At 41.9% G+C, this 288358-nt stretch overlaps 2 protein-coding genes across 11 annotated transcripts; one reads left to right on the top strand and one right to left on the bottom strand.

Moving 5' to 3' along the window:
* Positions 1–11918: 11918 nt before the first annotated feature.
* Positions 11919–202391, top strand: rbm47 (RNA binding motif protein 47). 10 transcript variants are annotated; one of them, XM_078399580.1, is made up of 6 exons: positions 11943–11993; positions 48938–49004; positions 177147–178294; positions 188481–188687; positions 192244–192404; positions 198451–202391. In XM_078399580.1, exons 3-6 carry the CDS (start codon positions 177178–177180, stop codon positions 198697–198699), a joined length of 1734 nt encoding a protein of 577 aa, XP_078255706.1. In that variant the 5' UTR covers positions 11943–11993; positions 48938–49004; positions 177147–177177; the 3' UTR covers positions 198700–202391. The 10 variants fall into 10 exon arrangements, with proteins under 10 accessions (XP_078255722.1, XP_078255706.1, XP_078255668.1 ...); XM_078399596.1 differs by lacking the exon at positions 48938–49004 and having other exon boundaries at positions 11919–11993; XM_078399542.1 differs by lacking the exons at positions 11943–11993; positions 48938–49004 and adding an exon at positions 36022–36110.
* Positions 202392–236100: 33709 nt separating this feature from the next.
* On the bottom strand, positions 236101–250807 carry chrna9a (cholinergic receptor, nicotinic, alpha 9a). Its single transcript, XM_078410655.1, has 5 exons — positions 250744–250807; positions 249148–249293; positions 244025–244179; positions 240678–241210; positions 236101–236747 (listed from the first exon to the last, which is right to left on the bottom strand). Exons 1-5 carry the CDS (start codon positions 250805–250807, stop codon positions 236101–236103), a joined length of 1545 nt encoding a protein of 514 aa, XP_078266781.1.
* Positions 250808–288358: the final 37551 nt, after the last annotated feature.

Consider the following 288358-nt stretch of genomic DNA (forward strand, 5'->3'; position numbering starts at 1 on the left):
GCAACGATATCATTGTGTTAATTAAAGTTTTGAATTCATCTAATTTATTTAAATACCTTGCAATAAAATGGATGTAATTTACGTTTGTTTTCCTTAATCTGAGCTTACTCACTTTTTCTCATCTAAGTGACTGTATCGTCACATCTTAACATCTACTCTGAGCCCTATTCTTTTGCCAAATGTTTCAACCTTCCCCAGCAGCACCAGCAAGCATCCGTGCAAGGATTTTGGTCTTGTAGATTAGGCATAACCTGTCCCAATTTTACAGGACCCACCTTCTCAACAAATGGCCCTATTGATCCAGGAATCCAAGGCCTATCTTCCTGTACCATCCCTTTAGCCACACATTCATCTGACCTATCCTATTCCAATGCTCACTTGATTCATGGCATCAGAAGCAATCCAGAGATTACAACTGTTGAATCATAGTGAGGAAACTTTTGCAAGGCTATAAAAAAGGGGGAGGGGTTGGAACTAGTGTATTGCACTGTTAGAGACCCAGGGAGATGGAATGCACTGAATGGCCTCCTTCTTCATTGATACCATGTTTTTATGATTTCAATGGCACGAAAATGAAAAATCCCAGAGGACATAGGTTTAAGGACAAAGATATAATAAGAATCTGAGGTATTTATTCACAAAATGCTGGAGTAACTCAACAGGTCAGGCAGCATCTCAGGAGAGAAGGAATGGGTGACGTTTCGGGTCGAGACCCTTCTTCAGACTGATGTCAGGGGGGGCGGGACAAAGGAAGGATATAGGTGGAGACAGGAAGATAGAGGAAGATCTGGGAAGGAGGAGGGGAAGAGAGGGACAGAGGGACTATCTAAAGTTGGAGAAGTCGATGTTCATACCACTGGGCTGCAAGCTACCCAGGCGAAATATGAGGTGCTGTTCCTCCAATTTCCGGTGGGCCTCACTATGGTACTGGAGGAGGCCCATGACAGAAAGGTCAGACTGGGAATGGGAGGGGGAGTTGAAGTGCTCGGCCACCGGGAGATCAGATTGGCGAACGCAGACCGAGCGCAGGTGTTGAGCGTGTCCCTCAGGTGTCCCTCTCTTCCCCTCCCCCTATATCCTTCCTTTGTCCCGCCCCCCTGACATCAGTCTGAAGAAGGGTCTCGACCCGAAACGTCACCCATTTCTTCTCTCCTGAGATGCTGCCTGACCTGCTGAGTTACTCCAGCATTTTGTGAATAAATACCTTCGATTTGTACCAGCATCTGCAGTTATTTTCTTTTAATAAGAATCTGAGGAGTAACATTTTCATGCAAAGGGTGGCAGGTGCATGGAACGAGCTGCTGGAGGAGGTAGTTAAGGCAGGTACTATCGCAACGTTTAAGTGACATTTAGACAGGTACAAGGACAGGACAGGTTGAGAGAGATATGGACCAAATATAGCAAGGGGATTAGTGTAGATGGGATGTTGGCTGATGTGGGTAAATTGGCCCTAAGGGCCTGTTTCCATGCTCTATGATGTTATGGTGTAGGTGCCATGCTACAATCAGCTAGCATCAGAATATCTGTGGCAGGACGGATTTTTTTTCATTCCTCTGTCAATTACAATTTTAATTGAAAGCCCCTCAAAATAAGGATCAACTTTAGAAATCTTTTAATGTCCGTGGTTCTTTATCATGATATATTCATTCACTCATAACAAGTGATGGTAACGACAGATCTTTTATCTCAATTTTCAATAATTAATTATATTTATATCTGACAGCCACATTTTAAAAAAAAGAATCCATCATACAAAATAAAGAACCTGTAAGATAAATATTTTATTTTCAGAGGTAATACTCTCAGAATTCATTGCAATGCATTTCATGTGTTCCAGCAGCTTATGCTGTTTTTCAATAATTAATCCTGCATCTGAACTGCTTTATCTTTGCTCCTCTCTAAATGAATGTTAACAACTCAACTAAGGTCGAACCATTGAGTTAGGCAATAAAAAAGATGCAGTGTAAGTGAATTTTTTGAACTTTTGTTATCGCAATAACTTGCCACATATTAACTTTTGTAGTTTAATTGCTCCGTACATTGTCCCGTGAGAGAAAGATATATTTAACCTTAGAATTACACACGTATCTTAATGGGAAATGGTAGGAAACTCCTTTTTTGATGGTCATGATGATGATGACAGTATTTCTGCAGTTCACATCTATCACTCTGCAAATGACTCAGAAGTCCAAATCTTGATGCACGGCTAAATTACACTGATTGCATGGAGAATCCTTTCCCACACAGTATGATGTTGCAGCTCTGAGGATTTTTCAGGCAATCTGGAAAAGATTTCCTCATGCTTGCTCTAAACCTTCGCATGCTTATCTTGTCAAATTCTGTGGTGAGGTGTGGTGAAGCATTTACGCAAAGTCCTTGGGATTTAATGCCAGCCATGGTATATTGCAGCTAAGGTTACATTTAAAGTTATTGTTCCTTCATTCTTCAGTCTTGCTTCAGATCCTCATGCAAGATTTGTTATGGGAGGCAGAGGTCTTCCAGTCTGATGACATGCCCAATCCACTCAAGTTTTGTTTTCAGAAACTCTTTTCAATAAGTTTTTTATATTTTGCTCTTTTGAAGACCCCAAAGTTTTGTAACATTTCCTTCTGCAGGTTTTAGTTTTTAGCAGGGTGCATAGGACACTGCACAAACATTTCAATGTAGCATTTACAAAGGATCCATGAATTAGAACCCATAAAGAATAAATGTTAGGACCACTGCATTGCAGAACTGCATGTTGATAGAGAGACAGATGTCGTGTCGACCATTATTTAGACTGGCTTGGCTGCTTTACTGATTCTACAGGCACTGTCCTCACCCAGGCAATCATTATTGGAGCTCAAGCTATCCATATAATTAAATACATGCACATTTCTAATATGTGGCAAGAAATTATGGTTGTGACGAACATTGTAATGAGATGCAAAATGGACCAAGAACTCAGCCTTAAGAGGTATGATGAGTCATAGTCAGATTGCACGAAACAGGCCCTTTGGCCCAACTTGGCCCCCATGTAAGCTCGTCCCTTTTACCCACATTTGGTCCATATCCCTCTAAACCTTTCCTATTTTTAAAATGTTGCTGTAGTACTTGATTCAACTACTTCCACTGACAGCTTGTTCCATATACCCTCCACCCTCTGAGTGAAAAGGTTGTCCCTCGAGTTCCTATTGAATCTTTTCCTTCTCACCCTAAACCTAATTCATTTGGTTCTTGATTCCCCTACCCCTATCTGGGTGAGGACTGCCTGTAGAATCAGTAAAGGCAGCCAGGCCATTGCCTTTAAATAATGGTTGACACAACATCTGTGTTTCCATCAACATGTAGTCATGCAATGCAGTGGTCCTAACATTTCTTCTGTGCATTCACCCTATCTATTACCCTGATGATTTTATACACCTTTGTAAGATCACCCCACAGCCTTATAGCGATATATAAAATTCTAGGAATAAAGGAAATCTAAGGAGATACCAGCCTACTCAACGTTTCCCTGTAGCTCAGGCCCTTTAGTCCTTGTAAATCCTCTCTGTACTTCAGCTTACTGGCATCCTCGAGCAGGATGACTAAAACCAAACACAATACTCCAAATGTGTCCTCACCGACATTGTGTACAACTGTAAAACAACATCCAAAACTCTACACTCAATACCCTAAATCAGGGATCTCCAAACCATGGCCCGCGGGCCACATCTGGCCTGCCACGAGATTTTATCTGGCCCGCAGCAAGCTATTAGAAAGCGGGGACTGGAGGCAGAAGCTGCTGGCGAAGGTTCACCGCAGATCGCCACCGACCCAGAGCCGGGACAAGGTGAGAGATCGCATTGCCCCCTCGCAAACAACAAACCCAAGGAAACTTCCCTCCTCGCCGCCACCGCTCACCCCAGGGAGAGGGACAGAGGGGAGAGAGAGAGAGAGAGGGAGAGGAGAGAGAGAGATGGGAGGGGGTGGGAGAGAGAGTGGGGGGGGGGGGGAGAGAGAGTTGGGGTAGAGGGAGCAGCGGGAGCACGGGGAGGGGGAGGGTGTCAGCGGGTGCTGTTCCCTCTCTCTCCCTCCCTCTCTCCCTCCCTCTCTCCCAGCGCCAGCAAGATCTGCGCCACTCCTCCACTCTCTTCCCCGGCCCCGTCTCCCTCTAACGCAGCGAAATAATAACAAACACAAGTGAAAGTTCCCTCCTCGCTGCCACCGCCGCTCACCCCGGGGATGCAGGGCTTCTGACAACAACTACAACACTTGCGTTTGTTCTTATTTCGCTGCGTTAGATGGAGACGGGGCCGGAGGAAGCGAGTGGAGGAGCGGAATAGATCTCGCTGGCGCTGAGAGGGGGGAGAGAGCAGCCCCCGCAAGTGGCGGCGCTCCTTCACCGGACCCTCTGACACCCTCCCCGTGCTCCCGCTCTCACCCGCTGCTCCCTCTACCCCGAATCTCTTTCCCCCCCACTCTCTCCCCCAACTCTCTCCCTCCCCGCCACTCTCTCTCCCCCACTCTCTTCCCCTCCCCACTCTCTCTACCCCTCCCCACTCTCTCCCCCCCCCCACTCTCTCTCTCTCTTCACACCCCACTCTCTCCCCCCCCACTCTCTCTACCCCTCTCTCCCCCAATGGTGGTCACTGTATTTTTTCTGTTTTATAAATAACTGTGTACCTACGGTATATATATATTCCAATATTTCAAGCTCTTTTAAAAAATGGAATATTATTTATTTGTTGGCATATAAACCTAATGTAAACTAACCTAATCTAACCTAACCTAGTTTAACCTTTCCTAATCCAATCTAACGTAACCTAGTCTAAACTTTTTTGAGTTCATTAAATTCATTAAATTTCCTACGGCCCGCAAAAATCTACCAAATATATAATGTGGCCCTCATGCTGAAAAGTTTGGAGGCCCCTGTCCTAAATAAAGAAGGTCAATGTGCCAAAAGTCTTCTTTACAACCCTACCAGTGATGCCACTTTCTGGGAAGTATTTACCTGTACCCCTATATCCCTCTGCTCTGCAACACCTCCCAGGGCTCTGCCATTCACTGTGAAGATCCTGTTCTGGTTCGACGTCTCAAATTGCAACATCTTGCACTTATCTGCATTAAACTCCATCAATCATTCCTCAGCCAACCTTGCTTTACTCAATTTGAGATTTTGACCGCTTCGGAAGAGTCGCCATTGGAGAGCTCTCCCTTTATGTGTTCATGAAACAAAGGGATCATTTGCATTGAATTTCTCAGCCAGCCTGATGCAAAACAACCTGTTTTTCTCCTAGCCCGAAACATCACCCATCCATTTTCTCTAGAGATGTACTCCAGCATTTTGTGTCGATCTTCCTGTAGAATTTCTGATGACTTTTTCAGTGTTAATCAAGTTCATGTCTGCTTTAAACAATTCCTGGAAACTCCCTTGTGCAGAAAAAAAACGTACATGGGCCTACAACCCGGGTAAAGTGACTCTTCATTTTCTAAAGATTCTCCTCAGATGTTTGAAACCTATTAAATAAAATGTCAACTAATGTTTCCGTGCTACGCAGAGAAAGTAAATACCTCTAATTTTTTGCAATCAGCTCAGCTCTCTTTATTTTTGGACAGCAAAACAATGATGGCATCTCTGAAGATATGTGGTATTTCCTCTAGCATCCAAATACTACTAAAGGTCTTGTGAAATACCTCAATGCCTTTTGACTCCATGCTTAGCTCAGTTCTACTGCAATTCAGTTATTCAACATGTTGAACAACACTTGGGAAAAGCACTGAGAGTAGGAAGTGCACAGAACGTTGGCTGGGTGATGGACTTCATCACCAGGAGTAGATTGGTAGAACACAGATCAAGCAAGCTTACACCTGAAGGGCAGAGCTGCCAGACTGATTCTGCAGAAGGTAATGAGTACCAAATGTGAGGGGTAAACCTACTTGATCTTATCCACCCTAATCTACCTGTTGCAGGTTGATCTGTCCATGAGAGCATTCGTAGTAGTGACCATTGCAGTCCTAGTGGAGCCAAACATTTTCACATTGTGGTCACCATGCACTGGATTGTGCGGCAATACAAATGTACGAAATAGGATAGATTCTATGCAGGGCATCCAGAAGATCACATGTTTTAGATGCAGGAGCAGAAATGTACATTACCACAATCTGACACAGCACATATTTCACATTAGCAACCTCCAATTAACATATTTCACATTAGAAACTTCCAATTAGCATCCCCATGTTCATCCAGAAGTAGAGGAAAAAAGAGTCCATGAAAATCAGAAACTAACGCTGCTGGAAATCTGAAATAATTTTTCTTTAAAAACTTTCAGGTCAGGCAACTTCAATCGAAAGAGAAGCATTCAATATTTCACGTTGAAGACTGCTGGTTAGACCATTCTGAAGGAGTTTTGACCTGGAACATTAACTCTGTTCCTCTTTACATGGATGCTGCCTAGCCTACTGAATTTCAGTATAGTGCGTGTTTATTTCATATATGATCTATCTCAGCCTTTTCCTGTGATCCTCACCAGAAGTCGGTCTTCAGCCAATTCAATTAATTCCAGGTGATGTCAAGACACAGGTGAAAACAATGGATGCAATAAAGGCTATGGGAGCTGACAATATTTCAGTTGTAGTACTAAAGGTGTGTTCCAGAACTAAGTGTGCCTTTACCCAAGCATTACCAGTACAGTAACAACACTAATATCTATCCAGAAATGTGGAAAATTACCCAAATATGTACTGTTCACAAAAACCAGGTCTAATCCAGTCCAACTATTTACTGCCCAGTTTAATCTCAATCATCGGAATAGTGAGGTAAACTACCAATATCAAATGTTAAGTGTTATCAAATGGCAGTTCATCATCAAATCCTCGACCACTGATGCTCTGTTTAGGCATCACCAAGGCTAATCAGCTCCAGACCTCATCACATAGACTGGAGACCTGAATTCTAGAGGTGAGGTGACACTGACTGTGCTTGACATTAAGGTAGCATTCGACTCAATGTGGCATCAAGATGCCTTGGAAAAACAGACGTCAATAATATCAGAGAAAAATGTCCAGTGGTTGAAGGAGAACATTTTGTTGTCAGAGGTCGATCATCCCAGTCCAAGGATATCGTCACTGGAATTCCTCAAAATGGCACATTAGGCCCAATCATCTTCAGATGCTTTATCATTGACCTCCTTTTCATTCCATTCAAAATTAATGTATTGATGGTAAGTGAGGAGGAGATGTTGTTACCGATATGTACTTATTAAAGTCTGCCAATAAGGAAGTTAAGGATCCAGTTGCAAAGAGAGGTACAGAGGCCCAGTTTTGGAGCACACTGATGAGTTCGAGTTTGAATGGGATGATTGTGTTGAATGCCTAGCTGTGGTTGCACTTTTCCCAACCTCCTACCGTCTCCATATCCGTGTCTTCATCAAATTTGGCAACCATACCTTCAGTGTCTTAATCCATTTAAGGAAGCTGTAAAAAGTTGAGACCACCAATTCTTGTTGCACACTATTCATTATATCCTACTAAATTGAAAAATAATATTTATGTCTACTCTATTTCATGTTAGTGCGTCCATTTTATATTCACACCATTATATTATCTCTTACACCATCAACTTTTATTTTCACAATATCCTTTGATGTGACATCTTATCAAATGCCTTCTGGAAATCTGAGTGTAATATAACCACTTGTTCCCCTCCATCTGCAGCATGTTTCTTCTGCAAAGAACTACAGAGGATTGGGTAAACATGATCTCCCTTTCACAAAATGACATTGTCTTGGTTTTCTACCATTTTTTCTCTATTCACTATCATGTGTAATTTATGTATAGTTTGTTTTTGCGTGTTGTCCGAATCTGTATTGTGATCCTGCTGTAAGCAAGATTCTCATTGTACATGTACCTGACTGTATTTGACAATAAACTCAACTTGACCTGACCAGATTATCTTAATTTTTTTCTATAATTTCTTTATTAAACCAGGAAATAAAGACTTGATAACCCTTTTGCAATGTGGGGATGGTCTGTAATTCATGATTACACTAACAGACGCCGACTAACAAAAGCCTTGCCTCAAGCCTTTCTGTTCAAGAACTGTCCTTGTCTCTATTGAAGAGTCACAAAGGGTAATAGTTATATTTGTTTAAAACACATCGTTGCACAACTCCATTGTCCTGTTTCTTTCAAAGATGTTCTATAAGAGCATAGTGACCTGAATGTGGCTGTCAAACTATGAAGTTAGGTGTGCCATTTAATAAATTTATATGCCAAATGGCTGGCATTGTAAAACATTTGGCTGCAATTTTAAATGGGATGGCACGGTGCTTCTTTACAGCGGTCTTTTCAGAGTTACTTCTCACCTTTGTCTTCTTCCTCTTTCTCCAGTTGCGACTAGCCACCAAGATGTTGTTTACTCTTTCCATACAGGTGACCCCAACATTCTGGCCTTTTAGGTAACTAAAATTCTCACTTACGGAAACCATAATTCCCTATGCAAAAATTTGAGATAAGGAATAAAATTTGCTCTTACAGAATTTACATGAGAAAATAAATACACAAAGAATGCAAAAGAAATAACAAATTTTGCCATTTTTTATTTAACATCATTCGATACTATGGGTAACAAGGTGTGGCCGCAGGCACTTACATGGGCCCTACCTATGCCTGGCTTTTTGTTGAACATTCTATGTTCCAAACGTACCCTGGCACCACTCCCGAACCTTTTCTACGCTACTTCCTTGGGGCTGTCTTCTGCACCTGAGCAGAACTTGTCAATTTCATCAACTTCATAACCAACTCCCACTCTGTCCTCAAATTGACATGGACCATCTATGATGCCCCTCTCTCCCCTTTTTTTGATATTTCTGTCTCCAAGTCAGGAGACAAGCCATCCATAGGCACTACAACAAACCCACTGACTCCCAAAGCTACCTTGACTACACTTCCTCCCATACTGTCGCTTGCAAGGATGCTGTCCCTTTCTCATAGTTTCTCTGTATCTGCCCTCAAGATGAGGCTTTCCACTCTAGGACATCTGAGGTTCTCTTAAGAAAACATTATTTCCCCAACGCAGTTGTGGCTGGAGCCTTCACCTGTGTCTCCTCCGATTCCCATAGTTCTGCTCTTGTCACTTGTCCCCCCGACAGAACAGGGATAAAGTTCACCTGGTCCTTACTTTTGAACCCACCAATCTCCATATCCAACCCATCATTCTCAGATATTTCTGCCAGCTTCTCATCTCCATTCAGCCAAACAGCCTTCCCGGTGAGTCATAGGTTTACATATCCCTCCTCCAATGTATCTATTGTACTTGCTTTTGTTGTACTCTTTGTTCTATGTTCTACAAAGTGGCCTCCTCGGCATCAGTTAGACCAGACGATTGCTTTGCTGAATATTTACGCTTTCCACCAGGGTCAGCTGGAGCTCACGACTGCCAGAGATTTTATTCCCCTTTCCATTCCCATATCAAAACAACTATCCTTAGCCTCCTCCAGACAAACTGGAAGATTTGTATCTCATATCCCACTTGGGAAACCTACAAATGCATCAGCATGAATTTTGAGTTTTCCAATTTGCAGTTAACTCCCACATTCCATATCCAGCATCACTCCAAAGACAGACACAAAGTGCTGGAATAACTCAACGGGTCAGGCATCATCTCTGGAGAAAAAGGATGAGTGACATTTTAGGTTGGGACCCTTCTAAACCAGCATCTGCAGTTCTTTGGTTCTCCATCATCACCCCCCTCTGGTTCTACATCTCCCCTCCTCTCCTCTTCCTTTCTTTCTTAACAGATTCCTCAACTTGCACCCTTCTGTCTTCGTCACACGTCCAGGCTTTTTATTGCGATTTCCGCCCTTCTCTCCCCTACCTGCCAATTAATCCCACCATCAGGATCCACCCATCATCTCTTACCCCATCCCTTAACTCTTTCTTTCAGTTACCTTCCCTCTACTCCTTCGGTCTGCCCATAATGTCGTCTATCCATTTACCTTTGCAGACGCTGCCTGACCCGCTGAGTTCCAGCTATGTGTGGGGCAGTACGATTAGGAGGCAGTCAGAGGCGAGTCCCTCCTTGGCCGCGCCCTCTCCAGCCCGGGGACCTGTGAACAGACGCTTCTTCCGCGGGGCGTTCTCTCAGACGCGCTACATTGTGGGAGCTGCAGCTGCCATGACCAGCTCCTTGAATTAATCCCTCGACCTTCACTCCTCATTGCCCTGTAACCCACTACCCGAACTTCCGGACTCTTTCTGCACTCATTTATTTCATGATTCCCGCAACCCATCCCTTTCCCCGAGATCCCCTTTCCAAATTCTCAGTTGTTAGTGCGTGTTAGTGCGTGTTAGTTGGGTGAGTGCGTGGTCGCGTTGCGCTGCACACAGGTCCTCGGCTTGGAGAGGGCGAGGCTGTGATCGCCACGCCAACCCTATAGATTGGTGCACACCATCGAGTGATTTCTTTTTGAATGACAAAATATGGTCTTTCTTTCGCGCCAACCCAGTCCTCATCCCGAGTCTAATATTGGCCTAATCGTGGTCACTTTTAAGCCAATTAAATGGCTTAATATAAGGGAACGCATCTCCGCTTACAACCTACAATTCAATGGGAAAAAAAGGGGGGTTGCGTTTTATGGAAACGGGCAGTTTTCTGGAAACGCAGCCCCTTCGTAACGAGGGGTATGCTTGTAAGAAGAATCGCAGCAACTTGAATAAAACGCTTAATTATAGCGATTAGTTATTGCAGCGTAGTGTAAGAAAACAACTACAGATGCTGGTACAACTCGAAGGTATTTATTTCACAAAATGCTGGAGTAACTCAGCAGGTCAGGCAGCATCTCAGGAGAGAAGGGATGGGTGACGTTTCGGGTCGAGACCTTTCTTCAGACTGAAGAAGGTTATTGCAGCGCGGTCATTTCTGTAAAATCGATAGATTGATTATTAGTTATTACATGGTTATTAGCTATTGCAGGCACCGATGTAGAAGACATTTAACCAGTCTTTCTCTTCTAATTTTTAACATGCGCACACACAGAAACCAGAAGAGAAAAAAACCTCCCAGGTTGTGTGTGGGTGGGACTGCTGAGATTTCCAGTCGGGCCGGTGTTGGCTGTGCTGAGCAAACGAAGAATTTGCGAGCGATTTACTTCCTGATAAGAGTCTGCGCTGTCGTGACCGTAGGACAGGGCCAAGCGGCAGAGGGGACTGTTTCATCTAGTTAGAGCTGTTTAAACAATGTGAGCGGTCTCTCTAGCTCACGCACAAATATAAATTAAAATCTTTAAATGTTGTCAGGTTTTTCAATCCTTGGCATTTTCAATCCTTGACATATAACGTCCTTAGCAACTGGCAGAAGGTTATTCAAGGTTTTTTTTTAACACATTTTTACGGAAGTGCAGTGTTTTATTCGCTGTACTGGTGTCAGGGGTTATGGGGACAAGGCATGAGAATGGAATTAGGAGGGAGGGATAGATCAACCATGATTGAAAGGTGGAGTAGACGATGGGCCGAATGACCTAGTTCTGCTCCTTTTACATGAATTTATGACATTACTGGAGCCTGTTGCTAACAGCAGGTTTTTTAATTAAAACAAAAAAAAACAGCACTGGGCTTTAGTTTCAATGATTTTCTTTGCACCATTTTTGTGTTCCAATTCGTCTAGTTGTTCCAACCACTCAATCTAGCTGTAAGATTATTTTTAATAAACACATTCGAAACTTATCTGGGGTTTCTAGAATGAAGGTGGGACGATGTTTACAGAGTTTGTTTTACTCGCACAGGAGTAATGTTTGAACTTTATAAAAACGACAATAAAGTTAATTAACCTGAAGACGTATTTAAAACATTGGCGCTTCCTGATTTACTGATATTCTGATTCACTTCCTCCTTCTCGGGCTCGGTTTTTAATCCAGCGCATTATTGGTTTTGCTTTTTTTTTTCACGATATATATTAAATGTGTGATTTGTCTCCGGAGAAACACCGTCACCGAGGCAACGGCGGAACCTGCCACCCATGAGTTCGGTCACAGGTACAGATTTTATCAATCTTCATTTAAGCGACTAATAGAATTGTTCCAATACCAGCTCGAACACTAAACAGCATTGTTGAGTTTAGAACTAATATTAATCACATCGATGGATTTTGTAATCGAAGCTAAAGTTAATTTCCTTTGCACCAGTGTCGAAGTATTGATACGTGTCAAAATTAAAGAGCGTCATGTTTAAACATCATTTCCACAACAAAAACAGAAGCTTGCGAATTCATCTTGTTTGTCGGAAAGGATTTTATTTTTTTAAACGACTATCATTATACTTACTGTGTACGTAATGACCGTGTTAATTAAATGTTAAAAGCCGAAGCATAATATTGCAGCAGTTTTTTTCAGCCTATTGTCTTGTTATTCCAGTTAAATGGAACATGACGGTTGGTAATTGATGGGTATTGGTGACACATTTGCTATCACCATGGCAGAGTTAATCGATCGCAAACTTTACTTTTTATGAGAACAAAACTATTAACGATTTATCTTATTGTTTTGAAAGGCTCTTGATAATAACACATGAACGAGATTCATTCAAGAGAGCATGTAGAAACAAAGAACTGCATATACTGGTTTATACCAAAGATGGGCACAAAGTGCTGGTGTAACAGCGGGCCAGGCAGCATCCCTGGAGAACATTGGTAGCTGATATTACGGGTCTGGACCCTTCTTCAGTCTGAGGAAGGGTTCCGACGCGAAACATCACCTACCTTTTTTCTCCAGAGATGCTGCCTGACCCGCTGGGTTACTCCAGCACTTTATGCCGATCTCATTCAAGACAAAGTTGGCCTTGTGATTGATAACAGCTACAAGGACAAGGGTAGAGGGGTGGGTTTGAAAATCTAAATCGATCTAACCCCATTCTCCTGCCTTCTCCCATAACTCTTGACACCCGCAATAATCAAGAATCTATCTATCTGCCTAAAAATATCCATTGATTTGGCCTCCACAGCCTTCTGTGACAAGGATTTCCACAAATTCACCACCCTCTGACTAAAGAAATTCCTCATCTCCAACTTAAAGGTACATCCTTTAATTCTGAGGCTATGACCTCTAGTCCTAGACTCTCCCACTAGTGGTAACACATCCACTCTATCCAAGCCTTTCACTATTCGGTAAGCTTCAATGAGGTCCCCCCTCATCCATCTAAACTCAAGTGAGTAAAGGCCCAGTGCAGTCAAACACTCATCATATGTTAACCCACTCATTCCTGGGATAATTCTTGTAAACCTCCTCCTGGACCCTCTCCAGAGCCAGACATTCTTCCACAGATATGGTGCCCAAATTGCTCTCAATACTCCAAATGGGGCCTGATCAGCGCCTTAGAGCCTCTGCATTACATCCCTGTTTTTGTAATACAAACTGCTGTAGGAACCCAGGGTGTCAGGCAGCATCTGGGAAAGGAATGGACAGACAATATTTCGGATAAGGAATCTTCTCAGACTAGTTGGAGTAGGGGAAAGAAATCTGGAAAAGAGAGATGGGGATGGGACATGTGCAGGAAGGAACTGCAGACGGTGTTTTACACTGAAGATAGACACAAAATGCTGGAGTAACTCAGCGGGACTGGCAGCATCTCTGGAGAGAATGAATGAGTGACGTTTCAGGTCGAGACCCTTCTTCAGACTGAGTCAAGGCGAGGGAAACTGGAGATATGGATGGGTTCAAAGTGAATGTAAGGAGAGAAAACGACAGATCAAAGCAGACGATGATCAAGGAAATGTAGAATGGTTCATTGTTGGCTGAGGGTAAGGTGACAATGAGGCATAGAAACAGTAAAATTAATCAGGACAGTGAAACTAGTCGGAGAGCTAGGGTGGGAGTGGAAAAAGAGGGAAAACAAGTTAGAGAAATCAATATTCATGCCATTGGTTGTAAGCTGCCCAAGCGAAATATGAGATGCTGTTCCTCCAAATTGAGTTTACCCTCACTCTGACAGTGGGGGAGGCCCAGGACAGAAAGGTCAGTGTGGGAAGGGAAGGAGAGTTAAACTGTTTAGCAACTGGGAATTGTGTAGGCCAAGGTGGATTGAGCAAAGGTGTTCAGCGAAACGATTGCTGAGTCTGTGCTTAGTCTCGCTGATAGTCCGGTAAGTGATGAGGGGACATGATTGGCAGATGGAGGAGTAAGTGACAAAAATGAGAGTTGGAGACAAAAGAGTGTCACTTAAGAAAAGAAGAGGAGGAATGAAATGTAAAGCTGGAGGGGGAGATATGGGTAGAGGTGGACAGGAAGGGGGGTTAAAAGGGATATGTGGCACTCGGGGATGGGAAATGAGGTTATGAAAGAGGGGCAGGGTGATTGGAATAGTGGGATGTTGTGGGAGAAATGTTTGTATGGTTGGGTGGGTGGGCAGGGCAGGGGAAAGAGAGGAGGCGTTGAGGGGTATCACTTGTAATTGGAGAATTCAATGAATATTCTGTTGGTTTGTAAACTACCCATGTGGAAAATGAGGTGCTATTTGCATGTGACCTCACTCTGGCAATGGAGGACGACTAGGACAGAAAGGTTGGTATGAAAATGGAAAGGGAATTTGGTTAGTATCTGGGAGCTCCAGCAGTCCTTAGTGGACAGAGTGCAAATGTTCAGTAAAACGTTCACATTTCCTACGCTTGGTTCATTTATGTAAAAGAGGCCACAGTGGGAGTATTGAATGCTGTAGGAAGGTTGGAAGAGATGCACGCAAGCCTCTGTTTCACCTGAAAGGGCTGCTAGGACCCCTGAATGGAAATGAGAGAGGGGATGTTGGGACAGGTGTTACATCTCCAGTGGTTGCAGAGGAAATGCCATGCAAGGATGTGGGTTGGGTGGAAAAGCATGAGTGAACCAAGAAATGTAGAGGGAGTGGTCTCTACAGAAAGTGGAAAGGCGTGGGGATGGAAAGTTTTGACCGATGGTTGGGTAACTTTGAATGTAGCTGAAATTTCGGAGAACGATGTGTTGGGTGTGGAGGCTGGTGGGGTTAAAGGTGAGGACCAGCAAACCTCTATTCTTGTTCCATCTGGGGTGAGTGGGCGGAAGAGCAGAACTGCAGGACATGAAGGAGCCATGGGTGAGAGCTGTATCCTCAGCAGCAGAGGGGAAGCCATGTTTATGAAGTAAGAGGACATCTTGGACGTCCAAGAGTGGAAAGTCTCATCTTGGGAGATACTGTGGCAGAGCTGGAGAAATTAAGAGAAAAGGATGGCATCCTTACAAGAGGCAGGGTGGGAGGAGGTGTAGTCAAGGTGTAGGAGGTGTCGCAGTCAGGGAGTTTGTCGTCTATGATGGAGAGAGAGGGATTGAGAAAGGGGAGTGAGATGTCAGAGATAGTCCAAGTGAATTTGAGGCCAGGGTGGAAGCTAATAGTATTAATGATTTATCAAATCTAGACCTCAATACCAATGACCTGTTCTATCTCCATACTCTTTGACATTATTGTAATTCAAATGGCTGTCAATATCTGCCTTGAATATATTCAATGATTCTTCACACAACAATCTAGAGTAGGGAATTCCAAAGGATCATGAGAGGAAAAACTCCTCTAATTTCTATTTTAAATGGATGACTCACATTCTGTAACTATGTCTCCTAGTTCTAGATTAGTGAGTAGCACAGTATTGAGGGCGGCACGGTAGCGCAGCGGTAGAGTTGCTGCTTTACAGCGAATGCAGCGCCGGAGACTCAGGTTCGATCCTGACTACGGGTGCTGTACTGTAAGGAGTTTGTACGTTCTCCCCGTGACCTGCGTGGGTTTTCTCCGAGATCTTCGGTTTCCTCCCACACTCCAAAGACGTACAGGTATGTAGGTTAATTGGCTGGGTAAATGTAAAAATTGTCCCTAGTGGGTGTAGGATAGTGTTAATGTACGGGGATCACTGGGCGGCACGGACTTGGAGGGCCGAAAAGGCCTGTTTCCGGCTGTATATATATGATATGATATGATACATAGAAACATAGAAAACATAGAAAATAGGTGCAGGAGGAGGCCTTTCAGCCCTTTGAGCCAGCACCGCCATTCATTGTGATCATGGCTAATCGTCCACAATCAATAACCCATGCCTTCTCCCCATATCCCTTGATTCCACTAGCCCCTAGAGCTCTATCTAACTCTCTCTTAAATCCATCCAGTGATTTGGCTTCCACTGCCCTCTGTGGCAGAGAATTCCACAAATTCACAACTCTCTGGGTGAAAAAGTTTCTCCTCACCTCAGTTTTAAATGGCCTCCCCTTTATTCTAAGACTGTGGCCGCTGGTTCTGGACTCACCCAACATTGTGAACATTTTTCCTGCATCTAGCTTGTCCAGTCCTTTTATCATTTTATATGTTTCTATAAGATCCCCTCTCATCCTTCTAAACTCCAGTGAATACATTTAGTATTAGTACGGTTCCATCACAGCTCCAGTGATCCCGACCTTGTGTGTTTCTTTGTGGAGTGCATGTTCTCCTATGACCTCGTGGGCTTCTTCAAGTTTCCTCCCACATGCCATAAAAATTCTTGCAGGTCTGTATGTCGTACGCCACCTCTAACGGGATTCCACCACTAATCAAATTTATCAATTTCCACCGCTTTCCGCAGGGACCGTTCCTTCCACAATTCCCTGGTTAATTCATCCCTTCCTCCCCAGATACCTTCCCCTGCAACTGCATGAGTTGCAACACCTTTCCCTATGGCTCCTCCCTCAACCCCATCCAAGGACCCTGACAGTCCTTTCAGGTGAGGCAGAGGTTCACTTGCACCTCCTTCAACTTAATCTACTGTATCAGGTGTTCTCAGTGTGGACTCCAATATATCGGCGAGACCAAGCGCAGACTGGGTGACCATTTTGCTGAACACCTATGCTCAGTCCGCCTTGGCCTATGCCATCTCCCAGTTGCCAAACATTTTAACTCCCCTCCCCACTCCCATACTGACCTTTCAGTCCTGGGCCTCGTCCGCTGTCAGAGTGAGGCCACACGCAAATTGGAGCACCTCAGATTTCGCTCGGGCAACTTGCAACCCAACGGCATGAATATTGATTTCTCTAACTTCAAGTAACCCTTGCATTCCCTCTCTCACTGTCCCTGCCCCACCCTAGTCCTCTTACTAATTTCACCGTTTGTATTCCTTTGTTATCACCTCATTTCCAACCAACAACGGACCATTGTGGGCATTCCTGAGTCATTAATGCAGGCTCTGCTTTGTTCTGTACCTTTTCGTACCTCTAGTTTCCCTCACCCCTGACACTTGGTTTGAAGAAGGGTCTCAATCCGAAATGTCTCCTATTCCGTTTCTCCAGATATGCTGCTTGACCCACTGAGTTACCTCAGCATTTTGTGTCTATTGCAGGTTTGAGAATTGACTCCTGTAAATAACTTCTTTGTGTAGGTTAAAATCAAGGAGTGTCAAAAGAGAATGCATATGTGAGACAGAAAAAAAAGCCAGGACAACAGGAAAATAATACCAAATTAATCATAGCAAAAAGGGCAATATGGCTGAAAAGATAAGGTACAAAGCGAAGCTGGCCAATAATATAAAGAAGGACAGTAAAATCTTCTTTAGGTATGTTAAGAGAAAAAGATTAGTAAAGACAAATGTGGGTCCCTTGAAGGCAGAAACGGATGAAGTTATTATGGGTAACAAGGAAATGTCAGAAGAGTTGAACAGGTACTTTGGATCGAAGGTATCATAAAATGCTGGAGTAACTCAGCGGGTCAGGCAGCATCTCAGGAGAGAAGGAATGGGTGACGTTTCGGGTCGAGACCCTTCTTCAGACTGATGTCAGGGGGGCGGGACAAAGAAAGGATATAGGTGGTGACAGGAAGACAGTGGGAGAACTGGGAAGGGGGAGGGGAAGAGAGGGACAGAGGTGCTATCTAAAATTAGAGGTCAATGTTCATACCACTGGGCTGTAAGCTGTGATCTCTATCACAGGAAACAGACTAGTGACTCCTCAATAACTTCCGGTTTCCAGGCCCCCACTCCCTCATCTTTACCATGGATGTCCAGTCACTCTACACCTCCATCCCCCACAAGGATGGTCTGATAGCCCTCCGTTTCTTCCTTGACCGTAGAACCGGCCAATCTCCATCTACCTACACTCTCCTCCGCCTAGCAGAGTTGGTTCTTACCCTCAACAACTTCTCCTTTGACTCCTCCAACTTCCTCCAAACCAGAGGCGTAGCTGTGGGCACTCGCATGGGCCCTAGCTATGCCTGCCTCTTTGTCGGGTACGTCGAACCATTCCTGTTCCAGACGTACACTGGCCCCATCCCCGAACTCTACCTCCGCTACATTGACGACTGCATTGGTGCTACCTCTTGTACCCATGCAGAACTCACTGACTTCATACATTTCACCACTAATTTCCATCCTGCTCTTAAATACACTTGGACCATCTCTGACATCTCCCTACTGTTTCTGGATCTCACCATCTCCATCACAGGAGACAGACTAGAGACCGACATCTACTACAAACCCACTGACTCCCACAGCTATCTGGACTACACTTCTTCCCACCCTGTCAACTGCAAAAAATCTATCCCCTACTCCCAATTTCATGGTCTACGCTGCATCTGCGCCTAGGATGAGGTGTTCCACACTAGGGCATCAGAGATGTCCTCATTCTTTAGGAAACGGGGCTTCTCTTCTTCCATTATAGATGAGGCTCTCACAAGGGGCCTCCTCTATATCCCGCTGCTCCTCTCTCGCTCCCCCTCCCCCCATTCGTAACAAGGATAGAGTCCCCCTTGTCCTCACCTATTTCTAAGGACTCAGGTCCTTTGGAGTGCAGAGGGCACTCCTAAGGACCTTCTACAACATGGTGGTTGTATCAGCCATTTTCTACGGAGTGGTCTGCTGGAGCAGCAGCATCTCAGCGTGGAAGGGAAGAGACTCGACAAGCTGGTCAGGAAGGCCAGCTCTGTCCTGGGTTGCCCCCTCGATTCAGTGCAGGTAGTGGGAGAGAGGAGGATGATGACAAAGCTAACATCGCTGCAGGACAACGACTCCCACCCCATGCAATACACTGTCACTGCACTGAGTAACTCCTTCAGTGACAGACTCCTTCATCCCAAGTGCGTGAAGGAGATATAGGAGGTCCTTCCTTCCCGCTGCTGTGAGACTGCACAACCAGCACTGCTCCCAGCAGACGAGTCAACAATAACAGCTAAGAACACACAGAAAACCGATGACAATTTACGTATCTTTTATTTCTAATGAATGATCTCTTGCTCTCTTGCTACTGTAACACTGAAAATTTCCCCGGTGTGGGACGAATAAAGGAATATATTCTTCTTCTTTTATATTAATGATTTGGATGATGGAATTAGAAGTAACTCTAGCAAGTTTGCGGATGACTCTCCTGGAAGGATTATGGAAGGATTATGGAATTAAAAATATGGGACAACTTTATAAGGAAGGCACCTTTCTGACATTTCAGGAGTTGCAACAGACTTATGGTCTTCGTGGAAATGATTATTTCAGATATCTTCAACTTAGAGATTATGTAAAATCGAACTCCCAAAATTTTCGAATTAGAAATTCAGAAATTCTTGATGAATGTTGGAACAAACATCCTAATACAGAAAAATTAATATCTTATATATATAATATCTTATTAGACAGTGACATTCCCTCCACGGACTTATACAGACAAAAATGGGAAAAAGAATTAAACCAAGTAATTACGAAAGATACTTGGGAAGAAAGTTTGCAACATATACATCAGTGTTCACTAAACGCCAGACATTCTCTAATACAATTTAAAGTAATACATAGGTTACACTATTCAAAAACAAAACTACATAAAATTTTCCAACATATCTCACCTAAATGTGATAAATGTCAACATTTAGAAGCTACATTATTTCATATGTTCGCAAACTGTATAAAAATTAAAAAATTCTGGGTAAATATTTTTAGCATAATATCTAAAGTAACCAGCACACAATTGGACCCAGATCCAAAATTAATTATACTCGGAATATTAGAATTAAATCAAACATTTAGAACAATACAAAGAAACTTTATGGATTATAGTTTAATAACGGGAAAAAAATTAATTCTAAAATTTTGGAAAGGCCCTACGGTCCCCACAATCAAAATGTGGATTATAGAAATGACGGAGACCTTAAACGTGGAAAGAATCAGATTTTCCCTGTTGGACAAACAGGAATTATTCATTGGAATATGGTCTCCTTTTATTGATTACTTAAAGGGTCAGAATGGTTCAGCACAGGAACCTGACTAGCACTCGGACTAAAGAATGGATGAAATGCTATACTTTGAAATGTACGTATATATCTCGAATGAAGTTTTTGTTATTTTAATAAATTTTTCCATTCTTCTTTAACTAACTTTTTCCTTATCTTTATAATTTGTTTTTGTTTTTGTTTTTATTTTGCTTCTCTCTCTTTTCTTTCTTTACTTCATCTATTTCTTTAGTTCTATCTAGTTTTTTTAAAAAAAGGGGGCAAAAGGTATTGGAGACAATATAATAATAATTGACAATATTATCAATTTAAAAATGTATGACTGTAAAGATGTACCTATCTCCAATAAAAAATTTATCTCAGAAAGGAATTAGAAGTAACTCTAGCAAGTTTGCGGATGACTCTCCTGCTTGCCTCCTTTATCCCTTGATTCCGTTAGCCCTAAGAGCAAAATCTAACTCGCTTTTGAAAATATCCAGAATAGGCCTCCACTGCCTTCTGTGGCAGAGAATTCCACAGATTAACAAAAGGACGGACCTTTAGAAAGGAGATGAGGAAGAGTTTCTTCAGTCAGAGGGTGGTGAATCTGTGAAATTCATTGCCACAATGGCTGCAGAGGCCAAGTCATAAGGTATTTTTAAAGCAGAGATTGACAGACTCTTGATTAGTAAGGGTGTCAAAGGTTAAGATGAGAAAGCAGGACAATGTGAGAGGGAAAGATAGATCAGCTATGATTGAATGATGGAGTAGACTCGATGGGATGAATGGCCTAATTCTGCTCCTATGACTTATGAACTTGTCTGCTCAGCTATCCTATCAATATTACTTTGTGTGCTCCTTGTGTCCTCATCACAGCTTACTAACACACATCTTTAAATCATCAGAAATTATGGTTGCAGTACACTCAGTCTCTTCATCCCGAATATTAATACAATTGGAAATCTAATCCCTTTGGCACTCCATTAGTTACTGATTGCCAATCGAAAAAGTACCCATTTATCATAATGTCCTGTTTCCTGTGATCCATGTCATTATATTATCTCCAAGACCTCACGTTTGTGCGGTAACCTTTTATATGATATTTTATGGAAATTATGTTATAGAATGGTCGGATGAATATGAGCTCATCTCACCACTATCAAATAGTCAAATGCCTTAGCTGATTTCAAAATGTGAATGTGAAGCTCGAAATAGTAATGGAAGCATGCATGAATATGTTTTTAATACACTTCATTCAGTAAGTACTTAAAACAATTGTGCACTTATTTTATCATTTGCAATATGATAAACATGGGAACATGACTCAACTCTGTCATTATTGCTGATAGTTTCTTTCTAACATCCCCATTGATGCCAAGCAATCACTAACTATGTCTGCTGAAAGTTGAAAAGGAACATTCAGAATGATATTTACAACCTCTAGTCCCTGCATTGGAAGCATACACAAGCCTTCTGTAAATGATAGAAAGTGCACTCCACTTCATAAACTACGACATGCCTAAACTGTTAGACACCTTCTGCATCATGTGTGAAATAACCTGCACTTTCCTTACTGGTCTCCTAGTATCACCAAAAAATCCATGAAACTGGGGTGGAAGCAAGTCATCCTCAATTCCAACCAACAGTCCACAAAGAAGAAGTAGGTTTTTCTGCTACTTCCCTGTAGAAATATGCAACTACAGCCTTCAGACCCAACTAAGACCTTCAGAAGAGTCCATGTACCAGAGTTTATTAGAAATGGTATATTGAAGCCTGAAGTAAAAATAACAAATGCCATTAGCAGGTCAGACAACATTTATTATTTCAAATCAATCCGCTTACAACAAAACAGAAAAGTTGGAAAAGGTGTGAAGAAGACAAAGAACAAAAGGGAAAGTATATGGAAGGCAGAAGTGATTAAAATGGAATGAGAACGCAAAGAGGTGGAGGGTGGTAATAAGAAGTAAATAAATAAAACTCTGCAACATAGCAACGCACCAAGTCAAATTCCTTGTATGTATACATACTTGGCCAATAAAAGTTTATTCTGATTCTGACATAGAGTCATACAGTGTGGAAACAGGCCCTTCGGCCCAACTTGCCCACACCGCCAACAAGTCTCAGCTACACTAGGTCACACCTACCTGCACTTGGTCCATATCCCTCCAAATCTGTCCTATCCATGTACCTGTTTAACTGTTTCTTAAACAATGGGATAGTCCCAGCCTCAACTACCTCCTCTGGCAGCCCGTTCCATACACCCACCACCCTTTGTGTGAAAAAGTTACCCCTCGGATTCCTATTAAATCCTTTCCCCTTCACCTTGAATCTGTGTCCTCTTGTACTCTGGGCAGGAGACTGTGCATCTACCCAATCTATTCCTCTCATGATTTTGTATACCTCTATAAGATCATCACCTCATCCACCTGCTCTCCAAGGAATAGAGACCCAGCCTACTCAACCTCTCCCTATAGCTCACACCCTCTAGTCCTGGCTACATCCTCGTAAATCTTTTCTGAACCTTTTCAAGCTTGACAATATCTTTCCTATAACATGGTGCCCAGAACTGAACACAATATTATAAATGCGGTCTCACCAACGTCTTATACAACTGCAATATGACCTCCCAGCTTCTATACTTAATACTCTGACGGATGAAGGCCAATGTGCCAAAAGCCTTTTTAATCTCCTTATCTACCTGCGACTCGACATTCAAGGATCCATGCACCTGCACTCCTAGATCGCTCTGCTCTACAACACTCCCCAAAGGCCTACCATTTACTCTGTAGGTCCTGCCCTTGTTAGACATCCCAAAATGCAACACCTCATGTAATATTGAAAAATCTGTAGTAACGGTTAGAAAAGCTCAAACTAATTTATTTCAATTTCTGAACTTGTTAAAATCAATGTTGAGTCTGAAAGGCTGTACTGTGCCCATTGGGAAAATGAGAGGCTTTTCCAGCAGATTATATTCAGCTTTATTAGCGTATTGTTAGAGGCTGAGGACAGAGAGGTGTGTCAGGAGTCCAAAATCAAGAATGTTTTTGTGTCATACGCCCCAAAACAACACTATATATATATACTAGACCAAGTGGACCCGTTGGGCCCAAATCTCTCCTGCAGCATCCCTCTCCTCCCCCACTCCCCCTCCCCTCTCCCCCCCACTCTCCCCTCCCCTCTCCCCCCTCCCTCCCTTCCTCCCCTCCCCCTCCATTCACTCCCCTCCTTCCCCCATCCCCCCTCCCCATCCCCTTCCCCCCACTCCCCCCTCCCTCCCCCTCCAACCCCCCTCACTCCCTCCCTCCCTCCCTAGGAGATAGATTTAAACTTTAAAATGTGAATGTTTAAAACTATAATACCAATTTCAATGAAACTTCTTCCATTAGCACCAAAGGGATGACGGTGAGTAAGGTGGGCCTAAAATTGTCGTACTATCGTGTATGACACATACTATCGTGTATCAGCATGGATTTACAAAAGGCAAATCATGTCTGACGAATCTTATAGAATTTTTCGAGGATGTAACTAGTAGAGTGGATAAGGGAGAACCAGTCGATGTGTTATATCTGGACTTTCAGAAGGCCTTCGACAAGGTCCCACATAGGAGATTAGTGTACAAACTTAAAGCACACGGTATTGAGAGTTCAGTGTTGAGGTGGATAGAAAATTGGTTGGCGGACAGGAAGCAAAGAGTAGGAATAAACGGGTCCTTTTCGGAATGGCAGGCAGTGACCAGTGGGGTACCGCAAGGCTCAGTGCTGGGACCCCAGTTATTTACAGTGTATATTAATGATTTGGATGAGGGAATTGAATGCAACATCTCTAAGTTTGCGGATGACACGAAGCTGGGTGGCAGTGTTAGCTGCGAGGAGGATGCTAGGAGGCTGCAGAGTGACGGATAGATTAGGCGAGTGGGCAAATGCATGGCAGATGCAATATAATGTGGATAAATGTGAGGTTATCCACTTTGGCGGCAAGAATAGGAAAGCAGAGTATTACCTGAATGGTGACCGATTAGGAGAAGGGGAGATGCAACGTGACCTGGGTGTCATGGTGCACCAGTCATTGAAAGCAAGCGTGCAGGTGCAGCAGGCAGTGAAGAAAGCGAATGGTATGTTGGCATATATAGCAAGAGGATTTGAGTTTAGTAGCAGGGAGATTCTACTGCAGTTGTACAGGGCCTTGGTGAGACCACACCTGGAGTATTGTGTACAGTTTTGGTCTCCTAATCTGAGGAAAGACGTTCTTGCCTTAGAGGGAGTACAGAGAATTTCACCAGATTGATCCCTGGGATGGCGGGACTTTCATATGAAGAAAGACTGGATAGACTAGGCTTGTACTCGCTGGAATTTAGAAGACTGAGGGGGGATCTTATAGAAACATAAAATTCTTAAGGGGTTGGAGAGGCTAGATGCGGGAAGATTGTTCCCGATGTTGGGGGAGTCCAGAACCAGGGGTCACAGCTTAAGGATAAGGGGGAAGTCTTTTAGGACCGAGATGAGAAAACATTTCTTCACACAAAGAGTGGTGAGTCTGTGGAATTCTCTGCCACAGAAGGTAGTTGAGGCCAGTTCATTGGCTATATTTAAGAGGGAGTTAGATGTGGCCCTTGTGGCTAAAGGGATCAGGGGGTATGGAGAGAAGGCAGGTACAGGTTACTGAGGTGGATGATCAGCCATGATCATATTGAATGGCGGTGCAGGCTCGAAGGGCCGAATGGCCTACTCCTGCACCTATTTTCTATGTTTCCATGTTTACAGTTTTGGCTGTAGTTTAAGAAACAAACAAACAAACGAGAGTTTTAGTATATAGATATACACAAACAATGCAGTACATTAGTATATATATACATATATATATATATAGGCAGCCAGCACCATCAGAGACCCACACCACCCTGGCCATGCTCCGATTTCACTCCTGCCATCAGGAAAAAGGTAGAGGAGCCTGGAAATTGTAACGTCCAGGCTCAGAAGCAGCTTCCTTACAACCATCAGGCTATTAAACACGACAATCTTCAAATAGGCTCTGCACTATATAGGCCTCGGGGCATTACTTTTTTACTATGCATCATTTTTGTTTGTTTATTGTTTGTTAGTATATACCAATGTACTACATTGTTTGTGCATATATAAGTACAAACAAACATGCAGCTTCTATGCAACTGGAGACAATATTATTGTTCGGGTGTGAGGCACTGACTCTCACTCGAGCACTCTCTAAGTCTCTCGATGGTGTCTACACTCAGAAAAGTTCAAAATGTCAGTTGGAAGGACCACATCACCAACACCCAGCTCTATGGGGAGATTCCACCTCTGACCGAGAAGATCAGGTCGAGAAGGATGAGGCTCGCTGGTCATTGCCACCGCCATCCAGAAATACCAGCAAACAAGCTGGTGCTGTGGGAACCCACCCATGGAAGACGGAACCCGGGACGACCAAACAAGACGATGCTGAGGACGTTGATGGAAGACGCATATGTAGAGACAAAAGAGGAGCTGGCCAGTTGTATGGAGGACAGAGATATGTGGTACGTCCGTCACCGTGCCCATTGGAAACCAGCACCACCACGTTGCTAATGTTTTCAATGATTTTAAATTAAATAAATAATGTACACCCGTAGAAGTTCAAGAGACTATTTGTTGACATACCAAATCTCCTCAATCATCTAAGAAGGTAGAGGCATTGATGGGCTTTCTTTATGATTGCATCAATGTGCTGAGTCCAGGACAGATCTTCAGAGATATGCATGGCCAGGAATTTGAAGCTTTTGATGCTCTCCACCACTGAACTTTCAATGAAGCCAGGTTTGGGGATCCTCTTCCTTCCTCTTCCCAATTCCATAATTGGTTCCTTGGTCTTCCTGACGTTGAGAGCAAGGTTGTTGTTCTGGCACCATTGGTCAGTCGATCGATCTCCCTCCTATACTCTGACTCCTCGTCATCTGCAATTCATCCAACAACGGTGGTGTCATCGGCGAACTTGGAGATGGAGAGTGAGATGTAAAATTAGTGACTGGTAAGGGAAAGGTCATCCTGAATGGAACTGTTTGACCAGAAAGTTACTCTATCTGGAAGAGGCTACATTATCTATATACTAAAACTCTCGTTTGTTTGTTTGTTTGTTCCTGAACTGCAGCCTGAATGGTACGATAGTGCGACAATTTTAGGCTCACCTTACTCACCGTCATCCCTTTGGTGCTAATGGAAGGTTTCATTGAAATCGGTGTTATATTTCTAAAGTTATTCACATTTTAAAGTTTAAATCTATCTCCTAGGGAGGGAGGGGGGGAGGGAGGGAGGGGGGTGTAGGGGGGGGAGGTAGGAAGGGGGAGGAGGGAGGATAAGGGGGGTTGAGGGGGATCGAGTGGGGGAAGAGGGGAAGGGGGAGGGGGAGAGGAGGAGGGGGAGGGAGGGGGATGGGGAGGGGGGATGGGAGGAGGGAGGGGGGGAGGGGGAAGTGAGGGTGCTGCACCAATGCAGGTTTGGGCCCAAGGGGCCGGCCATTTGGTCTAGTAATGAATAAATCTAGTATATTAACTTAAAAGAAATGCAAGTAAATTCTGTTTCACTTGAAATGAATAGTTGGAAGCTTGAGAATCATCAGGGAGGAGTTAGAAGTGTAGAAGTTGCATTTCTGCAGTTGTGTTGGAGGGTGCCTCGGGAACAGGAGTGAATATTGTTGGAGATGGAGAAGTAAACCAATGCATCCCAGAAGGAACAGATGCACCAGAATGCCGAAAGGGAAGGGCATGGGAAGCTGTGTTGTGTGGTGACTCAACAGTCTAGAAAATGGTTTCCACATTGACTAGTTTCACTTTCCTCAAAACATTTTGCTTCACTTTTGATTCGTATCATGAGTACCAGGCGATTCTTGTTTCTTTTTTCCTCTGGTGAGGTAACTAGGTAAATGTCAAGAGAAAATGCAAACATTTAAATGACTCATTTTACAGAAATAAACTTTAATGTATATTTTGAACTGCACAGGCAATTTTGCTGACTTAGTTCTAATATATTTGATTTACAATTTACTATTATTCAAAGGAAAAGCAAGTAAAATGGTTTAAAGGAAATGGAATATAGTAAGGATGAATCTAAAGTTCCAATGTCTACGTTTCTCATTAGCTTTGATACTTTGTTTTCAATGCTCCACAAAAGTCACAAACGACTTCAATATTTACAAAATGAACTATTTTGTTAAAGAACACTGTGTCCTGGACAGTGAGTAAAGATATGGTTTGAATGGCTAGTTGGCTTCCAAAAAAAAAAATGTGATTGCTTTCAAGATTGTTCTTGGATAAAAAAATGTAATCTATAAAGTTTTATGTAAAATTAACATCATTTCAGATGTGGTTCACCGTGCTCTGCATTTTAAGAATTGTATTCTTATTTAAGAAATGTTAAACATTCTGAGTCAGATGGAATGCAGAAATAAATATTGGACTATTGAAAAGTCATTCTCACTTTAATTGGCATTTAGATAATGCCATCAAGGCTTGGTGACATAAAGAACTCATCAACATTAGTAAAGACCAAATGAGACAGTGACTTCTGGCATTTCCACATGCAGTTAACATAAAATCAGGATGCTACTAATAGAAGTGTCCATTTTTAAGAACAGGGTATGTGGTCACTTAGAAAATAATTAAATGTTTAGTCAGATTAGGATGTTTATGAAAGAGATTTAGTTTATGAAAGCAGACACGAAGCAATGGGTGATGTTTCCGGTCGAGACCCTTCTCTCCTCAGATTTGGAGACCAAACCTGCACACAGTACTCTAAGTGCGGTTTCACCAGGGCCCTGCACAACTTCAGAAGGACCTATTTGCTCCTATACTCAACTCCCCTTGTTATAAAGGCCAACATGCCATTTTGTGTCTACCTTCGATTTAAACCAGCATCTGCAGTTCTTTCCAACATAGTTTATAAAAGCGTTTAGTTTAGTGATACAGCATGGAAACAGGCCCTTCGGCCCACAGAGTCCGCACCAACCAGCGATCCCCGCACATTAACACTATCCTACACACACTAGGGACAATTTACACTTATACCAAGCCAATTAACCTCCAAACCTGTATGTTTTTGGAGTGTGGGAGGAAACTGAAGATCTCGGAGAAAACCAACGTACTGTGAGAACGTACAAACTCCATACAGACAACACCTGCAGTCAGGATCGAACCTAGATCTCAGGAGCTGTAAGGCACCAAATCTACCACTATGTCACCATGCTGCCCTATGCAATTTATTCATTTATATTAATTTATTTAATTAATTTCTTCAATATATGCTGAACTGATGGAAGAGAATTTGAGAAAATAACATGTTGGACAATCAAAGGAGTGCAGTGGATGTAGTGTATCCGAATGATCAAAAAAACAATTGATAAGGTGTCAAAGAAAGGACTATTATGTAAAATTTGAAATATGGTTGGTGGGGGGCTGAGTGATATTATTAACAGTAGTGGATAATTGGTTAAAGAATAAAAATATTTTCCCACAATATTAGCCCACAGCCAACAATGGACCGTTTTCTTGATCATCGTTACTTTTTTGCATATCTTTCATTAATTTGTTCTATATCTCTATAGCGCCGTCTATATTTCTCGTTTCCCTTTCCCCTGACTCTTATTCTGAGGAAGGATCTCCACCCGAAAAGTCTCCTATTCCTTTCCCCAGAGATGTTGCCTGACCCGTTGAGTTACTCCAGGTTTTTGTGTCTATCTACAATATATCAAAGTTTTCACATGCTGGGAAGGTGATCCATGAGGAGGACACAAGAGTCTTCACATCGATAAAAAGAAGGTTAAGTGAGTGGTCAATAAGGGAAGATGGAGTATAATGTAGGAAAATCTGAGGTTGTTCGTTTTGTTAGCAAGAATGTCAGGGAATATTGTTTTAATGCTGAGGAACAAGTAAATGTTGGTGTACAAGTGGGAATGGAGCAAATGGAGGAAGAAATCAGTAAATAACTAGGAAGGCAAATGGTATGGTGGACTCTATTATCAAGAAGTTGCAGCAAATTTAAAGACCTCTTGTGAGACCATATCCAGATGACACGACATGCAGACAATCTGTTGTATCTTAAACCCTGAGAATCATGCATGCAAGTGAAACTGGCATGCTCTTATTGTTTCCTGCATCCTCCAATCCAAAATTTTGCTGTCAAGACCATCCATAACTAAACCTAAACTATCTATAAAGCAGCCAACAACCATGAATTCCCTGAAAAATCTCCTGTTCAAAGTGAATTTTCTCAGAGTGATTAACCACATCAAGAACCACCCAGAAATTAAACTGTACCTTGATACCAGTAACAAGAAAGTAACCTATTAATGCTACATCTCTAAATATTGCTCTGGAGGTATCATGCTGCTGGTTATCTTCAAGTCATGCTATGTGAACGCTGCATGTGGTGATTGAAGTGCTGGGCTGGGGCTGACCAGAAGTGAGCAGGACTGCATAACATGCGCAAGACACTAGGTAAATAAAATATATTGTTTTTATATGATCCCCTTCTCATGCCCTCCTAGCCAGGCATTGCATTTCCATTTGGAAATATTTGTATGATCTTGTCTGTCCTTTTGAGTTATTTGTGGAACATCAGAGATATTTCTAATACCTTAAACTAATGAAAACAAAATGTAAATGATTGGACATTATGATGCTGAGGTATAAAGATCAAAGTAGTCAGAAGTTAAGTTCCTGCTTTCTGCTGTATTAGCTTACCTCAACTGAGGGACCAACAAGGGAAATAGTCTCGTTCTCAGACCAGGTGGGTGTAAGTACTGATATGGTATTATAAAACTCACTTCATAATGGACAAGTATATTCAAGATAGACACAAAGTGCTGGAGCAACTCAGCGGGCCTGCACTTTGTGTCCCGTACTCTAGAACTTTATTTATATCTTTAATATAAATCAGTGTCTGCAGTTCCTTTCTGCACGGGCAAGTATATTTATTTTGATTATCTCTCATTTAACATTATTATAATATGCAACTTTAAATTTTTACAATATTACTAGACCAAGTGGACCCATTGGGCCCAAACCTCTCCTGCATTGGTGGAGCACCCTCTCCCCTCCAACTCCCCCCATCTCTCCCCCCTCCCCCTCCCCCTCTCCCCCTCCCTCCCCCCCCCTCACATATTACTGTATTATAAATATCTTGGAACACAATATTAATTGTTAGATTATTGAAGATGAGAAATTTCCATAGTTCAATTATGTTGTTTCTAATTCCAAGTTTCTTACACTGTGCTGCTTTTCAGTCCCTGAATATGTTTTTTGGAGCACATCCCAGGCATGATACTGTTTGAATGCAGTACTCAAATGGCATTGCATGTCACTGTATATTCTTTGCAATGATTGTGAGCACTGTCTTTTGATTTTTGATATATTTTTGCAGCAGGCTGCAGCATGATAATATTATGACATTATTGACATTATTTCCCAGTAAAATCTCCAATCTCTGTTGGTAAAGTTTGTCCAATCTCACTTGAAAATACTCCTTATCTTTACCAAGTATCAAGAAGGAAAATTAATAATAGTGGTGAAACAAAGCAGGCCCAATGCCTGAGGCAGCCATGATATATCTCTGAACTGCTGATTTGATCAAGATAGTTTGGTCCTTTTATACCCCAATAAGAACTCAAGAAATGAAAAACAAAGGTAATTTATTCCCAAAATCAGCAGTCAATAAACAGGGTTCATTTCAGGTTTGAGTATTTTTTGGCCCAGAATCTGCAAAGGGTGCAAACAAATATCATTGCTGGATTAATTCTACATAACTAAACTGACATTGCTTTGAGCCAAGACCTTGAAATGACCCAGAAGCTGCAAGAGTAAATTATTCAGTGAGTCATTGTGGAGTTTCTTTGAATGCCAATTAGTAGCCAAAAACAGAATGAGATTTACAGTAATCTGGCAAGAAGTTTCTGTGGGGAGTGTCCCACAAGAAGTTAGATGAAAAGAAGAAATGAAAGAAATTTGCAAAGATATTTCAGATGTGAGTATCTAGTGTTGAGGCTGTAGGTATCACAAAATGCTGGAGTAACTCAGCAGGTCAGGCAGCATCTAGGAGAGAGAGAATGGGCGATGTTTCGGGTCGAGACCCTTCTTCATACTGATGCATGAGGCTGTAGGTTGTCGATTGCACACTGCTACCCTGAAGCAAAGAGATACTGAAGTCCTTTACTTCACTCTTGTATAAAATGGTTAATACCATGAATGCAGGAAGGACTTTGACAGATTTGTAAGCTATTAATAGAATAATATGATGGGGAAGGAAGTAATTCTGTCCATCACACCCTTGTTAGCATTTTGCAATGTGTCTTACTATCTTGCTCCTTCCTCAGAACTATCCTTTTCAGATATATTTTCTAACTTATGAAAGTTACTATTGAGCCTGCTTCCAGTACTCTTTCAGAAAATGCATTCCTGAGCTAGATTAGAGCATCTAGCTACTCAAATACATTCTGCTAATCTCCTCCTTAAATCTTCATCAGTTGGCCTGAATCAGTGTCTCCTGTTACTGTCCCTCCTGCCAGTTGGAACACTTCTTCATTATCCACTTAATCTAAATGCTTCATAAATATGAATATTATTTTTTTAAACATCCCCTTAACTTTATCCCCTCTCAGAAGATCAATCTCATCTTCTGTAGTTTGCATGTAACTAAAGTCCCTCACTCTTGGTATTATTCTAATAGATCTGCTTTGCATGGTCACTAACAGCCCAGTCCGTGTCCCTTTTGTAGTTGAAATGCCCGAGAAATGAAGCCTTCCCACTGTGGAGAAGGTAGAAAATTAAGGTAGGGGTGTGCTGGAATTTTGTTTTGCAAAGAGTGATGAATCTTTGGTTGTAGAGGCGAGATCATTGAAATTTTTTAAGGAGGAGGAAGATAATTTTTTCAAAGATTAGGGTGTTCATGGCAATGGGGAACTGGCATAGAAGAGAAGCTGATACTTGTGGCCGATCAGCCATGATCGTATTGAATGGCAGGGCAGATCTGCGGGCTGAGGTGGTCTACACCTGTTCTATTTTTTAGTATTCAACATTTTCTCACTCTCTTCCTCTACCACTGGACTTCTTTGTGTTTCAAGATCTGTCAATGCTATCTGGATATCTGTCTCTTAAGGATAGTGGAGTCTTAAGGATAGCGGAGTCAGGGGGTATGGGGAGAAAGCAGGAATGGGGTACTGATTGAGAATGATCAGCCATGATCATATTGAATGGCGGTGCTGGCTCGAAGGGCCGAATGGCTTCCTCCTGCACCTATTGTCTATTGTCTATTGTCCACAATTGTTTAGGATAACTAAAGATCTTTAGAATCATAATTCTAAGAGAGAATAAATTCCTCCTCGCAGAACCCAATCGGTCAGGCAGCATCTGATTTTGACTGTCCAGCTGAGTTCCCCTCAGCAGTTTTTAATTGCTCAAAATTCCTTGCATTTTCTTGTGCCTCCCAAATCGTCCCGGACAACCCTTCATTTGGAAAAGATGTTCCAAGTTCTACACATTCCCATTTAAGGAAAATTATTCTCAGCATCCAACCTGCCAATCCTCCTCAGAATCTTCTATTTCCAAGGGGTGTAGGTTCAAATGAACACCTGGGTAGTCTTTACTAGGGAGTAAATTTGATGTGGAGAGGGGGTGATTGCGCAGCCTGTCAAAGCTCTCAAGGCTTCTTCATAATTTATGAATGTTCCTAATATTTAAGAATCCACTTATCTGGCAGAGATTGAATGTCATCACTCAGCTTTGAAACCACTAGCCACAGTCGCTTGTAATGTAGCCCATTGTAAATTTAACACCAAGAAACACATGGGTGAGCTGTGAGTGCTGTTTTTATGATTCTAAGTCTCCAAAAAATGTGGATTATGGCAAGCTGTTTCAATAGAAGAGATGGATTTGGCCTGGCCTTGAAAGAATATTCATGGTAAAATAAGTGTGGTTATTGAGAACACTGTATTTAACCAATGAGTTGGAAGTGGGGCTCAGGCCTATAGTCTATTGAATTGAATTGAATTGAATTGAATACATTTTATTACCAAGTTTGTATACATACAAGGAATTTGCCTTGGTACTTTGCTTGCAAGCAACAACACGATAAACAGTAGACAATTAAAAAGAAAACATTATAATTGAAACATGTTAAGAATGAAATAAAATACCAGAGGCACAATGAGGCTACAGACTTTTGGCTGTTGAGTGGAGCTACTGCTCATGGAAAAATGCTGTTTTTATGTCTGGCTGTGGCTGCTTTGACAGTCCGGAGTCCCCTTCCAGAGGGAAGTGCTCAAAGAGTTTGTGGCCTGGGTGAGAGGTGTCAGAGACAATCTTACCCACTCACTTCCTGGCCCTTGCAGGCTATTGTACTTTAGTGAATTTACTCAGAAAATAGTTACCTTCAGGAGCCAGGCAAACAAAATCCATAGCATCTTCCAATAAATTCCAATTAATTTTTCCAGAATAATATAGTCTGTAAAGAATAGTTATATGGAAATTATACCCATAAATACAATTTATCAATGTGTATAATTAAATTATATTATACTATTATATTATACGTAATATAATTTATATTAAGTATAATATAATATAATTGTAGTTGCTATTGATGGTGAAATTACTAAAATTGATTGACTGCTTAGTCAATTTCATGCCGACTGCCGACTGTTGCATTGTATTTTATGTTATTTTTCTAATTGTGTTATTTTTCTAATTGTGCATCTGTTGAAACCAGCCTTTGGAAAACAGCAGAATACAAAGTGCTGGAGTAACTCAACGGGTCTGGAGGGAATCAATAGGCGATGTGTCAGATCAAGACCCTTCCCCATTTCTCCAGAGATGCTACCTGACCTACTGTGTTATTCTAGCAGTGTGTGTTTTGGTGAAACTTCCAATATCTGCAGTTCCTTGTGTCTCTTTAGAAACAAAGGCCTGGTTAAAGACTTTAGTCTCCTGGGACCAAGGACCTACCAGAAAGACAGAGAAAATGCAGGTGGGATTACAATTGGTTGAACAACCCAACAAGGCCAGGTGCAAGGAAGGCCTGATGAATTTAATGAAGAAACTCAATTGTTTTCTATATGACTGTCTCCTACATGGTAGAGGACAGGTGGACAGCCTGATCATAATGTTAAAGATGATTATGTGAGGAGTTCTTTCGTGGGAGGTTGATAATGAGAAGCCCACAATGAAACAAACAGTAGAGAGCCAGATTTCAATAGGGAAGGCTGAGGCCCATTAAAGGTTGATGACCCATGACTGAGATGGTTGGGAAGAAGGTACCCAATGTAAGCTTGATGGATAGCACCAGAACATCAGTCTTCTGCACTCAATATTGAATTCTAAACTTCAGGTAACCTTGATTTCTTTGTCTGTATCTTTGGTATTGGCTCAGCCTGTCATTTTTTCCCCCTGTTTATCTGCAGCCTGACCTTCTGGACATGTCTTCCTGCTCTACATTTCTCAGCTTCTCCATTGGTTTGTCTATGTTCTCAACCTCTAACTGCTCCCATCCACTCATTGACCAGATAACCTTGTAGGAAAGAACTGCAGATGCTGATTTAAATCGAAGGTAGACACAAAGAGCTGGAGTAACTCAGCGGGAAGTTACTCAGTCTGAAGAAGGGTCTCGACCTGAAAAGTCACCCATTCCTTCTCTCCAGAGATGCTGCCTGTCCGCTGAGTTACTCCAGCATTTTGTGTCGACCAGATAACCTTGTTTGCAGCTTTCCCCATGGAGACATCCCCCACTCACTCCGTGGTCTGATGTTACTTTTATCTCTTTCCCAGTTTTGAAGAAGGATCTCACACTGGATACATTAAATCTGTTTTAGAAGGAACTGCAGATGCTGGTTTACACCAAAGATAGACACAAAATGCTGGAGTAACCCAACGGCTCAGGCAGCACCTCTGGAGAAAAGGAACAGGTGATGTTTTGGGTCAAGACCCTACATCAGACTCTGGTCTCTATGATCAGGCTGCCCACCTGGTCTGCTGCCAAGTAGGAGATAACCTTATTGACAATAATTGTGGTTCTCCATTAAAATCTTCAGGGTTTCCACAAACCTGGCCTTGGGTTGTTCATCCAATTTTAATCCCACCTGCATTTTCTGTTGTTCTGGTAGACCCTTTTTTCCAAGGAGGCAGCAGCCCTTCACCAGGCCCTTGTTTCTAAAGAGGCACAAGGAACTGCAAATATTGGAATTTTGAGTCTGATGAAGGGTCTCAGTGGGAAACATCACCTATTCCTTTTCTCGAGACATGCTGCCTGACCCACTGAGTTACTCCAGCATTTTGTGTCTATCTCCATTAATTCTATTTCTGTTTCCACAGATGTGGCCTGGACTGTTGAGTATTTCCACCATTTTCAGTTTTTTTTAATGAAACGGACTCATTGTTATGTTTAACATCATTATCATTGTCATGAGGAGACTATCAGGATGTTAGGGGGTGAACACCTAATGAACTTTGGTCACTTTTCCAACTCCTATTGTCGACATTAGATGTAACAATTTTGTCGACATTAGATGTAACAATTATCCTTGCGACATTTCTTTCGTTTGGAGCTAAAACTGATGCTTATTTGCCTCCTTAGCTTTAAATTCTTAGTCTTTAAAAACAGGCTGAATCATAACAAGGAGGAGCTTAGAAAAGTGTTTGCACTTCACTCATGAGATGAACTCTTAAGAGAAGGAAACAGTTTTAATGAAGGAAGTAGTTCTTATGTAGAGCGTTTTTTTTGCTATGTTCGACTCTCACTTCCCCCTCCCCTGCCTTGCTCTCTCCATAAATTTCTAAATATCACATGTTGAGGAACTAAGCTAATGGTATGTGCAATGAGAGGCTTAGATCCGTGACCCAAATTTAAAACAGCATTGGGGGTTCGATGTTACCTTCAGACATAAAATTGAATCATTTCATCTCCACTTTGAGTTATGTATTCAAGGTATGTATGATTTCATTGTAAAGCATATCAGAAATCACTGCATTTGGATTTTGCAAGATCTGCTGAACTGACAAGTGTTTAAAAGAACAATGTATTGGTCTCTCTATATGCTGCTGCTTGTTGCGGTGTACACTCAGAGCTGCAGGGGGGAAGCTCATTTGCATTGATTGTACTAACAGGCACTTTTGGAAAGCAAACACTTAACCGTTGTTTTATGTAATGGATTAATTTTAGCCAGATTAACATTCTACTTCCAGGCAATTCCTTGGGTTAGAGGATGACTTGCTTCCAGTAAATTTCTGTGAGCTCTGAGGTTTCTGATGACGTCAATGGGCTGCTGACAAACTAAGCGAGTGGTTTTGTTGGGAGGTTCTTCAACGGCCAGCAATTTTATCTGTGCTTCTCGATGCTCCGATATAGGAACATGGTTTGCAGTGCTGCCCCTCAAGCTCTGTCTTCATTTCAACTCATTACAGGACAAAGATTCCCACAAGTCGGCAGAGATGTTGCTGTTTTTCATGGAAGCTTTGAGAACATCGTCTGTACTCCTGGAGATCTTGTGCTGTAATGGAGCTCGAAGTAGAGTGTTAGTTTCAGGAAAGGGGGAGTCTGGTTTCAGGCCTGCGAATCATATGACCATCAGATCAGAGCAACTGGGAAAGATGGTCGAGGAAATGAGTCAGAGCGTGGTGAATCTGTGCAATGCATTGCCGCAGACAGCTGTGGAGGTCAAGTCATTGGGTATTTTTAAGGCGGAGATTTACAGGTTATTGATTAGTAAGGATATTAAGGGTTATGGGAAGAAGGCAGGAGAATGGGGTTGAGAGGGAAAGATAGATCAACCATGATTGAATGGTGGAGACAACTGAATGGGCCGAATGGCCCAATTCTACTCCTAGAACTTGAGAACATATGAACTCAATCACCCATCGTAGGCTAGAACTGCTATGCCACAACCAGTCTGGTGAATCTTCACTGCATTTCCTATATAGTAAGCACATGCTTTTAAACAAAAGGAGAGACCAAAATTGTACTCGATACCCCAGGTGTGCTCCAAGGCCTATACCTTGTTGTAAGACAGCGTAGTAAAGCTTCACTTTTGTAATATTGCAATAAAGGCCACCATGCTCCCTCATTACCGGCTACATCATTATGTTCCCTTTCTGTGTCTTATAAGGACACTGCAGTACCTTTGAGCATCAACCTTTATCAATCGCTTTCCAGTGAAAAATATGCAGCATTTCTGTTTGTTCTATTTGAGGATTATCTCACATTTTCCACGTTGTACTTCATCTGCTATTTTGTTGCCGACTCACTTAGACTGTCAATATCCTCTTAAAGCCTCTCTACAATCTCAACGTTATTGAGATTCCCATGTTTCAAGCAAACTTGAAAATTTTATATTTGGTTCTCTTAGCCAGATTGTTGATATAAATCCAAATGCCCAATATTCCCTGATTTCTCATTCACTCTACTAGAGTGAATAAACGGGTCCTTTTCGGAATGGCAGGCAGTGACTAGTGGGGTACCGCAAGGCTCAGTGCTGGGACCCCAGTTATTTACAGTGTATATTAATGATTTGGACGAGGGAATTGAATGCAACATCTCTAAGTTTGCGGATGACACGAAGCTGGGTGGCAGTGTTAGCTGCGAGGAGGATGCTAGGAGGCTGCAGAGTGACTTGGATAGATTAGGCGAGTGGGCAAATGCATGGCAGATGCAATATAATGTGGATAAATGTGAGGTTATCCACTTTGGCAGCAAGAACAGGAAAGCAGAGTATTACCTGAATGGTGACCGATTGGGAGAAGGGGAGATGCAACGTGACCTGGGTGTCATGGTGCACCAGTCATTGAAAGCAAGCATGCAGGTGCAGCAGGCAGTGAAGAAAGCGAATGGTATGTTGGCATTCATAGCAAGAGGATTTGAGTTTAGGAGCAGGGAGGTTCTGCTGCAGTTGTGCAGGGCCTTGGTGAGACCGCACCTGGAGTATTGTGTGCAGTTTTGGTCTCCTAACCTGAGGAAAGACGTTCTTGCCTTAGAGGGAGTTCAGAGAAGGTTCACCAGATTGATCCCTGGGATGGCGGGACTTTCATATGAGGAAAGACTGGATAGACTGGGCTTGTACTCGCTGGAATTTAGAAGACTGAGGGGGGATCTTATAGAAAGATATAAAATTCTTAAGGGGTTGGAGAGGCTAGATGCGGGAAGATTGTTCCCGATGTTGGGGGAGTCCAGAACCAGGGGTCACAGCTTAAGGATAAGGGGGAAGTCTTTTAGGACCGAGATGAGAAAACATTTCTTCACACAGAGAGTGGTGAGTCTGTGGAATTCTCTGCCACAGAAGGTAGTTGAGGCCAGTTCATTGGCTATATTTAAGAGGGAGTTAGATGTGGCCCTTTTTGCTAAAGGGATCAGGGGGTATGGAGAGAAGGTAGGTACAGGATACTGAGCTGGATGATCAGCCATGATCATATTGAATGGCGGTGCAGGCTCGAAGGGCCGAATGGCCTACTCCTGCACCTATTTTCTATGTTTCTATGTTTCTATACATCCTCAAGTACTTCAACAGATTAGTCAAACATGATTTCCCTTTCATGAATCCATATTGACTCTGCTCAATCCTACTATTACTTTCTAAGAACTTTAATGTAACATCTCTTGTTATAGGTTGCAACATATTCACAAATACTTAGATTAACAGGACAATCGTTCCTTGCTTTCTCTCTCTTTTTTTTAAATAATGGGGTCACATTTGCTACCCCCTGATCTGCATTTCAGAATCTGCAATATTCTTGGTAATGGTATTGATATTGGTTTATATTTGTCACGTGTATCGAGATACAGTGAAAAACCTTGAGTGCTATCCAATCAAATTAGACCATACATCATTACAATTAAGTCATACACAAGTACAACAGATTGTGCAAAGAAAAAACAACAGAGTGCAGTATATGGTGTTACAGCATTACAGCTACAGAGAAAGTGCAAATAAAAACAAGTGCAAGGCTTCAATGAAGTAGGCTGGGTGATCAGGGCTACGCATTAATTGATGAGAGGTCCATTCAGAAGTCTGATAACAGCAGGAATGAAGCTGCTCCTGCCTCATACTTCCACGCTTTTATATCTTTCTACCCAACGGGAGCGGGAAGAAGAGTGAATGACTGGGGTGTAAGTGGTCTTTGATTACGTTGGCAGCTTTGGTGAGGCAGCATGCTGTGCAGATGGAATCGATTGGGTCAGGGGAGGGGGAAGGCTAGTTTATATGATGGACCGCCTGCATCCAGAACCCTGTGCAATTTCTTGCAGTCTTGGGCAGAGCAGTCACCGAACCGTTTAAATGCATCCCAATTGGTAACAGTTGTTGGAGAAATGCCGAATTTCCTTAGTCTTCTGAGGAAGTGAAGGTATTGGTGTGCTTTCTTTGCCACAGCGTCAATGTGGTTGGACCAAGACAAATTATTGGCGATATTTATGCCCAGGAACCTGAAACGTTTGAGTATTTCCACTTTCGCACAATTGTTAATGACTGGGGCATGTACACTATCCCATTTCCTGAAATCAATGACTAGCTCCTACATCATGCTGACATTGAGGGAGAGGGTGGTGTCTTGACACCATGTTACTAATTATGCTACCTTCTTCCTGTACTTCATCTCACCATTGTTCGAGATCCAGCCTACTGGTGTAATCTGTAAATGTAGATGGAGTTTAAGCAGTATTTGGTGGCAGACTCGTACAATGTATAGGGAGTATAATAGGGGGCAGAGAATTATCGTGGGGAATGTTTTGTCATTGATCCTTGCTGACCATGGTCTATGGGTCAGCAAGTCGAGGATCCAAATGGAGAGAAAAATGCTGAGTCCTAGGTGCAGGAGTTTAGAGATGGGTTTTGTTAGGAAAAGGCGTTGAAGGAAGATAAAGGTAGATAAGGTCAAGAGGATGATAAGAGAACATCCACTATCTCCAAAGCCATCTTTTTCAAAACTCTGGGATGTGATTAATTAGATCACAGAGTCGTAGAGTCATACAGCTTGGAAAAAGGCACTTTGGCCCAACTCATCCATACCAACCAAGATGCCCCATTTAAGGTAGACCCATTTGCCAGTGTTTGGCCCATATTCCTTTAAACCTTTCCTATCCATATCCCTGTTCTGGTGTCTTTTAAATGCTGTTATTGTACCTGTCTCAACTATCTCTTCTGGCAGCTCATTCCACATACACACAACCCTCGGAGTGAAAACATTGTTCCTCAGATTCCTATTAAATCTTTAACTTCTCACATTGAACCTATGTCCTCTGGTTCTTGACTCCCCTATCTTGGGTGAAAGACTGCGCATTTACTCTATCTATTCCCTTCATGATTTTACACACCTCTATAAGACCACCCCTCAGCCTCCTGTGCTCCAAGGAATAAAGTCTTAGCCTGCCCCACCTAATCCGATAGCTCAGGCCCTACAACACTCCCCAGGGCCCTACCATTCACTGTGAAGGTCTGGCCTTGATTTGACATCCCAAAATGGAAAACCTTGCATTTATTTGCATTAAGCTCCATTAGCCATTCCTTTGCCCACTTGCCTAACTGATCAAGGTTCTGCTGTCATTTTCGATAACCATCTTCACCGTCTACAATATCACCCACTTTAGTCTCATGTGCAACCATACTAATCATAGCTTCTACATTCTCATCCAAATCATTAATATAAACCAAAAACAGCATTGGACCTAGCACTGATCCCTAAGGTACACCACTTGTCACAGGCCTCCAGTCTGAAAAACACCAGCACCCACTGCTTTCTTCCTTGAAGCAAATTCTGCAACTGGTTAGCTAGATCTCCCTGGATCCCATGCAGTCTAAACATCCAGAGCAACCTACCATGCGGAACCTTATCATAGGCCTCGCTGAAGTTCATATAGACCATGTCTATAGCTTTTCCCTCATCAATCTTATTGGTTACATCTTCAGAAAAGTCAATTAAGTTCATACAACACAAAATGGGATTTATTGGTCCTTGGGATTTAAAAGTTTTCTGCCCCATTATTTAATAAAGGTTTCAAAGGTCTTTTAGTGTCACATGTACCAATTAAGGTACAGTGATATGCGAATTACCATACAGCCATACGAAAAAAAACCAACAAGACACACAACTACATAAAAGTTAACATAAACACCCACCACAGCGTATTCCCCACATTCCTCACTGTGATGGAAGGCAAAAAAGTCCAAACTTCTTCCTCTTTATTCTCCTGTGGTCAGGGCAGTCGAACCATCCGTTGGGGCGATCAAAGCTCCCATAGTCGGCGGCTGAAGCTCCTGCGTTGGGGCGATCGAAACTCCCGCATTGGGGCGGTCGAAACTTTTGCGGCTTGGAGTTCCCGAAGTCGGTCTCCAGCAAAGGCCGCAAACTCCTAGATGTTAGGCCGCAGTGCGGACATAGTTACGATACGGAAAAAAATCGCATCTCCATCGAGGTACGAGATTAGAAAAAGTTTCCCCCCACATAAAACAAGCTAAAGGACGCTAAAACATACATTTAACACATACAATTAAACACAAAGAAGGAAAGGACACACAGACTGTTGGTGAGGCAGCCATTGCTGGTGCCACCCGGTAGTTTATTTAAAATTAAAATACTAATTTATATTCACTTCCTCATTTGCATTGGAGCCTCAGTTTTCTGGTAATTCTGGATTTTTTTTGTGTGTCCTTGTAAAGACAGGCTGAGAGCATGTTTTATTTCCTCCCATATCCTTATTCTCCAAAATAAATTATCCTCCCTTATCTGTAAGGGACCTACATTTACCCCAACTTCTCAGCAATCTGTATAGTTTATTCTCATAATCTATTTTCCAATATCTTTATCAATTCCCTTTGCTAAATTTGAAAAATTGCTCCCAATCTGCTGGGTTAGTACTTTTCTGGCATCTTAATGAGCCTTTTTCTTAGATTTAATGTTGTCTTTAATTTATCCTGACATCTATTTTTGGACTGCTTTTTTGTTGTGCTTTCATGCCTTGAAGGATTGCATAATAGTTGTAAATTCTGCATTATCTAAAATATATTAACGATTTAGACGAGGGAATTAAATGTGACATCTCCAAGTTTGCAGTTGACACAAAGTTGGGTGGCAGTGTGGGCTGCGAGGGTGGATGCTATGAGGATGCAGGGTGACTTGGATAGGTTGGGTGAGTGGGCAGATGCATGGCAGATGCAGTATAATGTGGATAAATGTGAGGTTATCCACTTTGGTGGCAAGAACAGGAAGGCAGATTAGTAAGAACTGTCTCGACCCAAAACGTCACCCATTCCTTCACTTCAGAGATGTTGCCTGGCCCGCTGAGTTACACCAGCTTTTAGTGTCTATCTTTGGTTTAAACCAGCATCTGCAGTTCTTTCTTACACATTATCTGAATGGTGTCAGATTAGGAAAAGGGGAGGTGCAACGAGACCTGGGTGTCCTTGTACATCTGTCACTGGAAGTAAGCATGCAGATACAGCAGGCATTGAAGAAAGCTAATGGCATGTCCGCCTTCATTGCGAGAGGATTTACGACCAGGTGGCGCCCGCAATGGCCGCCTCACCAACAGTCTGTCTCATCCCTTCCTTCTTTGTTGTTTTTTAGTATGCGTTAAATGGATGTTTTAGTGTTCTTTAGCCTGTTTTATGTGGGGGGGGGGGGGTGTTGGGGGAAACATTTTTAAATCTCTTACCTCGACGGAGATACGATTTGTTTCCGTATCGTATCTCCGTCCGCACTGCGGCCTAACACTGTGGAGCTGGCGGCCTCTGCTGGAGATCGACTTCAACTGCCCCGACGGGGGAGCTTCGATCACTCCGACACAGGAGCTTCGATGGTCCCGACGTGGGAGCTTCTGTGGCCCCGATGCGGGGGCTTCGATCGGCCCGACTGCGGATGGACTGCAGACTTTATTGCCTTCCGTCACAGTGAGGAATGTGGGGAATCTGCTGTGGTGGATGTTTACGTTAACTTTTATGTAGTTGTGTGTCTTGTTATTTTTTTATTATGGCTGTATGGTAATTCGAGTTTCAATGTACCTTAATTGGTACAGGTGACAATAAACTGACCTTTGATTTGAGTTTAGGAGCAAGGAGGTCCTACTGCAGTTATACAGGGCCCTGGTGAGACCACACCTGGAGTATTGTGTGCAGTTTTAGTCTCCTAATTTGAAGAAGGACATTATTGCTATTGAGGGAGTGCAACGTAGGTTCACCAGGTTAATCCCCGGGATGGCGGGACTGACATATGATGAAAGAATAGGTCGGCTGGGCTTGTATTCACTGGAATTTAGAACGATGAGAGAGGATCTTATAGAAACATATAAAATTCTGAAAAGGATTGGACGAGCTAGATGCAGGAAAAATGTTCCCAATGTTGGGGGAGTCCAGAACCAGGAGTCACAGTTTAAGAATAAGGGATAGGCCATTTAAGACTGAAATGAGGAAAAACATTTTCAGCCAGAGAGTTGTGGATCTGTGGAATTCTCTGCCACAGAAGGCAGTGGAAGCCATTTCACTGGATGTTTTCAAGAGAGAGTTAGATTTAGCTCAGCGCTAAATGAATCAAGGGATATGGGGAAAAAGCAGGAATGGGGTATTAATTTTGGATGATCGGCCATGATCATATTGAATGGTGGTGCTGGCTCGAAAGGCACTCCTGCACCTATTTTTCTATGTTTCTATGTTTCTATGTTTCTATGTTTCTCTGTTTCTGTTTTAATATCAAAACTTCTGACATTTGCTTCTGTTTTTGGATTCCATTTTGTGGAGGACCTTTTGATGCCTTATCAATTCTATACTAATCTTTACTTTCTTCACGAAACTTGCAGTGGATCATTTGAAAGTCTTGAAGCTCTCTTCATCTGATGTTACCTGAATAATGTGTCTTTCTCCAAACCCAAATTAATGGCATTTTGAACTTCAGGACTGCAACAACCAAATTTCAGTCTTTTAAAGGCTCTAAAGTGGAGTCTCTTACACATGGGGCCCTATGATGAAGTGTGCAACCACCCAACAGCATGATCTTAGCACTGGCTGCAGGCTGTACGAAGTTGGCATGTTCCCTGCAGCAGAAGTGACGTGTTGGTTAATCCTGATGTCTCTACCTACGTCTGTTTTTGGAAGCTAGAAAATGTAATGTTTTGACCATCCCACCAACTTTAAGTTGCCCTGTTGTAAGTAAGTAGCAGAGGCTCAAAGAGCTAAATGACTGCGTGCACATTAAATTTTCTTTATCTTTTAATGAATGTGATTTTTACCTGCATATCGACAGATTCAAATTGTTTACTGTTCCATCACAGAGAGCAGGATGCTGTAAATTTAAGCGCACAGGAAAGAGATGATTTCTTCATCAGTTCTAGCTTTAAAGTTGAACAACCCTTTTGTAATTTCCTTTCAAAGACCAATTCTGTTGGATGCCCTAAATTACCGATTTATGGTGAAAATCGCACCTCATGAGCACACAGTGCACTGAACTGTGTTCTTGTGTATTAAATAGAGGTTAAGGCATGGGTTCAACATGTATTTGAGAACAAATGCTGTCGAGAAAGTCTGTACTCGGTGATTCTTTTTTTAGTTCTTAATGATATCACTTCCTTTCCCTTTCTACACATGTGGAATCTTACTTGGGATGTGTTTCCCTCTTGCACCTTTTCTAAGGGGCCATTAATCAAGCATTAACATGGAAAGTGAGTTCAGACAGGCCATTTGACCCCTGGGAACACCAAAGACAAATATTGAACATCTACATGTACACACTTCCAAAAGAGTTCACTGCACAGTGATCAGGAACAGGAATTCTGGTTCGTATTACAAACCTTAATGTAATTGTAACAACCACACTGAGATCTGGAGCACATCTGGTTTCGCCATCCACCTCTGTAATTGACTGAAGAGCATTGAGTTCCATTGACCGCAGACAGAGGACACCCAACAATTGGGTGCTGTGGTGAAAGACATCATAAAAGGTCATTCTGCTGCCATGCAAGCTCAGATAGCTAAGGGTAATGATTCAGAGGACGCTGCAGTAACCCAGAAACTTGCCCTGCAATAAATTGCTATGGTTGTTGAGGTGCCACATCTAAGCGTGGAAGTAGCTGCTAGAAGAAGAATATCTATTTGCCCTGATCTTTAGGGTGGGACAGTGGCACAACAGTAGAGGTGCTGCCTTGCAATGCCAGAGACCAGGGGTGCATTGCTGCCGGAGCTCACTGGAGCGCCGCTCCGGCACCTCTGTAAAAAAAAGCCAAAATAAACAGCGGGGAATTTTAACCAGCGGGGAGTTTAACAGCGGCCGCTCCGGCAACAGTGACAGCTCCGGCACCTAAAAAATTAGCTCTGCAACACTGCCAGAGACCCAGGTTCAATCCTGACAATGGGTGCTGTCTGTCGGTTAGTTGGCTTTAGTAAATTGTAAATTGTTGGTAGTGTGTGGGATAGTGCTTGTGTATGGGGTAATCACAGGTCAGTGCAGACTTGGAGGGCCAAAGGGGCTGTTTCCACACTGTATCTCTAAAGTCTAAAGTAAAGGTTAAAGATCATGATATTAATAGTAAGCCCACCAGAGTTACTCCATTTGAGTCCTGCCATTGCCAGCCAATCAAAACTACAACTACAACACATGCAACCCAAAGCCATTGTCTCCAGGCCTAACCCTGCAATGATAACCTTGCACACTGCAATTTGTCCCCTGATCCTTTTTGCCTCGAACCCCACCAAGGATATGAAGTTAAGAGGTTTGTTTATCATGAAATCACATTCCATTTCATCCATAGGGGTATGGGGAGAGGGCAGGAACGGGGTACTGATTGTGAATGATCAGCCATGATCACATTGAATGGCGGTGCTGGCTCGAAGGGCCGAATGGCCTACACCTGCACCTATTGTCTATTGTCTATTGTCATAGCTCTTCAATAAAACTATCCATAGCTCCACTATCCCACTCTTTCTCCAGAAAAGAAGGTCATTCAATCATTTCCCTTTCAAAGAACCATCCGTGGTCTTACTTACTCAACCTCTCCCCCGTAAGCTTGAAGATAATTTGGCTGCAAGGACAAATCATGCTCACCTCTGACCAAGTGGTCATGGGGGTGAAATCAATGTGTCCTCACCTTCCATCTTTGCTTCCACTTTTTTCCATATCCTGACCTGATTGCATTTCTTTGCCATCTGAAAGTAAAAATACACCAGGATGTAGTTGTATGGAGGGGATGTAGGAGGTGCATGTTTACAGCATCAGAAGAAACCATAAAACATAGCAGAATTAGGCCATTTGGCACATTGAGTCTACTCCGTCATTCGATCATGGCTGATTCTTTTTCCCTCTCAACCCTTTTCACCCTACCTTCTCCCCGTAACCATTGATGTCTTTACTAATCAGGAATCTGTCAATCACCGCTTTAACAATATAAAGAGAGGTTCCAGGCTGAAGGGGAGGTTGGGCATGAGGATTAGATCCAAAACAACTGTGATTTTGTGTGGCGTTAACTCTGCTGCTGGCCACACCTACTTCAATAATATTGAGCACCAGCTCCTCAACAGAGTGCGATGATGCGACTGTACCTTTTTAACTGGTGTCGCCTGCAAATATGTGTCATCTTGTCGTGCAAAACAAAGGGCAATGCTTAATAATGAGTGCCATGCGTTTTTTGTGAAGTAGCTGTCATGTTTAACAGCTGGCTGTGTGTGTAAGTTGTGAACTGGGATCATGATGCTTTCAATTTGTGAGGGTGTGGTGGAGAGGTTACATTTCCCACATTGGACTCAGAATGCACTAAACAGGAATGGAAGCAAGTCATCCTCGATCCCAAGAGACTTCCTAAGAAGAAGTATGTAGTTATGAGTTCTGATTGGAATTGTAGGTGTTGAATGTTGGAAATATGGTCATTCATCAGTGCTTGAGGGTTGAGGTGCAATTGGTAGGAAGAGACATTTGAGGATTGAAATCACTAATGCTGACCTCAAGTCAAGTCTCCCGTGAGACTACAACCAGATCTTCAGTATCTGTAGGAGGCATTGCCTCAAAAAGGCGGCCAATATCATCCTGGCCATGCACTCATTTCACTACTAGCATTGGGATGAAGGTACAGGACCTTAACAACCGTGACCACCAAGTTCAATAACAGTTTCTTCCCAGCAACCAACAGGCTCATGAACACCACACAATACTAACTTTAGAAACTATGAACTTCTATGGACTGTGTCTTTGGTTGCACTACAGATTTCATTTTTTGCACTATTATGGCTATCTTGTATTACAGTTAGTAATTTACTGAATTGTTTTTTATTATTATATTTTTTATCTAAGCGTATTATGTTTATGGGCTAGTTACGTTGCAGTAAGTAGAAATTCAATTGTTTCGTTGCCTGTACATAATGCAATCTCTTGAGTTCTTTCACTACCTTTGACAAAAGTATATGTAGGGCCTCCTGCTTGTGGAAAATGTCCTGTCCATGTCTCTTCACCCCCTACACCATAATCTCCACTGAAATATTGGAAAACGAAGGAGCCAGCTCCTTCCTGTGTTGTTCAGTTTCTAAATTCTTCGAGGTCACCTACAGTTGTAGAATACTTGTCAGCACCAGCTGAAGCCACAATACAACTCGCTTTTAAGAGGAGCAGGTTGGCTTTGCGTTGCATAAGACGGCTTAAACTGGTGCTGGTCATCTATGGAATCCAGTCTTTTACTGAGGTGAAAACCCAATGAACAGTGTGCTCTTTGCTTCCTGCAGAGAGCAACAAAGTAAACCAGCAGATGACATTAATGTGCTGCCACTGTCAGAAATAATGCAGCAGGGGAATTGCATATTGTAATCTCTGAGTCAGTCTTTGAGATATTCAGTTTGGGCACCAGTACCTGATCTTACTGCTGAGCCCTATGTAGATAAATGCTGATTAATAGCAGACCATAACTACTCCTTCCATTTCCTTCAGATCATTGCTATTGAACTGGGAGGAAGGTAGTGTTTGAATCACAAGCTCTTTTGTCAGTGTCGAGTGGGAGGTCTGGTTTGAATTTGTGCAAATCATTACTTTTTCTTGTGATTGGCAGTGCTTGAATTTTCTGCTTTGTCTCATATTTACACAAGACGTTTAGTACATCTACAGCTTGATATCTTTCTTTTTTTTCTATTTTCTCTTCTTCCTCATTGTATTTTTAATGTGGCCCATTTCAACGTCCCCAAGTTTGTATTTTGTTTTTATACCTTTTTTTAATCTCTGCTTAGTTTTACTGATTCACACAAATTTATATTGAAATTATAAAATAATGTTGGTGATCTTTTACATCACTCATGAACCAATTAATGTCCTTTCACTCACTCTAATCATCCTGTCTTTAGGTTTTCTCCACCCCCACATCCTTTTTATTTTCAATTGTGTTATTTTGCAATCATTCAGAAATGCTTACTTATCTTTACATTTTTAGTTTGGTTGCAGGGGAACAGCCAAAACATTATAACCTCTCTATTCCCTTTACAGATAGTTACAAGCCGGCTGCAACCTTTTGGATATATATATATTTTTCCAGCAAATATAAATTTTTCATTTTATTTCCTGCATGTTCGCATGTTGGACATAAACATGATTAACGATTAACTAGATACTGTCTTGGTGTAAATACAGATGAAGTAGATGCATCCTCCATTACATAATATATATCTGAAATGAAATAAAGCTATTTCAATATTACCAATTTATCTTTTACCTCAGCACCACTTTACAGTCCTAACTTTATTTCTTACGCCTCCTACTACACTTACTATATAGAAGATTGTCAGTTATGTGTTTTTTTAATTTGTTTATTTGTAGGTTGTGAATGTTACTGGCAATCCTGGCATTGATTGTGTACCTATTTCGCTCTGAACTGAGGAGACAGGTAAGAGTCAACCACATTGGTGAATCTGGTGTCACATCTAGGCCAGACTAGGGGAAGATGACAGATTTGCATTCTTGAAGAACATCAGGGTGGCACGGTGAAGCAGCAGTCGAGTTGCTGCCTTACAGCACTTGCAGCGCCGGAGATCCGGGTTTGATCCCGACTACGGGTGCTGTCTTTACGGAGTTTGTACGTTCTCCCCATGACCTGCGTTGGTTTTCCCCGAGATCTTCGGTTTCCTCTGGGTTTCCTCCAAGTTTGTAGGTAAATTGGCTTGGCAAATGTAAAAATTGTCCCTAGTGTGTGTAAAATAGTGTTAATATGCGGGGATCACTGGTCGGCGCAGACCATGTGGGCCGAAGGGCCTGTTTCCGTGCTGTATTTCTAAACTAAACTAAACTAATCAGTGTATCACATGAGGCAAGCCTTTTAATTCTATCCACATTTATTTCATCATTTGAATTTACTACCTCTGTTGCGAGTGAGATTTGAACTCTTGTCGATGGATCAACAGTCCAGAACGCTCCTGTACCCACCAATAATAAACCCACCATACCACCCTTGTAAATTACATTGTTGAAGTGTTGTCTTTTGGATGAAATCATTTTCAGGATCATGTAAACATATTTTGAAAAAAAGCAGTGAGCTTTTCCAGTAGCTAGGTCACGACACCATTTGCAACCATTACTATAATTTCCAGACTTAATATTCATTCATTTGCTTTGTGCAAAATAATTTCACCATTTGCCTTTATGACCATTGTGTTTACCCTTCAAACGTAATTCATTGATCAGAGATACCCAGAGATTATAGGAAAACATGCATGAATGCATTTTCTTAGTTTCCCATAAAATTCCATGTAGTTATTTTTTATATCTACCTGCTTGTGTTGCTGCTGCTGATCAAACACAAAATTAAAATCCTTATGTACAAACACTTCCTTTCAGGCTTATAAAATTTACAATCAAAGCACATAAAATAGTGTCATTGCCCTTTAATAGAACAAATAATGAAAGCCTAATTGGATAGTCGCACCACAGGCACACATGCATTTCCTCTATGCTATATCAGTCCATGGTTCCATAATTATTTCGGAGTATGAGCCTCTTTGATTCTCAATTGCAAAGTTACCTAGTCAAATCCTGTAAACGAATCACCAGTCTCAAGCAATACAGGTATTATTTAATTTAACAAAAATCACTGGAACACCCTTGACTCTTTGGAGAACACCTCTTCATTATAATGAAGGAGGCCCTAGAGACACTTTTGTCATAGGTATATTATTCACTATAATGAATAGTAACCCTTCTCAACTCATTGCATTACATTAAACCAAAATATCCAAATTCCATTTCACCTAGACTCTTTGATTAACAAACTTTTGCTAAACAAAATGTTTTACAGTTATGTCTCCCTTTCATAAATCAAGGCTACATCCTAACTATATTCAGCAGAATAACATTCCAAAAACTAGTTCATATCTTCACACTAAGTTCTTCATTGACCACAAAAAGTCTGAGGAATGCAAATGTCTGTTGACTTTTGTGGGTGGGACAATTATAGTTTTAAAGGTTTTGATATGTAATTGTGAGACCATGAAATCTCATTCATTTTGCACTTTGTTTTTTAAAATAAAGTAGAGTGAGTCTAAAGTCAAGATGTTTAACTGTCATATGCACTTGGACTGGAACAATAAAATCCTTACTTGCTGTCACTCTACTGACACATTAATGTAATACAAGAAATAAATATACAGTAAACAATAATACAATAAATTATCAATTATTCAAGGTAACCAGACCATAATAGTGCATTAGAACATACTGCAATGTTATACAAAGTTGATAATAAGGATGAGGTATGGTTATGGTTAGGGTTATAGTGTGGTTCAAGAGCCTGATGAATGATGTGAAGAAGCTGTCCTTGCACCTGGAGTTAATGCTTCTAAGCTCCTGTACCTTCGTCCTAATGAGATGAGTGAGATGAGAGCATGGCCAGGGTGAGGTGGGTCTTTGATGATATTAGCTGCCGTCTTGAGGCGACACTTCTTGTAGATCTCTTTGATGGCAGGGAGCTCAATAACTGTGATGGACTGGGCAATGTCCAAAACTTTCTGCAGCCTCCCTTATCCTTTGGTGTTCAAGTTACTTGCTACAGGACCAAGCCTTGAAGCAACTAGTCAGTATATTCTCCACCATACCCCTGTAGAAGTTTGATTGAGTATTCAGCCTGGTAGAAAACTGGTGTTATTATTGAGTTAGTCACTTTTTGATTTATTGTTGAAAATTTCTAAATCACCACACCAAGTAAAAGATAACATTGAAAATTTTGGACCATAGATTGCTGAATCATCAACTGACGAATGAAAATGGAAGGGCAGAGTGATTGGATTTCATTTATCTTCTTAGTGCATTGTAGATAAAATGAGTCAATCCAAAAATACATCAATAACCTTTAGATAAGTTCCTAAATAGTTACAAAATACATATTTGGTCTGAAGATAGACAGAAAAGCTGGAGTAACTCAGACAGCATCTCTGGAAAAAAGGAATAGGTGGCGTTTCGGGTCGAAACCCTTCTTCAGACTAAGAGTCAGGGGAAAGGGAAATGAGAGATATAAACGGTGATATAGAGAGATATAGAACAAATGAATGAAAGATATGGGAAACTAACAATGATAAAGGAAACAGGCCATTGTTAGCTGTGGGCTAGGTGAAAACGAGTTACTGACAATGACACTCAACATGACAACTTTGAAGCTGGAACAATGACCTGGGTGGGGATGGACGGCGAGGGGACGCAAGGGCTACTTGAAGTTAGAGAAATCAATATTCATAACGCTGGGTTGTAAGCTGCCAAGCAAAATATAAGGTGCTATTCCTCCAATTTGCATTTGGCCTCACTTTGATAATGGAGGAGGCTGAGGACAGAAAGGTCAGTATGGGAATGGAAAAGGGAGTTCATGTGTTTGGCAACCGGGAGATCAGGTAGGTCCAGGCAGACTGAGCGAAGGTGTTCATTCAAAGATAGACATCTTTAGCTTAAACCTCTGGTTATGGTCATAGATACAATTAAAGTGCAGCCTTCATTTGGAAAGCAAACCATAAGACTGACACTTTCACATTCACATCCACATTGAAATGGGTTCTCCGTTTTCATTTTGTTCATTACATGCACACCAAATGTATCTTTAATCATTGTCCTGCATTACGAAAATTGCTCAGAAGTTCCTGAAGATGCCATTCAACCTCAATAGCACTATGCCCACTTCAGAACATAACTTCTGCAATGAAAGTAATAAACTTTTATCTGAATAAGGATTTGAGGATTTGCAAGATTAAATTGCATGCAGCTCATAAGGAGTTTGTATGAAAAAATTCTTTGAAAAAATACAAGGGGATTGTCTTCAAGACATGCTTTTCTCTTCTAGCTCCAGAGAAAGTGTAGCAACCAATCTCTTTCCCATATGCATAAAGTTCATGGCAGGGTAGTAATCAACATTGGTTTTCGCTGTCCATGTTTGACCTGATACCCTGACACCTCAACATTGTCAATATTGACCATTCCCTTGACCTCTGCCCTGACAGGATGCAAACATTGATGGGTGCATCTTGCTGGTGGATTGAACCAGGGATGGTGATCTTCAAGGCTGGGATGTTATGCTGCCATTAACAATGTTGGCAATAATGTTATCCTAACCTTTTACCAGATGATTTACTTTGGAACTAACCAAACTTTAGCTTCAACTGGCTATTTCACAACAAAAAGGAATACGGGTAAAGTAATCTGTAATCTCACTTTTTCTACACACCTAGTATTTGCAATGGTAGCCATCAGAGAAGGAAATCTTGGATAATATTTCAACCCTGCCCTGAGATGCTGAAACCATTTGTAACACTTCTACTTTTGGCCTATCTAGGATCAGTCAATTTGCCATGTATCGATTATTGTACCTGTGACATTTGAGGTTTATGTAGTTTAATAACAAAATATGTACCATAGGAATCCTCAATTTTGATATCAGAAATAGTTTTTCTTGAATTTATAATGCTCTTTTTATAGCATGGGTACTATAGCTTTGTAAACCCATTGTCATTTAGTTATTTCACATTGATGTTTTCTGAGAGCACGGAGGCTTTCTCATGCACCAGAGGACTGTGGAGTTTCAGCAAGTCTTAGCAGCACACTCAACAACAACAATGAGCACTTATAACCATTTTCAACGCTGTAAATCATCCCAAGACATATCAGATGATCGTTATGAAGCAAAATTTGTTGCCAAGCTACATTTGCAAATGGTGAAAAGATATGTCAGGAAGTAGATTATTTAACAGGAAAAAATGCATTGGGGTTTAGGGAAGGAGCTCAAGTGCTTACGGTCTTGGCAGCTGAAAGCATGGCTGCCGCAAGTAGAGGAATTAAATATTTGGAGTTGATGAAAACCCCAGAATGGAAAATGCAGAAATCTCAATCTGAAGGTTGGAGAGATGACAGATATCTGGACGGACTAGGCCATGGAGGCATTTATAAACAGGATAATTATTTTGTTAAATCAACATGTTACAATCAGAAACCAACATAGCACAGGAATTGTGGATGGACAGGAAAGTGCGAGTTAGTATAGAGACAGCTGAGTTTTAGGTGGCCACAAGTTAAGGGAAGGTGGAATGCTACCTGATCTGTGCAGGAAGGAACTTAAACCGAAGATAGACACAAAAAGCTGGAATAACTCAACTGGTCAGACAGCATCTCTGGAGAAAAAGAATAGGTGACATTTCGGGTCGAGACTCTTCTTCAGACTGAGGGAAGGGTCTGAAGAAGGGTCTCGACCCTAAATGTCACCTATTCCTTTTCTCCAGATTTGCTGTCTGACCCGCTGAGTTACTCCAACTTTTTGTGTCACGCTAACTGATCAGTTGAATATTTCTGGCATCTTCTGTTTTCCTTTCATACTTCCAACATTTTGTTTTATGTAGAATGAGGTGTTGCTGAAGTAGCTATGACCAAAGGTAACAAGAGGTGATTGTAATTCACAGGAGTTATTGGTATATTTGGAAACAGGCAATGTTTTTAAATGATGCATTCAAAGGCAGCAAAATCTTCAGAAAAAATGTCTACGGGACATCAAAGATATAACATGCAGTAATGGGAAAATAAATCATTTGATTCCCCAGCTGCAATGAAAAGAAAAGATGGTGCCAAAAATCCCACTCAATGGATCTGCACGTACTAGGTTTTCAAATCCTATAATGTAACTACAGAGGGAGAGAGAATACAGAAATCAGAGATGCAAAGGGATTGGGAATGCTGGTGCAGGACTTCCAAAAAGTTAATTTACACATCGAATCGGTGGTAAGGAAGGCAAATTCAATGCTAGCATTTATATCAAGACAACTGGAATACAAAAACAGAGATGTAATGCTGAGGCTCTATAAGGTGCAGGTCAGGCCGCATTTGGAGTATTGCGAGCAAATTTGGACCCCATATCTGAGGAAGGATGTGTTGGCTCTGTAGAGCATCCAGAGGAGGTTAACAAGAATGAGTGGGTCAGCATATGATGAGTGTTTGACAGCACTGGGCCTGTACTCGCTGGAGTTTAGAAAGATAAGGGGAGACCTCATTGAAACTTACAGAATAATGAAAGGCATAGATAGAGTGGACGTGGAAAGGATGTTTCCTTTCTAGGACTAGAGGTCATAGCCTTAGAATTAAAGGGCGCTCTTTTGGAAAGAAGGCGAGGAGGAATGTCTTTAGTCAGAGGGTAGTTAATCTGTGGAACAACATGCCACAGAGGGCTATGGACGTCAAGTCAGTGGATATTTTTAAGGCAGAGATAGACAAATTCTTGATTAGAACGGGTGTCAAGGGTAGCAAATTTGCAAATTTGCAGATGATACTAAGCTGGGGGGTAGTGTGAATTGTGAGGAAGATGCAATAAGGCTGCAGGGTGACTTGGACAGGTTGTGTGAGTGGGCGGATACATGGCAGATGCAGTTTAATGTAGATAAGTGTGAGGTTATTCACTTTGGAAGTAAGAATAGAAAGGCAGATTATTATCTGAATGGTGTCAAGTTAGGAGGAGGGGGAGTTCAACGAGATCTGGGTGTCCTAGTGCATCAGTCAATGAAAGGAAGCATGCAGGTACAGTAGGCAGTGAAGAAAGCCAATGGAATGTTGGCCTTCGTAACAAGAGGAGTTGAGTATAGGAGCAAAGAGGTCCTTCTACAGTTGTACCGGGCCCTGGTGAGACCGCATCTGGAGTACTGTGTGCAGTTTTGGTCTCCAAATTTGAGGAAGGATATTCTTGCTATGGAGGGCGTGCAGCGTAGGCTCACTAGGTTAATTCCCGGAATGGCGGGACTGTCGTATGTTGAAAGGCTGGAGCGATTGGGCTTGTATACACTGGAATTTAGAAGGATGAGGGGGGATCTTATTGAAACATATAAGATAATTAGGGGATTGGACACATTAGAGGCAGGAAACATGTTCCCAATGTTGGGGGAGTCCAGAACAAGGGGCCACAGTTTAAGAATAAGGGGTCGGCCATTTAGAACGGAGATGAGGAAGAACTTTTTCAGTCAGAGAGTGGTGAAGGTGTGGAATTCTCTGCCTCAGAAGGCAGTGGAGGCCAGTTCGTTGGATGCTTTCAAGAGAGAGCTGGATAGAGCTCTTAAGGATAGCGGAGTGAGGGGGTATGGGGAGAAGGCAGGAACGGGGTACTGATTGAGAGTGATCAGCCATGATCGCATTGAATGGCGGTGCTGGCTCGAAGGGCTGAATGGCCTACTCCTGCACCTATTGTCTATTGTCTATTGTTATGGGGAGAAGGTAGAAAAATGGGATTAGGAGGCAGAGACCAGCCATAATTGAATGGCGGAGTAGACCCAATGGGCTGAATGGCCTAATTCTACTCCTATAACTTGTGAACTTGTGAACTAGTTTTATATGATCAGATTAACATTCAGATCACATGTGCTATAGCTGTTCCTCAAGTCTGCAGCAACCCTGGTTGAATCTTATATATTAATTGACATTCCCAGGAGAACCTAATCATAGGAATGCTATAGGAAGGATGTTATTAAACTGGAGAGGGTGAAGAAAAGATTTATGGTGCTGTTACTGAGTCATGAAGGTTTGAGTTCTAAGGCAAGCTGAATAGACTAGGGTTTTTTATCTGGAACTTAGGAGGCAGAAAGGAAACCTTATAAGTTTCCCCCAGGATAGGGGAGTCTAAAACCAGAAGATGCAGGTTTAAGGTGAGAGGTTTTCATTTTACCCGTACCTCACCATACTGGTACATATGACAATAAACTCTACTTGACTTGAAGAACCAAGGAACCACAGTTGCTGGTTTATAAAAAAAGACAAAGTGTTGGAGAAACTTCAGCGGGTCGCGCAGCTTCTGTGGAGAACACGGATAGTTGATTTTTCAAAGGAGTTTGAAGAAGGATCCCAACACGAAATGTCACCTATCCATGTTATCCAGAGATGCTGCCTCACCCACCGAGTTACTCCAGCACTTTGTGTCTATACTTGACTTGACTTGACTTGAGGGGAAAGATTTAAAAGGGGCCTGTGAACTGGTGATGATCAGTAGCTGTCTAAGTTTTAATATAGTTGGAGGGCTACATTAAAGAAAGCATATTTTAAACCCCAACCTAACCTTGAGTCTTGAAGAAGGGTCCCGAGCCGAAACATCGTCTGTTCATTTCCCTCCACACCCTCTAACTGACCCACTGGGTTCCTCCAACTGTTTGCTTTTTGCTTGTTGCGACATTGCTTTTATGAACTACTGTTGATCTGTCTATCTACTTGATTCTGCCTCAGCACAAATCAGCCCTGCTCCACTTTTGGCTTCCTATCTGTACATGCTGAGTTTAGTTTGGTTTGGTTTAGTTTAGTTTAAAGATACAGCGTGGAAACAGGCTCTTTGGCCCAAGTCCGCACCGAGCAATGACCACCCATACACTATTATAGTCAGGATCAAACCCGGGTCTCTGGCTCTGTGAGGCAACAACTCTACTGCTGCGCCACTGTGTTTCCCTGAAGGTAAAAAAAAATTCAGTCATAGGGGCTGGGGGCCAATTATTTCATGCCAGTATGGTAGGTGATACTCTTGCAACTTAAAATGAGGATGAGCTTCCTTCTTGGTAAACTAGAGAGTTTGTACTCAGAAAGTAAGCGCAAAATGGACATTGCTCATTTCTGGTTTCAGTAGAACAGGAGGTAATCTCATTGAAATGTTCTGACAAAACTCCAACTTTGCCACAAGATGTAAAGTTGTCGTTTCCTGTATTGATGATGTCTCGAACCTGGGCTCACAGTCTCCAAACAAGTGCCTGGCCTTCGCACCGAGTATAAAATGGTGACGATATTTATTCCTATTGCAAGAGGCACTACATTTCCCATGGACTTCCTTGACTGTAAAGTTCTTTGCACTCTGGCATTGTATTGAACAGTGATTTATAATTAGAAATTATAATTGTTTCAATAGCTGAAAGTTTTCTACCAATTATGAATCTGCTGAATCCATAGAACAGAAGTGTGTGAGATAGCATAAAATACTGGAGCAATTTCGCAAGTGGGAAAGAAAGAAATGATGAGGTCAAAAAATTCTAAATCAATGTGCCAGGAAGATGCAGAAATAATGTTAAGCAATGTTTGAGTCTGAAGAAAGGGTCTCAACCCAAAACATCACCTATTCCTTTTTTCCAGAGATACTCCACTGATTTACTCCAGCTTTTTGTATCTATCTTCGGTTTAAACCAGCATCTGCAGTTCCTTCTTACACATTAAGCAATGTTTAGCTGGATACTGAGAGCAGAATTCTGGGCGAGCTTTGTGTGCTATATCTTTGGCAGATATTAAATGGCAGATATTAAGAGAGGGGATGTGGTTGGGACACAGGTTTCTAACCAATAAGAATATTCTATTCAGAGGCACTGTTTCCTTCCCCTTCCATTTGTCATGGTCCCAAAATGCTTGAAATTTAAACCTGCTTATGTGTCACAATGCAAATAATGATTTTAAGAGAGGCCTCTTTTTTTTCTTGCATAATCAAATTTCTGATCCAAATGGTTTGATCAGAAGCAATAAACTGGATTCTGATTGGATAGTGCAAGTTTACCGTAAACTTTAATTCATTTTGACCTACCTTCCTCAGGTAGCTTCTGTAAAACTGAAGGCGGGAACAATCTGTTCCTGGGTTTTCTAATTCGCTTATGTCGACGGGTCAAAATCAAGGAAAGTACTGGGAAGGCATTATTTTTGCAAGTACATTTTTTTTTCCCCAATTTCTCAGCACTTGATTAAAAAGAAAAGAGGAAAAAAAAAATTCTGCCACCTGTTTCTGCCACCTGTTCACAACCAGTGTGATGTTATGAATACATCAAAAAGGTCATGGGTCCCTCCTAGCGACGTACCTTGCTGGTTTTAGTGTTTTGCCTCAGGTAAGTGAGATCAGCAATTCTCTCTTGGAAATACTTGTCAGTCAAGTTAAGGTAACACGTCACCAGGCTCTTTTAAGAATTCAGCTGAAGTGAGTTCCGACGGTATTCAAGGTAAGATGTGCCTACATTTTATATTTAATTAAGTTAGCTAGATAATAAATAATTGACTGGACCTAGACGGTTCCTTCAAGAATTCTCAGTATGTTAATGCCAGCAGGTGCATTCTGAAACATGCCTTTTTTCCTTGCGTTGTAGTTAAGTCTGCCTGCATTCTCCCCCACAGCACACCCGGTGTAACTCCCGATTTCTCTCGCTGCGACAGGTTAACTTTGCCATTCTGGGTCACCAGAGATTAATAAACTCTTGATGCTCACAGTTTCTTGCTCAACTGACCTTTTTTTCTGATGGGTGTGAGCATGAGAAAAGGTAGATATCTGTGCTTCTACCTCAACTGGAATGTTCGGCTGGCCTTAAGCCAATATGGACTCAGTGAACAGGATAAAATTACAATTTAGATTTACGGGAAGTTGCCAGTGTTGCAGCAAAATTCTGGTTTGGTGACTTTAGGGGCAGGGCATTGCGAGACAAAAACTTAACTTGTTTGAGAAGAAAAGAAACCAGAAGAACAAAAGGGAGAGTCTAAACAAATTGTGAGTTTAAATTCACAATCTTAGTTTGGGCTACAAAAAGCTGGCAGCTTTTTGCTGAACAGCCATGTGGGCTGAAAACAAGCTTTAAGAGAATAATGCCTCACACTTTAAGACTGGCTAGGAATTTCTACTCGGTGCTGGAGCTTCTGAGCTGCTATTTAGCCCCCATGGAATATGCAGCTTAGGTCAGTGAGAGTCAGGTATTTTAGATTAACTGGGTCTAATTGTGCGTTTCACAAAGCTCGGTTACACTTTTGATGGTCTGAGAGTTGTTTCGAACAAGCTTACACGAGCGAAGAAAGAAGACTGAAACTTTTAGCTGCAGTAAATAGCAATAGAGGGAGTTTCTGGGCACTCCTTACCGAGATAAAACAAGAAAATGTGGGTATGTTGCCAGACCCTTTGCACTACTTACTCAGTGACGATGAAGAAACAATCAATTGCCATCTGAGGTCCCAAATCTAAAAGGAGGTAGGTCAAGATTCTCAGTTATTGTTCCTCTTCTTTATTTATTTTTTCTCAGTCATCAATGTCTGAGATTTTTTCACAAATAACTTTTGCAGGGGCATTCGCTATTTAAAATTCACTCAAATAGAAACCTGGTTATAAGTATGGGAAACTATAACAATAGAAAGGTTTGTGTAAATGGAAAACTATTTTCAAAGTTAATCTTTGGCTTAAATAATAGGTTGTTTTCAAGAATTCACAAGCAACTGCTGTGATTCAGAGTTTCATATATCATTAAACGAGTCTATATTGTGAAAGTGCCAAGTAAGCAGGGGAAAGGTTAAGTCAAATCAAGGCTGGTTGAAGATAAAAGTGAAAATCAGGCTCTGCTGTGGAGAATCTTAAGGGTTTTTGTGATAATAATCATGATCCTGTTTTTAGTCATAGATAACAGTGGTCAATCTAGAAATCAAGTATCCAAATATAAATAATCGAAGGATAGCAAAGCTTAAACAAATTAGGTAATTAATAATTATATAATTAAGCAAGGTTGCTTACAAAAGGCCCTGAAAGATAGCTTTGGTATTGTATGGTTTGTTAGAAGAACTTAAAAGGCATTTCAGGGCCAAGGGCTGATTGCCCCAGCAATCTCTGAAGAGCATGCTGAGGCATCACTGTTCTTTGCAATTTATCACAACAAAATAACAGTGTACTCTGTAAGTAATAGTGCATGTAAACTGTTTAATAAACAAACACCTCATCCCGAACCCATCAATTCAACCTTACTTTAAGTGAACAGTACAGCGTAACGAGAGAGTGAAAAAAGATAGAGAAAAATAAATCAAACAGAAAAGGCTGAAAATAGGATCCCTTCATTGACCACAGAATGTTATTAACACTGCGGTCCAACCTAACATTCCAAGGTGAGACAATTATCAGAACTGCAAATAGCAGTTTTGAGCAGAGTTTTTATTCTCTACGGAATCTAAATACATAACTACCATCATATTTCTCAAACCTATTACTGTAAGCTGCGGTCTCATTTTTACATCTCATTTTTAACCATTAACTTTGCCACCATCACCCAGTTGTGAACCTAAGGAATTTAATCAAAGCGCAGTTAGGTCACTGAAGTCTTAAGCTCCGCTGGTACTTTAAATCCAAACCAAGAAGTGCAACTTAAACGGGGAGCATTTCAGTAAAACTGTACTTTGATGATTTTGTCGGGCATGCTCTGACAAATGGTTCAAATGCTTGCATTTTGCTGAAAATAATTGCCATTAATGAAATTAAAGGAACACATAAACTGCAACCGCACAATTCGATGGAATTCAATTTGATTGGTGAAAATAATAATTATTTTTAGCATCATAACACGTCTAAAATAATGACCCACGATTAGAAGAAGCGAGACCAAATCCTTCCTTAAGGCCATTTCTGCTTTTCCTGATCCACAAGGAGCCCAGCTGAACATTGTAGAGTTGGCACCTTCTTTTACAACTGCTAGGTAACCCATATTGCACATTGCATTTTAAGTTGAACTCCCAATTGTATTCAAATATCTGTGTGCAATATCCTGCCTCACACAACACGGCAGCTCAGGAACCTCGGCATCCACGGCTACAGAAAGACAAGATTTCTTGTGGACATATTGGGAAAACACTTTGTGTATTTAATCATTTAACTACCCCAAAATATATTGAAATCTCTCTTGCCTTTCAGGAGGATGAGAGGGTTAATTTAGTTTAGTTTAGTTTAGAGAAACAGGCCTTTTGGCCCACCGAGTCCGCACCAACCAGCGATCCCTGCACATTAACACTACCCTACACAAACTAGGGACAATTTCCATTTATACAAGCCAATTACCAATTAATAATGAGGCTTATATTAACCAATTACCCAATTAATAATGAGGCTTATAGTCTTTAATTTTCTTAGGCAGTTTACATTATTTAATTTAACTTTTTCTTATCCATTTTGCCAATGGTATAAAATTTCCCATTCATCCCTAATCAAAAAATTGATTAATGTGGCAGAAAGTGGAAGCCAGTAGCAGAGAAAATACTAATATACAAATACTAATGAAAGAATGAATGAATAAGTTTATTGGCCAAGTATGCAGATACAAGGAATGTGCCTTGGTGCTCCGCTCACAAATGACAACACAAACATACAGGTGGCAAAAAGCTGATATGAATAAATACTGAAAATATATCGAAAGTATTACTTTCCGTGCAGTTAATATCTGAGTTCATCTAATTACGAGCATTATAAATCAATATGTTAGTTGGCTAAAGTATATCAATTTGTATTCAGGCCTTAAATTGGGAGACATCATCTTCCTCTGGAAGAATGCTTTAAATTGCAGCACAGAAACAATAATTTGATGTGCTACATTACCTTCTGATATTTAATATCTTGTTTATTTGCTCAATGCAAAAAAACAACTTAAAAACTTAATGTACATTTTATAATCAGAAAATGCAGGAACGGGGTACTGATTGAGAGTGATCAGCCATGATCGCATTGAATGGCGGTGCTGGCTCGAAGGGCTGAATGGCCTACTCCTGCACCTATTGTCTATTGTCTATTCGAGAAAAAGTTGCATGTAAAACAAAACAATTTTTAAATAATTCTTGCAGCTTGATACAATATTTTTAGAAAAATTCCCTACTTTTATTAAATGATGGCCTCCACTGTTGCCTCTCTCATCTGCAGCAAACTTCCACTGTCTAATATATATGGTATCAAAATGTGGAACCTGTCTTCAAAGAAGTAGAGATTACAAGATAGAAATGATCATTCACAAGTATAGTTCGCAAATAACGAGTTAAGAGGAAAAAACAATTAATCTACATTCATAAGTTCGTAAGTTCATAGGTGATTGGAGCAGAATTAGGCTGTTCAGCTCATCAAGTCTACTCCACCAGTCAATCATGGCAGATCAATTTCTCCCTCCTAACCCCATTCTCCTGCCTTCTTCCCATAACCCCTGACACCCGTACTAATCAAGAATCTATCGATGTCTGCCTTAAAAATATCCTTTGAGTTAGCCTCCACAGCCTTCTGTGGGAATGCATTCCACAGATTCACCACCCTCTGACGAAAGAAATACCTCCTCATTTCCTTCCTAAAGGAATGTCCTTTAATTCTGAGGCTATGACCTCTAGTCATAGCTTAATCAAATAAGTTATTGCTATATCATTGAAACCTTGCGGATTCATGAGGCAGAAGAAGCATATTATTGTCAAACTTTAACGTGATCTCCAAGCTGCTGCCTGGAGAGCAGAAATGGAAAGAAAATATCTGTTTAATGAGACACATTTATCACCTGTGTATATGGTGCACAGCAGGTTAAGCTGTGTCCAGAAACAAATAATCTGTTGATGCTGTAGAATTTGATTTGCTGAGATACTATAAACCAAAAGCAAACAATGAAGTTCAACTATGATTCTTTATAATGTGTAGGAAGGAACAGTGGGAGCTGGTGTGATGAAGGGTCTCGATCTGAAACGTCACCCATTCCTTCTCTCTTCAGATGCTGCCTGTCACACTGAGTTACTCCAGCATTTTGTGTCTATCATGATCTTTATAAGAGGTGTTGAGATAATTTCTGGTTTCAATGTATGCTATTGGCCATGTAATGTACAGAAAACCAACCATTAAATCATTTGGAGGATTATTAGTAAAGCAGCTAATGTACAGCTAGTGAACTGATAGGGTAATTGCATAAGTTTTTATACAAATACTATGTCATGCAGAGTCAGTCAATTCTACTGGGCAGATACTAATTTAGATTACTTTTTACTACAAGCCGATCTGTGATAAGTGGCTTCTGTCACTGCTCCCCTGCATTTATTTAAGAACAACACGTGTAAGTCTTGCCGTTTCATGGAATACTGGCAGGTGAACTTGGCTATTTTGCATAAATAAGGCAAGTCAGAGACTTGTATGAAAATGATGTTCCGGCATTTAAATGGGGATTGATGTGTATGAAACTTTTAATGTTATTTGTCATTTTGGCATTTAGAATTTAGATGTACAAATTGCAAAATGCCTTCGGCTCTTATAGTCCATGCTAACCATCAATCGCTCTTACGCTAGTTCTTGTATTTTTCCACTTTCGCATCCCACACAGTTTACAGAAGCCACTTAGCTTACAAGCCTGCACGGCTTTGGAAAATGGGAGGAAACTGAAGGATCCAGAGGAAACCCACATGGCCTCAGGGAGAACATGCAAACTCCACACTGACAGTACTCATAGTCAGGATTGAACTCTGGCGCTGTAAGATAGCAGCTCAACCGCTGCACTATGCCTCTCACTGCAGGAGAGTTGGAGTATTAGAACAGATTGTTGACATTCTGTAAGGGAGGCAGCAGCATTTTTGCTTAGGTTTTACTGTTTCTCAAAGAGATCAAATTCCGAGAGAAATTCTTCATTGTAATGTTCCTGTCAGCAATGATCTGCAATCGGTTGCTGCCATGAGGCAAACATTGAAATTTTAAGACTTTTTGGCAAATTACACTTATATCATGCTCTCCTTTGCTCTTAGTAATAATAGAACACTCAGGGTTTCGTTCAACACTCCATTACTTGCTTCTTAGTCTACCTGATGCCTTAACAGGACCATGGTGAATTCCACACCCAAATCTCATCTCAGGGATTGGGGCTTTATTTTCTACAGCAAAATAACAGAAATTTTACCATGATCAGAATTTTTATTTTTAGGCAGAAGTTGCCCCTTTCACAGAGCTAAAGTGTAATTCCTTCACCATATTAATTCCTTCCCACTCAGTTAAGTCAGCATTGGTATCGTATTTAGTCAGTGTACAAAACCAATTCACAGAAGAGGAGGGTTAACAGGGAAGTAAAATTATAATTACCATCTCAAATTTCTATGCAACTGTAATTTTTTAATGAAGAAAAACTGTGTACTTAAAGCTGCAATTTCAGGCACATCGCTCTGCACTCTTGGAGACAACATAGCTATTTTAAAGTCTAAAAAATAGGTTTGGTAGTTCAAGTTGAAGGTGTGAATTAACTCATAAGTCAATCGAACGCTTTGATGTTTTATCTGCAGAAAACAGTATTGAACTCTTTGTTTTATTTGGTTGGTGACCTGAATACCTCAGGTTATTATTTTCACAGCAAGAGTTTCATAATTGAATTTCTTCAGAGATGGGACAACCGTAACTAATTATGGCTTCAAAATGAAACAAACCAAAATGAAACCTATTTGATGAAATGCACTTTCTGGCCTATGGATCGAGGACTAAAATTGTTTGTTAAGAGGATTATTTGCCTTTTTTGGATAGGAAGAGTTCAATTCAAAATAAGTGTATGATCCAAAAAACGATATCTCCATCATCATTCATTCCTCCCCTCATTTAATGAAATTTTCTATCTCATAATGAGGTGCAGTTTCATAGATCAATACCATGACACCTTGATCAATTGGACAAGAAGCTCTGTACCTGCCAACACTTTCTGTGTTGGTCAAGTGGGAGGACTATTACACAACTGTCACCTGATAGTTAATCTTTAGGTACATTACAAAGGGGCCACTCGATACCTCCAGGCATCGTAAACTCAGCTTCTATTTTTCTAGTGTAGAAACAAGGAACAGCAGATGCTGGTTAATACACAAAAGGACACAAAGTGCTGGAGTAACTCAGCAGGTCAAGCAGCATCTCTGGAGAATGCGGATCGGTGACGTTTCGGGTCAAGTCCCCTCTTCAGACTGATTGCAGTCCCCCCTGACTATAATCAGTCAGAAGGAGAGTCTCGACCCAAAATGGCATCTATCCATGTTCTCCAGAAATGTTGCCTGTCCTGCTGAGTTACTCAACGGGTCCACTTGGTCTAGTATATAATGTTTCTTGTATCATTCTTTTGAATTTTCTGTGCAGGCCCTCCAAAGCCTCCATATCCATTTTACAATACCGTGAATTGAATTATATGCTGTACTTCAAATGTAGTATAACCAAATTGTAATATAGGTTTAGCATCACTGTACTACTTTTAAACTCTAACCTTTCAGAAATAAACCCTATAACTTTGCCTTTTCATATGCTTTTTAAGTGATTGAATCACAACCGTAACAATTTGCTGGGCAAGTTTATTAGCCTAGAAACTAGATCCTGTCGTGCTGATTATTTCATTGCTACACAATTGAGAAAGCACTTTACCTGAAGCGAAACATGATAACAACCATTTTTGGAATGTTTTGTGTCACTCCAGAAATCTGATCAGCAGTTCCCAGCATGAGTTCCACTTGCTTGTCTGATGCAATTTTTGAATCAGGCACACTGTTATTAATGGTTCAGGAAGCATTGCCAGGGAAATTGGTTGACAATATTCACAGCAGTCACTGCTGCTTGTCACGTTCAGAAAATCCATGCACTGTGCACCTGGCTGAAATGGAATCACCTCTTGTCCTCAAGGTATTAACCACGCCTATCCCTTTCCCATACGTAAATTATCTCTGGACTTCTCCCTGAGCAACTTTGGCTTGTCAAATCCAAAAGCCCTCAATCACCGACTCCTAAAGTCTCCCATTCTCTCAAACCTCCAAACTCCCCATCATTAGCTCCCCGAACCTCCTGAATTTATTTGCACCACAATCTTCTGATTGTTGGCTCAACCAATACTTCTCCCAGGCCCCTTGAACTCCCTTGTGAAAGTCCAGTTCTCCAAAATCACCAGGTCCAATCTTTAAACATCCTCTCTAGTCCTGGCTTGGCATCTTTTGCACCAAACCCCATGCTGCCCCAACAGACCCAAATGTGACATCTAGTGCAGCACAATGCTAACCTCACCATCACCATCACCATCACCAACTCCTCTGCTGGAATTCATGAGCTTCAGTTTAATCAGATGTGTGAAGGCAAGTAGTGCTGGCTTCCAATACTCTTGCAAGCAATTAGATAGAAAACAAAGATATATTTCTCCACTTTCCTCTGTCACCTCACCGCTGCAAATCTTTTACTGTATCATAGATTGAAGGACTGTAAGGGCGGCGCGGTGATGCAGTGGTAGAGTTGCTGCCTAACAGCACTTGTAGCGCCAGAGACCCGGGTGCAATCCCATCTATAGGTGCTGTCTGTACGGGATTTGTACATTCTTTCCGTGACCGTGTGGGTTTTCTCTGAGATCTTCGGTTTCGTCCCACACTCCTACAGGTTTGTAGGTTAATTGGTTTGGTATAATTGTAAATTGTCCCTAGTATGTGTAGGATAGTGTTAATGTGCGGGGATTGCTGGCCGGTGCGGACTTGGTGCGCCGAAGGGCCTGTTTCTGCGCTGTATCCCTAAACTAAACTAAACTAAGCTAAATAGTTGAGATTCTGTGGTATCTGCTACTTAGATCTTCTGATGGTGTTTAATTCTTACTTTTAATCAATTAAATTGTTATTTAATTACCAAGGTGACAGTTTGACTGCGTACTTAATCTGTTATCCAAAAACATTCACTGCATTTCCAATAAACCATATTATGGTCACAAGAATGTTATTTTCGATCCTAATAGTGCCTGATTAATAGATCCCCTGCATACAATATAGAGGTTCATTTGTAAAGAGTGAAGGTGTTAATGGGAGTAGTCCATGGTGCTGAACTGGAAGATAATTATCAGGTTACAATCTAATAAACTGTTAACAGCATAATGGCATAATAGAATATACAGTGTATAAATAAATTATACACAGGTCTGATTCAATAGTACAGTAATCTAGTATAATTTAGGGCCAAATCCTTTACTGTGATTTCTGTTCCCCCATTTCTGAAATATTTGTTGTCATTTATCTTCAGTTGTATAGCTGTGAACGAGTTTGATAACAGGAAAATTATGTTTAATACATTTTATTGGGTATGGGCACCCCTAATTTGACTTTTGAAGGTGGGGGCTAAGAGTTATCAGTATATCTTTAGTGACCATGGTTACTGGACAATGTGACAACCAAGATAGGAATATTCTTCATCTCAGCTATATATAAATCCTGGAATTCTGAAATAGCTAAATCAGATAGACTAGAGTGGTTCAAGAAGGCAGCTCACCACCAGATTCCCAAAGGCAGTTAGGGACATGATATAAATTCTGACTTTGCCTGTGATTCTCACAGCTTGTTTGTGAAAAATATCCCCTTTTTTTAAAACCTCACTACCCAATATTCCTTGCAGCTATTGTTTTACGCACTTTTCTTTACAAGTTTTCCTTTTCAATTAAAGACATTGTAAACAGATTGAAGCTGTCTACGATGTCATCAGGTCCATCTATGTAAAACATCCCGCCAACATTTCTGTTGTCCTGGTCCACAGAACAAGGACTGGCTCTGTCTTCGTAGCCTTCTCCCAATGTTGCCACAATTTGCATGGAACCATGCTGACCTGCTTGATCTTGAAGTCAGTCTCTTGCACCCCCATCACCTTGACCATTTCCATTCTCATAATCTGTAACTTAATTGACTCAATTTAGTTCCCAGTCGTTCTAATCAACGTAATTGCCATTAGATTTATGGAAGACCAAATGGTCTCCCTGTGGTTAGGTTAGGAAATGTAATCCAGCCATCATGGGTGGAGAGAGATCAGTTCAATATCTATGAGAACAAACCAACTGTCACGGCAGTTCTTTGGCTGAATAATCTGTCAACATTTAACATCACGCAAAGAATGATCAATATATGGGACCATACAGAACATGCAATGCCTATGAATCTTTGAGCCATTGGCCTCAGGTTGGAAGCAAAAAAAAGTATGTCCAATACCAAGTTTGTTAATTGTCATTGGATCTATATCATGCAGATTCTTAAGTACCTAGTATATTTGTATTTTCTCTCAGCAACTTTTATTTGAAATATAACCTAGCCAAGTACAAACCCACCTTTGTTTTTATTATTGCCATCAGATACAATAACTTGAAAGGTATTGTCTTGTGAAAAGCACGGAAAAGCAGTGGAACACACTGTCGGATAACTGGGTACTAAATATCTACAATACCAAATTAATTTCAAGTAAACCCTATTTTGTTTTGTTTTGTCTTTTACTTTAAGCAATAAAGTGATTTTAATTTAATATTACTTTCACGCAGAACCACAATATGTATGTGCATATGTAATCTGAAAACAAGTCTCCAGAAATTCTGGAGACTGAAAAACGATATTATCTCAAAGGAATTGTACCCGGCCTCAAACCCAATCTATTGACTTCAAAAGAATGAATTTGAAAGACAGAGTACAGTGCATCAATGCAACAATATGGTACGTTTAGTAGTACCTCTGACCAGGGATAACTTACTAGGTGAATATTTTTAACATTTGAATCCACTTATTTTTAAATCAAAGTTTTGAATGAATGTTTGAATTGTCTGGCTTTCAGTTAATCAATTGAAATTTTGAAACATGTTTATCGGTGCATAAGAACGGTTGATTAACAGTGCATGGTTGTCCTTCTGAGGTGGAAAATTCTGTTGAATTATCGAGGCGCTTTATCTTGTTTTGGAATTTGGTGCCTCTGAATCCAGCAGGTTGGATTCTGGTGATGTCACTAGTATCCTGTTTACCAGGAAATGTACTATTCAGCTGCTAACTATGAGCCCAATAGCAAGATAAAAAAGTGTGAACCTCTAATCATAGAACATGATGTCTGTGCCGAATATGATGCCAGCATAAATTAATCTCATCTGCCTGCACATAAGCCATTTCTCTACATACCCTTTGTATCCATGAGGCCTTCTAAAAGCCTCTTAAATGCTACTATGGTATCTGTTTCTATCATCCCCATTGCAGCTTGTTCCAGGCACTCACCATCCTCTGTGGATAAAACTTGCTCTGCACATCTCCTTTAAACTTGGCCTTTTCACCTTAAAGCTATCTCCTCTAATCTTTGACATTTCCATCCTAGGAGAAAGACTTTGAGTGTCTACCCTATCTGTGCCTCTCATAATTTTATATATCTAGCAGATCTATAGCCAATACCCTCTAATGCAGGCAACATTCTGGAAAGCCTCTTTTGCACACTGTCCAAAGCTTCCACATCCTTCCTGTCATGGTGTAACCAGAACTGCACACAGTACTCCAAGTATGGCCTAACAATAGTCCTATTATGCTGCATCATGACTGCCTGACTTCATTAATCCATTTTCAAGGTTTTTGGCACATGAAAAAGCCAAAGTTGCTTAGAAACCTTCTAAACACATCATTTCAAACTAACTTTGTAAGAATGGAAATGAATAATAGTCATATGTGTTGTATAGTTATATTGTTTTATTCTTTTTTTATATAAAGTACCGTCAGGCATCCTGGTAGTTAATTTGGAAATGTATTGTCCGGTATACAATGATTCCATAGGAAACAAAATGATTTCAAGTTTAGCCATCAGGGTTTGATGGCCTCAGGTGGATTGCCTTGGAGTTTCTATCACCGATTTATCACTCTTGGGACAGTGAGGACAGAACTGTCTGAAGAAGGGTCTCGACCCGAAACGTCACCCATTCCTTCTCTCCAGAGATGCTGCCTGTCCCGCTGAGTTACTCCAGATTTTTTGTTGATCTTTAGTTTTAACCAGTATCTGCAGTTCCTTCTTACACAGTACCTGTAACTCCTATTTAGTTTCGGTGTTGCTCAGATGCACAACTCTCACTTCTGTGGGTTCAAGTCCTACTCCAGAGATTGAATAGATTTTCCAGATTCATTGATAGGGGAATTAAATGAATGCTGAACCACTGTTGGTGTGGTCTCTGGAATGATAAATTAATCTGCAAGCCCCCTAGGATCCTCTGGCACAATGCTGAAAAGTATCCAGAGAGTTCTGGCCAATACCTCCACCACCATCGCTAAAACAGATATTTTCTTGATTTGATTTATTGCTGATTGGTACAGCATAGAAACAGGCCCTTCGGCCCACTGAGCCCACATTGACCAGCAAACATCCTCTTCCACTCACCCTTCCTGAACCCATTCTATTCTCTCCGCATTCTTATCAACTCCGCTCCCCCCTCCCCTCCCCCCCCCCCCCCCCCCCCCCCCCCGCTCTCAGATTCTATCGCTCATCTGTGTACAGTGGCCAATTATGTATTAACTTGCACATTCAGCTTTGGTCATCCTATACAGGAAGGATGTTGTTAAGCTGGGAAGAATGGAAAAAAGATTTCCAAGGTTGTTGCCAATAATTAAGTGCCTGAGCTATAGGGAGAGGTTGAGCAGGCTAGGACTTTATTCATTAGAGCGCAGGAGGATGTGGGGTGATCTTATAGAGGAGTATAAGATCATCAAGGAATAGATAGGATGAATGGAGAGGGTTTTTTACCCAAAATAGGGGAATCAAGAACCAAGGGATATTGCCGCACTGGTTTGTAAGGCAAAGCAACGCCTTTACCACCTTAGACAGCTGAGGAAATTCAGAGTGTCTCTGAGGATCCCTCATTGCTTCTACTCTGGGGCTGTAGAGAGCATCCTGTCCGGCAACATTACAGTCTGGTTTGGGAACAGCTCTGCCCAGGACAGGATGGCCCTGCAGAGAGTAGTGCGTTCGGCAGAACGCACCATGGGAACTACACTCGTCCCCCTGCAGGACCTATACATCAGGAGGTGCAGATCCAAAGCAATCAAGATCATGAGGGACCCCTGCCACCCCAGCAACGGACTGTTCCAGATGCTACGGTCAGGCAAACGCCTCCGCTGTCACGCTGTGAAAACGGAGAGGATGAGACGGAGTTTCTTCCCACAGGCCATCAGGACTGTTAACTTTTATAACTCCGGGGACTAAATTTTGTCTTCGCTATATTAACTTATTAACTTTATTTATATGCTGTAACTGTAATTCTTTTTTGTGCACAATCCGCAGGCATTGCCACTTTCATTTCACTGCACATCGTGTGTGTGTATGTGACAAATAAACTTGACTTGACTTGATATAAGGGTAGAGGAGAAAGATTTAATAGGAACCTGAGGGGCAACCTTTTCACACAGTGAGTGATGGGTATATGGAACGAGCTGCCTGAGGAGGTAGTGCTGTCACCTTTGCAATAAGGTGGCCAATTACCAGAGCAGTCGACCACGCGGAACCTTATCAAATGCCGTACTGAAATCCATGTAGACAACATCTACAGCTTTGCCCTCATCAACCTTTTTTGGTGACGTTTAAAAAATGCTATTGAATTCATAAGACATGATCTCCCACATACAAAACCATGCTGACTATCCCTAAACTGCATCTGTCTATCCAAATGCATAATATCTTATCCTTAAGAATCCTCGCCAGCAAATTACCTACCACAGATGTTAGCTGCACTGGTCTGTAGTTCCCAGGCTTTTCCTTGCAGCCCTTCTGAAGTAGAGTCACACCATCAGCTACCCTCAAGTCTTCCGGCATCTCACCCATGTCAAGCGATGATTAATAAATCTCAGTTCGGGCACCTGCAATTTCTTCTATAGCTTCCCACTGTGTTCCTGGGCATATCTGATCAGGCCAGGGAGATTTATCTACCTTCATATACATTTGAACGGTCAGCTCCACCTCTACATACTCTTTGAAATGATGAGCTCATTCATGCAATTAAGTGAATATTTCAAGTTGGAGCTGTGAGCTTGGCAGATATTGCATGTTTCCCTCCAGGAAAGGAATGATTAACAGCACACTTCATGAATAGAGTACATTCCACAATACCCTGCAGGTTTCCTGAAAAGGACTGGCTTCCTTTTCAATAAGGGTCTTACCATCAACCGTATACCTTCCCCTCACATTCAACCTCCCAAAGTATAACATCTCGCATCTGCTCAGATTAAAGATGATAATGATGCTCAACCATCGAAAATGGTTCAAACCTCCCAAATGGTGTCAATTCAGAGCACAAAACAAATTCAACCCCAAAAGCTTTTGTCAACAATCTATAGTGAAAGATAATGTTTAGGAATGGACTGCAGATGCTGTTTAAACTGAAGATAGACACAAAAATGCTGGAGTAACTCAGCGGGTCAGGCAGCATCTCTGGAGAGAAAGAATGGGTGACGTTTCAGGTCAAGACCCTTCTTCAGGCTGAAGAAGGGCTGCCTGTCCCACTAAGTTACTTCAACATTTTGTGTCTATTTATAGTGAAAGATAATCCTCTTTGACATCCTTGGGTCGAAAATCTACACCTCACTTCACTTAATTGCGTCTTTTTGGGGTGTTTTGAAACTTGCTAAATTCTCCTGTTGACTCACTGATTTATTAGAAACCTCCCTCTTGCTACCACCACTACTTGGCACAAGTACAAGCAAATCTTCGTGCCAGCCACAGGGTTTGTGGAATTTTGCAAGCCCTAGCAAGCAACAGTATTAAGAAGATGGGACTGCTGCTACCCAGGGCTAAAGGTGTGAGGACCACTGGCCATTATAGTCTCAGAACAACCCTCCCCTTTATATTCAAATTAATTAAACATGATAGCAGACATCACGTTGCCACACAGTGATGCATTTAATCTTTCCGCAATCATAATCTGTAAAATAGTTGCTTTTGTCAGTCTGCAAATAGGATTCACATTTTTAAAGTCCAATCTGGTTACAAAGTTATTTTTAAACAAAATATCTTTCATTGAAATAAATTGAGCTTCTAAGTAGAATTTGAAGTGGAAGTTAAAGTTGGAATCTGCAATAGTCACGAGAAAATAACATTTAATATTTTATATTTTATAATTGTAACAGAAGCATAATGTGCTCCTCTTTAATCCAATAGAAATGGCATTTTCAGTAAGGGTATTAATTTTTAATTGCTCCAAAAACTGAACAAGCAAATGCCGTCCCACTCATTGCAAAGGTGGAATTCAGTGAAATTATAGCTAATCTTTTGATCCGTGTCACACCATAACACTTTGCAGTAATACAGTGTGGAACTTTTTTTTTCAGACTGAGAACTGTGTATTCTAGTTGGAGTGTGAGCTGTGGTTATATAAATCACGATGTGATCTGAGTAATTTCAATAAGAGAGATTCCCATCACTGCACAACACCTGCTATTCATCCATCTGTGGATCTGAACTTGTGCTTTTAGCTGACTTTTGGTTTTTTTGATGTTTTTTGCTGAGTTGGTTCCTTTTGAAGATAAATTCCAAAGCAGATTATTAGTTGTCATATTCACATGACTTGACATCTTTAACAAAAGGTGACAAGTTGAGTTTATGATAAATCGTCATTGCATTGTCCTCCCATCAATTTGTTAAGAGTATAACCTATTTTAAGGCAAACTCCAATGAAGAAAATCTTATCACAGCAGCAGAATGTCCAATTTTCCACATGACGGAACATGTGTATAAAATTGGGATTAAAGACAGGCACAAATGGATTTAACTAGTTGCTGTGCAGAGACGTGATGTGAGTCTTTCTTATTTTACAAGGAATATTCCCTCCTCCCCATTCTCAAGTATCAATGATATGGCAATGACCTATAAAGAAAGGTCCTAGGGTCCAAACTTCATTGAGTTGCACACTATAAATCACTTGAGGATCACAAGGCTGTGGAATGTGAATAGACCATTCATGGCCTATCCAAAGAAGAAATATGCCTATTCAGACCAGGTAGCTGAGACCTATTAACTCCATTAGAATTCCACCCTGGCACCCAGAGTGGAAAAAAATTGAAGAAAACAGGACTGTTTGTTTAGGTACGTCTGTTACTTAATGCTCAATTTGCTTAATAAAAGAAGACAAAAAAAATGCATTAAATTACAGATGATTCACATCAATTGACCATCCCAAAGCATTTCACAATCAATTAATTGAAGTATTTTGTAGTCAATCACAGCCTATGAAGAGCATTGATATTAAGAGTCATCATTATTTGTGACATTTATTGAGGGATGAACATTGGCCAGAACTCTGAAATGATTTCTGCCCACATAATGTTGTGGAATTTTATTTTAATACCCACTTGAAGAAATGGAGCAGCAAATTAACTTTTTAGAAATCTTCCCTAAATTGTGCCAGCATGGTCATAGGTCGCAAGATCATGTGGTAGGAGCAGAATTAGGCCAATCGGCCCATCATGTCTACTCCGCTATTCAATCATGGAAGATGGGTCTCGACCCGAAATGTCACCCATTCCTTCTCTCCAGAGATGCTGTCTGTCCCGCTGAGTTACGCCAGCTTTTTGCGTCTATTTTCAATCATGGCTATCTATCTCACCCTCCTAACTCCATCCTCCTGCCTTCTCGCCATTACCCATGACACCCGTTACTAACCAAGAAAACATGGATTGCTTAATTAAATCCTGGAATAGGTATTGAACCCATAACTTCCTAACTTGAGGTATGAGTTTTATCCCCAAATAAAAATGAAGCATTATGATATTCAAAGCTCATGCAAAGAACAGACAACAGATGCAATGTATCTCTGTCAACTGTAGTCAGCACTCTCAGTAAAGCCTTTTAGCCAGCGAGCCATACAGCACAGAAACAGGTCTTTCGGCCCAACTCATCCATGCCGACCAAGATGTCCCATCCATAACTCTTATGTATAAATATTTTAAGGGCAGACCATGGGTCAAATTATACAAGATCAAAAATTTCCCCAAATTTGTTGTTTTAATTTTAAATGGTGCAATTTAACTTGATAAATGAAAATGCTCCCCAAAATAAAGAAATGGTGCAGGACTCTTGCTTTTTAATATGTTAAAAAAATGTTTTTTTCTGTTGTCCTGGAGAACCTCACGCTGAGATCAATGCAATGTTCCATAATCCAAGAAACATTTGCACTCATTTAGGAACCATTACATTATTCACCAATGTATGCGAGTAATTACATCTCAAAAGTGTTACATTTTCAGGGAATGTGTTGCATACTGATTGGTTCTAATTTCTACTTCTGTCTCCATGGCAGGATAGCTGGATGTTGGTAGGGAGGGGAAGGTGGAGGCAAAGTATAAACACTCACTAGAGCAGTTGAAAATAATGTGAAACATGTTCAAAAATACTGCTAGCTTGAAATGGAACAGTAATCCTTGTATTAAAAAGCAATATTCATGGGTTATGATGGTAATGTTCTGCAATACTTAGGTTTCGGAGTTCCAGAGCTGAGCTCAGCCATGTTTCTCTTCCTTTTTGGCAGTCACTCGGGATTGAGGATGACTCACTTCCACAGTGACTTTGCAGCTTTTGAAATAGTGTAGAAGCTCGAATGAAAACTACAGAATCTTCCAAAGATGGTGGAGAAAGTATTTTACAGGGCAGGCAGGATAAGTGTTTTGTGAGATGGTGCATTCGTTCTCCACTTATACAGTGTATCGGTTTGCTTCTGATGCACAAACCCCAAGGTATTCTATACCATATGGACACAATGTACTGCAGATGCCGGGTTACAGAAATAGACACATAGTTCTGGAGTAACTACACGGGTTAGGCAGCATCTATGGTGAATACAGATAGGTAACATTTTGGGTCCGAACCTGAATCTGAAGAAGTGTCCTGATCTGAAACATCACCATCCATGTTCATCAGAGATGCTGCATGACCCATTGAGTTACTTCAGCACTTTGAGTCTTGGTTTAGTTTAGTTTAGTTTAGTTTAGAGATACAGCGTGGAAACAGGCCCATCGGCCCACCGAGTCCATCCACGCCGACCAGTGATCCCTGCACACTTACACTATCCTACCAAGACTAGCAACAATTTACATTTATACCAAGCCAATTAGCCTACAAACCTGTATGTCTTTGGAGTGTGGGAGGAGACCAGAGCTCCCAAGAAAACCCACACAGGTCACGGGGAGAATGTACAAACTCTGTACAGACAAGCACCCTTAGTCAGGATCGAACCCAGGTCTCTGGCACTGTAAGGCAGCAACTCTACCACTGTGCCACCATGCCGCCCGTAATCTAGAGTAATTCTCAATACCATCCTTTCTGCACATTGAGCTGACAATAAGGTTCCCTGGGGCTATAAGGGATGTTACAATTTCTCAAAGCGACTTTGAGCACATTCTTGAATCATTTTCTCTGTTCCATCAAACTCTCAATGACATCATACCTTTTTTTTAAGCTATAATCACAATTTCCAAGTGTCTTTCTGCAGCAAACACCTGATCAATATATGAAAGGCACCAAAATATGTCATATTGATACAAGCAAAACAAATACAAGTATTCTCGAGGGCCAAAACTTCAGGTTATATCCAGAAGTGTTTGGGGCCTGCTGGGTAGGATGGGAGCCCTCCTCCTTCACAGAGTATTGACCCAAGATTATCACAAGTTTACAAATAGGAACAGGATAACAAAGGCAATGGGTGGGACATTTCAAAGTTTGGTAGTCTCCACGTCATAATGGGTATTATCAAGCATTAAGGAGGAAAGCAATCACTAGCAGCATTCTTAGATGGGGAGGGAAAGTGTATTGTGTTTGTAGCAGAGAGACATTGGTAAACTACACTGCCTGATATTTTTGTTATTTTCATTATTAACTTATTCAATTAATGGCAGGGTAACAGAATGCAATTTAATTAATCTTGTCAAATATATTTGCCTTAAGACATGTAGAGTATAAAACTATTTTGCATCTGCAGGGTTGGCAGTGGCACACTTATGGCACAGTTCATGGAACATGCTGTTACGGATTGTTTCTCAAACTTGTTCTCTCCTTAGTTGAATGTGAAAGCACCTGGAAATCATCATTGGTGAAAAACCAATATAAACAAAGCTTTAAATTACAGAATGCTCAATTACAGATTTGTCTTTCAAGCTTGTCAAAATGGAAAAAAAAAGTTATTCAACTTAAGAGCAAGGCCTTTTTGAGAATAATTTCAACCAACCTTTTGCTTATAACAAAACGCCCTGGGAACTTAGTTGGATTGAATAGAGCTAAATTGGCAGTTAATGAGACGTTTCACAATGCTCGAGTAAAAATCCTATTTTTCCCCATTTTTCCATTTCTTACCTTTTCTGAAATTGAGAAATCAAGACAAATGTGTCTGGTAACAGTATGCCTTGCACTTTATTTATTCTCCTCTTACGATCTAGGAGTGTGGTGGGTAACAACATATATAATTTTAAATTCTTCTGGCATGCTTATTTTTGAATTTCCTGGTGGCGTTGTGTAGCCACTACGCCAAGGCCAGATATTTCCTACTTAAGAGGGAATGATCTAGAATGTAGAAACAAGGAACTGCAGACGCTGGTTGAGACAAAAGGACACAACGTGCTGAAGTAACTCAGCGGGTCAGGCAGCATCTCTGGATAGGTGATTTTCCGGGTCGGGATCCTTCTTCAGACAGCCTGTCTGAAAAAAGGTCCCATATGGCGAGTCTGGAGGCTTGTACTTTGTTAAAGAAGTTTATTGCGACAGCAATATTCAATTACAAAGGATAACAAACGAGATTACAGACAACCATTAACTCAAACTGTTCACATCGAAGTTCTCTTCCCACTGCCTGGTTTTTGGGCCCCAAAACCACCACCTGACCTAGCTGGCCAATCAGCGGGTTCGACTCTCAGGACCAATCCCTATGGTCGCACCACCATGTGATCTTGCTGGCCGATCCGAGGGTTCGACTCTCAGGACCAATCCCTATGGTCGCTACACCCAATTCAAAACATCACCTATCCATGTTCTCCAGAGCTGCTGCCTGGCTCGCTGAGTTACTCCAGCACTTTTTGTCCTTCAAGATCTAGTATGCTTTGTTAGATGGGTGAAATTATCTCCTTCTGAGCTATATCGTTCTTGTTCACCAAGGATCCTAGAATCTCAAACAGTGTTTATTCCTAAACTACTGATATTATTTCCTGCCTATTTTAATCTGAGTATTATTAGGTTTTCCTCTCACTTCATAATCTTCAAAAGGGTTCTAAGTAATGACTGCAGCAAAAAAATACTATTTCCACACACTCACACATTCTCTCTTTCTCTCCCCCCACACACTTCCTCACAAATATGCATACCCACACACAATAATGTAGAAATAAATTACAAATGTTTGGGGGAGTCACTACTCATTGTGTTATTTCCTGTTTCTGTACTATGCAATATGTTGTAAATGTCTCATCCTTAGCCACTTAATATATTATAGACCTCATAGACAATTTTCATTTTGAAGTTTACGAAGATGGAGCAAAATTGGCAGGTGAATAGATTACTAGGTGGTGAGGCCCTCCTGCCATTTACACAAGGTTTCTATGTCCTCCATGATGTTCCCAATATTTCTTGAATGTACCTTCTCCATTTTAAGCAGTCAAAGTAGCGGATGTTCTCAGGGATTGGTGGGGATGTTGCATTTCTTGCAGATTCGAGCACATGCTTGCATTTAAGACAGATACAAAATGCTGGAGTAACTCCAGGGGACAGGCAGCATTTCTGGAGAGAAGCGATGGGTGACATTTCAGGTCGAGACCTTTCTTCAGATCCGAAACGTCACCCATTCCTTCTCTCCAGAAATGCTGCCTTAGATCCTCCAGCATTTTGTGTCTATCTTTGGTGTAAACCAGCATCTGCAGTTCCTTCTCTTACATCCTTGCATTTGCTTCTCTATCTGCTTTGTAATTTCTTCCTATGACAACTTGGAATAGAGCGTCGGTCCATGTTGGGGGTCTGTTGTTGGCCATGCAAACAGTGTGGTCTGCTAACATTGATGACTGAGTGCAACCAGGGCCTCAGTGGTGGGGAAATCGGCCTGGGGGAGGATGCTGACGTTAATTTGCTAATGCTTTCAGTGAATTCAGGGAATTTTGTGGAGACTGCGGTAGCCATAATTTCCCACTGTCTTGTGCTGAAGGTGGTCCAGGTCTCAATAGACAATAGACAATAGGTGCAGGAGTAGGCCATTCGGCCCTTCGAGCCAGCACCGCCATTCAATGTGATCATATCATATCATATCATATATATACAGCCGGAAACGCCTTTTCGGCCCACCAAGTCCGTGCCGCCCAACGATCCCCGTACATTAACACTATCCTACACCCACTAGGAACAATTTTTACATTTACCCAGCCAATTAACCTACATACCTGTACGTCTTTGGAGTGTGGGAGGAAACCGAAGATCTCGGAGAAAACCCACGCAGGTCACGGGGAGAACATACAAACTCCTTACAGTGCAGCACCCGTAGTCATGGCTGATCATTCTCTTTTTTTTTTTTTTTAAGATAAATTTTTTATTGGAGATAGGTACATCTTTACAGTCATACATTTTTAAATTGATAATATTGTCAATTATTATTATATTGTCTCCAATACCTTTTGCCCCCTTTTTTTTAAAAAACTAGATAGACCTAAAGAAATAGATGAAGTAAAGAAAGAAAAGAGAGAGAAGCAAAATAAAAACAAAAACAAAAACAAATTATAAAGATAAGGAAAAAGTTAGTTAAAGAAGAATGGAAAAATTTATTAAAATAACAAAAACTTCATTCGAGATATATACGTACATTTCAAAGTATAGCATTTCATCCATTCTTTAGTCCGAGTGCTAGTCAGGTTCCTGTGCTGAACCATTCTGACCCTTTAAGTAATCAATAAAAGGAGACCATATTCCAATGAATAATTCCTGTTTGTCCAACAGGGAAAATCTGATTCTTTCCACGTTTAAGGTCTCCGTCATTTCTATAATCCACATTTTGATTGTGGGGACCGTAGGGCCTTTCCAAAATTTTAGAATTAATTTTTTTTTTTTTTTTGGCTGATCATTCTCAATCAGTACCCCGTTCCTGCCTTCTCCCCATACCCCCTGACTCCGCTATCCTTAAGAGCTCTATCTAGCTCTCTCTTGAATGTATTCAGAGAATTGGCCTCCACTGCCCTCTGAGGCAGAGAATTCCACAGATTCACAACTCTCTGACTAAAAAAGTTTTTCCTCATCTCTGTTCTAAATGGCCTACCCCTTATTCTTAAACTGTGGCCCCTGGTTCTGGACTCCCCCAACATTGGGAACATGTTTCCTGCCTGTAACATGTCCAACCCCTTAATAATCTTATACGTTTCGATAAGATCCCCTCTCATCCTTCTAAATTCCAGTGTATACAAAACCTAGTCGCTCCAGTCTTTCAACATATGACAGTCCCGCCATTCCGGGAATTAACCTAGTAAACCTACGCTGCACGCCCTCAATAGCAAGGGCACAGGAAAGTGTTACACTGCAGCTCAGTACTCCACCTGTTTTGTTCTGGATCTGAGATCTTAATTTTTAAATATCCTTTTCCTCAATCAACAAAAGTGTGTGCTGGTGCATTGAAGGGGAGGTGGATTCTATCATCACTAATAGGTGGAGATATGGGAAGTGGTCTATGTTTTACAGGTTTTCATTGAGAATTGGTAATGTAATGGTGGACAGCTTCAAATTCTAATTTATCTTATTTGTCCAGCGCAGCAAGTGACTGGAAGATGCACTCCTTAACACCTTTGCAAATGGCCTGACACATATTATCTGCATTTTCTAACCTTGTTTGTTCCACCGCGGGAAAGATATATGTCTTCATCACTCAATGCCTTCAGCAAAAAGTCGGTGTGGCAATCGATTTTCTAACTGACATGGAAACCATTGAACCAGTATTTCCTGTCAAGCTTGTTAGCTTGATTCCCTGAAGTGGGAAACTGCACGTTATCAGTCTTTTGGTGAAACACTCCTACAAGGTAAGCGATTGTGAACACTATTCTAGACTAACAAATGTACATAAATTACTCAATTCAGCAAAGAAGCTTAGAAATACTGCTTGATTTTAATTTGTTCTCGCACACAGCAGCTATATTTCAACAGGGAACCTGGGACAAGTTCCTATTGTGTTGCGTAGGATGGAGGATAATTGAATGTATTGCAGATCCTTCGTGGAAACAGTGAAATCTTGTAATATGAGATCTTGACCACAGATGAGCTTTTAAGTCATTCTGACAGGAATTTGTTTCAGTAGGGGTTGTAGGATGTGGAAACCAGTTTCACTATTGTGCAATTTTACAGATGAAATGCAAGTGAAACTGCTTTCATTGTGCTTTCAGGTCTTCTGCCACACTGAAGCGTTTTCGTTTGGATTCAGTCCAAACTAGATTTAGAAAAAGGTTGGCTTACTTTGAAATTCATTAAGTGTTGTTGAAGGTGTTGTTGTCTGTATGAGGTGGGAGAGAGAAATGTCAGCAGGAACTCATTGTCCAGTAGTTTCTGGCAAATATCCTACTTAATGGTTCTGTTTGTCAAGAACTTGCTGGGTTCATCAAAGCAGTTTGCTCACCCAACTAGCTTTCTTCACTTTTCTCCCTTGAGGTGGTGAGACTTCACCCTAGTGGTCGAAATGTGTAAGAAGGAACTGCATTTGCTGGTTTCAACCAAAGATAGACACAAAAAGCTGGAGTAACTCAGCAGGACAGGCAGCATCTTTGGAGAGAAGGAATGGGTGACGTTTCAGGTCGAGTCTGAAGAAGGGTCTCGACCCGAAACGTCACCCATTCTTTCTCTCCAGAGATGTTGCCTGTCCCGCTGAGTTATTCAGGCCTTTTGTGTCTATCTTCACCCGAGTGGTCATTCAGTGTTCTAGACAGTAAGTGGTATTTAGCTATTTGACTTGGTGAACATCACAGAATGGCAGATTTAGCTCTGCTGCGACATCCATTTGTTGAAGAAACAAAGAATTGCAGATGCTGGTTAATATACAAGAGTGCTGGAGTAACTCAGCAGGTCAGGCGACATCACTGGAGAACCTGGATAGGTGATGTTTCTGGTCAAGACACTTCTTCAATGTCCTTTTATTCTTTTTGCATACACTGAATATTTGGCTCCTTAACTCAAGGTTGTGAGATACAAATGCTATCAACTCATCCCTCTCACTGGATCATTGGGTTTGGCCAACTTGATCGTAGATTAGACCAGGGTTCATCTTGCTCTATATGAATGATTACCATTAGACCCACCAGAAGATTCTGCCTACATTTAATTCACTCTGTGACTCTTTCAAGATACAAATAACTTCAAGATGTCAATTCTTCTTTACACCAAATTGTTTCCGACAATTTCTGAATTTCATAGAAATTCATGGCACAAAAAGAGTTTTGGTCCTTTTATATTAAGGCTGTCTAAAAATGGTGCCATTTAAATTGCTCTCTCTCCCCTGGTCTGGATCGATAGCTTAATAGATTATGGTTCTTCAACTGCTCATTTAAGTGCATTTTAAAAATATTTTTTGGCCTCCAGCACTTTACAGGCACAGTTTTTATGTATAACTGAAATGGTCAATAAAATGAATGACATACTCCAGACACTGTATTAATATAGAACTAATGATTTGGCAATGGTGATTAATTGGCTTGCCCGCCTCCAAAAGTCCCTTCACCGACTCTTCTCGGCATGCCTACCACCAGACCGGTGCTTCCACCACTCTCCTCCCCTTCTTTCTCTGATTAATTGGCAATGTTTGTTGTTTTCTGACATTAGCTTAAAATGTAATTCAAAGGAATTAATTCATTGAAGTGAGAATCTATAATTAAATTGCAGCATTCCAAAAGGTGTTTATAGGGTTGCTATGTTGTACTGATATACTTTGGCTTACATCCGTTGAACTGATATATCAACTTGGTTCTCCACAATGCACTGTTACTAATCGTAAATTGTAGTCAACAAGTCAGACACTGAATAGATCTGGGTGAACACACTCTACACCATGATGGTGTGGTAATTTGGCATCTGAGACTTGAAAATGGCATAATACCACAAGAAATACTTCCAAATAGTTTTTGCCAACAACATTAAAGATAGAAAGAGTCAGACATAGCAAGTCAGATAGAAGCAAGTTTTATTGCTTGATGTAATATTATGACTTTGTTTACAGTGCATTGTTTATGGCAGTTAATTGGCTTAGCTTGGAGTTGAATGGATTGTTGTAACAGAGCAAAGAACTAAAAAAAGATTTCCACTTCTGAAAAGCTCATACAGCATCATTGTTTAAAACAAGTCCATTGCCCCTGTTAACATGAGGAGAATACAGATGCTTTATCCACATCAATGCAACATGTCATTGAACCAAATTCTACTCTTGCTCCCCATGATGGTACTGACAAGAAATCTTTTTAAAGGGGGCACTATCTACATTAAAAAAATGTTTGGCAAACCATTTTTTGTTTGTTGGCAAACACACACTGTGATTACATAAATATGTTGAAATGTACCATCATGTGCTTTACATGGGGCACCACTGTGCAAAATGTTGTTTTTCCTCTCCAGACTGAAAGTGATGCTGGCATTTTTCGTGAAAGTATAGTAAATTAATCTTTATTGATAGTCTTTTTTAGGGCTTACACCAATAAATTCAATCGCATTCATTCCAACCAAAGAATGAATTCCAAAATTTCATGTAATGTTATAAAATTCTAAAACAAGGTTTCTTTATACCACAGAACTTCAGAAAGTAGTACTGTTAGTTACATGTCCTATTACATTTCTACAAATTGATTTGGTTCATTTTTGCACAGATCACACTTCACTTGATTTATGCATACAATTAAACATGTAGGAAAATAACTGCAGATGCTGGTACAAATCGAAGGTATCACAAAATGCTGGAGTAACTCAGCAGGTCAGGCAGCATCTAGGAGAAAGGGAATGGGTGACGAAGAGTCACGACCTGAAACGTCACCCATTCCCTCTCTCCTAGATGCTGCCTGACCTGCTGAGTTACTCCAGCATTTTGTGATACCTTCAATTAAACATGTAAATAATTTGACCCTGCATTTCCTTAATCGTTTAAACTTTCTGGAAATTGTAAGGCATTGAGCAGTTATATGCAGATATTTGTGATAGTCAATGTAGATATTGTTTGATCCATCTCAGGTGCAACAAGAGCAGAAATTGTGTAATTTTTTATTGACTATCTACTGCCCCCACTCCCAACTCAAGGAAGCTTGTCAACAAGTGGTATTGCAGATTATTTCAGCTAAAGCTTTTGATACTCTCTCCCAATTGTAGCATTAGTCCTGATTGATCACAACTGCATTTTAAACAATGATTAATAACATATAAAATATTAACCTCGACATTTTACACTGACTTTGACTCTGGGCTGGTTAGATATAATGTGTTTATAGGACCAATTGAAAATAGAAAATGGTAACATCAGAGACTCGCACACCTCAAACAGTCTGTCCTGCTGCACAATTCAATTTCTTTCTTTTAAAATAATCAACTAAATGTAGCTAACATAATCAGTTTTGCTACATTAAATGAAGTTGTTATTACTGCTATTTGGAAGGCACTTATTTTAATGTCAACCGCTCTTGCCCCTAAAGTAATGTGATTTCTGCTAATGACATTTCATCCTTCATAGTTTCCCTTTCTGTTCTCTACACAGCCAATTGCGAGCAATCAGGCATTACAGACAAAATCAACTTCATTGTACCTAAACAAAAGTCATCTCACGTTTCACTGGTTTTGGAGAGTAGAACGAGAGAGGCCAGCTAGAGGAATGTTGAAATTGTTTACCAAGGCTAATAGGACATGGAAGTGAGGTGACGCAGGGAAGGAATTGAGCAACATTCCAGAAATGAAAAATAAGTGGTCTTATTGACATGGACATGGCAGTGATATCTAACTTCAAACAGACAGAGGGTGACTAACTCAGTGGAGATGGAGCAGAATTTGCTGCAAAGATTGAAGATTATGGTTTTAAAGTGATTTGGTCATAAGGTAAAGTTGGGCGTCAACACTCTTGTAATGAACTGACAGTGTGTTTGGAAGGTTTTGCCAAGGGATAGCATGAGATAGATGAGAAACACTAGGGTCCAAACGATGGATCATTGGGAATCACCAGAAATAGAGCATAAGAGAGAATCTGTGGCAGCAAAAAAATAAAAAATAAAGAATAAAAATATTTTGTCAAAAGTGGATTTTAACTCAAAGTTAATCAAGCTGGAGATAGACACAAAATGCTAGAGTAACTCAGTGGGACAGGCAGCATCTCTGGATAGAAGGAATGGGTGACGTTTCGGGTCGAGACCCTTCTTCAAACTGACTTTTTTGGCTTTTGTGGAAGACTTCTCTTATGTTCCCATTGTATGATTTTAAATTGGGTCATAGATATGAGCTGAAAGGACGCTGAGTTTCATGCCCTGTGAGACGTTTTTTTAAAAGTATAAAACAATATTTTTCAAAACCTCTAAATGCATTTTCCCTTTAAATTGGGGAGCCCTTCTAAAATGAAATCTTTGATGCAATTGACCACAGTACAGAGATACAAATTTGAGATGATTAGATTATGTGTTTACTAATTGACTTTGTTCATTTTAAAAGATGAAACTTAAAAGGAACAAAGTCTGAGTAGATTGCTGGGAGTGCCTCACTAACATTTTCCATTCCCAATTTCAGCTGTAAAATTCAACATTTTATTACCTTGAATCCTTGAACATTGAAGCAATGGATAAAGGTCAAAATGAGCCTCATTTACTCCAGTTCTGTTGACCCTTTTACAACATCCTAAATATAGCAAATAATTTTATGGAATTTGTGTGGTCTTTCAAGATTATATCAATGATTTGGATGAGAACATATACAGCAAGATTAGCAAGTTTGCAGATGATACAAAAGTTGGTGGTTTTGCAGATAGTGAAGATGGCTGTGAAAAATTGCAGCAGGATCTTGATCACTTGGCCAAGTGGGCTGAGGAAAGGTTGATGAATTTAATGCAGAAAAATGCAACAGTCGTGTAAATCTCTGCACACATTGTAGCTTAATGGCATCCATCCTGCAGCAGGGTGATCATTTTGTGCATAGATTTCTGAGTAACTTGTCCAAGAGACCAACAGAAATGTCGAAAGCCTCATGCACATTTCAGACTCTTGGCTGGTCAATAAAAAACAATATTTTGTAAAAGTTACTGATCCCATGGAACAAAAGAAATTCTGCACCTCTCAGATGCTACTGAAATGAGAAAAATGTGAAGTTCCTCTCCAACAAATTTCGAATGAAGAGGTTTGACAAGAACCTCTTCATTGATTGAGGCCTGTAATGCTGCCAAGTATACAGCAGTGATTAATGCATGTACTATTACTAAAGCTCCACAATGTATTGAATTTAACAAAAATAATTTTAGTTCAAAGGGTTGAAAAATATGACATTTGGTTGCTTTCTCTCACTCAGCATCCATGGTATAACAAACTTTAATGATGCAATGATTCAATTTAAAGATACTTTATTAATGTTCTTGGAATTTCTGACAATAATTTGAGATTTACCCACAACAGCCTATGTTTATATAGAGCCCTTAAAAGAACAAAGTCATCACAAAGGTGTTTCGTGAGAGCATTACCACAGCAAGTTTGACACAGAACATGCTGAGTGGCATCACGGACATGGGAAAGGGTTTTAGAGAGATTTAAAAATAAAGGTAAGAATTTTAAAGCCAAAGTGCAAATCATTTGAGAGCCAATGTGGATCAGCAAGCGCAAGGATAATGCTGTGAGTTAAGAGATGAGCAGCAGAGCCCTGGGTGCCCATGACTCCTGCTATCCATCGATGGAATAAAAGAGGTTGGCAGGAGCCAAGTTCCAGTATAAGGAGGGCGAGGGAGGGGGTGGACACAGATGAGCTCAGACTGGTGAAGAATCAAGTGATGTTATAGAGGAGGAAATTGGCAACTGTAATGGTGGCACATATATATGGTCTGAAGTTCATCTCACGATCAGATGTAACAGCAGGTTTGCAAATGGGCTGAAATCCTGTCAGTGAAGGGAATGGAATCAGCGATTGTAAATAGTGTTTATAAATGGATCGAGACAATGTGCCTTCAGGCTTTCAGATATTTTGTGAAATAATTTTTTTGCATCCAGAGCTAGATGTCTCATTGGCAATTTAATGAGGTGATAGGGTCAAGAGAACTGTTGGTGAGGTAATACTGGCTGTTTTCAACACACATTTAGAATATGATCCTGCATTTTTAGTTGATGTTATGCAGCATGTAGATGAGATATTAGGTAGATTAAGAATCATCAACACTAAAGACACGATTCTATACATTGGTGATCACCTAGCGGATTGCAAACTTTAGAATCCCAGCTGATGTGAGGCTTTGATCAGATCCCGTATTCCCAAAAGAAAGTAACAAGTTCACTTTTTCCACATTTTGTTATGTTACAGCCTTATTTAAAAATGGATGAAATTCTTTTTTTAAATCATCAATCTACATACAATACCCCAGAATGAAGAAGCGAAAAAAAGGTATTTAGAAATTTTTGCAAAGTAATTAAAAAGAAATAACTAAAATATCATTTTTACATAAGTATTCAGACCCTTTGCTATGACACTCAAAATTGAGCTTATGTTCATCCTGTTTCCATTGATTATCCTTGAGATGTTTCTACAACTTGATTGGAGTCCACCAGTGGTAAATTAAATTGATTGGACATGATTTGGAAAGGCATACAACTTTCTATATAAGGTCCCACAGTTGACAGTGCATGTCAGAGCAAAAACCAAACCATGAAGACGAAGGAATTGTCCGCAGACCTCCGAGACAGGATTGTGTTGAGACACAGATCTGAGGAAGGGAATAAAACAATTTCTGTAGCATTGCAGATCCCGAAGAGCACAGTGGCCTCCGTCATTCTTAAATGGAAGAACTTTGGAACCACCAGGACTCTTCACAGAGCTGGCCGCCCGGCCAAACTGAGCAATTGGAGGAGAAGGGCCTTGGTCAGGGAGGTGACCAAGAACCCGATAGTCACTCTGACAGAGCTCCAGAGTTCCTCTGTGAAGATGGGAGAACCTTCCAGAAGGACAACTATATCTGCAGCATTCCATCAATCAGGCCTTTATTGTAGAAAGGCCAGACGAAAGCCACTCCTCAGTAAAAGGCACATGACAGCCCGCCTGGAGTTTGCCAAAAGGTACCTAAAGGACTCTCAGACCATGAGAAACAAGATTCTCTGGTCTGATGAAACCAAGATTGAACTCTTTGGCCTAAATGCCAAGCGTCACGTCTGGAGGAAACCAGGCACTGCTCATCACCTGGCCAATACCATACCTACGGTGAAGCATGGTGGTGGCAGCATCATACTGTGGGAATGTTTTTCAGCGGCAGGAACTGGGAGACTAGTCAGGATAGAGGGAAAGATGAATGGAGCAAAGTACAGAGAGATCCTTGATGAAAACCTGCTCCAGAGCATTCTGGACCTCAGACTGGGACAGAGGTTCACCTACCAACAGGACAACGACCCTAAACACACAGCCAAGACAATGCAGGAGTGGCTTCGTGACAAGTCTGTGAGTGTGCTTGAGTGGCCCAGCCAAAGCCCGGACTTGAAACTGATCGAACATCTCTGGAGGGACCTGAAAATTGCTGTGCATTGACGCTCCCCATCCAACCTGACAAAGCTTGAGAGGATTTGCAGAGAAGAATGGAAGAAATTACCCAAATACAGGTGTGCCAAGCTTGTAGCGTCATACCCAAGAAGACTTGAGGCTGTTATCGCTGCCAAAGGTGCCTCAACAACGTACTAAGTAAAGGGTCTGAATACTTATGTAAAAGTGATATTTCAGTTAATTCTTTTAATCACTTTTCAAAAATTTCTAAACACTTGTTTTTGCTTTTTTTATTATAGGGTATGTAGATTGATGATTAAAAAAAAAAGAATTTAATCCATTTTAAAGTAAGGCTGTAACGTAACAAAATGTAGAAAAAGTGAAGGTGTCTGAATACTTTCTGAATGCACTGTAATTGAAATCTTTACGACCACTGAAAATGTTGTTCGAGGAGCAGGATTGCATTTTGAAGAATATCAGTAGATTTATTTGAAACTGCTCTGACCATAATTTACTGTTTTATTGACAGTGTCGACAACTTCACATGCAATGAGTGTTATCACTTATCAGCTCAACATGTGAAATTGCTACAATGCCATTTTTAAAAAACTTAAATTAATGTACATTTATTTAAATGTAAATATTTCTTTTTAAGCAGAGGCACTGTTCTCTACAGATGGACCCTAGCAGTGAACATTGAGTCATTGGGTCATTATTCAATTCCATATAATTTGCTACCTTCAAGGACGGAAGAAAGTTGGAACTTTTTCCCAAAATGTTCTTTATCTTTTGGGTCTTTCTTTTTGTCAACTTTTCTCTAGATCTTTACTCTGAAATCTGATAGCTTGTGGGAGAATGAGTGTCAAATGCTCTTCTGTACACACCCAATTCTTCACCTAAAGCCTCATGATGACTGAATGCCAGTTAGATGTTTGAAACATCACAATCACATTCAATAATGTCTTTACCCAACAGAAAATCATAATGAGAGAGCCGTACAGCAGGAAAACAGGGCCTTCAGGCCACTGAGTCAATGCTGAACATAAAGCACTTATGTTCACTATTCCTACACTAGTCCCATTTTATTCTCCCCATGTTCCTAACAACTCTCACAGAGTCTGCGACTCACCTCCTTATTAGCACCAATTTTCAGTGGCCAAGAAACCTACCATCCCACACATCTTTGGGTTATGGGAGGAAATTAGAGCACCAGGAGTCATCGGGACAATATGCAAACTCCACAAATCCCATTCCAGTGCAACCATGTGAGGCAATCAGCACAGTGTACATTTCCCCAATTGCAGCTTATTTCATAGAGGAAAACAAATAAATCTGGAGATGCAGGAATCTGAAACAGAAATGCCGGAATTACTCAGCCAGTCGGCAGCATCTGTGGAATGAGAAACTGTTTTGGGTCAATGATCACTCTTCAGAATTGGGAAAAGAATGGAGAGTTCACCATTTTTCAAGTGGAGCTGGGGGAAAGAGTGAGGTGTAAGACAAAGACTATATGGAGATAGGTGAAGACAAATCAGGTGATAAGCAGCATGAGTACTGACCCCGAGTGGGCATTTTAAAGAAACAATGAGAAAGGGGCATAAGCATGATAATGGGAAACAATAAATGGAATTTCTGTTTAAGCCAATGTTTTATAAAATTGTACCATAACTTCCATGCTCATATAATCTGTGGCCTGACTAATGAAAGCAAAGTTTTCCATATGCTATGTTCACTACCTTCTCTCTCTGTGCTACCACCTGTCATTCATACTTGTCCTCACAAAGTGCATCACCTTACATCCATTAGGATTCCATTCCATTGATATTGCTCTGTCCATTTTGCCAACTAATCGATATAATTCTATAGCTACAACATTTCCAATTTTCATATCATCATGAAGATCCTCACAATACTTTCTTCATTCAAATCCAAATCATTAATGTCAAACAGTAAAGGTCCCACTATCGATCCGTGTGGTACATAAATGTTCACAGGCTTCCAATCCCAAAATCAAACCTCTGCCGTCACCCATGCTTCCCAATCCCATGCTAATTTTGGATCTAATTTGCCAACCTCTGTGGATTCCATTGGCCCTAGCATTTTGAACCAATCTCCCTGGTGCGACCTTTTCATAGATCTTACTGCTACCCGTGTAGAACTATATCGACCATACTGCTCTCAACAATACATATTGTCACCTCTTCCAAAAATTCAATCAAATTGTTCATACAGAACTTTGCTGACTATCTTTGATTAATCCTTGCCTTTCCAAGTGCAGATAAATCCTGCTCCTCAGAATGTTTCCAGTAACTTCCACTGACCATTGACTTAGACTCACAGACTTATAATGACTTGGCTTGTCCCTGCTCCCCACCTTTGCCGTATTCCAGTCATCTGGTACATCACCTGTAACAGCATCGATTTGAAAAGCTTCTGTCAAGGTACTAGCAATGTCAGCCCTTGTCTTACTTCTGATCAGGACATGAGAACAAAACTGATTTTGGGGATTTTAAAGACATTATCAATGATGTTCTGTCTTCAGAATTTGAGGGTTTTTTCCTGAGAATTGGCAAGATGATCTATTGTAAGTTGTTAAACAGTGATTGCCAAAAAAGTTAACAACTTATGTTCAAATTGTGCTGGAGTATATTCACCTCAGAATGGGAGTGTGTGGTTTAGGGTACATTTGTGCCGCATTTAAGTACTCTGTTGTTCCAGGCCAGCTTTTCTTGGGAATATGATGAGAAGAGACAGACATATATCAACAAAAAAAATTTAAGTCACAAATTGTTGGTGTGACTCATTGGGTCAGGCAGCAAATCTGGAGAACATGGATAGGTGATGTTTCGGTCAAGACCCTTCTTCAGACAGATTGTAGTGGGGGGAGAAAGCTGGAAGAAAGATGGGGGCAGAACAAAACCTGGCGAGTGAGAGGTGTTTACAGGTGAGGTGGGGGGGAATTGATAGGTAGATGGTTGGACAAAGACCAGAGATGAAGAGACAACAAATGTAAGATAAGGATCGAAGAGGTACGAATTGTGGAGCCAAAGGAAGAAATGTAGGTGGAAGGAGATGGGGGGGGGGGGGGGGAGGGAAGGGGAGAAATGGGTGCTAATCCAGGGGGGCACAGGGAAGGGGGGGTGAAACAAAAATCTAATTGAACTAGTTAAAACAAACTCGCAACTAATTTCTAGGTAGGGATTATCTTACTCCATATATCTGATATTTTAATATATCTAAAGTATTTCCTTTCAGCACTTGTGGATTTGAAAGGGTTTGTTTTAGGTAAAAAGCAGTAGCAGTAAGACATTCAGTTATTGCTTGGATGAAGCATGAACTAGATTTAGCCCCTGATCTGGATTATATATTTGTTTATTATAGAGTACTGTATATTTAGGGAAAACATAACTGAAACATTTCCACCAATTATTTTGCTTACATTTGACTCCAGGGAAGACAATGCCTTCGATTCTGCTGTGGCATTGATGGGAAAGGTGAACATCTTTGTGTCTGTGCTGTCAGGCCTTCAGAAGGGGGATATGGATGAACAACAAAAAAATAATTTTTGGTGTGGTTGACCGGCTTGTACTTTCCTCTTATTGAATGCCGTGGCAGGTGCACTTTGAGTACATTTTGTACTGGAAATCTCGTTTACAATGACATTTGCATATTTTTGCTCTTCCAGCATCATGTTTCAACTGCATTTTTACCAGCCATTTCAAATCATGTTCTTTCTACTAGGGGAGGGGAGTAAAGCGATACTTCACTCTCTTAATTATCGTTTAAAAAAATTTCCCTATCTCAGCGAGGTTTTAACCAAATGATGTCTACGTCATTCATGTATTGAAAACACATTTTCTTTATAAGTTTCATCATCATTAAGTGATGATGGCACAAATATAGAAACCATTATAACCTTCTCAATGGTTATATCATGTCAAGTGGCAATCAAGAAGTTCTGGATTAAAACAATGCTGTTCCAGGCACAGCACATTATGTTCTGTGAACCTTCTTGTAATTTAGCTTTTCATTATTAACTTCCAACATTTGTGAATTCAATGCTTGTACATGTGTTAAAAATGAATATTATGGTAAATTTAGAAGTATTAGAATCAGTGCACATATTACAACTATCACCAAAATATAGCAAGTGGCATTTTTTATAAATTTAATGATCTGACAATTTTCTGGCAGAAATCCACTTTAGGCCATAACAGCCATGATCCCAGCTGGGAATTGAATATACTGCATACCCGTATTTCACGTGTGCTTATAGGACATTCTTGAAAGGTATAGTCTTCACCCACTGAGTTACTCCAGCACATTGTGTCCTTTTGTGTAAACCAGGTTATTCGGTTCCTTGTTTCCACTCATTAGTTCAGCTTAGTTTAGAGATATGGCATTGAAACGGTAGCGGCACGGTAGCGCAGCGGTAGAGTTGCTGCTTTACAGCGAATGCAGCGCCGGAGACTCAGGTTCGATCCTGACTACGGGTGCTGCACTGTAAGGAGTTTGTGCGTTCTCCCCGTGACCTGCGTGGGTTTTCTCCGAGATCTTCGGTTTCCTCCCACACTCCAAAGACGTACAGGTATGTAGGTTAATTGGCTGGGTAAATGTAAAAATTGTCCCTAGTGGGTGTAGGATAGTGTTAATGTACGGGGATCACTGGGCGGCACGGACTTGGAGGGCCGAAAAGGCCTGTTTCCGGCTGTAGATATATGATATGATATGATATGAAACAGGCCCTTCGGCCCACCGAGTCTGTGCCGACCAGTGATCCCTATCCACTAGCACTATCTTGCACACTAGGGACAATTTATAATTTTTACCAAAGCCAATTAAACCACAAACTTGTATGTCTTTGGAATGTGTGAGGAAACAGGAGCACCTGGGGAAAACCCATGCAGACACAGAGAGAACGTACAAAGACAGCACCTGTATTGTACGGCATTGAATCCGGGTCTCTGGTGCTGTTAGGCAGCAACTCTACTCCTGCGCCACCATGCTGCCCTTTATTTTATTTAAATTAGTACAAAAGGGTGTGTTCTAAATGTGTGTGAATTTAAAAAAAAAATTTTTTTTAATCATTTACCTACTATGCATTAATATTAACTGGGATGATTTAACAGCTGGGGAGCACGGAGGCTGGACCCTCACAGGCTGTGAGTAGAGCTGGAGTCGTGCTCTCAGACGGCCACTGTGATGCACTCTGCTGTGCAAAGGTCACTCTGTGTAAATCTGCTCGGCACAGGGGAAAGCAACCAACTCAATCAATCTCAGGGCTGTGAAAAGCATGCCATGAAGTTATAGGCCCAGAATGTGGTCTCCTACAACATCTTGGAGTGAAATGCAACAAAAAAAAATTAGTCAATTGCTCAATTGTTATATGTTGTCATGTACTTGCTACTTGAATCTTGTAGAATGGTAGACCTATTCATCCACATGACGTACTTACTCATGGGGGCATCTCAGCACACAGTGGAATCAAATGACACTACATGTGCTAAATTAATTTGACATATGAATGCGGGACAGCAGTTGGTGGGGGAGGTTGCTTATACATAAATTGAAGGGAAGCTGTCTAGTCTGATCTGTGGAAGAGTAAATCCAAAGCAAGAGTCGTCCAACATGTAGGTCCTGCTTAAGATTTCTGCATAGAACATAGAAAGGCACAGCACAGGAACAGGCCCTTCGGCCCACAATGTCTGTGCTGAACATAGTGCGAAGCTAACCTAATCTCATCTGCCTACACACAATCCATATCTTACCATTCATTCCCTGCATATCCATGTGCTTATCAAAAAGCCTCTTAAACACCATTATTCTATCTGCCTCCACCACCATCCTTGGCAATGCATTCCAGTCCACATTTCCTTTGATTCCATCTTGCCATTTAAGTCCCCCCAATACCTGTCACCTCCACCTGTGGGACAATCGTGAACATAACCTCCAGCAAATTTGTCTCAAAACACATTAAACCCCACTCAACCCATGTGTGTTTCAACTCCACATTTAGATCACTCTTCCCCCTTACCGCGCATCCTCCACAGCGCCCCCCCCAACTCCTGATTATAATTCTGACCCTCAGTAGATTAAAGATGACATGACATTTCATGGAGTAATGCTCATTTTGGGAGAAAGAATAAATAGAGAATGTAGGAAGTAGAGGAGCAGAGAGATTAAAGGTTGCAGACTTGCATATATTTAAAAATAGGAAGGCAAACTAAACGCTTATGCAATCCAGGTTTTATAGCGGGAGAGTCTAGGACTAGCGGTCATAGCCTCAGAATTAAAGAATGTTCTTTTAGGAAGATGAGGAGAAATTTCTTTAGTCAGAGGGTGGTGAATCTGTGGAATTCTTTTCAACAGAAGGCTGTGGAGGCCGTCAATGGATATTTTTAAGGCAGAGATAGATAAATTATTGATTAGTATGGGTGTCAGAGGTTGAGGGGAGAAGGCAGGAGAATGGGGTTAGGAGGGAGAGATAGACCGGCCATGATTGAATGGCGGAGTAGACGATGGGCCGAATGGCCTAATTCTACTCCTATCACTTATGACCTTTTGACCTTATAAGGAAGATCAGTGAATGCAAAGTTTAGGGCTAATTTATAAAACCATTGATTAGTCCATTTAATTTGAGTGAAATTGACTCTGGTAAAAATGCAAATATAGTGGTAAACGGAGAGCCATTTAACAGCCGTCTTGGTTGAAGGAAACAAAAGCCCATTGATTCACTGTGCTCACATGCTCTTTTGGGATCTATCGCTAACCCATTTCTATATGTTTTCTGTTTTGTAACCTACAGCCTATTGTGAAGTTACCTCCACAACTTCTTGCCTTTGTTATGATGTGATAACTTATTAATGCCCATTTGAAAATTCAAGTATATTACATTGACTATTTTAATATAATAAAAAGGAACTAAAGATGCTGGTCTACACCAAAGATAGACACAGAATGCTGGAGTAACTCAACAGTCAGGCAGCATCACTGGAGAAAATGGATAGGTGACAATAGACAATAGACAATTCGGCCATTCGAGCCAGCACCGCCATTCAATGTGATCATGGCTGATCATTCTCAATCAGTACCCCGTTCCTGCCTTCTCCCCATACCCCCTGACTCCGCTATTCTTAAGAGCTCTATCTAGCTCTCTCTTGAATGCATTCAGAGAATTGGCCTCCACTGCCTTCTGAGGCAGAGAATTCCACATATTCACAACTCTCTGACTGAAAAAGTTTTTCCTCATCTCAGTTCTAAATAGCCTACCCCTTATTCTTAAACTGTGGCCCCTTGTTCTGGACTCCCCCAACATTGGGAATATGTTTCCTGCCTCTAACGTGTCCAACCCCTTAATAATCTTATACGTTTCGATAAGATCTCCTCTCATCCTTCTAAATTCCAGTGTATACAAGCCTAGTCGCTCCAGTCTTTCAACATATGACAGTCCCACCATTCCGGGAATTAACCTAGTAAACCTATGCTGCACGCCCTCAATAGCAAGAATATCCTTCCTCAAATTTGGAGACCAAAACTGCACACAGTACTCCAGGTGCGGTCTCACTAGGGCCCTGTACAACTGCAGAAGGACCTCTTTGCTCCTATACTCAACTCCTCTTGTTATGAAGGCCAACATTCCATTGGCTTTCTTCACTGGCTGCTGTACCTGCATGCTTCCTTTCAGTGACTGATGCACTAGGACACCCAGATCTCGTTGTACGTCCCCTTTTCCTAACTTGACACCATTCAGATAATACTCTGCCTTCCTATTCTTACCACCAAAGTGGATAACCTCACACTTATCCACATTAAACTGCATCTGCCATGCATCCGCCCACTCACACAACCTGTCCAAGTCACCCTGCAACCCCATAGCAGCTTTCTCACAGTTCACACTGCCACCCAGCTTTGTATCATCTGCAAATTTGCTAATGGTACTTTTAATCCCTTCATCCGTCATTAATGTATATTGTGACGTTTCGGGTCGGGATCCTTCGTCAGACTATTTTAACCTTCTCTATTCATTCTGTTACTTTTCCAAACTATCAGCTTTTCAGGTGGTTGTTTCTTTGACAAATTTGATGTGCACCCCAGCACAAATATCCATCTATTCACCCACCCCTCCCTGTCTTTACAACTTTAATCACACTTGTATTCTTTACTCCAATTTTGATGAAGGGCCCTAGTCCTGAAACATCAGCTGTCTCTCCCTCACTGGATGCTGCCTGACCAGATGAGCACTTTCGGCATATTTTCCTTTTCTTACAGATTTCCAGCAGCTGCAGATTGTTGCCCTAATAGGTGTAAAGGAATTTCAGTAGCACCATAAAATGAATTTATGTTGTACAATCTTACAATCTTCCTCATAAGCTTGAAATTATAAATAGGCATTTTAAGAGGAAAGTCATTAAAAAAAAAACTTTCATGGACAGCATCGCAGAAATCTACATCTTTCAGCAAGGATGATTGTAGATTCTCAGTCAAATAAATCTTCCAAGATTGCGATCAATAGGTTTTTGATGGTGACATTAAGAATGGGTTTGGTGCCGAGGCAAGTTAAATAGGACTGCTACACAGATTGGACATGATATGAATGAATGTCAGGGCAAATGCAAGGAGCAAATGGGCTACTATATAAATGTTTGCCTCCCTACAACCAGGGGGCTAGATTTAAGGGGTGATTCACTGAGCTATTGCGAGGAGTGAGGAGATTTAGTTGTCAGCAGAGCAGGAAAGAGTAAGAGATCTGCCGAAGTAGCTCCAAGTTAGGGTAGAGTCTTGATGTAATGAATCAGGGAAAATGATTTTAATTACTGATTAATTGAAAACCAATGGGCATTATTTTAAACTCAACACCAGTGGAACAAAAAGAATCATTCAAAGACAATACTTACTTGCAACATCTTTCAGACAATAATCACAGTTTAATAATACCTTAAATGTAGCAAAAGATCTCAAGGTTCTTCACTTGAGTGACAGCCAATAAACAAATGTTAAAACTGAGCTGTGGGGAGATAGTAGGGAAGATTACCAGTCTCAAAACCATCTGTCCATGAGTAGAAACAAGGAACTACAGATGCAGGTTTACAAAAACAGACAGAAAATGCTGCATACTTAATTTCACAAACATGCATGCATTCAGCTGATGAGGCCCGAACAAACAGAATTCTGTCCCTAATCTTCTCTGCCTCACTGCTTCTCCTTCCTCAAAACCTACCTGTTGTGCCAATAGTTTGTCACTGTCCCTAACGTCTCTTTATTCTGCTCAGTGTTAACCTTTGTCTGACATCATCCCTGTCATTTACTTTAATAAAGTAAATTATTTTTTTTACATTTACTTTAATAAAGGTGCTATATAAACACTGAAGAAGGGTCTCGACCTGAAACGGCACCCTTTTCTTCTCTCCAGAGATGCTGCCTGACCCGTTGATTTACTCCAACATTTTGTGTCTACCTTCGATTTAAACCAGCATCTGCAGTTCTTTCCCACACTTTCTAAATACATGTTGCCCTTGTACAGGTGACCGCGCGGTATTTCGCTCATCATTCAGATAAATGTGAACTGCAGTGATCTCTGCTTTGTTGAATTATACAGGGTTTCCTCAGTCGCTGCAGAAGATACAATCAGTAGTTACATTGTCACAATCCCTGACCTTAAAGCAACTGAGCATGTGAAAACTTATTGTTTCAAACAGAACCGACTGGAAATCTCCCTGCAATATGATTTCTACTGAATTTGTGCTTGTTATTGTGGAACTGCCTCCTGAATTGCTCAGACGACAAAATTGATCTCTAGACATGTTTACAAAGGAAAATGACAAATGTAGGGATATAGACAGGGAAGCAAAGCAAACAGGAGACTGGTTGAAGTCTAGCAGAGCAGAGCAGAAGGAACATCTGCAAGAAAAGGAACAGGCAGGAAGACCAGCTGGAATATTGCACTGCCAGCAATTGCTTGATTGATCAACAATTTTTTGATTTACTAACTGCTGAATTGAATGGTGAGACATGCTGCTTAACTTGTGACTGTGAGAGGATTAAACCATGACTTGAATGTCATTTTTCACTTACATGTGTAAAAGACTATACGTTGAGGTAATTATGCAATTTGCTGTACATAGTGGGAGTTTTAAAAGAATAAAGCTGGTTGTAAGCAAAGTAATAGTTTTGTGAGGCTTATCTGTGAAATGGAGATGACCATTCAAGCTGCATTCAATTCAGAAAGACATGTTGTCAATAATGTTATCCAAATATGAAAGTAACATCTTGCTATGTATTTGCAAGGACTTCCATGTAAATATTATCATAAAGATGAACTTTACTATCAGTGAAAATTTCACGCAGAGAATCATTGGAACATACCTGCGGATGTTGGTTACGGACTGAAAAACGGGACAAATAGTTAGAAAGGTAGACCTGAGATGATTTGCTTGTTTTCTCTGGAAATAGCCTTTTTTTTCGGAAGCTGCGCTAATGTGTTGTACTAAATCAGGGTTAAGCATGCTTAGTGAAGAGGGACAATGAAACTCATAACTGGAAGTCTTTTCACCTTGAGATTGTCTTTTGTCCTTCACCATTTTTCTGCAGTTCATTGCATCGGAATACTGTTCCACGCCTTTGTCTTTGCTAGTTGTCTTAAATGTCATTAGGATAGAAACAGTCACCTAGATTTTAGGTAGCATTACATATAGGCAATGAAGTTTTATTAGAAAGTGGGAATGTAGCACATTTTACATGTATTCCATAGTTCTTGAATCTGCACATGGGTCCTCTGTATGTTTAATATGGACGTTGTTGGGCATATATCCAAACATGTAAAACGCACACTCGGTGTGGGTCACTGATATGGAAGCAGGACTTCGCTAAAATAATTGTGAAGCCTGCACTGGCATTTTTTTTCAGAAATCTGCCTGAGTGGATGCAAAATTGGGATAGCATGGAAATAGCGTAAACAGGTGACCAATTGTCGGCATGGACTCAGTGGGCCGAAGGACCTGTTTTCATGCCGTAGCTCTAAACTAAACTAAGAACCAAACGAAGAACCAGCCTGGTCTGGACGTGAAATCTTTTTATGTATTTGTTTTCTCTATAAATTGTGCATTACCTGCTGAATACCTAGAGGGTTTTATATTTAGATATGCTGTCGTAAAATAATCTCATTTCTCAGAATCAGAGACTATCTTTAATCGGACTTCACTAGGCTTCATTTTCCACTACATGTTATTCCCTTTATCCTGTATCTGTACACTGTGGATGGATGATTGCAATAATGTACACTTTCTACTTACTGGATAGCGCACAACAAAAATGCTTTTCACTGTACCTCGGTACATGTGACAATAAACTAAACTGAACTAAACTAGAATGAATCAGTACAGAATGAGGTCATTTGGCCCATCGTGCCTGCACTGGTTCATTAACATAACTTCAACAGTTCCACCTCTTTTCACTTTTCCCTAATTCCATTAAATATTTACTCAATTGCCATTTGAAGGTCATCATTGAATCTCCCTCCTTCATCTTTTTAAACATTGCATTACACACCATGTTATTAGCTTTCCCTGATGCCATATCTTTGCCAATTAATTGAAAAAACTGCAAGGCATTTTGTCGCTGTTCCTCAGGACAATTTCCCAGGCCCAATCTCCTTCAGCTGCTCTTATGCAGCCTTGCAGCCTACGTAAGGTCAGATGGGATGGTTTGCAAATGATTGCAGTGTTCAGTTCCATTTGTAGCTGTTCCCCAGGCCTGATAAATAGCAAGTAATATTTGCCTCATAAATTTGCCAGGCAATGGTCATCTCCAAAAGACATTTAGCTGACTCCCCTTGTTACTTCAGTGTTAGCATTAACTTTCATTTAGTAGAAATGTGGCTCAACCTGCCACAGATGTACTACAGTTACAAAAGGAATCAGGAGATTTTGTGTTCTATGGGGAATGTGTTGGCTCCTGAAGCCCCTAAGCTTATTCGCCATCTACAAGGGTGGCACTGTGGTGTGAGGGGGTGGCACAGTGGTGCGAGGGGGTGGCACTGTGGTGCGAGGGGGTGGCACAGTGGTGTGAGGGGGTGGCACAGTGGTGCGAGGGGGTGGCACTGTGGTGTGAGGGGGCGGCACTGTGGCACAGCAGTAGAGTTGCTGCCTTACAGCATCAGAGATCTGGGTTCGAACCTGACTACAGGTGCTGTCTGTATGGAGTTTGCACATTCTCCCAATGACTGCGTGCGTTTTCTCCAAGTGCTCCGGTTTCCTCCCACATTTGAAAGACGTGCAGGTTTGTAGTTTAAATGGCTTTTGTAAATTGTCCCTAGTCAGTAGTGTAGAACAAATGAACGGGTGATCGCTGGTCGGCGTGAACTCGGTGGGCCGAAGGGCCTGTTTCCACGCTGTGTCTCAAAACTCTATACTCTACAAGCCCCAGCCTAGGAGTCTGGCAGAATACTCTCCATTTGCCTGGCTTGGTGCACTTCCAAAAACACTCAAGAGGAGTTCTACCACATAGAAAGACAAGAACTTATCCCACACTATAGTCTTTAAATTCCCTTTCAAAGTATTCATGTCCATGCCAAACTCTGGCAGGTCTATCATCATTCCTTGATGTCAGGAGCCTGGTATTGTCTACCCAACACCGTCACCATGAGGACAGGGCAGTTTAAGAAGCGTGATTGAGGTCACCTTCTCAGAAACAGGTCCCATAAGCAATTGAGTGCCTCGTTGGGAATAAGGCTGGAAAATGATTGTGAAGTAGAAGATTAGCCATAACGTTGATCAATAGGATCAAATGCTTACAGTGCATTAGTACTATACAGCCTAAAAACAGGTGCTTTGGTCCATCATGTCCATGCTGACCAAGCTGAGATGGTCCTATTTGCCAGCATTTGGCCCATGGCTCTCTTAAACCCTTCCTATCCATATATCTGTCCAAATGTATTTTCATCGTCATAATTGTATCTGCTTCTATAGCTTCCTCTGGCAGCTCATTCCAGGTACAGACTACTCTCTGAGAGTAGAAGTTGCTCCTGCGGTCCTTATTAAATCTCTCCCTTCTCACCTTAAGCCCAAAGCCCTCTAGTTTTAGAATCCTCTATCCTGGGAAAATACTGTGAGTGTTCATTTTATCCATGCTTCTCCCCATTTTACACCTCAGTTAGGTCACCTCTCAGCCTCCTACAGTCCAAAGTAAAATGTCACAGCCTATCCAATCTCTCCCTACATCTCAAGCCTGTAAGTCCAGGTAACATCCTAGTGAATCTCTTCTGCGCCCTTTCAAATTTAAGGACATCCTTCCGATAGCTGGGTGACCAAAACGGCATACAATACTCCAAGTTTGATCTTGCCAATGACTTGTACAGCTGCATTATAATATGCCAACTTTTGCATTCAATACCTTTCCCAATGAAGGCGAGCATGCCAAATGCCTTCTTCACCACACTGTCCAGCTGACTTGCCACAGTTAGGGAATCATGTATATTTCTACTGTATATTTCTCTGTTCTGCAATACTGTCTAGGGCTCTACAATTTACTGTGTAAGTCCGGCTCTGTTATGATAAACAAAAGTGCAATCCTCACAATTGTCAGAGTAAAATTCCCAAAAAGTTTACTCCTGTTTAAATCCTTATGTACTTAAATAACCAAACCTCCTGCTGGAATGAGAATTTAATTTAAAATGACATTCTGCTCCACAACTTCTCAAAATGTTTTTCCTCAGCTGAGAATTCCTCTTTTCTTTTTAAATTCCTCTCTGCATCTGACATGTCTGATTTTTTTTTAAAAATTGTCAGAAAATGTCTCAGCACCAGTGGTCATCGTCGTGCCTATCCCTCGAGGTCGAGAATGATGGTCTACGTTCCGATGTCAGAACAAAGATGCCTGTGCGTGTGTGTTGTTTAACGTGTACTTGATGTTGCACTCCAAGAAGCACACGGTCCTTCACAAATCAATCAACTAATTCCAATGGCAAGGGAACCAAGACGATTGGAGCTGATAGAGCTGATAGCGGTGCTGAATCGAAGGGCCGAATGGCCTACTCCTGCACCTATTGTCTATTTGTTGCAGCCTTTATCCGCCTTCATAGCAGTTGAGTTCAAGATAACTTTGTCCGCCTGGTCCGCTGTTGAGGTCTTGTTTGTTGGATCGTTCTTAGTCTGAACCCTCCTCCTCAACCTTGCTGCCATGGGTGGCCCTACCAGAAGCTAGTGCTTCTGATGGCATCGCTCTCGGAATCATGGGGGCACGCAAGCCTCTTCACCACAACAAGGTGAACTATCCGAAGAGGACCAGTGGTACAGCATTATTCAGTAGTATTTAGGATTCTGTTAGGTAGGTGTAGCTAGCATGATAAGCTGGTGGGAGATGATTTTTGCTGCCTCCATTACTGCCTCCATCATTTTGATTAATCCCAAAATAAATGCTAAGGAGCCACCTATCCTTGTTCTGGAGCAGCTGATCGGAGACAATGACAAAACCGTAAATAACAGAGAGATGGAAATCCCCAGAGGTTCCAAACCCCAAAGAAACTGAATCTTCATATTGATGTGATGCAAGTTGTGTCACCTTCAAAGAGGAGCTATTAGAGTCTCAAAAATTCTAATGTTAATAATATACTTGGAGAAAAATAAAGAGACCACAATGGGAGATTGGAGTTTCCCCAAGATTCTGATATCCTCCTGCCATGCTGTGTTGAAAATTAGCAGATGCCATGAAGGGACAATTGTCTGTAGTGGGTTCCTGTCAGATGTGATGTGAAAGAACGTCCATGTTTTTTCTACTCCAACATGAGATGGTACAAGGCGTGAGTAGTATTTTAGTGATCACACTAAAAGAGGTCAGCACAGTGGCACGACAGGTGGAGTCGCTGCCTCACAGCACCAGAGACTCAGGTTTGATCCTAACCTCCGGTGCTGTCTGTGTGGAGCTTGTACGTTCTCCCTGTTACCTTGTGGGTTTCCCCGGTGCTTCACTTTCCTCCCACATCCCAAAGACATGCAGGGTTTGCAGGTTGATTGGCCTCTGTAAAATTGCCCTTAATATGTAAGGAGTGGATGAGAAAGTGGGATAACATAGAGCTAGTGTGAGCAGGTGATTGACGGTCAGTATGGACGGTGGGTCAAAGGGCTTGTTTCCACCATGCATCTTTAAACTAAATGAAACAAAGTGGTATCATGGACAGTGAAGATGGTTATCAAAAATGGCAGTCAGATCTTGATCAGCTGCCAAGTGGGATGAAGAATGGCTAATGGAGTAGATAAATATGAGTTGTAGCATTTTGGAAAGTCAAATCAGGTCTGGACATTCACATGTGAATGGTAGGGCCTGGGGGAGTTGGTGGTGGCGGAATCTAGAAGTACAGGTATAAAGTTCCCTGAAATTGGTGTCACGGGTGGTTAAAAAAGGTTTATGGTACATTGGCCTTCATCAGTCAGGGTACCAAGCATAGAAATGGGACTAGCGATAGAATTAAGATTTAGATTTTAGATAATTTAACTCCCTCCCATCCTTCTCCCACCTCCCCTTCCCCTTTCTTCGCCCCTCCCCCTCTCCCCTGTATCCCACCTGGATTCACACCGATTTCTCCCATCCCCCTCCACCTACATTCCTTCTCTAGTTTCACAATTCGCAACTCTTCAATCCTTTTTGTATCACATCATCTGATTTTTCATCTCTGGACTTTGCCCAACCATTTGCCTATCTCCCCCCCCCCCCCCCCCCCATATCTTCATCCACCTATTACCTGCCAGGCTTTGTCCTGCCCCTCCTCTCTTCCAGCTTTCATCGCCTCCCCTACAGACAGCACCCGTGGTTGGGATAGAACCCGGGTCTCCGTGCTGCAAGTGTTGTAAGGCAGCAACTCTACCGCTGCGCCACCGTGGGGAGAATGACGGAGGATTGCGAGGAAGAGGGCTGGAGGAGTGGGAGTCGAGGTTGTCAGAGAAGTAGAGACAGGGAGGGCCGGAGGAATGTGGAAAAGGTAGGGCCGAAGGATTGAATAGAGGCGGGGACTGGTGAGGGGTGAGAAGGACGATGTAGGGGTAGGGAGTGCTGGAGCAGTGGATGCTGAGAGGCATGCAAGGTGTGGGTACAGGAGGTGGTAGAAGAGTTGAGGAGGTGACAGGGCCTGGGAAGCGAGGAGAAAAGGCTGGGGGATTGGTGAGAAAGAGGGCCTGAACTTTTGGGATGGGTGAGAGGGAGTCGCAGGATTTTTGGAGAATGGGGCAGAAAATGAGAGAGAGAGTTGGGATGGGTGAGAGGGAGTCGCAGGATTTTGGGAGAATGGGGCAGAAAATGTGTGAGAGAGAGAGAGAGAGAGAGAGAGAGAGAGAGAGAGAGAGAGAGAGAAGAGAGAGAGAGAGAGAGAGAGAGAGAGAGAGAGAGAGAGAGAGAGAGAGAGAGAGGAGAGAGAGAGAGAGAGAGAGAGAGAGAGAGAGAGAGAGAGAGAGAGAGAGAGAGAGAGAGAGAGAGAGAGAGAGAGAGAGAGAGAGAGAGAGAGAGAGAGAGAGAGAGAGAGAGAGAGAGAGAGAGAGAGAGAGAGAGAGAGAGAGAGAGAGAGAGAGAGAGAGAGAGAGAGAGAGAGAGAGAGAGAGAGAGAGAGAGAGAGAGAGAGAGAGAGAAGAGAGAGAGATGAGAGAGAGAGAGAGAGAGAGAGAGAGAGAGCCTAGCGAAATTGAAAGTAGAGGAGGGGAGGCATGGAGGGAGGTGTGGGGAAAAGAGGTTGTGAGGAAACGGGGAGAGCGTAATGGAGAAGCGCAGGGGGAGAGTGGGATGGAGAAGAGGAGGGAGAGTGGGACAGAAGACTGAGAATAAAGTGGGGAGGTAGATTGGCAGAAAGAGGATTGGAACAGTAGTTATTTGGAGGGATGAATATCTGGGAGGTGAGAGGGAAAGGGGATTTTGGAGAGGGATGCCCAATGGAGTGGGGAGGAGAGAGCCAGAGGAGTAGGGAGAGAGAGAAGACCGCAGGAGTGAAGAGGGGGGAGAAGGCCCTAGCAAGGAGAGGGAGGGGCTGAGGGGGAGGGAAAGAACAGGCAGGAGGTATGTGGAAGAGTGAGCAGCGGAGGATTCATGGGAGGCAAGTGCCAGAGGAGTGGGGAGAGAGCGCCAGAGGTGTCGGGAGATTTAGATTTTTAGATTTAGAGATACAGCGCGGAAACAGGCCTTTCGGCCTACGAGTCCGTGCCGCCCAGCGATCCCCGCACATTAACACTATCCTACACACACTAGGGACAATTTCTTTTTACATTTACCCAGTCAATTAACCTACAAACCTGTACGTCTTTGGAGTGTGGGAGGAAACCAAAGATCTCGGAGAAAACCCACGCAGGTCACGGGGAGAACGTACAAACTCCGTACAGACGGTGCCCGTAGTCAGGATCGAACCTGAGTCTCCGGCGCTGCATTCGCTGTAACTCTACCGCTGCGCCACCGTGCCGCACGGTGCCGCCCGGAGAAGGAGGGCCGGAGGAGTGGGAGAGATGTGTGGGGGGGGGGGGGGATGATGAGGTGGTGAAAGTGGCCCGGTAACTTGAGAGAAAAGAGCCGATGAGCGAGGAGTGAGAGGGCCGGGATGTGTGGGGAGACAAGGCCAATATTCGAGCAGAGAGTTCTGGAGGAATGAGGTGTTTGGGTGAGGCCGGATGTGTGTGGAGCAAGAGGGCTGGAGGCTGGACTAAACATTTGGTGATCAGTATCAATTTTGGCTAATTACACTTCGGTGAAATGCATGGAAATCTCTTACTTTTGTTGAGGACTATATACAGGACAGTTGCTGACGAGGAAAAGGAAACTATTTTTGCCCTTTCTAACCCCTTAATTTTTTTGTTTCGGAGTGAGAGTAATATCATATTACAATTTCTCCAAGCAAGGACTTCTGCTTTGCTTTGCCCAAAACAAGATCTTCTGCCATTGATGAAGAAAATGAATCGCACAGCTGCAAAACTTATCTTTTAATTTGTAATGTAGGAGTCATCTCGCCAAAGAGTCTAGTTGGGTGCAGAAGAATTTAGACTTGTTGCACTCTTAACTGCCAATGGTTCAGAGTTTAGTTTAGAGATACAGCAAGGAAACAGGCACTTCGGCCCATCAAGTCCGCCCGCGCCGACCAGTGATCCCCATTACACTAGCACACTCTACACACCAGGGATCATTTACTATTTTTACTGAAGCCAATTAACTGACAAACCTGTACGACTTTGGAGTGTGGGAAGAAACCAGAGCACCCGGGGAAAATCCACGTGGTCACGGGGAGAACATACAAACTCCGTTCAGACAGCACCCATAGTCAGTATCAAACCCAGATCTCTGCCGCTGTAAGGCAGCAACTCTACCGCTGCGCAATGTGACCACAAACTTAAACTCTCATATGAGGTTCTTCTACAGTTGTACCGGGCCCTGGTAAGACCGCACCTGGAGTGCTGTGTGCAGTTTTGGTCTCCAAATTTGAGGAAGGATATTCTTGCTATTGAGGGCGTGCAGCGTAGGTTCACTAGGTTGATTCCCGGAATGGCGGGACTGTCGTATGTTGAAAGGCTGGATACACTGGAATTTAGAAGGATGAGGGGGGATCTTATTGAAACATATAAGATAATTAGGGGATTGGACACATTAGAGGCAGGAAACATGTTCCCAATGTTGGGGGAGTCCAGAACAAGGGGCCACAGTTTAAGAATAAGGGGTAGGCCATTTAGAACGGAGATGAGGAAGAACTTTTTCAGTCAGAGAGTGGTGAAGGTGTGGAATTCTCTGCCTCAGAAGGCAGTGGAGGCCAGTTCGTTGGATGCTTTCAAGAGAGAGATGGATAGAGCTCTTAAGGATAGCGGAGTGAGGGGGTATGGGGAGAAGGCAGGAACGGGGTACTGATTGAGAGTGATCAGCCATGATCGCATTGAATGACGGTGCTGGCTCGAAGGGCTGAATGGCCTACTCCTGCACCTATTGTCTATTGTCTATAATGTTTGCAAACAATATTGGCAAGCAAATGAGTGTCCATAAAGCTTTGACTTTTAATATGTCTGCAACATTATATATTGGAAGCTTGCAGAAATTACAAAAATGGCTGTCGTGAATTTTCTGGTAAATTATAGGCAATTATAAGTTAATTCTTCTGGTCTCGTCTTTAGTTTCTATATACTTTTTCAGACTCTCATCAAAGGTGTAAACCAGCTAGTAGGGTGCATGTCAAGGACACCCAATCATAAGAAATATCAGATTATTTTAACCCTGCACAGGGTTAGTAATAATACTATGTATTAGTATTGATTTGTTATTGTCACTCGTACTGAAATATCGTGCTCTTGTATCAATAGTGCTCACCTAATAATACAAGAAATCGGTTGCTACGGATGTTGGAAATATAAAACAAAACAAAACAGAAACTGCTGGACACATCTACTAGACCAGGGACCATTTATGGTCAGGACTAGCAAGTTAAAGTTTTGGTTAAGAGCTGTAAAATATTCATTTAAAAGAAAACAGAACAAAGGAAAAATGAATAAAACACATGCATACTATTCTAACTTAATACCAGTATTTTCTTTCTTCACCTTGTGCCCTCTTCTTTCACTCATTTGAATTTTACTTTTAGCTTCTACATTGCCTGGCTTTCATCTTTTATTCTCTAAGGGTTTCTTTGCAAGAGCACCTTTCTTCATGCTGACTGCCCTTGTGAGTTCTGCTATCCAGTTACGTTTTTGCCTTTGCTTGTGCTGTGAGGGAAATGGACAATGGGATTGCTTACCATTAATTCTCAGGGCCTTTTATGTACTTTTGGGGCAAGTTTGGTTCTGAATTTAACAAAACTCTTCTGGGATGTGATCCAATCAAGAGTTTATCTTATTGACTTCCATTGTAGGTTGTGGGATGCTGAAGGGGTTGGGTTGGGGTGTTAATTTGATTTGTTTGAAATGTAAATAACTGGAGCCTGCAAAGGTCCACAATGAGATAAAAGAACTTTAATATAATGGAACTTTGTTAATTGCAGTAAAGGTAATTGCCCATTGTATTGCACATGTGTTGAGATTAAGATAGGGAGGTTTGTGATTGGTGGGGTATGTCATGCCTCGATGTCATGGTAATAATAAGTTTTGATGTCCCATATTTGATTAGTATGCGGTGTTATTGTTCAAGGCCATGTCAGTAGCAAGTATCTCATATCCTGTAAACCCACTTCAGATAATGTAATGTGTAGGAAGGAACTGCAGATGCTGGTTTACATTGAAGATAGACACAAAATGCTGGAGTAACTCAGCGGGACAGACAGTTCCTTCTATCCAGAGATGCTGCCTGTCCCACTGAGTTACTCCAATGTTTTTGTCTATCTTCAGATAATGTAATCACTGGGCCGGCACGGCGACACTGTAGGTAGTGTAGTTGTCTCAGAGTCCCAGAGATCCAGTTCAATTCTGATCTCTGTTGCTTTGCAGGTTCTCCCAGTGATCACATGGACTTTCCCTGGGATGTTTTGTTCCTCCTGTATCTGACAGATATAGAGACACACGAGACTGAAGATGCTGGAATCTTCAACATGGTGTTCAGTGGGTCAGGCAGCACCTCTGAAGGGAAAGGGACAGACAACATTTTGGGTTGGTTCATTTTGAAAAATTGAGATCTGAAAATTCACTTACATCTTGCAATGTTTTTATTCACAAAGCAACTGAATGGAAATGCTTGAACACAAAATGTAATCAGTGTTTTTGAGTGCACAAAGGGCAAAATGTGTAACTAATTGACTCTGTGTGCATGATGTGCCTTTGCGTAGAGGCCACTGGGCAAAATGTAGTGATATCAATCAGCGTGCAATGCAAGAGCGATATCGTTGTCACAACAATGGACCACAGTGGAGAATATACACGGTTCCCAACAATAAAAATAAACCAGAAAAGGAGGATAGAGGCCAGCTCCAATGTCAATTAAAAGGCTACCTTTGGAAGGTCCAGCCACCTTCTCCAATGGACAAGATAATTCCAGATCCAGCATTTCCATGTAAGGCTGCCTCCTTTCTTTGAGGGTGGTCTCCTTCTGGTCAATGCTGACCCTGCAGGTCCATTTCCACCAACATGATTCCTGATGTTGCATCACAGATAGGGGGTGCTCAATCCAGTATCATGTTCTCCTACATCTCATTCGATCCATTGCTCAAGGCCGATCACTTGAAGCTACTGTTTCCTGTTGTGAATGGTTGCTTTTAAGATATTCTGCAGTGACAGAGGCTTGTAAATTTGCACTTCTTGCAAAATTGTGTAACTATCTCAATAGTCCCCAATTCATATTTGTTAAATGAGTCCATCCCCACAGCCACAGAGGAACTGGTTCACTGTGTTTGCCATTTTGCCATCTATTGTACTATTTCTTGCCTCCATTGGCCTGCTGCCTTTTAGTTTACCTAGCAGAATATTCAAAACATTGCATCAAATTTAGGAACATCATGGAATTAGGAAAAGGAAAAAAAGGGGGCATGAGATAGCTTTGGCAGTAAGGTAAAAAGGAATCCTAAGGGACTCCTCAAGTATATTAAGGCAAAAGACAACTAGGGAGAGAATATGGCTGCTTAAAGATCAACAAGGTCAACGATGTGCGGAGCCACAGGCAATGGACGAGGCATTAAGATGCTGAAGGACTTAAAATGCATTAAGTAGATAAATTCCCAGGACCTGATCAAGTGTATCCGAGGTCTTTATTCACAAAATGCTGGAGTAACTCAGCAGGTCAGGCAGCATCTTGGGAGAGAAGGAATGGGTGATGTTTCGGGTCGAGACCCTTCTTCAGACTGATGTCAGGGGGGCGGGACAAAGGAAGGATATAGGTGGAGACAGGAAGATGAGTAGGAAGGCAGGAGAAATCACAGAGGGGGAGCAGCGAGAGAGCATGTTGCTAAACTCTCGTCGAAGAGAGGAGGAGAACTTCTTCAAAGTGGACATACCTTGAGGAGAAATCGCCGATAATGTAGGAAGCCAAGGAAGAAATTGTGGTGCCCCAGCAAAAATATTTGCATCCTCAAGTCACGGATGAGATGCTGGAAGACTGGAGCCTCTATTTAAGAAAGGCTACAAGGAAAAATCTGGGAACTGCATACCAGTGAGTTTAAATTCAGCGATGGGTAAATTATTGGAGGGGATTCTGAGAGACAGAATCTACATGCATTTTTCAAAGGGCAAGGATTGATTAGGGATAGTCAGCATGGTTTTGTACGTGGAAGATAATGCCTCACAAATTTGATCAAATTTCTTTGAAGAGGTAACCTAGATGATTGATGAGGTCAGTGCAGTTGACATTATCTACATGGACTTTAGCAAGACATTTGACAGGGTACTGAATGGTAGACTGGTCTGGAAGGTTAGATCACATGGGATCTATACGAACTAGCCAATTAGATACAAATGTGTATGAAGGAACTGCAGATGCTGGTTTAAACCAAAAACAGACACAAAATGCTAGAGTAAATCAGCGGGACAGGCAGCATCTCTGGAGAGAAGGAATGGGTGATGTTTTGGATTGAGGCCCTTCTTCAGACTGACCAACTTGCCCCATCTACACTAGTACCACCTGTCTGTTTGGCCCATATCCCTCTAAACATATCCTATCCATGTACCTGTCCGACAGGAAAGATGTCATTAAAATGGAAAGGATGCAAAAAGATTTATGAGGATGTTACCAGGTCTGGAGGTTTTGAGTTATAAGGCAAAGCTGGATACTTTAGACTTCAGACTTTAGACTTTAGAGATACAGTGTGGAAACGGGCTCTTCGGCCCATCGAGTCTGTGCCGACCAGTGATCACCCCATACACAAGCACTACCCTGCACACTAAGGACAATTTACAATTTACAGAAGCCAATTAACCTACAGACCTCTTTGAAGTGTGGGAGGAAACCAGACTGGTCGTAGGGAAAATGTACAAACTCCGTACAAACAGCAGCAATAGTCAGAATCAAAGCCGGGTCTCTGGCACTGTAAGGCAGCAACCTTACTACTGCGCTACCGTGCTTACTCTGAATAACCTGCTTCTTTTATTCTTGATGAGTAGGAGGCTGAGAAGTGACTTTATGTCCGTATAGCCACAGTCTTTTTCCCAGGGTAAGGTAGTCCAAAACTAGAAGGAGTAGATTTAAGGTGAAAGGAGAGAGATTTAAAAGGGACCCAAGACGCTATATTTTCATGCAGAGGGTGATGCATTTATGAAACACACTGTGAGAGGAAGTGGTAGAGGTGGGTACAATTATGTTGTTTAAAAGGTACATGTATAGGAAAGGTAGGAAGGATATGTGCCCGGCAGTAGCAAGTAGGACTAACTTGACTGGCACAGAGGAAGGGCCTGTGCTCTTTAACTCTATGATTCCTCCTCCCAACTTACTTAGGATGCAATCCCAGGAAGTTTAACAAGGTTTGTGGACACGTAAATTCTGGCAGTTGAGAATTTATCTTCATCGCAATAATTTCCTTAGTAAAGGCAAGTTATGATATATTTGTTTGATTCCAGTTCAGCAGCATCTCCCCAACAATGAATGACTCTTTCATTACAGTGTGCAATGGCCCACTTATTTCCTGCCGAAGGTTCTTGGGGAATCAAGAACACTGTAATTACCTGGTTATTCGCAACTTTCTGGTTTAGATCTCTAGGGCTGTTTTTTGCATTCGTAATACCTCAGTTAATAGTTCCTGAATTCCTCCCTGTAAATTCCCTCCTTTTTCCCAGTAGGCTGCATGTTTGCCTTTCCTCTTATTTCCATTTTAATTGTCTTCAGAATCCAACTGTGCTTTGAATGACTCCAACTTTAGTTTTTGCCATTCTGTCTGGCAAGCTATTTCAAATCTTTACCATTCTTCTAAAAAAAATATTTCAATTAAAAATCAAACTGCTGGAGGAACTCATCTGTCAGGCAGCTTCTGTAGAGGGAAAGAGTCAAACAACAAACAGGTGAAGATTCCAGCACTTGCAGCCCCCTGTGTCTCCATTCTTCCAAGTAATATGTTTTAGCCTTATTTTTCACAAGTTGTAATTTCTCCCCACTAATTCTGTTTTCTTTGTTTACTTTTATGTGATTAACTGACATTACCTCATTTACTCCATTATTACTTTAAGTATTTTACGAATCTCTTTCCTCTGTTGACCATATTCCCGACTGGTTGCTTGTGTTTAAACATCTTTAATGTTTCTTTACTCTAATTACCTACATGTGTGAATTGGTGCTGGGTTTAGGCAACCCCCACCTCAGGGCCTGGCTTCATAATGAGATGTATGCTAATACAACCTGATAATGGACTTCTGGCTTAATTCCTGTTTTCCTCTCTATCTCTCTCTTTCTCTCTCCGCCTTTCCCCTGGGCTGCCCAACCTCCAGAATTTGACTGCTGAGCCAATGCTTTCCTCCATCAAACCATGTTCGGCTGATTCAGACCTCTTTAGGACTTGTTATATGTACATGATAAATGTCTAAATGTGATCCTTTTTGACATCTCAGTAATAAAGTCTCTTCATATGGCTACAATGAGTGATTGATAGGTGAAGCCTAATAAGGTGGCACCTCCCCTGTTTTACATTTAGGTAAACAAACTAGTACCATAGCACTTCAGTTACCAGTGCTGACTGATCAGGGCTCCACTGTGTAGACTTGAAGAGAGTGATCCAATTTTTTAACAGATTTCTCGGAGGAAGTCCAGCCTACACAGGTATGAACTTTACAATTACTGTGATTTCAAGTGATACTTTCATTGGCATCACCACCAAACGTAATTGATTCAAATGCAGTGTTTCACAAACTTAATATAGCCTTGTTGTTAGGTTGCACTGTCTGTTGATTTGAAGAAAGGTTTTTCATTTTTTGTTTTTGTTAAACTTTACTTCTTATAGTAAGTTCTAAAATGAGCGCAAAAGGTTAGTACTATTGTGCAGATGGCATTTAAATTCTGCTGTAATGCGACAAAAGTGATTCCATTGATTGAAATGAATCCACATCCTTCTATGAAACATTACTTTTTAAATATCTATAAAATATATTTTCTGCCATAGATTGTAACTCTGCTTTCATGTGGTAAAATGCTTAAAACATTCACGTTATTGACAAGCCTGACGTCAACACACCTTGGTCTCTTACTTTTTTTTTGTAATATCACTATATTTTCCCTTCCATTTTCACTGCACCACCTAACACCAATTATAATTTTGCCCCTTTCCTAATGAAATCCTTGTCTTTGTCAGTTAGATCTGTTAAATATTTAAATGATTCATTTGCTCTGGTTAATCTGCAAACAACAGTTGCTTTTGCCAAGTAAAAATGTAATGATGAAAGACTTTTTACTTTTTAATACCTCATCTGCTGAGAAGTGAATAATTTTCATAAATGATTTTTAGTACTCACAGTGAATTGGTACGTGAAAATGGCCCCAAATGTTTATCCTGTTTATGAAAGGCTCGGCACTTTGTAAAGACTAAAATATCCTTGTATGTTCTGAATCATGGCACCATATGCTTGACTAACTGTATATATTAGTTATGGATCTTCAATTTTGTTCTGTTCTTCTTAGTTTGTACAGTCCTTCATCTTGTAAGGCAGATTTGGTGATAAAATCAGGCCTATTCCAATGTTCGTTAGCATGTTTACACAGGTATTTTTAGATTGATTTTTTTGGGTTTTATTTTCCCATAAATATTTGTCAATAGTGCTGTGCCTGGCAGCACTATGTCAGCATACACCATGTTCATTTTTTTCCCTTTCCCCTCTAAGTGTCTCTCTTTGTGCACCTTGCACTCGGTGTAGCTGTTTGCTCTGAGGGTGGGACAGGAGAGTTGTTTAGTGTCTGGTGAAATATTAACTAAAGGCAATCAGCCATGAGTCTGAAGGGCATTCCATTGCCGTGCGGGTTTGTGAGAGGAGGATACACCTTGCTGAAGGTAAAGATTTTACTTCATTGCCAATGTGGTTTCCTTCATGTATTTCATCTAAAATTGGCAACTTTTAAAATTAGCTTCTTTAAAATGTGAAGTCGTAAGATTACAAAAAGGAAGTAGATAATATAGTCATGTTTAAGTGTTCATAATAAATTGATCATATTCTTCAATGTAATCAGCAGCAAAATAATTGGTTCACATTCTTCACAATGTAAATTACCAGACCACTAACTATTCACATTGAATACCCAGCAGCCAAATTTGAAAGATTCACTCTGCAAAGTACTGTTCTAAAGCCATTAACAATTTATGTTGTGTTGGTTATTTTGGTGACTTTGAAAGATATAATTAAAATTAATCCAATTGTGCTGTGCTGACTGTCTGTGGAGATGAAGTTTCTTCCAGCTCAAGCAGCTTGTTTTTCATTTTTCTCAATTTTTTGCTGCCTTCACTTGAAGGAGCAGATTCATGGTCAGGTGATGTTTCGTGGTTCCCAGCAGCACAGTTATGCAGTGGTTCTCAGTCCCTGAGACTCCACAATATGTCGGCAGACCATTTGACTGTGAGGTATTGTGGAGTGGTTTAATCCATTCTCACCCATTTGTCCTCATTTGCTTTGTGCATTCACCAGAGGAGCAGTTCTACACAGGAATAAAAGCCAAAATTCTTTATTTTCCTTTCCTCTGCTTCAACAGTACTGACTGCACACCATTGTACGAAAGGGACGGGTTGCACCTCAACAGGCGGGGGACCAGCATTCTGGCAGGCACTTTTGCCACTGTCGTACAGTGGTTTAAAACTAATTAGTGGGGGGGGGGGGGGGTCAAATGGGATAGACAAGGATGGAGTTAAAGGGAAAGAGAGTATAGAAAAAGTTAACTTAGAGATTGATAGATATGACATTGTGGGGATAACAGAGACGTGGCTGCAGGAGGATCGGGACTGGGAACTGAATATTCAGGGTTATACGTCCTATAGAAATGACAGGCAGGTGGGCAGAGTAGGTGGGGTAGCTCTTTTGGTGAGGGATGGAATTCAGTCCTTTGCGAGGGGTGACTTAGGGACTGACGATGTAGAGTCACTGTGGATAGAGTTGAGGAATTGTAAAGGTAAGAAGATACTAATGGGAGTTATCTTCAGCCCCCCAAACAGTAGCCCGGAATATAGGGTGTAATTTGCAGCAGGAGTTAATACTGGCATGTAACATATGTGGCATATGCCACTGTGCTTATGGGGGATTTCAATATGCAGGTAGACTGGGAAAATCAGGTTGGTTCTGGACCCCAAGAAAGGGAGTTTGTAGAGTGCTCCGAGATGGATTCTTAGAGCAGCTTCTACTGGAACCTACCAGAGAGAAGGCAATTCTGGATTTAGTGTTATCCAATGAACCAGATTTAAGAAGGGAACTCAAGGTAAAGGAACCGCTTGGAGGTAGTGACCATAATATGATTAGTTTTCATCTGCAATTTGAGAGGGAGAAGGTTAAATCAGAAGTGTCAGTGTTGCAGTTGACTGTGATGGCATGAGAGAGGAGCTGGCCAAGGTCAACTGGAAAAGGATCCTAGCAGGAATGACAGTGGAACAGCAATGGCAGGGATTTCTGGGCATAATCCAGAAGATGCAGGATCATTTAATTCCAAAGATGAAGAAAGATTCTAAGGGGAGTAAGAGGCAACCGTGGCTGACAAGGGAAGTTGGGGATGGAATAAAAAGAAAAGAAAAGATGTATAACACAGCAAAGAGTAGCGGGAAGCCAGAGGATTGGGCAACTTTCAAAAGACAACAAAAGGTAGCAAAAAGGGCAATACGGGAGCTGCAAAGATGAAGTACGAGGGGAAGCTGGCCAAGAATATAAAGAAGGACAGTAAAAGCTTATTTAGGAAGGTTAAGAGAAAAATATTAGTAAAGACAAATGTGGGTCCCTTGAAGGCAGAAACGGGTGAAATTATTATGGGGAACAAGGAAATGGCAGAAGAGTTGAACAGGTACTTCGGATCTGTCTTCACTAAGGAAGGCACATGCAATCTCCCAGATGTACAAGAGGACAGAGGATCTAGGGAGACAGAGGAATTGAAAGAAATTTGCATTAGGTGAGAAATAGTATTGGGTAGACTGATGGGAGTGAAGGATGATAAATCCCCAGGGCCTGATGGTTTGCATCCCAATGTACTCAAGGAGGTGGCTCTAGAAATCATGGACGCGTTGGCGATCATTTTCCAATGTTCAATAGATTCAGGATTAGTTCCTGTGGATTGGAGGGTAGCTAATGTTATCCCACTTTTCAAGAAAGGAGTGAGAGTGAAAGTGGGGAATTATAGACCAGTTAGCCTGACATCGGTGGTGGGGAAGATGCTGGAGTCAATTATTAAAGAGATAATAACGGCACATTTGGATAGCAGTAAAATGATTGGTCCAAGTCAGCATGGATTTATGAAGGGGAAATCCTGCTTGACTAATCTTCTGGAATGTTTTGAGGATGTGACAAGTAAAATGGACGAAGGAGAGCCAGTGGATGTAGTGTATCTAGGCTTGCAGAAAGCCTTTGATAAGGTCGCACATGGGAGGTTGGAGAGCAAAATTAGAGCACATGGTATGGTATTGACATGGATAGAGAATTGGTTGGTAGACAGGAAGCAAAGAGTGGGAATAAATGGGTCCTTTTCAGAATGGCAGGCAGTGGCGAGTGGAGTGCCGCAAGGCTCGATGCTGGGGCCGCAACTATTTACAAAATATATTAATGATTTGGATGATGGATTTAGAAGTAACACTAGCAAGTTTGCAGATGACACAAAGCTGGGTGGCAATGTGAACTGCAAAGAGGATGTTAGGAGGTTGCAGGGTGACTTGGACAGGTTGAGTGAGTGGGCAGATGCATGTCAGATGTAGTATAATGTAGATAAATGTGAGGTTATCCACTTTGGCAACAAAAACGAGGAGGCAGATTATTATCTCAATGGTATAAGAAAATAACTGCAGATGCTGGTACAAATCGATTTATTCACAAAATGCTGGAGTAACTCAGCAGGTCAGGCAGCATCTCGGGAGAGAAGGAATGGGTGACGTTTCGGGTCGAGACCCTTCTTCAGAAGGGTCTCGACCCGAAACGTCACCCATTCCATTATCTCAATGGTGTCAGATTAGGTAAAGGGGAAGTGCAATGAGACCTGGGTGTCCTTGTAAACAAGTCACTGAAAATAACCGTGCAGGTACAGCAGGCAGTGAAGAAAGCTAATGTCATGTTGGCCTTCATAACGAGAGAATTTGAGTATAGGAGCAAAGAGATCCTTCTGCAGTTGTATAGGGCCCTGGTGAGACCACATCTGGATTATTGTGTGCAGTTTTGGTCTCCTAATTTGAGGAAGGACGTCCTTGCTAATGAGGCAGTGCAGCGTAGGTTCACGAGGTTAATCTCTGGGATGGCGGGACTGTCATATGAGGAAAGATTGGAAAGACTGGGCTTGTACTCACTGGAGTTTAGAAGGGTGAGAGGGGATCTTATAGAGACGTATACAATTATAAAAGGACTGGACAAGCTCAATGCAGGAAAAATGTTCCCAATGTTGGGGAGTCCAGAACCAGGGGCCACAGTCTAAGAATAAAGGGGAGGCCATTTAAAACTGAGATGAGAAGCAATGTTTTCACCCAGAGAGTTGTGAATTTGTGGAATTCTCTGCCACAGAAAGCAGTGGAGGCCAATTCACTGGATGAATTTAAAAGAGAGTTAGATAGAGCTCTTGGGGTTAGTGGAATCAGGTCGCTGAATGTGGATGATCAACCAAGATCACAATGTGCTTCTCAAAGGGCCAAATGGCCTCCTCCTGCACCTATTTTCTATGTTTCTATGTGTAGGAAGGAATTGCAGATGCTGGTTTACACCAAAGATAGACACAAAAAGCTGGAGTGATTCAGAGGGTCAGGCAGCATCTCTGGAGAAAAGGTAAAGGTGATGTTTCTGGTCAAGTCCCAAGGGTCTATCTTCTGACTGTATACTATCTGTTTCCCTGGCTGACCAGTCAGCTAATTTAGCACAGGACAGCAATTGGGAACTTCCCGGTCTATGGGTCTTCAATTTTGTTCTGTTTTTCTTAGTTTGTACAGTCCTTCATCTTGTAAGGCAGATTTGATGATAAAGTACTTAAGTAGGCTAAGCTCAGCAAACCAGGTATTGGGAGAATATGTTAAATATTTTATTTTCTTAATTTTTTTAATGTATACACTGGAAATAGGAGGTAATATTGTAAGAAAGATTGTTAGCAGAAGCAAGGATTGCCTGGAAGAGGAAACCAGAAGTTTAGATTGAACACATGTAAATTGGTTTCTTGTGAATATTTGGCTTCTTTAAAGACCCAGTGAGCCTTGGTTCCCACACTAGCAGCAAAAATAAGAAGATGAAAATCAATGAAATTAGAATATTAAATCCTGGAGTTGAATTACAGAATTGTTGCAGCAAAGAAAGAGCCCATAACTCTGTAGAACAATTTAGTCAGTTCCACTTTCAGCAATGTTTGCCTTCAAATATTATAATAATCCACTCATCCATACTAAATGTGTCTCTTAAGAAATACAAAGGGCAATATAATGGTGTCTGAAAGCAACTGTGATGGGCAAGGTTCAAATAATAATTGTAAACCATTTGAACTTTGTTCACAAAATTATCTAAAATCTTCAGTAAGATTACTGCCAAATAGTCACACTAGATAACAGTATAACCTCTTTTACCACAATGATTTGAGGTTTCGACTGTATGCACCCTTTTGGTCCATGTTTTGATCTATTAAGCTCTCTCGGAGGGGTTAATTGACTCAATAATGACTAAGCTGCATATTTCGCATTAGAGTGAAGATTTTTTTTTTTTATCCTAATTTTTGTCAAGAAAACTTCGGTTGTAATAGCATCCATTTTTGGATGGAAGTGCAAGGTTGACTATCTGACCATCTCTCCCCTTCTCTCCCCCCCACCATCCCCCCTCCCCCGCCCCCCATGAAGGCGGATGCTATTACAACCGAAGTTTTCTTGAAGGATTTTTTTGATTTAGTAAAAAACCTATTATTTATCATAGTGCCATGTAACATTTAACAGCAGTTTTTAGATATTTATGATCCAATTATTTGCGCGATGGGCCAACCTTTCAAATCTCTGGTCCAGCACCATATTCTCCAGAGATGTTGCCTGACTGCTGAGTTACTCCAGCACTTTGTGTCCTTTCCAGCACTATCACATCCTTCCTCTAGCGGAGTGACCAAAACTGCAGGCAGTGCTCCAGCTGAGGTCTGACCAATATTTTATAAAGTTGGAGCTCTTGTCCCAACAATGCCCCAACTAATGACAGTCAGTATCCTATATGCCTTCTTAACAATGTTCTCAACTTGCACTGCTACCTTCAAGAATCTTTGAACGCACACCAAGGTCTCTCTAATCTTTAACATTCCCTAGGATCTTACTATTCACAGCATCCGCATCTCACAGGTGCATTAGGAATGCCACCCAAACTCTGTATTCATCTAATTTCCTTAACCTCAGAGGAGAAGGCAGAGTGGATAAGGGCAGTTTTTTTCAAAGTGCATGGACTCAAAGAAACTGCACTTGTTCTTACCGAGACGTCCCAGGCAACTTTTAGCCAGGAGCAGCACCTCTCTATAACCCTGGCAGGTTTCCATGCTGTCTGGCAAAGGAAACCTGCCTCCTGAGAGCACTGGTCTTCACCAGTCTGTGCAGGACCCTTTGACACACTTGGAACACCCTCCCAACCCTTCCAATCATCAAGGCATTCAGTTATAACAATCTCCATCAGATAGAAGAGTACTGCATGTTTTGTCATATGTCCATTTAGAAACCAGCTGTTGAGTTGCATGATAAAATAGGAATGCCTTGTTGAAACAAACATTGTTAGTTTCTCGGCAATGTTACCTAGAAAATTTAACCAGGTGAGTTTTTGAACTTTGCTAATGAGGTTTTGCTCTCTTTGTGACCTACACAAACGATATTTCGATCAAACCCACAAATCTGTTTAAAAATCAACAAAATGGCATGGACCAATTTCAGGTGACTGTTTCATGTGAATTGAGCCCACTGCGAACTCCATCTATTTCATAGATACATAGATACATAGATACATAGACAATAGGTGCAGGAGTAGACCATTCGCCCCTTCGAGCCAGCACCACCACCATTCAATGTGATCATGGCTGATCATCCACAATCAGTAGCTCGTTCCTGCCTTCTCCCCATATCCCTTGATTCCGCTCGCCCTAAGAGCTCCAACTAACTCTCTTTTGAATGCATCCAGTGAATCGGCCTCCACTGCCTTCTGAGGCAGAGAAGTCCACAAATTCACAACTCTCTCTGTAAAAAAGCTTTTTCCTCATCTCCGTTTTAAATGGCCTATCCCTTATTCTTAAACTGTGGCCCCTGGTTCTTGACTCCCCCAACATCGGGGACATGTTTCCTGCATCTAGCGTGTCCAATCCCTTAATAATTTTATATGTTTCTATAATATCCCCTCTCATCTTTCTAAATTCCAGTGAATACAAGCCCAGTCGCTCAATTCTTTCATCAATTAACCTTGTGAACCTATGCTGCACACCCTCAATAGCAAGAATGTCCTTCCTAAAATTAGGAGACCAAAACTGCACACAATACTCCAGGTGTGGTCTCACCAGGGCCCTGTACAACTGCAGAAGATCTCTTTGCTTCAAACTCAACTCCTCTCTTTTTGAGGGCCAACATGCCATTAGCTTTCTTCACTGCCTGTTGTACCTGTATGCTTACTTTCAGTGACTGATGTATGGAACACCCAGGCCTCGTTGTACTTCCCCTTTTCCTAATCTGACACCATTCAGAAAATAATCTGCCTTCCCGTTCTTGCCTCCAAATTGGATAACTTCATATTTATCGACATACTGCATCTGCCATGCATCTGCCACTCACCCAACCTATCCATGTCACGCTGCATTCTCATAGCATCCTCTTCACAGTTCACACTGCCACCCAGCTTTGTGTCATGTGCAAATTTGCTAATGTTACTTTTAATTCCTTCATCTAAATCATTAATGTGTATTGTAAATAGCTGCGGTCCCAGCACCAAGGTCTCTCTAACCACCCCACTAGTCACTGCCTGCCATTCTGAAAGGGACCCGTTAATCCCTACTCTTTGTTTCATGTCTGCCAACTAATTTTATATCCATATCAATACACTACCCCCAATACCAGGTGCTCTACTAATCTCCTATGTGGGACCTTATCAAAGGCTTTCTGAAAGTCCAGGTACACAACATCCACTGGCTCTCTCTTGTTCATTTTACTTGTTACATCCTCAAAACATTCCAGAAGATTTGGCAAGCATGACTTTCACTTTGTAAATCCATGCTGACTTGGACCGATCCTGTCACTGCTATCCAAATACGCCCCTATTACATCTTTGATAATCGACTCCAGCATCTTCCCCACCACTGATGTCAGGCTAACTGGTCTATAATTCCCTGTTTTCTCTCTCCCTCCTTTCTTGAAAAGTGGGGTAACATTAGCTATCCTCCAATCCACAGGAACTGATCCAGAATCTATAGAAAATTGGAAAATGATCACCAATGCGTCCATGATTTCTAGAGCCACCTTCTTGAGTACCCTGGGATGCAGATCATCAGGCCCTGGGGATTTATCAGCCTTCAGTCCCATCAGTCTACCCACACCATTTCCTGACTAATATGAATTTCCTTCAGTTCCTCCATCACCCTCGGTCCTCTGTCCCCTACTACATCTGGGACATTGTTTGTGTCTTCCTGTTCAACTTGTCTGCCATTTCCTTGACTGCCTACCCATAATAAATTCACCTGTTTCTGTCTTCAAGGGACCTACATTTGTCTTAACTAATTTTTTTGTCTTCACTTACCTAAAGAAGCTTTTACTATCCTCCTTTATATTCCTGGCTAGCTTACCTTCATACTTCACCTTTTCTCCCCGTATTGCCTTTTTAGTTTCCTTCTGTTGATCTTTAAAGGTTTTCCAATCGTCTGGGTTCCCGCTCATCTTTGCTGTGTTATATAACATAACATAACATAACATAACATAACAACACTTTATTGTCACTCGGCACAACACCGAGCGAAATTTCAGCAGTCACACAAAATACAGCAAAAAGAAAAGAACACAGGACACCCGACCCCAACACAAACATCCATCACAGTGACTCCAAACACCCCCTCACTGTGATGGAGGCAACAAAACTTCCCCTCTCTTCCCCCCGCACCCACGGACAGGCAGCTCGACCCCTACCGAGGCAAACGACACGCACAGCCCCCGCAAGGGGATGGAAGGCCCCCCGGCCGAGCCGCCCCGGGCACCGAAACGTCCCGCGGCCACACCGGGCGATGTTAAGTCCAACGGCCGAGCCGCACCGGGCACTGAAACGTCCCGCGGCCGAACAGCGCTGACGATGTTAAGTCCAACGGCCAAGCTGCACCGGGCACTGAAACGTCCCGCGGCCACACCGGGCGATGTTAAGTCCAGCGGCCAAGCCGCACCGGGCATTGAAACGTCCCGCGGCCGAGCCGCACCGGGCACTGAAACGTCCCGCGGCCACACCGGGCGATGTTAAGTCCAGCGGCCAAGCCGCACCGGGCACTGAAACGTCCCGCGGCCGAGACATGGGAGGAGTTGGCTGCGCCTAACGGCTGCGGCTCTCTGGCAGTCTGTTGTCTTTTTTTCTTTTTTTTTTGTTTGTGTCGGTGTTGGGATGGTTTTTGTTTCTGTTTTTGGCTGTGTATGTGTGGTGGGGGTGTGTGGTGGGGGTGTGGGGTGGGGTGGGGTGGGGGGGTGGGGCGGGGGGAAACCTTTATTTTATTAGGTCTCTTCCCCGGGGCGCGGCTCGGCTGCGGGCCTTAACATTGCCGGCGCAGCTCGGCTGCGGGACGTTTCAGTGCCCGGTGCGGCTCGGCTGCGGGCCTTAACATTGCCGGCGCAGCTCGGCCGCGGGACGTTTCAGTGCCCGGTGCGGCTCGGCCGCTGGACTTAACATCGCCCGGTGCGGCCGCGGGACGTTTCAGTGCCCGGTGCGGCTCGGCCGCGGGACGTTTCAGTGCCCGGTGCGGCTCGGCCGCTGGACTTAACATCGCCCGGTGTGGCCGCGGGACGTTTCAGTGCCCGGTGTGGCCGCGGGACGTTTCAGTGCCCGGTGCGGCTCGGCCGCGGGACGTTTCAGTGCCCGGTGTGGCCGCGGGACGTTTCAGTGCCCGGTGTGGCCGCGGGACGTTTCAGTGCCCGGTGCGGCTCGGCCGCGGGACGTTTCAATGTTATTTTTATACTGTCCTTGACTTCCCTTGTCAGCCACAGTCACCTCGTACTCCCCTTAGAATCTTTCTTCCTCTTTGGAAATGAAATGACCATGCATCTTCTCGATTATTCCTAGAAACTCCTGCCATTGCTGTTCCACCATCATCCCTGCTAGAATCCCTTTCCAGTCAATTTTGGCCAGCTCCTCCCTCATGCCAACATAGTCCCCTTTGTTAAACTGCAATACTGACACTTCCGATTTTCCCTTCTCCCTCTCAAATTGCAGATTAAAACTTATCATGTTATGGTCACTACCTCCTAATGGTTCCTTTACCTTGAGTTTCCTTTTCAAATCTGGTTCATTACACAACACTAAATCCAGAATTGTCTTCTCCCTGGTAGGCCCCAGTACAAGCTGCTCCAAGAATCCATCTCGGAGGCACTCTACAAACTCCCTTTCTTGGGGTCCAGTACCAACCTGATTTACCCAGTCCACCTGCATGTTAAAATCTCCCATAACGACCATAGCATTACCTTTGTTACATGTTAATTTTATCTCCTGATGCAACTTGCACCCTTTCTCCAGGCTACTGTTTGGGGGCCTGTAGATAACTCCCATTAGGGTCTTTTTACCCTTACAATTTCTCAGTTCTATCCACAATTACTCTGCATCTTCTGATTCTATGTCACCCCTCGCAAGGGACTGAATTTCATTCCTTACCAACAGAGCCACCCCACCCCCTCTGCCCACTTCTCTGTCTTTTCGGTTGCACGTATACCCCTGAATATTCAGTTCCCAGCTCTGATCCTCTTGCTGCCATGGTATCACAAAATGCTGGAGTAACTCAGCAGGTCAGGCAGCATCTAGGAGAGAGGGAATGGGTGACATTTCGGGTCGAGACCCTTCCTCAGACTGATGTCAGTGGGGCGGGACAAAGAACGGATATAGATGGAGACAGGAAGACAGTGGGAGAACTGGGAAGGGGGAGGGGAAGAGAGGGACAGAGGAACTATCTAAAGTTAGAGAAGTCAATGTTCATATCGCTGGGCTGTAAGCTGCCCAAGCGAAATATGAGATGCTGTTCCTCCAATTTCCGGTGGGCCTCACTATGGCACTGGAGGAGGCCCATGACAGAAATGTCAGACTGGGAGTGGGAGGGGGAGTTGAAGTGCTCAGCCACCGGGAGATCAGGTTGGTTAAGGCGGACTGAGCGAAGGTGTTGAGCGAAATGATCGCCGAGCCTGCGTTTGGTCTCGCTGATGTAGAGAAGTTGACATCTAGGATACAGTCTACACTCTTAAAGCCTACACTCTTGCAGCCATGTCTCTGTAATTCCCACAACATGATACTTACCAATTTCTAACTGAGCCTCAAGCTCATCCACTTTATTTCTTATACTTTGCGTATTCAAGTATAACACTTTTAATTGGGTATTCACCTCCCCTCTCACACCGGGTCCAATTTCACCTGACCTTACTCTCATTTAATTTCTCAATTTAAAGCTTTGCAAAGATCGCTAACGGAATCAAGGGATATGGGGGAGAAAGCAGGAACGGGGTACTGATTTTGGATGATCAGCCATGATCATGTTGAATGGCAATGCTTGCTCAAAGGGCTGAATGGCCTACTCCTGCATCTATTTTCTATGTTTCTATTGTCTTAACCTTCCAAAGTTTTAGCTAGCAGACCTACAGCCTATCCAAAATTTGTCCTTGAACAGTTCTTTGCTTTGGCCTGTTAATTTTATGCTTCCTGCTGTAACTTGAATCAATATGCTTCATAAGATTACCTGAAGTTCCTGTTAGTGAGGTTGTGTCAAATGGAATGTGTTTTGCAGTTACATTGGACTTGAACTGCAACTACCATCAAGTGCTTTTTGTTTTCTCAGAAAGTATCAGAACCGAAATTTAGTTATTTTACTTTAATTGGGGCGGCACAGTGGCACAGCGGTAGAGTTGCAGCCTTACAGAGCCAGAGATCCGGGTTCGATCCTGACTGTGGGTGCTGTCTGTACAGAGTTTGTACGTTCTCCCCGTGACCTGCATGGGTTTTCCCTGGGATCTCCGGTTTCCTCCCACCCTCCAAAGACATACAGGTTTTTAGGTTAATTGGCTTGGCTTGGCTTGGTCGGCGCGGACTCGGTAGGCCGAAGGGCCTGTATCCGTGCTGTATCTCTAATCTAATCTAAACTAAACTTGCAAAGAAATTAATGCTTGAGACATAGAAACTTCATAACAAATGCCTTTTAAGTTAACAAGATTTGGCATAGATTATGCATGCATCTGGAGTATATTCAAGGCTTTCACCAGGACTAGGAAGGGCAGCACAGTGTTGCAGCTGGTAGAGATGCTGCTTCACTGCGGAAGATACCTGAGTTTGATCCTGACCTCAGGTGTTGTCTGTGTGAAGTTTGCACGTTCTCCCTGTGACCCCATGGGTTTCCTCTGAGTGCGCCGGTTTCCCCCCACATCCCAAAGACAAGCGTGTTTGTAGGTTAATTGGCCTAGCATCTACCAAACCAACAAATGCTCACCAATCTAACACCTTATTATTCATAGAGCCATACAGAATGGAAACAGACCCTTTGGCCAACTTGGGTTAAGTTGAATGTTCATGGACGCTCATGGAATCTAAAGAAAAAAAAAGATCCAAAACTATCCTACAAGTATTATTGATGTGGGTGACAACTGCCATATACATTGGATTATGTTACAAGTTTATAATAGTAGTTCAAGGACTTACATTTATTAGATTGTTATTTTGTTAGCAAAGCCCATATTCAAGGCTTTATTTGTGAATAATCTATGATCGTGTCTTCTGAATTGGCACCATAACATTTCATCTATATTTTGGATATGTGTCACGTTAGTATTACTGATGCAAATTATTTCTACTCATCACTGTCAGCTTACTCTCCTGGATGCTTTGTACTATCTTTATTGCCAACAATCCCCAGCCAGCATTGCACTTTGCTTTTGAAAGAGACAAACAGTGTATATAAAGGAAAGCTTTCTCAATGTATATTCTTTGCAGAATTTAATCCAAGTATCATAAATTCATAAGTTCATAATTTCTAGGAGCAAAATTAAGCCATTCGGCTCATTATGTCTACTCCGCCATTCAATCATGGCAGACCTATCTTTCCCTCTCAACCCCGTTCTCCTGCCTTCTTCCCATAATCCCTGACACCCTTACTATCCTTTGAAAATTAAAAAGGCTGTGGATGCTGGAAATCTAATGTGAAAACAGAAATAGGTCAGACCTCATTTGTGGGAAGAGAAACAGAGCTAATGTTTTAAGTCTCCTCTCACGGGTGTGACCTGACCTGCTGAGTACTTCCAGCATTTTTAATTTTTATTCAAGCAACCTTACTTTCCTAATTTCTTCTTAGTTTTCTTTTTTTCTATTTCGTAACCTTTCAGGATTTCTTTCGATTTATATCTTGAGTCATTTGCATTCCCGTCCTGAAAATACATAAAATGGCTAAGTATTTTAAGTCATACTTCCTGTATGACTTAAAATAACTCTTCCTGTGTAACAGCCAGCGTCAAATGGGACTGATAGTGACATGTTCTGTGATGTTAGGTGGCCAATTGCATCACAGGGGAGATGGGATGAAGAATATCCTCTGAGTCTCTGAACCAGTATTTCTCCTTTAGATGCTGCCAGAGGCCGTTCCACTACTTTTATTCCTACAAGTTGTCAGACATGTTGGCTTTCACATTTTAAATTCAGTGGGGGTGGAACCAGAGTGTGACGTATTGGCCAGTGAATGGAAAGAGAATATTGTAGCTGTCGTAGGCATATTATGCTAACATAAAATCAGTCAGCCCAGTGGTCGCCTAACCACTAGTCCTGAGAGGTTGGAATGAGGTCTTCTTCACATGGAGATGTGGGATGAAGAGTTGCACTGTTTCTATTCCTGATCCTGCAACAAAAAAATATTGAAAATTGACCTGTCAACTGTACTCCAGGATAAATTTAGGTGAGCATTTTGTCCAGGTTGGACTTCTGGTGTAAGCAGAGTGCAATGCATAATGGCGTCATTTAACATTGTTGGCACCTCATTTACAGTGGGTGGGGTGTAAATTACTCTAACCTCTAGATTAGGCTGATTGCTGAGCTCAGAGTTCCAGGCCAGCAATACACTTGCAACGTTGCTTCTACGTGTAACCATTGCCCAACAAGGAAGTAGCTCCTTGAACTTTGCCCTGACTTTGCAGTCATGTGGATTGTGAATGCTCCATTACAACTCTGGAATGCCTGCTGATGCATTACAGCAACAACTTTGGCAGAGTTAATCTGAGTGTGTTGGAACTGACAATGGTGTATCACCTTGGAAAATTTCCTCTGCTGCCCATATCCTTCATTATGGTTTATCCATCACCACTGTTTTCATTGACATAGTTTGGCTCTGTCCTGACAACATCTCGATTTTAACATTTTCTTCATTGTTTTGAACCTTGTTCATTATCTTTGTCCCTCCCTGTTTTTGTTTAGCAACCACACCTTCAGCAGCGTAGCCTGAAAGTCTGCAGTTCTCTTCCTGAATCTCTCTATCTTTCGGAAACTATGTACCCGTACATAATTTCCTGAAAGTGGTGCTGCAGGTGGATAGGGTGGTGCCCTATCCTTTTGGGTAGGCTTTTGGATCTTGGCTTTCATCAGTCAGGGAATTGAGTATAGTGATTGGGACTGTTGGAACATTATGTTACAGATGCTAATGAGGCTGCACTTGGAGTATTGTGTTCAATCTTGTCACTCTACTCTAGGAAAGATGCTATTTAGCTGGAAAAAGCAGAGAACAAGGATGTTGCCAGGATTCGAGGGCCTGTGTTATAGGGAGAGAGTAAGCAGGCTAGGACTTTATTCCTTGGCATTTAGGAGGCTTAGGGGTGATATTAAAGTAGAGTAGAAATTTATGACAGGATAAGATAGGGCGAATGCACGGTCTTTTCCCTGCATAGGGGAATTAAAAAAATCAGAGGACATATATTTAACGTGAACGAGCATGATCACCGACTTCTCCAACTTTAGATAGTTCCTCTGTCCCTCTCTTCCCCTCCCCTTCCCAGATCTCCCTCTATCTTCCTGTCTCCACCTATATCCTTCCTTTGTCCTGCCCCCCTGACATGTCTGAAGAAGGGTCTCGACCTGAAACGTCACCCGTTCCTTCTCTCCTGAGATGCTGCCTGACCTGCTGAGTTACTCCAGCATTTTGTGAATAAACACCCATGATTTTATAGGAATCTGTAGATGGGGAGTAGCAACATTTTCACACTGAGGGTGGAGTGTACATGAAAAGTGTTGCCAGAGCAAGTAATCGAGGTAGATAAAACAGCAATATTAAAAAAATAACATTTGAACAGATATAGTAAAGGTTTAGAAGGATATGGGCCAAATGCAGGTAAATGGGACTAGCTTAGATGAGGCTTAGATGAGGCTTAGATTAGCTTAGTCAGATCCTGGGCAATTTGGGCTTGCTGGATGGACTGTTACTGTGATGTATGACTTTATCTTTTTAAAAATCAAAACCTACCTCATGAACTATGTTTTTGTCTAATAATTTCATTAGTGCCTTAGTGTCAAATTTTGTTTGATGATTGCACCTTGGAACATTTTATTACATCAAAGTAACAATATAAATGCAAGTTGTTGTAGTGAACTCGTGAGCAAGTTTTCTTTGCTTTGCACATGAAGGAAATCGTCGCCCGCACTATTTATATAGCAGTGTACTTTGATATGAATTGTGGAACATTGTTCATGATGCAAGATGGTCAGTGATAAGCCACTTTAATCTTCACTGCAGTTACTTATTACCACCCTGATCACTGAAAGGTTCACCAGCTCCAATGCAAGTGTGTGTATGTGCGCTTGCGCGTACACACTAAGCATGATTGATCCCATGTGGATCAATGGTCACAAACACAAACCCTTAAACTTAGTCACATTGAGGGACTTGTCAAACGTTTTCTGACATTTTCTTAACAACAGGAGGGCCAAGGCAGTCACGTGTTGAGAACTCTTCCATTGGAGCTCCCTGGATGGCATCAAGAATGGTAACCCTGGCTGCCTTCTACATCTCATTGGTTTAAGGACTTAGGCAGTGCCCCTCATATTATTCCGACTGAAACCTGGTTCATGCTGACCGACGATCAAAACTCAATTAAGAGAATCTCCCCCGATTTTCTTAATATCAAATTATCTATCCCACACCTTTATAAATGAACTTACTGACTTTAACAACTTTCATCACCTTTTGAGTGAAGCAATTTCTCCTCATTTCTATCTTAAATTACTTACCCTTCTCCTTGAAAGAGTGATCCTTGGTTCTTGACTGCACGCAGCCAGTTGAGGCCTACAATAATTTTGAGTTTCAACGAGCTGTGACTCTAGGTCGGCGGTGATGTGAGTGCAGGATGTTCACTGGGATGACTCGGCTTCGGGGTCAGGAGGGAAAAGGCGTGCAGCATAAGTTCACTAGGTTGATTCCCGGAATGGCGGGACTGTCGTATGTTGAAAGGCTGGAGCAATTAGGCTTGTATACACTGGAATTTAGAAGGATGAGGGGGGATCTTATTGAAACATATAAGATAATTAGGGGATTGGACACATTAGAGGCAGGAAACATGTTCCCAATGTTGGGGGAGTCCAGAACAAGGGGCCACAGTTTAAGAATAAGGGGTAGGCCATTTAGAACGGAGATGAGGAAGAACTTTTTCAGTCAGAGAGTGGTGAAGGTGTGGAATTCTCTGCCTCAGAAGGCAGTGGAGGCCAGTTCATTGGATGCTTTCAAGAGAGAGCTGGATAGAGCTCTTAAGGATAGCGGAGTGAGGGGGTATGGGGAGAAGGCAGGAACGGGGTACTGATTGAGAGTGATCAGCCATGATCGCATTGAGTGGCGGTGCTGGCTCGAAGGGCTGAATGGCCTACTCCTGCACCTATTGTCTATTGTCTATTGTCTATTGTCAAGGCCATTCTTGCTTATTTTGCAATCCTTGAAGTAAAAGCCCATGATTACAGGGCTGTTTTTTTTTGTGTTGATTTCCATTCTTGTTACCTAACTTTATCTCAGAGACACAGAGAATGCACAGAATAAACATGAGAAACAGCAATGTGAGTAGGCAATCACCCCATCAACCCTTCTGCTATTTAATAAGCTTGTGGCTAATGTTGGACTCAACATCATGTTCTTGCTCTCTCCCCATATCTTAATTCCCTCACAGTTCAGTCTTCAATATATTCAATAATTACGTTTCCACAGCTATCTGGGCAGAGAATTTGCATGGTTTCCTCCCCACACTCCAAGGACGGACAGGTTTGTATGTTAATCGGCTTTGGTAAAATTGTAAATTGTCCCTGGTGTGTAAGATAGTGCTGGTACTTGGGGTGATGGTTGATTGTCGTGGACTCGGAGAACCAAAGATCTTGTTTCTGCGCCATATCGCTAAAGTCTAAAGTAAAGTAAAGAATTCCAGAGAGTTCATGACTCTCTGAGAGAAGTAACTTTCCTATCCATCTTATTCTGAAACATTATCCTCTGGTTCTGGATAAGTCCATGAGGAGAAGCATCCTCTCAGCATCTAATTCCCTTTTGAATCCTCGATGTTTTAATGAGATAATCTCTTATTCTGCTAAATTCCAATGATCGAACCCCAATCTATTCAAACCTACTTCATTAGTAAGCTTCTTAGTCCCTGAAATCAATCTGGTGAACCTTCTCCGCATTACCTCCACTGCAAGTAGTGCCGTCTTTAAATATGGAAACAAAAACCGTTCCCAATGCTCCAGATGCTTCAGTCTACCTATTATATTTACGTATAGTATTATCTGATCTAATGCATGCAATACAAAGCCTTTTACTGTACATTAGTGCTCATGACAATAATAAAGATAAACCTAGGTGCGGCCTGACCAGCATCTTGTAAAGTCTCATCAAATGTCCTACCTTCAGACTCCAAACCCTGGCAATAAAGGCCACGTTCCATTGACATCCCTAATTAGTTCTGAACCAGCAGGCTGATCTTTTGTGCTTCATGTACCAGAGCCCCTCAGTCTGGTTATGCCACCAATAGTCTCACTCTTTCAATAATAATTTGCTCATTCGCTTTCCTTTCCAAAGTGGTTCACATTTTAGAGTCTTTTTAAAAAAATTTTTTAATGACATCTCCAGAACTCTGAGCTGTACATGTTATGGACAGAAGTTATATTTAGTTCATTTAATTTAGTGATGCAGCATGGAAACGGGTCCTTCGGCCCACCGGGTCCAAGCTGACCATTGATCACCCATTCACACTAATTCTATGTTATCTCACTTTCTCAGCCACTCCCTTCAAGATTCAAGATATCTTTATTTGTCATCCAAAAAAACAGGTTTTTTGGACGAAATTCAGTCACCCACAGTCCAACAATAAAAGCATTAAAATAGGCAAATTACACAACCCCAACCAACACACAAAAAAAAGAAACATCCATCACAGTGAGTCTCCTCCAGTCCCCTCCTCACTGTGATGGAAGACCACAATGTCTTTTCCCTTCCCCTGCCGTCTTCTCCCGCGGTCAGGTTGTTGTGGTTGCAGGCCGCGCCGGACGGTGAAAGGTCCGCAGCGGGCCGACACTAGAAGCAATTTTCAGAGGCCATATAATCTACAAACCCGCACGTTTTTGGGATGTGAGAAGAACCCAGAGCACTGGGTGGAAATCAATAGACAATAGGTGCAGGAGTAGGCCATTCGGCCCTTCTAGCCAGCACCACCATTCACCATGATCATGGCTGATCATGCACAATCAGTACCCCATTCCTGCCTTCTCCCCATATCCCCTGACTCAGCTACCATTAAGAGCTCTATCAAACTCTCTCTTGAAAGCATCCAGAGAATTGGGCTCCACTGCCTTCTGAGGCAGAGAATTCCACAGCTTCACAATTCTCTGAGTGAAAAAGTTCTTCCTCATCTCCGTTCTAAATGGCCTACCCCTTATTCTTAAACTGTGGCCCCTGGTTCGGGACTCCCCCAACATCGGGAACATGTTTCCTGCCCCTAGTGTGTCCAATCCCTTAATAATCTTATATGTTTCAATAAGATCCCATCTCATCCTTCTAAATTCCAGAGTATACAAGCCCAGTCGCACCAGTCTTTTAACGTACGACAGTTTCGCCATTCTGGGAATTAACCTCGTGAACCTACATTGCACTCCTTCAATAGCAAGAATGTCCTTCCTCAAGTTTGGAGACCAAAACTGCACACAATACTCCGGGGTGTGGTCTCACTAGGGCCCTGTACAACTGCAGAAGGACCTCTTTGCTCCTATACTCAACTCCCCTTGTTATGAAGGCCACCATTCCATTGGCTTTCTTCACTGCCTGCTGTACCTGCATGCTTCCTTTCAGTGATTGATGCACTAGGACACCCAGATCTCGTTGTATGTCACCTTTTCCTAACTTGACACCATTCAGATAATAATCTGCCTTCCTATTCTTACCACCAAAGTGGATAACCTCACATTTATCCACATTAAACTGCATCTGCCATGCATCCGCCCACTCACACAACCTGTCCAAGTCACCCTGCAAACCCATAGCATCCTCCTCACAGTTCACACTGCCACCCAGCTTTGTGTCATCTGCAAATTTGCTAATGTTACTTTTAATCCCTTCATCTAAGTCATTAATGTATATTGTAAATAGCTGCAGTCCCAGCACCGAGCCTTGCGGTACCCCACTAGTCACTGCCTGCCATTCTGAAAGGGACCCATTTATCCCCACTCTTTGCTTTCTGTCTGTCAACCAATTTTCTATCCATGTCAGTACCCTACCCCCAATACCATGTGCTCTAATTTTGCCCACTAATCTCCTATGTGGGACCTTGTCGAAGGCTTTCTGAAAGTCAAGGTACACTACATCCACCGGCTCTTCCCTGTCCATTTTCCTATTTATATCCTCAAAATTCCAGAAGATTAGTCAAGCATGATTTCCTCTTCGTAAATCCATGCTGACTCGGAATGATCCTGTCACTGCTATCCAAATGCTCCGCAACTTCGTCTTTTATAATTGACTCCAGCATCTTCCCCACCACTGATGTCAGACTAACTGGTCTATAATTTCCTGTTTTCTCTCTCCCTCCTTTCTTAAAAAGTTCTTAAAAATCCATGTGGTCACAGGGAGAATGTGCAAACTCCACCCAGGCAGCACCCGAGGTCAGGATCAAACCCGGGTCTTTGCCGCTGTGAGGCAGCAGCTCTAACAGCTATGCCATTGTGCCACCCTTTCCTGATGCTATCATGCTCAGATATATTACCCTCCCAATCATTCACACCAATTTTCTTCAATTACATCTTATCAATTCAAATGATCTTTGAAAATCCACATTTATTGTAGCCATCTATTCCCCCTTTACCTGCTTTTCAAGTTACTATGCAAAATGTATGACACACTTATCAAAGAACATTTGCCTTGTTTGGAATGATGGGAGAGAACAATATAGCATAGTCGCACAATATTGAGTCGTCTGTCACACACCTAAGTGGCTGGCCAGCTGATAGCCCGAAGGCTCAGAGGGTGTGTTACAGCAAGCCAGATGAAGAGCAGCTAACAAAACTCCTGGAAAGAAGTCGAGAACAGTTTAATGCATTCAGTTCAAATAAAATAATTGATTCTATGTTTAACTGGCTGCAAGCAATAAAAGGTTAATCTACCGAAACTCCCGGAGATGATATTCGTTGATGGTCCCACCCAAATGCTGACACGTTTCACTTAGTCACACATTCTTTACAAAAACTAGGTACATTCATTTCTTGGCATTAAGCCACTTTCTGGAATTTTCTTTGCAGATTTGTACCAGTAAGCCTTTTCTTCAGATTATCTTGACAATTTTAACCTGAAAATGGACAAATAGTTGATTAATATCATTCAGAATTTCTTCCCACTGATGTCACATTTGATCTTCTATTCTACACAGATTGGTTTTTGTCATTTAGGCCCAACTGTTATTTTAACCATGGGCCTAAGGAGGGAAGCTGTTTCATACTCTTGTCAGGTCAATGCAGTGCAAAGAGCAGCCGGGCACAGAAGAAGCAAGTCTTTGAAATATTATTTACCAGTCCATGAAGTACCAGAAAGAGCAGATTTATTTTCTCTAGACCCCAAAGGGAAATGTAGCCTTCCCTTTCCCCAAACTCTCCCATCATACCCACTTGACAGTAACTCACCTCCTGCTGGCTGAGCACCATTCCTTTGGACCCTCCTGTTACCCAAACCATGCTGTTATCCATCATCAAAGCCTCCCATTCAACAGTTTCAGAGGGATTCTGGCATGAGCCATGCTGATGAGGGCCAGCACCTTAGATTTGCCTGGCGCCGTAACGTTGAAATTAGGAATATTTACCTCGTATTTGGGCAGCTCCTTCGTAAGCACCAACCGCTTGATCAGGTAAGACTACAGACAGCTTACTGTGCACCTAAGTCATAAAGACCAGGGATGTTTATGTTTGTTCCCAAGCAAGTAAGAATTTAATTGTACTGTTTCAGTACATATGGCAATTAAACACTCTTGACCCTTGACTCTTGCTCTGGCCCGTGCTGATCAGCTGACTTCAGGAGGGATGGCTGTAGAGATGTTTCAGGGGCTCAAAGAGTGAGAAAAATCTGGTTGCAGGAACATCCAGATGTTGACTGAGAATATGATCAAGTTTGTTCTTGATATTTCCACTTTTATTGATAGAGATCGCAGACAAAAAGGCTGATAAGGGACAGAATATAAATATTGTTTGCCCATCCTAGGTTCCCTCATTTTCTGAAGATGCCACATCTGTTCCATGGTACAGTTGCACGATTGATAAATTATCAATCATGCAACTGTACCATGGAACAGATGAGGCATCTTCAGAAAATGAGGGAACCTAGGATGGGCAAACAATATTGATAAGTATTCAACCAACAACAAGAACCTACAACACATTTCATATGAAAATATCTTGGAGCATCTTGAAATGTGAACAAAATGGACTAAAGTGACTGGCAACATTGGTGAAGACAAGAATGCTAGATGAGGGAACCAAAGTGCAATTGTATTTAGGAGGTTTTTAAAGTTTCTTTCATGGAATTAAGGTGGAATTAGTTGAGTAGGGTGGAATTCCAGAGGCGAGGAGCTGAATGAGAAATGACCATTGACAGAATGAGAATGTAATATGTAACATCGGTAGCATTTATGGATGTAAGGGAGGATAACATGCACTGGAGAATAGGCATGATGGGATTATTGGGTTTCGAAGAGGCATGTGAAAAGACTGATATTTTGGGTGGTTGAAATGGATTAGCTCAAAATGAACAGCGACGACGTCTTGGAATGGGTCAGATTAAGAGAACAGAGCAATGGTCAGATCAAGAAGACCCCATGTTTGTTGGCATTACCTGATTCAACCTAAGATGGCAGCTGGAACAATGACGGCAGCAGCATGGAGATGTTATAAAACAAAAAATCAGTCTTCATATCGTTGGTAATCATTAGGAAGAGGGTTAGCCACGTGTAATTTATGATTTCTGAAACTGAGTTTAGGATTATGATCACAATCTCAGCCTTTTTATTTAATTCCTCGCCTTGAATGTAAAGTTTAAATTTCTTTGTAATTCAGTGTTTTGTGTTTATTCATACTGTTGCCATGCTATCAAAGCTTTCATTGCTACATAATTTCAAATGTTTCAGACATAGGATTGATAACTTTGATATATATTGTAGGAGAAATCCAAGCGTACAAAAAGCCTTTCAAGTACGAATTCTGCTGAAGCAGAAACTTAGTGGGATTTATTAATCCTGTAAACTAAGCATTTTCTTTTCAAATTGGGCTAAAGTTCAGCACTAATCCAAAAAAACACCACAACAATTTTAAAACTGGTCTCACTTGTAGCATATACAGTGAAGGGAATGCTGACCCAAACTAGTTGACTTCTAATCCATTGGAGAGTTCATTTAAGTGACCTCATCTTGACCTGCAAACATTGATAATCCAGGGTCAAAGGCCACCATCGGCAGCCTCAAGCGTTTACACCAGGATAATAAATGACATTGCATGTGCTTTGACCCCTGGTGTGCAGAATGACTGAACATGTCGAATCAAAAGATCCGATTCTTCCATTCCTTTTTAAATCCCACAGTATACCTGCACTTTTGGTGTTGTTTATGCATGAGAATTATTAAGATTCTGACTTTAAAGTATCTGCACTGTAAGAATGTATTCCTGTGTTCGTCAGACTCTCCATTTGCGTGACGTAGGAAGGGTGTGGGGCTGGCAAGTACTTTGCTGGAAACATTTAATTTACCAACTGGTATATGAGATTCACATAATCAAAATGAGTGTTCACAGCAGTGAACACTTAATAATGTATCGTAAATCCCATAATTTGGAATATGGAATTTGTTCAATATGATAAAAATGATTAATGAATGTATTGAATCAGGATCTTTGATTTTAGATCCTTTCATGCTTGAAATGTTGGTTTATTCTTCAAAGTTCTGCACCTAGTGGCCTCCACTGTGAAAATAAATTGCTTCTTAACTCCAAATAACGCACAATTAAGTAGGAATGATCCGTGTCTAGTTAGTTATTATTTTAACTCCTCTTAGATCCCTTTCCCATCAATGTGCTTCCCTTCATTCATTTCAATCTCTCAGCTCTCTGCCCACACACATCCCCAGGGTCTTCAGTGCTTTGGTAGTTTACTTGTTTTAGGTATTTTTTTCTTCCATAACTCCAGCCTTTCATTTAGTATTTTATTTTCCTAATGCCCATGAAAATACTATAAATTGTTCTCAGCAAGATTTATTCATTGATTTCCTTCCTCACCTTCTGACCCAGGAAATCTCTCATCCTTGATGATTTCAGGCTCCATTTAAATTCATCCCTTTCTAATCCTTTGAAACCAGTGTGCTCCAGTTCTCCATTCATACCTCCCACCACATAAGCTCCTCAGGTTTTATCACAGCCATCCCTTTGATTTTGTTAACTCACGTGGTCCAACGCATGGCTCATAGAAACATAGAAAAATAGATGCAGGAGTAGGCCAGTTGGCCCTTTGAGCCAGCACCGTCATTCAATATGATAATGGCTGATCATCTAAAATCAGAACCCCGTTCCTGCCTTCTCCCCATATCCCCTGGACTCCACTATCATTAAGAGCTCTATCTAACTCTCTCTTGAAAACATCCAGTGAATTGGCCTCCACTGCCTTCTGTGCCAGAGAATTCCACAGATTCACAACTCTCTGGGTGAAAAAGTTTTTCCTCATCTCAGTCCTAAATGGGATACCCCTTATTCTTAAACTGTGACTCCTGGTTCTGGACTCCACCAACATTGGGAACATTTTTCCTGCATCTAGCCTGTCCAATCCTTTAAGAATTTTATTTGTTTTTATAAGATCCCCTCACATCCTAAATTCCATTGAATACAAGCCCATTCTTTCATCATATGTCAGTCCCGCCATCCCGGGAATTAACCTGGTGAACCGACGCTGCACTCCCTCAATAGCAATAATGTACTTCCACAACTTAGGAGAACAAAGTTGCACACAATACTCCAGGTGCGTTCTCACCAGAGCCCTGTACAACTGCAGTAGGACATCCTTGCTCCTAAACTCGAAGTTCAATAGAGTGATGAAAATTCTGGATGCTTTAGGGAATGTCTGAGATGGAAACTTTTCCTATTCTCAGGCTTTGCCAAGTCTAAGAGAGTAAGTGACAGAGAAAATGTAGGCAAGATTTCAGTTTAGTTTAGAGATACAGCACAGAAACAGGCCCTTCGCCCCATTGAGTCCGCGCCGTCCAGCGATCATCGGATGCTAACACTATGCTGCACACACTAGGGACAATTCTCAATTTTACCAAGCCAATTAGCCAACAAACCTGTACGTCTTTTGAACCTGTACTTCTTTCGCGCTGTAAGGCAGCAACTCTACCGCTGCCGCCATGCCGCCCAGTTGGGGTCAGCTAGGCTCTGTTCATTTAACTAGGCCCTGTTCATTACCAATGGTAGAGAAAGAGAACATAAATGCCCAAGTCAAGTTTGGGACCTTAGTAAATATCATCTTCCTTTCCCATATATATTATACTGTATAAGGGGAATCCCCTTGGAATATTAATTGGCATCCATTGTACTGGTGGAGGCAAGATAATTCATAGAATTTATACAAAATATTATGACAATTAAAGAACAACAGGAAAAGCAGGTCAAAAAGGTATTGGTATTGATACAGTGCGCTCCACTTATTATTTTTCTTTTACTCTCCATTAATTCCAGGGTATGTACTACTACCTGGAAACATCGTTATCTAAGCCATGTAGTTTTGATTAATGTTTGAAGTTGGAAGTTGGTAGGAAATAATTTCCAACATTGATACTTTTTACAAATGAATGAAACATTTCTGTGCAGGAGGGCTTCAACACCATGAATCCTGCCATACGTCTAGTTTAGTTTAATGATACAACCTGGGAACAGGTCCTTCTGTCCACCGAGTCCACGCCGACCATCGATCACCTGTTTTATGTTGTCCCAATTTCGCAACCACTCCCTGCAAATTAGGGTCAATGTACAGAGGCCAATTAACCTACAAACGTGCATGTCTTTGGGATGTGGGAGCACCTGGAGGAAACCCACACGGTCATAGGGGTAACGTGCAAACTTCACACAGACCGCACCCGAGGTCAAATGAGTTAATTTCAGCTGCATCTGAACTGCATATTGATTTTTCTCTAGACTGTAATTATCACTCCAAGAGTGCAGGCTTATGTCAGAAATACTCTCCATGTCACTCTCCATATGCTTCTTATCATCATTAGTTTTCTGGCAAGTCTGGTAATGCATCAAGGTACAACGTGCATAGCCAGCAATTTTGCTTTGTACACTTTTGAATGCACTGGAGTCCTCTACAGCAGAACACAGGTGTGACACTCCTGGGCTACTCAAACCCCTTCCTGCTCTGCAGGCCTTGCTTGTACATGACTCAGTAAGCAGCGTCAGAGACTGAGCTAATGGCTACAGGTGTTGTATCAAATTACGAGTTGTTTTAATCACTGGGCTGTTACTGCTCAGCCACTAACCACATCAGAGTTCTTGTTCACACCAAAGGAGCAAAAGATGGGTTGTCTTGAGGGGAGATGGTGCAAGGTGAGATGGTGCAAGGTGAGATGAGTCATGCCTACTTGCCCCACAAGTAGTTTGTAAGCCAAAGAGGTGGTGGTATGAAGAGAAAGGGGGAATTGGGCAGGAGGATTTACAATAGCTGCCTTTTTCAATCACATCTGTGCCATTGTTGACCCTGCCCCCTCTGATCATTTATGTAACAATGTCAAACGTTGTCTCCTGGAGCTACACAGGTTGGATAGCTGCTGCTGATACTGCCTATGCAACAACCTTTAAAACAAAGGGGTTTGTTGCTCCGTCTCTGGCTAACGTGTCCACCACGGCTTAACAGCTGACAGAGTTTGCCAGCTGTGACGCACAGACCTGTTTCTTGGCGTTGTAAATATGTGCGGGTGTGTGGGGCACATTATTGTTAAGTTTAACTTTTGCTCAATGAATGAGGGAATGATTTGCACTGAGCAATGTGTGAAGCACGTCAAGTTGAGTTTCTAGTCACATGCACAAGTACAGTGAGGTACAGCTACAACAAAAAACTTGCAGCAAGAACAGCACAGTCTTATAGACTCAGATAACACACAGAACATAAACGTATACATCAATTATACAAGACAGTGAAAAGAAAAAGATAGTGCAAAACACAACTAAAAACAAGTCTGTGTCAGTGCACAAGGTAGTCCTGTAGAGTTCTGTTGTTGAGGTAGGATTAGGTTTGTGGCCTACCCCTTATTCTTCTATGGGGCCCCTGGTACTGGACTCCCCCAACATTGGGAACATGTTTCCTGCCTCTAACGTGTCCAACCCCTTAATAATCCTATATGTTTCAATAAGATCCCCTCTCATCCTTCTAAATTCCAGTGTATACAAGCCTAGTCTTTCAGTCTTTCAACATATGACAGTCCCGCCATTCTGGGAATTAACCTAGTAAACCTACGCTGCACGCCCTCAATAGCAAGAATATCCTTCCTCAAATTTGGAGACCAAAACTGCACACAGTACTCCAGGTGCGGTCTCACTAGGGTCCTGTGCAACTGCAGAAGGACCTCCTTGATCCTATACTCAACTATAGTTATATTGCTATCTCTAGTCTGGAAATACTGCTCGTACTAGTTTCTTCTCAGTGTCAAAATAGTAGTGCAGATGGGAAATTAGATTTTTACTTATTCCGTGGTATTTTTATGGATTGTCAAGGTAACAACTCACAAATTACGGAAATATTCCAATATTCCCTATACATGCTGAAACTGTGAGAGCAATGTATACAGCTGGGCATCTAACGTGATAACCCAGCATTGAAAGCCTCTTATTACAAACATATTTGCATGTCGCTTCAGTCACTTATTTAGGGTTGAGCTGCTAAAGATGAACATTGACCTTTTTATTTTTCATTTGTAGGTTTTTCATTTGGTTAAATAGATAATATGTCCATTGATTTTCTTGAATATATTCTCTGCAATTTATAGGCTTTTTCTATATAAAGTGCCATTAATAGTACTGATTAATTACTTTGACTTCATTCACAGATCTTTGTTCAATGTAAACAAAATACCCATTTCTGCTTCAATATATTTTTCTCCATGATTTAAGTAAAAACTAAGTGGAATCGAGAATGATTTGTCATTTCTCATTCGCAGCTGGGAATGATACTGTTCTGTGACACACGATAAAAGTAAATTATTTCTAATTCCCGTGCAAAATCTTTCTACTTCAGTTCCACCAAAAGATTAGAGATAAATGTTGCCTTTTTTGCTCTGCAAATAGTACAACAGGGAAATGATACAGTCAGTCTTATTAGATTTGCTGTTTGCATGTTTCACCAAAATACTTGGATGAAATGTGCAGATTTACAAAGAAGGGAAGTCAAATTTTCCATGTGACTTGGGTACATATTTCTTCCTTTAAAAAAAAAAGTTACATGTTCAAAGAGATTGCATTGTAGAATAGTCTCTGTAGAATGAGGATTACCTTCTTTACCTTACCTACTCCCCACCTCACACACACACAGATGCCATACCTACCTTCCCTTGCACCCCTCTACCTGACCTAATTGGAAACAGTTCACCAGATTTAGTCGACAGTGGACAGTATGACTGATTTATTAAGATGCTAATCATACTACCCAATCCATAATAAGAGGCAGTTCCAGTGGGGTTTTACAACTTTTATTATTCCATAGTACCATCACTTGCATTTCTATTTCTTGATTATTCGCTGTGTAATCCCTTGTTTTTGCTAGTGACCTTTTTTAAACAAGGATTGATCCTTCCCCAATAACTTTGACCTTTCTAAAATAAATCTCCCTTTCAAACACATAAGTGCTTGTTATTATTGTTAAATGCACATGGCCGACCTACACCAGGCATTTCAAAGCACAGGAGAGGGAGCACCAGTGCTTTCTCTGCTAAATCATCCAAATACACAGCAGGACAAGCGAATCAAGGCACGTGTGCTGTCCCAGGTGAACATCATATGCTTTGGGATTCTAATTATGTTTCACCCAACTCCAATGGGTGGAACAGGTTGTCCGCCTGTCAGGCACCAGATTTCTGAAACACACTCTACTCCGAGCTCTGTCATGGCAAGATATTACTGAGAGGATGTTGTCTAGACCTCTGAAATAATTCAACAGCCTTATTGATTCATGGGAATTCCTTGTCCAGGACTGTTCAATACAAGAGCTCCCATTGAAGAAGGCACGTGTCGCTTCAATGAGAGGAGCAGTGAATGTGGTGAAAGGAGCACGTCAGCTCCCAAACCACCCCAACAAACACCCCCTTCTCCATCAGTGGCAGAGTCTGCAGACTCAACATCAGCCTCATCAGTCAACTAAGAACCCATGAGGCAAGAAGGATAGCAAATCATCCTTATGAAGTGACTCAAGGTGCTCAGGGTCTTCCAAAAGCTCCTCTGTTTAAAACAGTCACGGGCCAAGAATTCCCATGAATCTCAAGGCCGTTGCATTTATTTCAGAGATCCTTGACCCCAGAGAACTTCTTAAGAAAGGATAGTTAAGTATATTTGAAATTGTGGCATTACTAATGCTTAAGGTCTTAAAATTCTTTAAAGACCAGCTTAGATGTGATGCATTCTTTGGTATTCCAAACAATTAGCAGTTAATGTTTGGGCTAAACCAAGTTTAGCAAGATCAATAGGACTAAAAATAGAAGTCATCTTACTCGTACACTTAACAGTGCCCGGGCCACGGGGCCTAACATCGCCCGGCGCGGCTCGGCCACGGGACTTTTCATCGCTGGTGCGGCTCGGCCGCTGGACTTAACATCGCCCGGTGCGGCTTGGCCGCGGGGCCTTCCATCGCCCGGTGCGGCTCGGCCGCGGGGCCTAACATCGCCCGGTGCGGCTCGGCCGCGGGACTTAGCAGCGCACGGCTCAGCCGCGGGGCCTTCCATCGCCCGGTTCGGCCGCAAGACGTCTCAGCGCCCGGTGCGACTTGGCCGCGGGGACTTCCATCCCCTTGCGGGGACTGTGCGGGTCGGTCGAGGACGAGCTGTCTGTCCGTGGGCGTGGGGAAGAGAGTGGAAGTTTTGTTGCCTCCATCACAGTGAGGGGGTGTTTGGAGTCACTGTGATGGACGTTTGTGTTGGGGTCATGTGTCTTGTGTTCTTTTTTGTGTGTGACTGCTATGTAGTTTCGTTCGGTACCTTGGTACCGAATGACAAATAAAGCTCTGTTGAACTGTTGAAAACCAGAAAGACACAAAATGACAGGTCCGGCAAGATCCTATAATGTTCTGAACTTTGTGTGACAATATTCATTTTTTTACTTTTGTACAATATTGTTTCCTTTCCTCCTTTCTTTATTTAAGCAAAATGTTGCTCTTCCAAATTAGGATGGCCTTTACAGTTTTATTAAAGGCTAGGCTATTTAAAGCTTCTTCAAATAAGGATCCCATTTTAATAACAGGATCTGCTGTGACCACACAACTCACATTGCTGTTAATTAATTTCAAATGATGTTCAACAGTGTACCTTTCTCCACTGCATCGTATTCCCTGACGACTGTCAAATTAAAAAATCCATTATTTTTATATGCAAAGGCATTCTCCATTCTCCAGGAACACGTGAAGTGTGTGTGTGGGGATTGCAATTACTGCAGCAACATTAGGAAAAAAGGACAAAAAAGATCACACGAGTTACATATTTCAACAATTTTAGAACAAGTTTTGTCAGTGCATTATCAACAGGTTCCAACAGCAATTTCCTTTAGAAATCTTTCTAAGTATGTTGTCTGTGAGGTCTTTTCCATTTTGGTTCTTTAGGCATCTGTGATGCCTCTTTCAATTCTATCTTGCAATTCCTATGAAATGCAAAACCATTGAAGAATGCAATGTGTTGGCTTCGAAGCTCTTTTTCACTCACGGTGGTTAGGCAGTTTGAATTAGAGCAACCTTGGACCAGAGCAACCTTGCACCCATTTCTGAACCTCTTAGTACCTGATGGGAAAGGTACGGCATTGAACCCATTGAACTTTTCCAGGCATATGTTTTTCAGTGTTATTGATAAGCACTGACAGTTTCTCATGGATTGGAAAATCCAGGTCAATTGCTATATTTTTCAGCAACTGCCCACCCCATAAGTTCATAAGTTCTAGGAGCAGAATTAGGCCATTAGGCCCATCAACATTATTCCACCATTTAATCAAGGCTGATCTATCTTTCCCTTTCAACTCCATTCTCCTGCCTTCTCCCCACAACTCCTGATAACCATGCTAATCAAGAATCTGTCAATCTCCACCTTAAAAATATCCGTTGACTTGACCTCCACAGCCGTCTGTGGTAATGAATTCCACAGATTCACCACCCTCTGACTAAAGAAATTTCTCATCATCGCCTTTCTAAAGGTACCCCGTTCTGGAAATTATTCCCTTTGCAATGTCCAAACTTAATGTCATCTATTACTCAATTTGATTTATCAATTTTCTCAAAATAGGTGAGAAATCTTGCTCAAAGTTCTCCTCAATGTGTTCTCACCAAACCTGACTACCGAGTGGGAAAACAGGATTGTCGAATCAGTGACCATGGCTGTGCATCGCTTCAGAGCTTAGCGTATTCAGTCAGATCGAACTCCTAGTTCATAACAAATTAGCTAAGCTTTCTGTGGGAGCATAAACATGTAATATGTTATTGAACAGATGATGATGATGTTATTGAACAGATGCCTTTTATTGAAAGGCATGTTCTGCTATGAAGTTGTTATTTTACAAATAGAATGTATCAATATCATGAAATTTGCAAGCTGGAGAAAAGCTGACAAAATTGATTTATTCTTGTTCCAAGAGATGGTGACACTTTTTCAGTACTGTAGCAACAAGTAATCCATTTCAGTTATTAAACAGAATTCATGGTAGTTGTGGGTATGTAAGCATTAAAAGAGCAGCTTTAAGGGACGTGACTAATAAGTGAGGGAGTGCCAAATGATAGCAGAGAGCAAATGAACTTAATGCTGATTTGAGTTGTAATTTTACATTTATCATGGATTTTCAATGCTAATAGTTTGTGGTGTGGTTTCCAGCTTCACACATTCTTTAGCAAGCTTTGTTTTGCTTTGATTGTGTGTTCACCAGATTGAACAAGGACATACCGGAGCAGTTAACATTCAATACGTCAGGTATATTTTGTGCAAGCATCTTCTCATGCTTGAGCAGAGAGAGAAATATACCTTTTATGATTTTTTTTTGCTTTATAAATATTGAATAGATGAATGTATCTGAAGTGATTAATGTTGCTGTAATCCCCAGAGGGTGTTAATCTAGAAGAAGGGTCTCGACCTGAAACGTCACCCATTCCTTCTCTCCTGAGATGCTGCGTGACCTGCTGAGTTACTCCAGCATTTTGTGAATATAATAAATCAGTGATGACTCTCTCACACAATTTCCCAACACTTCCCCGGAGCTACAATGTCACCCAGAAAATTTGCTTTGTCCATGGAGTTGTTGTTTTCTGAGGGAGGGAAGGGTAATTGGAGTGCACATTAACTCACACCACACCACTCATACCACACACCACATGTATTCAAGAGAGAGGGAGCTCTTGGGCTAATGGAATCAAAGGATACGGGGAGAATGCATGAGCGGGATACTGATTTTAGATGATCAGCCATGATCATATTGAATGGCGGTGCTGGCTCGAAGGGCCGAATGGCCTACTCCTGCACCTATTTTTTAATGTTTCTATTCCCAAACAGGTAGCCCATGGCTAGAGAGTGAGGCGAAAACATCTACAAAAATGATAAGATAATTACACTGCAAGGTAAACAATATTTAGCATCTGAATTAAAACATTTGCCAATCTGCAGAAAAATATTTTTTTCATGGGAAAGGAAAATGGGATATATATAAACAGAATTCATGAAATGTGTCAAGTTATTTTGAAGTAAGGTTAAAAATCAAACAGAGCACATTAATAGCTGAAATGTACACGTTGATTTTTGTCCCGTGCTGATTTGCAGATCTTCGTCATTCTGAAGAAGGGTCCCAACCCGAAATATGACCTATCCTATCTGTAGAGATGTTGCCTGGCCCGTGGAGTTACTTCAGCCCTTTCCCGTCTTACCCGAGTCAGTTTTGTCTGAAGTGATATACAATTAACCTCAGTAGAGTCATGTAGCATTGAAACGGGTCCATTGGCCCAACTCGTCTATGCCAACCAAGATGTCCCAACTAAGCTCGACCCATTACCTGCGTTTGGTCATTTCCCTCTAAACCTTTTCTATCCACCTATCTGTCCAAATGTCTGTTAAATGTTGTTATTGTACTTGCCTCAACTACTTCTTGTGGCAGCTCATACCATATACCCTGTGTGAAAAAGTTGTACCTTAGGTTCTCATTAAATCTGCTCCCTTTCACCTTAACTTTATGCCTCTAGTTCTTCATTCCCCTATCTTGGGGAAAAAAATCACAATGCATTCACACTAATCATTCCCTGCACGATCATTATTGTTGGTTCAGCATAGAAATTCTTCATCAGTACCGAGAAGTGGATGTCAGATCATTTTCACTGCGAATGTTCATTTGGTCAAAGAAGCTCGTGTACTCCTATATATTTTATATATTTCTATCAGGTCTCCCTTCATCTCTGGCATTCTAGAGAAAACTGTCTATCCAACTGATCCTGGTAGCTAACAGCCCCTAATCCTGATTTAATTCAGAAATTAAAGGTGCAAAGGGACTTGGGAGTGTTGGTGCAGGATTCCCAAAAAGCTGATTTCCAAATCAAATCGGTAGTAAGGAAGGCAAATGTAATGCTAACATTTATTTCAAGAGGGCTAGAATACAAAAAACAGGGATGTGATGCTGAGGCTTTATAAAGCAATTGTCAGACTTGGGCCCTATAGATGAGGAAGAATGTGCTGGTGTTGGAGAGGGTACAGAGGAGGTTTCCGAGAATGATCCCAGGAATGATTGGGTTAACATATGATGAACGTCTGAAGGCACTGGGCCTGTACTCACTGGAGTTTAGAAAGGTTAGAAAGAGGGACCTCATTGAAATTTACCGAATGGCGAAAGGCTTGGACAGAGTGAATGTGGAGAGGATGTTTCCACTAGTGGGAGAGTCTAGGACCAAAGGCCATCGCCTCAGAATAAAAGGGTGCACCTTTCGAAAGGAAATGAGAAGGAATTTCTTTAGTCAGAGGGTGGTGAATCTGTGGAATTCATTGTCACAGACAGCTGTGGAGGCCAAGTCAATGGATATTTGCAGAGATTGACAGATTCTTGATTAGTAAGGGTGCAGGGGTTATGGAGCGAAGGCAGAAGAATGGGGTTGAGAGGGAAAGATAGATCAGCCATGATTGAATGGTGGAGTAGACGATCAGCCAAAAGGTCTTATTCTGCTCCTAGAACTTATGAACTTATGAATTGCTGAATAACTCATGTTCAATTCATTTTATTCAACATGCTCCCAAACAGTGCCTGGGACAGTACTTTGTTAAAAGCCAATTCTCTTTCTGTACCCATCAGCTCTTAATTATTAATGAAAACATTTTTTTTAATCATCAAAAATTGAGAGAGCTAATTTTTAAAATAATCATTAATGGGTAAGCCTCCAAATTTTGCAACCGCACAGTGAGTTGCCTTTCATTGTACTTGTATTCCTTAGGTTCTTCTTGGCTTTAATGTTCTGCTTCTGATGTGTGCTTGATTTTTTCAGCCATTTAAGGGCTGTGTATAGTCTACAGCTCTGCTGAAAGAGCACTGTGTGTTAGAATAAATCAAACTCTTCCATAAGTATGCAAGATGCCTCTCTAGCCACAGGCATGGTCCCATAGGGCTAGAGAGTGGCCATTGTTGTCCCTTTGTCTAAGAATGGAAATGGGGATAATCCAGGAAATTATAGGCACTTCAGTGGTAAGGAATCTTTTGGAGACAATTCTTAAGGATCAGACTTACATGCATTTGGAAGAGAATGGGCTAATTAGGGACAATCAGCTTGGCTTTGTGCAGGGAAGGTCATGTCTTGCAAACCAAGTTTTTTGAGGAGGTGACAAAGTTGATTGATGGTAGGGCAGGGGATGTCGTCTATGTGAATTTTAGTAAGGCATTTGACTAGGTCCCACATGGTTGGTTAATCCAGAAGATTAAGATGCATGGGATCCACAGTGATTTGGTAGTTTGGATTTGGAACTGTTTACCCGTAGAAGACAGATGGTCGTAGTGAAAGGGTGTTATCGTGGTTGGAGATCAGTGACCAAAGGTATTCTGCAGTGATCAATACTGGGACCTCGAAGGTATTTATTCACAAAATGCTGGAGTAACTCAGCAGGTCAGGCAGCATCTCAGGAGAGAAGGAATGGGTGACGTTTCAGGTCGAGACCCTTCTTCAGACATCATCTGCAGACATCACCAGCATCTGCAGTTATTTTCTTACAATACTGGGACCTCAGTTGTTTACAATATATACAAATGATTTGGACAAAAATGTAGATGGGTTGCTTAGTATGTTTGCAGTGGACACAACAATTGATGGAGTTGCGGATGGTGAAGAAGCCTGTCAAAGGATCAACAGACCAGTTAGATATGCGGAGGAAAGGCAGGTGGTGTTTAATCTGGGGAAGTGCAAGGTGTGGCAATTTTGGAGGTCAAATGTAAAAGCAAAATATACACTTAGTAATAGGACCCTCAACAACATTGATGTTTAGAGTAATCTTGGGGTCCATCTACTGCTCCCTGAAAGTGGCAACACGAGTAGAAAGAGTGGTATGCTTGCCTTCATCAGTCAGTGTATTTAGTATAAAAGGCGAGAGTCATGCTTCAGCTTTATAAAACTGACTAGGCCGCATTAGGAGTCTTGCGTACAGTTCTGGTTGCCCTATTACAGGTAAAATGTGGGGTTTGGAGCGGGTGCAGAATGGAGAGGCTGCTGCCTGCATTAGAAGGTATTAGCTACGAGTAATGTTGGACAGATTTGGATTCTTTTCTCGGAGCGTCAAAGGCTCAGGAGAGTCCTGATAGAAATGAATAAAGTTTATAAAATTATAAATAGAGTAGACTGTCTGAATTTTTTTTCATCGGATTGGGAATGTCAAATAATAGAAAACGTGGCTTTAAGGTGGGAGTTTAAAGGTTAAAGAAGACATGCAGGGCAAGTTTTTTACACAGAGTGGTGAGTGCCAGAGATAGTGGTTGAAGCAGAAACAATAGCGGTGTTAAAGAAGCTTTTAGATAGGCACATGGGTGTGCAGGGAATGGATCATGTGCAGGCAGAAGGGATGATTTTAATTGACATCATGTTCAACAGACATTATATGACAAAGGGCTCGTTTCTGTGCTACAAAAATTCCAACAATTCAAAAAGATCACTTACCATTAAGTGTTAAATTTCTGATCATGAAATTGGTCTGTGATAAACTCTTCCAAAAACTTATGTTGCCAATGGTGAGGAAAGGCCTGCAGCTTCAGTAAAAATTATACATTGTCCCGAGTGTGTAGGATAGTAATTATGTACGGGGATCGCTGGTCGGCATGGACTCGGTGGGCAGAAGGCCCTGTTTCCACGCTGTATCTCTAAAACTAAAACAACTTAAACACTGAGGTCTATCTTTAGAGCTGGAGGAAGAGGGGAAACACCAAGGAAGACACTTGTGAAATGAAGTTTAGTTTATTATTGTCATGTGTACCGAGGTATAATGAAAAGCTTTTTGTTGTGTGCTAACCAGTTAGCGAAAATACTACACATTAAAATTCAGCAGTCCATAATATACAGATATTAGATAAAGGGTATAATGTTTAGTGCAAGATAAGGTGTAGTTACGTTGAACATTTGAGAAAAATAAATATATTTTTCTTGCTGACATTTTACCATTCTGGACTATAGATATATTATTTACATTCATGGACTGCTGTTGAAAAAGAAACAGCTGATCACCATGTTAAGCCATTTGCTAATGTTACAGATTAGTCAGGACAATGGAAAACCCTGCGTACTTTATGTCAAGGGGTCATTCCAGGATGCAACTGGTAATATTGGTGACATTTAGTTCACCTGTACTTCATGAGGACCATCAACACTATTGATATATTACATTTCCTTTTCCATGACCACGTGAAACATGCAGGTAATGCATCGTCTTTGTTTGCATTGTAGCTTTCCCCAGGTTGCAGTGAGATTCATGCTATCTATCAGCAAAACATGGCGAGTAGACCACTGGCCTCCTGGTAAAACAATTCCTGTTTCTGGATTTTTATGTAGGAGCTATGGACCGCTCACACAAATGCCTATACATTTGTCATTGTGCATTGCATGCGACAAAACCTGCTGTCCAAAGTACGAGCCTTCTCACCATTGGGCAGAATACTGTGGAAGAAGAAGCAGAGAAAGAAGAGCAAGAGAGGAAATGATTACTGGTCCCTCTTGGTTCCTTAGCTTTTAGAGAATGATTTGAATGTAAGTGTATTCTGCCTGAGCCACCCATCTTCTAACGTCCTCCATATGTTGTCCTGACATCCTGAGAACTATTGTCTTAACCATTTACATCTAACTAGCAGTGTAAGATTGACTCCAATTAATAAAACCAAAGACAGGTCAAGGAAAATAACTTATTTTGAACAATGTCTTTCATGTTTGCATAACATGTAACTATGGAACAAACATCCTTGTGCAAACCTGCTGACTGCGCTCATTCACTTACCCTGTTGTCCCAGTGAAATGTACTTCCCTGTGGTAACAACATGTATGGTGTAAACCTTCTGGCCATGATGGATGGCTTTCAGTAGATACTGGCTTTAAGGGATTGCCTTCAGATAGTAGAATTTCAGCCTTGGCCAGGGCAGATGGCCCAGCTGGCAGTGTGGCATTGGAAAGCGTGTCGTGAGCCAGCACGGTTTTGGCATTTGAGAGGGCAGCAAGGGCCTCTTGAAGTGGCCAAGTATTGGTTTGCTAGAGAAGTGCCTCAGCACTTGCTTCAGGAAGTACATTCTCCAAGTGCAAAATCAAACTAACATTATGAAAGTCTCTTTCATTGTGGGACCACAGGTCTCAGGGTGGCAGCCGCAAAAGATTCCATGGAAACAGTTCCACTGTTTGCATCCTTGTTTCTTTTTTCTTAGGCCCCCTCGGTCATGGCTGACCGTGGGTGATGCATCCTAGTTGGCTGCTTGCTCCACACCTTGGCGAGAGCAGTGTCGCTTGTGGCTGAAGAGACCAATGCGGGAGTGACAGTCTCTGTCGCAAAGGTCACATTTGTGTGTGGTCTCTGGTCTGTTGAGGTTGCTGCTCTCCTTTCTGCGTGCCCGCTTGTCTGTCGCTGCGTTCATCAGTTCCTCTTCCCCCGTTTTGAGATGTTGGTTCAGGGTACCTCTCCACTTTGTACGATCAGCTGCATCCTTGTATTCCTGTCGTTAGCACATCTTCCCCAGCCAACATTGGACATTTTGGACTCCACCCTTCCTCATCTGTTGCCAGCTCTGTTTTGTTCTGGAGTATTCTACATTTCAGTGGGAAGAAGGGTTCCGATCCAGAATGGTGCCTATTCCTATTCTCTAGAGATGCCTTACCCACTGAGTTACTCCAGTATTTTGTGTTTATCTTCGGTATAAACCAGCGTCTGCAGTTTTTTTCTACCCATGATAACAGTACAAGTTAAAAGAGCTATTGCTGGGGAAAGCATTGTTAGGGCATTACTGCTGTATTCATGGAGTCCACCAATGCTCCAAATTTGAAGAATGGTCTCTATTCTCAAGGAAACCATTGATTTGAGTTAGATCTGAACTCTCCATAATCGAAGCCCTTAGGTTCACAAGGTTAATTCCCGGAATGGCGGGACTGTCGTACGTTGAAAGACTGGAGCGATTGGGAATATACTCTGGAATTTAGAAGGATATAGGAAAATAACTGTAGATGCTGGTACAAATCGAAGGTATCACAAAATGCTGGAGTAACTCAGCAGGTCAGGCAGCATCTAGAAGAGAGGGAATGTGTGACGTTCGGGTCGAGACAGTCTGAAGAAGGGTCTCGACCCGAAACGTCACCCATTCCCTCTCTCCTAGATGCTGCCTGACCTGCTGAGTTACTCCAGCATTTTGTGATACTTGGAATTTAGAAGGATGAGAGGGGATCTTATTAAAACATATAAGATTATTAAGGGATTGAACACGTTAGAGGCAGGAAACATGTTCCCGATGTTGGGGGAGTCCCGAAACAGGGGCACAGTTTAAGAATAAGGGGTAGGCCATGCAGAACGGAGATGAGGAAAAAGTTTTTCACTCAGAGAGTTGTGAAGCTGTGGAATTCTCTGCCTCAGAAGGCAGTGGAGGCCAATTCTCTGGATGCTTTCAAGAGAGAGTTAGATAGAGCTCTTAATGATAGCGGAGTCAGGGGATATGGGGAGAAGGCAGGAACGGGGTACTGATTGTGCATGATCAGCCATGATCACGGTGAATGGCGGTGCTGGCTCGAAGGGCCAAATGGCCTACTCCTATTGTCTATTGTCTAATTGTGTCGATAGGATCCCTTGTGTACTTAGTATTTCATGGTGCTTCATCTGATCTCTCTGCTGCAGCAATAAGATTTATTATCAGCTTTGTTGAACTGATATCTGAGTATTATCCTCCTGCTCTGGTTCTTCCATCTGTATTCACCACACAGTATTGTATACTCTCATCCTGAGCTGTTTTATAAAGAAAACAATTTAGTTTTTGAGTGCTAAGTAAGAATATAGTCTTGTCATAACACTACAACAATTGCATAATTTGTGTCCAGTGGAGTAATTTATCGGCAAATTCAAAGAATTCTGCACCATTTATTCCTACATTTAAATCTCTCCATGGCAGCTAGATGTCAAGTAAGTACATTAATCCAGAATCAAATTAAAAGCCAGTCACGGTAACCAGGAAACAACAAGATTGTTGTAGAAGCCAATCTGAATCATTCATTTCCTTCATGGGATGAAATACTTGCATAATCCTGTACTTGTCTCCCGGCCCTTAAGTGTGTTATGTTAAATGGCTTCTGCTGTTCAGACATTTTAAGGAATTGACAATAAATTCTGGTATTACTTGCGATGCATAAGGACCAGTGACCAAACAAACAGAATACAAATATTTCACGGCAAATAACTTCAGGGCAAGTTTAGTGGTTAAAAGAGGCTTGTGTTTTGTAATTCTTTTTGGAAGCTAAATACAGCAAGATTAACAAGTAGGTTAGGAGGTTTTGGAAAAGATCGTAGATGCAAAATATGACATGAAATATTACAAATATTGTGTCAATATCAGGAAAAACCATACTGGTCTGCCAGAAGCTAAATGCAAGATAAAAATGGCACAGTTATCTTCTAATTTTTAATATGAAGAACATCCCACATCATTGTTGATGGTTAGATGATGCACAGTTTTATAAGAAAGGATAACAGGGCTAGATCATGTAATTCAAGGAACTACAAATCATGTGAGTCATGGGATATGGGGAGGAGGCAGGAACGGGGTACTGATTGTGGATGATCAGCCATGATAGTGAATGGCAGTGCTGGTTCGAAGGGCCGAATGGCCTACTCCTATTGTCTAATTCACAGTGTATTATTCTGCTCTTGGGATGAAGTACTCAATACCTTCCAAACCAACAGAGCCTCCGGTCAGCTATTGTTTTGTGATGGACTGTTTGTATTGAAAAACGCTATGTTTTTCTTAGTAAGCCAAGTGACATTTTTTCCCTATAATAACAACCAAAAGTGCCATACATTGAAGTGTACATCTTTGAGGTTAAGAAGCAAGTTTTTGTTGAGTAAATGTAGGCTCAGATCAGTTGAAGTCACCATTTGAAATATGCTTCTCAGTTTCAATGCATCCAGCCTTATAAATTAGTTTTGCATATTTAATAAATGGTGATATCTGAAGTTTGGCTTCTGTACACACTGGAAGCACAGGTTGAATAATTATTTGAAAGACACTTTTCAGGAGAAGGTGGAGTTGCACAATGACATGCTCCCATATCCTTGGGCTATGATATTTACCTGGAGCGACTGGGTGTCCTTGTTAGTGATAATGCAACTGACAATACCCATCAACAGAAATTGTTACTGTGAGCTCTGAACACAACATATACTGGCTACAATCAATAGAATAAAAAATATCACATCTTTTAATTGCCATTCTTTGAGGAGGAGGGACATCCATAAGTTTGATATCAAACTGTCGTTAGCTTTCACAGGCAACTCATCCTTTATTTACATCCCACCTGTCAGCAATTCCCCTTATATTTTCCATTCTAGTTATTGTTGGTATTAGCTCTTTCCTATCATCACCTATACATAGAGCACTTCATTACAATTTAATTTGTCTATGTCCAAATCCAAGAAGATGGTTCACTTTCTTTTCCAATAGATTTTTATTTCACGACATTGAATCCAAACTGGAAGTAAAGAGGGAGGAAAATTCTATAATTCACTTGGATGTCTGTTTAGAGATACAGCGCGGAAACAGGCCCTTCTGCCCACCGGGTCCGCGTCCAAATTTGACAATTGACGGTATGAACAGGACATAAAGAACCATAATAAAAAATCAAACATTTGAAATCCCTTCTATTTCCCAAATGAAGTTTCTTGTTATCTGATCAGCATGGATTCTTCTCCATCTGGGATTTCCAAACAATGTGGAAATCAAAGTCGACTGAATAGGCATAAATTAAAGTTATTTTTTTCAATGGACTACTCTAGATCTAAGAGTAGTTTCTAGACAGAAAGTTTAAAAACTGACAAGTATATGAGGGAGAAAGGAATATATAGTTACAGGTGTCTGCTAACAGACAGGAGGAAGCTAGGCTAGCATGGACTGGCTGGGCTGAACGGTCTGTTCTTTTTTGTCACCTCCTCGAAAAAACTCAATCAAATTAGTGAGGCAGGATTTTCTCCTGCACGTGGCCATATTGACTATCCCCGATCAGCCCCTGCCTTTCCAAATGTACGTAAATCCTATCTTTTAGAATTATTGTCTTATTGTCACCTGTACCTAGGTATAGCAAACTTCCTTTTTTGCATACAGGTAAGTAAACATTTTACTGAGCAGAGACACAATTATACTTAGGTATAAGAGTATAAGAACAGTAGATTACACCGAGGCAGGCACAATTCTAGCACCATTTTGAATCCTTAAAGTTGCTAAAAATGTAGTCTTCTTAACTTGGCCATGAAGGCCCATTGTTCAAAAGACCCTTTGAATGGTGCATTGAAGTGTTAGCCCATATTAGGTGCTGAAGTCCCAGAACCCTTCTGAGGGCCTAGGCCAAGACCATGAGTGCCACCAGTGCATCAAGCTATAACTAAACACAGTTTAATTTAACAAGAGCATTGAATGGTGAGTTATGGGAGACACTTTCAACTGACTAACAAGCCACTGGCAGCCTGCCCCTGAACCATACTCTTTCTGCTAGCTTAGTGCTGAGCACAAACCTCCATTGGGAGGCTGGTCTCCAGCTAGTCACATGGGGCAGAACAGCTTAAGTCTGCTCCAAGAAAGGCATCATTGGTAAATGGTGCACCAGATTCACCAGCTGTCAAAGCTGTCAATTAAATTTAATGTTTATGAATGCCAGCTTTTAGGAATATCTTGGCAGCATTAAAAAGTTTTTAACAAACACAATTGTTTATAAGTTGTTCAAATTAAGCATATAATCGAATACATTCCGCTGACCAAGTAAACCAAAGAACAAATGCCATAACAAAAAAAGTCAGTGGGAATTTCTTCACGTTAATTTCAATAAGGCTGTGCACTTGCACCAAGTTAACGTGGAGGCCAAGTCAGTGGATATTTTTAAGGCAGAGATAGACAAGTTCTTGATTAGAACACATGTCAAGGGTTTTGGGGAGAAGGCAGGAAAATGGGATTAGGTGGCAGAGATCAGCCATGATTGAATGGCAGAGTAGACTCGATGGGCAGTATGACCTAATTCTACTATAACTTGTGAAGTTGTGAATTTGTTAATCTGGCATAGGTTCAGCAGGTGAACTTCCCAGTCTATTATCCAAATGAATCTGCCATCTTTTAAACTGGGATATGTCTCTTTGGTGTAAAGGAAAAAGTATAACGTGAATCTGATTATTCCGAAACAACTGAGAATATTTACAGGGTATTGCCAAGCTTCTCCCTCAAAATTAATCGCAATTGCTAAACGAGGCACAGACATGACCTTCAAGGACATGAGGTTTGCCTGCAAGGGGAAGTAGCCAGCAGCCACCAGGAGTAATCAGTCTGCTGATCAGTCATCTGACTGAACTTCAAGTTCCTCATTTGACGTGATGTTCTCAGAAGGCAAAATGATTTCTGCGACCACAGAAATTATTTGTAGCTACAATGTTATAAAACTGATGTAGGTTATTTTCTTAAACCCAAGTGTCACGTAGGCACAGAGGTGAAACGTTTGGGCCATAGATTCCAACTATTTCTCACCAGTAGCTCATTGTATTGATAATGGATGAGCATTTTACTAGATCTAAGCTCCATCTCATGAAAAGGTATACTGGATCTTGCTGAATAGGATGACCCACATCTATCCATTGAAGTTGAAGTTCAGGACTTCCACATAAGTATTGTCAATCACAGGATTGTGAAAATACTGATTCTAGCAGTTTGATCATTGCTCTGAATCCACAATATTTAAGGTGGAGAAAATGTCACTCAGATTCTGAGATTGGTTAGACCTCAATTAGGACTGGCAGCCCCATTACCGTCGACAGAGGATGTAGTAGGGCAAGAAACGTTAATTCTAAATTTAATATTTATAATCAGAAATAATTGTTGACTATCAGTTAACAGTTTGGGATATTTTGGAATGTTAATGAAAGCCAATTGTCAGAGGATCTTCAGAGATGAGGCTACTCGAGTGCAGTTTGAGAAGCCTCCTAGGTTGCTAACATTGAATTCTACCCATAAGGGACAGTTTAGTTTAGAGATACAGCACGGGAACAGGCCCTTCGGCACACCGAGACAACACTGACCAGTGATCCCTGCACATTAACACTATCCTACACACACTAGGGACAATTTACACTTATACCAAGCCAATTTACCTACAAACGTTGGAGTGTGGGAGGAAACTGAAGATCTCGGAGAAAACCCACACGGTCACTGAGAGAACGTACAAACTTCCTACAGACAGCACCCGTACTCGGGACTGAACCCGGGTCTCCAGCATTGCAAATGCTGTAAGGCAGCAACTCTACCGCTGCGCCACCGTGACGTCCATGGCTATGAGTGTGAGTGTGGGGGTGGGATTTGTGGATAGTGCTTTTCATGTGCTGTATTGTGGCCACAGCGTGTTGTAGGCAGGGCCACGATGAACCCCAAAGTACAGCAAACAATCCTGGGAGAATCACAGGCACATTGGGCTAAGCCATCTCCAGTATCATGAAGACTGAAAAACATCATAATAAAGAAGTCAGAGAGAAAAGAGGAAAATATATTATGAAGGTATCACAAAATGCTGGAGTAACTCAGCAGGTCAGGCAGCATCTAGGAGAGAAGGAATGGATGACGTTTCGGGTCGAGACCCTTCTTCAGACTGATGTCAGGGGGGCGGGACAACGAAAGGATATAGGTGGAGACAGGAAGACAGTGGGAGAATTGGGAAGGGGGAGGGGAAGAGAGGGACAGAGTTAGAGAAGTCAATGTTCATACCGCTGGGCTGTAAGCTGCCCAAGCGAAATATGAGGTGCTGTTCCTCCAATTTCCGGTGGGCCTCATTATGACAGTGGAGGAGGCCCATGACAGAAAGGTCAGACTGGGAGTGGGAGGGGGAGTTGAAGTGTTCAGCCACCGGGAGATCAGGTTGGTTAAGGTGGACTGAGCGAAGGTGTTGAGCGAAACGATCGCCGAGCCTGCGTTTGGTCTCGTCGATGTAGAGAAGTTGACATTTGGAACAGTGGATACAATAGATGAGGTTGGAAGAAGTGCAGGTGAACCTCTGTCTCACCTGGAAATATATAATGAGATCAGTCAGCTACCCATTTATAAAATCCACCCACTTTTGAAAGTACTGTAGGCCTCAAAGTGTGTGTAACTACATTCAATGCTAAACTTGAAATGCAATGCCTCATAACATTTAGTAAAAAATGATTAAAGTCAAGTGTATTTTTTTTAAAAGCTAGCTGTTCCTACTTTAACTCAGAACACACTGGATGCTCGATTGTAGTCATGTAGTCTTTCTGCTGACCGGTTTGTACACAGCAAAAGCTTTTCACTGTACCACGATACACGTGCCAATAAACTAAACCAAACGAAACATTTCCAATCCTCCTCGACAACTCCTTCCATCATTCACCTGCATCGTTTGTTGTGTCAGCTTAATCTGGGACATCCCAAGTTCACACTTACAGGCCTTTCTCCAACAACAGTGAGGGAGGCTGGGACAATGATTGGATCTCAAAGAATACTACAGCGCAATGAGTCTCGTAATAATTCTTTAAAAGAGTCATGAGATTGTAGGTAGCAACAACAGGAGATGTGAACCCACCAGGGTAGTGTAGATGATGGCAGACCTACGCTCAACAGTCACATCGCCAGGGTATTGGGCTGGATATAGACCTGGATGTAAACTCCAGCCTAGAAGAAAGAACCTGACTTGACTTTGTCCCTGGTGCCTGGCTCAGCCTGTTTGCCCCTGCTGGGCATGACATGGCATCATAGTCCCTGTACATGATGCTTAATGGGCCATGAGCACCTGAACCCAACGCTGGTGGGAACCTGAGGATCTTGATCTGGCATCAGCGGTGCTCAGGGATCCAGGCTCAATTCCGGATGTGTTGCAGGAACCTGGCTGGGAGATTCATTCTTCGCTCAAATCTTCAAGAAAGACATAGTCATGTGCCTTGATGACTACCGCTCGGGAGCTCTGAGATCCATCATCACGAAGCGCTTCAAGAGGTTGGTCATGGAGTACAACAACTCCAGCCTCCTGGAGAGCTTCACCAACTACCACAATGGGTCCAGGGCAGACACCACCTCACAGACCCTATACTCATCCCTGGATCATCTGGACAACGACGCCTACAAAACACTCCTAGTTATTGAATATAGCTGCGCCTTCAACACCATAATTAGAACCAAACTTATCTCCAAACTCCTGGGCCTAGGACTCGGCAACCCCTCTGCAAATGGATCCTTGACTTCCTGATCCACAGACCGCAATCATAAGGATAGGCGATAATACCTCCCCCTTGAAAGTTCTCCACACCAGTGCCCTGCAAGGCTATGTTCACAGCCCCTTACTGTACTCCCTATACACACTCAGCTGAGTTGCCAAATTCTGCTCTAACTCCATTCACAAGTTTGCAGCGACACCACCAAGCTGGGTCAGAGCTCAAATAATGAGAAACAGAATACAGGAAGGGGAGAGATAGCCTAGTAGCATGGTGGCAAGAAAACAATCTCTGCCTGAATGTCAGCAAAATGCAGGAGCTGGACATCAACTTCAGGAAGAGTAGTAGAGAACACTCCTGGTCAGCATCAATGGTGTCGAGTGGAGAGGTTTCAGAGCTTCAAGTTCCTAGGTGTAAATATTACAAACAATTTGTCCTGGTCCAATAACATTGAAGCTACAGTCATCAACAAGGCACATCAACATCGCTACTTCCTCAGAAGGCTAAGGAATTTCAACCATGTCTTCAATAACTTACCAACATCTACAACTGCAGCATAGAAAGCATCCTATTGGGATATGTCACAGTTTGACATGGCAACTAAACTGCTCAAGACATCAAGATGTTGCAGACAGTTGTGAACATTGCCCGCTCCATCATGCCAACTAACCTCCCCCTCCCATTGACTGCCTACACTTCACATTGCCTCGGGCAGGATAATCAAGAACCACTCACACGCCAAACATTCTCTCTTACTCCACTCATGTTGGGCAAAAGATACGAAACAATACGATGGAACTTTATTTATCTCAGATGGGAAATTGATGTGCCAACAGATACAAGTATCTGTATCTATTATGAAATATCTAAAGTATGAAAGCACGTTCCATCAGATTCAGCAACAGCATATTCCCACTGTGATCAGACTCTTGAACTGTTCTCTCTTATGCTAAGGATAAATTCCTGATCTCGCAATCTATCTTGTTGCAGCATTTCCACCTTTGCTATCTGTACTTTTTCTCCAGCAGTACATTCTTTTCTGTATTCGTTTATTTTTCTCTGTCTTGCAGTACCTTGATGAGCTTATGTATGACTTGATTTGCCAGGATAGCATGTGGACAAAACTTTTCACTGTAACTCACTACACAAGACAGTAAGCCAACCTAATACCATTACCACTCCTCCCAGCTCTCATCCCAGTCACCATCTGTAGAAAGGCTTCTGTCAGCTGGCTGCACCTTTGAAAGAGTTGTGGTTTTCTCAGGGATTTGCAGTCTAGATACTCTGTTAGGTTTCTGGGCAAATTAGTGTCTTGTGCCCACATTGTATTTGATGGCCTGTTTTTCTTTCATTAACTCGAAATCAGGATTGCAGGATGATCAGGCCCAGCAAGATCGGCCCTCTCAGCATCCAAACCAGATCCGGTACATTCTACTTCGACTAGCCCTTTAAAACAATTATCAAGTAGTCTCAACTCCCCCTTCTCTATGCCTTTTTATTCCCAGTTGGAGAGTTGGAGCTGTCAATCTAATATTAAATTAATTATTACAATATGATTATAAATGAAAGCATAGTTCAGCATGATAATTAATTGTTATTCTAAATGACAGTGCAAAATTTCCCAAGCAGTCTAAATAGTAACTAGCCTGGTTTATATACCATATTTGTTCAAGCTTGTAAGCAATAACAGTGAGTTGTTTTCTAGCTTACTTAGTTCCTTGCGACCCAGTGAACTATGGGGTATTGTGCATTTTATCCCAAACAATACGTAGGTATATCTTAGATCTGATTCAGCTCTTGGTTCCCTAAAATGTCTGCTATTTGCTTTACCTAAGTGCTCCTGCAGTCTAGTTTACTCTCACTATGTACAAACTGCTTTAACAGTCATAAATCACTCTTTTGCCATCCCTACCCACTGCTGGATTCAGTTTACAAATGGGAACAGTTTGTTTTCTCACTAACTTTTGTTCGTGGAACTACGCACAAATAAGCCCATTGATTCACCAATAGATTTTTTTCACCGTGGTATTTTAGTTTATCAGGTTGAAACTACACAGAAGTTGTGTTCATTTCACAACAGTGTGCACTGATACAGAAAGAGAGGTAGAACAGAAAGTTGCAATAAGGGAAGAACAAAAATTAAGTAATAAGAATCATATTTTTATAAATCCCTTCTTATTGAATTCTTCCAAAATGTTGGTTTGCATTGTGTATATTAAGGAGTGGTTGTTTGCATTTGATTAACTTTCTACCCTGTTAATTCTTTGGTTAAAGCGCTTCTTAAAAAAAATTATATGGTTGTGATAATGCCAAGGCTTCACTCCCCTTTCACATTCCTCAAGGTTTGACTCGGTGTGTTCTGATTTCCATTAGTTACATATTTGAGTTACCACCACCTCTCAGTAGCAGGTAGTTTGAAGCATGCCCCACCCACTAACATTTTTTTAGGCTGCCCTCAGCAAATGACTTCCCAGGAATTTAAGTAACTGGGGAAAATAAATAGGCACAATTACAGTATAACAGAGTTGCACATTTGTGTGATCTGGAGGAAAGGCTGTGCTTTGGCCAAGGTATCAGTGGTAGCTCAACTTCTTATCCCCAGGAAAAGTAAAGGTACAGCAGACGTTCTCTTTACCATGGTCAACGGAGTGATAGTTATGTCATTATTTTACCTAAAGTTATCATTTTCCTTCAACTTCATAATCTTCCAAGGTCAGTGATAAATGAAGTGATTCACATTTATTTCTGAAAATAACTTTTTCAATAAACTGAGGTGCATGGTTGCTCACTTATTAACTGTGAAAATAACCAGAATTTTTGCCCAGTTATTTATTGTTTATTTTGTTTGCTTGTTTGCCTTGGTTAATAGTTAAGGGTTTTAAGGTATTTAACTAAAGACTAGTGTTGATATTGTAACAGTGATACATTAATTTTATGTAGGTGAGATTCAATGGTATAGTTCTAGACTTTTTCTGGAAACTGATGGACTACATCAGTAGGTTAACCGACCACAGATTTTTTGGGTTAAGTGTCAGTGCTGAGCTTAAAATCTTCACTATATTGTGATAATTTGTAACAATTTTTCAAATCAAAATTTGAAACTATGTCAGTAAAAGCTTCTGTGCAGTGTTTATGGTGGGTATTTATAGTATGCCAGTTTTATTATACCTGTAATCAATTATTTTTTAAATTTGAAACCCCTGCTTCAATGCAATTGCAAGATGAACACTCAATTCATGCTTAGTACTTAAAGTAAAATTGCCGCTCTTCACAGGAGAATTTCTGGATGAAGGATACCAAAGGGTTAATGTGACGTTGTTCTTTAATAAAGTTAGTTCCTTAAGACCATTCTGTTCATTTTTTCTTTTAAATTATTAACTCTACTAAGACATCGCTGAGCATTTTTACCCAGCAGTAAACCTGATTGCCTAATTCCTCATTTACTTCCAAAGTTCCAAAAGGTTGGTCGTGCTGCAAAGAGCAGTAGTTGGGTACAAGATGTTTCACTTTGTATCTCTACCATGCAGATATAACCGTGTTTATACATATGACCATTGCATCATTTTGCCAGGTTGAGGTTTTCATGCAATAGAAGACTTTGATTTGTGCAAGTCAGACAGTGGTACCACTGGTTAATCAGTAACCTGATGTTGCCTCAGGTTTCCTTGGTGCTGGGTACTCATTAGAGTGAAGTCAACTGTCACTGAACAGAGTTGCTAGCTCACAATGGCGTGTGACAGCTAACTGAAAAAGCTTAATAATTATTCAAAATTGTCAAGATATAATTGTGAATTTATCCCAACCACATCACAAAATGTTGGTAATAAACAAAATTAGATGCCTTCCACAGCTGCTGATAATTATATTATAGATTATAAAATGCAAGCTTTTTACCAAGAATATGGTTGGATTTCTCTGTGCCCTGAATCGTTTTATTTAAAACCTCTCTTAATTTCTCCTAAAAATAAATCTAATTTCAACAATCTTGTAATTAATTTCCTAAATTCATAATTGGGTAATGGGATCCAAGTGGTAATAAAATAAATAAAATGACAAAAGACAAGCTGGCAAAAGGCTGAAGATTATTATATTGAATTGTATAATTTTATTTGTAATCCTGTACTCATTTAAAATAAAATCACAGAGCACAAGATGAGGCATTTGGTCTGTGGAAACAGTGCCGGCTCATTTAATAAGCCAAGCAATTCAAGTACTCTGCTTCCACAAAGCTGCACAGTGCATTTTGTTTTGAAAGTTAATGTCCAATAGGTTTCCATTCCACTTTTGAAGCTGCACACTCCACATCATAGAATTTCCTTTGCTTTTCCCCTATCCTTTTTGCAAATTATCTTAAATTGGAGTTCTTTATTGACTGACTGTTTCTGGTGGAAACAGAGTCTCCCTATCTCTCAAGGTTCTTCGTCATTTTGAAGACCTCCATTAAATTGCCCCTTAATCTGTGCTGTAAGCGGAACAATTCCATCTTTTCTAGTAGTAGGAAAGAGCTGCAGATGCTCGTTTAAATCGAAGGTAGACACAAAACGCTGGAGTAACTCAGCGGGACAGGTAGCATCTCTGGAGAGAAGGAATGGGTGACATTTCGGGTCGAGACCCTTCTTCAGACTTCAGAGTTACTCCAGCATTTTGTGTCTCACTTCCATCTTTTCTAGTCTTTCCACATTTCTTAACTCACAAAGTTCTCTCCACATTTCTTCCATAATACATGCTGAATCTTTTTGTCAGATTTCATAAAACCCTGAATGTCCTTGCTAAGTGTGGTATCCAGAATGAGCACAAGACAATACTATAAACATTGTTATGCATGGGTCCGTAGAAGTCTTCTGCCACTGTACATGGATTTACTCTTGGCCCTGGTCATTTTTCCTCTACATGCAGTTCCTTAGTGATATCTTCAAAAGCTTGTTATTGGGTCCCATTGTTCCCTAATGATATACCTCTTGACCACCTTGCTCAACCCTCAATTGTCACCATGTTGTAAGCCAGCTTGTAAGCCTAGCACATGGGCAATTTCCATCAGTTGACCATAAAAGCCAAAAAAAATCTCTGGTTTCCATCAACATTTCTGTTCCTTTATCTGTCTGGTATCTGTGTTAAACTGAACCAGTTTGTTTCCAAACATGTCTTTTCACATAACCCAAAATTGAGCTTCTGCCCATTTATCGTCTTCACGATAAAGATCACCTATATCCACAACCATTATAATAATCAACTCCACCTCAGCATCCATTCATCGGTTCTGAAACCTCATTGATGTTTTTGTCACTACCAAATGTGACCTTTCCAAAATTCTGGCCTCCCATCCTTTCCACATGTAGATTGGTTTATGAAAGTTATTAGTTCTAGTATCCGAACCTATAAAATCCATACCATAACATTAATTAGCCTTGACCTATACTGACGTCTAATCAATTAAAATCTTTTCATAGTTCTCATTTTCATGTTTAAATTCTCTTGCAACCTAGTGACACCTTTCCAGTATTGGAATTGTAAACTCATAGAGTTAAGTACAGAATGCACATATCTCCTCAACAATCTATCCCCCAACATGTATTTTAATAGTTAAAAGAAAATTTGAAATATTTATTCTTGGTATTATCAATACTAGTTGTGAATAAAACTGTTCAAGTTGGTACTTTTTTATGAGGATGTTGCCTGGACTTGAAGGCCTGAGCTTTAGGGAGAGGTTGGGCAGGCGAGGACTTTAATCTTTCGAATGCAAGAGTATGAGGGGGTGATCTTATTGGATCTTATAGAGGTGTATAAGATTGTGAGGGGAATAGATAGGGTGAATGCACAATATTTCACAAGAGTAGGAGAATCAAAAACCAGAGGACGTAGGATTAAGGTAAGAGGGGAAAGATTTAATAGGAACCTGAGGGACAACTTTTTCACACAGAGGGTGGTCAGTATATGAAACAAGCTGCTAGAGGAAATAATTGAGGCAGGTGCTATAACAACATTTAAAATACATTTGGACAGGTGCATGAAGAAAGATTTAGATGGAAATGGGCCAAATGCGGGTGGGTGGGACTAGTATAGATGGGGCATCTTGTTCGACATGGGTAAGTTGGATCAAAGGGCCTGTTTTGATGCCTTATGACTGACTTTATGACCAATGCTCACAAGATTTTAACTATCAACCACGAATTGTGCATTTTTTGAATCTGCCAATAAAGCAAATACCATTTACTTGAGTAGTCCACCATCACTTCCGAATAAACAGATCTGTCAAAATGTGACATCTGCAACATTTCCTGAACTTTGAACCTTGACATTAAGGGCACTTAATAGTGTGCCTACTGAAATAGGAACAATGCAGTTTACATATGGATTTAGGGGATAACATTCATCACCTTAGTGTTATAGTGTTATAGAACTTTTGAGTAATTGAGGAAGACGACTGTGATGGCGAATTCTACTCACTGCAAATGGAAAATTCATGTTCTTGGGTATTTTCATGTAGTAGTTGCTTTTAAAATGAATTCCTATATAACCATTTTATATTAAAAAACACATTAACATCTTTTTACCTGTGCCTTGCTTGAAAATGTTGCTGCTATTGCTGTAGTACTCCATTATTTTGCTAATAATAAACACAGTCATTGTTCACAAGTGAGCCTTTGATGATGGCCTGACTTTATTCTTTGTCTGAAGAAGGGTCTCGACCTGAAACATCACCCATTCCTTCTCTCCAGAGATGCTGCCTGTCCCGCTGAGTTACTCCAGCGTTTTGTGCCTATCTTTATTCTTACCCTGGTGTCTTTGAATGTAAACTTCTGTAATGGGTTTCAGCAAGCAACAAAAAATGAGAACCATAGCTGACTGATTTAACCCTGACTATTGAATCTTACATGATATTGCAGCACAAAAACAGGCCAGTTGGCCCATTTCGTCCATGATACACTTGAGCCCCCTCTGCTCTTTCCTCCAGTTCTGTTTGCCTGATCACCCTAATCTTAATCAATCCTCCATTAGGGGAAATGTCTTTAATTGCCATGGCCCTCAGCTCTGGAATTTACTCCCTAAAAGTCCATACTTCTTTACTTCATTTAAAGCTGCTTCTAAAAATCAGCTTATTCACAAAATGCTGGAGTAACTCAGCAGGTCAGGCAGCATCTCGGGAGAGAAGGAATGGGTGACGTTTCGGGTCGAGACCCTTCTTCAGACTGATGCATTACAGTCTGAAGAAGGGTCTCGACCCGAAACGTCACCCATTCCTTCTCTCCCGAGATGCTGCCTGACCTGCTGAGTTACTCCAGCATTTTGTGAATAAATCGATTTGTACTAAAAATCAGCAGTACGCTCAGGATGAAATTATATTCATGAATAATCCTGTGAAGCATCTTTGGATATTTTACTATGTAAAAGTGCTATAGACATATAAATTGTTATTGCATTGTTTTTGACTGGTAGAGAAGCTTGGGATTTTCCTAATCTATGTAATCAGCGTTAGATTCATAGAGCTATATCAGATATGCCAATGTGAAACTGGCCCATTGACCAAACTTGTCCATGTCCATGTCAAAGTTGCCCAATCAAGCTTGTTCCACTTATCTGTGTCTGGCCCACATCTCTCCATTTTTTTTCTATCCACGTATCTGTCCTGGTAGCTTTTCAAAGTTGTAATTGTACCCACCCTTATCACTTCCTCAGGCAGTTTGTTCATGCTGCACCACCAATTTTAGTGTCATTCACAAACGTACTAACCATGCCACCTACATTCATCTTCCACCTTCTACACCATCTACAGCCTTCTTCCACCTCAAAAACATTGCCCGTCTCCGTCCATCCCTATCCTCCACAGCTGCAGAAACCCTCATCCACGCCTTCATCACCTCCCGTCTGGACTACTGCAACAGCCTCCTCTATGGCGCACCCTCAAAAATCATCAATAAACTTCAATACATTCAAAACTCCACTGCCCGTCTACTCACCCACACCCCGATCCGTGACCATATCACCCCCATCCTTTACAAACTCCACTGGCTCCCCATCCCCCAGAGAATCCAGTACAAAATCCTCCTCATGACCTACAAAGCCCTCCATAACCTGGCCCCATCCTACCTGACTGACCTCCTCCACAGGCACACTCCCACCTGCACCCTCCGCTCTGCTGCTGCCAATCTCCTATCCCCCCCCATCCGGACCAAACTCAGATCCTGGGGGGACAGGGCTTTCTCCATCGCTGCTCCCACCCTATGGAACTCACTACCCCAAACCGTCAGAGACTCCTCCTCACTCACCACATTCAAAACATCACTGAAGTCTCACCTGTTCAGTACTGCCTTCAACCACTGAAGGTCACCTCACCTTCTGTCTCCTTTCTCTGTTCGTTTACTTATTTATCTATCTATTTATTCACTTCCCTATGTTCTTTAAATCCCTGTAAAGCATCTTTGAGTGTATGAAAAGCGCTATATAAATGTAATACATTATTATTATTATTATTATATCTTAATCGTTAATATAAATAACAAACATCAGTGGATTCCACACTGAACCCTGCTACACACAAGACTCCAGCCTAAAAGACAACTAATTCCCCCCCCCCCCTCCTTTCTGTACACCACTAAACCCAACAATCCCCATGCCTACCACTCACTGCCTCATTCAACCCTTGTACACCCCCAGCACCAACAAGCCCCAAGTCAACCATACGCTGCCTCACATGCTCCCTGCATGGCCAACAGCAGTTTGTTTCATTGCAATGATGATTTATTTCCCAGATTATTTATGTCAATGTGGTTTATTCCACAGTTCAACAAGCATAAAAGAATAGGGCTGTCAAATGCTGTGTGCAGATATTGCACCCTCTTAATAATTGGGTATTTATCTGGTGCTTGGAGTCATGTGCAATGGCTATGCTACAATTAAAAATAACTTTGATATCTATTTCCTCTTTGGAAATAAAATCAACAGTGACAGGTACACACTGCTTGTTGTTTGAACTTTCTTTGTTTTAAGGTGATATTGATAAAGTTTATCTTCCAAAGGTGACCTTTGTAATAATGTTTAGCTCCCTGTTTATGGATTTTAAAATGGCCCTGAATTCCCAGATGGTTTTCCCCCACTTTGTGTTGTAATTTTGGTGAAAATAGTAGAATTGCAACGAATGCCATTTCTTCAGAGCCAACAGCAGGAGACTGGGAAAATCTCAATAGAAACTCAGGGAGATTTATTTGCCTTAACCAACATTCATTTTAATATTGAAATAATGAAACAGGTCAAAAGGTAATGTTAAAAATCTGCGAAGAATTTATTGCAAACATTTTTTTCATCTGCTAATTAATTTCCATGGTGATGCTTATAGGCATTCAGGAGTTTAGACGCACCACTCTGCTATTAACTGCTAATCTGGCCCTTTCAACTACTCTGAGGTAAAGCCAAAAGTGGAGAGACCAAACACACCATTAAATCAATTTGGGGCATTTGTTGTGAAACGGTAAATATGTAAATTTATCCCCATCTAAGGGGGTGACTGAGCAAATCAAACATATTAAAAGCAGTGGGGAATGTTGATATCCTTTATCAGTAGATTTTAGATCATAGAATTGTGATGGCCAAGTGATTTTTTTGTGCTGAATGCAAGATGTGACAGCAATGAGATGTTTCCCTTTAATAATAATATTAACTAATAATAATAATAATAATAATAATAATAAAGTCTGAAGAAGGGTCCCGACCCGAAACATCACCATCCATTTTCTCCAGAGATGTTACCTGACCTGCTGAGTTACTCCAGCATTTTGTGTTTATCAACCTACCTTTAATACTGCTTGCAAATATGTCAATTTTCCATTCTTGTGACAGTTAAACACATCCACTAAAATAGAAGAAACCAACCTATATGATACAAACCCATTCACCCTCAGTTATCATAAACACTGGTTTTGATGTACACTAGGCTGCAAATCAATTTTGAATTAAGGAAACTTAAGGAGTTAGATTTAGCTCCGAGGGCTAAAGGAATCAAGGGATATGGGGAAAAAGCAGGAACGGGATATTGATTTTAGATGATCAGTCATGATCATATTGAATGGCAGTGCTGGCTCGAAGGGCCGAATGGCCTACTCCTGCACCTATTTTTCCAGGTTTTCTATGTGTCTATGAGTCATCTGTGTGTAGGACTAGAATTTACAGTGAGAAGTAAAAGTCAGGCAGTACTTAGCCCAGTAATGGAGGAGGTCGGACAGAAACCTCTGAAGTATGCACTTGACAAATTATAAACACAAATCCAAATGATCTGGTCAGTGATTTTTTTTTCTTACAGAAGGTGTACTGTTTTGCACCGGGGTAATCTATAGAAATCAGTGAGCCACTGAGAACTTACGATGTTAACCATAAAAACATTGAAATGGGAGTTTTTAATGTGAGGCAAACCACAACCACGGCTCAACAACTTTCCCTATCCTAAACATTTAATCTTACAATTACTTGAAATGATTCTATAATTTTTTTAATAATACAAAACAATTAAAGTTTAAAGTTTGTAATATTTTACCTCCTGTAATATTTTTAATCCTATCATAAAATATTTTTTAAAAACTGGATAAAGTTGTACTTCTTGTTTTCTGCCTGTAAAAATTGTACAATGTGAGTGGCTGCTCAACCTCCTTCATGATTATATTGCTGCTAGTGATATCTTAGAACAAGCGTGTGACAACAAACAGCATCAGAAACTTGAAATCCATACTAAAGGGTTCATTAGATCCTTGCGCGTACTTTTTAAATGTCAGCAGTAAGGGCCATCAGTCAGCTTGTGACAGCAAAACTAGGAGTGTAATGCATCCCATGCTGCAAAAGTGACTACTCTTCAAAAATATTAATAAATGCTATGGGGATGCTCTTAGATCGCACAGTTACTATACGTTCTTTTGTCCCTTTGGCAGAATTATATTTTATTCAGGGATATTGGTGAGGCCACATTTTTTAGTATTGTGTTCAGGTTTGGTCACCCTGCTTAAGGAAGAATATGTCATAATGCTGGAAAGGGTCAGAAAAGATTAACAAGGATGTTGCCAGGACCCGAAAGCCTGAGCTAAAGGGAGAGGCTGGGCAGGCTAGGACAGTATTCCTCAGAGCGCAGGCGGATGAGGAGTGATTTTATAGAGGTGTATAAGATCACGAGGGAAATAGATGAGGTAGATGCTCAGAGTCTTTTACCCAGAGTAGGAGAATTAAGAACTAGAGAACCTACGTTTAAGGTGAGAGGGGAAAGATTTAATAGGAATCTGAGGGGTAACTATTTCACACAGGTGGCGGAACATGGAACAAGCTGCCAGAGGAGGTAGTTGAGATAGGTTCTATAAAAACATTTAAAAGACATTTGAACAGGCAGATGGATCAAAAAGATTTGGAGGGATATGGGCCAAATGCAGGTAAATGGGATGAGCATCTTTGCCATGGATGAGTTGGGCAGAAGGTCCGCCTTCCGTGATTCTATGACTCTCCATGACTTTGAACATGCACATCAGCTATTTTGTCCATTTAGGAATTGTGCCATGTAGCCTGATGTTTATCTAAACAGGCTGTCCATATTCCCAAAATTCCACAGTAGAAGGCACTGGATTCGCTGACTTCAACTATCATGCCTCTTGGAATATAAAAACATGGATTCTGGCTAAATTAAGCTCTGGAAATTCAGCCCACAATCCTGATCTCTATAAAGAGTGTTCAGATGCAGAATACATATGTTGTCATTGATTTGGGGCAGGTTTCTGTGGTCATTGCACCCAACACAATTGGCATTTTCCACGTGGAATTCCCCATACATTGGTCGGTGTATTTGTTGCTCCAGAAGAAACAATAGATTTAGAGGTGAGAGGGAAAAAAAAGACACAAATTGCTGGAGTAACTCAGTGGATCAGGCAGCATCTCTGGAGAACACGGATAAGTGCCGTTTTTGGTTGCGACCCTTCTTCAGGTGGGTTGACTATTTAGAAATCATTCCACTGTGTCAGATTAACCAGCAGCTTGATTTGCTTAGGTTGTGTACCAAATCCCCAGGTAAAAGAGGCATTATCCTTAAAACAAAGAGGGCCTCCTTCGATCATTTGTTAGCAGTTTCTAAATCCTAATGCAACTCACTTATAAAATCTGGATCCCATGACATCAAGTACACGTGCCTGTGGTTACATGTCAGCGAATCTTGAGTGTGGAATTCCCAGAACCAGATGGCCTCTCTCAGACAGGAGAAATACAACAGGTACGAACGACAGATGTGGACTGTGAATGTTGTATGTGGACTCTGCTGTGCACCCAGGTTGCTAACAGTAGTGCCTGAGAGATTAAAGTTTCATTATTTAATCGGGCTTATTTTCCAAGATGGGGAATGTACAGTACTTGAGGGGAAACTCAGAAACTTTAATTCCACGACGTATTCTTTTAAGTAGTTTTTCGACCTGATTCAGGATCCTGATGCCTTTATGAGATGGATTGCATTGCGGAACAGGATGTAAGCTCCCAGCTCCTCGGGATAGAGATGATGAGGAGGGATGAGCATGGCATTGTTTGATGTATCAGAGAGGGAATCCAAGGAGCTGTGGTAGAATAGACAGAAATGAAGAGTGTCAGGGTCTTGGTGATTTTAGACTTTAGAGATACAGCACGGAAACAGGCCCTTCAGCCCACTGAGTCCGAGCCGACCAGTGATCACCACGTACACTACTAGCATTATCCTACACTCTAGGGACAATTTACAATTTTACAGAAGCCAATTAACCCACAAAGCTGTACTTCTTTGAAGTGTGGGAGGAAACCGGAGCACCCGGAGAAAACCCACACGGTCACAGGGAGAACGTACTAACTCCACACAAACAGCACCTGTAGTCAGGATCGAACATGGGTCTCTGGCGCTGTAAGGCTGTAGCTCTACTGCTGTGCCACTGTGCCGCCCTAGATCGTTGGGAGAAATTGGATAAACTGGTGGGTGTGAAGCCCAACCGTGTGAAAGAGAGTTCATGCACGGTGAATAATACATGTCGTTCATGGGGCCCAGGAAACATTTCTTCTGCTGGGTCAGAAGCAGTGTAACAGTCCTTGCCTTTGTTCAGCTGCTATTTGCCTATTTTATGGAGTTGAAACAATCCCATTATTTCCTATAATTAAATTTTACTCTACAATCATTTATAAAATGTAAATAAGCTGCAGTAATCAAATTATACACTTTCCAGCTTTGATGATGATAGTGAAGAAGAAATGTTTGATGCAGCTTGCTCTTTTTATTGATACAAATGCAGGAATATAGAAATACAGTGATGCATTAATGGTAGCCTTTATATAATATAAACAATAAGCATCAACAGACTTAAGGCAATTTCACTTACCAGTTGCTAACTCTAGTTGGAGATATTCTTGAAGGGTTGATCATGTGATGTTCATGTCACATGACATCTGATCATGTGATGTCCTACCACATGACATCAGCAAATGAGAGTCTCACTACCATATAGGGGTTGGGTCCTCTCAGGTTGAGTTTTGATGAATGTGACTTTATGCCAGGAATTACTGTGAAAAGTTTTGAGAACTGAGAAACCATCTTTGAACAGATGAAAGTGGATGGGGGAGCTGGATTTGTGAGAGGAAAATTTTGATTTCATTGATGAGACAGAAATTGCTCTGGTATTAACATTTGTGACTATGTAACCAAGAGTGTTGCAATAACTCATTGGTAGTACTTTTATGTGCACATAAGTAACCATTGTAAGACCACAATATCCTATCATTGGTAGAAAACCATTTAAATGCACAAAGTTCATGCAGCCCCTGAGCTAATAACACTCTTTGATAAGTTCCATTCAGTTCTATGTAAAGGTGACAATTCTAAACGGGAAACCTACATCGCATAAGAGGGAGGTTCTGCTGATGTTCTCTCACCTTCCAATAGACATCTAATCCTGTGACTCAACTCTCATGTGTAAAGAACTGATGTCAGCTGTCCAAGGAATTTGTGGGAGACCAAAATTTATAGCTGTTGTTGATTTTCATTTTATTAATTCACATGTTTCAAGATTTTCTTTAGTTCCCCACCAATGATGCATTTGTACTTTGTATATCTGAGAGAGCTTAACTGTTTATATTGTGGATATTTGGGGTCATGTGTCATTTAGAATAAAATGAGCACCATCTTATCAAGGCTCATTTGAGCGAATGACTGTCAGCCACATGACTTGAAGCTATCCTGAATTTCAGCGAAGTCTCCAAACAGCCTGATCATCAGTATTTATTTTATCTTGGTGCAGTGGAAAATGTAATCATGTGTTCATTTTATCAGTTGTTTATTGAAAGCTGATGTTTTTGAGTGTCTGCAATGTAAAAATAATTGTCAAACCAAGCCAATACTGTCCTCACCGAACAATAATACAGTTTCCACAGTGAATACAATATAGTTGTCAATGAGAGCTGCTGTTAGCTACTGCCAATCTGACCAAATGTATTTTACTACACTGTGACTCTAACAGAGCCTGAGACTTCTGCAGCGCATGTGAATAATGTAGCGCATGTTATTTGTTCCATTTCATCTGTTTTTCTCTATATGAAATGTAGTTAGGATTTGTTTGATAGAGCTATATTACTGACCTCTGCTGGTTAGCTAAACGTGCATAACCTTCAAAAACTCTCATACTGCAGGTAGAAGCATTAAAACTGGCCTTCTCTATTATTCCTTTCCCAGACTATTGTGTGTGCACAAAGAACACAATGTTACCCCCTGCAGGACTTGGTAACACCCAGTTTTAGAGTTCAGGATTTTGAAGATATATGCTTTATATTAAGTATCATGGTAGATGATACTGATCTTAAAAATGTAAATTAAAATCAAGCTCCACAAATACTTTAATTTGTCTGTGGTTTAAATTTGTTTTTTAACCTTTTGGCACTGTATTATACATGAAGCAAACGGTTAACATATCAAATTTGGTGTTATTCAACCTCCTGAGTTTCAAAACTGATAGTTTGCTCAACAGACAAAAACTCTTCAGATTTCTTGTTAGTTTCTTGTGTTGCTAAAGCAATGTGGACTGCATGGCTTTCAATTATTGTTTAAACCACCAATGCATTAAACTAATTGCAGGTAACATTATCTGTTGCATATGATATAGTATTTGCTTTAAGTGGCTAATTTGATTTGGGTGATCAAGAACAAAAGTGTTTAAATCTGAACAATGTAATACCTAGGATAATCACTTTACCACGGTATTTTCAGTGTTTTTATTTGAGGTTTCTTCCAAAATGTCAAAAGGATTTTATTTTTCTCCATGGCACACTTTTCCTCAACATTGGTTTTCCTCCTTTTAATAGATAGTTTGAGTCCCATCCAAAACAAGGTTTAAAGCAGACAAATATTTTGGCCTATAATTGGTGTTGTTCTGGTGACAAACCTATCAGCCTTTGCATTTGAGTAAAGCTATACTCAACTTCACACGCCCATATGTATAATTAAACACAGAAATTCGGAGGTTGCTTTAATGACCTCTACCTTCAAAGCTGTTCCTATGATCACAGATGTAGTTAGTAATTTGATATATTTTGCAACTTGTTGGATGTTATTCTTGTTATAAATTTATCAGAAGTATTGGGGATTATTGAATGAGGTGTAACTTGTGTTTTTGACACCGCCATAAGTTGTAATTCCTACTGAATAGCTGTGCACAAGTCCCTCCATGTCTTTTATACATTCACAAATAGCATGGTTTTTGCTGAGAACAGGCGGTGGTTCCACTCCAAACTGTTGGCATTTCTCAGGGTGGGATCTTATTGCTGGATCCCGGGATCCTCTGATTTAGCAAAGTCAGTCTTTTGGTTTAGGCAGAGATAAATCCAGACGAAGCAGGATCATCAACAACAGGCCCATGGCATTAAATGGCTGTGTTTCATATTTCAGTTTACACCTTAATTCTATGTATGCATCTTAATCTCTTTTCAATTCAAACTAAAAAGGTTAAAAAAACAATGTGCTTTGACTTCCTGTTTAGCTGTCTGTGCAAATTTATTTGATTGGCTATTCCATCTAATTCTACTCATGACTTGATGCCACAGTCACCATTTTGTTTCCACCAGATTCAAAATCGCATTAGGCCAGTGGGAACTGAAGTACTCGACTCTTTGGGGGTAGCTTCAGTGATGAGGCCAAAAAACCTAATTGCTGAATGCATAATTTCATATTTATTTTGTATTTTCAATTAAACTAATCTCTGGTCGGAATATCGGCATAATCATTGGATTTCACACAAAACTCGGTTAGAACGTGTGGTGGAGACACAAGGAATTGCCGATGCTGGTTTACAAAATACAGTGCTGCAGTAACTCAGCATGTCGGGCATCTTCTCTGGAGAAACTGTGCAGGCAACCTTTCATGTCGGGCGGGGGTTAATGAGCTTTCACTTTTATGGCCCTGCTAAGAATGGACCATACAGATGCCTTTTCTCTTTTTATTACATCCACAGAAGTTAGTGTGAAATGGGAAGGCAAGCCTCTCCTCAATGGGTAAATCAAAATCAAAATCAAAATTGCTTCTCTGTCCAGATTTAATCAAAGTTATACCTTGTGTCACATTATGTTCCACAAACATTATGCATCACTGCACTCGTTCCCTGAACAGAACACAAGGCAATTGTGTCGTCTTCCTGTTATGGACACTCATTAGCTGAGGACCAAGGCCTAGTGTTGTATTAGACCACGTAATGAGGGGAGCATGTAAATACAACAATTCCCTTCTTTAGCTGCAAATGTTTTGTTTACAATATACCTCCATATACCTGCTCTATTTTGTCACAGATGGCTTTTTTTTTTTAAACGTTTGCTGTGCTAACAGTGGGGTAATTTATAAAAATCAATTAAGCAAGTTGGCACATTGGAAGAACTCTATAGCAACTAGCCATTCTATCTACATTGCATATCTCTTCATCGAGTTGCTGTACATGTTATTTTAATTCTGATTATTTGCTTTAATGTAGTTTTAGTTTAGAGATGCAGCTTGGAAATAGGCCCTTCAGCCCACAGAGTCCACACCGACCATCGATCACCCATTCACACAAGTTGAATTTGAATTAAATTGAATACTTTATTGTCACATGTGACAAAGTCACAGTGAAATTCTTTACTTGGGTCATAAATTATAAATTATAGGAGCAGAATTAAGCCATTCAGCCCATCAAGTCTACTATGCCATTCAATCATGGCTGATCTATCTCTCCCTCCTAACCCCATTCTCCTGCCTTCTCCCCATAACCTCTGACACCTGTACTAATCAAGAATCTATCTACCTCTGCTTCTATGTTATCCTACTTTCTAATCCGCTCCTAAAATACTGGGGGCCAGTTACGGAGGCCAATTAACCTACAAACGTGCACATCTTTGGGGTGTGGGAGGAAACCGAGGCACCCGGACGAAACCCATGATAGTTTGGTTGCTGTGTTTCCCTGCATTTCAGTGGTGAGCACATTGAAGTACTCTGGGTTTGCAATAGTTGTTTTATAAGGAGCAGTGTGTTCTTTCACTGTCACAAAGCTAACTGAAGGTTCTTGTCTTTTTAGGTCCGAGCACAACTTGAATGGTTTTGACAGAATGACAGCTGAAGACTCCAACACCATGATGAGCACAGAATCCTGCAACATGTCTTCAACTAAAGCCATTGAAGGAGTTGCTGGTGCCGCTAATGAGGCCACCCTGCTTGCACTAATGGAGCGTACAGGCTACACGATGGTTCAAGAGAATGGCCAACGCAAGTATGGTGGGCCTCCTCCAGGGTGGGAAGGCCATCCTCCTCCCCGCGGCTGCGAGGTCTTTATTGGGAAAATTCCTCGCGATGTTTACGAAGATGAGCTGGTTCCCATTTTTGAGTCAGTGGGACGGATGTACGAGATGCGCTTGATGATGGACTTTGACGGTAAAAACCGTGGCTATGCCTTTGTCATGTTCACAGCCAAGCACGAGGCCAAAAGAGCTGTCCGAGAGCTTAATAACTACGAGATCCGTCCAGGCAGGTTGCTGGGTGTTTGCAGCAGTGTGGACAACTGTAGACTTTTCATCGGGGGCATCCCAAAAATGAAGAAAAGAGAAGAGATTTTAGAAGAGATTTCCAAAGTAACAGAGGGAGTGCTAGACGTGATCGTCTATGCCAGTGCAGCAGACAAGATGAAAAACCGAGGGTTTGCGTTTGTCGAGTATGAAAGTCACCGTGCTGCTGCCATGGCACGCAGGAAACTGATGCCTGGAAGAATCCAGCTGTGGGGTCATCAGATTGCAGTTGACTGGGCTGAGCCAGAGATCGACGTTGACGAAGATGTGATGGAAACCGTCAAGATTCTGTACGTGAGAAATCTGATGATTGAAACCATGGAGGAAACGATTAAAAAAGTCTTCAGCCACTTCAACCCTGGTTGCGTGGAACGAGTAAAGAAAATTCGCGATTACGCTTTTGTTCATTTCACCACGCGGGATGATGCAGTTCTAGCCATGGAGAAATTAAATGGAACTGACCTCGAAGGTTCCTACATCGAGGTGACCCTGGCCAAGCCTGTGGACAAAGAGCAGTACAGTCGTTACCAGAAGGCAGCAAAAGGTGGACCAACCGAAACTCCTCAACCAAATGTCATCTACTCCTGTGACCCCTACACACTCGCTTACTACGGGTATCCCTACAGCACGCTGATTGGTCCCAACAGAGAATATTTTGCCAAAGGTCAGTAAAATGTTAAGAATTGAAGAAGTTTGAATATTATCAGATATTGTAATATTATGACTGTGATTATTTACTTCTCTCTGCCTCCCTTCACAATTGTGGGTGTTGTCATCAAGACCAGTATTTATTACCCATCCTTGGTTGTTCTCAAGAAGGTGGTGGTGATCTGCCTTTTGAACCACTGCTGTATGTGTGGTGAACCCAGCGGTTTTAGAGAAGGATCTTGCCCACTAATGGTGAAGAAGTTGTGATGTATGTCCCAGTCAGAAAGGAGTGTGATTCAGAGGAGATGGAGTTCCAGCGCTTGGTGTCCTTCATGGTGTTCGAGGGTATGTTTTCAGAAGGTGCCTTGACAAGATATTGCAATGCTTGATTGGCATCCACCATCTTAAAAAATGATTCCCTCCACAAATGCTGCTTGACCCACTGAGTTACTCCAGTACTTTGTGTTGAATTAATTCCCTCTGTGGTCCATGCACCATGACTGCAAAGTACATACAATCTGAGAGAAGTTGGAACAATGCACCGTTGGTGAGAACAATGGATGTTTCAAGCGATTTAAATAGATTGCCAATCAAGCAAAATACTCTGTCCTTATTGGTATTCAGCATTCAGTTTTTTAAATGCTTTTGGCATTGAACTCATCCACATAAATGAGGAGTATTCAAAGACACAGTAAAGGAGTGATACAGTGTGGAAACAGGCCCTTCGGATCAACTTGCCCACACCAGCCAACATGACCCAGCTACACTAGATCCACCTGCCTGAGTTTGGTCCATATCCCTCCAAACCTGTCCTATCCATGTACCTGTCTCACTGTTTCTTAAATGTTTGGACAGTCCCAGCCTCAAATATCTCCTCTGGCAGCTTGTTCCATACACCCACCATCCTTTGTGTGAATAAGTTACCCCTCAGATTTCTATAAACTCTTTTCCCCTTCACCTTAAACCTATGTCCTCTTGTCCTTGATTCACCCACTCTGGGCAAGAGACTCGATCTACCCGATGTGTCTACCCGATCTATTCCTCTCATGATTTTATACACCTCAATAAGATCACCCTCATCCTCCTGTGCTCCAAGGAATAGAGTCCCAGCATACTCAACCTTTCCCTGTAGCTCAGAGCCTCTAGCCCTGGCAACATCCTCGTAAATCTTCTCTGTACCCATTCGAGCTTGACAACGTATTTTCTATAACATGGTGCCCAGAACTGAACGCAATACTTTAAATAAGGCCTCAAAGACAATTCTGACTTTTGGAAAGTGGAAAGATAATAAGGGAGTTAGGACGGGAATCACTTGCCTGGCTGTAATCTTTACATCCAGTCATTTTGTAATTAGTCATATTTAAATTTCTTGTTATTGTGATCGCCAGAACAAGAGACTTAAAAATTGCAGTGCTGTTAAATGTCATGGTTGGATAGCTAAAGTCCCTGTTGTTTGACATTCCAAGGAACTATGACTTTGTGGATTTTCGTAAAGCAAGCAAAAAGAAATTGATTTATACCTTTCGTACAACTCGCACAATTTTCTATTGCAACATTGTACCCAAATACAAAACTCGCATCTATTTAAAATATTTGGGATTTGTATCTAAACAACAAAAGTCAGTGAAAATGGAGAAAGAGGTCCTTCTACAGTTGTACCGGGCCCTGGTGAGACCGCACCTGGAGTACTGTGTGCAGTTTTGGTCTCCAAATTTGAGGAAGGATATTCTTGCTATGGAGGGCGTGCAGCGTAGGTTCACTAGGTTAATTCCCGGAATGGCGGGACTGTCGTATGTTGAAAGGCTGGAGCGATTGGGCTTGTATACACTGGAATTTAGAAGGATGAGGGGGGATCTTATTGAAACATATAAGATAATTAGGGGATTGGACACATTAGAGGCAGGAAACATGTTCCCAATGTTGGGGGAGTCCAGAACAAGGGGCCACAGTTTAAGAATAAGGGGTAGGCCATTTAGAACGGAGATGAGGAAGAACTTTTTCAGTCAGAGAGTGGTGAAGGTGTGGAATTCTCTGCCTCAGAAGGCAGTGGAGGCCAGTTCGTTGGATGCTTTCAAGAGAGAGCTGGATAGAGCTCTTAAGGATAGCGGAGTGAGGGGGTATGGGGAGAAGGCAGGAACGGGGTACTGATTGAGAGTGATCAGCCATGATCGCATTGAATGGTGATGCTGGCTCAAAGGGCTGAATGGCCTACCCCTGCACCTATTGTCTATTGTCTATTGTTGCAAATAATCAGCAAATTTTCTGGTTTCATTTCAACTTTTTCAGCATCAGCAGTATTTTTTACTTTTCAGTTACTGGACAATGCAGAACTATGTTTCTATTATAAGGAACTGGACCCTGGAGAACTAATGAAAATATACCTCTGCTTTCCCAAGTATATTTTAGTATAGGAATAGGTTTTCTAAAGGACAGTTTTGCATCCCTGTGTTTAGAATTTGTTATGGAATTGTGTATTTGTTTAATTTACTCAAAGCAATGAGATAAAGCAGAGATAGATAGATTCTTGATTAGTACAGGTGTCAGAGGTTATGGGGAGAAGCCAGGAGTATGGGGTTAGGAGGGAGAGATAGATCAGCCATGATTGAATGGCAGAGTAGACTTGATGGGCCGAATGGCCTAATTCTAGTCCTATCACATGACCTTATGACTTATGACCATATAATTGCATCTCCTACTGTATTATTCTTCATTTGTCTCAAATATGTTACCAAGCATTAAACAATCTGATTAGAATCATGTGGCACTGCAATTCATAACTGTTTTCCCAAGCATTCCTTTTACAATGGATTTACAGTCATTTGGTTTGTGTCTAAATTCCATTAACCTGTATAGTCCCATTTAAACATGTTTTAGATAAGTTACTATCACTAAACTTTAGGTTTGCTTTATAGTTTTTTGTAAACAAGTCTGTCACTTCCTTACTTTTTCTCTGTTTTTAATGGTCTCTTTACCTGTCCCCTCCTCCCCCCCCCCCCCACAGCCAATGCACACCCATTTCTCCCACTATCCGGCCCTTCCTCCCCTCCTTCCCCATGAACTTCCACCTAATCCCCCCTCCCACCACTGGCCTGACATTTCACTCCTATTTCACTCCTATTTCACTCCTCTCCTTGCCTGACACCCTTTTGTCTCCTTGTCTCTTATTTGTCTCTTCTTGTCACTTTTTGCCACCTTTTCATGTCCAGCTTTTGTCCATCCATCTGCTAATCAAAACCCCCTTCATCTGTATCACTTGCCAGGCTTTGTCCCATCCATACATCTTATCCACCTCAATCCCTCCCCCCCGCCCCCCACTACCATCACTCTGAGGGAGGATCCTGACCTGAAACACTGTATATCCATGTCTTCCAAAGCTGCTGACTGACCTCTTGAGTTAATCCAGTGCTTTGTGCTCCACGCAAGATTCAGATGGAGCACACCAGTTCCAGTCAATAATGCCAATATGTGCATTGAAAGGCGTCTCTGGTTTGGGTGCTGTTGAGGAAACCTTGTAGGAGGAGCAGCTGTGCATCTTCTCCATGGTCCACGGTGGACAATGTTGTGCCTGTGGTGAGCGGTTGAATGTTTGAAGTAGTGAGATGCCAGGCTGTGTTTTTTCATGAATGGATCAGTCGCCTTCTGAGCTTTAGCGATCCCAACAAGTATTGTGAAAATTAGGGAGTTGGGAGATGAACTACACACAACAAAACACCCCGTTTCCAACCCACCATCTTAAAGTCACTGTATTTATAGGGCTGAAATATTTTTAAAAATCCTGCAGGTGCTGTAAATTCTAAGTAAAGACAAAAGATGCTGGAAACACTCAACATGTCAAACACCATCTATGGAGGGGGAAAATAGTTAATGTTTCAATTCAAGAAATTGCAGAGAATTGTGGACGCGGGCGGCTCAGACCATCTCACAAACCAACCTCCCTTCCATTGACTCCATTTACACTTCACGCTGCCCCTCGAGTCCACCAGCATAATCAAAGACGAGTCTCACCCCAGACGGGCACTCTCTGTTTCCCCCTCTCCCATCAGGCAAGAGGTACCGAAGTGTAAAAACACACACCTCCAGATTCAGGGACAGTTTCTTCTCAGCTGTTATCCGGCAACTCGTCCTATCAACAACTAGAGAGTGGTCCTGAGCTACTATCTACCTCAATGGAGACCCTTGAACTATCTTTAATTGGACTTTACTGGATTTTATCTTGCACTAAACATTATTCCCTTTAGCATGTATCTGTACACTGGATGGCTTGATTATAATCATGTATTGTCTTTCTGTTGACTGGTTAGCTTTTCACTGTACCTCGCTCGGTACATGTGACAATAAACAAAACTAAGTTGCAACACCTTTGTTGGAGTTCTGACGTGCTGCATGTTTTCAGCATTTATATTTATAAGACTGGTTCTGTTCAGTTACTGGTCAAAGATAACACACAGGACACTGATGATGGGGGATTTGTTCACAATTATGTTCGCTAAATGTCACAGGCAAGTGGTTGGATTTTCTCTTGTCTTGTCCCTTATCACTACTCGGAACTTAACTGCACTACATTTAGGCTGGAGCTTTTTAGGCAAAAATTAAATAATAGGAATGTTTTCAAAGATTTTTCTTTTAAAATCAAGCCACCAACTACACTGTCCCAAGCTAACTATACAACAGATTTATTTATTCACAAAATGCTGGAGTAACTCAGCAGGTCAGGCAGCATCTCGGGAGAGAAGGAATGGGTGACGTTTCGGGTCGAGAAGGGTCTCGACCCGAAACGTCACCCATTCCTTCTCTCCCGAGATGCTGCCTGACCTGCTGAGTTACTCCAGCATTTTGTGAATAAATCGATTTGTACCAGCATCTGCAGTTATTTTCTATAACTATACAACAGTTTGGGATGTTTTTTAAAGTAATTTTTGGACCAGGTCCATGACAATAGAGCTCTTGAAACCTTTTTCAAGGTTTTGGTTTGAAAAGGAAATTTGAAAGGAAAAATATAAAAACTAGTTGTGCAGGTTTGTAGGAGAGTCTGTCAGTGATATGCAAATGAGTTTTGGTGGTAAAAGACGTTGTACTAAATGTATGTAACTTATACGGGACTTTGTGCTTTTGCCAAAAGACTAACCTGTACTGAAATAGTACTTTTCACCATGTTTGTTTTATGTTGATTAATATTTTATTACTTCCAGATTATTTCCCATACTTTGAGTTTGTTTTTATCATTCTCACTTTGTACTCTGACCTCTTCTTTCAATTCTGCATTTGCAGTCTTATTTTTAATTTATAATTTATACCCGAATCTTCCTCTTTCTTTTTTTTGTTTCCTTGTAAATTAATGTATGGAAAGGCTACAAGGAAATTGCCCCAAACCATAACTCTTTAAAGGAGTTGGAGATATCGGCACCATTTTATTCTCTTTCTTAGTCCTTCCTGCAACCCTTTTATGTTTCCGAGGCCTTTGATCTCGCCGTTGGAGGTGCAATGCTTGTCCTCCTTCCACCAGTCCAGGTGCCACTTTCCCATGAAGTGGAGCCTCATTCCCAAAAATATCTTAACCACATTTATTTATCTGTTTGTCCCATTGCCAGTTAGCATGTGGCTTGATTAATAATCCAGAGCTACCTCGTTAATTTAACTACCTATTCTTGTTCCGCATTGCTTTCCTATGTCATTGATGATTATGTCCATTGTAATAGCTAGCTATTTCCACTACCCTTTTGATTCCCTTTCAACAGTTTCCTTCACTTTCTAATTTTCCCTTTCCCCCTTTCTCTCACCATCATCCTCTTCTCTCACTCCAACCATTCCAACATGACTCCTATCCTATTTCTGATCAGTTGCATAATGTGGGCAGGATTTTCCATTATCAAAGTGGTATTGGTTGTCTCTTGACACAAATATACAAAGCATGTCTCGTGCCCAAGACTGAACACCTAGGAGAATGAAGAAGGGTCTCAACCCAAAACATTGCTCATCCATGTCCTCCAGAGATGTTGCCTGACCCGCTGAGTTACTCCAGCACTTTGCGTTCTACATAAGATTCCAGTATCTGCAGTTCCTTGTTTAGTTTAGTTTGGAGATACAGCGTGGAAGCAGGCCCTTTGGCCCGTTGAATCCGTGCTGGCCAGTAACCCCCCTTACAGTAGCTCTATCCTACACACTAGGGGCAATTTATAGAAACCAATTAACCTACAAACCTTAACATCTTTGGAATGTGGAAACCAGAGCACCTGGATCAAACCCACGCAGTCACAGAGAAAATACAAACTCCATACAGAGAGCACGCAGGGTCAGGATCGAAACCAGTTCTCTGGTGCTGTAAGGCAGCAACTCTGGTGCTGTAAGGCAGCAACTCTGGTGCTGTAAGGCAGCAACTCTGGTGCTGTAAGGCAGTAACTCTACCGCTGCGCCACTATGCTGCCAACCTGGGAGGAATATCTGGTTTTAAACTCGTGTTTAGAGCAGATTTCAGTAAATCGGAAATGATTGAGGCACACCATAAGGTGTAATTAAATAATCTAGAGAATAGGCTTTGGGAGTGAGCTAGGAACCTATATGGAAAGTCAAATCTGAGAAACCAGCAAGGAGAAGATGGTATCAAACCTTTCAGCTCAGTTAGTTTAGATGAGCAAAAAAGTTAATGTATTTTGTTCCTTCCATAGTTATATATATATGTGTGTGTGTATTATAATATTCTCAGATCCCCGTGTGCTACTGAATAGATGTCAGAATATTAAAGTGAGGAAGCATTTTAATCACGAAAAAAATTGCAAATAAGTATAAATAATGTCAAATTGCCACGAACAATCAGTGAATACTTGATCTGAAAGGTACAGTCTAGGTTGATACGGAAACATTGTAATAGTGCTTCAGATTCCAGACTTCTCACGAGCCTTGGTACAGAAAATCTATTACTAAAATAGCTAAAGAAAACATCAAACAAACTTCTGTACTGGACTAGATGTGAAATGTATGTTCAAAATGTGTCGATGGCAAGGACAACTTGAGCAGAAGTTTTTACAATGTCAGAAACCAAGGCCAATAAAAGAGAGAACAAAACCATGCCTGTTGCAGTTATCATTGACACACTAAAATGGTATATGCTTTGGGACAAATTCCCTTGGTGCCTTCCCATACATTAATCCCCAAGGACAGAATATAACCTATATCAAATGTTTCTTCAAAATGTTTTTGTCACAACACATCAACATTTTCCATTTTCCATTTTTTTTTTAAAAGGCTGTAAACTTTTGTAAATGTTATTTTCCAGAGGTACTTTTAACTGTGCCACATTCTTGTCATTGCCAAGGGCATGTTATGCAGATTGATGAGAACATTTACCATATTTATCATGTTGAATACTAAATTGTACCAATGTAATTATGTTATTAAATACATTTTACTGCAGGTATAGCAAGGGTATATCAGCCATTTTTTATTACTTTTATTCCATCCAAGCTACTTTCCCTTAATAGCATTCACAAGTCGGAGGCAGTAACTTATTTCAAGACAATTTGATGTGAATCATTGAAAATAACTTGGTTTAATAAACGGTTTATTTAGCATAAAATGGAATTTTAAATCATAGTTGCATTGACAAGCTGACGCATAATTACAAATTAAGGATTTGTAGCCGTGAGTCCTTTGTCTGGATTGTGCAATGGCTGCATAGGATCCTACCTACTTCTGTGTTTATTTATCCAGTTTTAGCAAGAGAGTGCATTAATAAGTTTCTCTACTTGCATCTGGTGTCCCCAAAAGATCCATGCCTAGCTAGGCCCATCTTATTTTTCATCTCAATACAGCTTCATCACAAAATCAACCAAAAGTGATGTCAGTTTTAACAAGTGAGCTGGCAACGTCCAGCTGTGAATTGCCACTACCTCTCTGGACCTATCACTGTCTCAAAATTGTCAGACTGCTTTTCGGTACGTTCAGTATTAAGGAGAAACCTTCACCAGTCAAATACTAAGTAAACTAAAATATGTTTTACAAGCTTATAAACCTGCGTGTCTTCAGTGTGTGGGAGGAAACTGGAGCGCCCAGAGAAACTCTTTATCAGCCATGGACCAATGTTCTTCCTCCTGAACCTGCCGGGGGGGTGGGGGGGGGGGGGGGATGCTGCCATGTGGGGCGGCAGGCAGGACTGTTTGGTTAACCTTTGTAACTTTGTCAGAGCCAGACACGTGGTGACACTTGTGTACTGTCTAGGTGAGGTCTTGCTATGATTTTAGTGGGCTGTGTGCAAAACAAAGCATTTCACTGTACATATGGTAATAAAGTATCATTGAACTGAAACTGAATAAGACTGCTGGCAACCTTGGATCAAAAATGACTTTGAAATGTTTGTCCACATCCCTTAGGTTTAGGTTTACATTAGGTCACATGCACCGAAGTGTAGTGAAAAGCTTTGTTTTATGTGCAATCCAATCAGATCGGATAAGACCCCACACAAACAAATTCAAGCCTAACTCAGATACAATAGCTAGAGCAAAGGGGAAGCTACAGAGTGCAGAATATAGTTCTCAGCATTATAGCACATCAATTCCATAGACAAAGTCCAACGTCTGCAATGGGATAGAGGTGAATCAGACAGAACCCCAGTTTATGAATAGGCCGTTCAGGAGCCTCATAACAGAGGGAAAGAAGCTGTTCCTGAGACTGGTGGTGCGTCCTTTCAAGCTTCTATACCTTCTGCCCGATGGGAGCAGGAAGACTGAATGACAAGGGATCAGACAAGCCTTTGATTATGTTAGCCGCTTTTCCGAGACAGCATGAAGTGTAGATATAGTCAATGGTGGAAAGTCTGGTCTGTGTGATGGACTGGGCTTCATTCATAACTCTCTCCAATGTCTTGCAGTCTTGGGCAGAGCTATTGCCAAACCAAGCTGTGATGCAACCCAACAGTATGCTCTCTGTGGTGGTTATTGGAGACGTGTTGAATTTCCTCAGTTTCCTCAGGAAATAGAGGCATTGGTGTGCCCTCTTGACTGACAAGACCTCTTGGTCCACGATAGAACATTGTTAATATTCACTCGAAGGAACTTGAAACTCTCAACCACTTCCGCTTCAGCACCGTTGACGCTGATAGGGCCGTGTACTCCATCATGTTTCCTGAAGTTGATAACTAACTCCTTCGTCTTGCTAACATTGTCAGAGAAGTATTATCCTGACACCATGTTACTAAGTTCCCTATCTCCTTCCTGTGCTCCATCTTGCCAGCCCACCACAGTGGTGCCATCTGAAAACTTGTAGATAGAGTTTGAGCCAAATTTAACAGTAAAATCATGAGTGTATTAGGGAGTATTGTAGGGTACTGAGAACGCATACTTGCTGTGTACCATTATTGTGGAGGAGGCGATGTCACCTATCCTCACTGATTGAGGTCTGTGGGCAAGAAAGTTGAGGTTCCGGGGCAGAGAGAGAGCTGATTCCTGGGTCCAGAAGTTTGAAGATGGGTTTAGATAAGATTATGGTGTTGAAAGCAGAGCTGGAATCGATAGGTAGAAGTTTAACGTAGGACTTCTTATTGTCTGGGTGAATTTGGGGCCATGGAGATACCAATTGCATCTGTCTTGTCTGAATCTGAAATTGTGACTTATATCTATCCACCTCTGAAACAGGTCCAAACTTCATTGCTGCCTCAACTCTGATGGTGAAATCCCAATCCATGCTTTTGTTAGCCTCTAAACCTGACAATTTCAGCACACTTCTGCTTGGCTGCCCTGGCCCTCCCTCTGTATTCCTCCAGGATAATGGTATTCCAGATCTGGGCATATGTTCATCCCCAGACTTAATCTCTCAATCACCTGCAGCCTTGCCTTAAGTTTTCCAAACCGTAAGTTCTGGAATTCTGTCCTGAAACTATTCTGTCTTTATATCTCTCTTTTTTGCTTTTCTAATACTCTAGTTTTTCTAATACGCTAGCCAAGCTTCTGGATCTCTTGTGGCTCAGCGTCAAATTTTGTTTGCTAATTTTCTACGGAGTGCCTTGGGATATTTTGCCATGTTAAGGTTACCATTCAAATTGGGGCTAATGGTCTTACAAACATGTGGACAATCTATCACTTCTTTAGACCAAAAGGATCAGTCATGACACTATTGCAAATAATCAATCATGCTTGCATTCTGGAATCTGATGATTAGATGCAATTTTTGGACGTATCTACCTTTTTAACATTGGATCTTTCTGTTTTTTAAAGCAGGCACTGTACGTGGCCGCGGTAGAGGGGCAGCTGGCAACAGAGCGGCAGGACCTCGCGGATCGTACCTGGGTGGATATTCTGCAGGCAGAGGTATTTACAGCAGATATCATGAAGGGAAGGCCAAGCAACAGGACAAAGCGTATGAACTGATACCCAGCTTAGATTTGGCTACAGTCAGTCCAGTCGCTATGAAACCTGGTGCAGGTTAGTAAAGGAAATGTTTTGCTAAACATTTACCTTAAAAATTGGAGAGAAAAAAAGTGGAAAAATGTAGCTGATGTTTTAGGATTTTAAAATATTCTTTTAGGGTAGCATATAATCGCAATTAAGTGAAAAGCTGTCACTATTGAAGTCCCATGGATTTCATATCGATTATGTTATCACTGAAGCACTTGGTCACCCAAGGGGGAAAGGATCTGCATTACATGTGGTTATGAATGGCTTACACCAGACTATCAGTAGTGCTATACATGTACTGGAGATTCAGGTTACAAAGTAGTAACAATCCGAACAATCTTCAACATTGCCACGGCTTGAAATTGCACATAGGATTGATTGCCCCACATAAATTGCACCACAGCCTAGAAGTGAAATGATCCCATGTTGAATCGTGACCATCAAGTTGAGGGCAAGTGAGATAAATAGTGACATCTTGGTATTGCAAAGCACTATAACCCGGATGAGAGATTTGGTCTACACTTGCATGCTAGTAATCCTAAAATAATCACTGTTTAACCCTTTTCGCTGGACATCTCAATTCACTTTTTTAACTGCTTTTTTTCAAGCATCCACTTTTTATTTTAAATGTGATTCTGGATTTTGTTTAAACAATAGCTTCTGGTAAAGTAATCCTTGTCTTATTAGCATCTAAATGGAAAAGAAAATTATGAACCTCCAGTCTGCTTTATTCTGTCCACTATGTTCTTAAATCTGCACCCTCAATTTACCCAGCTTGCTGACTAGTGAGGACATCTTTGGTCCTTATTTACTTTGTTAAAATGCATCATCTTTTGAAACGCCTCCAGTTTCATCTCATAATCTGGATTTCAATCACTGAAGAAAAGTTCCAAACTAAAACACACCAATCCATGCTCGCCAGGGATGCTGCCTGACCTGCTGAGTTACTCCAGCATTTTGTGTCTTTCCGTCTTAATTCCTCTTGTTTGTCAGAGAACTGTGGCATCCTATCCTTTGGAAATGTGCCCTCTTTAAACACAGCTGGCCCTGCGCTGGGAATATCAGAGAAATTATGGAAACCTTTCGTAATAAAAAGGCAGAGCAAAAACCACTCCCAATAATCGAAACCTCAGATGGGATTCTTATCAAGTACACTTTCCTCAATCTGTGACCCTGTTATCTACACCAGGAATACATCCTCCTTTCCTGTTTTGTTAGCTTGTCTTCCTGCTTTATAAAAATAAAACGTAGAAATTTATAAGTTCAAGAGAGAGTTAGATTTAGCTCCTAGGGCTGAAGAAATCAAGGGATATGGGGAAAAAGCAGGAACGGGGTACTGATTTTAGTTGATCAGCCATGATCATATTGAATGGCGGTGCAGGCTCGAAGGGCCGAATGGCCTACTCCTGCACCTATTTTCTATGTTTCTATCCTCTTCTGATCCTTTTATAGTTTTCTTTTTCCATTTTAGAGGATTCTGCCTCTTAATCTTCATCCCAAAATGCATCAAATGTATCACCATCCCTTGTGTTTCATGACATCTAACTGCCTGAAGTAAATTAGTCCATTTTACATTTACCAATACGGTGTGTTTATATTCTAAATGTTCATATTGTGTATTCCAGCAGATCAGTTATATACTTAAAAGAGCCATAGTTCCAACATTTCATCATCTTCCTTTGGAAAACAAACATTTCCACTGCTTTCCTTAATCCATGATTCAATATTTCTTTCCATGGTGGCCATTTCAATGTGGCCACAATTCAAAAGGACACGAAGTGCTAGAGTAAATCAGAAGGTCAGGCAGCAAGCATCTGCTGAGTTACTCCAGCAGTTTGTGTCCTTTTGTGGATTAACCAGTGTCTGCATTCTTTGTTTCCACAATTCAAGAGCCTCCACACTCCTCATCCCGTCAGCTTCTTTCCCTTACTATGCTTTTTTTCCCTTTACCAATGGAATTTTACAACTTCCCATTACTGTACTTCTTTTTGCCTTCTGTGCTGGTTCCGATGCTTTGAAAATTTAACTCCTATAGCATCCCTTGAGCCACACAGTTTTATTTATCCTATTTCTGCTCTTGCTAGGGCATTGATCTGGGAGTAATCCTGGGTTTACTACCTTTTGAAGTTCTTTAATTAGTCTTCTGTCTCCCTACATTGTGCTTGTGGGATCCCAATCCTTTCTTCACCTTGATCATTGGCATTGACGTACCATGACTGCTTTCTCTTCATTCTCACACTTTATCCCCATTAACCCCGCAGAATATCCTGCAGTCACTCTGTGACAACTTTGACTCTAATAATGGGGATATGGATTATTATCTTGGAGTCACAATTGTGGCAGAAATGTCTGTGTGCCCCTAATGATTTTAATCCCCATTCGCGATAGCCCTTCCACCCCCCCCTGTCCAGCTGAGCCACAGGTTCAGAACATTGAACATAGAATAGTGCTGTACAGGAACAGGCCCTTTACCCCCAAACAAGATGCCAAGTTTAACTACACTCATCTGCCTGCACGTGATCCATAATCTCTCCATTCCCTGTATCACCGTGTGCCTATCTAAAAGTTTTTTTGGATGCCACCATCAAATCTGCTTCCACCACTGCCTCTGGCAGAGTGGTACAGGCACTCGTTTAAAACTAACTTGCCCTGCACATCTCCTTTAAACTTTGCCCCTCTCGCCTTAAAACCATGCTCTCTAGTTATTGATATTTCCACCTGGGGGCGGGGGGTGGGGACAGTTCTGAGTGTCTACCCTATCTATGCCTCTCATAATTTTATATACTTCTATCAGGTCTCCACTCAACCTCCAACGCTAAAGAGAAAACAATCCAAGTCTATTCAATCTCCCCTCACAGCCAATACCCCCAATCTAGGCAGTGTTCTGGTAAACGGCTTCTAAAGGAAGGATCCCACTGCCTTTCAGTAAATACCTGTATTGCTACCAAAATTAGTGACTTTAAATTGTAAGATTGAAAAGTACTGGATTGATAGAGAGAAAGTATCATGGCTATTTTAACTCTTTCAAGGCTTCTGCAGACTGTATTAAAGTTAGTCATTTCAGTCTTGGCCATTCCCCCCCCCCCCCCGTTTCAATTAACATGAACGTTGAATGATATTATTATGTCTGCAATGTGTTTGATTTTTCTCTGCCATTTGTTACGTGGCCATTTCTTTATTGATCATGCTACTCATCTCGTATTTGTACAGTGTGAGTAATTGCAAACAGTAGAAATCAAACCATTGAAAGTTTCCCAATAATCCTCTGTGGTTCTTGTAGCCAATGATCAATCACAACAAGGACGACAAAGCTGGTGCCAGTGAAAAATGATGAAAACACAAGAGAAAATGCAGTGGTTTATTTACAGGCTGCTTTCTGCATTTGAATTACATTTTATCTGTATCCAGTAGTTTACAAAGTTATTTTTAATGTTCTTTGCTAGGTTCTTTTAAAATCCTTTTTTTGTGAATTATATATGTCAAGAAATTGCATTAATCGGTTTATACATTATTGTAATATTATAGCTAGTGATTTGAAAAATATATACTAATCTGTTTTAAAATGTATTTTATCTGATTTCAGTGGCCATCCCTTCCATTGGAACCCAATATCAAGTGTTTCAGGCAGCTCCGGGCACTAAGCTAATGGAAGAAAACAAAATGCATCCAATGGAACATGTTCTTAATCCTATTGCTGTTCAAACTGATCCAAACGGAGCACCGATCACTCCTCCGCCTTTTCAGGTTATTTTTTTTTAAACTTTTGCATTTAAGGATGAAATTTTAGACTTTTTCTCCTCTCATAGAGTCATAGAGTGTGAAAACCCTCAGATTCCTATTAAATCTTTTCCCCTTCACCTTGAACCTATGTCCTCTGTTCCTCAATTCCCCTACTCTGGGCAAGAGACTATGCATCTACCTGATCTATTCCTTTCATGATTTTGTACACCTCTAAAAGATCACCCCTCATCCTCCTGCTTCCCATGGAATAGAGACTCAGTCTACTCAACCCGAAACGTCATCCATTCCTTCTCTCCAGAGATGCTGCCTGATCCGCTGAGTTACTCCAGCATTTTGTGTCTACTCAACCTCTCCCTTTCGCTCACACCCTCTGGTCCTGGCAAAATCCTCGTAAATCTTTTCTGAGCTCTTTCAAGCTTGGCAATATCTTTTCTATAACATGGTGCCCAGAACTGAGCACAATATTCTAAATGCAGTCTTACCAATGTCTTATACAACTGCAACATGACCTCCCAACGTCTATTCTCAATACTCTGACTGATGAAGGCTAAAGTACCAAAAGCGTTTTTGACCACCTTATTATCCACCTGCGAGTCGACCTTCAAGGAGCCATGCACCTGTACTCCTAGATCCCTCTGCTCTACAACACTACCCAGAGGCCGACCATTTACTGTGTAGGTCCTGCCCTTGTTCGACGTCCCAAAATGCAACACCTCACACTTCTCTGTATTAAATTCCATCAATCATTCCTCTGCTCACCTGGCCAATCGATCCAGATTCTGGTGCAATCTTTCACAACCATCTTCACTATCTGCAAAACCACTCACTTTTGTATCATCAGCAAACGTTAATCTTGCTCTGTATGTTCTCATCCAAATCATTGATGTAGATGACGAACAGTAACGGGCCCAGCACCGAACCCTGAGGCACACCACTAGTCACAGGCCTCCAGTCCGAGAAGTAACCTTCCACCATCACCCTCTGCTTCCTTCCATGGAGCCAATTTGTTATCCATTCAGCTATATTTATTTGGATCCCATGCGATCTAACCTTCCAGAGCAGCCTACCATGCGGAACCTTGTCGAATGCCTGACTGAAATCCATATACACAACATCTACAGCTCTGCCCTCATTTACGTTTTCGTTCACGTCTTCAAAATATCAATCAGATTTGTGAGACACGACCTCCCACCTACAAAACCATGCTGACTATCCCTAATCAGCTCTTGTCCATCCAAGTGCCTGTATAACCTATCCCTCAGAATACTCTCTAGTAACTTTCCAACTACAGATGTTAAGCTCACCGGCCTGTAATTTCCAGCATTTTCCCTGCAGCCCTTCTTGAAAAGAGGCACAACATTTGCCATCCTCCAGTCTTCCAGCACCTCTCCTGTATTTAAGAACAAATTCCCGGAATGGCGGGACTGTCGTATGTTGAAAGACTGGAGCGACTGGGCTTGTATACACTGGAATTTAGAAGGATGAGAGGAGATCTTATTGAAACATATAAGATTATTAAGGGATTGGACACGCTAGAGGCAGGAAACATGTTCCTGATGTTGGGGGAATCCCAAACCAGGGGCCACAGTTTAAGAATAAGGGGTAGGCCATTTAGAACGGAGATGAGGAAGAACTTTTTCACTCAGAGTTGTGAAGCTGTGGAATTCTCTGCCTCAGAAGGCAGTGGAGGCCAATTCTCTGGATGCTTTCAAAAGAGAGTTAGATCGAGCTTTTAATGATAGCAGAGTCAGGGAATATGGGGAGAAGGCAGGAATGGGGTACTGATTGTGCATGATCATGGTGAATGGCTCGAAGGGCCGAATGGCCTACTCCTGCACCTATTGTCTATTGACAACTCGTAAATTTCAACCAGGGCTCCTGCAATTTCCATATAACCATATAACCATATAACAATTACAGCACGGAAACAGACCCGTTCGGCCCTACCAGTCCACGCCGACCACTTTCTCTGACCTAGTCTCATCTACCTGCTCTCAGACCATAACCCTCCAATCCCCTCCCATCCATATACCTATCCAATTTACTCTTAAATAATAAAATCGAGCCTGCCTCCACCACTTCCACCGGAAGCTCATTCCACACAGCCACCACCCTCTTGAGTAAAGAAGTTACCCCTCATGTTACCCCTAAACTTTTGTCCCTTAATTCTGAAGTTATGTCCCCTTGTTGGAATCTTCCCCACTCTCAAAGGGAAAAGCCTACCCACGTCAACTCTGTCTGTCCCTCTTAAAATTTTAAAAACCTCTATCAAGTCCCCCCTCAACCTTCTACGCTCCAAAGAATAAAGACCCAACCTGTTCAACCTCTCTCTGTAGCTTAAGTGCTGAAACCCAGGCAACATTCTAGTAAATCTCCTCTGTACCCTTTCCATTTTGTCGACATCCTTCCTATAATTTGGCGACCAGAACTGCACACCATACTCCAGATTCGGCCTCACCAATGCCCTGTACAATTTTAACATTACATCTCAACTTCTATATTCGATGCTCTGATTTATAAAGGCAAGCATACCAAACGCCGCCTTCACCACCCTATCCACATGAGATTCCACCTTCAGGGAACAATGCACAGTTATTCCCAGATCCCTCTGTTCCACTGCATTCCTTAATTCCCTACCATTTACCCTGTACGTCCTATTTTGATTTGTCCTACCAAAATGCAGCACCTCACACTTATCAGCATTAAACTCCATCTGCCATCTTTCAGCCCACCCTTCCAAAAGGCCCAAGTCTCTCTGTAGACTTTGAAAATCTACTTCATTATTAACTACACCACCTATCTTAGTATCATCTGCATACTTACCAATCCAATTTGCCACACCATCATCCAGATCATTAATGTAAATGACAAACAACAGTGGACCCAACACAGATCCTTGGGGTACTCCACTAGACACTGGCCTCCAACCTGACATACAGTTGTCAACCATTACCCTCTGGTATCTCCCATTCAGCCATTGTTGAATTCATTCTGCAATGTCCTCGGATATATCTGATCAGGCCCTAGAGATTTGTCTACCTTCATACACGACAGTACCTTCAGTACTTCTTCGATGGTAACACTGATTCCTCTCAAGACACTTCCATTGACTCCTCCAAGTTCCTCCATCCTACTGTCTTTCTCCTCGCTAAATACAGAGGAGATATACTCATTGAGGACCTTACCCATCTCCTGTGGCTCCACACAGAGGTGACCACTTTGATTCCTGAGAGGTCCCACTCTCTCTCTAGTTACCCTTTTCCCCCGTATGTATTTATCAAATCTTTTGGGATTGTCCTCAATGCTACCTGCCAGAGCTATCTCCTGGTCCCTTTTTGCCCTTCTGATCTCCTTTTTCAGTTTACTCCTTAGTTTCCAAAACTCCTCCAGGGATGCACTTGATGCTATCATGGGGCAGGTATCCATGGGGATACCAGTCCCATGCATCATTTTTCTTTTTGATCAACGCCTCAATTTCCCTCGTCAGCCAAGCTTCCTTGCATTTGCCGGCTTTGCCCTTCACTCTAGCGGGGACGTACATATCCTGAGCTTTTGTCAGCACACTTTTGAAAACATCCCACTTGGCCGATGTTCCTTTCCCCTCAAATAACCTGCTCCAGTCAACTTGAGCGAGACCTTCTCTCGTACCCTCAAAGTTGGCCTTACCCCAGTTGAGCATTTTAACACGTGGGCCCTCTCTGTCCCTATCCATAACTATCTTAAACCTAATCAAACTGTGGTCACGAGTCCCAAAAGGCTCCTCCACAAGCACTTCATTTACATGCCCTTCCCAATACTAAATCCAGCGTTGCCCTCTCATGTGTGGGGGCCTCTACATACTGCTTAAGAAAACTCTCCTGAACACTTTTGAGAAATTGCACCCTATTTAAACCCTTCACACTATGATTTTTCCCAGTCTATATTGGGAAAGTTGAAATCCCCTACTACAACAACCTTATTTGACCTGCAGCTGTCTGCAATCTCCTGGCATATTTGTTCTTCTAATTTCCGTGCCTATTCGGGTGTCTGTAGTACACCCCCAACAAGGTGATCATCCCTTTCTTGTTCCTCAGCTCCACCCATATAGCCCCACTAGATGAACCATCGTAATGTCACCTCTGATCACTGCCGTGACGTCCTCTTTAACCAACAATGCAACCCCTCTCCTCTTTGTCTTACCCGTCAGGCCCCTTGCATTAAAATACATGCAGTTTAAACCAACCCTCCTTCCTTGCTCTCTGCCTTTCACCTGCCTATTCTGTCCACTAACCTTTCCCACACCACCCTCCATACCACCTTCTAGCCTCCCACGTGCCTCTGTCCTGTACGAGATCCCACCCCACTGCCAATCTAGTTTAAACCCTCCCGTGTAGCATGAGCAAACCTGCCCGCTAGAATGTTGATCCCCTTCCAGTTAAGGTGCAACCCATCCCTTTTGCACAGGTCACCCCTGCCCCAGAAGAGATCCCAATGATCCAGAAATGTAAATCCCTGCCCCTGCACCAAATCCTCAGCCATACATTCATTTCCCCTATCTTCCTGTTCTTACCTTCACTAGCAGGAGGCACTGGAAGCAATCCTGCAATCACCACCCTGCAGTTCCTGCTTTTCAGTCTTCTACCCAATTCTGTAAACTCGTGTTACAAAACCTCCTTCCTCTTCCTACCTATATCGTTTGTGCCAACATGCACAACAACCTCCGGCTGCTCTCCCTCACTCTTGAGGATGCCTTGCAGCCGCTCCAAGATGTCCTGGACCCTGGCACCAGGGAGGCAACACACCATCCTGGAGTCTCGCCTGCTACCGCAGAATCTCCTTTCCGCACCTCTTCCCCATTGAGCCTCACCACCAGGGTTGGAGTCACAGCCCTGGCTGCCACTCAATCTTGTCGTGTCATCTGCTCCGACAGCTCCCAAGAGGGTGTACCTGTTTTCAATAGGTGCAGCCACCAGGGCCTCCTGCACTCCATGTTTACTTCTCTTCCTCATTGTCACCCACCTTCGTTCTTCCTGTATCCTCGGTGTGACAACCTCATTGCAGGTCTTGTTTTCCCAGATGGTATCTGAGGTCATGCAGCTGCTGCTCCAGTTCCTATTATAATTATGGTTATTTTCTCCTTGTAAATCATTTGACGTTTACACTTAGGCAAAATTATTTATTTAGGATAGGAAAATTCTCAGTTGTCGTGAAATGATTGGTGGGGTAAGAATGGGAAATTATCATTTCCAAAATTCCTGCTTCTGATTGGTATCGGTGACCATTGCTTTGGACAGACAGCAAGAGCTGGATTGGCCATAGCTGTGACTAAATTACCCACTGATACTGACTGCTTGGGATAAGGTATCAAAGTTTGGTCAAGTGTAGCTAATATTATTTTTCCCCAAAAATGCTGAAAGTATTGAGAGGGACAAGCAGCATTTGTCTGATGTTGCCTAACTGAGGTTATGATTATTTTGGAGTATCTTGGTCACCATTGGGTTCTTGGCCAGCATGGGTGGGTTGGGCTGAAGGGCATGTTTCCAGGCTGTATGTGTCTATGAACCTAACTGGCTGAATACTTCAAGCATTTTCCATTTTTGTGTCAGGTTTCCAGCTTCTGTGATATTTTATTATTTTTCATAAGAATCTAGCTACTCAGAAATACCAAGAGTTTGGCCTGGCCGCATTCAATTTCTGTTACAGAATCATAGAGTGATACAGTGTGGAAACGGGCCCTTTGGTCCAACTTGCCCACACCAGCCAACATGTCCCAGCTACACTAGTCCCAGTATTTGGTCAATATCCCTCCAAAAATGTCCTATCCATGTACCTGTCTAACTACTTCTTCAATGTTGGGATAGTCCCTGCCTCAGCTACCTCCTTTGGCAGCTTGTTCCATACATCTACCACTCTTTGTGTGAAAACGTTACCCCTCAGATTCCTATTCAATCTTTTCCCCTTCACCATAAACCTATGTCCTCTGGTCCTTGATTCTGTTATCAGCAATGTGTACATTGTTATTGACTTTATAATTGTTCCAATGCAATAATGTGTTTTTGTTCCTTTGTAGACTCGCCCAATAACTCCAGTCTATGCAATGGCTTCCAACATTCAACGAATTCCTGCAGCTGGATTCTACGGGGCAAGTTATGTTCCAATTGCAGCTCCTGCTTCTGCTGTTACCATGGCAACGCTGCAAAAGAATGCAGCCACTGCTGCAGCAGTAGCAGCTTATGGAGGATATGCTAGTTATGTACCACAGGCATTCCCTACAGCCACCTTTCAAGTCCCTTTACACGATTTCTACCAAACCTATTAGGATTTTCTAACAAAGACTTTGTAATAGTGAAGGAATACACTGATATTTATGAAGAAAAAAACATAGTTTGTTGTAAAAGAATTGTTTTTAGGACTTGAGTAAACTTTGCACCAAAAACTATGTGAAAGAGCGAAATGTTTTAAAAATGCTATTTGTTACTAAATTTTGAAAAAAGTGTTTTAAAATTTCAGTAAAAACCATTCTATGCATTTATATGAAAACACTTTTTTAAAAATTGCCTTGTCTTTAGAAAATATTATAAAATCTTCCGTCCATAAGGTTTGAACACTCTGAATGTGGACAACTAGAATCTAGAAGATTAATACTTGTAGATATGGGTTTTTACATGCTGAACAATTAAGTTTTGTGTGATACGCTCACTCCAGTTAATTATTCTATTGGTGCCTTCAAGAAAAGCTCAGCCTTAATAGGATCATATATCATAAGTAGATCCTCATAAATGTCCACATAAAGACTAATCAAAACACAAAACATCTAACCAAGCAAAGGCCTGTCATGGCTAAGAATTGTACATGGTGTGAATTTTAAAACCTGAGTTGTTCCTTTTGGTTAGCAACACCAGCTTTATTGTTTAGTACAAAACATTGAGTCCAAATAATCTACGAGCTACAATTTAAAAAATTTGGACTGTTAAACACAAAGCCAGAATTTGGATAGAATTCTTTTCCATAATTTTGGTTCTTTCAGGAACTGAATTTCACCAGCTTCAGAGTGAATATTTGTAGTACCGATCTTGATGGGATTAAGTGTTCAGATTGAGATTCAGATGATTGAGGAAGAAAGTATCTAAATTATGTTTGTCTCTTGAGGTAAGGTGTGGATTGTTTAGAAAGAGAAATAAAAAGCAAGGGAAATAACTGTCCACAGTAGTGGGAAAAAATGACTTGATAGATTGTCACTTAAGAAATACAATGGGACTGAAATACACAGGACATTAATTAGAAGATCACCATCGAGCTGAATGCTCAACACTAGTGAAGGCAAGGATAACTTTCTATTGCAGTGCTCATTATTTTCTGTGTGTCTGCTCTAAATTCAGCTCTAATGCTGAGTTTTTGATAGGACAAGGACTGAGATAAGCCTTGTCAGCATGAAGTTCTATTATAATAACTTTTTATCATGTTAAATAAATTTTCTAGCTGATCTGAGGTGATAAAGTAGTATGGGTACTAATGTTGTATTTTGGTTATGTAACAAATTAGATTTATGTGTGAGCGTGTACATATTATGTTTTAATATAAGTTTATGAGCAAATGTCTTTTATGGTGCAGCAGCACGAGGTATGTAGTCTACCACAGAGATATACCAATTTCTTTCAATTCTGTTGAAGAAGCAAAAGAAATCTTTTATAGTAGGAACCAAATGTATTTTTGCAGTCTTTCAGTGGCCTGTGAAGGAGACTTTCGAAAAACGTCCGTGTTAAAATGTGCCGTGATGCTTAGTAAAACCTGTATAATGTGACCACACACTTTGGGCTAACCAAAGAAAACTGCAGATGACAACCAGATACCCAGTTGAGCTGCATTCATTTTTTTCAACCTAGGAAAAGTTATTTGGTTGAGGTATTGTAGATTATATGGGGTCTTTTCAGCACAGGTTCAGCCATTTGCCTCTTCACACTTGCTGTTTATAGAATAGAAGCTCATACACTGTAGGTACTAATGATAATCTCCCAGAAACACTAACTATTGAGAGGCACCATTTTGAAGACTATCTCTAATCAATGGATTTAATGTTTCACATTCTACATTACTTTCTCACACGAACACATCACTAAATTAAATGGAGATTACAAAGGCAGCTGCTGCTTGTGTTAGTGCAACCTTAATTATTTAATCCCTAAAAGTAATTAAACAAACTTTTGTGCCTCACTTAAAACTAAATGAGGTATCATCATTTTTTCTTAAAAAGCAAATGCTAGATGTTTGGAGATCAAATTATATTTCCCAATTTTTACAAGTCACTGTTCTTGCCATTCTTGGAAACTTACCAGTAATTACCATGTTTTATATTGAGTTATTGTATGAATTATTGTGCACTGCAATATGTAACCCATTGTCACAGCATTGTTGTTCTGTGATGGATTACTTTTTAAAGTCATGTGCAATTCACTTATTCAGAAATGTGACTTTCTGGAAATGGATCTACTATAGTCATATCAGCATGTTAGAACTGGTAAGAACCAAGCTGAGTGGCACAGCTGCTCCCTTACAGTGCCAGAGACCCGGGTTCAATCCTGACTACGGGTGCTGTCTGTATGGAATTTGTACGTTCTCCCAGTGACTGCGTGGGTTTCTTCCAGGTTCTTCAGTTTCCTCCCACATTCCAAAGACGTGCAGGTTTGTAGCTTAATTGTCATCTGTAAATTGTCCCTTGTGTGTAGGTTAGAACTAGGTACGGGTGACTGCTGGTTGGCATGGACTCGGTGGGCTGAGGTATCCATGCTGTATCTCTAAACATGGGTAATGTCTATTAACGTCAACACTAATGGAACAGTAATATATGCAAAACAATTTGCCCTTTTGGTTAGACTGGAAATGTATGACCAAAGTTAAAGAATTCCAAGAACACGGGGAGAAGAAAATTACCAGTAACACTCCAATACTGAGCAAAACACTCCCTTTCTTAGCTGTTATATTCAGTAACGTTGATGAACGCTGAGGGAATCAACAGGATTTGAGTGAAGATTCCCTTTTAACAAACAACTTGTATCACACCTGGACCTGACCCAAACAACCTGTAAAGACATCACTTGTAAAGTTTTAAAACAACATTTTTAACTCGGCTGATAGTTCCCAACTGTTGCCCGGCCTGCCATTATGGATTTAACATCACAAACTGTTCAGGCACATTTTCTGCACGATTTTAATTATTGATAGTTGTTAAACTCAAGGTTTATAAAGTTGCCAACAAAATAGATACTGCTGCTAGAAAATGCCTTGGTTTCCTCAAAGAAATATCAATTTTCATAACTTGTCTACTGTACCTTTTTAGTATATCTATGAAATACTTTTTATGAAGTACACAAAGTATCTAGGGTAACACCACCAATTAGACTACAAAGAAAGTTATTCAATTATTTTTTAAATATTATCTTATAAAGAGAGGAGTTATGGTCAGATTTTGAGATTCTTTTTATTCCAAAATACTTTTATTTGACTGAATAGTTTCTCATAGCCCAGTTAAATGAAAAGAATCTAGATGTATTTAAAAAGAATATTTAACGTGTAAGATGCATTCAAGACCATTTAGAAGTGGGAGAGTACAGTGGAAGAAAAACAAAGGGTTTCACGTAACTGTGTCCGCTAGCAAAAGCTTCATGTATTTTTTATTTGCTTTTTTTTCTGCACATAGGACCCAACAATGATCTAACATGGTTAAAGTATTGATTGTCTGCTTTTGGCAGTGGGTCTGCAGAAGGTCAATAAACCTGTTAGGGTCCAGACTTGTGCCACTTTATTTTAGCTATTTCATTCAAACAGCATTTCTTTCTAGTTAAGTTCAAAATGTTGGTCTGGTGCATATAAAAGAACAAGTTATACATAGAAAAATCTTTTAAAACAAATGTGCCTTATTAGCAAACAAACACATTACCATGAGGTGTTTGAACTCTTTGTTTTCTATTTTCCTTGTGTTTTAAAAGCTTAAGTTTATTCTGTTGCATTTATATTCAAAAGCAGTAGTCAATAAAGCATTTTGAAACCTGTTGGCTTGGTTGATTTGTAAGATTGTAGGCAATTAAATGGATTTCTCTATTGATTTCAGAGTTCTCATGAGCACTTAACAGCTGCAAGTTGCTCCTAAGAAGACGAAGGGGTGGAAAACTATGCTAAAAGCAGAGGTTAAAATGTCTGATCTATTATCACGGAAACTATATTGTTTTTGTCTTATCAAAAGAATGGAGTGATTTTGTTTTGATTACAAAGATCATAAAAATCATTGGGATTAAATCACGCTTTCATTTACTTCCAGGGTTGTTTTAAAAATAAGTGTGATTGAGGCATTAGAGTGTAAATTATTACAGTTTTCATAATAAAGTTGAATCAAGTCCAGTATCACTGAATATGCAGAGACCAATGGTCCAGGAAATTCTATCCCTACATCATGCTTCCTCAGCATCTCCACTGCTTATCGGATCAGTGTTCTGGGAAAGTCCCCAGGCTTGCTTGGAGATGCTGGAACTGTCTGATGATTGCTTGAGAATTGGGTATATGACCTCTCTCCCACAGATTGGGATTCAAGGACTTTCAATAAGGTGAGAGGGGCAGGGAGATATGGATTATGTGCAGGCAGATAAGAGTTGCTCTTGGAATCATGTTTGGCACACATTGGGTCGTAGGACTTGCTCCTGCACTGCACCATTCTATGTTCTAATCGTTGCTTAATTCTGTCTGCCATTTTTCATTGGGCATGTCAATGGATAAAAGCTTCTAAGTGAGTAAACAGCAAACTTGAAACCCTGGCACCAACTTGGGACACATTGGGATAAGAATGTCTTGAATAAGGTTGGTACCTGCCAGGGTGGTTGAACAAATTTGGGGCCAATATAAACAGGAAAAAAATAATTTAACAAACATAGAAAATAGGTGCAGGAGGCAATTTGACCCTTCAAGCCAACACTGCCATTCATTGTGATCATGACTGATCATCCACAATCAACTACCCGTGCCTGCTTGGCAGGTAATTTAGTCTTTACTTATCACTCATCCTAAGGAACGATATGGCCCATAATGAATTTAAAATCAGGCCATTTTTGAATTGCTCCAGAATGGCAATCTGGAAGGTCCCATAAAATAAGGTGATCTAAATTGATGGTGATGTGGAATAAAAATTAACCAGGGCATCGGAGGGAATAGTTGCATGTGATCTTGTTTTGCGGGTGAGGTTTTAGTATAATATTTCTGAATGAAAGGGATTGGGAGTTGTACCCTATTAGTAGATGACTGTGCTAATTACTGACATATTCCCAACACCTTTCATGTTTCCTTGTCCGAAATAAAGCGTGGGAATGGGGTTTACCCCTGAAGAAAGAGACCTGATTTCAAGCGAAAGACACTGAAAATGATTACCATAGCCAATTTAGTGACCAGTCTTGGCCCAAAGGAAAATCAAAAAACTGGAAATCTGAAATTGAAACAAAAACAGAAAGTACTGGAAGCATTCAGCAAGTCAAGCAGCTAACGTTTCTTTGACCTGACATGTGAACTCTGTTTCTCTGCCTAACTTTTAGTTTTGAGATACAGCCCACCAAGTCTGCACCGACCAGCAATCCCCACACAATAACACTACTCTACACACACTAGGGACAATTTACAATTTTACCAAGTCAATGACCTGCAAACCTGTACGTCTTTGGAGTGTGGGAGAAATCTGGAGCACCTGGAGAAAACCCACGCATGTCATGGGAAGAATGTACAAACTCCATACGGACAGGACCAACAATGAACTTCTACCTTCTGGGGAAGCGATGTTCAGTTAAATCCAGGATGTCCATGCAATCATTTCCAACGATGGCAAAGCCCATGTTCAAGAAAATAAAGATTTTTTTTTTTTAAAGGTTGGGATGACAGAAGAGACCATAAGATTAAAATTAAATAAAACTGACGAGGGCATTGATTTTCCTGGCATTATTTGTGTACGGTATTTTCACAACCAAATTACTTCTACCATCCAGAGATGGTAGACAAAACCACAAAGTCCTCTGAGATTTCTTGCAATCTAACCAATGGCCTTTGCTATTACTAAATTGATTTGTTAAGATGTTGAATTTTACAAAATTCTCAGTTCAATTGGTCACTTACCTAAATTGCAATATCCACAATAGGGATGTAATGTTCACAAAAGTCAGCGAGACTAGATTGATGTTTAAATAATAAATCACAAATCATTCTTTATAGTGAAGATAGAATTCGTGTGCGAAACCTGCTCATAAAATGTCGAAAACAACCACAGCTCGCTGGAAAAGGAAGCAAAACTCAAGATCACATTTCAAATTTTAATTGTCAAACCGTACCAAAACATTTTTGATTATTTATGCATGAGATGCAAGTGTCACCAGAAAAAAAGGTTTTACTCGTCGTGGAGGCACAAGAGACTGCAGATGCTGGAACCTGGAGCAAAAACAAACTGCCACAGGAGCTCAGCAGGTCAGGCACATCTATGGTGGCAAAGGGATGGTCAACATTTCTGGTCCAGACCATGCATCAGGACTTAGGGTGCAGAGGAGAGATAGCTTGTAGAAAAAGATGAGAGGGAGAGGTGAGGCATGGGCTGATAGTTGGAACCAGATGAGGAGGGACATGATTAGCAGATGGACCCACATGGGGGTGAAGTTATAGAGTCAGGAGACGGTGGTTGGTGAGTGATAGGTAGAGACAGATAAAGAAAGAATAAAGACAATTAGTGGAGTTGGACTGAGAAAGGAAAGGGTGGAGATTGAGGCAGAGTTTGGAAGGTGACATATGGGGATGAGAGAAGCTGAAACCTGAGAAGTAAGGAAGGTGATCGGTGGAACCAGACAGCAGAGGGAAGATAGGCAAGTGGAACTAGTCGGAGGAGGATATTGGAGAAGGTGTAGTGTCTGGGTGATACGCAGATGAATCAGGAGAGGGGGACTGAGACTGGGTGACGGGGCGTTACTTGAAGTTGGAAAATGTTTATACCATTAGATTCTAGACTACCCAGGTGGAACATGAGGTGGCTTCACCCGAGCAGTAGAGAAGGCGTGCAGAAGAAATGGAGACAAGCATAACAAACTTGGGAATGTGTTGGGGAATCTTTGGAGAATTTGAACAACACTTGTTTAGGAGTGGCACCTGCGGCAGCAAAAACAATGATTGGAATTTTAATTTTAATCAGCATCTCTTTCACATAACAAAAGACAGCACAATGGTAGAGCTGCTGCCTCACAGTGCCAGAGACCCGGATTCGATCCTGAAGTCGGATGCTGTCTGTGCGAAGTTTGCACATTCTCCCTGTGACCATGCGGGTCTCCTCCGGGTGCTCCGGTTTCGCCCCATAGCCCAAAGGCGGGTGGGTTTTGTAGATTAATTGGCCTCTAAAATTGCCCTTAGTGTGTGGAGAATGGATGAAAAGTGGGATAATATAGAACTAATGTGAATGTGTGATCAGTGGTCAGCGTGGTCAGAAAGGCCTGTTTCCATGCTGCATTTTAAACTAAACCACTGAATTTCCATTTTAAAATTCCTTTCCCCTACACAATACTGCAGGAATAATTGAGGTACTATCACTACATGGTACAGTGGTCCATGGTACAGTGATCGCTGATGATGCAACACCAGTTGCTTACCCCAGAATGGAAACAGTCCCGATCAGAATTTACTGTAAAATCTAATCCTTTTCTTTCATTCTTGTCTTGATAGAAAGCTAATAAAGAAATACCACATATCCTCCCTCGTCAGTAAAAATGATAAAACAACACCTTTTTTATACAAAGAATACATTTTGCACGCCTTGCTGTTTTTCCCTCTCTAGATACAGGGTTCAGAGGTCATAAATGGCTTTATTAATGATTAACTTGTCACAAGGTTTAAAATATGCCTTAGTCATTCTGCAACCAGTAGCATGAATAGTGCGATTGAAACAAAACTGTTCTCTCGATGACCTTGCTGAATCTGGATTGGTTAAGAAATAGCTGAAGTCAGATGTTGTTATGACTACAAAGCTTCATGCCAAAGTAATCTTGTTTTCTCAAGTATTTCCTTGATACTGAACAACTTCCACGACTGGTTCTTTGCCATTATCGAGTTTCTTTGGAGTTAAAGTCACCAAGTGGTTTGTTTACTTTACCGCGCCACTGCCAACAACAACCCAAACTCATTGTATCTGAGACACTAAGATCCAGCTCCAACATGTTTTATATAATTGCCATTCAGCCAACTTCTACTTTGCAAGAGCACTGCTGCTTTTGAAATTAGGATGAACAGAAAGGCCTGAAAATACCTGTAACTGAACAACAAAAGGCACTACCTTTAGATAGACTTGGACACGCCTGCTTAGTGTTGGCAATGTTTGTTCTCTGGGCAAAGCTGGGAAGTGCACTATGAACAGCAGCTAGTGTCCTCTGCTGGGCATTTCGGATCTGAGTGAACAGGACAAGAAATCCTTTCTCCCTAACCGATTAGATTGAAGGATTCTGAAAGTAAAGATTACTTGAAAAGAGAGGTGCAAATGAGAGTGGGTAAATTCAGATACAGTAAGAGAAATAAAGGAGGAGAGAGAGAGAGAAAGAAGGAAAGAAAGACTAAACTAAACTAACTGTGGCCAATTAGACAATGTCTAACCACCCCACCACCCCACTTCCACCCTACAACATTCAATATATTATCATCATCTACAACAACACTCTGTGGACTTCTTCAGCCACAGCTCCCAAACCAGGGGTCTCTACAGCCTTGGATCAATGGGAGTAGACCTATATTGTAACTGCATTATAAAATCTTTCTTCCCATCTCTTTGGCTTTGGTTCTTAAAGTGGCAACTCTGAATTGGAAGCATCAATCAGAACTGATGCCAAGAAAAAAGATGGAAGAATATGTTGCAATAAAGATACTTGGACTCTGCGCAGGATTATAGCTGGGTTAAGTGAGTGGGCAAAAGCTTGTCAAATTAGAGTTTAGTGTAGGAAGTTGTGCACTTTGGTGAGCAATCAAAAGGCAGACAATCATCTGCAAATGACCAGAGTATCAAACGATTCAGGTGTCCTTGTGCATGGAACACAAAGAGTTAACAGGCAGTTGCAGTAAGTTGTTAGGAAGGCAAATAGCATATTGACCTTTATTGCAAGGGAGTTGGAGTTTAGAAATAAAGAGGTATTGTTACAATTGTGCAGGCATCACTGAGACCACACCTGGCGTACGTGCAAAATTAGTCTCCTTATTAAAGAAAGGATATACTTCCGGAGGTGGCCTGGAAAAGATTAGATATTAGATAGAATTAGATATGCTGATTCCTGGGAAGAGAAAGTTGTCCTTTCACAAGCAGGTAGACTAAATAAGTAGACTAATAAAATTATAAAGATAGACATAGAATGCTGGAGTAACTCAGCGGGATAGGCAGCATCTCTGGATAGAAGGAATGGGTGAAGCTTTGGGTCGAGACCCTTCTTCAGACGGAAAGTCAGGGGAGAGGGAGACACAGAAGTAAGGAAGTGTAAGGTGTGAAAACGAGACAAAGGGGATGGAGAACAGTCAGACTGGTGGGAGAACTGGGAAGGGGGGAGGGACGGAGAGAGAGGGAAAGCAAGGATTACATGAAGTTAGAGAAGTCTACCCTGTTGAGAATTCACAAAATGCTGGAGTAACTCAGCAGGTCAGGCAGCATCTTGGGAGAGAAGGAATGGGTGACGTTCTGCTGCTCCCCCTCTGTGATTTCTCCTGCCATCACCCATTCCTTCTCTCCTGAGATGCTGCCTGACCTGCTGAGTTACTCCAGCATTTTGTGAATAAATCAATTTGTACCAGCATCTGCAGTTATTTTCTTATACCCTGTTGAGAATGTTGTCCATGCCCTGGTGCAGGGGTCCAGTTGCACCAAAGGAGGTAGAGTCATAGAGTCATACAGCATCGAAACAGGCCCTTCGGCCCAACTTGTCCATGCTGACCAATATGTTACATCTACACTTGTCCCACCTGCCTGTGTTTGATCCACATCCCTCTAAACCTGTCCTATCCATGTACCCATCTAATTGTTTCTTGACGTTGCAATAGTTCCTGCCGCAACTACCTGCTCCGGCAACTCGTTCCGTACAACCACCACCCTTTGTGTGAAGAAGTTACTCCTCAGATTCCTGTTAAATCTTTTCCCCTTCACCTTAAACCTATGTCCTCTGGATATCGATTCCCCTACTCTGACCAAGATATTCTGTGCGTCTACCGATCTATTCCTCTCATGATTTTATACACCTCTATAAGATCAGCCCTCATCCTCCTGCGCTCCTAGGAATAGAGTCCGAGCCTGCTCAACCTCTCCATTTTGCTCACACTCTCGAGTCCTGGCAACTTCCTCATAAATCTTCTCTGTACCCTTTCCAATTTTACAACATCTTTCCTGTAACATGGTGCCCAGAATACTCTAAATAACAATAAACATGATACACCAATGTTTTATATAACTGCGACATGGCCTTCCAACTTCTATACTCAAAGTTAGCTCAGGGTCAAACTCCCGAGGAGTCACCTCAGACATGGGGTTTCAATGAGTTTCATGGGCAAGTACCTCTGTTAAAGAGCAGAAATGTGTGACCTCCTCCTTCCTCATTTCACCAGACTGCCTCATCAGACCTCCCACATCTTGCAGTAAACCTCTGCAGCAGAAGTTCAATGTGTGCATCGGGTCTTTTCAGATGTTAAAATTAAATCTTAGTAGTCAGATAACATACCAAAGAGGAAGATAGGCAGCTGCCTAAATGAACAATCCAGCGCCTGGCCAGCATCTGGTAAATGATGCCAGTAGATAACAGCGCTGAAGAACACCTGCTCTTTGTCAGCGTGTCATCATGATGCTTCCACTAGTGAGAGAGTCTAGGACCAGAGGGCACAGCCTCAGAATAAAAGGACGCACCGTTAGGAAAGAGTTGAGAAGGAATTTCTTCATTCAGTGGGTGGTGAATCTGTGGAATTCATTGCCACAGACAACTGTGGAGGACGAGTCATTGGGTATTTTTAAGGTGGAGACTGACAGATTCTTGATTAGTATGTGTCAAGTGTTTTGGGGAGAAGGCAAGAGAATGGGGTTGAGAGGGAACGATAGTTCAGCCATGATTGAATGGTGGAGTGGCTTGATGGGCTGACTGGCCTGCTTATGCTCCTATGACGTATAAACCTATGAGGTACTCAGTTAGTACATCACATAGTGAATTGGCTATTCCATACTCAAAAGAGGATCCTGCAAGGTGCATAAGATTCTGACTTAAAATATTTTAAGCAACCTTTAACAAGGGTTGCACGGTGGCACAGCATAGAGACCCGAGTTCAATCCTGACCATAGTCTGTATGGAGTTTGTACATTCTCCCTGCGACCTGCGTGAGTTTTCTCCAGGAGTTCTGATTTCTTCCCACACTCCAAAGACATACAGGTTGGTAAGTTAATTGGCTTGGTATAATTGTGAAGTTTTCCCTTGTTTGTGTTGGATAGTGTTAATGTGCGGGGACCACTGGTAGGAGCAGGGCCTGAAGGGCTCGTTTCTGCATTGTATCTCTAAAATTAAAACTTACTCTGTTCTGCTGGGCCCTGAGGGAAACTAAAGAAAATGTTCACAACTAACTTTCATCAATCTGTTTTAGCCCTGGCTGCTGAGTAAAGCAGGTTCTGTCTGAGACATAAAGTGCTGGAATAATAATATGATGCGATAGAACTTTATTTATCCCAGGAAGGAAATTGGCCGACTGTTACCAAAGTCTACTGAGTGTACTGAAATTTTCAAGGAGAACTTGTCATAGAATTTGGTTAGGAAGTACATCTTAGAACATAGAATGTAGAACAGTACAGCAGATGCCAGTGCCGAACATGATGCCAATACCATCTCTTATCGACCCGCACATAATCCATATATTGTAGCGTGTTGATAAAGGCAAGGAGCCAGGTATTTTGGGAAGGTATATTTATTGGTTCGTGGGTCTCAGACGGGTCTAGTCTGCCGGAATGGCTTGGCGCCCAAACCTTGCCCTTATATACCTGAGTCCAGGACCGCCTCCCGGGACTGGTCCATTCCCGTGCCGAGGGGTCGGTAGTAGTATGGCCCGACCCTTGGGAGCCGCCACAGTACCCCCCCCCAGATCCGGAGGCACGAAACGCACTGGTGGTCGCACAACCCGACCGGACCGCGTACGGTAATCGGTCGACAGAGGGGCCGGCGGAGGCACAGTTGGAGAGACAGGCGGTGGGACCCGCAAAGGGGGGCGACCTCGTGGGCGAGGCTGGGCCACCCGCACCGGTTGGTCGATGTCTAAGTGGGCCGGCTTCAGGCGGTCAATTGACACGGCCTCCGGCCGGCCCCCCATGTCCAAAACAAAGGTGGTCTGCCCGTGCTCCAGCACCCGGTACGGGCCTTCATACTGCCTCTGGAGTGGCGCCTGGTGGGCGTCACGGCGCAGGAACACAAAGGCGCAGTCCTGGAGGGCCGATGGCACGTAAGGGCGGAATGTCCCATGGCGGGACGTCGGCACGGGTGCGAGCTTTCCAACTCGCTCTCGGAGGCGATGTAGGGTGGATGAGGGTGGTTCCTCTCGCCCCGGCAACGAGGGCACGAACTCCCCGGGCACCGTGAGCGGAGACCCGTAGACGAGCTCCGCTGAGGATGAAGCCAGGTCTTCCTTGGGGGCAGTCCGGATGCCCAGCAAAACCCATGGTAGCTCGTCCATCCAGTCGGGGCCGGCGAGTCGCGCCTTCAGCGCTGCCTTCAGCTGCCGGTGGAACCTCTCCACCAAGCCGTTTGCCTGCGGGTGATAGGCCGTGGTGTGGTGCAGCCGCACGCCCAACAGGTGGGCCATGGCCGACCACAGCTCGGAGGTGAACTGTGGCCCCCGGTCCGATGAGATGACCACCGGCACACCAAAGCGAGCAATCCAGTGCGCGGCCAACGCACGAGCGCATGTGGCTGTCGACGTATCAGCCAGTGGTATGGCCTCCGGCCACCGCGTGAAGCGGTCCACCACCGTGAAGAGGTGGGTGATGCCCCGGGACGGCGGGAGCGGGCCCACAATGTCCACGTGCAGGTGGTCGAAACGGCGGCAGGGTAGACCGATCCCTTGGAGTGGCGCCCGGACGTGGCGTTGAATTTTTGACGTCTGGCACGGAATGCAGGTGCGGGCCCATTGGCCAACCTGCTTGCGCAGACCATGCCACATGAACCGCGCAGCTACCAACGAGATCGTTGTCCGGATGGATGGGTGAGCCAGCCCGTGGACCACGTCGAAAACCCTCCTGCGCCACGCGGCCGGGACGATGGGGCGCGGCTGACCTGCCGACACATCGCAAAGTATCGTCGTCGCTCCGGGGCCGAGGGGAACATCCTCAAGGCGGAGGCCAGAGATGGCAGTCCGGTAGGCGGGCATCTCCCCGTCCGTTAGTTGGGCCTCCGCCAGGGCAGAATAATCAATGCCGGGTGCCACTTCTAACACGGCATTGATGGCGGGGCGAGACAATGCGTCGGCCACCCGGTTTTCCTTCCCCTCGATAAAGCGGATGGAGGTGGTAAATTCTGAAATGTAGGCCAACTGGCGCTGCTGTCGGGCGGACCATGGGTCGGAGACCTTTGCCAGGGCGAAAGTGAGCGGCTTGTGGTCCGTGTAAGCGGTGAACGGGCGGCCCTCCAGAAAATAGCGGAAGTGACGAACGGCCAGGTACAGGGCGAGGAGCTCGCGGTCGAAAGCGCTGTACTTCTTCTACAGCTCCCCCGCCCGACCGGAGAAAATCGGGCGCTTCTCGAGTGACGTTTAGCGCGCTGACGTCATCACGGCGCGCCGCCCACAGCGCGTCCGCGCGCCTGCCGAGGGCCCGGGTGTCTTCAAAGGAGGCGTCTGTGAGCTGCAGGCGAATGTCGGCCGGCAGCAGGTGCAGGTACGTATACTCGAACATCAGGCACGGTCTGTGCCCGTCGAGCAGCGCGACCATCTCCTTCAGGAGGCTAGATGGGCGCCGGTCACCGAGGCCTGGCATGTGGAGGAGCCTTTCGGCCCGCTCCATTCGGGTTAGCCCGTAGGTTTGGAGCAGCAGCTCCTTAAGGGCTTCATATTTACCGTCGGCCGGTGGGTCCTGGAGGAACTCCGTTACCTCTTCGGCCGCGTCCTGGTCAAGGGCTCCCACCAGGTGGAAAAACCGGGTGTCATCCGTTATGTTGCCCCGCAGCTGGAACTGGGCCTCCGCTTGGTAAAACCAAATGCGAGCCCGGGTGGTCCAGAAGGTCGGGAGCTTGATGCCTACCGCGTCGACAGCTGGGGCCTGGTCGGCCTGCGAGCCGGACGGGCGGTCGGATTCTGTTTTCCTGTCCATCCTAATGAATGGACCGTCGAGGTCACCAATGTAGCGTGTTGATAAAGGCAAGGAGCCAGGTATTTTGGGAAGGTATATTTATTGGTTCGTGGGTCTCAGACGGGTCTAGTCTGCCGGAATGGCTTGGCGCCCAAACCTTGCCCTTATATACCTGAGTCCAGGACCGCCTCCCGGGACTGGTCCATTCCCGTGCCGAGGGGTCGGTAGTAGTATGGCCCGACCCTTGGGAGCCGCCACAATATTTCCATTTCCTGCATAAGCCTATCCAAAAGTCTCTTGAATGCCACTATCGTATCTGCCTCAACCACCAACCCTGGCAGTGCGTTCCAGGCACACACCAACCTCCGTGTAAAAACGTTGCCCTGCACATCTCCCTTAAACTTTGCCCCTCTCACCTTAAAACTCTGTCCTCTAATATTTAATTTTTCCATCCTGGGAAAAATGTTCTGACTGTCCACCCTATCTATGCCAAATCTATGGCATATTCAATGGGTAGACCAAAGTTTATGACTGCTAGCTACCCTCCATCACTGGAGGGTTGGAGATGGCAGGAGGCCCAGGGAGGGGTGAGGACTTTGAGGTAATTCACAGACATGTCTCTCGGGAAGAGCCATTGCACAAAAGACATCACATCATACCTGCATCCGTCAGGTGAGCGTACAAACATACACATTCATACCATCGCAAGTAGGCCCCTCAGCCACTCAAGCTTGCTCTGTTGTTTAATGAAATCAAGGCTGATCTGGTTATAACCTCAACTCTGCATTTCCATCTGCCAAGATAACCTTTTACCCCTTTGATTAGCAAGAGACTGCCTGGTTCAAAAATATTCAATGCTGCTTCCACCTCCATTTAAGGAAGAATTCCAAAGATATGACCCTCAAGAAAAAAGTTTTGTTTTATCTCAGTCTTAAATGGGTGACCATTTATTTTTAAATAATTGACTCTTGGTTCTAGATTCTCTCACGAGAGGAACCTTCTACTCAAGGCATGTCTATGTTGTTCTGTAATTTCTGGCACTCTCCCCCCTCTCCCTTGAAGCCATTATTTTCCTCCACGACAGCCGTAATGCTATCCAACTAGCATGCGGAGTGTGCTTTAAGTGCTGAACGCCTTGTCTGATTCCCCTTCCCTGCAAAGCGAAGTCAGGCAACATCGCTGGTACGGCCCTATCTGATGAACTTAACTAAACTAAACTAAATGATTGCTGTGTCATCTTTACTTTTTTTGCATATCTTTCATTCATTTGTTCTATAACTATACATCACCGTCTATGTCTCTCGTTTCCCTTTCCCTTGACTCTCAGTCTGAAGAAGGATCTTGACCGAAAACATGGACATGTTTCTCTGGACATGCTGAGTTAGTCCAGCTTTATGTGTCTAAATGACTGCTGTACCAGCAGTTGGACTTAATTTAACGTGGTCTCATTGGGAACCACATAGTTCACATTGTAGCACTTATTTCTGTGTGCAAGACCTTCTAATGCTGCTGCACACTTACTTTGGACAAAGTTTGCAGATTTTTAAGATGAACCTGATTCAGCATGTGGTGCACACGACAATGTTTTAATGTATAAGTAGTAGAGGCAAAAAAATTCTAGGCCTTACCCATTTATGCTCTGCTGTGTGTGAGTCATTACAATTCCAGTAGAGGGTGCAATCAGGTTATAATTATACTTTTTCATCACTAATAACTTTTAAAGAAATAACTTTCCATAGAATAACATGTTATTTCTATGTTTTGTTGAATAATGAAACCCAGTGTTGAGCAGCAGTATTTTGCTGATTGTGCACTAAATCACCTTGTGTTCCATAATTTTGCCTACCTTTTTGAGATGAACAAAATCATGCGAGGAATAGATCGGGTAGACGTCCAGAATCTCTTGCCCAGAGTAGGAGGATCGTGAATCAGAGGACATAGGTTTAAGGTGAGGGGGGAAAGATTTAATAGTAACCAGAGGGATAACTTTTTCACTCAAACGGTGGTAGGTGTAAGGAATGAGCTGCCGGAGGAGGTAGTTGAGGCAGGTACTATCACAATGTTTAAGAAATATTTAGACAGGTACATGGATAGGAAAGGTTTTGAGGGATGTGGGCCAAATGCAGGCAAGTGGAACTAATGTCGATGGGCCAATGTTGGCTGGTGTGGGCACGTTAGGCCGAAGGGCCCGTTTCCACGTTGTAAGACTCGATGACTCTATCTTTTCAATGCTTAAAACGGGGAGGCACAGTAGCTTAACTGGTAGAGCTGCTACATCACAGCTCCAGCAACCTGGCTTCAGTCCTGCCATTTGGCACGGTCTGGGTGGAGTTTGCACGTTCTCCCTGTGACAGCGTGGGTTTCCTCCAGGGGCTCTGATTTCCTCTCACATACCAAAGATGTGTGGTTTTGTGGTTAATTTGCCCTGTTGTGACTGATTAGTTGAATTGATGGGAATATAGGGAATGTAGGTTGGTGGGGAATGGAATTGCTCTGTGAGCTAGCATTCATCCAATGGGCCAAATTACACCTGCTGTGTAATAAGGAAATATGGATGTGGAAATCCATCGTGCAATCTTCTGGAGTCTTGGCAGTATAAAGACAAAATTGCTTTTACACGCAGAAATAAGTGCTGCATTGTGGTTCCTGATGGGACCACACCAAATTAAGAATAAACTGCTGGCACAGCAATCAAACTTAGTCAAAAGCAAAGTTGAGGGAAAGTCTAGTCCCTTAATACTTCAGGAATTGTCAAATTGTTTGAGTATATAATCTTCAAGTGCAAAGTTCCAGATATCATGTTCATTTCTATTAATGTCCATGTTTAGGAACCATCCCACTGCAACTACAACTTTGAACATTTGTGCTCATCTAGTGCCTTCAAGGCAGTAAACATCACTGCAAATATTAACCTGCAATAAATGTTAAAGCCCTGGACAACTTCACCCATTGCTGTGTGCAATACCAAGGTGTTAAATACCTGTGCCACAGGATTCTTCCATTTAGTCAGATAAGTCAGTCCTTAGTTTATTCCCGTATAAGACAAACAGTTGATCACAATCAGTCTGAAGAAGGGTTTTGACCTGCATCGTCACATGTTCCTTTTCTCCCAAGATGCTTCCTGACCGGCTGAGTTGCTCCAGCACTTTATGTCAATCTTCAGTGGATCACAACAGTCAATAGAAGCATTAAGATCGCAAAGGAAAAGGGAAACCGGTTGGAAAAGACATATCAGGGTAAAATAATTAGTTTAAAGGAACCTATCACCAAATTCTATTTCAATAGTGAGTGCAATTGAGAGATAATTCATGAGCTGTGAAGTGGTTTGCAATATGCAGGGTGTTGTCAAAGTTGTCACTCAGATGGAGGACAGTGATTCTTTTCCAGCTCCAACCTATTTGGACTCCCCACAACAATCATTGGACTTTATGATTGGATCAATTATTTTCAGACCACAGAAACATCAGCCTGAATGTGCTGTGTGGAATAACAGAAAAAGCAGATAATTTTACTACTAATTCTCTAGAGTTCGAATCCTAATCCCACATCTATCTTCATTAACCACATTGATCACATTAAAGATTAAGGGAGCTCTTTCAACAGTCCTACAGCAACAGTTACAGCTGTACACAGCAGCATCAAACGGGTTGTTGACACAACAAGGGCACGCAGACAAAATTTGGAAGGATATATCTCTGACACACAAACCTCAGCCTGTGCGCAATTAAGTAAGAGGAAATCACTCCTGGTCAGAAAAGATGGCCGTGAGGCGGCAGAGCGGGCCAGCAGTAGAGTTGCTACCCTACAGCGCCACTGACCCGGGTTTAACCCTGGCAACGGATGCTGTCTGTATGGAGTTTATACGTTCTCCCTGTGACCACGTGGTTTTCTCCAGGTGCTCTGGCTTCCTCCCACATTCCAAAGACATGTGGGTTTGTAGGTTAATTGGCTTCTGTAAATTGGATTCAAATTTTTAGGACAATGGAACCAGTTCTGGGAGAGGTGGGACCAGTACAAACAGGACGGTCTGCACCTGAGTTGGAATGGAACCAATGTCCGAGGGGGAGTGTTTGCTAGTGCTGTCGGGGAGGATTTAAACTAATGTGGCAGGGGGATGGGAGCAGGAGCAGAAAGACAGAGGGGTGTAAAATGAGGGTAGAAGCAACAGGTAGCAAGGTGAAAAGTAAAAGTGGCAGGCAGACAAATCCAGGGCAAAAATCAAAAAGGGCCACTTTTCAACATAATTGTATAAGGGGTAAGAGAGTTGTAAAAACAAGCCTGAAGGCTTTGTGTCTCAATGCAAGGAGTATACGTAATAAGGTGGATGAATTAAATGTGGAGACAGTTATTAATGATTATGATATAGTTGGGATTACGGAGACATGGCTCCAGGGTGACCAAGGCTGGGAGCTCAACATCCAGGGATATTCTATATTCAGGCGGGATAGACAGAAAGGAAAAGGAGGTGGGGTAGCTGGTTAGAGAGGAGATTAAAGCAGTGGAAAGGAAGGACATTAGCTTGGAGGAAGTGGAATCGATATGGGTAGAGCTACGTAACACTAAGGGGCAGAAAACGCTAGTGGGAGTTGTGTACAGGCCACCTAACAGCAGTAGTGAGGTTGGGGATGGCATCAAGCAGGAAATTAGAAATGCGTGCACTAAAGGTGCAGCAGTTATAATGGGTGACTTCAATCTACATATAGATTGGGTGAACCAAACTGGCAGGGGTGCTGAGGAAGAGGATTTCTTGGAATGTTTGAGAGATGGTTTTCTAAACCAACAAGTCGAGGAACCAACGAGAGAACAGGCCATTCTAGACTGGGTATTGAGTAATGAGGAAGGGTTAGTTAGCAGTCTTGTTGTGCGAGGCCCCTTGGGCAAGAGTGATCATAATATGGTAGAGTTCTTCATTAGGATGGAGAGTGACAAAGTCAATACAGAAACAAATGTTCTGAACTTAAAGAAAGGTAACTTTGAGGGTATGAGGCGTGAATTGTCCAAGATAGACTGGCGATTGATGCTGAAAGGGTTGACGGTGGACATGCAATGGAAGGCATTTAAAGGTCGCATGGATGAACTACAACAAGTGTTCATCCCAGTTTGGCAAAAGAACAAACCAGGAAAGGTAGTGCATCCGTGGCTAACAAGGGAAATCAAGGATAGTATTAAAACAAAAGATGAAGCATACAGATTAGCCAGAAAAAGTAGCATACCAGAGAACTGGGAGAAATTCAGAGTCCAGCAGAGGAGGACAAAGGGCTTAATTAGGAAAGGGAAAATAGATTATGAGGGAAAACTGGCAAGGAACATAAAAACTAACTGCAAAAGCTTTTATAGATATGTCAAGAGAAAAAGATTAGTTAAGACAAATGTAGGTCCCTTGCAGTCGGAAATAGGTGAATTGATCATAGGGAACAAGGAGATGGCAGACCAATTGAACAAATACTTTGATTCTGTCTTCACTAAGGAAGACATAAACCGTCTGCCGGAAATAGCGGGGGACCGGGGGTCTAATGAGATGGAGGAACTGAGGGAAATCCAGGTTAGTCGGGAAGTGGTGTTAGGTAAATTAAATGGATTAGAGGCAGATAAATCCCCAGGGCCAGATAGGCTGCATCCCAGAGTGCTTAAGGAAGTAGCCTCAGAAATAGTGGATGCATTAGTGATAATTTTTCAAAACTCTTTAGATTCTGGAGTAGTTCCTGAGGACTGGAGGGTAGCTAATGTAACCCCACTTTTTAAAAAGGGAGGGAGAGAGAAAACGGGGAATTATAGACCAGTTAGCCTAACATCGGTAGTGGGGAAAATGCTAGAGTCAGTTATTAAAGATGTGATAGCATCACATTTGGAAAGTGGTGAAATCATCGGACAAAGTCAGCATGGATTTACCAAAGGCAAATCATGTCTGACGAATCTTATAGAATTTTTCGAGGATGTAACTAGTAGAGTGGATAAGGGAGAACCAGTCGATGTGTTATATCTGGACTTTCAGAAGGCCTTCGACAAGGTCCCACATAGGAGATTGGTGTACAAACTTAAAGCACACGATATTGAGGGTTCAGTGTTGAGGTGGATAGAAAATTGGTTGGCGGACAGGAAGCAAAGAGTAGGAATAAACGGGTCCTTTTCGGAATGGCAGGCAGTGACTAGTGGGGTACCGCAAGGCTCAGTGCTGGGACCCCAGTTATTTACAGTGTATATTAATGATTTGGACGAGGGAATTGAATGCAACATCTCTAAGTTTGCGGATGACACGAAGCTGGGTGGCAGTGTTAGCTGCGAGGAGGATGCTAGGAGGCTGCAGAGTGACTTGGATAGATTAGGCGAGTGGGCAAATACATGGCAGATGCAATATAATGTGGATAAATGTGAGGTTATCCACTTTGGTGGCAAGAACAGGAAAGCAGAGTATTACCTGAATGGTGACCGATTGGGAGAAGGGGAGATGTAACGTGACCTGGGTGTCATGGTGCACCAGTCATTGAAAGCAAGCATGCAGGTGCAGCAGGCAGTGAAGAAAGCGAATGGTATGTTGGCATTCATAGCAAGAGGATTTGAGTTTAGGAGCAGGGAGGTTCTGCTGCAGTTGTACAGGGCCTTGGTGAGACTGCACCTGGAGTATTGTGTGCAGTTTTGGTCTCCTATCCTGAGGAAAGACGTTCTTGCCTTAGAGGGAGTACAGAGAAGGTTCACCAGATTGATCCCTGGGATGGCGGGACTTTCATATGAGGAAAGACTGGATAGACTGGGCTTGTACTCGCTGGAATTTAGAAGACTGAGGGGGGATCTTATAGAAACATATAAAATTCTTAAGGGGTTGGAGAGGCTAGATGCGGGAAGATTGTTCCCGATGTTGGGGGAGTCCAGAACCAGGGGTCACAGCTTAAGGATAAGGGGGAAGTCTTTTAGGACCGAGATGAGAAAACATTTCTTCACACAGAGAGTGGTGAGTCTGTGGAATTCTCTGCCACAGAAGGTAGTTGAGGCCAGTTCATTGGCTATATTTAAGAGGGAGTTAGATGTGGCCCTTTTTGCTAAAGGGATCAGGGGGTATGGAGAGAAGGCAGGTACAGGCTACTGAGGTGGATGATCAGCCATGATCATATTGAATGGAGGTGCAGGCTCAAAGGGCCGAATGGCCTACTCCTGCACCTATTTTCTATGTTTCTATGTCTCTAGTGTGCAGGATAGAACTAGTGTACAGGTGATCGCTGGTCGGCATGGACTTGGTGGAGCCTACGTCCTGTTTCCAAGCTGTATCTCTAATCGAAACTAAACTAATCTAGAAGCCCTGCCAGAAGAGGTAGTTGAGGCAGAGACTATCCCAACATTTAAGAAACAGTTAGACATACACACGGATAGGACAGGTTTGGAGGGATATGGACCAAATGCAGGCAGGTGGGACTAGTGTAGCTGGTACATGTTGGCCGGTGTGGGCAAGTTGGGCCGAAGGGCCTGTTTCCACACTGTGCCATTCTGTGACTATGGATTCATCAAGATCGAACATTCGCAAAGTTCATCTCAAGCAGGTAATATTTGAATGGAAGTACATAAAATTATGAGAGGCATAGGTAGGGTAGACATTCAGAACCTTTTTCCCAGGAAGGAAAATATCAAATACTAAAGGGCATAGCATTAAGGTGAGAGGGGCAATGTTTAAAGGAGATGTGCAGGGCAATTGTTTTTTACACCGAATGTGTGAGTGCATGGAACATGCTGCTAGGGTTGGATAGTGTCTGGATGCGCAGGGAATGGAGAGACATGGGTTATGCACAACTAAATAAGAGATGGTCTTGGCATCATACTCGGCACTGACATTGTGGGCTGAAGGGCTATACCAGGCTATGTTCCACGTAAATAGTTAGACTTGGAGGTCATGAATATAAACATAAGAGTTGTGTAAATACACAGTAGCCATGTAACAAATGTGTTGATCAGTTTTGTTTGAAACCGTGCCTTGAATCTTTGAGTTTTTTGTACTAATCGTGATTAACATAGTTATTAAGCAATGCCAATAATCTAGTGTGGCTTTTTGGGTCGCTGATCCTTACTGCGGCAACAAAGGAGGACCTGGTGGGGGGGGACTGCCGTGAGGGAGGGGGAAAAGAACAAAGAAGGAGCCGGCAGGTGGGAGGGAGGGAGAACATAGGAGGAGCCGGTGCGGGATATTTTGTAACGTTGTCAGTGCCTCTGGAGAACATGGATAGAGTCAGAGTCATTACAGTACAGAAACAGGCCCTTCTGCCCATGCCGACCAAGATGCCCTATCTACATCAGTCCCTCCTGCCCATGTTTGGCCCTCAACACACTGCCTGAGGAAATTTCCCCAAAACATTTGAGAAGTTCCTCCCTATTTAATCCCTTGACATTATGACAGTCCCTGTCTACATTGGGAAAGTTAAAATTCTCAACTATGACAATCTTATTAGTCTTGCAGCTGCCTGCAATCTCCTGACACATTTGTTCTCCTAATTCCCATTGATTATTTGGGTGCCTGTCATATATTCCCAACAAGGCGATCATCCTCTTTTTATTTATTTGCTCCACCCATATAGCCTTACTGGATGAACCATCAGTAATATCATCTCGGACTCCTGCCATGAAATTCTCCTTAATAAATAAAGCAACACCCTCTTCTCTTTAACCCCACCTCTTTCTCTCCTGCACCACCTGTACCCTGGAACATTAAGCTTCCAGCCCTGTCCCTCTCCACAATGGCTACAATATTCCTGTCGCACATACCTATCCATGCCATCTTATCCACATGTTCATCCACCTTACACCTCAGGCCCCCCACATTAGAATAAATACAATTCAATCCAACAGTCCTTTCTCACTCCCTGCCATGTTCCTGCATATTCTGTCCAATTAACTTTCTTTCATCACCATCCATATTCACTTTCAGCCTCTCACCTTCCTCAGACCTGCATTGGATCCCACGGCCCTGACAATCTACTTTAAACCCAGCCTTGCAGCACTAGCAAACGTGCCTGCCAGGATATTGGTTCTCTTCCAGTTCAGATGCAACCCATTCCACTTGTACAGGTCACATCTGCCCCAGAAGAGGTCCCCCAGCACCAACTCCTCAGCCACGCACTCATCTGTCCTATCTTCCTGTTCCTACCCACACTATCATGGGGCAGCACCGTGGCATTGCGGTAGAGTTGCTGCCTTACAGCGCTTGCAGCGCCAGACACCCAGGTTCGATCCCGACTACGGGTGCTGTCTGTACGGGGTTTGTATGTTCTCCCCATAACCACGTGGGTTTTCTCCGAGATCTTCTGTTTCCTCCCACACTCCAAAGACGTACAGGTTTGTAGGTTAATTGACTTGGGTGTGTTTTCTTGGTATAAGTATAAATTGTCCTTAGGCTTGTGTTAATGTGCAGAGTGTGTAGGCTTGTGTTAATGTGCAGGGATCGCTGGCCGACGTGGACTCGGTGGGCCAAAGGGCCTGTTTCCGTGCTGTATCTCTCAACTAAACTAAACTAAACTAAACTAAACTAAACTAGCACACGGCACTTGGAGTAATCCAGAGGCTGCTGGAAATCCTGCTTTTTAACCTTTTGCCTAGCTCCATATTATCATTTTGCCGGACCTCATCCCTTTTCCTACCCACGTCATTTTTGGCAACAATCACAACGACCTCCGGATGCTCACCTTCCGCTTGATAATCACGTGCAGCTGCTTTGAGACATCTTGAACTCCGGCACTAGGGAGACAATGCACCATCCTTGAGTCTCAATAGCTGCCACAGAATCTCCTGTCTGCTCCCTTAACTAACCGGCCTCCTACCTGACATTACCCTTCCCCCCCTGTGCTTCAGAACCAGATTCGGTGCCACAGACTTGACTGTGGCTGCTGCTCATCTTTGTCAGGTCATCCCCTCAACATTATCCAAAATGTATACTGTTATGGAGGGGGATATCCACAGGGGTCAACTTCACTCTCTACCTACTCCCTTTTCTTGTGGTCACCCATTTGCTCTCTTCCTGGATCTTAGGCATGACCATCTCACCATAACATCTATCTATGAGTCAAGGTGGGTCACAGGGAAGACATGGGGGAGGGGGGGGGGGGATAAAGGGCGCGGGGGAGTGGGGCATTGGTTAGTTAGCTAAAATTGTTCAATTCAATGTCCAATTCAATGTTGTGAAGCTAGAAGGCAGAATGTAGGTGAAAGGGAAGGGATTGGTGTGAGTCCAGGTGTGCACAGGCAGGGCATGGAGGGGGGGAGGGGAGGGTAAAGAAAGGGGAGTTGGAAGAAGGGCAAGGGGTGGTTCATATTTACCTAAATTTGGAGAATTCAATGTTCATTCTGTTTGATTGTAAGCTTCCCAAACGGAATATGAGATACTGTTCCTCCAGTTTGCATATGACCTCCCTCTAGCAATAGAGAAGGCCATGGCAGAACGGTCAGTGTGGGAATGGGAAGAGATAAAATGGTTGGCAACTGAGAGGTCCAGTAGGCCTCGACAGTAGGCCTCAACAGTGCGCAAGTGTTCAGCGAAGCAGCCGCCAAGTCCACATCTGCACATGTTTATACCACTTCAGTATTTGTCACTATCACCGCCTATCTCCCAATTACCCCTCCTCACCTGCATCCACCAGGTACTTGCCTGTTCTCCCCCACTCCTTCCCTCATCTCTATTTATTAGCTTTCTGCCCTCTACACTATCAGTCTGAAGCAAAGTCCTAGCCCAAAATGCTGTCTGACCAATTCCCTCCACCTGACTGCTGAGTTCCTCCAGTAGTTTGTCTTTGTTTATGATTTTAAGCCTTTAGTTTCTGGCAGAGGGTGGGTTGACAGGGGACATTGACAAATTTCACCGAACACCACCCTGACAATGTTTCTGTTGAGAAATATACGGACCAAAATGGAAAAATATTTACTTAAACATGAACACTCAGGTGAGCTTGTTGGAGCTTCTACACATTTTTGGATAATTGGATAATTTATAACTCTTATTGACACAAACAGATAAGCTTTCAGTTTTGAATTAAGTAAACAATACAGAAATTATAGACAATAGACAATAGGTGCAGGAGGAGGCCATTCAGCCCTTCGAGCCAGCACCGCCATTCAATGTGATTATGGCTGATCATTCTCAATCAAATTAGTGATGCAAAGCATTATTGAATAATGACTGTATCATTAATGTTTTGTGTATTATATAGATAAGACTGCAAGTAAATGTCACTTTTAGGGACAGAAAATATATAACAATGTGTGCCTAAAACCACAAAAATCTTGAACTACATGGCAACTGATGACTTGATAAGATTGCATTCTATAAAATTAGCAGGCAGGTCTTGAATTAGATAGGGAATTATAAAGCAGGTTGAACTGCTCACTGTTTTTGTAGGTTTTTGCTGAGCTCCCTGCTGGATAATTTGTGAGGTCAACTAAAAATTCTAAACAAAAATATCACTGGGGACACCATTGACTCTTCAGGGCTGAATTCATATTATATTTATTACTCATTTTAATTTAGTTTAGAGATATAGCGTGGAAGCAGGCTACCCAGCCCATCGAGTTCACGCCAACCATTGATCACCCATTCACACTAGTTCTATGTTATCCCAGTCTCCCATCCATTCCCTGCACATTAGGAGGGCAATTTGCAGAGGCCAATTAACCTAAGGCTGAAGACTGCTCTTTGTGATGTCGAAGATGTCAGGAGGAAACCCACAATAAACACTGCATGAACCAGATGGCGGTGGTGGCGATAGTTAGAGATAGGGTGGGATAGTCAGGAGCCAAGATATCAACATTTACTGCTGTTGTCTCATAGATCCTGGGAACCAGGTTTTGATTCTGACCTCAGGTGCTGACTGTGTGAATTTGTACATTCTCTCTGTGAGGGAATGCTGGGTGCTACATATTTCACCTACATCCCAAAAACGTGCAGTTAATTGCCCACAAAGTGCTGGAGTAACTCAGTGGGTCTGGCAGCATCTCTGGAGGACAAGGGTAGGCGACATTTTGTCTTGGGACCCATCCTTTGTCTGCCTAACCCACTGAGTCACTCCACCACTTTGTGTTGGAAAATAACTGCAGATGCTGGTTCAAATTGACACAAAATGCTGGAGTAACTCAGTGGGTCAGGCAGTTTGTGGAGTTTACACCCGAGCAGTATGAACATTGACTTCTCCAACTTCAGATAGTTCCTCTGTCCCTCTCTTTACCCTCCGCCTTCCCAGTTCTCCCACTGTCTTCCTGTCTCCTACTACATCCTATCTTTGTCCAGCCCCCTCCCCTGACATCAGTCTGAAAAAGGGTCTCGACCCGAAATGTCACCCATTCCTTCTCTCCTGAGATGCTGCCTGACCCGTTGAGTTACTGCAGCATTTTGTGTCCACCACTTTGTGTTTGTTGCTCAAGATTCCAGCATCTGCAGTTCTTTGTGTCTACGGCTAAGTTAATTAGGCAGTGTAAATTACCTCTCAGTGCAGGTGAGTGCAGCAGAATTCAACGGTAGTTGACGGGCATGTGGACGAGAGTAAGTCGCAGAGCTGTTGGGAAATCAGGAGTGTTGTGGGAATGAGGCTAATATAATCTGTTAGACGCTGGGATGGACACAATGGTCTGAATGGCCTTTTTGCATTCCGTAGTAAGTAGGTAACCAAATGATTGTCATCCTGCCAACGTATAATACAGTGGTGTGACTTCACTTAGACAATTGCCACAAGAACAGATTCCAGTTATTAAAGGGAAGTTACTAGACCATCAGAGTGAATCAACAGGATGCAGTTCCCATTGCGACATGCAGCCATTGTCAACGTAATATTTTCTCAGTAGAAAAAAGTGGACTTGCAGATAACTACTTAATGCTTCTCGTGCAAATCCAAGAATTGTGCATAACGAAAATCCATTGTCATTGTCTGAAAAGTGAGGTAACGACATCTTGCTATGGAGGGCGTGCAGCATTGGTTCACTAGGTTAATTCGCGGAATGGCGGGACTGTCCTATGTTGAAAGGCTGGAGCAATTAGGCTTGTATACACTGGAATTTAGAAGGATGAGGGGGGATCTTATTGAAACATATAAGATAATTAGGGGATTGGACACATTAGAGGCAGGAAACATGTTCCCAATGTTGGGGGAGTCCAGAACAAGGGGCCACAGTTTAAGAATAAGGGGTAGGCCATTTAGAACGGAGACGAGGAAGAACTTTTTCAGTCAGAGAGTGGTGAAGGTGTGGAATTCTCTGCCTCAGAAGGCAGTGGAGGCCAGTTCGTTGGATGCTTTCAAGAGAGAGCTGGATAGAGCTCTTAAGGATAGTGGAGTGAGGGGGTATGGGGAGAAGGCAGGAACGGGGTACTGATTGAGAGTGATCAGCCATGATCGCATTGAATGGCGGTGCTGGCTCGAAGGGCTGAATGGCCTACTCCTGCACCTATTGTCTATTGTCTATTGTCTAACCTAAACTTGAACTTGAGAGGGTGGGTATTCAAAAACATTCTGCAGCAGCAGCAACAGGATGAAGTTTAAGATGCAGCGTTGCCTAATTTGGGAAATGTGGGGGGTTAACTGCAGTAAAAATGACAATGCAATAGGAAGCAAGCTTCAGGTTGACAACTTAGAAACATAGAAAACAAGTGCTCGAGGGCAGTGGAAGCCAAATCACTGGAAGGATTTAAGAGAGTTAGATAGAGCTCTAGGGGCTAGTGGAATCAAGGGATATGGGGAGAAGGCAGGCACGGGTTATTGATTGTGGACGATCAGCCATGATCCACAATGAATGGCGGTCTGGCTCGAAGGGCCGAATGGCCTCCTCATGCACCTATTTTCTATGTTTCTATGACACTTCCAACAAAATTTACAGCATGGTGCTATTAACAGTACAAAACTGCATTGAACAAGCAGCCAGCAGTTTGCCAGTGCAAGCAAGTGTGTGAATGTGATGATATTTGATGAAGTGGGTAGGCTCTCCGATATGTGGAGTGGCCTATTTCAATGGATGCCCACTATCACTGACAATACACATGTGGTGGTAAGGACAGCTCACTTAATCTCAGAGCAACTACAAGGGCTTGCACTCCGACCTATCACTGACACAGAACTAGAAAAGGTGAGATTCCTGTGTAGCTTCCGTTTTGTATCTCTCCTGTTCACCTCGAAGAATTAACAGCAATCTGCTCAGATATGGACAAAATTCATTAAGCTGGAAACCAAACCAACGAAATCCAAATGAAACACACAAACACGACGTGACACTCGGGTATATAATTGAGCAAGTCCATTTGCTTGTTGAAAATGGGATTTCCAGCAGTTGTACAGTGTGCTCTGCTCTTCACAATGATGCACAGAGCAGAGTCTTTTTTAGAGAAAGAGGAAGCCAATAAACCAGAAGTGGCATACGTTACTACCTAGAATGCCTTCAGCATTGTGAGTTGCAGCAATTTTCTTTAGCTTGAAGCAAATGCCATCCACATCTAAACCCCATCTCCCCACTTCCATCAACATAAAGTGGTCTTTTAAACAAGTACATTTTCTCTGCAGGCTCCCTCCTGGTCAGTACCAATGTAGGACTTAGAATAGTCCTTCTTCAGTCTGAAGAAGGGTCTCGACCCGAAACGTCACCCATTCCTTCTCTCCCGAGATGCTGCCTGACCTGCTGAGTTACTCCAGCATTTTGTGAATAAATTGATTTGTACCAGCATCTGCAGTTATTTTCTTGTAGGACTTAGAATTGACCTTTTGAAAAAACCCATAAAGAAGAAACAAAATTGGTGCAAAGAAACATTATTTATAGTATAACAGAATTTATCAATCGAACTTTTCAGAATACATCTTTGCACAGCTACAGATCTTTTCTCCATCTAGATACCTTCACACTGCAACTCTTGTTTCCTTGTAGGTGAAGGCAGTCTGGTTCCCACCAACTGCTGAGAAACTCTCAAACAAACTCCCTAGGGTGTGGAACCTAAAGTGGAGGCATCAGAGATTGTTCCGTCTTCTCTGGGTATACCAAGACCTCATCTATCTATCTTAGGAAGAAAAGTTGTTGGGCGGGGAGGGGGAATGTGTGAAGGGGGAATGTGTAAAGGGGAGGGTTTGTTTCACAACTGAGCAGGTGATGCAACATCGTCAGTTTAGTTTAATTTAGAGATACCGTGCGGAAATAGGCCTTTGGCCCATCAAGTCTGTGCCGACCAGCAATCACCCGGTACACAAGCATTATTCTACATACTAGGGACAATTTACAGAAGCCAATTAACTTACAAACTTGTTCGTCTTTGGAATGCGAGAGGAAACCGGACCACCTGGAGAAAACCCACGAGGTCACGGAAGGTAAAATTCTATACAGATAGCAGCCGTAGTCAGGATGGAACCCGCGTCTCTAGCACTGTAAGGAGGCAAGTCTACCGTTGTGCCACCATTCCGCCCTTCCGTTGAGGGAAATGGACAAGTGACATTTTGGATCAGAACTCTTCTTCAGACTAACATAGAACTCGTCAATTTCTTCAAATCCATCACCAGATTTCACCCTGCCTTCAAATTCACTTGTATCATCTTTGACGCCCGCTTCCTCTTTATCTGTCTCCATTTCAGAGAACAGAGAACAGATTTTCTCATTCTCATTTTCTCTCTCATTTTCTCTCTCTCTCTCTCTCTCTCTCATTTTCTCTCTCTCTCTCTCTCTCTCTCTCTCTCTCTCTCTCTCTCTCTCTCTCTCTCTCTCTCTCTCTCTCTCTCTCTCTCTCTCTCTCTCATTTTCTCTCTCTCTCTCTCTCTCTCTCTCTCATTTTCTCTCTCTCTCTCTCATTTTCTCTCTCTCTCACTCATTTTCTCTCTCTCTCTCTCTCTCTCTCTCTCTCTCTCTCTCTTCCATAATGGTATATAATCTCCATTTTTTTTTCTTTCTGTCACCTCCTCTTTCTTTCTGCATGCCGTTTCTTCAGCACGCCTTCTGCCACTAAGAAGCCATGTCCTCACATATTCTTCGGGGTTGAATTTTGACAGAGGAGGTCCCACCAACTTAATAAATAGAAGAGTTGAGAGATGATCAGTTTGAAGTCTTGCACGTTGTGGTGACATGCAGAAATTCATGCCACTGAAGCTTCTTTCACATTCTGCTGTTGATACCGGAATTGTATTTACAGCCGTTACCAGCTGCTGAAAATCTGCAGAAACTATTTTATCCTTTAGATTCCTTGAATTCTCTGAAGGCTCTGACACAAAGCTGACCATCTAAGCCAAATTGTTCTGCCATTTCTTTTACATCATTACCCCCAAGGTAAAAAGTGAATCTTCTGGAACATTGTTAATATCTAAATATTTTGACTTGTTAATTAACTTTTTACATTTATCATTGGAAGCTGTTGTAGATTCAAGCAGCCTGGATTTCATATTATTGACCAAACTCCTCAAAAACTGTTGTCTATGTATAGTAGGTACTTTACCAGCTCTCAGATTTATTCCATTAAATATCATCTGGCTTGTTGCTTTCTCCACTTGAGTATAATATTTTCCTGGCTTCTCTATTTGACATTCAAGAACCTTGATAGTTCGTTTAATTTCCTCATGTGCTTTACTAAGTGTACAATTTTGGTTCTACAGTTCAAGTGACAGTTCAGACAACTCTAGCAAACTGTCCATCAACAAGCCCAAATTATTTACGAAAGCTAATGACTCTAATACTTTTTTCAGACCCTCGTACTTTGCTCTCTCTGCACTATATCTTGAAGCATTACAGCGTGCTTTTCCAAAATGCTCCCAAATAGCTTTCTAAGACTGCCACATTGCCTTTACAGTTCAGTAAGACGAAGCAACCCATCTCACACAGAAAACACGACCAATTTTCAACAGTTGACAGTGAAGAGCCTCAGCACATGCAGTTAACTCATCCCGATTCTTAGGAGACCTATGATATAAGGAATACAATTTATCACAAAATATCTGAAAATGATTCAAACCTGCAACTTCATTTATAGCATCACCTACACTGAGTTCAAGCCTGTGACTGGCACAGTGCCAAAAGTTGCATTGGGGAAATCATCAAGAAATAGTTTTGCAACCCCTGCATTTCGTCCTAACATTACTGATGCACCATCAGTTACAAGTGATATCACATTTTCTTTTAGGTACTGTATTGAAAAACCACCTCTTTGTAAGCAACTTAGAAGCCCATCATATATAGATTTTGCATTTGCACCAAGTTTCATATGTTCTGAGTCAAAATAGAATGATATACGTTGGGAAGATTCACCAACTGCTGCTCTCAAGCAGACTACTAGAACAGTTTTCCCATTAATAGTAGTAGATTCATCAATCATAATAGACATTTTAGATTGTTTTAAAATTATATTTTCCACCACTGTCTTTTGCATCTGGTTCCCTATGTGGTGAGAAACATCTGCACATGACTTACGAGAGTGGAGAACGTACCCTAAGTCGATGCCGTTTCTTTCTTGCAGTTCAATATCAGAAGACATATCTGTGTAGGGCCTACCTTTGTGTACAATATTATATCCAGTTCTAAAAACTCAACCTGTTTTTGCTTTGTACTTTTTTAGTGACATATACACTACATTTTCGATTGCTTTTTTTTCAGCTGTTTCATTGATTTTTTGGCATCTGATATGAGCTTCACTATTTTTGTGCTTAAAAATCTTTTTTCTTAAACTCATTAACTGTTTTGCTTTGTCATCACTCACTCCTACTACATTAACACTGCACCACTCACGAGACAAATGAATTCCTTGTGTTCGTTCAAGTCCAAGATGTCACTTGCTGCATACACTACATCCTAGTTTTCTGTTTTTAACAATTAGCCAGGGATATTCTTTCTTTTTGTTTAAGTACATTTCTTGTGTCCAACAGTCTGGAAGATCACATTTTTCAATATCTTTTGAAATGTCTTCACATGCAGCAGCATCAGGCGAAACAGCTGCATCAGTTACATTATCATTTTCAAGTAATTTTGCCTTCTTTTCTGGCTGAGTGTTTTCATTATCATTTATTTCTTCATCGATCTGAAGACACTGTCTTTCAAAGTATCTCAGTATGCTCATTTTCACTGGGGTACACAAATCTGAAATTTATAGATATTTGATAGTGATTTGATAGTGATATATAATAAAATTTGATAGTGATATATAATGAAATATTTCCGCTTGCACTATTGTTTTGCTAAATAAAACCACCCACAATAAAATATTCACCACTCACGATTTAGGCTGGAAAAACTATTGGTACTACTTATTTAATTTTCTCCCTACCCATTCTAATTTAACTGAAACAACTGAGGCACAGCGGCAGAGAGGCACAGCGGCAAATAAAATAACGTGGAATAATAAAATAACGTGACTTTACCTGAGCCCGTGCTCACGGTCCGGTAGCCCTGACAGTGAGTTTAAGAAATTCTCCCTTGAATTTTATTCAAAGGAACACGGTGTCATTAATACATGGTCAAAACACAATTACATTTACTGAGGAGTGTGGATCGATGTATTGATGACACATTTTATAACTACTACCTGTTAACTACTGGCTGTTAACAAGCGCTAACAGTGGCAGTTAACAAATCGTTTTCATCTGAGTTGAATAAAGTGATAAACGACTCGAAACTTTCTGCAGTACTCATTAAACCCGAGCTGGAAATTGAAAACTAGGGGAATGCCCTCCCCCTGCGTACCCCCCCCCCCCCCCCCATTTCCATCACTGCCTCTATGTGAATTTTACTTCAGTTTGGCTCCACTAACTTAACCCCACTAACCAGACTTTCCACGCAGCACTGATCAACAACTCAATATTTCTTGGTGTCAGCATGTGGCAAATGATATGCACACTGGTTTATTTACTCACCAAAGTCAGGCCGCTCACATTGCTTTGCAACAATAATAATAATAATCCATTTATTTTATATAGCGCCTTATCACATGCTCAAAGCGCTTTACAAAAACAATTAACATAGAAACAAACAGACAAACTATCCTGACGGAAAAGCGGCGAATACTCAACGCCAGCGTCCTCTCACGTCAGGGTCCGGCAATGGACCATTATGGACTCCACGCTTCCCGAAATCACCTGTCGCCGGCCCTGATTTGTTCTGGCCTTTTCTCACCTCCAGCTTTTCCACCACCCCCACCTCTATCTTTCAATCTGAAGAAGGGTTCCGACCCGAAACACCACCTATTCCTTTTCTCCAGAGATGCGGCCTGACCCACTGAGTTACTCCAGCATTTTGTGTGTATTTTCATTATAAACCAGCTTCTGCAGTTCCTACCTACACATTGATTTTGTTTAGTAGCTCTTTGCTGGCAGAAAAGGTGAATATTATTGCAAAGCAGAGGCTGATCCTGACTGGATTTTCTACCTTTCGCAAAATAACCAAAAAGATGTGAGATGAATTATGAAAAATCTAAAGCCCTTCATGAGGGCGATGAAAGCTTTCTACTGCCAATCTACTGCAAAACAGAGGGCCTGCAGCAAAGAACAAATACTCGAAAGCAATGTAGATACTGCACTGTACTGTGCTAAGCAATGCTCAGTGTTTAGAGATTGAAGAGAATATGTAGAACTGGGCAGGAACAAGGGCAAGGGTTTGGAGCTTCCAAAGTTTATGCTGAAATACAACTCTGCTCTGGGCCAGCATTTGAATAATTCTAATTCAAACATTTCTTGACTACCACATGCTGACTTATTTAATGTTTTATCTCTCACATCGGGAACTTTAAAAATAGTAACTGAAGTTATTTTTTAATTGTAAATTTCATGTTTGATATGACCTCAGTGAACCAACTTCCCTGCACAACTTGCCAAAGGCTGATCACTTCCCGAACGTTGTGAGTCACCAACAGTAGAAGTGAAGGGTTTGGTTCATTGATACATGGTCTCAGATAGAAACTCAGTTTAATGTCATGCGTGCATGGCCAAAGACCATGTTTGGGCACATTTCAAGCCTCCACATGGGAGACGAGGATGTTGCAAGTCTAAAACAATGTATGTCCACTGCTGCGCACACAGCTCAAATCAAAGTCATATTATTGCAGCCACCTTCACTCCCAGTGGAGAACATTACTTTGGCCCCCTAGAAACACACTGACAGACAACGACAGGAGAACCGAAAATACTAAAAAGATGTTGTTCATAGGTTTAAACAACTTCTGGACACAATTGGACACACATCAAAACAAGTCTCTGAAGATGTGCTGCAAAGGATGCCCATTTAGAAACTCTTCACAAAACTGTAGCACTCAACACCACCACTGAAGATTATTGCTTTTAAAACTCAAGTTTAATGTTAACAGTTTGGAACAATAATTTATTCCATAAAACTTTCTTCAAGGATTGACCTAAGAAAAATGCTGGAACTTGTTAATATTTATGCTGTACACTGTGGATGGATCAATTGTAATCATATATTGTCTGACTGGTTAGCATGCAAAAAAGGTTTTCACTGTACCTTGGTAAGCGTGATATTAATCTAAACTCAAACTCAAGAAATAAACAAATTGTGCTTAGCTTTTTAAAAAATCACAAAATCCTTGGAAGAATTAGCCACAGAGTGCAGTAAAACAACATTTACGTCAGAAAGATATAGTAAGAGAAGATTATTTGATGAAAATGCATCAGGTGAGCCAATTGCAGAGGGTGGAGAACATTTAAAAATGGTTACACTTCATTCCATCAATCAATTTAAAGCAGTTTGAGGTAAGGATACCATACATCCAAGGAATCTCCAAAGAATTCTTGCTATTCAATGCAAAGTATTTTTTCCTTTTGACTTGGTCTAATTAGATGATGTAAATAAACATGTTTTTATACTGATTACCTGGATGATGAATGCACTTTGAGGAATCTGCAAGAATCTCGGAGCTTTCCTTCCCTCCTTGCTACACCACACATTAATAGCATCAAAATTATATCAGCCTTCCAAAAAGCAGCAATTGAGCAGAGTGAAGAATCAACTATTGCTTTGGCACTTTTTTATATTGAAAAAAAAAATGCCCACAAAATCTAACTATGAAAATGTCATTATCAATTTGCATATGTGAAAAAAATTTAGGGTGGAACTGTGGCTTACAGCAGATTTCTTTGTTTTTACATATTGTTTTAAATTACCAATTATTTTCTTCGCTTTATCAGTACTAATCGATTTGGACCCAGTTAATTTCCAGAGTGATTTCCAGATAGTAAATCTGATCTGATGTAGCACGCCTGCACTTCCAAGTGGTGGTATTGGGGATTGCAGAACTGACGCAGAACCTCATGTGCAGTGAGTCACTGTTCCATTTACTTGTTTCAGTTTTGGTTTTGCTATCTACAAACTGGAACGACTAATAAATTTATGTTACCTCTATATTTTGCAAAGGAGAGTGCTGAATTGATAAACAGCTGGTCAAACTGTGTGGCAGCAATAAACAATAGACAATAGATGCAGGTGGAGGCCATTCGGCCCTTCGAGCCAGCACCGCCATTCAATGTGATCATGGCTGATCATTCTCAATCAGTACCCCGTTCCTGCCTTATCCCCCTGACTCTGCTATCCTTAAGAGCTCTATCTAGCTCTCTCTTGAATGCACAATTATCCATGGGTCTGCCTCATAAATGAATCTTCTGTTATGTTTTGAATTGTATCTACACTATTTCAAAACTACCGCTTTCACATTGTTATTGCATTACGTGTCTACTTTATGCATGTAAATATTTCACAATACAGTGGTGAAGCATTGTGCTGTGACTAAAGGCAAAAGGGCAGCACAGTGGCACAACTGCTAGAGCTGTGGCCTCACTGTACCAGAGACCATGACGTCATTCGAACTTGACCTCAGGTGTTCTTTGTGTGGAGTTTGCATGTGGGCCCTGTGACCGTGTGGGTTTCCTCCGGTTTCCACATCCCAAATAAGTGCAGGTTTGTGGGTCAATTGGCCTTTAAAATTGCCACTAGTGTGTAGGGAGTGGATGCAAAAGTGGGATAACATAGAACTAGTGTGAACGGAATGGCCGACATATTTCCATGCTGTGTCTCTAAACTAAAGTCCAAGACCTCTGTTTTAACAGTGTGATAGGATAAAAATCTCTGTTCCTCCCCTTAGCATAAGAAACTGCCTCCACCACCGGCTCAGTGGGCTGGATCGTGCAGGTTGGCAACTGCATAGAGAACTGCTGGACTCTATGCACTACCCCCATGCTCCAGGCTCCCATGCCTGCACACCACAGGGCACAGACATGGAACACACTGGTGCTGAAGAGGTGGTGCTTCGGATCGCTACTTAGCCCCTGCACTCACCCCACCCTATTCCTCAGTTTCAGAGCCAGATCTAGAGAGTACAATTTGAAAAGGGCCATCAACCTTAATTAAAAGGGTAAGGTTTCTCAAATGTTTTTATTCCTCCATAACTTTTGCTTCTAATCAGCTGTAATTGTAATGCTTTAAGTATATTTTAATGTTAATATTTCATCATTTTGTTTACGAAGCGAGCATGGGTGTATCTAGAAGGAACATTTACACAATGGATGTGGTGCTAGATTGGGGGGATTGGAGTATTACTATGATGTAGGTCAAACGTGACAGGCATTTGTCATACTCGACGTGTATTTGTCATTTATCATACCTTTCCTACTCTCTCCAGGTTAGTAAACAGCTTTTGTATTGAACTCTTCTGCTAAACTTAGTGGCAACCACCAGCCAAACCTTCTTGATTTTGCTCGTAAGCTTCTTCCTCCAAGGAATAAAATAATATTTCCATTCTTGTCTTTGCAGACCCACCATCACTCGCCCAAATAATTCATGATAAACGTACATACAAAAATAAGGAACACTCTACAAGAAGGATTGCTTCTGTTCAGCAAATGCAATGGGCTAAACATTCTCTTGCAACCTAAGCTACTGCACAGAGCATTGCATGAGTTCTGGAATGTGAACTGGTCTGGTAGACTATACTTACGGCCTAACCTTAATAATCTTATACAAATCTATTCTCTGGGCTACCTCCACCTTGACAGAACTAGAGGGCAAAATTGCCTGACACACAGACTGCAGGCAGGAAGAGGTAGAGAGTGATCAATACCAGTGGAAGACTATAGAGCTTCAGGAGTTGTCAGACACTCTGTCATGTGGTGTGCTGAGGGAGGTGGATTCTCTTTCAAGTGGTGGGCTCAGAGCTGTCTAAATCTCTGAGTACCTTTTAAGATCGAATCGCCTGGTCAGAGAATGAAAGCTATAAAACCCAATGGGTGGAGAATTGTTTGTTGATGTATTCTACATGCACTAAACTCAGATTCATGAAATAATTTAAAACTTAATAGGGCCTATTAATTTAAGAGTTAGAAGGTTATTCCATTTCCAAATTTCACCAGCACCCACATATAAAACTACAATACTACTGGAATTATAATATACTAAGCAATGAAAAATTATATAATGCATGCCAAAATAAAGTCATGTTGCCTTTCCTACAATTAAAATGCTCATAAAGAACACCATAACAAAGAATATCCACATGAAGAAACGATCCATTACTTTAGCCACTTTCTTCCACTCAGCAGATTTTGCATTGGTTGCTTTTTGCTCTCTGAAACAATTAGCTATAAATTCAATGTTACTTGCCACCCTGCCTCTGTGTGAGTAACAAGTACAAGAAGGCACATTAAGATCCTCTTCACTGGCACAACTATTGCCGATGCTTCCTTCAAAATGTTGATTAGTTTCTTTCTGGTTGCACACTGGACACTGATGCACTGGTATCACAGAGAGTGTAGAATCTTCTTTCACCACTGTGTTGTTATATTGGTGATTTTTAGAAAAACGATCCTTTATTGGTAATTCTTTCTCTTTTCTATATTTTACGTTTGCTTTGAAATTATCTGTCTGCAGTTTACGGTTCTTTTCCTCTTTCTTTTGCGACATGGTGCAGGTTTCACCAATGTCGTACACAAAAAAGATCTTTGACATGTACTGCAATATGATCACCTTTGCCCATTTTGGAACTGGCTTGGCCTCTGGTCCACAGTGGTGAATGTTCATGATGAAAATTGTCAGTGCAGTGGAGGCAGTGATCATTGTCATTGTTGCTATGTAGTATTTACCTGAAAAGAAACAAAGATTGGAATGAATTAAGCACAAAAACATCCCCCGCTCCTTGGACAATCGTCAGCTGACCAATGACCTGAACGAGCTCTACTGCAGGTTCGAGAATCAGAAACATAACCCTGAGACCCCCTCCCCCACTCCCCCCCCCCCCCCCCATCACCACTTCACACCTACTCACAGCCTGACTCCATTCTGCAAAGACTGGACCTTTCCCCACCCACTCCTCCCCAATCACCATTTCACACCTACTCACAGACTGACTCCAGTCTGCAAAGACTGGCCTGGACTGTCAAAACTGCACAGCCAGACATAAAAACAGCTTTTTTTCTGCGAGTAGTCGCTCTACTCATTAACCAAAAGTCTGTAGTCTCTTATTGCTCTGGTTTATTTCACTCACATGTTTAAACCATAATGTATTCTGAATATTTTAATGTTTTATGCTTTATTCTTAATTGTTTACTGTATGTTTGTGTTGTTACTTGCGAGTGGAGCACCATGGCACATTCCTTGTATGTGTACATACTTGGCCAATAAACTTATTCATAAACGTATTCATTCATTCATTTATTCCCAATCTGACCTTTCTGTCCTGGGCCTCCTCCATTGTCAGAGAGAGGCCCAGCGCAAATTGGAGGAACAGGACCTCATATTTTGCTTGCACCTTTGGGTTTAACCTCAGCGGTATGAACTTCTCTAATTTCAGATAGCCCTTGTTTCCCCTCTCTATCCCCTCCCCTTCCCAGTTCTTCCACTAGTCTTACTGTCTCCAACTACATTCTATCTTTGTCCCGCCCATCAGTCTGAAGAAGGGTCTCGACCCGAAACGTCACCAATTCCTTCTCTCCCGAGATGCTGCCTGACCCGCTGAGTTACTCCAGCATTTTGTGTCTAAGGTCAGTCTGGGATTGGCAACAGAAGTTAAAATGGTTAGCAACCGAAAGATCCAGATGTCAGGACCAAAACTTCACCTATCTATTTACTCTAGAAATGCTGCCTGACCCGCTGAGTTGCTCCAGCATTTAATATTTAAACTCTCAATCAGAAACTCATTGAAACAATGTAATCAGTCCAGTATCCAGTATCTGTCGCTACATATTGCAGCATAAAGAAACTGCATACAAACTGGCTACAAGTGTTTCACATAATAACAGTGATTGCACCTACTTTATCACTTATGCTTCATGAGCGGAAAGCATTTTTGGGTGTTCTGTCGAAAGGCACTACCCATATAAACTTATATTGTGATTATTTTAGTGCCAATAATATTAAGGTTATGAAGTAAAATTTAAATTGTATATGAACTTTTTGCATTGTGTCATTAGTTTGAGGCCAAGTATGAGTTCACCAAAACGCCACATATACTGTTGGACGGATGTGGTTTGTCTCAAAGCAAAGCCATCAATTTTGAATAAAACATATTGAGCAGCCAAATACATTGCTTGAAATAACATTCTTTACAATGCAACTTCGTTTTACATAGTATACTGTTAATTAGTCAATCTAGGATGCAAAGAATACGACAAATCTTTGTTGGAAATAAATGCTGCCACTTCACATTTTTGTATCAAATGATCCTCACTGACAGCAAGAGTGCAAACAAATAAAGCTAAAACATCGCCTGTCCGTTTCCCTCTGCAAATGTGGCCTAATCTACTGAATACCTGCAGGACTTGTTTTACACTGAAGAAAGGCTTGCACTTGTTTCGTGTCTTTCATGATCTCAGAACATCCAAAGAAATGCATGTGTTATCGCCAAGAATAAATAAAGTTTTTCAGTACAATGAGTCATTTGATCATAATTGGGAACTGCCACAGTGTTAACAATTTCATGAAATTGGAAAATAAAACAAGGCACCTGGAGTACTGTGTGCAGTTTTGGTCTCCAAATTTGAGGAAGGATATTCTTGCTATTGAGGGCGTGCAGCGTAGGTTTACTAGGTTAATTCCGGAATGGCGGGACTATCATATGTTGAAAGACTGGAGCGACTAGGCTGGAATTTAGAAGGATGAGAGGAGATCTTATCGAAACGTATAAGATTATTAAGGGGTTGGACACATTAGAGGCAGGAAACATGTTCCCAATGTTGGGGGAGTCAAGAACAAGGGGCCACAGTTTAAGAATAAGGGGTAGGCCATTTAGAACTGAGATGAGGAAAAACTTTTTCAGTCAGAGAGTTGTGAATCTGTGGAATTCTCTGCCTCAGAAGGCAGTGGAGGCCAATTCTCTGAATGCATTCAAGAGAGAGCTAGATATAACTCTTAAGGATAGCGGAGTCAGTGGGTATGGGGAGAAGGCAGGAACGGGGTACTGATTGAGAATGATCAGCCATGATCACATTGAATGGTGGTGCTGGCTCGAAGGGCCAAATGGCCTCCTCCTGCACGTATTGTCTATTGTCTATTGTCAATATCTAGGTGTTCTCGTCAGCATGCAAGTCTAACAAATAGTTATCAAGTGGCATATTTAACCTTTATTGCCAAAGGTTGAGGGTAAGTATTGGGAGGTTATGTTGGTGTTATTCAGCATGTTGTTGTGGCTGCTCCTGGAAAAAAGTGGGGAAGTTATGTGGGGGAAGAAAGGAGAGGCGGAGGGTTACGGAATTACCTAAAATTAGAGAATTCAATGTTCATACCATTAGGTTATAAGCTACCCAAGTGGAATTTGAGGTGTTGTTCCTTCAGTTTCCATATAGATTCGCTTTGCTAATGCAGGAAGCCCAAGACATAAAGGTCAGTAAGGGAATGAGAAGAGAATTAAAAAGGATAGCAACCAGGAGATCCTGCTGGCCTTGGCGGACCAACCATAAGTGTTTAGTGAAACAGTCTCCCTCCTCTCTCCCACTGAGTAAAATCTGGACAATTAAAGTGAAAACAATCCACTTCACTGAAAGAAATGTAAAATAGAAATATTGATGGTAAAATTTGAAGTTAATCTCATCATAGTTTCAGTTTGTTCCATTGCTGTGACTCTGGTGGAGTATTGGCACTTACATGCAAAGATAATATTTCTGCCAAAGTACAGCTTAAGGGGCCCTAAGAACAGAATCTGCTATTAGCACTGTTCAGGTAAGGGTAGATGTAACTAATTATCTGCAGATTCTACAAAATTTACCCTATAAACAAATTCAATTATTCAACATATACTAGCTTCACTTAAAAGATGAATTCCAAACTCTAAACAGCCATAATTATCTTTCAAACCTGCTTTGGTCTGAGAGAAAATACATTTATGGATTTACCTTTACCTCCAGCCTCAACTCCATCCAAGGACCCAAACAGTCTTTCCAGGTGAGACAGAGGTTCACCTGCACCTCCTCCAACCTCATCTATTGTATCTGCTGCTCTAGATGTCAACTTCTTTACATCGGCAGGCTCGGTGATCGTTTTGCTCAACACCTTCGCCCAGTCCGCCTTAACCAACCTGATCTCCCGGTGGCTGAGCACTTCAACTCCCCCTCCCACTCCCAGTCTGACCTTTCTGTCATGGGCCTCCTCCAGTGCCATAGTGAGGCCCACTGGAAATTGGAGGAACAGCACCTCATATTTCGCTTGGGCAGCTTGCAGCCCAGCGGTATAAACATTGACTTCTCCAACTTTAGATAGTTCCTCTGTCCCTCTCTTCCCCTCCCCCTTCCCAGTTCTCCCTCTATCTTCCTGTCTCCACCTATATCCTTCCTTTGTCCCGCCCCCCCCCCTGACATCAGTCTGAAGAAGGGTCTCTCCTTCTCTCCTGAGATGCTGCCTGACCTGCTGAGTTACTCCAGCATTTTGTGAAATAAATACCTTCGATTTGTACCAGCATCTGCAGTTATTTTCACACTTCTTATACATTTATGGAAACTGCATAATACAGTGTATATGCAGCGATCACTCTCGGCAGAGCTTTTTACTGAGAATATTAACAGTACTGCAGAAGAGTCACTTACCAATTAGCGGAACACTTTCAGATGGAGGCATGCTTTCTGCAACCATCAGCTGAAACACAGTCAATGCCAGCAGTACAGTCACACCAAGTGACACCTTCTCTCCAGAGTCGGCAGGTAGATAAAATCCTAATGGGGCTAGGAACGAGATCATTACACATGGGATCAACAAGTTAAAAATGTAAAAGGAGGACCTCCTTTTGAGAATTAAGGTGTAAGTGACATCTGGGTACGGATCTGAACAACATCCATATGTTATCACATTTTTTGTTGCTGGCATTCCATGTACTTCCCATTCGACATTCTCCACAAAATCAGTCAGGTCTCCACTATCAAGTCCATTCGTGATGTCAACCTGATTTCCATTGTAGGTCCATGAACCAAAAGTAAGGTTGCATCTCTGATCATCAAATGGGAAATACGCCACATCAACGACACATGAGCTCTTGGTAATGGCTGGTGAATCCCACGTAATCTGCCCATCATATCTTAAGACCACATTTGTTTCCATGGAGTCAGCAGATTCATCATCAGCTCTAAAATAAGTTACCAACAGAATTTACAATTGGTTACAAAAAAAAGGCCTTCATCGACCAATGTAACAATGTCATTATTGAGTGGATTAAAATCAAAACAAAATGGCATATAATTTAACAAATACATTGGAGAAATTCAGAGCAATTATCTGACGATATAGAATTAATAGGTATAAGAAATCTGCAGTTCTGTATTTTTAGGTGATAAAATTGGTAAATTGTGGAGTAATGGTAGTATTGATGATAGTAAGAATTGTTCTTGATATTAATGACTTGAGTATTGACGCAGAGGGAATGAAATTTCTAATAGTGAATACAGATCTCAATGAGATTGTATGCTTCTACAGCAAGAGGCTGTGTAAAGGGAGATGAAATTAGCAGCTCACTGAGTTAAATGTGGGCAAGTTAATCTGGAACAGTAATGACAAAAGGTTAAAATTTAAGAATTCAAATAGAAAGTGGACAAAGTTAATACCTAAATGCCTAAATAGATGGCAGACTGTAATAAAGGAGATTTTAGTAGTAAGGTTGGAGTTAAAGTGGAATGGCAAACAGAACCACGGATCAACAAATGGCTGTATGGTTTGAGAAACATGCAGTTATACAAAACAAATTTGAAGCTTATTTTGGATTTTGATCAACTGCAGATTTTATCATTTTCAAGCACAATATTATTATGGATTAAAAAGGTTGAAAAGTAACCAAGATTGAAGAAGCTGTCACAGAAGGATAATAAAACTCAGAAAAAAATGAACAATGTCAAAAAATTATAAAACAATTGTGAAGGAACAATAAAACCAGGAATCACAAGGAAGCATTATATATAGCTTTAAAGTATTCTACAAATCAATCAGCAAAAATGAATCATTATATATGAACTGAGACTCCTGCGAGGAAAGGTCAGTGATTCAATGAAGGACAAACAAAAGAGCAGAGATATTTAACAGATTCTAACTGCATGTTCCTGTTAAATTTGAATTATTACCCAGACTTTGTGCAATCTGTTACCTTCATTGATAGAATACAGTGGGAACTATTGAGAGCCTACACCAATTGCTCAGCCAAGCTGCAAAACTGGACACAGACCAATGGGCAGTGAAGAAAGCCAATGGAATGTTGGCCTTCATAACAAGGGGAGTTGAGTATAGGAGCAAAGAGGTCCTTCTGCAGTTGTACAGGGTCCTAGTGAGACCGCACCTGGAGTACTGTGTGCAGTTTTGGTCTCCAAATTTGAGGACGGATATTCTTGCTATTGAGGGCGTGCAGCGTAGGTTTACTAGGTTAATTCCCGGAATGGCGGGACTGTCATATGTTGAAAGACTGGAGCGACTAGGCTTGTATACAATGGAATTTAGATGGATGAGAGGGGATCTTATCGAAACGTATAAGATTATTAAGGGGTTGGACACGTTCGAGGCAGAAAACATATTCCCAATGTTGGGGGAGTCCAGAACAAGGGGCCACAGTTTAAGAATAAGGAGTAGGCCATTTAGAACTGAGATGAGGAAAAACTTTTTCAGTCAGAGAGTTGTGAATCTGTGGAATTCTCTGCCTCAGAAGGCAGTGGAGGCCAATTCTCTGAATGCCCCCCTCCCCCCTCCCTCCCTAGGAGATAGATTTAAACTTCAAAATGTGAATAACTTTAAAAATATAACACCGATTTCAATGAAACTTCTTCCATTAGCACCAAAGCGACGACGGTGAGTTAGGTGGGCCTAAGATTGTCGTGCTATCATGTACCGTTTTGGCTGTAGTTCAGGAACAAACAAACAAACAAACAAATGAGAGTTTTAGTGCAGAGATGTAAGAGAACCATACCAAGTCCATTTTCTGAACATTCGATCAGACTATTGAACACTACGAACTCCAAACAAACTATGAACTGCAAACTGGCTTGATTGCACTAGGGACTTTCGGCTTTGTTTTTGTTTTTTGCAATATATATTTTAAATTATTGAACTTCTTTTTGTTGTTTATTATGGTAGCTACTGAGTACTATATTTAGAGACCTGTTGAGCTGCTGCAAGTAAGAATTTCATGATTCCATTTCAGGACATATGACAATAAAACACTCTTGACTCACTTGGCTTGGCATAAGTTTAACCTTTTATATTCAAATCTCAACACAGTGATGTGACTTTCTAATTTTACATGAAACTTAGGATTAAGAAAATCACACTCTCAGTGTGAACCTTTGGACAACTTAAAGGTTTCTGCAACACTTATTAATTTATACATGCAAATGAAAACACATCGTGCACTTTAATAAATCTTAGGTGTAGGTTTGCAGTGATGTGTGGTCGGATGCAAGCCTGAGCGACGTCATATGAAGGACAGGCTGTTGCCCATGCAGCACGTCCCCCCTCTCCACATTGCTGATCGATCCAAAGGAACAGCAGAGCCTTTACAGTTTGGTACCAGCGCCGTTGCAGGAGCTGCCAGAACAAGGTTGTAGACAACGACGAACTGCCTTCGGGACTCCAACTACGGATTTTTCTTGAGGTTTACTCCTGGAGCCTTTTCCATGACTGGATATGGCCACAAGGCAGTGGAGGTTTTAGATCAGAGTTTTCCCTCTCCTAGATGGACTGCCTTCCCAGGCTGACGAGCCTCATCTGCCCAAGACTCGTGGGGACAGGAGCATCTACCTTCCCGTGCAGGTCTATAGCACCTGCCCACTGCCCCAACTTTAATAAATAACCTACTATAAAATTAAATACATCAGGAAACTGTTTCATTAATTTTCTTATGAGTTATGACTTAAAAGTGAAATATATTTAGAAATACGTGGCTGTCAGATAGCAATCCACATACTTGTTATACAGAACAATATCAGGTCTCCATACAGAACTACTGGGTATTCGAATAGCATCAAGTCCATCATATTTGTCTCGATCCCACTTGAGGAAAGCATCAAACCAAATTAGTCGAATCCACAGGTAAGCAGTCAGAATTTGGTTCCTTTCATCCTACAGGCACAGGGAATATTATCTCATAAATCATATTAACAAATTTAAATCAATTACCACTACAAAATGTACTTACATTCTTCATCACACTTCAAATACCCGCTCCTCCTGATTAGCTTCATATCTGAATCCAAGTTCAACACGACAGTCTACACCTTCTCATAGCCAATATCAACAAGGCACTATCAATGGATAGGTCTTCTTCAAAAGCCCTCACTAACTGGCATTCTTCTTGTTTTCAGACAAAGCATGGAAATAAATCCAAGAAATAGACCCTTCAGCCCGCTGTCCATACTGATGATTGATCACATATTTCTATTAATCCTAAACTAATCTCATTTTTTAAAATTCTGCCCATATGCTCATTAACACCCCCAAACGCTACCATTCATCCACACACCAGAGGCAACATACAGTTGTCTACCTATTCTGATGAAAGGTCACGGGCTCAATTACCATTAACTCAGCTTCTTTCACTACAAATGCTACCTTATTAACTGAGCATTTCCAATATTTCTGTTGATATTGCTAATTTACAGCAGCCACAGCATTAGACTTTTGTTACTCTTACTGTCCGGAACAGGATCCCGACAGCATTTTACCATTATAACTCATCATCGTTATGGCTATCCCTCAAGGTCGAGGATAATGGTCTACGTTCTGTTGTTTTTATGAGCTCTCAGGTGGCTTATGTGTCCAATCCTGGCTTTGAAAGTTCTTCGGCATTCAGGGCAGGTAATTCCAGATGTCAGATGGGGCTTTGGTTGTTGCTGCCTCTCTTTCCGTTTACTTCTCTTTGCTTCTAATTCTGCGCATCTGTTGGCTTCAAAGGTCGCTGTTCCATTTTGGATGATGGTTCGCCAGAGTTTCCTGTCCTTGGCTTTGGTTTCCCAATTCTCGATGTCAATTTCACATTTCTTCATGCTGGCTTTTAAGGCTTCTTTGAATCTTTTCTCTTGTCCGCCTCTTTTACGTTTGCCTTCTTTAAGCTGGGAGTAGAAGGTTTGGTTTGGTAGATGCTCCTCTTCCATCCAAACAACATGACCACTCCATCTTAGTTGGTTTTTGATGACGAAGGCTTCGATGCTTGATGCTTTTGCTTCATTCAGCACACTGACGTTGGTTCTTCTGCCTTCCCAGCTGATATTTAAGTTGCTTCAAAGACATCATTGATGGAACTTTTCAAGTATTTTCAGATGGCGTTGGTATGTTGTCCAGGTTTCTGATACATACAGGAGCGTTGGAATCAACACTGCTTTGTACACTAACATTTTGTTCGGATTTGAAAGTCTCGTTCGAAGACGTCCAAAAGCTGTTCCAGCACACAAAACAATGTTGGATCTCGTCATCAAGGTCGACATTGGAGGAGAGGTGATTTCCAAGGTATGGAAAGTGATTCACATTTTACAGGGTCGTTTCACCAAGTTGAATTGATGGTTCATTCTGATTTGTCTCAGTTGTTGCCGATTGGTAGATATCCTGAGTCTTCTTGGAGTTGATGGTAAGTCCAGGTTTTGTGTATGCACTATTGAAGGCAGTCAGGATCTGTTGCAGATGATTTTCTGAGAGAGCTGCAACACAGTTGTCGTCTGCATATTGGAACTCAATGAGGGAGCATGTAGATGGCTTAGTCTTGGACTTGAGACGGGCAGCACGGTAGCGCAGCGGTAGAGTTGCTGCTTTACAGCGAATGCAGCGCCGGAGACTCAGGTTCGATCCTGACTACGGGTGCTGCACTGTAAGGAGTTTGTACGTTCTCCCCGTGACCTGCGTGGGTTTACTCCGAGATCTTCGGTTTCCTCCCACACTCCAAAGACGTACAGGTATGTAGGTTAATTGGCTGGGTAAATGTAAAAATTGTCCCTAGTGGGTATAGGATAGTGTTAATGTACGGGGATCACTGGGCGGCACGGACTTGGAGGGCCGAAAAGACCTGTTTCCGGCTGTATATATATGATATGATATGATATGAGACGGGCAAGATTGAAAAGCCTGCCATCTGTTCTGCAGATGATTTCGATTCTGGGGGGTAGGTCGTCCTTGATGATGTGGATGCTTGTCACAATGAAGATGGTGAACAGTGTTTGGGCAATCACGCATCCCTGTTTCACTCCTGATCTGACTTGAAACAATACAATACAATACATCTTTATTGGCATTGTACAGGGGTACAACGAGATTGGGAATGCGCCTCCCATACAATGCAATAAATTAATTAGCTAGTCAGCATTAATTTAAACAACCCAATGAAACAAATTAGAACAGTTTTAAAACAGAATAAAGTGCAAGTAGATCTGTGCCGGTTCACTGTGCGATGTGACCATCCGGCTCGGCAGGACCGGTTCATAGCAGCTATGGCCCTGGGGATGAAGCTGTTCCTGAGTCTGGAGGTGCGGGCGTGGAAGGCCTTGTATCGTCTGCCCGATGGTAGAAGTTCGAACAGACTGTTGCAGGGGTGTGAAGAGTGTTTGTGGATGCTGGTGGATTTTCTGAGGCATCGTGTGTTGTAGATGATCTCCAAGGCTGGTAGCTGTATTCCGATGGTCCTCTGAGCTCTATGGACTTCCCGCGTTGAGGTGGATAGAGAATTGGTTGGCGGACAGGAAGCAAAGAGTAGGAATAAACGGGTCCTTTTCGGAATGGCAGGCAGTGACTAGTGGGGTACCGCAAGGCTCAGTGCTGGGACCCCAGTTATTTACAATATATATTAATGATTTGGACAAGGGAATTGAATGCAACGTCTCTAAGTTTGCGGATGACATGAAGCTGGGTGGCAGTGTTAGCTGCGAGGAGGATGCTAGGAGGCTGCAGAGTGACTTGGATAGATTAGGCGAGTGGGCAAATGCATGGCAGATGCAATATAATGTGGATAAATGTGAGGTTATCCACTTTGGCAGCAAGAACAGGAAAGCAGAGTATTACCTAAATGGTGGCCAATTAGGAAAAGGGGAGATGCATGGTGACCTGGGTGTCATGGTGCACCAGTCATTGAATGCAAGCGTGCAGGTGCAGCAGGCAGTGAAGAAAGCGAATGGTATGTTAGCATTCATAGCAAGAGGATTTGAATATAGGAGCAGGGAGGTTCTGCTGCAGTTGTACAGGGCCTTGGTGAGACCGCACCTGGAGTATTGTGTGCAGTTTTGGTCTCCTAATCTGAGGAAAGACATTATAGCCTTAGAGGGAGTACAGAGAAGGTTCACCAGATTGATCCCTGGGATGGCAGGACTTTCATATGAAGAAAGACTGGATAGACTAGGCTTATACTCGCTGGAATTTAGAAGACTGAGGGGGGATCTTATAGAAACATATAAAATTCTTAAGGGGTTGGAGAGGCTAGATGCGGGAAGATTGTTCCCGATGTTGGGGAAGACCAGAACCAGGGGTCACAGCTTAAGGATAAGGGGGAAGTCTTTTAGGACCGAGAAAACATTTCTTCACACAGAGAGTGGTGAGTCTGTGGAATTCTCTGCCACATAAGGTAGTTGAGGCCAGTTCATTGGCTATATTTAAGAGGGAGTTAGATGTGGCCCTTGTGGCTAAAGGGATCATGGGGTATGGAGAGAAGGCAGGTACAGGTTACTGAGCTGGATGATCAGCCATGATCATATTGAATGGAGGTGCTGGCTCGAAGGGCCGAATGGCCTACTCCTGCACCTATTTTCTATGTTTCTATGTAAGAGCTTTCCTCTCTGCCTCCGTGCAGCTGAGATACCACACAGGGATGCCATGTGTTAGGATGCTCTCTATGGTGCAGCGGTAGAATGTCGTCAGCAGGTGTTGGGCCAGACCAGACTTCTTCAGTGTTCTTAGGTAGAACAGTCGTTGCTGCGCCTTCTTGACCAGCGCAGCAGTGTTATTGGACCATGTTAGGTCCTCTGAAATGTGAGTGCCCAGAAACTTGAAGCTGGACACTCTCTCCACACTGTCCCCATTGATAAAGATCGGGGCGTATTCCCCGTTGTGTGACCTACGGAGGTTGATGATCCGCTCCTTGGTCTTGGTGGTATTTAGGGACAGGTTGTCATCAAACGGCTCACCCTTGCTGTTGCTGGCCATGACTGTGGCAAGCATGCCATCGTGGAGGAGTCTCAGGATTCAAATGTACTTTTCAAGACATCCATAGGTGGATAGGACGTCCCATAAGAGTTCCTTTGATACCGAGTCAAAGGCCTTAGTGAGGTCAATGAATGCCATGTCCAAAGGTTGAAGTTGTTCATGACATTTTTCTTGTAGTTGACGCATTGTGAAGATCATATTAGCTGTTCCATGCAATGGTCTAAAACCGGCTTGTGCCTTTGGAAGGATCTTCTCGGCTAAAGGTTTGAGTCGGTTGAACATGATGCAGGCGAGGATCTTGCCTGCTGTTGCTAACAGGGAAATTCCACAATAGTTTCCGCAGTCAGATCGATCGCCTTTCCTTTTGTAGATTGTAATGATTGCTGAGTCTCTAACTCTAACTATAACTACTGGATCACCAACAGTGACACTAACTTAATTAACAGTGAAGTCTCCTTTTCAATTGCAGTTAAAAATCCAATTAAGGAAACGTGCACGGACATTTGTTGGCCTGTATTTTGCAGCGCAGTTAAGAGTAATGAGACCACAATTGTCAGTATTCATCATCGCTAGCGCATATAAATGAAATTGTTTTGGGATTTTCACATTGCATGTTTGAACACAGAGATCTGGAAATCATGCTCTGGTTCACAGTTAACTCAGAAGGGAGATGCAATGTCAGGCGCAGAAGACGATTAGGCTAGAGAATGGAAAATGTGTCCAATTGCCCATGCAACAGCAATACTCTTGATAATGAACATTCACTGGCACTAACTAGCAGGCTTCACGGGTGAACAGTGACCACTTGAGTGAAGAAATGGAGGGACTCGTAATCCAGCGGAAATGTACCTTAAAGAAGATTAAAGTACTTCTAAGATAATTTTTTAAAATAGCGATCCAAGCATTTCTTACCATATCTTTAATTTGTGAGAGGGTGATTTTCAGAGTGACATTTAGTGCAAGATCTGTATCTTCCACAGGCCTCAGTGCATCGGTATAATCTTCAAATAAATTCTTAAACAGCATTTGAGCATATCTTCCATCTGCTGACTCAGCACCTGTTCAAACATGAATTGAGTTCCTTTTTAGTCAACCACATAGGTTTAGTTACACTCATATATTGTCCAAACCTGGTTAGGGTGGCAGATTTCCTTCCCTGAAGAACACGAATGAATGAAATTTATTTCTATAATAAAGCACTGGTTTCATAATCCTTAGCTTTTAATTTCAAATTAATTAAATTAAATTTTCCAAACTGCTCTTGTGAGATTCAAATTTGTTTCCATATCACCAGCCCAGCAGCCAGGCTACTCTTCAATTACACAAACACAAGAGTAGAGCATTGAGGCCACTTAAGTAGATTGCTCCAGTTCATAAGATTGACTGAAAAATTGCAATCACATTTTTTTATTCCAATCTGCAGTAAACTTTCACCTCTTGTTTATTAATATCTATTTATCTATCTCCACCGTTAAAATTCAGACTCTTGGTTTCTACTGCGCTTTGAGGAGGAGAACTCCAAATACTCATAACCCTGAGAAGATTACGGAGATTCGGTAGGTCAGAGAGGATTCTCTTGAACTTCTACAGGTGTACAGTAGAGAGCATATTGATTGACTGGTTACATCATGGCCTGGTTCAGCAACTTGAACGCCTAGAAACAATAAAGACTGCAAAAAGTGTTGAACGCTGCCCAGTCCATCACCGGCTCTGACCTCCCCACCATCGAAGGGATTTATCGGTGTCGCTGCCTCAAAAAGGCAGCCAGCATCAACAGAGACCCACACCATCCTGGCCACACACTCATTTCACTCCTGCCATCGGGAAGAAGGTACAGGAGCCTGAAAACTCTACAACGTCCAGATTCAGGAACAGCTTCTTCCCTACAGCCTTCAGGCTTATATTAAACACTCCAACCTCAAATAAGCTCTGAACTACAATAGACTATTATTGTTTGTTTTTTATGTGTATGCATATATTTATGTGTGTGTGTGTGTGTGTGTGTGTTTACATGTATGTGTATACTGTATATACATACTGAACTTTTTTTCCCTCTTGTTTATTATATTGTTTACAGTGTACTATGTTTACATATTCTGTTGTGCTGCAGCAAGTAAGAATTTCATTGTTCTATCTGGGACACATGACAATAAAACACTCTTGACTTGAAGAATTTTTTAAAAAACCTCATCAGACGACTCTCAAGATCACCTTACATTCTGCCTCATATTCTTCATCACACTTCAAACTATACCATGCCCAAATCAAATACAGAGCTGATTAAAGATAAAGGTATAGAGGGAAAAATATCATTCAATCTAATAGTGTGTGGAAACGTGTTGTATTTATATTTTAGTAGTAAAGTACACATATTCATTTTTTATGTTTTGAGACAAGTAATGAATCTGGATGACGACGGTTGAGAAATAGAATTTGATATTTCTGTTAGCTTGCTGTAAAAAAAAGTTACACAAACAATAACATGTCGCCAGAATGTAACAGTCTTACCCATTATGAAAAATGCATTGAAGAAAATTAATTCGTTGATCAAAATGCAGATGGACAACTTCATTCTCCAATTTCTGCTCAAATCGACGAAGATATAAGTTGCAAAAGGAAAACGTTATCAGAAAAAAAACCGATTACTTTTTATAGTACCGAAAAAGTCCTTAATTTGATGGGCATAATCATCAAGTATTGTCTGTTGGAGGAAGAAACTGCTGCAGCTCGCAGAGGTGCATCAGGTTAGCGCTGGCTTTTGCTGCATGCGATGCAACCGCGGCCAGGCGAGCTGTGAGCGCCAGGCGGCTCTGCACAGGGTTGCAACAGGTGATTGACAGGGGCTGTGGTCAGGGTTGCAACAGGTGAACGCCAGATGAGCGACAGGTGGCTGTGGTCAGGGTGGCAACAGGGGAGCGACAGGTGGCTGTGGTCAGGGTGGCAACAGGGAAGTGTCAGGCGGCTGAGCGACGGACGGCTGCTGAATGGCGATTGCATCTAACGGGCGATTAAACAGTTTAAGTTCACATCGTGAATATAAATATTCCTCATTGTTAACAGAATAACAACATTCTTACTTTCAGATCAAGAATGGGTGGGTGAGTTGCAGTGTTATAGTTATTTAACGTTGTAAACAATAGGCTGTAATATTTTAATATTTATTTTTGTGAATTTCATCGATGAATTACCGACTGGTCAAATTTGGTCAAATTTGAGCCGTCCAACTGTTAAAGTAAACGGTCTTGGAGCTGCAGGAAGAAAAGCAGTAACAGAGAAACATTTAAGCAGCAACATTCTCCAGCCAATGAATAATGCAAGTGAATACGAGGACATGTGCCTCGCTGGGATAATGTGGTCGCTGGTGTACATTTTCAGTGTCTGTTTACTCCTTTGGGACACCATCACTGTAATACTATTCGGCTGGTGCTGAGTGAGATGAAACACAGCAAGACCCACGCCAAACGTTGTATTTAGCAAATACATAAAAATTATCAGCAAAGTGTTTAAATCACATAAAGGTAATCTAAAAAGATAATACTGTCGATGATGAAAAACTGAAATCCAAGCAGTAAATGCTGGAAAAACTAAGAATGTGATGTAAACAGAGTCAACTTTTCAGGTCAATGAACAAAAGAAAGCAAACAATCAATTTTTAATGAATCTCAGGAAACTGAGCTATTGATTAAAACTCCAGCAATGTTTCGTGATTTAGAACGAGTTGATTTCTTAAGAATAATGCAATGTCTGGAGGAAAGATACCTGCAAATAATTGATGTAAAGTCAGTCATAAATTTTAATTGGTGATGGTGTAGACCCCTTTGTAGCACTGTTTTACTGGAAAACAAATTCTCACACTGCAACTCTTCCTGCATACTAGGTGCTTCTTGATCTGCATTCAGATGGAGCAACTACATCAATACATGGACTACTTGCATTACCATGGTCTTGTTTTATAATTGTATTTTGCTTGATATCTTTTTGTTTCAAAAGCGATTCCAAAGACTAAGCACCCAATACCACAGTGGCGCTGCAGTGGAGTTGCTGCCGTATATCAGCAGAGACCTGGTTCGATCCTGACTATGAGTGCTGTTTGTATGGAATTGCGCGAGATAACCACTTATAAGGTGTTTGCGCAGTAATCAACCAGAAGCAGAACTTGTGCGTTCTCCCTGTGACCGCATGAGTTTTCTCTTGGTACTACGTTTTTCTCTCACATTCCAAAGACGTACAGGTTAATTGGCTTCTGTAAACTGCCCTTAGAATGTAGCATGCAAAAGTGGGATAGTGATCTTTGGTCAGCACGGACTCACTGGGTCGAAGGGCCTGTTTCCATGTTATTTCTCTAAAACTCAAAACTAAAACTAAAAATATAAACCAAACTCAGTCAAGCTGGTTTGCAGAGTTGCTAAGTGGAAATAAGGAAATGTCCCTGCCTCACAAAGATTGAACTGGGGAGTAACACAAGGAATATAATAAGAAATTCAAGAGAAACCTGGAAGCTTTCAAGAGAAAGTTGTCAAGCTGGAAAGAATACAGAGAAGATTTACAAGGATGTTGCCAGGACTAGATGGTCTGAACTATAGGGAGAGGTTGAGTAGGCTGGAACTCTATACCTTGGAGTGCAGGAGGATGAGGGGTGATCTTCTAGAGGTGTATAAAATCATGAGAGGAATAGATAAGGTAGATGCACAGAGTCTCGTACCCAGGGAAGGTGAATCGACGACCAGAGGACATAGATTGAAGGTGAAGGGGAAAGGATGTAATAGGAATCGGGTAATTGTTTCACACAAAGGGTGGTGGGTGTATGGAATGAGCTGCCAGAGGAGGTAGTTGAGGTAGGAACTATCCCAATGTTTAAGGAACAGTTAGACAGGTACATGGATAGGACAGGTTTGGAGGGATATGAGCCAAATGCCGGCACATGGGACTGTTGGCTGGTGTGAACAAGTTGGGCCGAAGGGCCTGTTTCCACACCGTATCACTCTATGACTCTGAGAAAGATATTTTGTCATTAAAATGTGGAACGAAACCACATTGGAGTGGTTGAGTTTAACTAGGAATAACAATATCTCCTCCTTACTAAGCAAAAACACAAGTACACCTCAAGGCTGCGTGCTCAACCTTCTGTTCCACTCTCTTCATACCCATGACTGTGGCTAAGTGCAGACTTGTACCATCTACAAATTCGCTAATGACACTGCAGTTGTTGGCCAAATCACTGGCGGTGATGAGATATTCAGCAACAATCTATCATCAACATCAATAAAACCAAGGAACTAATCATTGACTTCAGACAGGATAAGTCGGGAGACCACTTGCCAGTTTTCATTGATAGGTCAGTGAGGGAGAGGGTTAGCAGCTTCAAATCCCTGTGATTAACATCTCAGATTACCTGTCCTAGACCCAGTACATAGGTGAAAATCAAGAAGATGGCGCTCCAGCATCTCTACTTTCTTCAAACTAAAGAGATTCAACATGTCACTGAATACTCTAACAAACATCAAGCAATAAAATGTAGAAAATATCCTGACTGGTTGCATCATGGCATGGCATTCCAATACATAGGTCGGCAAAAGTCTTCAGAGAGCCGGGGACATGACTCAGTAAATCGCAGGCACACCCCTCCACGCTATCCATAACATCAACATGAGGTGCTGCCTCAAGAAGGTGGCACCTACCATCAAGGGTCCCCACCATATGGGCTATCCTCTTCTCTCTGTAAATGTAGATTAGGATGTACACTGAAGTCACACACCACTACATTCAGGAACACCTACTTTCCTGCAACCCTCATATTGTCGAACCAACTTGCAACATGCTAATCCTACTGCAGCAGTGGAACATTACAGACCACCTTGAGCACTATCGTGGACTTGTTTTCTAATTATGATTTGCTCTATTTTGTTGTTTGCTTGATATCTTTTTCTTTTAACTGTGTAATTTATGTATAATTTGTGATATTGTGTGTTGTCCTATCTTTGTGTCTATCATGCTGCTGCAGGTAAGATTTTGATTGTAGCTGTACTTCACCGTACTTGCATATATGGCAATAAACCGGACTTGATGATTTGACTTCTTATCGAGTCCACATCACAAGATTAGAAATTGTTCATCCAGAGCTGACCACACACTTCTCGGCATCTGCGTACAATGGCATCTTGAGCTTCTTGTGCTTCTTGTGCATAGTGGTGGAAAGCTTGGTGGAAATGGGCGCGATGTGAACGCTCTTTCCTTGACCACACGATTTGACTTAAGCGGAAATGATATGTTGATAGGATAAGATGGTAGTGTAAGAGGAGACCCATGCAGGCCACCAATACAGGACCAGCTATTGAACCAAAAGGCCCATCATGGTACCATAAAGTCAACACAGTAAAAGAAAAGAACAATTGAGTCCTTGATTTTTGCTCATGATTTGTACAAATCTCTGGGGCCCAGTATTTAGAACACTCACCACGACACTCTTTGTGGTCGAATATTTGGACCGGGGCAAAATAAATCTCACTCTTAGGGAGGAACCTCTAACAAATAATTGTTGCACTGTTTAGGTGCATAGGGAAGGTTAAAATACATTTCAATTTGAGCTAGAGAAAGCTTGTATGTTAGTTCTATTTGGCTTGCTTCGAATACACCCATGTAAGGAGCAAATAGGGCTGGATTGAGTTGGCTGTGGTCAGCAATTCCACATGGTGACCTGTAGCAGTCTTGTATCGGTGGAATCCCCTGGTGCCACTCTGGGGAATTTGCTTCTCCAATGCCAAACTAGTGAGAACTGATGTAGAATCAGGGGCCCCATTTATTTGCATGAGAATTCCTAGCTTGGAGATTAGGAGGAAAAAATAACTAATATAATTTATTCAAACTGTTTTATTATAATGTTTTTAATTATGTAATTTGTTTAATTAGTTCCTTCAATATATGTTTGATAACATTGGTCAACCTGAGGAGTACCTTCAGGTAGACTGACTGCCACCCCCCACCCCCACCCCCTTCCCAATCTTTGCACATCTCCAATACTTTCCGCTTTAATTTCGTGGTTCATGTATCTTGTGTTTTATGACTGTTGACATATCAATTTCCCTCCAGCGATGAATAAAGTTCTATCATATCATATCGTATAGCCCGGGGACTGGGTCTCAGCAATAGTCAGTCTGAGGTTAACTCATCAGATGACTCGTGGGTGCTGAGAATCGTTTTGATCAAACTAACACTTCTGTTCTTTATAACTGCAGGTGGGGACCATGAAGAGAAAGTGCAGTCAATGGGCTGTATCCAACAAAGCACAGACACGTATTTGTCGATACAGTGTACTAATTTACCCATATTATGTTGTATAGTTCAAACAATCATACTACAGATGAAAGCTATTCAATTCACCGTGTCTATATTAACTCTCTGACAAAGCTGTTAAAATTGATCTATCACCATTCTCTTTCCTCACAGGCCTGCAAATGTTTTATTTTCAAATATAAGCAACTTTCTTATTGATAATAACATGGAATCTGCTTACACTACTTCTTGGCAATGTGCTCCATGTTGCACTGTTATTGCTCCTTCAATAAAATTCCTTTCTTCTAGGTAGCGCAGCGGTAGAGTTGCTGCTTTACAGTGAATGCAGCGCCGGAGACTCAGGTTCGATCCTGACTACGGGTGCTGCACTGTAAGGAGTTTGTACGTTCTCCCCGTGACCTGCGTGGGTTTTCTCCGAGATCTTCGGTTTCCTCCCACACTCCAAAGACGTACAGGTATGTAGGTTAATTGGCTGGGTAAATGTAAAAATTGCCCCTAGTGGGTGTAGGATAGTGTTAATGTACGGGGATTGCTGGGCGGCACGGACTTGGAGGGCCGAAAAGGCCTGTTTCCGGCTGTATATATATGATATGATATGATAGATCATTTGCCAATTTATCTTCATTAAATTTGTTTTTGCACTATTATTTGGTAAGATATATTGTCTGGACTGAGCAATTCATGCAAAGGTTTGAAACATAATGCTGGCGGTATATAAAAGTGTCTCACTTGATTGTTGAACCTTTTGCACATTAGTCACCTGTTTATCCATTCCCTCTGTTCATCAGTTAACTTACATTTGCACAACTTGACATTGATCAAGTTTATTGGTTATGTTCAGATTTGTGCAAACAGTTTAAATTACTCACAGTCGATCTGATATTTTTGATAATATTCAGAGGAATGCATTCCTGAGAGTGTGTTGTAAAAACTTTTTTATTTTTGACATTTTCTCTCTTCTGGAAGTAATGTAACCATGGAAGAGTACTAATTAAAATGTTTTATTTTAGGAAACTGAAAAAATTGCTGCAAAGCCAATTATAGAAGTAATGTCACCAAGCAAACTAATAATTAAAACACTTTATTTCAGGAAAAATTGAGAAACTGCTGCTAAGGCAATTGTAATTTAAATTTAAGATAAAGATGTATGCTAAATAGAAGTAGAAAACTCCACTAAATATATAACTACAACACCAAATGAAACAATGTTGAAAGTCAATTGCCTTTAATTGAGTTTTCAGAAAAACAATACCAGGCTCTCATTTTGACTTTTGTGATACTCATTGGTAGATTCACCAAATAGCTGTAACACAAGCTTTCATCAGAGGTCAATTTTAGCAATGAGTGCATGAATTAGTGTTATGTTTCTGGATCTCTTTTACCTCCTCTAATTAATAATGAGTGACTGTCACGTTTAATCTCCAACAATTATTTAAATTGTATAAGTCAAATGCAGCATCATGTTGCAGCCAGTCTGGAATAAAGCCACTGAGTCATCAGGATGCCAGCGTAACAGAGACATTGATACATTGCTGAGATAGGATCATTTATTGAAGAAAACAAGTGTATATGTCTTCCATGTTCTTTTGACCCTCTATCAGAATTCTGATCGGATCATTAGCAACTAATCCATCATAGGAATAGAATTAAACATTTTATTTGGCACCAGAACACCCCATTTGGAAAGCAATGGTGCAGAGCTATCTACTAGGAAGCAATTACTTAGCACATTGGATGATCAGCGGAATGAGGAGGACCAAGGACAGAAGCCTTTAGAATTCACAACTAGTGCATCCAAAAGTATTGATAATGCATACAAAGCCGCAAGTGACATGATTTATGAAGATGATAAGTTGCTATTGTTGACTGTATATAGATAATAGATATCTGTATTTTGACATTACAATTCATTCTACAAAGCATAGCCCTGAAAATAGCATTTAAACCATTTATGCTGTTCTTGAAGCTTTATTCCTCTCATCATTTATCTTTAGTTTGACCCTGCTTGCTGCCTCTACAATTTATCGATTCTTATCTGTTCTTCTCTAACATTCGAGCTTCTTTAATCTTTGATTATGTTTCTGCTGGTAAAGTTCCTTGAATATCTCCATCTCCACCTTCCAATGGTTAAGCATCAGTAAGATATACATTTGGCATATTAAAATTAAAACTATCACAATGATAACAACATGGAAGGAAATCCTGACTGAACGGTGAATTTGTACATTTGAAGAATCAGAATCAGAATAACCTTTATTGTCATCCAAAAAAACTAGTCTTTTGGATGAAATTCCATTACCCACAGTCCAACAATAAGAGCAATAAAAATAAGCAATAACACACACAATCACAAACCAACACAAAGCAAAAAAAAGAAACATCCATCCCAGTGAGTCTCCTCCAGTCACCTCCTCACTGTGATGGAAGGCCAGAATGTCTTTTCTCTTCCCTGACGTCTTCTCCTGCGGCCAGGCTGTTGAAGTTGCCACGCCGGGGCGGTCGGGGCAGTCGGGGCTCCCAACATTGAATGTTGGGCAGAGAAAATCCCGCGGCCTATTTCAGGCCGCGCCAGACGGTGAAAGGTCCTCAGCGCTGCCACTTCCTGTACCTATATTTGTAAGCCAGTTCCAAATATAATCCCACCAACCCCGGTTTATATAATTTCATTAATATCCTTCTCGGCCTACAAATGTACAAATGATGAAAAAATGGGTCGACTGGGCTTATATTCACTGGAATTTAGAAGGATGAGAGGGAATCTTATAGAAACATATAAAACTCTTAAGGGATTGGACAGGCTAGATGCAGGAAAAATGTTCCTGATGTTGGGGGAGTCCAGCACCAGGGGTCACAGTTTAAGAATAACGGGTATGGCATTTAGGACTGAGATGAGGAAAAACGTTTTCACCCAGAGAGTTGTGGATCTCTCTGTCACAGAAGGCAGTGGAGGCCAATTCACTGGATTTTTCAAGAGAGAGTTAGATATAGCTTTTAGGTCTAATGGAATCAAGGGATATGGGGAAAAAGCAGGAACGGGTTACTGATTTTGGATGATCAGCCATGATCATATTGAATGGCAGTGCTGTGTCGAAGGGCCAAATGGCCTACTCCTGCACCTATTTTCTATGTTTCTCAATTTCTCCAGTGTGCTGAATGACTTTAATGAATGTACAGTAAGCCTTAATTAACTTTTTAATCCATTGCAAGTTCTCAAGTGGGACCCTAACATTAATAATATAATTTTGAAACTATTTGCTCAAATCTTCCATTATAACCTCGATAAATCCTTAGTGCTTTTATCCTGTTTATGCATATAAATCACCTCAATTTTACCTATTCTGGCCGTATTTGGAAGTTAATGCAGAGGTAGTATTGGTAAAAAGTACAAGCCTGGATGCCTTACTAGTATTTAATGAAGCAGTGATACAGTATTGCCCTTTCCCTTTACACACAACCTTAGTGATGTTGATCCTGGTTCCAAAGGACAATCTAAATCTCCTTTTGCCTTTTATCCATACGTAGCATGGTCATTAGCATCTCCAGGGTATGGACAGACAACAATCCTGTCCGTTGGCATTTAGTTAGAGCAATATTTATCAATATTTACCAATCCTTGCCCATTTTCAATGGATAATGCAGAACATCTTCCTGTCCCAGCCATATCCCTTTTCCACTAATGCCTATACATTCTACCTGGAAAACCTTCAGTTCAAATTTATTCTGAGGGATTATTGGAATTGCTGATATTATTCCTAAAGCTTTACCAGTAACTCCTGTACAATTCTCTTTGAGCTAGACTCTAGTGAATTGGCAGAATTGACGTCCTGGTATGTCTAGACATATTTTTCTATTGGTTAAATTTCCCAATTGCTCATCACTGATTTTAGAGAGAATTCTTTCTTGACTGGTCTGCTCAAAGTTTCTCCTCAGTTGTTCCAACATTGAGGATGTGTCGATGCCAGGATGCCTGCAAAAAGAATTGGCCCATCTGGAATACACAACATCTCAGTTAAGTTATATATCAATCCTTCTTGAGCTGCTCTAATGCCAATCAATATCTCATATGGTGTCACTACGATCAATAAATTCACTTTGCAGACTGTCCCCCTATAAAACACAAGTAATTTATGCTCTTGTTTACAGTTCTTTTGTTTTACCGGCCAGTAGTCCACTACTTCTTAGGATTCTTTTTACGCTTATTTCTTCTGAGTAGGTTTTTATGATGGGTCTACCTGATCATTTTATCATAATTTTCCATTTATCATATGAGACAGGGTTTGTTCCATCTCAGATTTGCTTAGTTCATTGTCCGTTGTTTGAGCCTGTATCAGATCTTCAATCTTAGTCTGATTAACCTTGGCTGCATCTACACCTATTGGCGGCTCCCATTGCTCCCATTCTTGGGTACCTACCTCACCAATTCATCTACTTGCACGTCCCCACAGGGGAAAATTTATGTTGCCTTTTTACTTCAGGTAAACCATGTTCCAGTCCTGAATGATGTAGTTGAGAAGGGATGCAGATGGTGAAGGTTTGCCGTCCGCAAATATGAAACCACTCATGAAACCCTTCATTCCCCCATAGTTGCAAGAAGTCAGTTGGGCAGCTACATACATACATGCTGGCTGAGTACATGTTGGCTGTTAGAGGAAAGGTGGCTGACCACATGTGCTACTGCTGTTAACTCAACATTCTGAGCACCCATTTTAGCTGGCAGCTTCAAAGATCTCTCTGCAAGTATTGTGCATTGGTACTTTTCTACATAAACACTATATCCTGTTTTTTTTCTAATTCCCCTGACTACCCTAGAAGATCCATCAACAAAAATATATTAAAGTGGTAGCTGTGGTATCATGTTCAGGTCTATCTACTGTCATCTCTATTTCTTGCCCCACAGATTCACTGCCCTCCCTCCACCCCTTTCTGTTTTGGTGCAGATGGTCCCTTGAATTAAATTTCTATACACAATTGACATTCTTGCTGTTCTTCGGTGTAATTAACATGTCGGCAGTGAAGGTATGGTAATGTCAAAACAATTTTTCCAAAAGAACACTAAAGCTCAGCAAATCAAAAGTTTTGAGCGAAGTTTTTTTAACCTTTTGGAAAATGGAAATAATCTTGTTAGCAAAGGCAACTTTTAGGATTGCTCCTCAAATCTTCCAACCTCCCAAAATGCCAATTCCCAATTTAAATATACCCTAATCGCCAATTTCTGAAATATTGGTATTCTCATATCCGGAATAGAGACAATCACATTACTAACACCTTAATCTGGACGCCAGTGAGGAATCAGGGTGCCTCTTGAAAATCAATTCCAAAGGAAAGAATCAAAGGTAGAAAGAAACAAATAAATTATAGATTAGACAAAACAAACTCCATGCTTGCACTCCTCTTCTTTTTATAAACTTTGCAAATAACTGAAAAACTCGGAATAAACAGCTAATTTACAGTGAAAATATTTCACAAGTAATGCAAAGAATAAAGGGGAAAAAAGATGGATGGTTCGAGCCGTCGCACAACTTGTTAAAGAGACTCCACCTCTTAAACGCCAGAGGTATTGCAAATTTATAGAGCTGAATTTTTTAATCACATTCTAATCCACCTAGAGCACAGAACAAATCCAACATTCTCCCAATACAGATGTAACAGGCAAGTAACAGCCTTTGCACTCTGTCATTTCATGCATTTTTTTCTTCTCCAGCAAATTTAAAAAAACTCATAAGTGCCACATCTCTTGCAGCATTTTAAACCTCACAGATCACTCACACCTTAAACCAGTTCATGACTGACTCTTCAAGAGTTAAAAAGTGAAATAAGAATGCAATCATACAAACTTAAAGGAAATATGTAAACTTCTAGATTTTAAAACAAGGGAATGCTGTAAGTTATTGATTATGCATAAGTAATCCTTCAACACATTTTAGCTCTAAGGGCTAAGGGAATCAAGGATATGGGGAAAAAGCCGGAATGGGGTACTGATTTTGGATGATCAACCACAATCATATTGAATGGCGGTGCTGGCTCAAAGGGCCAAATGGCCTACTCATGCACCTATTTTCTATGTTTCTAAAGTGTGCTGTCCCCACATTAATCAAAACAGCAATAATTTCCAAGCCTCACATTGCAAACTCTGAACTATGATAGCAGTCGGATATAACTGTATGACTATTCACGGTACAGTTCTGGGTATACAAACCCACTGTTACCACTGTTGAAGCAGTGGGTTTAGGAACCATACTGGGGAGTTTTCTCACCACTATCCTCCTCACAGGGTGAAGGCATATTCCTGCAATGCGATATTTCCCATCTGAAAAAATTATCTGATGCTTAATTCCTTGATCTTTCAAGTGTTTATCTCCACCTTGAATATATCTAATATTCAGGCCTCCACCATCCTCGGGGGAGGGAATTCCGGAGATTCCCTGTCCTCGACTAACACAACAACCTCAAATAAGCTCTTTATTCACAAAATGCTGGAGTAACTCAGCAGGTCAGGCAGCATCTCAGGAGAGAAGGAATGGTTGACATTTCGGGTCGAGACACTTCTTCAGACTGATGTCAGGGGGGCAGGACAAAGGAAGGATATAGGTGGAGACAGGAAGACAGTGGGAGATCTGGGAAGGGGGAGGGAAAGAGAGGGACAGAGGAACTATCTAAAGTTGGAGAAGTCAATGTTCATACCGTTGGGCTGCAAGCTGCCCAGGCGAAATATGAGGTGCTGTTCCTCCAATTTCTGGTGGGCCTCACTGTGGCACTGGAGGAGGCCCATGACAGAAAGGTCTGAATTACATAGACTATCGTAATAAGACACAAAAAGCTGGAGAACTCACCCTTCTTCACCGTCTCGGCCTGAAACGTCACCCATTCCTTCTCTCCAGAGATACTGCCTGACCCCGCTGTGTTACTCCAGCTTTTTGTGTCTATCTTCGGTTTAAACCGCACCTGCAGTTCCTTCGTACATATATATATATTAATGATCTATATATATGTGTATTTGTGAGTATGTATATACATATATATATATATATATATATATATATATACACTCATTTATTATCTTGTTTACAGTGTACTATGTTTACATATTCTGAACTACAATAGACTATTATTGTTTGTTTTTTATGTGTACGCATATATATATATGTGTGTGTGTGGGTGTGCGTGTGTGTGCTTACATGTATGTGTATACTGTATATACATACTGAACTTTTTTTCCCTCTTGTTTATTATATTGTTTACAGTGTGCTATGTTTACATATTCTGTTATGCTGCGGCATGTAAGAATTTCATTGTTCTAACTGGGACATATGACAATAAAACACTCTTGACTCTCTGAGAGAAGACATTGCACATCTCAGTGTGGAGCTCCTGCCTCAGAGCGCCAGAGATCCGGGTTCGATCCTGACTTCAGATGCTGCCTGTGTGGAGTTCGCATGTTCTCCCTGTCACTGTGTGACATCCCACTACCTCCATGTCGATCATCAACCACCCATTTACACTGAACCTACACTGATCTCATTTTATTCTTCCCACCTTCTCATCAACTCCCATTTTCACCACTCCACTGCACACTTGGGAAAATTAACAGTAGCCACTTAACCAACCAACCGGCACATCTTTAGGATCTGGGAGGAAACCAGATTTCCAGAGGAATCCCACGTGGCCACAATGAGTATCAGCAACCCCCTCCCCCACAGACAGCACCCAAGGTCAGGATTGAACCCGAGTCTCTGGAACTGTGAGGCAGCATATCCTCAGGCTATGAGCAGATAGATACAATGTGCTGGAGTAACTCAGCAGGTCAGGCAGCATCTCTGGAGAAAAAAGGAAGGGTGACGTTTCAGGTTGGGACCCTTTTTCGACAGACCAGACAGGGCGGACCAGGATGATGCTCTCCAGCAAGTTGATGATCTTTCATTAGCATTTGACTGACTTCAGTATGCATGCCTGGGTAGAGCCCATAGATTCGACAGCTCCCTGTTGCTGGCTGTGCCATTGTGCCACCCACCCTGATTGAAATCACAATATTCCGGTCTCCCCCATGCTCTGCAGCATGGTCAGTCTGGCCGACACATTATCCTCAATAGATAGTAGGCAGCACCTTCCTGTTGAAGCAGATCTACGAGGCCTATTAGTTTGCAGAGGGGGAGCCAATAGCCTGAAGGAGCTGCTGCAGCTCAGCCTGCAGTCGCCTGGCAGTGATGGATGGTTCGAGTCATTGTGGTCTGCGCCTCGCAGCTTCTGACACCTGCCAAGTAGGTTAGAGGATGTGGCGACCCACATGTGTTGGCTTTTTATGCAAAGCGTTTGAGTACCACACAATCAGTGTGGGATGGAGTAGCAGCTCCAGGCTGAGCAGTAGCTCCTCACCAGGGAGGTCACTGCACCAGTGCACTCGCTCCACAGTGGTCAGACTGTCTCTGCCAGAGCTGCAGCTGGAAACCAAAAGTCATTCTTCACATTTTCTGATCAGCATGAGTGGTTGAAGGTTTATGATTCGGTTTATTTTAGTTTGTTGTAACGTGTACCAAGGACAGTGAAAAGCTTTTGTTGCGTGCTAACCAGTCAGCGGAAAGACAATACATGATTACAGTCGAGACATTTACAGTGTACAGATACATGATAAGGGAATAACGTTTCGTGGAAGGTGAAGCCAGTAAAGTCCGATTAAAGGTAGTCCGAGGGTCACCAATGAGATGGTTAGTAGTTCCGGACTGCTCTGTAGTTGTGGTAGGATGATTCATGGCTTCAGTAATGCCATCGATGCAGAGGCACAGGATCTATTCTGGGTGGCATCTTCATCTCAAGGGCGGCATGATGGCCAATCAGTAGTTGCTGCCTTACAGGCCCTGTATCTCGATCCTGACCTCAGGTGTCGTCAGTACGGGATTTGTACGTTCTCCCTGTACCCATGTGGGTTTTCCCTGGGTGCTCCGGTCTCCTCCCACACTCCAAAGACAGTCAGGTTTGTAGGTTGATTGCTTTCGGTAAAAATTGTAAAGTGTGTAGGATAGTGCTAGTGTACGGGAACGGCTGGTTGGCATGGACTCTGTGGGCCGAATGGCCTGTTTACGTGCTGTATCTCTAAACAAAACTAATTCAAGATCCAAGACCAAATGTGGCAAAACCATTCACCGAGTTTTTATTTTCTTTAGTGATACAGCAGGAAACAGGCCCTTCGGCCAACCGAGTCCACACCGACCAGCGATCCCCGCACATTAACACTATCGTAAACGAGGGACAATTTTTATGTTTATACCAAGTCAATTAACCTGCAAACCTGTATGTCTTTGGAGTGTGGGAGGAAACCAAAGTTCTCAGAGAAAATCCACGTGGTCACATAGAGAATGTACAAACTCCATACAGACAAGCACCCATAGCCAGGATCAAACCCGGGTCTCTGGCGCTGTAAGTGCTAGAAGGCAGCTACACTACCGCTGCACCACCTAGTGCCCCTAGTGCCCCTAGTGCTCAGCTGCTGAAGGACATTGCTTAGAGATACAGCGTGGAAATAGGCCCTTCGGCCTACCGAATCCACGCCAACCATCGATTCACACTAGTTCTACATTATCCCACTTTTACATCCACTTCCTATTCTCTAAGGGCAATTTACAGTGGCGAAGTAACCCACATATTCACATGTCTTTGGGATGTGGGATGAAACCGGCGCACCCAGAGGATCCCTTGCGGTCACAGGAGAATGTGCAAACTCCACACGGACAGTACCCGAGGTCAGGATCAAACCCAGGTCTCTGGTGCTGTGAGGCAACAGCTCAACCAGATGCAGCACTGTGCCAACGTGACTGGGTCAGTGGCATATAGGGAGAGGCTAATTCGGGAAATCTGACCATCTACCTGTGCTTCTACTCTCTGCGTACAAAACAACAACAAAAAACTGCAGCAGGAAGATCCGGTATTGAGAGTTATTCAATGCTGGCTTGTGGACATGGATTACATCTTGTGTGATTAATTTGAGTCAGTGGATTGCTCCATATTCAGAGATTCTGCTGCCAACCTGACTGAGTACACCACTGCCGTGACTGACTTCATCAGGAGGTGTGTAGAGGAATGCATGCCAAAGAAGACAACGCGAGTGTTCCCCAACTGGAAACCAAGGATGAATCCTGAGGAACATTTCCACGTCAGGGCCAGGTACACGATCCTGAGCGGACAGGAAAGCTTGCTATTGAATTCGCAAAGGCATCAAGAATGCCAAGGGACTTAACCAGGACTAACCTGAGACTCACTATAATCATATTTACCGTTACTACTATAAACCTGTAGTACTCCAAAGACGTATAGGTTTGTAGGTTAATAGCCTTGGTAAATGTAAAAAGAAAATTGTCCCTAGTGGGTATAGGATAGTGTTAATGTGCAGGGATTGCTGGTCGGCGCGGACCCGGTGAGCTGAAACGACCTGTTTCTCTAAACTAATCGTTCAGACACCCCCCCCCACAAACTGTGGCCAGGCCTAAATATTATAACTGGCTGCAAAGCGGTCAGGCAACATTGCTGGTGATTGTGCGGCCCCAACCTGAGAACTCGATGCATTCTTTAAGCCGAAGCCCAATGGGCCGATGACACCCGTTCTGTCAGACTCGAGTGTGCCTTTTCCCAGGGTCACTGTTGCAGAAGTTAGATGGGCCTTCCTAAGGATGAACCCACGGAAAGCAATTGGCCCAGATGGTTTGCCTGGCCGTATCATTAGGAACGGCACAGACCAGTTGTTGGTAGTGCTCACGGACATCTTTAATCTCCGACTCCATTCTGAGGTATCCACCTGCTTGAAGAACGCTTGACAGCACTGGGCCTGTACTCGCTGGAGTTTGGAAGAATGAGGGGGGACCTCATTGTAATGTACAGAATAGTAAAAGACTTGGATAGAGTGGATGTGGAGAGAATGTTTCCACTAGTGGGAGAGTCCAGGACTAGAGATCATAGCCTCAGAATTAAAGGACGTTCTTGTAGGAAGGAAATGAGGAGGAATTTCTTTAGTCAGAGGGTAGACAATAGACAATAGACAATAGACAATAGGTGCAGGAGTAGGCCATTCAGCCCTTCGAGCCAGCACCGCCATTCAATGCGATCATGGCTGATCACTCTCAATCAGTACCCCGTTCCTGCCTTCTCCCCATACCCCCTCACTCCGCTATCCTTAAGAGCTCTATCCAGCTCTCTCTTGAAAGCATCCAACGAACTGGCCTCCACTGCCTTCTGAGGCAGAGAATTCCACACCTTCACCACTCTCTGACTGAAAATGTTCTTCCTCATCTCCGTTCTAAATGGCCTACCCCTTATTCTTAAACTGTGGCCTCTTGTTCTGGACTCCCCCAACATTGGGAACATGTTTCCTGCCTCTAATGTGTCCAATCCCCTAATTATCTTATATGTTTCAATAAGATCCCCCCTCATCCTTCTAAATTCCAGTGTATACAAGCCTAATTGCTCCAGCCTTTCAACATACGACAGTCCCGCCATTCCGGGAATTAACCTAGTGAACCTACGCTGCACGCCCTCAATAGCAGAATCTGTGGAATTCTTTACCACAGAAGGCTGTGGAGGCAAGTCAGTGAATATATTGAAGGTAGAGCTAGATATATTCTTGATTATTACAGATGTCAGAGGTTATGGGGAGAAGGCAGGAGAATGGGTTAGGAGGGAGAAATTGATCAGCCATGATTGAATGGTGGAATAGACTTGGTGGGCTGAATGGCCTAATTCTGCTCCTATCACTTGTGATCTTATAAAGAAGACCACTATTATCCTGGTGCTGTAGATAAGCAAGATCTCATGCCTAAATGACTACCGTCCAGTGGCCTTCACATCACCATCATGAAGTGTTTCGAGAGTCTGGTTATGGAACACATTAAATCGAGCCTACCAAGCAACCTTGATCCACTGCAGTTCGCCTACTGCCACAATAGGTTCACAGGTGGTCATCTCCCTGATCCTACACTCATGCCTTGAACACCTGAATAAGAGAGACACTTACGCCAGACTCCTATTCATAGACTACAGCGTTGTTTTCAATATCATTATCTATATACTAAAACTCTCGTTTGTTTGTTTGTTTGTTCCTGAAGTACAGCCAAAACGGTACATGTTAGTGCGACAATTTTAGGCCCACCCTACTCACCATCGTCCCTTTGGCGCTAATGGAAGAAGTTTCATTGAAATCGGTGTAATATATATTTAAAGTTATTCACATTTTAAAGTTTAAATCTATCTCCTAGGGAGGGAGGGGGATGGAGGGAGGGGGGTGGAGGGAGGGGGATGGAGGGAGGGGGGTGGAGGGGAGGGGAGGAGGGAGGGAGGGGGAGGAGGAAGGATATGGGGGGGGTTGAGGGGGATGGAGTTGGGGGGAGGGGAAGGAGGAGGGTAAGGGGAGGTGGGTAGGGGGGTGGAGGGGGAGAGGGGGGAGGGGGATGGAGGGAGGAAGGAGAGGGGGGAGGGGGAGGGAGGAAGGAGAGGGGGAGAGGGGGAGGGGGAGGGGGGGGGGTGGGGGGAAGGGGAGGAGGAGAGGGGTAGGAGAGAGTGCTGCACTAATGCTGGAGAGGTTTGGGCCCAACGGGTCCACTTGTTCCAGTCCTATCTAAACACATCTCCAAACTTGTGGAACAGAGTCAGCACTCACCTCTGCAACTGGATCCTCGACTTCCTGACCAACAGACCACAATCAATGAGGATAGGTGTGAAAATTATTCTCTACGATAATCATCAACACTGGTGCACTGCAAGGATGCGTTCTCAACTCCCTTCTTTACTCTTTAAGAATTAAAGGAGAATTGATAGGCATATGTGAAAAACGAAGCTGTAGGCTCACAAGGGGAGCAGGAATGAATCTGACGAGATAACTGTTGAAAGCTGGCATGGACTCAAGATGCCAAATGGACTGCTTCTGTCTCTTAGTAATTTATTGGTGCAAATCTATAGTGCATTAATGAAGTCATGGTCATTTTAGTTGTACACTAGACCAAATGGACCCGTTGGGCCCAAACCTCTCCTGCATTGGTACCGCACCCTCTCCTCCCCTCTCCCACCCCCTCCCCTCTTCCTTCCCCCTCCCTCCCTCTCCTCCCCTCCCCTCCCCCTCCTCCACCCCTGCCCCCCCTCCATCCTCCTGCCCCCACCTCCCTACCCCCCTCCCCCCACTCCATCCCCCTCAACCCCCCTTATCCTCCCTCCCTCCCTAGGAGATAGATTTAAACTTTAAAATATGAATAACTTTAAAAATATAACACCAATTTCAATTAAACTTCTTCCATTAGCACCAAAGGGGCAATGGTGAGTAAGGTGGGCCTAAAATTGTTGTGCTATCATGTATCATTTTGACTGTAGTTCAGGAACAAACAAACAAACAAACAAACAAACGAGAGTTTTAGTATATAGATTTATTTATAAAGAAATCCAGCTTGGCCACCCCTCAACATTGGAATCTCATCCAGTCCAGATGTCTCCATGGCATTGGACTATACTGAGTAAGAAAATACAAGATCATTTTGTTTGTGCAGTCTACTGACTGCACCAAGACTTTATAATTCAATAAGAATGGCTTTTCATGTGACGGAAATTACTGAAGGGGATAAATATGCCAACGTTTTTTGGGGATTTTTCTTCCAGATAACAATGTATGTCATCTGTGTAGGAAGTAACTGCAGATGCTGGTTTAAACCAAAGATAGACACAAAAAGCTGGAGTAACTCAGCGGGTCAAACCATATCTCCGGAGAGAAGGAATAGGTGATGTTTCAGGTCGAGACCCTTCTTCAGACCATCTTGTCTGTATCCTTGAAACCTTGTCTTCACACTGAATCACTAGTAACTTTTGCCTTGGTTCCTTGCTTATAGCTTCAGCATACTGGAAAGAACACATGAGCTCCACGGACTGCATTCAGGTAGATTTTGAAATCTTTTTCTATGGATGACTTTGTTGCAATCTCAGGTGTTAATTCCAGTGACTCGTCTTTCCTGAAGGTTTGCATTCCTGTTTCTGTTCTTGCTTTTAGGAGTATGAAGGGAATGTCAGTTCCATAAAGAGCTACAGAAGCATTGTGGGTACTGCCAGATTCTCACTTTCAATTCCAACTTTAACATCAAAAACCACATTCTGTGAATGCTGGAAAATTTGAAATACAAGATGAAAACTGTCACACTTGCCACACCTCGACACATTATGCCATGCCTCGAGACTCGACTCGACTCGACTCGACCCCTCCCCCTCCCCTCCGCTCCCCTCCCCCTCCCCTCCCCTCCCCCTCCCCCTCCCCTCCCCCTCCCCTCCCCTCCCCCTCCCCCTCCCCCTCCCCTCCCCCTCCCCCTCCCCTCCCCTCCCCCTCCCCCTCCCCCTCCCCTCCCCCTCCCCCTCCCCTCCCCCTCCCCCTCCCCCTCCCCTCCCCCTCCCCCTCCCCCTCCTCTCCTCTCCCCTCCTCTCCCTGCATTTAATCTGTTGCCCTAATCTATCACTTGGTATAAATACCTGAGATCAGCACCAATTGACTAATCAGTTCTGTAAAGAGAGAAAAGTATTTCAGGTATTCAGGTAATGTTTCTCCGTAATGCTGTCTGAGCCGCTACATATTTCCAGCTTTGATGAACACATTATCAATTGGAACGTAATCTGGGAAAGTAAGTTCACCTACCTGACTTTTACTTAGTTAAAAAATAAAACAAGAAAGTATATAATTGATATAACCCCTCCTTTCCTTTCAAGATGAGCTAATTTGCTTTGTAGCCAAATACATAAGTTTGCCTGTTTAGACCAAAAAGAAAAAAATGACTTTATGGGAAAATACTTTCTCTGTAACTGACCATCCTTTTCTCACAGTGAGGAAATAATAACTAACCGCGAGACAGTGAGCATGACAAGTAGCATTAAAACTTAGTTGCATTTCTTGTAGTGGGTGTTTGTGACTCATGTGGGTATTTTACGTGTGTAAACATTTTATTCCTCTTTTAAGACCCCAAAAGGAAACAGTGAGCTGTATTTAATGTTAAGTTTATGTTTTTTCCCTTTTCAATAATCACACACACGCACAGTCTTGTGAATCTTTCACCTGTAATCAATTGAGTTAATTGAGCATTTCTTCTCATTCAGAAGTATATATTTCTTCTCCTTCAGTACTCTCGTTTCCTTCTTCTGAAGTCCTGGCATTTTGTTGGGCTGTTCTCCAAAAATGTTTTATTAAAATTTTCCAGGGAAATTCTGCTTCAGTTAGTGTTCGTAAATGAGCAGCAGGATTGTTACTGCCTGTTTTAAGCCCCATCAAAGTATTAAGTTGCGTCCAATATTGTCCAAAGCCTCCATTTGAAGATCAAATTTCACAATCAACCTACCTGCTAAAGTCTCCTCTGCATTTACCATTAAAGTCTACAGCCTTCTCTGCATTTATGTCAGTAACGTGCTGAAGTTTGGGTCTCATTGGAATCCCAGCTTCCATTGGGATACAGGATCTCCAGGGGATGATTTCAAATGTGAGTTAGAATTTTCAGAACACTCTGCATCAGGGGATAGGAGTTATTATTAGCGTACAAAAAAAACAATTTGAAGAGGTCAGTGTCATCTAATTATGTGATCCCGATCCTGTGTGAGAAGTCAAAGAAAGCAATTACATTTATATAACACTTTACACATTATTGAACATGACAAAGATCCTGACAGGAAGTACTATTTCGAAGTCTAGTTGGAAAAATCAGGACTTTGTTTATATCATCCTATTGAAAGACGCCATTACAGAATTGCCTCAGTGCTCCAATATTAAGCTAGATTTTTGTACTGAAGTATTTCAGATGGAAACTTAGTCCACAAGCTTCTCGCTCAAACTTATCCTAGACCACTTCAGATTCAGATTAGTTTCCATAAAAAGACTAATAAAACTAAAATTAATAAAACAAATCTTATTTACAACCCTTGCGCCAGGCTTCAAGCAGTCACAAGCTCAGCAGACAGATTCCCCACCTGAGAGCTGGAAGATGTGCAGAAGGTTGTACTACCCCTGCTGGGTTTCATGAGGAGTCGATGAGAGTAGCATAGAGACAACCAGCGTAACATTTAGAATCCATGACTTCCTGAGCACCTGGCAAAGCTTCAGTATTTACACCAGAAAATCCACCCCCAACATGGTGAAGCATTCTATTAATGACTGCAACTGTGTCCCTACCTATTTGGCATTTCTCTTCTGCAAACCAGGCATGTTCCCATGTTCTCCAGAGATGCTGCCTGACCACCTGAGTTACTCCAGCACTTTGTCTCTTTTTTTGTAAACCAGCATCAGTTGTTTCTTGTGCCTGCATGTCTGTTAACTTTTTTGCAGCATTACAGAGTCATGGACTCATACACACGGAAACAGGCCCTTCGGCCCAATTCAACTATATTAACCAAGATGCCCCATCTAAGCTCGTCCCATTTGCCCGTGTTTGGCCCATATCCCTCAAAGCCTTTTCCATCCACTTTTTGGGTTGTTTTTCACATTGATGCTGCAAGCCATATTTGTATTGTCTCTAGTAAAGCAAAATGCAGGAATCTGGAAGAGGGAATGTTTTAAGCACGGCAGCTTATTGCATACTATATATTGGCATGTCAAACGTCCACCATCAACCTTACAACAATAGCAACAAACAATTCCATTTAGAAGTTTGTCCCAAACTGTTTTACAGGAAGATCAAACAAGCAGGAAAGCAAAAAAGCAGGTGACATAAAAACAAATATTGATTCTTTAACAGTACAGTTCTTTGACCTGTAACATGAACTCTGTTTCACTCTCCACATGTGCTGCCTGGCCTGTTGAGTATCTCATATAGTCATAGGGTCATGCAGCACAGAAACAGGCCCTTCAGCCCAACGTGCCCATGCTGTCCAGTTGCCCACTGAAGAAGATCCTGCGGTAATTTTGATCACTTCTTCTTTTTTGTCCATCAACTATGTTTCAAATGTTCGGCCAGGCTCTTGCACAGTGGACAGCCTTCTCGCTTGCCACCGCCAGACCTTTCATGCATTGTTCACCAAGAAGTGGGCATCTTAGTAGGTGTGGCATGGATTGTACAGATGTTCCATGTTCACATTCTGTGTCCGACGCATCTGCATAGCCCCATTTGCTCATATTGGTCTTGCATCAGCCCATCCCTGTACGAAACCTATTGAGGGACTTCCAGATCTTCCAGTCACACCTGTGACCAGGTGGTAGCTGTTCCTTGGTTGGGATTGGCAGCTTTTCGTGGTGGTGGTTTTTTTCCACAAGGGTAGTCTGGTTGCTTGAGGAGACTGTGACAGTGGCTGGACTGTGTGAAGGAAGCTCTTCCTCGACTTCAGGCGGTTTGGGGCTGAGTGATGAGAGTGACAGGGATGGCAGGTGTCCCCAACTTGCCTACTACGTTCAGTTCTACCGGCAACCGATCTGCGGATTCCTGGTGGAGCAATACCGGCTAAGACATGCAAGCTATCCACATCCGTTGGTTTAAGGCAGCCAGTGATGCATCTGCAGCTGTCATTAAGGGCGGCATCAACTTTCTTTACATGAGATAATCTCTCCCAGACAGGACAAGCATACTCTGCAGCAGAGTAGCACAGCGCAAGAGCAGTTGACTGCAGTGTGGATGCATTGGTACCCCATGACGAGTTTGCCAGCTTGCGTTGGAGGCTGTTCCTCATCCTCACTTTGCCCTTCACCTTTTCGATGTGTTGCTTGAAGGAAAGGGTTCGGTCCAGAGTGACCCCAAGATAAACAGGGTAGTCAATGTCTCAAAGGGACACCATTCCATGTTAAGGACAGCTTCCCCCCAGCTTCGCCATTATGAAGGTGGAACAGGCTAACTTGGGTCTTAGCAGGGTTTGCCTTCAGTTGGTTGTCCTTGTAGTAGTTTGTCAAGTTGTCTAAGGATGATGAGAGGGTAGCTTCTACCTCATCTATGTGAGTGCTCTGGGTTGCTATTCTAGGGTCGTCAGTGTAAATGAAGCTTCTCGTCCCTGGGAACACTGGCTGGTGTTTTTACATTGAACACCACCGGAGCAAGGATGCTGCCCTGAGGTAGGCCATTCTTTTGTTTCCTCCATCTGGTATGTTTACCATTTAGCTCATCATAGAAGCGTCTGTTTTCCAGTAACAGTTGAATCCGTTTGGTCAAGTGGAAGTCCTCTGTTATGTCATGGAGCTTGTTGAGGAGCAGCCGATGGTTCACAGTGTCGTAGGCAGCTGTCAGTTAGATTCACTTGGCTGGTACATGATCTCCCAGGCCGGAAGCCAGCTTGTTCTGGTATAAGGTGTTGTTCTGTGATTGGGCCTAGCCTGTTCAAGATGAGGCGCTCAAAGAGCTTGAAGAGATGGCATAGTAGGGAAATCGGTCTGTAGCTTTTTGCTTCTTTAAGATCTTTCCCTGGCTTAAGGATAGCGATCACACGATAACTGTCTTCGTTACCTATGATACCACCCACTTTAGTGTCATCTGCAAACTTACTAATCACACCTTCTACATTTCCATTCAAGTCGTTGATATAAACCACAAACATCAAGCGGCCCAGAATTGATCCCTGAGGCACGCCATTAGTTACAGGCCTCCAATCTGAAAAACAACGTTTCAGCATCACCAATAGACAATAGACAATAGACAATAGGTGCAGGAGGAGGCCATTCGGCCCTTCGAGCCAGCACCACCGTTCAATGTGATCATGGCTGATCATTCTCAATCAGTACCTCGTTCCTGCCTTCTCCCCATACCCCCTGACTCCGCTATCCTTAAGAGCTCTATCCAGCTCTCTCTTGAATGCATTCAGAGAATTGGCCTCCACTGCCTTCTGAGGCATTTATCATATTTTCTGGCTTTATTCAAAGTAATTGGACAAACGTTGGCACTGAGGCATATAAGGAGCTAAAATGTCAACTGATCATTGAGGCAGGATTTAGGGAATCTCTTAAACAAGGAGAAAAAGGCAAGGGGATAGAAGAGCGAGGAAGCTTATGCCAGAGTTTAGCTCTGGCTAGCAGTGGTGGAGGAATTCAATAAGAAAGAAAACATCTCTAAATGTAGGTCAGATCTCCAGAGTAGATGCAATTACAACTTGTCAGTGTGGGACCCAGGATATGTACAGGATTTATGAGTGCTTAGGACTTCTAGTAATTCAAAAGATGTTGGACAATGTTTACAGAGTTAGAAAATATGCCTTTGGTGACATCTGATCAGAAGTTCATCTCAGTGTCAAGTGCAACTCCGATTATTTCCTGGAATATCAGTGGGAAGAGGAATGGAGTCCGTGGCCTGGGAACAGAATATAACTTGACGATTGAAGACTCTGTTTTAAATGATAAAATCTAATTTAAATTATACCATTGCAACAGCTGCCATGGAAGCTTTCCGTTTGCAGATTCAAAACTTATTTTTTTATTTTTTTATTTTTTTTATTTTTGAAAAGCATATGTACAAATCGAAATTTTAAAAAAAACACATTTGTTACAAAGTTCTTACATAGCTTCAATTTTTAAATTTTTGAAGAGAGAAAGTAAAAATAAAAATATAAAACTATAAACTTGGGGAGAGAGAGTAAGAGGGTTAAAAAAAAAAAAAAGATCTAACAATAAAAATTAACGGGAGTAGATCCGGGAGACAAAAACCACAGCTGTACATCCAACCCCCAACTCAAGTTTCAACTTTTTATTTAAATTTTTTTATTTTTTTTATTTTAGTCCTGTGCCAAACCCATTTACTTTTCTAAAAATTCAATAAATGGAGACCATATTTTTAAGAATAACTCAGGTTTGTCGATTAAGGCAAACCTTATTTTTTCCAAATGCAGGGTCTCTGTCATTTCCATAGTCCACATTTTAATTGTGGGGGTTATTGGTTTTTTCCAAAATTTAAGTATTAGTTTTTTCGCAGTTATTAGACTGTAATCAAGAAAATGTACCTGACTTACTGTAAAAGTTGTAGTATGTTCTGATAATCCTAATATAATTAATTTTGGGTCCATATCTAATTTTTTATTAATAACTTTAGAAACTATTTTAAAAATCTCCAACCAGAAGTTTTGCATTTTTATACAAGTTACGAAAATATGAGTTAAATTAGCTTCTTGAAATTGACATTTATCACACATAGGAGAGATACTAGGAAAAATCCTATTTAATTTCGTCTTCGAATAATGTAATCTATGTATTATTTTAAATTGTATTAAGGAATGTCTAGTATTCAATGAACATTGATGTATATGTTGTAAACTTTCATCCCATATATCTTGCATTATAACTTGATTCAATTCGTCCTCCCATGCTCGTCTATAAGATTCTGATGACGGAATGTCAATGTCAAGGAGAATATTGTAAATAAAAGATATTAATTTATTTGAGTTATAATGTCGATTCAGGCATACATCAAGTATTTCTGGACCTCTAAACTTATATTCTTGCATGTGTGATTTTACATAATCTCTAAATTGTAAATATCTAAAATAATTATTAACATGTAATCCGTACTTCTGCTGTAACTCCTGAAACGAAAGAAAAGTTCCCTTATGATAAAGATCTCCCACCCTTTTGATTCCATAACTTTTCCATTGAGCAAAGCCTCTATCTAAGACAGACGGTTTAAAAGAAGGATTATTCGCAATAGGAAGGAAAACAGATAATTTACTCAATTTTAACGTAAGCTTTAATTGTTTCCAGGTACGGATAACACTATGTATAATGGGATTACCTCCATATGTTTTTTTATTTAAATTTATTGGAGCTAAGAGGATCGCACCAATATCAAATGGTAAACAATCCTCTTTCTCCATCTTTAACCAATCCGATTGTTGATCAGAATCATCCAACCAGCAGGTTATATTTTTAATATTAACCGCCCAATAATAAAATAAAAAGTTAGGTAAAGCAATTCCTCCATTAATTTTAGACTTACATAAGTGTCTTTTATTTATTCTATGAGTCTTGTAGTCCCAAATAAAATTAGTAACAATTGAATCAATTTAAAAAAAAAACTTTTTTGGAAGGTAGATCGGAATTGCTTGAAATAAATATAATAGCTGTGGAAGAAAGATCATCTTTATAGCATTACTACGACCAACTAATGATATAGGAAGTGTTTTCCAATATTGGATATTTCTGTGTAATTTAGCAAGTAAAGGAGGGAAATTTGATTTAAATAAAGAAGTATATTTCCTAGTCACGTAAATTCCAAGATATTTAAACTTTTCATAGGCAATTTTAAAAGGAAATTGTTGAAGTATGGCCGGATTATGCTCCATTATTGGCATAATTTCACTTTTATACCAGTTAATTCTATAACCTGAAAATGAACCAAATTGAGTTATGAGATTTAATAAATTCGGAATGCTAATTTCTGGCTTTGTAATATATATTAATACATCATCCGCATATAAAGAAATTTTATTGGTTGTATGTTTAGTGTTGTAGCCATAAATATCTGAATTTGATCTAATACTCTCAGCAAGTGGTTCTATAATAAGGGCAAATAAAAGTGGTGATAGTGGACATCCTTGTCTACAACCCCTAGCTAAATGAAATTTAGATGACAGCATTTGATTAGTTAATATTCTAGCTGTTGGGGATGTATATAAAAGTTTCACCCATGCACAACAATTTTCACCTAGTTGAAATTTTTCCATCACTGAGAAAAGATAGGGCCATTCTACTTGATCAAATGCTTTTTCAGCATCTAGCAAGATGATTGCTAAATCTTCATTTAATAGTCTATTTGAATAAATTATATTAAACAAGCGTCTCAAGTTGAAAAATGAATATCGTTTGGCTATAAAGCCTGATTGATCGGGGTGTATCAATTTGTCTATAACTAGACTTAATCTCTGAGCTAAGATTTTCGCTAATATCTTCTGATCAGTATTTAAAAGAGCTATCGCCCTATACGAACCAGGGTCTTCAGAATCCTTATCTTTTTTAGGAATGAGGATTATTGTTGATTCAGTCAGAGTTTGTGGCAATCTCTGTTGTTTAAAGGTGTGACTATATACAGTTTGCAAACGTGGAGAGATCAAACCACTGAATTTTTTATAAAACTCATTATTTAAGCCATCAGGGCCAGGAGTCTTCCCATTTTTCATGGATTTAATAGTCTCTTCAACGTCTTTCATAGTTATTTCTGCGCCCAGTAAATTTCTATCACTCACATTCAAACCAGGAAGGTTACATTCCTGCAAAAACTTTTGCATCTGCGCAGAAGTATCTGTTATTTTTGATGAATATAATGACTGATAAAATTGCAAAAATCTCTGATTAATATCCTTAGGTAGTTTAAGCAAATCTCCATTTTCTGATCTAATTTTATGAATTGTAGAATCATCTTCTAATTTACGGAGTTGACGTGCTAGCAATTTCTGTGGTTTATCTCCAAATTCAAAATGTTTTTGTTTAGTATATTGAAAAAGCCTTAAAATATGAGCTGAAAGGATATAATTTAACTTATATTTGAGAACTGCAATTTTATTATGTATTTCAATAGAGGGAGCGATGGCATTTGTTATGTCTAACTGTCTTATCTGACTTTCCAGGTCATTCTGTTCAGCTCGGTTCTTCTTGTTTTGAGACGCTTGAAAAGCAATAATACATCCTCTCACAAACGCTTTAAATGTTTCCCAAAGCAGGGACGCAGGTGTTTCAGGAAGGTCATTTGCGTTAAAAAAAATCTCAAATTGCGATTTAAGATAATCATAACATGCTTTTTCATTTAAGATTTGCGGATTAAATCTCCAATTAGTCTGTTTCCCCGTTACTCCTTGGAGTTTTACCCTAAATGTTAAAGGGGCATGATCGGATATAATAATATTATGATATTTTGAATTATACGTATAAGGAATAAGTTTGGAGTCCACCAAGAAATAATCAATTCTTGAATAAGTTTTATGCACAGGTGAATAAAATGAATACTCTCGGCCTGAAGGATTATCAATCCTCCAAACATCTTTTATATTTGCATTATTTATATAAGAGTTTAATAATTCACACGACTTGGATTTTGTTTTCCTTTGAGTTGAAGATCTATCCAAATAAGGATCTAATGTACAATTTAAATCTCCTCCAATTATCAAGTTATATTGTCCAAATTCTGGAATGGTATTAAATATATATTTTTTAAATAACGGATTATCAAAATTTGGTGCGTAGACATTCACCAATATCAATTTTGTAGAATATAGTTCTCCCACTAATATAACATATCTACCTTCAGTGTCGACTATAGAGGAAGTATTTATAAATGGTATACCCTTACGAATTAAAATAGCAACACCTCTTGATTTAAAGGGAAACGATGAGTGAAATACTTTATCAATCCATTTGCCTTTCAGTCTATTATGTGCTACATTTTTAAGATGAGTTTCCTGAAGGAACATTATGTCTGCATCAATAGATTTTAAATGTCAAGTCAAGTCAAGTCAATTTTATTTGTATAGCACATTTAAAAACAACCCACGTTGACCAAAGTGCTGTACATTTGATTAGGTTCCAATAGAAAAAAAAATGAAAACATACAGTAGCACGCAAACAGTTCACAGCGCCTCCTCAATGAGCCTCAAACGCTAGGGAGTAGAAATATGTTTTGAGCCTGGACTTAAAGGAGTCGATGGAGGGGGCAGTTCTGATCGGGAGAGGGATGCTGTTCCACAGTCTAGGAGCTGCAACCGCAAAAGCGCGGTCACCCCTGAGTTTAAGCCTAGACCGCGGGATAGTGAATAGCCCCAAGTCGGCCGATCTGAGGGACCTGGAGTTAGAGAGGGGGGTTAGAAGATTTTTGATGTAGGGGGGGGAGTGTCCATTTAGGGCTTTATACGTGAATAGGAGGAGCTTGAAGTTGATTCTGTACCGTACAGGGAGCCAGTGGAGAGAGGCCAGAATCGGGGTGATGTGGTCCCTTTTACGGGTACCCGTCATGAGTCTCGCTGCGGCGTTTTGGACCAGTTGCAGGCGGGACAGGGAAGATTGGCTGATCCCAGTGTATAGGGAGTTGCAGTAGTCTAGGCGGGAGGAAATGAAAGCGTGAATGATTTTTTCTGTGTCGTCGAATTTGAGGAAAGGTTTGATTTTAGCTATGGTTCGAAGTTGGAAGAAGCTGGCTTTTACCACAGCGTTGACTTGCTTATCAAATTTTAATGCAGAGTCAAATATCATGCCGAGGTTTTTGACATGCGGTTTGACTAGGCAGGATAGGCTTCCAAGACTGCCTGTTATCAATTTGATGGAGTCAATGTGAAAGTACTTTACCTCTTTTAATTGGTTCATTAACACCCTTGACATTCCAACTACAAAATGTAATACCTTTAACCCCTGTTTTCCTAATAGAATCTTGCATCTTAACCGATAAATGGTCTATAATAAAGCAAATGGTCTGGCACCCGGACTACAACATTTTTCTTGAATGAGGGGTGGATGATCTTTTGTACAGCGTAGAGTGCCTCCCGGAAATATCTCCCAAAAGTATATAATTTCTGAAAAATAACATGATAATAAAAGTTAAATCTAAAAAAAAAATCAATATATAAAAGGTTAAAAGAGTGCAGGAAAAAAGAAGAGACAACTAAAACTACAACTACAATTAGTGCAGTTAGTGTTAGCCACCCTAAGGTGGCAAAAAATCTAAGGACTTCCGTGAGATGTAAAAAAAAATTAATACTAGCTCCGTTTTTTAACACAGTTATTTTTTTTTTCCCGTTTTAAAATATATATACTTTTAGAAGCAAGGGGAAATAAACAGGACAGGCCCAAAGGAATTTAATCCAAAATCCAAAATAGGCCAGTTTTCCCCCCTAGGGTGTATTAGTTAAATGTTAAAAGTAAAATTTACATGAGTCAAGTGTTACTTGAACTTCTTATTGGTAATGATTAATAATATTTTTTTATTAATAGTAGTTAATAAAGATTAATAGTCATATAGCTTATTCACTGGTCTTGGAACTTTAAATTATAACGCCTTATAGCCCAATCAGTTCTCTGCCAGTGATTACAGCCGTGGAGTGGTATTCATCCCTTCAGCGAGTTTTCAATCTCTCGGGCGAATTCGAATGCTTTATTGTGATCGGTATAAAAGGTTTCTGTCTGCTTGTAGGTGACTCGCAGTTTGGCCGGGTACAACATTCCGAATCTGAGCGATGGGATCTTCCTCAGAATTGATCTTGTCTCATTAAAAAGTGCTCTTTTCTTAACCACCTCAGCAGGATAATCTCTAAAAATACGGATATTGTCGCCTTGGAATGATAAGTTTCTGTTGATAGCGATTCTCGACAGAATATCTTCTAAGACGTGAGAGTAGTGTACCTTTAATATCAGATGCCTTGGGGGAGCGCCAGCAGCTGGCCGAGCTCTCAGTGCTCTGTGGGCTCGATCCAGCAAAGGTTTTGTGTCCAGTTTCAAAACATCCCGTAGGAGTTCAGCAGTGAAATCACAGAGGTTTTTATCTTTCTCTTGGCCTTCTTTAACTCCAACAATCCTTAGGTTCTGACGTTTAGAGCGACCCTCTAAGTCAATGCATTTCTCGGTTACTTTCGCTAGTAGATCAGATAGGCGTTGAGTCTCCGTTAATACCCTTTTTGTTGTATCAGCGCTTGTCTCAGCTAGAACTTCCAACTCGCGTATAGCCTCGTCATGTTGATGTACCGTAGTAGTAATATGCTCCAACTTACTGGTAAAGTCGGAATCCAGCTTTTGTAGTTTAGAGTTTACTTCCACCATATGTTCGTTCATACTATCACATATTTCTTTCTTCACTGATGATAACTTCTCACTGATGATAGTTGATATTTCTCCCTTCAATCCTTTCAATGATATTAATTCATCTTTCATTTCCTGAAAATCATCCTTCATACTTGAAAGCTCCTCACCAACTATGGTTCGAAATTCCTCCAATCCAATTTTTTTAGGCTGTGGCTTTCGGGACTGTTTGGGAATTTCTTCTTGGGTCGGCACTGGAATTGAGGCTGAGGCTGAGGCTGAGGCTGATGCTTCCATCTGACCTGATTCCTCTTCCGGCAGCCTGGCCTTGCCAGCTCGTTTTGCAGCAGTTTTTAACGGGGGAGTGCGACTTATCGACATATAAACGGTAGGAGTCACGGTCTAATGACTTCACTCACCCTTCGTTGAAAGTTATCGGCAAATTTCAGTGGACCCGTCCCGTTCTTTCCCCTTTAAGATCGGATTTTCTTCGGAGCTAGTTGACGCGTGGCTTTATCAGAGCATAGCGCCACCGGAAGTCATTCAAAACTAATTTAATGTGCCAGTTAATCTTCTTTAAATGTTGACCAGAATATGAAATTCAGCAGAGGTCATTGTGCCTTCAGACTCCTAGGAGTCTCAGCACTAACTCCCAACACTATCACTACGGCAAAGTTGATATTCAGTTATGCTATCCATACCTGTTTTGTTTAAGTAATTATACATTAAGCAGTAGTGACCTTAAATATCACTGAAGAGTAGAGCTGTCTTACATCAATTACTAGAGGCCTTGGTGAGATTGTATCTGGAATATTGTATTCCAGTCAGATATTCCTACCTCATGTATGAAAAACCTGTGGTGGAGGGAGGTAATTGAAGATTCACCAGATTCAATATCAGATTTATTTTAGAATAGATTATCAGATTGGGCATTTTGTCTAGAAGAATAAGAGGTGATCTGAATAACACGTATAAAATTTTTCCAGGAAATTGAAAGAGTGAAAAATGATTTGATGCTTTGCCTCTGCAGCCGGTGGCTGGTGGATCTTTGGGATTTTGTACCCAGGAGAGACGTGGAGTGCCAGACACTCAGTATATTCAAGATAGTGATCAATGGATTTTAAAAAACTATTTGTCTGTTAAACTCAGATATGCACCACAATAGAGTAAGGACAGGAAATGCAATAAAGCCTTATGGTTTTGCCCTTCTGCACAGCCTGAGTGAAGTGCCAGGAAACACAGAATAGTTCCCACACATGGCAGACACCACAGATCAGGACATTAGGTAACCCAGAGGTTTTTTTTCTAGCCGTGGTTGTGAGTTAAATGGCTCCTTATTTAACAAAATAGATCCCCTGAACTATTTTGATGTTAATATTTCAGCAGGTTTAGTTGGAAACTTAAAGAGTTGTTCTGGAAATTAATGCCACCTAAAGAGCATTTCCAGTATTTTCATTTCTCACTTCAACTACAGGAGTTTGCTTTTACCACTGAGCGATTGCAGCCACATAACCCAGCACATTTGTGAGAGATTTCCCTTCAAGGAATCAATTTGAAATAAATTAATAGGGAGAGACATTATGTAAAAATCCTTAGATAGAACATTTTATACTTCACAGTGAGCCATGCACCTTGGTCAATTATTGTGTTTTTTATTATATTAATACAAAGCAGCCTTGAATGAATGTAGAAATAACCTAGCCCAGGATATCAGATATCAGAACAAGCCCAAACAAAAAAAACAATCTCTTTGCATTTTTCCAGGTGGGGGCTGATGGGCAGAGGGAGCCAGGAGACTCTGGATCAAGGTGGCTCTGTCCATTATCTCCCCCCACCCCTCCTGCCCTCATCAGGTTCCACCCATCACCCAGCAGCACCTGTCTCTCCCTCCCACCCTCCTCTTTACACTGCCTATCTTGTCTCTGCATGCTCAGTCCTGAAGCGGGCTCACAAGCCGAAATATTGACTATTGGCACAGAGGTTGGTGGATCCACTGAGTTCTTCCACCAGGTTTCTTTTCCCTCTAGATTCCAGCATCTGCAGCCTCTTGTGTTTCTAGGCACCTTGTTTCTCTTTTTACAGGAATATATAATGCTATTTATGATGGGCTTCTGGCAAGCGGAGATCATGTTATTTTTAGAAACATAGAAACATAGAAACATAGAAAATAGGTGCAGGAGTAGGCCATTCGGCCCTTCGAGCCTGCATCGCCATTCAATATGATCATGGCTGATCATCCAGCTCAGTAGCCTGTACCTGCCTTCTCTCCATACCCCCTGATCCCTTTAGCAAAAAGGGCCACATCTGACTCCCTCTTAAATATAGCCAATGAACTGGCCTCAACAACCTTCTGTGGCAGAGAATTCCACAGACTCACCACTCTCTGTGTGAAGAAATGTTTTCTCGGTCCTAAAAGACTTCCCCCTTATCCTTAAGCTGTGACCCCTGGTTCTGGACTTCCCCAACATCGGGAACAATCTTCCCGCATCTAGCCTCTCCAACCCCTTAAGAATTTTATATGTTTCTATAAGATCCCTCCTCAGTCTTCTAAATTCCAGCGAGTACAAGCCCAGTCTATCCAGTCTTTCCTCATATGAAAGTCCCGCCATCCCAGGGATCAATCTGGTGAACCTTCTCTGTACTCCCTCTAAGGCAAGAACGTCTTTCCTCAGGTTAGGAGACCAAAACTGCACACAATACTCCAGGTGCGGTCTCACCAAGGCCCTGTACAACTGCAGCAGAACCTCCCTGTTCCTAAACTCAAATCCTCTTGCTATGAATGCCAACATACCATTCGCTTTCTTCACTGCCTGCTGCACCTGCATGCTTGCTTTCAATGACTGGTGCACCATGACACCCAGGTCACGTTGCATCTCCCCTTCTCCCAATCGGTCACCATTCAGGTAATACTCTGCTTACCTGTTCTTGCCGCCAAAGTGGATAACCTCACATTTATCCACATTATATTGCATCTGCCATGCATTTGCCCACTCGCCTAATCTATCCAAGTCACTCTACAGCCTCCTACCATCCTCCTCGCAGCTAACACTGCCACCCAGCTTCGTGTCATCCGCAAACTTAGAGATGTCGCATTCAATTCCCTCGTCCAAATCATTAATATACACTGTAAATAACTGGGGTCCCAGCACTGAGCCTTGTGGTACCCCACTAGTCACTGCCTGCCATTCCGAAAAGGACCCGTTTATTCCTACTCTTTGCTTCCTGTCCGCCAACCAATTTTCTATCCACCTCAACACTGAACCCTCAATACCGTGTGCTTTAAGTTTGTACACCAATCTCCTATGTGGGACCTTGTCGAAGGCCTTCTGAAAGTCCAGATATAACACATCGACTGGTTCTCCCTTATCCACTCTACTAGTTACATCCTCGAAAAATTCTATAAGATTCGTCAGACATGATTTGCCTTTGGTAAATCCATGCTGACTTTGTCCGATGATTTCACCACTTTCCAAATGTGATGCTATCACATCTTTAATAACTGACTCTAGCATTTTCCCCACTACCGATTGAAAGAGGGACGTGAGGTCTCAGAATCGTTCTCTGGATGTCAGCAGCTCTGCCCCAAAGTTTGCATATCTCAGTGTAGGTACCACCTGCATTTGCATCATGTGTCAACACTGAGGCCCTGAACTCAATGGTCGCAGTGTGCTGGGGTGAACCTCTTGAAACTCCACAGCTGGGGAATCTGCCCACTGAACGTGCGCCAAGTCAGACTTGGTCCAGCAACAGCAACTCCACACAGATTCAGACTCAGATTAGTTTATTGCCATGTACACCAGGGCGCAATGAAATTCTTTCTTCACATGAAGCTCACAGAGTAAGCAGTGTACATACAGCAATAATAAATATTACAATAAATACGACAAGTGCAAAACAACAACACAATACAGGATTGCAGTGCAATCCCAGGTAGTGTAAAGCAAAACTAAAGTATAGTAACAGAATGGATAGAATTAAGAGTTAGAGTATGTCGTAGCACCTCCGGATAATGGGTGTGAAATAAGTGATTGGTACAGGAGTTTGATAGCCGTGGGAAATAAACTGTTTGTGGATATGGACATCTGAGTTTCAAGCTCCTGTACCTTCTCCAAGAAGGCAGGAGAAAAAGAAGGGAATGGCCAAGGTGACAAGCATCCATGACGATGATTCTAGCATTCTTGATGCAATGCCCTGTGAAGATAGGTCAGGCGGATGGAAGCGATGAGCCTGTGATAGACTGGGCTGTGTTCACCACTCTCTGCTGATTCTATGGTGCATCTGTAGAAGTCCTAGAAAATCCTCATGGACATGCCGAGCCTTTTCAGACATCCAAGCAAGTAAATACACTGATGCCCTTTCTTGATCACAGCATCAGAGTGAAGAGATGCTGGTGAGCGAAGAGATGCTGGTAGGATGCTGGTGATATGGATACTGAGGAAGTTGAGACTGTCATCCATCTCCACAGCAGCTCTGTTGATGAGGACAATGTTGTGTTCATCCCTCACTTCCTTAGGTCACAAGGTTCTCAATCTCTTTCCTCTACTTCATCTCATTCTTGCTGGCTCCACTCATGTCCGAGAGAAGAATGCCTCTGAGGAACAAGCATGATATTAGTTACTTCACCTTTCTTAATTAATTGAATTTATATGAGAAGTGCAGGGCAATTTTTTTAAACAGAAGGTGGCAAATGCCTGGAAACAATGCTGGAAGTACTAGTTGAGGCAGATATGATAGTGGCTTTGAAGAGACTTTTGGATGGGAATATGGATATGAAGGGAATGGAAGGATATGGATTAATTGCAGGCAGATAAGGATTGGTCTTGGCATCATGTTTGGCACAGACATTATGGGCCAAAGGGCCAGTTCTTGTGCCATACTGTTCCATGGTCTATAAAAGTTGTAGTTGTATCGGCTTCTACAGCTTCCCCTGACACCTCGATCCAGTCATAGACTAACCTTTGAGTGAAAAGGTTTCCCCCGTGGTCTCTCTTAGATCTCTCCCCTGTACGTTTACTGTAGGTGTAAATGCTTACACCAACAGAAAATTAAACATGAATGGTGCCAAGAATTATGTTTCAGAACCAGCCGCCCACCAGATCGAAACCCCTGCACTTGTTTTGTTGGACTGGTTTCAGTCTGTAATCTATTGTCTATTGTCATTAGCTGCATGGAATACAGTTCGTGAGATTTAGTTTTAGTTTAGTTTAGAGATACATTGCGGAAACAGGCCCTTCGGACCACCTACTCCACGCCGACCAGCGATCCCCGCACATTAACACTATCCTACACACACAAGGGACAATTTTTACATTTACCAAGCCAATTAACCAGCATACCTGTACGCCTTTGGAGTGTGGGAGGAAACCAAAGATCTCGGAGAAAACCCACGCAGATCACGGGGAGAACGTACAAACTCTGTACAGACAGCACCCGTAATTGGGATCGAACCCGGGTCTCCGGCGCTGCAGTCGCTGTAAGGCAGCAACTCTACCACTGCGCCACTTTTGATTGATAGCACTTTTCCTATTTCCCCAAGGAGAAAGCCAAGAATGGCAGATGATAGCAGAGACAGTGACACCATATCCATTTGGAGGCATTGCCTAAGTTACGTAAGGATTCCATTTCTGAGAAGTGTTCATAAACTGAATTTTCCATAAGTCAGGGTGGCACGGTGGCACAGCGGTAGAGTTGCTGCCTTACAGCGCTTACAGCACCAGAGACCTGGGTTCGATCCTGACTACGGGTGCAGTCCGTACGGAGTTTGTACGTTCTCTCCGTGACTGCGTGGGTTTTCTCCAAGATATTCGGTTTTCTCCCACACTCCAAAGAAGTGCAGCTTTATAGGCTAATTGGCTCGATATAAATGTAAAAATTGTCCCTAGTGTGTGTAGGATGGTGTTAATGTGCAGGGATCGCTGGTCGGCGCAGAATTGGTGGGCCGAAGGGCCTGTTTCTGCGCTGTATCTCAAAAACTAAAATGTGTGGGTCAAGTAACAAATATTTATTTATTATTTTCCGCTGCGTAGTTACAATGGTTCTGAATCAGAATGTCCCACATCCAATGGCTAGTTTTGATGACCTTAAAATACTGTATCGATGATCATTTGGTAAAATATGTTACATGCGTTAACAGAAGAGATTGGCTTGTCCAGTTTCCAAAGCAAATCTCCTAAGTGACTGCCTGCTGTGAACTAGCAGTTCCAGTCTTAACAGACAGTGTGTCCCTTTGATTACTTTAGGGAGGTTATATGTAAACAGTCTTTAAAGACTGGTTATCTTTTGAATGAACTAGCTGTTACCCTCATTCCACGAGACATGAAGATGTTTGCATTTATGTAACTTATTACCATATCTTGAAAAATTCTTTAAAAACTTATGGGAAAATTAGTGGAAAGTCAGATTTCCGTAAATTGGGTCTTTCATAACCTGGAGACCACTCGTATCTCCAGCCCCAGGAGCAGCTACATAGAATGAAAGAGGGCAGCACAGTGGCGCAGACGAGGAGTTACTGCCTCATAGCGCTAGAGACCCGGGTTCGATCCTGACTACGGGTGTTGTCTTTACGGAGTTTGTACATTCTCCCTCTGACCGCGTGAGTTTTCTCTGGGTGATCTGGTTTCCTCCCACATTCCAAAGACGTACAGGTTGGTAGGTTAATTGGCTTTTGTAAATTGTCTCCAGTGTATAGGATAGAACTAATATGCGGGGATCGCTGGTCGACGCAGACTTGGTGGGCCAAAGGGCCTGCTTCCACACTATATCTTTAAACTAAACTAAACTGATGCCTTTATAAGGGGAAGTTCAGCAAGGGAGCAGAATTATGGCTGTGCCATCTAATTGAAAATGGACCCAGGCCAATATCTGCGACAGTGACAAAAAAGCATGTGTGACAACAATCCTCACCATTTATGCTCCGTACTGACAAACACTGGCAAAACTGTAGTACAGGCCAAACTGATGTCCATAGATAGTTCATGCGGTGAATGACACTTCATCATAGAAACATAGAACCATAGAAAATAGGTGCAGAAGGAGGCCATTTGGCCCTTCGTGCCAGCACCGCCATTCATTGTGATCATGGCTGATCATCCACAATCATGTTCATCGTGTTCATTACTGCCCCATTGAAAAGCAGCAAGACAATCCACATACACTGTGTATGTAATCTGTTGTAGG

The sequence above is a fragment of the Rhinoraja longicauda genome, chromosome 1 (assembly GCF_053455715.1).
Source record: "Rhinoraja longicauda isolate Sanriku21f chromosome 1, sRhiLon1.1, whole genome shotgun sequence".
In the NCBI taxonomy this organism is placed as follows: domain Eukaryota; kingdom Metazoa; phylum Chordata; class Chondrichthyes; order Rajiformes; family Arhynchobatidae; genus Rhinoraja; species Rhinoraja longicauda.

Bases quoted from the DNA above. Each gene is read 5' to 3' on its own strand.
- rbm47 (XM_078399542.1), top strand. The intron at 178,295-188,480 runs GTCAGTAAAATG...TGTTTTTTAAAG, and splicing joins CAGAGAATATTTTGCCAAAG to CAGGCACTGTACGTGGCCGC. The intron at 192,405-198,450 runs GTTATTTTTTTT...GTTCCTTTGTAG, and splicing joins TCACTCCTCCGCCTTTTCAG to ACTCGCCCAATAACTCCAGT.
- chrna9a (XM_078410655.1), bottom strand. From the start codon at position 250,807: ATGAAGTTGTCCATCTGCATTTTGATCAACGAATTAATTTTCTTCAAT. The intron at 249,294-250,743 runs GTAAGACTGTTA...ATGTTTGAACAG, and splicing joins CAATGCATTTTTCATAATGG to GTGCTGAGTCAGCAGATGGA. The intron at 244,180-249,147 runs GTAAGAAATGCT...CTGTGCCTGTAG, and splicing joins TCTCACAAATTAAAGATATG to GATGAAAGGAACCAAATTCT.